The sequence below is a fragment of the Castor canadensis genome, chromosome 17, assembly GCF_047511655.1.
Source record: "Castor canadensis chromosome 17, mCasCan1.hap1v2, whole genome shotgun sequence".
In the NCBI taxonomy this organism is placed as follows: Eukaryota; Metazoa; Chordata; class Mammalia; order Rodentia; family Castoridae; genus Castor; species Castor canadensis.
Genome location: NC_133402.1, coordinates 22924734 through 23197785, shown reverse-complemented (window position 1 = coordinate 23197785; position 273052 = coordinate 22924734). Strand labels below are relative to the sequence as shown.

Genomic DNA, 273052 nt, shown 5'->3' with positions numbered 1-273052 from the left:
TATGTTTTTGAATAATATTAGGCTGACTATATGTTATTGTGAAGGCTGTACTTTACAGAGAGTACCCTTCCTGTACTCCCACTGTTTGCAATCAGCCTTTGCAATCAATCTATTTCACTCCCTTCTCCTCACAAATCTGGTGTGTATTATGACTTGTTTGGCCAGTAGATTATGATATAAGTGACAGTTTGCCAGTTCCAAGACTAGATCTCAAGAGGCTCTTTCCATGAGAACAAGCCTGGGCTAGCTACCAGATGATGTACAGGCACAAAGACCAAAGACAGGTCATCTTAGAGCAGCCAGTGTTCAGCTGACCTGACAGTTGACTGCTGATGGATGAGTGAGTCCAGTCAAGATCAGCTGAGCTCAGAGGAATTGGCCATTTGACTAAAATTTATTAACTAAATCAATGCCTGGTCATTTAAGCTAATTAGTATTGGGTGGTTTGCTGTACAGCACAATTATGGCAGTGGGTATCTCTCATAATTGTTTGGAATTATTTAGAGTTTATATTCTGCAGTAATTCCAGACTTTAATTATGAAGTCGAGGATACCTAATGTTGGACTAGAAAGTACCTATTGAGCAACCATAATACTATGAAGCCTCAAAAAAGCAACCTAAACTTGTACAAGTGCACTCCATGTACACACATCCATTCAAGACTGCCTTTGATGGGGCTTCTGATGGGGAGGACCAAAGACAGATGATTGAGAACACCTGGATACTGTTTTATTTTGTTTATCCCACAGGGCTGTGTGGCTTTGCTTATGCTGAGTTTGATTCAAGAACCAAGAGAAGCTGGTGTTTGGAAGAGATTAGAGGGTGTGTGCATATGTGTGTGTATTCTTTCTTGGTGTGGTCTGCACATAAAACGGTAGTGATGGAGCAAGAACTGGGCTGGTGTTTTTAACTGTGGCAGGACTCTGCTTGTTTGGAGGGTGTTTGTATAAGGTACTCACACAGCAATGACAGACACTAAGAGAAAAATATAAATTGTTCCTAAAACATAGCAATTGATTCTGCTCTGGGTAACCACTTCTGTTAAATTTCTGCATCCTTGGCTGAATTGGGAAATTATCCTGCAAGTGAGAATGTTATTTTCTACTAATCAGTAGAAATTGTGCAATATGTAAGTTTGCTAAAGTCTCACAGCCTTATAATACATAATATCCACATGTCCCAGTGAGAACAGGTTTTGTGATGCTTCGGAGTTGGATACAAATACAGGAATTGTGGCTAGAAGGGTTTTCGCATAGGTGCACAATATATATTTGGTGACTGATTTGCACAGAGAGAAATAAACACAAGATAGATCTAATTGGCGTTAGAGGTATGGGGGAGTGATGCTGTTACACTCAAAAGTTCATTTGAACTCCCTTCTGGTGGCAGCAGATACTGCATATGAATGTAAGGAAGTAGCTTCTATGTGTTGGAAAGAATCAGGGTCAGGATTACTACTAGAGCTGAAGGGGTTGAGATGGACTGGGGAGCCCAGATGTTGTAAAAGGGGCAGCTGCTACTCAACTTAATCATGACCTTCAGGTTTTCACCTTGAAACTGTGAATTCAGATTCTATTATATCTCCTCAATTTAAGTGTTGATATTTAGTTTAAATAATGGTTTCAAAGTCCTGCACAAGACACATCTACAGGCCTTATTTTTACCATCAACCATGAGCTTGTCATTTCCAACACCACAGAGACCATGTGTATTGTGGTCCAGCTACTGGCTCATCTTGCTGCAGTTCTTCCATCTCCCTTCAGGTCTTCTTCAGCTTCTCCGAGTCTTGGGCCAGGTATAGGTATAGCTTCATCACAAGAAAGAGCAGCTAATCCCAGACTGGGGATTAGCATCATCTAAGGTAGAAGTGAAAAGAGACAGGCATGGGTTCCATTTTGTTCTCCTGAATCCCAACGTGTTTGTCCTTTCTCTTCATCATTTCATGTTCTTTTTTTCCTTCCCAAGTGCTGGCCTTACTGACTTCACTGACACAAGGTGCAGAAAAATAGTCCTCCTGACAGTTTAATCAGCTTCTGCAATTGTGCAAGTCTAATCCCTAGAATAAATCCTCCCTAGAATAAATCCTTTATTCTCTTACACCCAGAATGGTTCTGCTTCTCTGATCAAAGCTAATTGCTACAGAATTGGTTGCTACTTCTTATATTGCAGGGGAGGAACCTGGAATCCAGGTAGGTGCACAAGCTCTAGGTACTATAGTTACTGGAAATCTGACCCAGGTCTCCCCTTATTTCTATGTATTTTACTTTTTCCTCTCTGTTTAAAGAAGCTGATTTTCACATTTGTATAATCTTTAAAATATCTATCCCACAAATGTTTCCCCATTATATTCAAGTAACAGCTTCAATCTTGTTAAATCTCCCCTCACCATACTTCTGTAATCCACCCCTTCCTCTTTTGGTTCCCCTGCAAGTTTTGTAAGCCACACCTGTATCATTCACATTTCACACAGAGTGCTGTGAAGGAGGAGGCAGTTCTCAGAAGCCATGTGAGTTGATGAGCCTGTACAGGAAGAAGGCAAAAACATTTTTCTTAAGACCTACAGTGCCAAAGTCTTGTGCTGAGCCTTGATGTGTACGTTGTCAAGGTAGGAATAAGAACAGGAGACACAGGCTGCTTGAGGTGAATCCCTCCCAGATGGTAGTTAGCATAGAAAACTGTTAAGGACTGTATGTGTCTCTTCCCATGATCCTCCCCTCAAAAAAGTTCATGGTGCATTTGTAATTCCCAGTACTTCAGAATGCACCTGTATAGTATGGAGATAGTCTTTATAGAGGTGATCCCTAATGCAATGACTGGTGTCCTCATGAGACAAGGAAATTTGGAGCAATTATGTACAAAGAGAACACAATGTAAAGACATAGGGAGAAGATGGTCATTTATTAGCCAAGGAGAGAGGCACAGAACAGATCTTCCCTCATGGATTTCAGAAGGAACCAACCCTGACCACACCTTGATTTCAGACTACTGGTCTCCAGAACTGCAGGGAAATGTTGGTACTTTGTTATTTCAGTCCTAGCAAATGAATACAAAATCCCAGATGGAAATCCATCTCTGTGTGACTATAAAATCTATACTCTTTTTACTGTCCCAGGAAAAGGGATAGGGGAAAAAAAATCCAAGTCCCACCTGCTGTAGTTATTGAGAAGTAAAATGCAGAGGAAAGAGAAGGTTCTAGAGAATGGTGTAGCTATAGATTTGTGATTGGTTTAAAGAAGAGCGGGTCTTTCTACTCTTTAATAGTACTGCTATTAATTTACAGTCATCTAGTTAGTTCTTACACACTACTAAGTATTTTAGCAATATTATTTCAGCAATTATTTCTACAACCCTGTGAATAATAGTTGGAAAATTATTGTCTTTATTATACTGAGGAGGAAACTGAATTAACAAAGAGAAATAATTCGCCAAAGTTCGTGGCGAGATCCAATTTGGGGCTTAATGTCTATCAATCTCTGATTTCAAAACCTGTATTTTCAACTGTTACTCTACTCTGGCATTCACATTTACCTGTCTTTCCAGTCCATCTACCAGCTTTGGGAAAATTTAATGGTTTTGATGTTATTTGGTTACTTGCCAGAGGGTGTTATAGTACCTCCATGGTATTAAAATTCTGCCATCTTGAAACAAATTGATCCTACGGTTTATTTAGAACTTAGTTTTGAGTGTTAGTTTTCAAGTTATAGAGTTATACAGGGGGCCCACTGGTGGAAGAATAATGTTGATTGAAGTCATCAAGTCACAGAACCAATAATTAATTAGGAAGGGGAAAAGGCATAAGAAAAAAAAGGAAATGTATCCAGCTAACAAAGCCAGTTGATTCAAGTGTGGAATTTAAATTCATAGCTCTTGCTTAGACTAGCCAGTATTCAAATTTTAAAGAATTTGCTTTTGAAGCCTTTACAAAACTCTCCACTGTTAATAATGTATGCCATCTGGGATTTAGCATTTATAAAATGTGTAGTTAAGAGATGCCAAGAGATTCCTCATGCAAACCAGATGGTACAATAACAATCCTCTCTTTATTTTTTTGGCAGAAGAGCAGGGTTTTGACTGGTTTGAAACTTATGTGAATAAATTAAGCCCAATCAATACTTCAGGGACATTACAATTTCAATAGTCACCCACCTAAATATTTTCACTGGTGTTTGCATTTGAGAAGAAAAAACAAAAGTACAGACAGTGGTTCCTTTTGGTTGCTTCATGCCTGTATCTTTTACCAGCATTTCTAAGGAAAACACCACCAATGACCTTCAATATGGGAAAGGAAGTTTCTCCTTATTTTAAGAGTGATATTTGGGTTTTAATCTGAAGCGAAAATGTTGAAATCTCTTTTGAATTGGAAAAATTCACATCAAAGGGGTTGAACAGTTTTATTACTGTGCTAAAGAGAAGAAAAATACATGTGCAAGTGATATTTTCTGAATAACACATTTGACATGTCTTTTCCTAATCAGATAGGTTTCTCAGAAACCCAAATTCAGCACACAGTAGTGTCAACGATGCCTCATTTTCTGTATAACAACAGGACTTTTGTAATCTCCTTTAATTTTGTTTACTTTCTATGATTGTTTTTATTTTCATTAAAATTCATAATATCCTCATTAGATGAAGTAATCTTATTAAAAGCAATATTCTGTTCAGATCTCTTTTTTCTTATTACATAAAAACACATTTCTCCACCGTACAAGAGAATTTCTGTAACTAGTTATGAATAGCTGTAAAGAACAAACACAGTCTCCTTTGAAAACCAGATCTCTTAGCATGCAAGGGCCAATCTCATTATTAAAAATATGTGTTTCTGGGCCACAGGAGCCATTGAATTTCTTTCTCAATTAGCAGTGAATAGTTTTTCAAGACAGTAAGAGAGAAATTTGATTTGCACTTTGCTAGAGTTGTTTTTTTTTCCTTAGGAATAAATTGGGAGTGTCAACTACCACTAATCTTTGTCTCTTTTCTTCCTTTCCCTCAGACAGGAACATAGACTCTTTTATAGACAGAATCCTAAGTAAATTGCATGTCCAAGTGCTACTTCCTCCTGGCCAGGATTGGACTCCAAGGTAGATAGAACACCCGTTTATCAACTCAGTATCAGAGAGCTGCTGTTGTGCAGGAAAGGCTGCCAAATTCTATACACAACAATGATAATTGACAGTGTCTTCATTGATGAGAGAATCTCTTCAGGGCTACCTTTGGGGGCCTGTTAACCCTATTTTCTCTGCTTCTTGGCAAAAGGAAGTGGTATCTTGGTAGAAGAGCCTTTCAAAGTGAAATAGTTAAATGCTGAAGGTGCCAGTAATAGGTTGAGTTTGTAGAGTTTTAGGGAATGAAAGGACAAAATAAGGTTACTCCTCTGAACCTAAGTGACAGGTAGGCAACATTGAAGTCACTGGCAGAATAGTTGAGTCATACTAGCATTGCAGGAGTGGCTCCAACAGGGACATTGATGAGGTCACTGCCACTCAGGTATGATCCTCAAAGTTGTCTGTCATGTGTATGGCAAATATTGTTCTCTGACCTTGTCAGAATCACCAGAATACTGCTGGAACAGACTCAAATGCTTATTTCTACAAGACCAATATAGTCAGAACAGTCAAAATCCACAATTGCTCCACAATGTCTAAGGTTCCTCACAAGGAATCAGTGTCTACCTTATTTGTAAATCTGTGTTGAGTTACGGTCTATATTATATGTAAATTGATGTTCATCCTTTTCTATGTTATTTTTTCTTTTTGGTAGTACTGGGGTTTGAACTCAGGGCCCCATACTTGCCAGGCAAGCACTCTACCACTTGAGCCACTCTGCCAGCCCAATGTTAGTTCTTCTTCCAATTTAATTTTCCCACTAAATTGACTGTTCCCACTAATATTTTTTTTTTGGAGGGGTGGCTTTTGGGGAATAGGAAAATTACTCAGTTATAACTCTCTCTCTCTTCTGATTGCTTTGCTTATAGTTTATAAAACCATACTTCATAGTTTGTAAGGAATGTTATCTCATTTTACTGTAAAGTTAATTGATGATGATAATATGATCATAAACAACATTCCCAGTGAAATGGAGACTCAAACAGATGGAGTGTCCTGCCCCAGATCTTTTTGACTCCAGATCTTCTAGTTCTGAGTTCAACCCTCTTCCTCAACCTTACCTTGAAGGGATGAGGTAGGGAGGATCTTCACATTCAGAAGCATTTGTCTCTGCTTCTCTTTTTCTTCCCCCACCCATCTTTCTCTCAAGGAAGTTTTCCCAAGGAAACTCCAGATGGTACCAGGATCTTTGCTGTTTAAGAAAAAGTTCAGATACTTTACCATTTCACAATGAATAAGTCCAAGCCATAAGAATGGCTGAAACCAAGAAACTATTCTTATTTTTCCTTCTCTTCCTCCACTTCCCTTTCCATTCCTCTCCTGTATAATTGCTCTATCTCCCAACTCCCTTGCTTCATCTCATCCTCATCATTCTTCTCCTCCTCATCTTCTGATAGCAGACTTCTTAGTTGATTGGCATATAGGATTCTACTACAAATAATTCATCTTTGAAAAGCCCTCCCTTATATTTTTTCTATATCATACTACACTAATTAATGCCATTGTGTCTAAATTAAAGAGGCTCGTGCAAAACTTAATTGAGGAATAATCTTATCTTTTTATAAAAGTGTGAGGGGAGAAAACAGTGAGGGTGAATAAATGGCAGAAATGGCTCTGGAAATGTAAAGGAAACAAATGGCAGAAGTGGCTTTGTTTTAGATGAAGGAGATGGGAAAGCATCCGTGAAAGCAAACATCTGAGGAGACAGTGAGGAGTTGGTTTCTCACACAGAAACCAGCAGGCTTTCTCCTAGATAAGGGAGTACAAAGAAGCATCTTTAAAAACAAACATCTAAAGAGATGAAATATAAACCCTTAAGGAAGATAACACAACAAACTTTCCCAAGATAAACAAAAAGGGTGTCTCACCAAAATAATGAACAGTAGTCATAAAATGTATATGGCAAGTCTCAAGGACAAAAATGTATATGGCAAGTCTCAAGGACTAACAAGGTCCTCCTGGAATGCCCAGTCCAATAAGGACGGGTCAACAAAAAAGTAAATTAGACAGCCAATTATAGATGCAGCTTCAAAGTAGAGTAGGGGTTGCCTAAGTCAGGCAAAGCCTTGTATTATCTTCTAGACTTCAGTCATTTTTTGGTTTAGCTCTTTTAAAAAGTCCCACCTGTCAAAGGGCTTTGCTATTCCTTTCAATAAAATTTGTGCTTGCTTTAACTCTTAACTCCTGGTCCAGCATCTTCAACTATGCCAGGACATGAACTCGGGAACACTCCAGAATCAAAAGTATCTACAATTATCTTTGAATATATCACTTTTCCTAGGCTAAAACAACATTTGCTTTTTACAGCTAAACAATGCTGCCCTTCAGCTGCTTCTACAGCTTCTGTTCACATAGAAACCAGAAAAAAAGAATGAACAGTGACCCTTAGAGCTAATTATTATGAAGGACTTGCAGAAGAAAGCTCTGTATTTTTTTAGAGTGGGCAAATAATTTATCTTGGAATAAAGACTTGGACAAAAAGAAATTAAGAGAAGTAAGTATTGACTTCAAAAATAGATCTTCCTCATATCAATTATCCAAACATATATATGGGAAAATATTTATGGTGCATTAAAGAGCAGAAAAGACATAATGCAAAATGATACTTTTTATGAAAATGGTGTAAAATATACAATATGCATATACCTGTATCTCTATCATTGGTCAGTTGTGTGAAGGTGATGGGTTTCAATTTTCTTGCCATGTCTTCAAAGATCTTGTATTAAAGAAGCCTGTTGTTTGGTGTTTGTTGAGACCTACATTGGTTCTATCTGATGGTGAATTTTTACAAATATTTTTCTGTACATTTGAAAAGAACATGCAATTTCTGTTGGGTATAGGGTTCTGTACATGACTTTTAGATCAAGCCTGTTAATTGTGTTCAAATTTTTTATATCTTTACTAATACTTAATCTGATTATAATATTAAAAGGGTATATTAGACTCTCCCATTAGGATTATGTATTTGTTCTTTTTCTTCGTTTGCTGTTTAATTTTTGCTGTCTTTATTTTTTGGGTTATATTATTAAATCTATAAAGGTTTAAGAATATTGTTTTAAAATTAATTTTTCTGTACATCATTATGTATTATCTCTCTTTATCCCTATTAATATTTTGGCTTTAACTATATTTTTTCTGATAAACCATATTTTGTAGCTCTACCAATTTTCTTTTTTTTTTTTCATTATTTAGAGAATACTTTATTAGTTTCTGTAATCAAACCCACGTAGATAAGACCTTACATATTTAATACAGTGCGTTACCCCTGTACAAATGGAAAAAAAAAATTAAGTTTAACATTTCTAGACCAATATGGCTATTAATTTCTGTACAATGCCAACTCAATACAGTAAACCGGGATATTTTTTTCCAAAGTTGACAGCACAGCTAAAGTTTCCAAAAATTCAAATTATATATATATGTATATATATATATATTTATATTTATATAAAAAGACCAATAATAGCAGTATGTTATGCATCAATAGCAGCAACAGCTTTTCCAGGTTCTGCAGTCATCTGAACAAAATTATAGAGACATCTAGCACACTCCATTAAAACAACAAAAAAACCAAACCAAACCAAACCAAAACAACAACAAAAAAAGTGAAAAAGTAAAAAAAACAAAACCCCAGAAAACAGCAATTTTCTGTTACTGTTGTGGTAACTGGCACCATTTTTTTTATTAGCTTCTCAATCATCATTTAGAAAGAAAACATTCTAGAGTAACATCATTAAAAACAGCTCTGATAAAGCACAGTCACTACTATGTATCATAAAGCAGGTGCAAGATACTTTACATTCACAGAGGTTCTACCAATTTTCTGTTAGTATTTGATTTTTTTTTTCAGTCTTCCTGCAGTTTTCTACTTTACATGTGTCTGTTATGAACAAAACATAGCTGAGTCTTCTAAATGATGAATTTGGTCCATTTAATTTTTTGTTTATTACAGATAGATTTGAAAGTATTTTTGTACTGTATCATGCTCTTTATTTGCACTAATTTCTCTATACTTTTCTTTCTTTCATTAATGGAAGTTCATGTTAATGATTTGAGATCAATTTCTTTCCCCAAACTTTGCTTAACTAATCTGCATCCTATAAATTTTGATATGTTAGGTTTTTATTTTCTATCTCAAATATTTGGTAAAGAACTTGTATCCCAAATATATAAAAAATAGATACAATATTTAGTAAGAGGACACGCTAATGAAAAAATGGAGAAAAGATTTGAATAGAAGATGTAAGAATGTCTAATAAGCACATGAAAGGTGCTCATTAGGGAGATGCAAATTCAGGCCACAATAATGCCATTTCATAACCCCTGGGATTGCTATAAACAAAAAGACAGACAAGAACAAGGACTGGCAAGGGTGTCAAGAAATTGGAACCCTCATAGATTGTTGGCAGCAATGTACAATGGTACAACCATTTTGAGAAAAATTTTTTATCATGGAACACAATGTAATTGGCATAGTAATTGTACCCCATGTATATATGAAGTACAGTGTGAAATTTTAATATGTATACACAATGTAATCAAATCAGGTAATTGTCATATCTATCACTTTAGTCATTTATCATTTCTTTGTGTGGCAAACATTCAAACTCTTGTCTACAAAGTACTTTGAAATGCACAATTAGCTGGAGGTATGGCTCAAGTGATAGAGTAATAATGTTGCCATTTTGTGAATGGGGGCAAAAATGGCAGCCCCGCCCCTTAACAGAAATTCCCATCCTCTAAGACAGCCCCATCCCTACCAGAGACTACTGCACATGCACTAACTTCCTTACCCTCCCTCTTCTGTAAAAGCTACGCCTGGCCCAGAGTCTGTGCTGCGCCATCTTTCCACGGCCAGCCTGGTGGTTCAAGCCTGCCATTAAACCTTGCTCTCAGACATGAGACTTTTCTTGTGCGCTTTCTTTGTTAGCGGTGTTTTTCCTAACAGCAAGCACAAGGTCCTGAATTCAAATTCCAGTACTACCTAAAAAAGAAATATACAATTAATTGTTATCACTCCTAGTCCTACTGTACTATAGAACATTAGAAGCTCAATTTGGCAATTTTTGGGGGGGCAACACAGGATTTTGAACCCAGGGCCTTGTGCTTGCTAGGCAGGTGCTCTCCCACTTGAGCTATGCCCCCAGTCCTGTTTTCTTTTAGTTTGTTTTTTTTTTTTTAATAGGGTCTCTAGGTTTTGCCTGGGGATGGCCTCAGTTCATGATTCTCCTACCTATGCCATACCTGGCTTGTACATTTTTGCCTGGGTTGACCTGGAACCACAATCCTCCCAGTCTCCAGTGCCTAAGTAGCTAGAATTGCAGGCATGTGCCAATGTGGCTGTTTCTTAAAACCTAAGTATAAATTACCATAAAACAAGCAATTCCACTTCTTGGTATATACCTAAGAGTCATGAAAATGTCACCAGAAGATGGGTGAGGGGGGCTACCACAGCTTCCCAGTTTCCATGCAAGATCACAGGTCCTTGAGATCCACACACGTGAAAAGCATTTCAAGGTATCTCACAACTAAGAAGTCTCAACAGGTGAAAGTTTTAGCAAGGATTTATTTTAGTACAACAGGATAAAGTAGGAAGAAATTTAAAGGGAAGAAGGAAATGACACCTCCTGCTAGCAGTGCAGGGGTGGGAGACAAGCTCAGAAATGCAGTCCTTTCCTGGGGTCTTTAAGCCCTAAGGTGGGGAAATACACATCCTCAAGTGAAAGTCTAGCAGCCCTAAGCACTAGGCAATGGTTCTGAGTCATCCAGACAGGAGCTGTTTATTATGATAAAATAGGAAGATGTTTCCCAGAACACTGGGATAATAGGTGAGCTTTAGAACTTCCTTTGCTAGACATGATTATTCTCCAATCCTTGCAGCTTCTTAACATCTCAAAGAGGAAAGCAGAAGCAGGTAGCTCCAGTAATTGTAACTTAGCATCTAAAAGGAGATGGGAGGTGGCTAACTGCTCTGGCTCTCAGCCTTTACTTCCTTATTTTAATGTTAGGTTTGACTCCTTAAATATTTATTAAAATAATATAATTTTCCTATCTCCTCATCTATCTATCCTGCTTCAAAAATACATGTCTATATAAAGACTTACATGTGAGAGTTCATAGCAGCATCATTCATAACTACCAAAAAGTAGAAACTATCCAAATGTTCATCAACCATTGATCTATTAGTATACTATTCAGCAATAAAAAAGATAAACTTTAAAATTTATTCTTTGATGAAAAGTCATATACAAAAGACTATATTATATGATTCTGAAGGGTGGACTGTGGGAGGTCTAGGTATTCCCAAAAGGTGTCAATTAGCCAGGGAGACATTTCTCCTTCATAAGAAATATCTTTTCATGCCAGAGAGACATCTCTAACCTCGGGCAATAAAAAAAGCTATAAAACCCAATTTCCAACCTGACTCAGCAGACCACTGGTTTCTGGGTCCCGCTGCATGACCCCATGCAGACTTTCCATTTTCTTCTCTACAAATAAAACTTCTCTGTCCTTTGCTGCTCAAGTCTGCCTTTGATTTCCATCTAAGAGTGGAACAAGGACCCTCACCACCTGAGCTCCCCTGCATATCATCTTGGCGACCACAAAGTGATGCTTCTTCTTCACCTGAGGTCAGTACAGTTTGTGCCAAACTAGAGGGGACTGTCTAGAAGTGGCTGTGATTGTCTAGCACTCCGATGGAGTCCATCCTCCAGAAGAGTACCCCACCCCACCCCAACCCCCCACCATGGTTTAGCTGCTGTGGAACTCTCAGGATGACTTTTTGTTCTCTCTCTCTTGGTAAGGAGGGTTTTTCCCTCAGGAACCTGGGGGGAAAGCTCCAAGCTCTCTACAGTTGTTAAGGCAGGCAACCCGAGAAATCAGGGGCCAGCCGAGGGCTTATACCAGACTGCCAGTTCAACATGAGAGGAGCTAAAACCTCAGTTCACTGAGGCATTTTTTCCCTCTCAACTCTCAGCTCCCTCCCTCCTTAAACTCCCTCACTTTCAGATCTGACCCACTAAGGAGGAGGCCTGAAAATGGCCGGTGAGAAGGAAAGTTTCTCTTCAAACTACAAGGGTGCTCTGGCTAGAGCAACTCTCTGGTAGGACCCAAAGGCTAAAGATGCAACTTCCTGACCCTTCCTGAGGCTCCAAAAGTGGCTAAGTATTGGAAGCACACAGCACACAAACAATCAGATCTCTACACTTTCTTCACATGTTAGGACCCGGAATCCTATTCCCCCGAGAGACAGAGAGCCAGGCGTGAATGCAATCAACAAAGCAGAGTTTATTGGACTGGCTAGCCAGGGTCGAGCTCCCACACGGACACGCAGGACCGGTTAGGAAAGCAAGACCCTGAGCCTCTTAGGGGGAAATCTTATATAGACTGCAGTGGCGTGCATATTTTTGTTATCAACATTAGACAAGCAGGCAGAGCACATCCTGCACGTACTTCACATCTTGCTCGTATCTCACATCTTGCTCGTATCTCACATCTTGCATTCCTCACATTCTATATGCCCTAACTGAGCCCTGCCTCATTGCTTATCTTATCTACATGGGATGTTTGGTACTGGTTTCTCCAACAAGGGGGTTGGGGCCCGCTGAGACCTCATATTCCTTTCATTCCCCCCTTTCTTATGGCCTAAATTGAGGAATCATCCTCGAGAGGATGAAGAGCCTGATATTGTTGGCGGAGGACCAGAAGTTGGATAGTATTAATTCGACTTTTGACAAAAGTCATAAGTCGGTTTAGAATCCAGGGTCCTATGGTAACAAGCAGTAGGATGATTATTATTGGCCCTGCCAGTGCAGATAAAAGGGTAGCCAACCATGGGGACTGGTTAAACCAAGACTCGAACCAGCTTTCCCCTGCCTCTTTTTCTCGTTTTCTTTGTTCCAGGCTCTTTCGGAGTTTAGACATGGAGTCACGAACAACTCCGGTATGGTCAGCGTAAAAACAACATTCTTCCCCTAGAGCAACGCATAGTCCCCCTTTTTGGAGGAACAACAAGTCCAGACCTCGTCGGTTTTGAAGTACTACCTCAGACAGGGAAGTGAGGGATTTTTCTAGGTGGCTAATGGAGGTTTCTATTCTCTCTATATCTTCATCTATGGCTGCGCGCAGCGAAGACATCCCTTTATGTTGAGTAGCCAGGGAGGCTATGCCGGTCCCTGCCCCAGCCACCCCTAGGCTAAGTAGGGTAGCAATGGTTAGTGTAGAAATAGGCTCTCTCTTCTTTCTCTCACCTGTTCCTATATTCCAGTATGAATATAGACTTTCCTCCGAATGATAGAGGATGCGGGGCAGCACAACCACTATAACACAGAATTCTTTAGAGCTGTTAAACACCTTAGTTGATAGGCATGGGGTGAGTCCGGACCGCGAGCATAGCCACCACCCATTGTCCTTTGGAATTACCCATTTAATAGCATTTCCCCAGGTAGAACTGGCGTTAATAACAGTACATAAGTCCCGTCTGTTCTTTGGCACTTTTCCTAAGCAGGTTCCTTGGCCGTTTACCTGCTGTATGGTCAGACCTCTCTTACGGTCTCCCCAGGAACATTGACTAGGGTTTTCCTCAGATGAGGTATCGTGAGTGGTGTTTAGCCCTATTGCCTCATAGAATGGGGGCCTCACATCATAACATAACCAACAGGAGTTAGTCATGTTAGGGTTGGTGTGGTTTAACGTCAGGAAGGCAGCACCCACTAGCTCCCAGAGGGGGTCTTTAGATGCGGTCATGAGACTGGGCCTCACCAGGGGAGGGCTGGTTTCTGATGGTCTTGGAGTTGTAACATTAGCCCGAGCTATGGTTGAGGGAAGGTGGTGAGTTGTGGAAGGTTGGGGAGATGGCTTTACATTGGGCGGCCTAAGTACCTTATTGGGGCCTACTGCTGTGGACGGTGGCCCTATGGGCTCAATTTTTAATCTGACCACTATGGTCGAGCCAGCATGTCCACCATATTTATAAAATACCAGTCCCCATACCTTACCTTGTATCCACCCAGGGGTGTCCTTCTTGCCAGTTTCAGTGAAAGTGACCTTGATTCTATCTAGATCCGTGGGCTGGCATTTATGGGTGGGTATTGGAATTCTGTGCCCCCTTAATATCCCATTTACAAAGGCAAATTTGACTAGGTCTGATTTTGATATCCCCCATTTCCATTCACTATCATTGGATGTGACACATGCCCATGACCTACAGAAGGAGTATTGTATCCCCCCACATTCCTGGTTCTTTTTGTGGCCGGGGCAGGCATAAAACCCATAACGTCGGGCTGACTCCGGGGCAGTAGACTTGTAGGCAGGATTGATGTCTCTGAAGCAGAACTGAAGCTCCGGCCACCAAGTTCCTATGGGGGCAGTGCGAGTAGTCTCGTTGAGGGTGGTATGAGTCTCCCCATCGGTGAGTATCCAGGTTTGCTTATAGGGCTGGTGAGGGTTGGTTTCTGCGAGGCTCCCGCTCTGGGCATTGAGCAAGATCAGAGCGATCAGCCACCCCATCCGTGGCTGCTCCTGAAGGCTCTGCATGTTCCCGGGGCCACAAAAGCTTTAGCTTTAATGGGTTGTCTGGGTGCCGCCGTACAGTCCACTCCTTGACCCCTTCTTGTTTTTGATGATTGGCTCGACGCACGTGGGAGTGGTGGATCCAAGGTCCGATGCCATCAACCTTGAGGGCGGTAGGGGTAGTAAACAGTACAACATAAGGTCCTTTCCATCTAGGCTCTAGGGTTTTGGACTGATGCCTTTTAACCCATACCATGTCACCCGGGACTATGCCATGTTCCGGAGCCGGGTCCCTCTTAACAGCGTGGTATGCTTGAATTAAGGGCCAAATCCGTTGTTGCACTTTAGCTAAAGCCTGCAACATGGTCAGGTAATTTGGGGCCAGATCACCTAGTTCTGGGCTTAAGGTCCTCTGAATGATGGGGGGTGGAGCCCCATACAGGATCTCAAAGGGAGTTAGCCCATGGACATAGGGGGAGTTCCGGACTCGGAAGATGGCCAAGGGAAGGAGCGTCACCCAATCACCGCCAGTCTCCAGAGCCAATTTGGCTAAAGTCTCCTTTAGTGTCCTATTCATCCTTTCTACTTGCCCTGAGCTCTGGGGGTTATATTCACAATGTAGCTTCCAATTGGCCCCCATAGTCTGGGCTAGTCCCTGCAGGACCTTACTAACAAAAGCCGGACCGTTATCTGACCCAATTGCCTCGGGCACCCCATATCTGGGTATGATTTCCTCTAGCAAAGCCTTTGCCACTACCTGACTCGTCTCCTTCTTTGTAGGAAAAGCCTCCACCCAGCCTGAAAAGGTATCTATGAATACCAGCAAATATTTGTACCCAAACTTTCCCGGTTTTACCTCAGTAAAATCCACTTCCCAACTTCTTCCCGGAGCCCTCCCCCGTTCCCGAGTACCTGTATGGTGCCCCTCCCTTCGTCCTGGTTTCATGATTGTGCAGCTGGCACAATCTTCCACAATTTGGCGGACTGCTATGGTCTGGTTCGGAAATCGGAGCTGCGCAGATGTCAACAAGTCTAGTAATTTTCTCCGCCCCAAATGGGTGGACTTATGTAAGTTAGCCAACAGGAATCGTCCGAGTTTTTCAGGCAGAATTAACTTGCCTTCCAAGTCGCTTTTCCATCCGTCTTCCCCTTCTCTAAAGGGGGAGTGGGCTCTCATCCAAGTGAAATCCTCTGTGGAGTATTCTGGTCGGGGGGGTAGCGGAGGGAGCTCTGGGACCGGCACGTCTATCGCCGCAACCGTGGAAGGTTGCCCTGTCTCCATGGGAGGACTCACCATTGCTACTCTCTTTGCTTCTTGATCTGCTCTGTTGTTACCGACAGCTTCCGGCGTCTTGGCAGACTGGTGGCCTGGGACATACATCACTGCCACTGCCTTCGGTTTTTCCACTGCCATTAATAGACGCTGGACTTCGGCTAGGTTCTTTAGATGTTTTCCTTCTGCTGTGCGGAATCCTCTTTCGCGATAGATGGCCCCGTGGACATGGATGGTACCGAAAGCATAGCGGCTATCGGTGTAGATATTGACTCGCTTTCCTTTTGCCCTCTCCAGGGCCTCTGCCAAGGCAATTAATTCCGCTTTTTGGGCTGATGTTCCGGGTGGGAGGGCGCTGCTCCATACCGTACTTCCTTCTTGGTCGACTACAGCTGCCCCTGCCCTTTGGGCTCCATCTTGGAAAAAACTGCTTCCATCCGTGTACCAGTTTAATTTGCAGCCGGACAGGGGGGTATCCTTTAGGTCAGCCCGTACCTGTGTAACTTCGGAGAGGAATTCTTTGCAGTTATGGACAGGTGTCTGCAGTTCCGGGTTAGGCAACAAGGTGGCAGGGTTCAGGATTACGGGATCTGTGAATGTGATCCGAGGGGAATCCAACAAGAGCCCCTGGTAGTGGGTGAGCCTGGCATTCGTCATCCATTTCCCAGGGGGTTGTTTAAGGATTCCCTCCACCGGGTGAGGGGCCGTTACCCAGAGGGCCTGTCCAAAGGTTAGTTTATCGGCTTCTCTCACCAGCACGGCAATGGCCGCTATGATGCGGAGGCAGGGGGGCCATCCTGCCGCTACTGCGTCTAATTTCTTGGAAAAGTATGCCACTGGTCTCTTCCAGGGACCTAGCTGTTGGGTCAAGACTCCTTTGGCTACCCCCTTTTTCTCATCTACAAACAGAGTGAATGGTCTTGTAGGATCTGGCAAGGCTAAGGCAGGGGCCTGCAAAAGAGCGTCTTTTAGCTGATCAAAGGCCTGTTGTTCTCTCTCTCCCCAACTCCAATCTGGAGCTTCTTTGGTGGCCTCATATAGGGGTCTGGCTATTTCCGCAAATCCTGGAATCCAGAGTCTACAGAACCCCGCGGAGCCCAGGAATTCTCTCACCCCCCTAGTGGATGTCGGGGATGGGATAGCCAGAATAGTCTGTTTCATGGCATCAGTCAGCCACCTTGCCCCATCTGCAATCCGATAACCCAAATACGTCACTGACCTTTTACAGATGTGAGTTTTCTTGGCACTTGCCCGATACCCCAGCTCACCTAATTCCGTTAGCAGGTGTTCAGTAGCCTTGATGCACTCCTCTCGGGTTTCTGCCGCTAACAGTAAGTCATCAACATACTGTAATAGAGTGACTCGTGGGTGGCTCCGACGAAAAGGTTCCAGGTCCTGGCTCAGGGCCTCATTAAACAGGGTGGGAGAGTTTTTAAATCCTTGCGGCAGTCTGGTCCAAGTGAGCTGTCCGGATTGGCCCCCATCTTCTTGCCATTCGAAAGCAAATAGCGGCTGACTAATTTCTGACAATGGAATGCTGAAGAAAGCATCTTTCAAATCAAGGGTTGTATACCATACTTGCGAGGGGGGTAGGTGGCTGAGCAAGGTATAGGGATTTGGAACGGTGGGATGAATGTCCTCCGTCCGCTCGTTTACCTTTCGTAGGTCTTGCACAGGCCTATAGTCCCCGCTTCCCGGCTTTCGGACAGGGAGCAGAGGAGTATTCCAGGCAGACTGACAAGGTCGCAGTACTCCTTCCTTTATTAGCCTGTGGATATGAGGGGCTATGCCTCTTCGGGCCTCCTCAGGCATAGGATACTGTTTCACCCGAATGGGGAGAGCAGAAGCCTTCAATTGTATAACTACGGGCGGGAGGTGTTTGGCGAGGCCGGTTCCCGCAGTCTCCGCCCAGGCCGTGGGAAATCTTTTTACCCAATGAGTCATGTCCCCTCCTGGTTCCTGTTGACTCTCAAACAGACGATGCTCGTCAGCCAATGATAGGGACAAGACATGAATCGGGCTCCCTTCTCGATCAGTCACAATTATTCCATCTGGTTCAAAATGGATATGGGCCCCTATTTTGGTGAGTAGGTCCCGTCCGAGCAGGGGAGCGGGGCTCTCAGGGACGACCAAGAAGGAGTGTGTGACCTGGTGTTTTCCTAAGTTCACCTTTCTTTTGGTAGTCCATGTACATAACTGCGTACCGGTGGCCCCCTGAACAACACTTGTTCGTGCCTTGTTCAAAGGTCCATGTGCCTTGTTTAAAACCGAATATTGGGCGCCGGTATCCACCATGAACCCCATCGGCTTCCCCTCCACATGCATTGTTACCCAGGACTCGGGGAGGGGGTCTCAGCCCCGTCTCCTTCAGTCCTCTTCTCCGGCTAGTAGGACTCTGGCCTGCTCTACTGCTCGTTCCCTTTCCCTGTTTTCCCCCAGTCTCCTTCCAAACCCTCTTCTTCCCTTTAACTTAGGACATTCTCTCTTCCAATGCCCCGTTTCCTTACAGTAAAAACAGTGTTCCTTATCCGGGGTCCTGGCGTGGCCCCCTCCTCTGGGTTGGTCCCGGACACCCGCTAGGAAAATACGAGCCATTTCTCTCTGTTGCTTTCGGTTTTCCTTAGCCTGGAACTCCCGGTCCTCCTTTCTCAATTTCTCCTGGGCTTCCCTGTCTTCCTTTCTCTGTCTTTCCTCCCTTTCTTCTGGAGTTTCCCTAGCGGTAAAGACCTTTTCTGCTACCTGTAGCATTTCCCTTATAGTCATCTCCCCTAAGTTTTCCTGTTTATTGAGTTTTCTCCTAATGTCTGGGGCTGCCTGATTAATGAATGAGAGTACCACAGCAGACCGGTGGAGGTCCGCCTCAGGGTCAATTGGGGTGTACTGGCGGTATGCCTCATAGAGGCGCTCTAAGAAACCGGCTGGGCTTTCGTTTTCCCCTTGAATGACTGCTTTTACTTTTGCAAAATTGGTGGGCCTTCTAGCGGCCGCTCGGAGACCGGCCATCAGAGTCTGGCGGTAGATCCGAAGACGCTCCCTACCTTCTGCGGTCCCGAAATCCCAATCAGGGCGGCGTAGGGGAAAAGCCTCGTCTATGGCCGGTTGGAGAGTTGTGGGTCTCCCATTATCCCCCAAGACATTCTTCCTCGCTTCGTTGAGGATGCGCTCTCGTTCCTCCGTCGTAAAAAGAGTATTGAGCAGCTGATGACAGTCATCCCAAGTGGGGCGGTGTGTATGCATGATGGACTCCAGGAGATCTATGAGACACTTGGGGTCTTCAGAAAAGGGCGGGTTCTGCGTCCTCCAGTTATATAGATCACTGGAGGAGAAGGGCCAGTACTGAAACTGTTGCCCTCCTCCCGGTCCCCCTTGGCCCACCATCCGGACTGGAAGTGTAGGGACAGTTTCCTCCCCCTGTGTTGATGAGGGGGGCCCGTCTTCCCCCTCCCTTTCCCGGATCCCTCGGGGGCGAAGTCTTCGACCCATTCCTCCTCCTGCTGCCAGTCCTGTTGAGGAGGATGAGGAAATTTCCTCCTCCGGGGCACTGGCTTGGCCAGGGGGAGTCACGTATGGAGGCGGCCGATCTTCCTCTGCCCCTGCGAGGGATGGGTAAAGGGGGGAACTCTCTGGTAAGACCGGAGATGGTGAAGGAGATGCCCTAATTTGAGGACCGGTCAAGGTGGGAAGAGGAAGTTTTTCCTCCTCCTTTATGACCAAGGCGGGCGTGACTGGGGTTTTAGCCCCGGGGGCCGAACTGGAGGGGTGGGTCAGAAAAACTGTTAACCAAGGGGGAGGGTTCCTCACCAGATCCTCCCAAACCAAAATGTAAGAAACTTGGTCTGGATGGCCTCGATTGTCTGGCTGAAAAATGACTGCTTTAACCTTAGTGATCAGGTCTAGGGAGAGGGAACCTTGAATGGGCCACCCGACTCCAAAGGTGGGCCACTCTGCAGAACAAAAGGTGTCGAACTTACCTTTCTTGATGACCAGACCCGCATTTAAGGCCCTTTCTTTAACTTCTGGAAAGTGAGAAAGGATCAGAGACTTTGGGGTTGTTTGTCCCTGTCCCATTGTGGAAGGAGACTCAAACACCAAGAGAGATAGAACAAAAAGGGTAAAGGCAACAATAATTCCACACACACACAACACTCTCCAGCACTCGCTCGGACCGGTCCTTCTCTCACACTGGTGCGCACCCCATTCAACCTCCTCACCATCCAACTGGGATATCAGGCCGAAAGGCGTCCACTTGACGGGTGGTCGGTCGACTAGCTCAATTAGTTCTTCACCTGGCGCCAGGGTTCCTAAAATGCTCGAGCCCAAATGAGAGGAAAGCCTCTCCCAATAGGACCCTGTGGTCCTCCTTGCGAGATTCCCAGAATGAATCTCCCTGGGGATTGGCTGAATCCCCGCCGCGGCCCAAATGGAACACTCAAGTTCCTCCAAATGAGGGTCTGGGATCCCCTCCCAACGCCTAGGACTTGGGATCGCCCCTGCTTTCTCGCAGGCAGGTTCTGTCTCTCGAGAAAATGAAATCTCGGTGGGACCTCCAAATGTTAGGACCCGGAATCCTATTCCCCCGAGAGACAGAGAGCCAGGCGTGAATGCAATCAACAAAGCAGAGTTTATTGGACTGGCTAGCCAGGGTCGAGCTCCCACACGGACACGCAGGACCGGTTAGGAAAGCAAGACCCTGAGCCTCTTAGGGGGAAATCTTATATAGACTGCAGTGGCGTGCATATTTTTGTTATCAACATTAGACAAGCAGGCAGAGCACATCCTGCACGTACTTCACATCTTGCTCGTATCTCACATCTTGCTCGTATCTCACATCTTGCATTCCTCACATTCTATATGCCCTAACTGAGCCCTGCCTCATTGCTTATCTTATCTACATGGGATGTTTGGTACTGGTTTCTCCAACAAGGGGGTTGGGGCCCGCTGAGACCTCATATTCCTTTCACACAGTTCCCAAGGCCTGAGAGTGGAGGTCACCCTTCATTTCCAGTGCTCTAGTAGTGTCTCTGGTGGGATCATCCCAGGCAGCAACGATGAATAATAATCCCTCATGTGTTGAGCTTGGGAACTCTATTTCCCCCAATCCTTGGCTTCTCCTTCTTCTTTCCCAAGTGGATCAGGATGAGTGGCCTCCCACTTTGTCCTAGACAGCAGTGGGCTTCCTTCTTTAGCTGAGTCTGGGAGAGATCCCTACATCCCCCTGTTCAAAACCTAATCCTTAGACTATGTCCTCAGGAGCTCTATTGTCCCTTTTGCAGCCCCCATTTCAATTGAGTACACCAAAAAGAGTTACTCTCTAACTTGGGCTTAACTGTTTTTGTTAGGCATCTGGTTGATCTGGTTAAGCAGTTTCCTATAGTCTACCCAGGCCTGGCCACAATATCTTCTGGCAGATGGCCAGAAAGAGGGAACATTAGTTATAATACCATTCTTCAATTAGATATATTCTGTAGAAAAGACTGAAGTCACATATGTTCAACTTTTCTTTTTCCTAAGAGACCACCCAGAATGGCTAAACAAATGCAGGCTAGATATCCAGACCATGGTGACCTTTTGCTAAAAGCCCCCAGATTCCCCTGAGGAACCAGAACCTGAAAAACCATCTGATGCCCAAGGGCTCCCAAAAATGTCAAAGGGGGATCCCCCATGACAGAAATCAAATCTCCAGGGGGAACCATAGGAGATATATCCCACCCTGAGGAAATTAGTTGATGCCCCATTAGCTTCCCCTCTACCTTGTTACCCAGTCACCTCACACCCCTAACATTACCCCACAGGATTCTAACTATCCCCCCACCCCCTACCCCCCACCCAGTTAATTCCTGGAGGGGATAGGGATCACTATCCTTTCAGATTAAGTGAGCTTAAAGAAATAAAAAAGGATTTAGGAAGTTACACAAAAAACCTGGATCAGTAGGGCATTCAGAGAAGTCAGCCAAAACTTTAAACTGAGATGGAAGGATGTAATGAGTACTAGATCAGGCAGCTTCAGCTGGAGACAATTATCACTTAGATAAATGTGGCCCTGGGGGGTCTATCTCAAACCAGGCCCTTGGAGGAGGAGGGGGTGGGGGAAGAAAGAGACACTGGATACCTAAAAGGGAATCCTGATTCCCACTTCCCACAGGAGATCAGACAGTGCCTAGATATGATTCTAAGTGGGACCCTGAGAATGACAAGGATGAATTGACCTGTACACTTCATCTACTACATTCTTCAGGGTCTAAGGAGAGCCAAGATAAAACCCCTTAATTACTCCCAAGTCATGGCTGTACAGCAAGGACCCTTAGAAACCTCAGTAGCTTTCCTACAGAGACTTAAGGATACTTTCCAAAAGCATACCAACATTATACTGGAGTCACAGAAGGAGAAAATAATCCTAAAACAAATTTCTAACACAGTCTGCCCTAGATATTTGTAGAAATCTTCAAAAGCTGGTGGCTAAATGGAACAGAAATCTTGTAGCCACATCTGTATACTATATCAGTGACTTTTAAAAAAGAACCTAAGAAAGAAAAAGAAAAAGGATAAATGGCAGGTACCTTTGATCATAGCACTCCAAGAAGTTCCTCTGGAACACAGTCTAGACCTGGGGACATGTCTTCAATGTGGACAGGAAGGCCATTTTAGGAGGGAGTGTCCATGGAGGAAGCCACCTCCAGAACCTGCCCCATCTGCCTGGAAAAATCACTGTAAACCACACTGTTTTCAGTTCCCAAGAGGACCCAGGCAGCCTCCCACCCAATGACAGGTCCCAGGGCCTCCCATCCAGGCTCCTGTGGCCACCATAAAACCAAAGGAGCCCCAGGCAGTACTTATTATTAAAAAGCAAAAGGTCAGCCTCTTTATTGATACTGTAACCAGCATTTCAGCTATTCCTTTCTCTCACAGACTTGGTCCTCAAAGAAAATTACTGTTCAGGGCTTATCAGGCCAGCCCATAGAGCATTATTTCACTCAGCATCTAGTCTGCTCCTGGGGAGATTTCCACTTCTGTCACTCCTTTTTAATTTTCTCAGAAACCCCTACTTCTCTGCTAGGGTGAGATCTTCTGTCTAAATTGGGGGTGCAGCACCTTTTACCCCCAATGGGAGTATTTTTGCTTGTCCCTGATAGAGGAACAAATAGACCCCACAGTGTGGATGGATGGACATACTGCAGAACAAGCATGAACAGTGGTCCCAGTCCTAATTCGTCTCAAGGACCCCTCTCAGTTTCCCCATCAGAAACAATATCCTTTAAGACCAGAAGTCAAAGAGGGACTAATTCCCATAATCAAAGACTTGAAGAGACAGTGACTGTTAATAGAATGCTCCAACCCATATAATACTCCTATTCTCAGAGTCAGAAAGGGACCTAACAAATGGAGGCTAGTCCAAGATCTCCGCTTGATCAATGAAGCAGTACTGCCTCTCCACCCTGTAGTTCCAAATCCCTATATGCTTCTAGCCCAAATACCCCCAGGTACTGCTTACTACTCTCTCCTGGACTTAAAGGATGCTTTGTTTTGCATTTCCTTACACCCTAAAAGTCAACCTACCTTTGCCTTTGAGGACTCCATGTGAAAGACTGGGCAGGTCACCTGGACTGTCCTCCCCCAGGAGTTCAAAGACAGCCCCCATCTCTTTGGATTGTCTCTAACCCAAGACTTGACAGAATGGCAGTGTCCACAAGCTACTCTGCTACAATATGTAGATGACATCCTCCTCTGTGGACCAACTTACCCTGTCATTTCATGAGCCACTGAATCCTTACTAAACTTCCTAGCAAATAGAGGTTATAAAATCTCTTTTAAAAAAAAAAGTCCAATTGTGTCAGTCTAGGGTTATGAGTTTAGGTCTTGTCCTGGAGAAAGAAATGAGGACTCTAGAAGAAGATATGATCTGTTCAGTCCTGATGTTTCCTCTAGCTAAGACACTAAAACAATTGAGGGCCTTTTAGGGGGTGACAGGATGCTGTAGAATTTGGATCCCAGGATATGTAGACTAGCCAGGCCCTTATATCAGATCCTTAAGGAAGCACAAAAGGATCCCCAGCCTTTTATTAAATGGAATAACAAGTCAAAAAGTACATTTCACAGTTTAAAAAGGCCCTTATGACAGCTCCATCCCTGGGTCATCTGGTACAAGACAAATTTCAATTGTATGTCTATGAAAAGGAAGTGCTGGCCCTGGGAGTGGTGACTCAGCTGTGGGGCATCACTCCCCAGTCAGTGGGCTACTTAAGTAAAGAATTAAATCAGGTAGCCAAGGGATGGACAGGATGTCTTCAAGCAGTCACTGCCATTGGCCTTCTAGTGCCTGAAGCTCAAAAACAAGTCCTGAACCAGCCCCCGACAGTTTACACTCCCCATGACCTAGGGGGAATTTTAAACTCAAAAAGAGGACTTTGGCTGTCCAACAGCTGTCTACTTAAATTCCAGGCCCAGCTGCTCGGAGAGATGGAAATACCTTTAAGGACCTGTCAGAGCCTTATCCTTGACAGGTCTACCAGAGACAGAGGGAAATCCTTAACACTCATGTGAGGAGGTCCTTATGGAGAATTATGCTGCCTGACCTAATTTGACTGATCAGCCCTTAAAAAACCCAAATCTAGAATTATATATTGATGACAGCTCCTTTGTTAAAAATGGTGACACAAGGTTTGCAGTTGTGATAGAATTTGGCATCCTCAAATCAGGTCCTCTTCCTCCTAATACAAGTGCTCAACTGGCAGAATTAGTGGCCCTAACAAAAGCCCTAAAACTGTTAAAAGAACAGAGAGTCAACATCTACACAGATTCTAAGTATGCCTTCCTGATCCTACATGCTCATGCAGCCATTTGGAAGGAAAAGGGAATTCTAACTACAATGGGATCTCCCATTAGACATGCTCCCGACATACTAGCCCTCCTAGATGCTGTTGTATTACCTAAAGAGGTCTTGGTGGTTCCTCACAGAATTCACCAAAAAGGGGAACATAAGATAGCAAAGGAAAACCAAGCAGCTGAAGAGGCAGCTATACAGGCAGTCATGCAGTAATATATAGCTGGCCCTCTCCTCTGGAAGGGGACTCTCCTTCCCCAAGAGAGATCACCATATTGATCAGAGGAAAGTAAACAAACCTCAGACCCAGGGTACCAGCTGGATCAGCAGGGCTGGTGGGTGTCCCCTAAAGGGAAGCTATGGCTCCCTAAGACACTTCAATGGAAAATTCTTAAGACCCTCCACCAACTTTATCATTTGGGCTTAAACAACACTTTGATTTTGGTCAGCAAAATGTTTGAGGGAACTAAATTAAGGCATACTTCCCAATAAGATGTATAGGGATGTAAAACGTGCCAAAAAAATAATCCCAATAATAAAAGACTCCAGGTGCCAGGGGCACAGAGGCAGGGATCCTATCCCAGGGAAGACTGGCAATTAGACTTCTTTACCCATATGCCAGGGGACCAAAATCAAAACTACTGTTAGTATTGGTGGACACATTCACTGGATTGGTGGAGGCCTTTCCTTGCAGCACAGAACATGCTAGGGAGGTGGTCCAAATTCTAATCACAAAAATAATCCCTCACTTCGGTCTCCCAAAAAGCCTTCAAAGTGATAATGGGTCTACATTTAAGGCAAAAGTAACTCAGGGACTCTCTAGGTGACTAGACATAAGATACCATCTCCACTGTGCCTGGTGTCCCCAATCATCTAAAAGGACATGGTTCCTACCCCTTCTGGGTCCTATAGTTGCCATTATTCTCTTACTTGTGTTTGGGACTTGCATTTTAAACTTACTTGTCAAGTTTGTTTCCTCTTGCCTAAAATCCCTCAAATTACTGATGCCTCTGATGAAAATGAAAACAACTTACTACTGCGGTCCCCTCAATAACCCCTCATGGTCAGCCCTGATGCTGTAGGGCCCCTTCATTGCTCCTAACAGCAGGAAGCAGTCACTAAATAGACTTCATCATCCCTATTCCTAACAGCAGTTAGGGCAATCATTGGGGGTGGGGAGGAGGGGACTTGAAGGGCAGACTTGGGGGTCCACCTATTCCCAAAAGGTGTCAATTAGCCAGGGAGACACTTCTCCTTCCCAAGAAACATCTTTTCACACCAGAGAGACCCTCTGCCCTTGGGCAATAAAAAAAGCTATAAAACCCAATTTCCAACCTGATTCAGCAGACCACCTGTTTCTGGATCCCACTGCATGACTCCATGCTGCCTTTTCTTTTTCTTCTCTACAAATAGAACTTCTCTGACCTTTGCTGCTCCAGTTTGCCTTTGATTTCCACCTAAGAGTGGAACAAGGGCCCTCACCACCTGAGCTCCACTGCGTATCAATTCCAATTATGTGAAATGCTCATAAAAAGCAAATATATATATATATATATAGAGAGAGAGAGAGAAATCAGATCAGGAGTTTCCTAGAATTGGGAGTAGAATTGGGAATTGATTGCTAATGAACATGAAAGATATTTTTAGTGTGATAAAAATGTTCTAAAGTTGTATTTTGGTAATGGTTGCACAACTTGGTAAATTTTCTAAAAGCCATTGAAGTGTATATTTCAAACTGGTAAATTTCAAGATATACAAATTGATAGGTAGCAGTTAGACATAAATGGTGGCCACAAGAGGAAGAAAGGAAGAAATCATTGTAATATAACTTCCCAACTCCACTAATCTCTATTTGAGATCAGGTAGCCAGAGCCCAGAGATTAACACAGAATGCTTTGAAATTAGCCACTACCATAAAGTTAATCCACTCTTTACCCAATCACATTCTGCACCTCAACTAGGTGTGCCACAAGGTGGTTTTCACAAGTTTAACAAGCTAGCAGGTCTAGCAGACCTAAGAGCTAGATACAGCAAGGGTTAGAAATTTCAAACAGAAATTCTGTATGAATTAGAGCAGGATATAGTTTACATAGGTAATAGTAAATAGTTTACACAATGTCTCTCTTAACAAGACAATGATCCAAACCCAGAAAATTTTGTCAGGGCCAAAAGGACCCAAAGATAAGAGTTTTCAATAAATATTCCAACCTTAAAATCTGAGCTTTTGTTCTCTCTCTAGAGACAACCCACTTGTAGTCTGTTGAAAGTGTATTCCTTTTCTAATAAGCTTTACTGTTACTTTTACTACATCTTTTGTGTTTTGCTTAAATTCTTCTCCTGCCTGTTGAAAGAACTGAGGTAATTACCAATGCCATTTTTCCAGTAACACAAATTATACCTCTATAAAGCTTTAAAAAAACCTCCTCAGTGAACTAAAGTAGATCTGATGTTTTGGGAATTATTTTTTACCTTCTGTGCCTAGATGACCAGGATTACATTCAAGATTTGTAAATGGACACAACAAAATTAAATGTGCCTCACAGCACTGGAGATGACCATAGGAGGCTTCAGTATTCGGTGTCATGGCTATTTCAGAAAGGAAAGGTCCAAGTTCAGTACTGTGAACCTTTCTGGCTATCTTCCAAAGAAAAAGGCTGGAATGAACTTTGCCTTAGGGTGACACTCCTTGTCACTGATTAACCAGCTCTATAAGGAAGGCTGCTCTGCCAACTTTCTGTTCTGCCTAGAAGAGATCTGGCCAAGCTTTGATGAGCAGAAAAAATGTCCACTCGCTACCACCAAGCTGCTAGTGATAGCTACCTAGAACTTCTGAAAGAGGCTACCAAGCGAGACCTGAATCTTTCTGATGATGATGGCATGACTCCCACTCTGCTGGCAGCCTACCATGGAAACTTGGAAGCCCTGGAAATCATCTGCAGCAGAGGGTAAGTTCAACCTGTAGCTTCTGCTGGAGAGTGAGAATGGGGGATTTTATAGCAGCAGCTGCAAGGGGCGGAGAAGTCAATGTAAATATTCTGCCCTTTCTAGATTGTCTAAATAATTGGCTTTTTTGGAAAGAGAGATTTAAGAAGCTTTCTTCCTCACTGAGAACTGGCACTGTGGGAATGGCTCATCTGTTAGCCATAGGCAGAGAAACTGAACTCTAAAGGTTTGTTACCTGGGAGTGAGGGATGGGGCAGATATTTTAATTCTATGCCCTTTAAAAATCTTTTCCATGAAATTTAAATAGTTGAATTTCTAAAAAGAGGTCACCATTGTACTTGGTTTTCAGTAGTCAAATGATGTGTTATTTTATTTTTTCATCCATGCCACTAAAATCTCACAGTCATTTGTGAGCACTCGATCCCAGTGTGAGTCCATGATTCTTCAATGAATTGCTGGCTTTATAAGTCATAAAAAGGACCTTCAGCTTGTCTTCACTTAACTAGTACATCCACATACACACACACATCCACACAGAGAGAGAGAGAGAGAGAAAGAGAGAGAGAGAGACTGTGTGTGAGAGAGAGACAGAGACCGATAGACAAAAAGAGATTATCTCTACCTCTAAATTTTAATATACGTGTTAGCTAGCTCCTTTCTTCTGCTTGTTCTGCCTGTTACCAGAGGAGCTAGGTAGTGTCGGCAGCTATAATCAAGAAGGATAAAGAAAGGGGGGGAAATGAAAGTGTAAATAAGGGAGTCAACTGAATTCAATTTAACAATATTTTTAAATTTTTATTTTATTGTTTTTACATTATTTGGGCCACCCCTCCCCACCTCCACCTCCCCCCAACCCCCTAACCCCCTCCCAACCCCCCCACCTTCTGGACAGAACCTGTTCTCCAACTTTGTTGAAGAGAAAACATAAGAGATAAGAAGTGTTTTTGCTGGTTTGACATAAAGATAGCTATACAGAGAGATTCCTAGTGTTATTACCATGCATATGTGTATCACAACCCATATTGGTTCACCTCTACCAGTCCTCTTCACTATTTCCTAGTTCCTATCCCATAGTGGCCTCTGCCAGTTTAAGATTACTTTATTCACTCCTTTACAGTGAGCATATCAACCACATTCAAGTTTTAGGTTTCCTCCTCTTTTCCTATTCTCCCGTACCCGGTCTCCCCTTTGTGTATGACCCATGTCCAATAATATTTCTGCATTTGTTTTAGGTCTATAGTCCACATATGAGGGAGAACATGTGATTTTTGGCCTTCTGGGCCTGACTAAATTTCACTTAAGGTGGTGTTCTCCAGTTCCAGCCATTTATTTGTGAATGACAAAATTTCATTCTTCTTTGTGACTGAATAAAATTCCATTGTGTATGAATACACCTTTTCATAATCTATTCATTGGTATTGAGGCATTTTGGCTGTTTCCATAGTTTAGCTATTGTGAATAGTGCTGCAGGTGCCTTTGTAATAACCTGAGTCGCATTCCTTTGGGTATATCCCTAGGAATGGTATTGCTGGGTCATATGGCAGGTCTATGTTTAGTTTTTTGAGAAGCCTCCATATTGTTTTCCATAGTGGTTGTACTAACTTACATTCCCAGCAGTGTATGAGGGCTCCTTCCCCACCCCCTTCATCCTCGCCAACATTTGTTGGTGGTGGTGTTCTTGACAGTAGCACCAATTTAATAATATTTATGTCTGGTATATGCCAGCCTGGTTTTTTTTGTGATGGTGTTTTTTGCCTAGCCAATGGGGACACTGATCAATGAGAAAGATACAGTTCCTACCATTGTGATCAGACTTGAGAGGGGAAGACAAGTCATCCATGATATGTGCTGCAAAAGGGGAAGTAAAGGGCATTAAATGGCCCGGGCATCTATCCCAGGAAGGGTGAGCAAAGGCTTTTCCTGAGAGGAATGCTTTAGAGCTGGGATTCTTAAGATGAGAAGGAGTTGCCCAGGCAAAGATGGAAGGAAGATTGCTTCTCCTAAGACAGAGCACTGTGCATTCTAGGAAGTGAAGAAGTTGAGTGTGGCTGGACGTAGCTTGAGTAGGTTCAGGGCAGTATAAGAGTTAAAACCAGATCAGAAAGAGTCTTGAAAACCCCATTAAGGAGTTGAACTTCATCCTAAGGGCCAGGGAAGCCTTGTCTTGTGTTTATGCAAGGGAACCAAGGAGTTGATTCGGGTTTACAAATGTTGCTCTGGTGATTGTTATAGAGGTCAGAGAGAATGTCCAGGAGCTCTTTTAATTTCTAAGATGAATTAGGCTGGGGTGGTGGCAGGGAATGGGTAGCCATGCATGGATTTGAGTAGACTGTAGTTGTGAAATTATAGTGATTGACTGAATGTGGGCAGATAAAGAGGACACTCAATGCCCAGGTTCTGGTGTAAACAACTTGTAGCTGTTGATGCCCTTTACTGAAGTGGGACACATTAGGAAAAACAGAAGAGCCCAGGTTCAAGAGAGTTCTGGGGTTGAGAACCAAATGAGGAAGCGAGTAGAGTTGATATTCTCTATCCCTTTTGTTTGATTTAAGACTTTCTTTTCCCGGACATCCACCGTCCTCAGCTAGCCTTCTCTAGACTATAACACTGGACTATTTCACCTCTTTTCCCATTCAGACTAAGCTTCACATAGTTTCTTAATGTATAAAAGCATATACACCCTTCTTCACAAAGTGCAAAATGCCAGTTACTTCAAAACAGTGAGAGAATTTGTCCTCCTCCAAGAGGGCTTGAGATTCTTGCTCTACTTTAAATGGTGATATTTACATTTTTTAATCTTCTTTATAAGCCTGAAGTGTTTTCTTATAATAATTGTTCTGCTGGTCTTTAATTACAAAAGTAACATAAGCAACCCAGTAAAATCAAACCACACATATGCATACAAAATACAAAGAAACAAAGTCCTATAATGTCATGCTATTAACATTTATATATTTTCTATATAGTATGTATAAATATACATATATATATTATGTTAAAATGCTGCTACAATTTAATTTTCAGGAACTTTTAGTATTCTAGTCAACAAATCAATTTCTTAGGCAGTTTCTCTTGAGCAAACAACTTTTTTCTAGTCTAAACAGTACTGTGATGATTATTCTTCTACATAAATCTTTGCTCATACTTTGTTGAAAATAAATTCCCCAAAGTGCAAATTCTGAATCAATTGGCATATATCTTTGTTCATTTGTGCTACAATAATAGAATACCTCATACTGGGTAATTTATGAGGAAAAGAAACATATTTCTCACAGTTCTAGAAGCTGAGAAGTCCTTGATCAAGGCACCAGCAGGTTTAGTGCCTAAAGAGAACCTAGTCTCTGCTTCCAAAATGGCATCATATTGCTGCATCTTTCAGAGGAGAGGATTGCTGTGTCCTCATATGGGAGAAGGGACAGTGGGGCAAAGAGGCAAATTCCCCCTATCAGGCTTATTCATAAAGGCAGAGCGCTCATGACTCAATCAGCTCCTAAAGGCCATACCTTGTAATACTGTTATGTGGAGATTAAATTTTAACATGAATCTTGAGGATATATCCAGTCAAATCATAACTGCATGCATTCAATTTAAGGACTTTTTGGGGTGTATTGGCAAAATGTCTTTCAGAAAGTGAGTACTCATTTTTGCTAATATAATAGGTCCAAATAGTAAGTCAGCATGACTTTAATGTTATTTGGTTACTGGTGAGGTTGACTATTAGATGTTTTTACATTTAGTGGCCATTGCATCTCCACTTTTGTGAACTACATATTTGTAACCTGTTCCTTTTCTATACGGGGGTCATCAGCATTTCTCACTGAATTATAAAAATGCTTTTTAAAGTTAACAGTATCAACTCTTTGTTGTATATATTATGAATACTTTTATGTTTAATAATTCATATTTAAACTGATAGTTTAAATATAATGCAACTATAGATATATGTATACTTTTAAGTACATATATATTTAAGTATTTATATATACTACTAAGCACATACAAGTCTGTCAATCTTTGCTATATAATTATAATTTTGAGGTCACTCATTCCTAAATATTGACTAATATTTTTTTCAGTACTTTTTCAGTTTCATTTTTTATCTTAAATATTTTATTCATGTATAATTTATGTACTTATTTATTTGGTAGCACTGGGGTTCGAACTCATGGCCTCATGCTTGCTAGGCTATTATTGCTTGAACCACTCCACCAGCCTTTTTTTATGATGGGTTCTTTTTAGATAAGGTTCACTGCTGCTGCCCAGGCTGGCTTTGAACCATGATCCTCCTGATCTCTGCCTCCTGAGTAGCTAGGATTTACAAGTGAGCCACTGGTGCCTGGCTATAATTTATTTTAAGATCTGAGATTATGATTTAACTGTACATTCTCCATGATTTTAATCATTTATCCCAACATAATTTGTTATATAGTCCGTCCTTTTCTCCTCTAATTTGACAGGAGTAACAATTTCTTTCAATGTAATATAAAAATCCACTCCATTTATTTATATTTATTATACACTAGCTATGGGCATAGAAATACGTCTAACCCTGCCTTTTTTAAAAAATTTTTTTGTCAGCCTTAGGGTTTGAACTCAGGGACTCATGCTTGCTAGGCAGGCAGTCTTTCCCCTTGAGGCTTTCCACCAGCCTAGCCCTGCAATTTCTAGTCCTTCTTTCTCAACTCTTCTTTCCTCATTGATCTACTCCATCCCAGATTTTTTTTCTTCACTCTTAAGAACATTTAAGACTGCTGTGTTAAGTTGGTGTGGAATAGGTTGGACACAGTCTGTGGAGGTTTTTAGAGGTCACCTCCCATTTTGACAACAGCAGGTCTTTAGGAGCTAACGTGAGATCGAATTTCAACTAGATTTAAGGGGATTAAAGAGCAAAGGAAATTAAAACATGAATTTAGTTCATCAGTTGTTGAAGTTCATTCTAGCCTGATGATTTATTTCTCATTAGCTAATTGATACAATAGATTCCATGGGAACCATTAATATCCAAACTCTGGCTTCCTGAGAAAGCTCTTTTTCAAGTTTAAAGATGGAAAACAACCACTCTATGTATTATCCTACTGTAGGAAGTTTAATGCCCAATTAAAATTTTTTTCTTTTGTCTCTAAAGGATATATGAAACCTTTTGTTTTTATTTTACTTTCTAAATATAAATGCTCCTCAACTCACAAAGGGGTCACATCCCAATTCACTTTGTGTTCAAAAGTGGAAAATATATTGTGCCTAATGTACAAACATCATTGCTGAGCAACAGAGTACTGTAGAGTATTGGCTGTTTACCCTCGTGTTATGGTGGCTCTCTGCTGCCCCTCAACACTATCCTAGGAAAAGATCAAACTCTAGAACTTGGTGCTGTTTCTTCTGAATACTTAACTTTTGTACCACCATAAAATTAAAAAAATCTTAAATTCAAATATCTAAGTTGAAGACCGTCTATAAAATCTTCCAGACTTTTCACTTTGAGCATATGCACACATATGTACATTTTTCTCCCTTAAAGAGGCAGTCATACAAACTGTACTGAAACCTTCTAATCATTAAACAATATATCATAGGTCATTTGCACTTAAAAGTTGAGAGCTGGTAGATGAGGTGGTTCAAGTCTGTAATCCTAGCCACTCAGGAGGCAGAGATTGGGAGGATCATAATTTGAGGCCAACCCAGGCAAAAAGGTGTGTCAAAGACCCTATCTCAATCAATGGTTGGGTATGTTGGCACATGCCTGTTATCTCCAGCTGTGAGAGGAAGCACAAATAGGAGGATCGTGGTCCAGGCCAGTCTGGGCATGGAGCAAGACCCTATCTCAAAAATAACCAAAGCCAAGAGAGGTAGGGGAGTGGCTCAAGGGGTAGAGTACCTGCCTAGCAAGTAAAGGGCTGAGTTCAACCCCTAATACCACCAAAAAAAAAGAGGTGAGATCCATGCCACTGTTTTTCATGAGTATATGATATTTTGTTTTATGGTTTCATTGTTATTTATTTATTTATTTAGAATTAACAAAAACTGCATATTGCCAGGTGTGGTGGTACACTCCTGTAATCCCAGCACTCCAGAGGCTTAGGAGTTCAATGATGGCCTGGACTATACAGCATACAGTATGATGTTTTGAAATATACATGATGGAATGACTAAATCAAACTAATTATATGCATCACTTTGTATACTTACTTTTTTGTGGTGAGAACACTTAAAATCTATTCTCTTAGCAATTTTCAAGTATATAGTACATTATTATTAACTGCAGACAGTGTGGTACAATGCACAGATCATTTGAACTTGTTCATCCTAACTGAAATTTTGTATACTTTGATCAATATCTTCTCAATCCCCCTCCCCATTCCCAATCACTTTATGAGGCTTCTGTGAGTTCCACTTTTGTAGATTCCACATGTAACTAAGATCAAATAGCATTTGTCTTTCTCTGCCTGGTTGATTTCACTAAATATAATGTTCTTCAGGTTTATCCATGTTGTCACAAATGACAGGATTTTCTTTTTTTTTAAGGCAGACTATTGTGTATTGCATTGTATATATATATACACACACATATATATTTTTTCTTCATTCATCCACTGTATTCATCGTGAATCAGTTGCCTATTCATGACATTTAATTCCTTCTCAATATTTGTTTTTCTATCAAACCCTTTTTGCCTGCTATAGTCTTTAACTGTTATAAAGAAAGTTGAGATAGGCATTCTTGCTCATTCAGCTTTGCCCAAGGGTCTGACATTTCCTTAGGATAAATTCCTAAAAGTAGAATAGTTGATTCAAAGCATTGCTGTGTTTTAAAATCTTTTGACACAAGCTGTGCCAGGAAATTTGAACCACCCGTTTCCTCCAGTGTCATTCCTTCCTCACAGTCCTATTAAAACCAAGTACTAATATTTTCTGAAATCATTACCTAGCTGAAAGGCAAAATGGCAGTGCACTGCTTTAATTTTTTCTTTGGTTATTATGAGTCCAAGTAATTCCTTTTTATGTAGAAAAATATTTTTGAAAGAATTATTGTTTCCTGAAAACTTCACAAAAAATCAAATCAACTTCAAAAGGAGAAATGGGAATGGAAGATGCTTAGAGTAATTTAATTTAAATAAATTGCCTATTTAGTGACAATACCAGCCAACTTTAAAAATGATTGCCTAAATGCACTGATTTAGTAAAAGTTAAGGGTCAAACATGGATTATTTAAACATCTCCTCAGTTTGTTGTTGAGCAAAGAAAACCAGGAAAAAAAAATCAACACTGGAATGAATTTATGCCAAGGAAAACCAGAGTATCAATGTTGAATTCAGATCATCAAAAGATGAAGACCAGTTTGGAAATGCCTGGGCAGGGATCTGCAATAGTTCTACTAAGAAATGTGAATTTAGAAAGATCCCATGAAGCTTGTTAGTATAAATTATTTTTATTTAAGTTTTAAATCAATTTAGAAAGTTGTCTTTAAATAGAATTTTTGCAAGTAGAAATAGCTTAGATACACTAGGAAAACTCGTGAATCTATCTTACTGACAATTTCATTTGTAAATATGGAATTTTGCATGTGAAATTTCTCTAAAGAAGACCCACCTCAAGGCCAGGCATTATAGCTTACATCTGTAATCTCACCTACTCAAGAGGCAGAGATCAGAAGGATCACAGTTGAAGGCTAGCCCATGCAAAAGACCCCATCTCAACCAATGAAAGCTGGACACCTTGATGAATTCCTGCCATCCCACCTATGCAGGAGGTGTAGGTATACGTACAGTAGTCCAAGCAAAAGTGAGACCCTACTTGAAAAACAAAAGTGAAAAGGGCTGGAGTCATGGCTCAAGTGCAATAAGGCCCTGAGTTCAAATCCCAGTACCAAAAAAGAAACCAGTCTTTGCAATCATCTCAGACTTTTCTTGTGTTCTTTCTCCTATCTTTAAAGTGTCATTTAGGATTCATGAATATGGGAAAATTCCACCAGGCTATGACCTTAAAAACATTGATTTAACCCAGACTTCTTAATTCCCATTCACTTCCCCTTATAACTCACTCCTCCCAATAATTTCTTTTTTAGCTGATTCAGTGCAAGGACAATTTCAGGCAAATTTAATCAGTATGTCTTTGTTTTTGTCTATAGTAATGTCTTGGATATTTTACAGTCTCCCTTTTGTGTCTAGGCTACTTAAAGAGTCTTTTGAATGTGGTTAAAATAAATAAAAAGTGAAACCACATGGGTGTTTGGGGGAGTGTGAGGCACCGTGCCCCCCTAAGATGTATAACTGTGCCAGGGTTGAAAGGGGTCTCCTTTCATCCCAAACAATGAAATCAAGCTAACTTCCCAGAGCCTTTTCGAAAGAGGCTGCCCAAAAAAACTGCTGTTTTTCACTTTCCTTAGATTCAGTTTCATTTTCTTTCCTCCCCCTTTCCATTTCTTTCCCTTACCCCTACTTCCATGCACTGGGGCCACACTGATGTACACTCTGGTTTCCCCAAATATGCAGGCAACAACACTCATCCAGGCATCTACTCCAGCTGGGCTTTCTGTGTGGAAGGAGGCTGCCAGTTTATCAGCTGAATTGTATCCATGAATGTGTTTTATTTGAAATTCACTGTATTTTTCTTTTTAAATTTGAACCAACATTTAGAAAAATTCCATGAAGTTTGGGATTTCTGACTTCCTTTTAAAAATGGAAGTTCTGACAACATTGTTTCTGCTTTCATTCAAGGCATCACCAGTCACAGATGAGCTAAAGCTGTTCTTTCTAGAAGGACCATACATTTAACTGTGGTCTTGTTCAAACAACAAACTTGGCCTCATTCAGTTACTTAGATCACCTGCCTAGCTTCTTTGGTTTGGGTTTGAGATTTCTGCTAGGAGATTTAGACCATAAAAGGGTGAGGAAACATAGACTTTACCGTCCTGGGCAAATTATCTAATTAGGGAAGCAGAGCATAGATACTTGACAAGTTAAGACTATCAGTGTTGAAAAACCACAAGAGCCATTGTGCTGCTGGAGATTTACTAGAAGACCATGAGAAAAATAAATAGATGAAATTACGGATTATGATTTTAGAGACCAGGGAAATGATAAGTAATGTCTATTGAATATGTACTGTGTAACAAGCACTTTCCTATAGTTTATGTATATTAACTTATTTAATTCATGTAACAACTCCAAGTAGGTAGTATTGTTATTATCAATATACAGATGAGGAAACTGAGTCCTAGAAAGGTTAAGCTTGAGGACTTGTGGCTGGTTAAGTTTGGAAAAGCTAAAGTATGTTAATGTAAGACTATGTTGGCCTGGGGCCATAACTCAGTGTTAGAACACTTGCCTCCCATGAGCAAGGCTCTGGGTTCCATCCCCAGCACTGCAAAAACAAAACCAAAAAAACCAAAGTGTGGCAAATCAGTAAGCTCTCTAAGACTTATTTTACTTTTGTGATAATGATTCTTGCCTTCCTTCTCTAAGTGGGAGATTGTGGTGGTTGGTGATGGGCAGTGATCACTGAAAGTGCTGAAAAGCATGAAGCAGCAGACTGATTCATCAAATTATAGGACACTTAGGACACTGGCTGGGCTGCAATAATTAATGCAGTTCTTCCCAAGCACATAGTGAGTGCATGAGTCACTTGTTAAACTATGGGTTCTGATTTGATAAGTCTGAGCAGTGGCCCCAAATTCTGCATTTCTGACAAAATCATAGACAGTGTTGCTGCTGCTGTTGACTGGGGACCAGACTCTGAGTAAGAAGGATGTACTCAAAGAGGAAGGGTTACGATGCATTATCAGGTCATTTATAAGTGTAAATCTTTTTGTCGCTGCTTTCTGTTTATTAGCTGTGTTAAGATGACCTTTCGGACTCATTCTCCTGTCCTTCCTGGGCCCTGTATTTGCACCTCAAGTCTCACAGGAGATGAGCTGGTAGCATGGGGGCAGGATCCAGTAGGCATTCACTCACTCCACAAATCTGTGTTGAGAATCTACCATGTCTCTGTTTCTGTGTCAGGCATTAGGTCTGTGGCCTTAGTGCCATCATAGTACCCTTGGATCCACCTTAAACTCTTGTAGGACTATTCACTTGTATGATATTAGAAGTAAGTTGAGGAATAAGTATGAATAGGATTGTAGCAGACATTGTTTACTATGCACTCAACATCTATTCCTCTCCTATCTTGCTGCTAGGGTCCAGTTTTGCATAGTTGTTTGTTTCCCCACATGTGACTCAGACAAGAGTAGCTTTTACCAGCTTGTCAGAGGTTACTGCAAAATTTTCAGAAAGTTTGAGAGTCAGTTAATAAAATAACATATTATAAACTTACCATTTAATAATCTATTTAAAAGGTAATACACAAAGTTCATCAGTTCATAGTTATTTTACTATTATCTATGATCTTAACATTATACATGTCTGAGCCAAGTGCCAGTAGCTCATGCCTGTAACCCTAGTTACTTGGGAGGCTGAGATTGGGAGGATTATAGTTCGAGGCCAGCCTGGGGAAATATTTCACGAGACCCTAGCTTCAAAATAACCATAGCAAAATGGATTGGAGGTGTGGCTAAAGTGATAGAGTGCCTACTTTGTAAGTGTAAAGCCCTGAGTTCAAACCCCAGTCCCACCAAAAAAAAAAAAAAACAACCATTATGCATGTCCATTATATCTGTTCAGTGATGGCACATTGGTAACTTGAAATTTGTCACATTTACATCACAGAAACTGGCACAGGCTATAAATCAGGGCCTTGATTTTTTTCTTGAATGGAGCAGTTATTGAATATTTACTGGTATACCATTGGATGATCTCATTACTAGCTTTAGGGGGGAAATTGTAAGGATCTATATTACACATCCCCTTAGGCATGTGACCAGTTCTGGCCAATGAGATATGAAAGTTGCTATGTGGGGGGAGTTTCTTAAGGAAAGCTTTTCCTGCCTCTAAAAAGGAGTCATGAGATAAAGATGGACTCTTTCTCTTTCTGGCTATCTGGTATCTAGACTTACAGCAGATATCATCTGTCAGTGTCAAGGCAGGATGAATACGCTTGCACTAACATGCATTTTTTTTTCTTTTGGTAGTGGTACTGGGGTTTGAACTCAGGGCCTCACACTTGATAGGCAAGTGAGTTACCACTAGAGTCACTCTGCTAGCCCTACTACATACATTTTGTTTATTATTTTTATTTTTATTTTTCCTTTGGGACCTCATGTTCAGAGGAAAAAGTTTAATATGCAACTTTTATATTTTCTGTTCTAGAGGTGACCCGAATCGATGTGACATCTGGGGAAATACTCCTTTACATTATGCAGCCTCCAATGGCCATGCCCACTGTGTCTCATTCTTGGTCAACTTTGGTGCCAACATCTTTGCCCTAGATAATGACTTGCAGTCTCCACTGGATGCTGCGGCCAGCAGGGAGCAGAATGAATGCATTGCTCTCCTGGATAAGGCTGCCACTGCCCTGAATATCACGAACCCCAGGAAGGTCACCAGGCTGAAGGAACAGGCTCAGAAGAATGCCAGGAGGCAGATCAGAGAGTGTGAAAAGCTCCAGGAGAAGCACCAAAATAAGATGACCCACACATTCAGCAAGGAGGACCCCAGGATGCCTTCCTCCAGGTCATCCTTTTCAAATCTTTCTGCTTCCGGTACATTTGGATCACTGCCTAAGAGCATTAAAGACACCCTCCAGTTAAAATTCAGGAAGAACAAAGACACAGCAGAGCAGGTGGGGAAGGAAGGCAGAAGTGGGCAGAAGAATGTGATGGAAGTGTTTAGAGAGGAGGAGGAAGACTCGGGGGATTTCAAAGAGAAGCTCCAGTTCTCAGCAGAGGATGACAACGATGTGCAACATGAGTCCATTCTCAATCGTCCAGGTCTAGGAAGTATTGTTTTTGGAAGGAACAGAGTATCAAGCCCAGAAGATATCTCTTACATAAAGAGGGAGTTGGGATTTAAAATGTCCAGTGAATTGCTCCAAAGACAAGGAGCAGCAGAGGCTAATGAAGCTGAGATTGATGAAGAAGAAGAGGAAAATGGCCTTCAAAGTGATCTGCCTTGGGATGAGGAAGAAGTGGAGTGGGAAGAAGATGTGGTTGATGCAACTCCCCTGGAAGTGTTCTTGCGGTCCCAGCACCTGGAGGAATTCCTTCCCATTTTCATGAGAGAGCAGATTGATCTAGAAGCTCTGTTGCTTTGCTCTGATGAGGACCTTCAGAACATACAAATGCAGCTGGGGCCCAGGAAGAAAGTTCTTAATGCCATAGACAAAAGGAAGCAGGTGCTGCAGCAGCCTGGGCAGCTGGTCGACACTAACCTCTGATGGAGAGTGTTGGTTCACCAGGGTGAGGCTGCAGCACTGGGGTGAAGCTGTGGCCCACTGGAAGCACTTGGGCAGCACCCTGTCTCTACCCAATGCCAGACCACTGAAAGTAAGCCTAGGGTTTCAAAGATGCCTTCCTAAGAAAGAGGCCCAGACTCTATTCTGGGAAATAATTTATGCCTAGGCAAATAAACCACTCCTGAGCAATTCAAGGGGAACTTGGAGCAAGAAAACAGCATGTCTCTTTAATTATCTTTTTGTTACTTCTGAATAAAGAAATGGTCAAATGGGTGACCGAAAAGTGAAAGAAATTTACTTTTCTAACTCTTGGAGTTTAAATGATAATTTCTTATCACACTAGCCTACTGCTTATTTTCTGATCTGCATAGTCTGAAGATTCTAATTGGTTCTATCCTGAGCTCCATGTCTTTGCCTGTTGGCAGAGACTACATTTCCTCACTGACATTGACCTGAGAATCGATGCCCAACTTAAATGCATTTAACCTTTTAGCCGATGTTTACAAGTACTGGAAATGGGTTTATAGTACTCCTGCCTGAGAACAGGGATAGAGTGGCAGGGAGGGAAACTGAAGAGAGAATGTAGGGTGTCTTTTGTGGACTGAATTGTGTCCCCCCCACACTAAAATTCGTATGTTGGAGCTCTAATGTCAAGGGACTTTAAAGTGATGATTAAGCATAAATAAAATCATAAGGATGGGGTTTTAATTCCCTATGACTAGTGTCCTTATAAGAAGAGGAGGCTATACCCAGGATGTGCTCACACATAGAAGAAAAGGTCACGTGAGAGCCCAGCAAGAAGACAACTATCTTCAGCCAAAGAGAATGGCTTCAGTAAAATCCACATTTACCAGCATCTTGATTTTGGACTGTTAGCTCCAGAGCTGTGAAAAAAAATTTTCTGTTGCTTAAGCCACTCTATTTATAATGTTTTGTTATGGCAGCCTGAGCTGACTAATACAGTATATAAGCAAGGGAGTGGTGAAAGAGAGAAAAAAGAATATGGAAAAATACCTGACCTATTTTGTGATTTTTCTAAGGGTTAAGTGCCTCCTAAAACTTGAAAAGGGGGGAAATCTGGGTTTTTTTAGGGAATCCTGACTGTAAATTTTACATGTTCATGCTTATTATGTGTATATCTTTTTTTGTTGTTTAGAACCATTGCTGCGCGTCTGAACAAATGTATGTTATACTTTGGATCCTAAATGTACCCAAAGGCCCATGTGCTACAGGCTTGGTTACTAGCCCATGGAGGTATTGGGAGGGGGTGGAAACTTTAAAAAGTAGGACTAGTACAAGGAAGTGAGGTCACCAGGGGCAAGCCCTCTGCCCCTAGCTTTCTGGTTGCTATGAGGCAAACATTTCCTCTGTCACATGCTTCTACCATAATGTTTTGCCTTGCCACAGCCCCAAATGCAATGGGGTCAAGTGATCATGTACCAAGACCTCTGAAAACATGAGCCCAAATAAACCTTTCCTCTTTAAGTTGATTTCCTCAGGTATTTTGTTACAGCAATGAACAGCTGACTAACACAAGTGTGGGTTCCACAGTATAAACTAGCAACATTGCTGCTGATAGTTTTTGAAAGGCAATCCCAAATCCAAATGAAACCCCTAATAAGTAGCTATTTCACTGGAATTTTATAACCAGGCTTTTTTTCAAGTAGAATTTACCATTGATTGTGTATACAATATAGAAACAGCTGTTTGTGTTCAACTGCTTTCTAATTCACATCTGTTTGGTTTACTTCAAGAGGCAATGTGGTGGATATAAGCTTCCAGATGATACAGGTGCTCAAATCTGTTGAACAATTGATTGGCTCATTCTTTCCTGATGGATGAATTCAAGAAGCTTGTCAGTTATTAGATAAATGTGTTGCATTAGAGGATAATTATGTTTGCAAATGCTGTTTTGTTCTGTACAAACTGAAATTGTACTTGTCTCAGTAATATACACAAAACAGTTGGTATACAGCAGGCACTCAAAACATTTGTAGTCTGGACTTGCCTCTATTGTACATCATTTCTGTGGATACCAGAACCCCCTCTTCACAATATTCCCCTGAATCTTTCCTTCCCTAACTTACATAATGAGAAGTCATCAGTTGGGTTGGGAAAAATAAGCCTAAATATATGACTCTCACCACTTTTTGGGAGCTAGCTCTAGGTCACCAGACACTTTTATGCTCTTCTTGGGGGCTGTTAGTCTCCTATGATTTACAGAATTAATAAGTGAGGTTCTAATCATTCTTAGTATTGAATATTCAGTCTCTCCATTATGTTATAAAAGGATCTATAGTATGTTATAAAACCTTAAGAATTCCAAATCTTTTTTTATGAACAGCAAAATTTATTTCTCACGGTTTGGGAGTCCAAGAAGAAGGTGCAAGGGCCTTGCTTCCTGGCTTATGGATGGCAGGCACCTTCTTGCTGTGTCCTCTCATGACAGAAGGGGCAAGGCAGCTCTCTGGGGCCACCTTTATAAGGACAATGACCTATTTATGAGGGCTCCTCTCTCATGGATGATCACTTCCCAAAGGCCATACTTCTTAATGCTACCACTCTGGAGGTTAGGACTCAACATGTGAATTTTGGGGGAGGGGCACAATCAAGAATTCCAAATCTTTCAAAGTGAACTCCAACAAAAGGACCCTAAGAGAAGATGCTAGAGTAATAGAAAGGCAGAAACAAAGATAAAGTATGATCCAGGATGAGTTTCAAAAGTTCACTGATGCCAGGTACTATGGCTGATGGTTGTAATCCTAGCTACTTGGGAGGTGGAGACCAGAAGTATCAATGTTCAAGGCCAGCCCCAGGAAAAAAGCAAGACCCCCCATCTCAACACACAAGCTGGTACATGACTGTAATCCCAGCTACAAGGGAAGCTTAGGTAGGAGAATTATGGCCTGAGGCCAGCCACTGGCACAAAGCTTAAGACCCTATTTGAAAAATAACTAAAGCAAAATAGAGCTGGGAACATGGCTCAAATGTAGGGTACCTGCCTAGCAAGCATGAGGCTCTGAGTTCAATCCCCAAAATCAACAATAGAAAAAGTTCACTGATTTCAGACCTCCATCTCTTAGAAGCTTACAATATCTCAATCCAATGATATTTGAGCCCTAACAGCCTCCTACATACTCTGCCTTTTTCCCCTCCTATTTACTCTGACACAAAAGTCAATAAGAAAGGCAAGCAGCTGGGAGAATTTCATTGAAGAGAGGAATTTGAGAAGTTATGTTTGGTGTTTATATTTTGGAGTATCATATAAATACAAGTTGGTTTTATGGTTGTAATTCCTACAACTGAACTACCAGTCCAGACTATTGTTTTGAGCTTCAAATTCATAAGCCCAGGTCTTACTTGGTATTTCCTTTCAAATGTCTCACAGGTACCTCAAAGTCAATGTTAGATATTGAGTTTGAACTCACTAGATATTAGAACTGAACTCACTTTCTCTCAAATCAAGTTCTCAACCAAGATTGTTTTCCACATATTTCCCAGGGAATATCTGCCAATATGTGGAGATATTTTTGTTGTCATGAGTAGGATGGGGTTGCTACTGACCTCAAGTAGGTAGAAACAATGGTATATAGGATTGCCCTCCACAACAAGTTACCCAGATTCAGTAGTAGATAGTGCTGAGGTGGAGATACCCAGCACCAAATCTCCACTTTTTTTGGTGGGACTGGGGTTTGAACTCAGAGCCTCACGCTTGCTAGGAGGTGCTCTACCACTTGAGCCACTCCACCAGCTCCACTTTTGATGAATGGTAAATTGAACCCAATACTTCTTCCTCTACCTTTATCACCCAATTGGTTAGACTGTTGAGTACATCCTAAGCAGTCTCTTAATTCACTCTCTGCAGTGCTGGGGAATAATCTTCCAATGTACAGACCTTCTCTTTCTACCTTCTGTCTCCTCATTGCTTTTCAGGCTCTCACCATTACACAAAGGACTGTCATGAGCCCTATTCTCTTTCAAACCTTTGTTCTCATCTCTAACCATTCCTCCTCTATCCCCAATTTATAACCCAACCACATTCCTTGAGCTTCACTAACTCTCCTATGCCTGTGCCTTTGTACACCATCACCCCTCTGCTTGGAAAACTCTTCTCCATGCAGCCACCCCATTGAGAGACTTACCCTCTTTGTCCTCTCTTAGTCTGGTTGGCTACTCTTCCTAGATGGGTAGGCCATTTTCTATTTGCCCCTCTAGGGTTTCTCTCTGCTATTCTCTATACTATTCTGTGTCACAGGTGGTTGATCTTCCAGGCTTCATCAAAGGGCTCCCTTGCCCTTGGGATTCTGGTTGGGGTTGGTCAATGGTAGTAATATTAGGAGACAAGAGGGTGGAAGAGAATGATTGGGGTGTTTATTCCACATGCTTCTTCCTTGCATGGCAGTAGGTGCCCTCCTTCATCCAGTCCCTATCTAGCAGCCCTTGGCTCTAGCTCCAGGACTTATGTAGCTGTGGCAGCAACTTCCTACTGTTGCTAGTCCTGTGGTGCTTTTCCAAATAGTCCCTTCATTAAATTATCTTCAGTTGTGCCTTCTGAATTTTGTGCTTCTTTCCTGCTGGGCCCCACATACCATATGTTCCTATAACACCAAAGCATTGTACAGTAATTATCTTATCACATGTTTGTTTTCCTTCTGGATTGTGTGTTCTCTGGATGGTGAGGAATATTTATTTTCTCTCATATCTCAGTATCTAGTGTAGAGTTATGATAGGGACTCTTGTGGGAAGAATGAATGGAGAAATATATGAATGAATATTCTCACCATCATGCAGATTTCTCTACATATTCCCATAGGGTTGTGACTATTAAAATTCTCAGAAAGGAACTGGGCATGGTAGTGCATACCTGTAATCCCTGCACTTGGGAGCTGAGGCAGGAGGATCTCGAGTTTGAGGCTAGCCTGGACTACACAGCAAGTTTGAGGCTAGCCTGGACTTGTGAGACCCTGCCTCAAACCAAAAAAAAAAAAAAAAAAAAAAGAAAAAAAGAAAAAAAAATTCTCAGAAAGACTCCACAATCACTTGAGATGTGCAGAATCAGATTTTGTGTATATTTTAGCACAGTGGCCTCTGTCCAGACAACCTGGTGGACAGGAATATGCTTTTGACTAAGCTACTTAGAACATGAAGAGGCCCTGACAGGATGAGTATGGATAGGAAACAAAGTGAAATAGCATGCTTTGCTTTGCTTCTGATTTATCTAATAACAGCCTTGGGATGGAGGTGGGAACTGGTTCAGACTGACTGGTTCTTTGGCAGGACAAGGGCAATACAGCTTAGCTATAGACTCAGAGGACCTGAGGAAAGCTTTTTCCCATCTGCATATTCAGGTGGGGCCTAAATGTAGATTTAGCCTTTTTTACTGTCAGCCCATGTGGTCAGATGCGTTGATTCCATACCTGACTTCAAAGGATAAAAACACAAGCCAACCCTGGTCAAACAGAGTATTCCATCTCTTTAATCTGTGATGTTAGGCTTGGAAATAAGCACATAACCTAGATGGTCCAGTGAGTCTCAGTTTGGGGACTTTTAATTGTGAAAGAAGAGAAAGAGGACAGGGTATAATTCAGGAGCTTCTGGCAACTGTCCTGCCACTACCTAGGGGAGAATCTGCTTAACAATGAAACCAACACTGAAGAAAATAGAAAGTAGGAGAAAACAAGACCGGTTCCTGATGACACTGGGAGCCTCTAGATACAACTGCAACTGGACCCAGTTACCTGTCTACTTCTTAATTATAAGAGTCAATTAATTACATTCCCCCACCATTCATGCAACTTGGGATAGACAAGTGTTGTCTCTAACCTTTGTGATCAAGTAAGTGCTGACCTATTTAGAAATGCCATTGTTCCTTAAAGCTTTAGGATAGATACAAAAAGCTACCTAGTGTATGATCCAATTTATACAAAATTTCCAGAAGAGGCACATACATTGATGTGGAAAGTAGGCTAGTGGTTTCCAGGGGCAGAGAAGAGGGCAAAATGGGTAGTTTCACTAATGGCCACCAAGTTTCTTTTAGGATGATGGAAATGTTCTGGAATATATTAAAAACCATTGAATTGTACACTTTAAAATAGTGAGTTATGCTGGGGATGTAGCAAAGAAAAGAATGAAAAGTATTGAGATATATGGTGAGTTGTATTACAATTAAAAATAGGAAAATTTTTATTATAGTCCTTAGACTTCCTCTGGGGAATGAATGGAAGCACATGATCCCCTTCATTTCTTTGCCACAAGGAACAGAAGTTATCCAAACAAACACTGCAGAACTGGAAAATGCTTTATTTCAGGGAAATATGAAGTTAGTGAAATACAAGGAAAGGGAATGGCAGTATCACCTGCTATAACAGAAGAAATGGTTACCTAGTTTTGTTTTCCAATTACAATCATGAATGGGAAGCTCAGTATTTAAGGTAATACATGATAAGCACAAAACTATAGTTCACTGGGGCACAGAGCTCCCTAGTTTGGTATAGGGATTAGGAGACAAATTATGCATCCCTTGAGCTGTGATATCCATCTCAACACAAAGCTGCTTTGTCTCATTTGCCAGATGACCAGGAATCATATACAAGTTTGGCTGCAACCATGTCTTCCACTGCCATTCCTAGAATGGACATAAATTTGGTTTGCCTTTGGTGGGAACAATTTTTCCAGAAACATAGGCCCTGTGACTGGTGGTTTTTTGATACACTGTGCATGTTTCTGATGCCCGTCAGGATAACAAGGATTGCTATGAAGAGGTGGAATCAGGCCTGGCTGGTCTACAATGAGCAGGTCAAGGCATGAAATATGATACTAAGCAAGAAATGCCCAGGTTTTATATCCCTTAAGATTTAGTTCAAGGGTCAAAAAACTGACCTTTGAAGAATCAAATAGTAGTTTAGGTTTTGTGGGCCATATGGTCTCTGTCACAATTACTCAACTCTGCCCTAACAGTGGAAAAGCAGCCATAGGTGACAGGTAAATGAATAAACCTACCTATGTTTCAATAAAATTTTATTTATTGGCACTAAAGTTTTAATTTCAGGTCATTGTCAAGTGTTGTTAAAGATTATCCTTTTATTCTCCTTCCCCACCCCTCTCCCCCAATCATTTGAAAAGAGGTGGTTGGCTAGGTTTGGCTCCCAAACTATAGTTTGCTGACACTGGTCTACCTCAAATCCTGTATCTTTAGCATCTCTCCTTTGTCTTGTACAAGTTGAGCACCCCTGATTCAGAAATCTGAAACCCAAAATGTTCTCTAAAATCTGACTTTTTTAGAGGATCACAGGGGTACTCAAAAAAGTTTTCAATTTTGGATCATTTTAGATTTTGGATTTTCAGATTAGGTGTGCTCAACCAGTCAAGTCTATGCAAATATTCCAAAAAACAAAACAAAATAAACAACCCTCCAAGTCTAAAACTAGTTCCAACTATTTCAGATAAGAAATATTCAACCTGTAATTTTAGATACATACTTTAACCTTTGTACCCAACATAGATACATTTATGTACTAAGGATGCATCTGTCAGATAAAGGATGTGCCAGTAAGCTAACTGGTACATCCAATTGTGAGAAAACAAAAATTGCTCAAAGGAGCAGTCTCTACAGCATCTTGTCTCCATTGGGAGGCTGGATGGTCTCTGGTCTGCTATGAACTCTGAAGCTTCCAGACACAAGTGAATCAGTGGGATGTCATTGAACCAGGCTCTGGATAAAGTTTATACTGCATTTGTCTGTGTTCTGGTGCATAAGAGATTTAAAAATATTTAACAGTTGGCCAGGATACTAACCAAAGGCACAGATGTTGGGCAGCCAGAGCACTCTTAATACTCTGCCAAACATTAAAACTTTTGCTCCTTGATCATAAAGAAGTATAGAAGGTCATGAGGGACTCAGGATATCAAGTATTTACCAACCAGTTTGGGAGTATTTAGATATTGTAGGCTTTATTAGCTGAATATCAGCTCTGTTCTCATGTACTTCTGTTTCTTTAAATCTGGTAAAGTGGGAGAGCTGAGTCAGAGCTGAGTCAATGGTCAGACTGACCACTGGGAGACCATACTTTGCTGGCTTCCATCACTATTGATCCAGGTAGTTTGGGGCTAGCCATGAAAGCTATCCTCCAAGGAGCAAGTGAGAGGGCAGGAAAGGAGGGAATAAAGAGGTCTCAGGCTGTACTTCCCATCTGAATCTCTTTCAGGGTGGGTCTGTCATTTCCCTTAAGTTCACTTTCTTTTAACAGCTTATCCCCTGTGTCCTACCCCCAACTTTGAAGGATATCTTCTGAATGCATTTAGATCTAAGACTAAGTAACTTACTGAAGACACTTGTGTGCAAGTCATTTTCCATGCACAACTCATTCAATTCTCACAACTCAAAAATAACAGTGGTGAAGACACTGTGACTTAGAGAGGTCAGGTCACTTGTCCAGGCACCAGTGCATGACAGAGAAGGGACTCCAGGATTGCCCAGTTTCAGAGTGCATGGGCTTAACCATTACCTGAAAAGATGTAAATGATTGATCTGAATGATGGACTTCACAATGATTTCACAATGACTTATCTATACAGCTTTGTGACTCATTCATTCCTCTTTCTACCATTTGGTAAACCTGCCTTGTGTGCTGAATGGATTTGTACCCAGGGAGCAATGGTTCTTACCCAAAGACTTGAACACAGTGGTCTTTTCACAGTGTGCTGGTTTTACCCCCTTCACCACTTCTCCCAGCTCAGCAAAGATTTCAGCCTGTAAAACAAACACACACTGACCAGAAGTGAAGCTGAAATTTGCTCAGGTTTGGCTTCTGAAGCCAGCACAGGATAACCCTGAAATGGAAAATAGATAGACTTGATAAAAAGATATCAGAGATATTTGATAATATCAGAGAGGATTCTGCCCATGGCAATTCTTTTTGGGTAGCATCTACCTTTTGGGTACCATGAACACAGAGATCTGAGTTTATGTCTAGGGGGCTGGCCTGCCAAGTCCCTGTGGCAGTGAAGAAAAAGGCATGTTGTTATCTGAACATGCACTTTTGTACTCACCCCCTTCTTGCTTGCTTCCATACTCTGATTAGAAGGAAAAAAGGTAGCCAGAAGGTAGCCAATCATAGTCTTCTTGTGCTGGCCAAATAGGAACAGTTTCCAGGCTGCAATTGGCTGCTATTTCCCAATCCCCCTGCCTTTAAAGGACAACCCAGTGTAAAACTCCCTCAAGCTTCTCCCTCCTAGCAGAGGCAACAGGAAAACAGATGTCATCAGCATAATGGCCATATTATTCTGGAATGGAATTAAAAAGGGTTGCAAGATCCTAAGAGCTTCTTCCCCACTAGCAGAAGAAGTGACCAAAGTCTATAGGAAGCCAAACTGCTGGGGAAGTTAATGGAACCCTGGAGCCCAGGTCAGGCCAGTCAAGCAGCAGCTCTGATGGATGACAGGAGGCTCACCTCTGACAACAGGACATCTCCTGACTCCTTCAAGGCAGCCTCCTTAGAATCCACATACAGCACTGCTTGCTTCATGAGCTCATCATCCAGTTCTCGCCAGTCGGGTCTGCTGGCTCCAATGGCTATGAGATAGCAAAACAAGCCCTCAGCTCAGAATAATTCAGATTCGGAGTACTGCCTCATTCTCTAGGTCAAGCCCCTCCCAGCAGGTAAGACTGAATAGTTATTAAAAATAATACCTGCCATCTTTCCCTTCCCTTTTATATCCCACCTCAAGTTTAAGGTTTTGAGGCCACTTAACATTTATTTACTGGATACCTACTGTCTGTGGGATGTTCTATGTACTATTTATAGTCCTCACATTACACTTCAATGTCTGATTCCCATTTATCAATGCACAAATTGAGGCTGTGAGCAGAGGTCCTGCTAAGGTTATGTGCTCATTGGTGAATCTGGGTCTGAAACAGCACCATGGCTTTCACTTAAGTGCCTCTTCTGCTTGTTGGGAGGGATGATGTCCTTACAGAAATCTTAGACAGAGATATCACTTGGCGCTTACTCATATCCCACCCTCCTTTCTGTGTGTCTTCTTGCTAGACAATCATTCCCACTGCTCACCCCTACATGCTTTTAATTGATGGCAAAAGAATCCAATGTCAAGGTCATAGAGAAGCCTCAAGTGAAACAAAACAAAATAAAACTGGCTCCTTCCTGGCCCTGAAGAACCTTCCTGGGCTCTGCAGAGCCCAGAACCAGAACAATGAATCCAGCACATGATGCCTCCTGCCACAGGGATATAGAATAATAGAGGTCTCAACCAAATGCCAGCAGAGCCAGGCAGGCAATCAAAAGAAGCCAATCTGACAAAGAATTGGTTTGGAAATAGTAGAGACCTGGGTACCCAGAAGAGAGTACATCCTTCTCAAGGGAAGTCATTATTCAGCGATAGCTAATTGCTGTCCTGTGTGAATGCACATCTACGTTCATTAGATGTGCGCCCCCCTTAAAGAGAAGAAGGAAATTTATTTGCATCTGTTATTTCTTGATTTATCTATGGTCCAAAAAAAACACATCTGCTGGCTGTATTCATCCCTGGGCAGCTAGTCTTTGAAAATGCTATAGAATCTTATCCAAATATAAGGCAGCATTTATGCCTCCTTGCATCGCCATCCAGTTTTCTCAATTTGTTTCTTTCACTCTGGTTTCCAAAGTGTAAAAATGTCCATCTGGCAGTACTAGGGTTTGAATTCAGGGCCTCATGCTTGCTAAGAAGCCAATCTTCTTATTGTAAGATAACATCAAGTATTGTTTAAGAGCTTTGGTTCTTAGTATAAACTGCCTCAGTTCAAACCCCAGCTCTGTCACCAAGACAGAGTAGTCTGTTCATCTCTCCATGCCTTAGTTCATCCACTTATAAAGTGGGGGTCATAATAATTATAGTTCCTACTTTATAAGGTTGTTGTAAGTACTAAATGACATAATGCATATAAAGAATTTAGAACAGCACCTGCAATAGTATTTGTTATAGAGCAGCTCTTGCTATAAACTCTAGGATAATTTAAAGATCTTCAGTGGCTCCTAGTATCCTTCTCTCCTCCCTCCATCCTACCAAACATAATAAAAAGCATCTACATGTCACATTAAATGTCTTTAGTACTGTAATTATTTGGAAAAGTTTTATAGTTTTAAGTGTTACAAACAAATGATTCACTTAGACTTTGGGATTTAAATTTCTTCATATTTAAGAATGAAAAAGCTGTTGATTTGTGGTAATATTACATTTTATAAAGCATAAATTAGTGAAATATTTGTCAGTTTCAGGTTTGCAATTTCCCGTTCATATTCTGGTATATCATTTTTCAGACTCACACATTTCTGAGGCCCTTACAAAGCTCAGGCATTCTATATAAATAATGAAGGAAACAGCTCTGCAGATGCAGCCTCAGGGTGCAGTCTAGGGAGGAATCTGGCTACTACCTACCCACAGCTCATGGAGCCTCTCTACTTACCATTGATGTGAGCCCCAGGCTTCACCCATTCACCAAACAAGATAGGCTCTGTCGCCATGGTAACTGTGATGATCACATCAGCACCTGTCACAGCCTCCTGCACCGATGAACAGACCCGTACCTCTCCTTGCACAGTGTTTGCAAACTTCTCTGCATTTTCTTTGGTGCGGTTCCATATTCTCACCTTCATTGGGGTAACAAGAGGGATACTGGTGCCACTTTTCAACAGCTTATGTTACACCAAGCCCCGGGGTGCCAAAGGCAAGTTGAACCATTCTGGGATAGGGACCGTGGTTGTCTAAATCATTACATCAAAGGCACTTGATCAAGGGTACAACATTAATATGAATAGATATCCTGTCAGATAATTGAAAATGAGCTTTCCCTACAAATTTCCTCCTTTAAAGAAGGGTAGAAAATTTCCAGTTTTAGGCTTGGACTCAGTGTTGGTGGTGTAACAGTTACTATAATGCTGAATTGTTTGGAGGAGCAAATTCTGGAGCCAGGCAGGCTTGAAATATCAATCTTTGCTTTGTCACATATTGGTCCTGAAGTGATATTACCTCATTCTGTCTTAGTTTCCATGTCTGAAAGATGGCAATGATAACTGGGCAAAGTCAGTGTGAAGGTCACACTGCATGTTTGAGACCCTGTAAAGGAGTTGTGGTGGGTGTGATTCATAAAAAGGATTATTTATGGAAATGCATGTCATGGAATAACTTGATCTCTGATGGGTATGTAAGGATTAAAGATCAAAACGGTTTTGGATGAATGGTGTGGTTGATGAAAAAGGAGCTACAGTAGGAATTTTAGAAGGTGGTAGAATGGGGTTGGGGCATGGTCAGTGGAGGCACTGGGAGCTGAGGACTTGTTAGCTTGTTAACAGGTTTCAACAGGTCAGGGGTGTCATCCTTCAACTGAAAATAAGCTAAAAAATCTCTCATAAGGAAATATAATATAATAGAAATAAATTTTATGTATGAGAAAGTTCATTAGCCAAGGTGAAAACAGTCCATTATACCCAGTTGTAAGTAAATGGCTAACCATGTCATGCTTCTTGATAGAAAGTTATGCAAATATCATGCAAAAATTAGATTATCTGGAAAAGTGATGATGTTAGAACATTCAATGAAAAGACAGGATATACATCTATGCAAATCTAATATATTTAAACTGTTATAAAATACTGTGGAGAGAGCTGGGTGCCATCCTAGCTACTTGGGAGGTTGAGTTTGAGAGGATACCTGTTTGAGGCCAGCCTGGGGATAGGGGAAGTCTGAGAGACCCCCATGTCAACAGAAAAAAACTGGGCATGGTGGTACATACCTGTCCTCCCATTGATGAGGAAAGTTTAAAATAGGATGACCATGGTCTAAGCAGGACTAGGCAAAAAGCAAGAGAGTGTTTCCAAAATAACCACAGTAAAAAGGGCTAGAGGCATGTCTGAGCTCAAGTAGTAGAGCACCTGCCTAGCAAGCATGAGGCCTGGAGTTCAAACCCCAGTAGAGCCAAAAAAAAAAAAAAAGATGAGAGAAAATTGGACATTATCTGCTTATCTTTGAAAAGAAATAAATGGATATTTTTCATTTATTTTCTTCCTTATGGTCTATATTTCCTAAAACAGAGATATTTTTATCATAAAAATTATACTTTAAATGTTCCATTCTTCTCATATGCATCCATAAAACAGAATAAAAATAGTATAAAAATTCCTAGGAAGCATGAGCCACAGCAAGGAAAAAGTGTGCCGAGATGTAGCCTGCAGTAGGCAGATGATGAGGACTCCTTACCCCGCAGTCTCTGGCTCCACAGCCCTGAAGACTCTTGGATTCTCCTAAGAGAAGCATAGCGAGGGGCTAAAAGGACATTTCACATACAATAGGTGTAACAGACTTTTTAACTAACTGAATAGCTCATGATATCCTCAGGCTGTGTGAACTCAGAAACTGAAAAGGGTGATCAGAACTTCCTTTGATACTTCACCTCCATCACCTACTTCAGGACTTTAAGGGAAGTCACTACAGTAAAGATTGGTCAACAAAACTATTTCAGAAAAACCCATGCTTCAGTGAAGGAATATAAGTAGAAGTCACTGGCTATGTCCTTTTCCTCTTCCCTCCTCCTAATCCCCTCCCCCAAACTTACCTCCTTAAAGGAGAATTGTTCCATGAAGATCTCATAATGGCTGTAGGCCTGGACCCCAGCCCCAAGGATGCACAACACATCACTAGTGGGGGGTTTCAAAAACTATTTGAGAGAAATGAGGGTGGAAAAGGTAAAGTGAGACAACGGCAGTCAGACGAAAGCAAATATGGTTTAAGTATTAGGTGTCTTCTGTCCCTTCTTCAGCTCCCTCAAGAGCCTGGTAAGCAATCAAGGAGAAGTAATTTTGTTGCAACTTCCCCACTAGGGTGGGGAAGGAGGGATGGTGACTTCATTGAGCAACTAATACATGCCAGTGTTTACCCTCATGATCTCAATTAGTCTGGACAAGAACTCTGTGAGCTGGAGTCTCCTATTGTTATTCACATTTTACAGCTGTGGAGATTGAGGAACACCATGCAGCCTCAGAAAAACCCATAGGCACCTTGTTGTATAACTTCAGGACACCCTAGTCACCAATTCATTCTGTGTAAAACGAGGCCAGTAATACTGGCTCTACCTTCCTCACAGAAACTCTCAAGTTCAGACAACAGGTGGGAAATTATTTTGACAAAGACCAAAGTCTCTTATAAATATCACGCAGCATTATAAGACTCATTCTGTTCTTAAATCAGTAGCAAGCATACCTCAAGAAGTCTCTTGACTATTTTGATCTGGGTTGGCTCTGGACATAATTAAGAACCAGTTAATTGAGGTGAGAACTATACCATATTCCTTTCATATATCATTAGCACATAATCCCTCTGAGTCACAGTCCCTCTTCCCAGCAAATGGAGATACTCACATCTTCTTTGCAAGGTTGATAGGAAGACTGGGAATTATGCATTTGAGGTATTTGGAATAGGATCATGCACATTAAACAGCAACTAATAATTTTAATACCTGAAATTAATCCTTACAGCCTTCCTCTCCATCATATATTCAGAAATCCTCAACATACAATCTGAATACCTGGTCTTGGCTATTCTAACCCTCCCCTAGACCACCACATTTCCTTTATGCTCATTTCCATTTTACATGAAAGGCTTCAAACTCCAACAGACACCCCATTTCCTAAGCCTCCTTTTCAACTCTAAACTCTAAAAATACTGTTTTTCTTGTGGGATGTCTCAACATTGCTTAGAAACATCACCACTCCTGTCACTTGCTGCTCCTGCCAGGAGTGCTCCTGCACACTTTTGCAAATTTCCCTTACTCACTACTTGCAGTCTTTATTCAAATGTCATCCTTTCAGTGTGGTCCTCCCTGGATAATTTAAAGTGCCACTCCCTTAGCTGAGTACACTTGTAGTCCCAGGTACTGGGAGGCTGAGGCAGGAGGATCACTTGAGCTCAGGAGTTCAAGACCAGCTTGGGTAACATAGCAAGACCCTGTCTCAAATAAATAAAATAATATAAATATCACCCTATTCTAATACTCTTGAGTCTGCTTTAGTTTCAATTTCTTAACATACTCTGTGGGTTTGTGGTTGGTTTATTTTTTTAGCAAACTCAAAACACACTATAAATCGTTTATTGATTAAAAATATTAATTATTGCATAAATAACAGTATTATTATTCAATAATTAATATTTGTTAATATTTGTTATTTGTTAATTAACAATTATTATGTAATACCTAAAAAGGCATCTTTGTTGTCTATTTTTTTAAATCAAATCTTACTCCATGCTTTACTCTTAATATTTCTTGTTTTCCACCCATGTGTGCCACTTTGTTTTGCTTGCTACTGCATCTCCAGCAGTTAGAACAGTGCCTGACACAGGAAGTAATTCTGTCAATGGTGCTGAATGAATACATCAGCATGGCTTAATTTGTTCTGTTCACCCTCTGCTTCTTGTGCAGTATTGGCTCTTGCCTATGGGACAACTTATACTGTCTTTCTAGGACTAATGTGGTACAAGGCCAAGAATGCAGTCTTGGGAGTTGCTTTGTCATTTCTTAACTGTGTGATGTTGGGTAACTCACATAACCTCTCTAAACCACAATCCTTCTTCCTGGCAAATAGATACAACCAGATCTTTGCAAGGTTGATGGGAAGATTGGGACTTATGTATGTGAGGTACTAGGAATCAGGTCACACACAAAAAATGGTAACTAATAATTGTGAAAATCCCTGTGCTCCACCTGTATCTCACATTTGGCATTTGGGATTCCAGCTATGTCCAAAGCAATACCAAAATGTTTCTCATTCTCCCTTACTCTCTCAAGAGAGAGATTGGTGTCTTTCCATCTCATACCCAGCTCCAACCACCAGCTTGCCTTCAGCACAGCCAGTCACTAATCTTACCTTGGTGGCAATGGCAGACACTGCAGCTGTTCTTTTTGCAGTTATGACATTTCCATCCATGACCTTGAAAGAAGGAGAGACAGTGAGCAAGGTGTACCACATCTACTATTTAAACTCAGAGGAGCAGTTCTAAATGAGTAGCCCTAGGAAGTTTTAGAGTATCCAACAGACAGTGGGGTCTTGGTGTCAAACTTGGATCCAATTCCTCCACTTATAAGCTATACAACTTTGAATGTTTTCATCTCTAAGTATTGGTTTCCTCACCTGTAAAAGCAAAGACAGTGCCAGTGGTTTAGATGGTTACTGGGAGGATTAAGTGCACTGGCATAAATGAAAACATCTGGCACACAGCAAGATGTGCCAGCTCAGAGGACACTAAAGAACTATGAATGTCAGCACCACAGTCACGGAGGGATTTGTCAGAATTCAATGTGATCAATTTCTTCTGCCTGGCAGATCAGTGCTTAAGAAACGGCAGTTTTAAAAGGTAACAGAACTGGGCATGGTAGCTCATGCCTATAATCCCAGCTACTGGGGAGGCACAGATCAGGAAGATCATGGTTCAAGGCCAGCCTGGGCCAGATGTGGGATGTGGGGCACAAGTCTGTAATCCTAGCTACCCAGGAGGCATAGATAGGAGGACTGTGGTCTGAGACTAGCCCTGGGCAAAAACTTGAGTCCCTATCCCAAAAATAACTAAAGAAAAACGGGGCTAGGGATGTGGCTCAATTGATAGAGCACCTGCCTAGCAGACATGAGACCCTGAGTTCAAACCCCAGTACTTCCAGAAAAAGCAATAGGGCAGTAGAGCACAGTCTTAAGATAGGAGAGGTCACAGACTTAGAGTGAAGAGGTCTGAAGTCCAGTTATGCTACTTATTAGTTACATAGACCTGAGTAAGTTGGACAGAGTTGCTCTATGATTCAGCTTCCTCCTCTGTAAAGTGGGGAAATAATATGACCCACTGCATGGGTGGTTTTAAGTATTTTGAGGGTTAACACATATGAAGTGTTATAAACCTTGACTGACATAAAAAGTGCTCAATAAATGTGAGCTACTGATACTTTTTTGATACTATGATTAGACATGTAAACAGTTAACTGTGTATTCCTCAGGAAAGATTCTCACATGTTCTGTTCCATGTTGATAGGCATTCAGCAAATAAATGCTTTCTCAAATGTTTTCTTCAACTACAGGGTAGTCCAAGCTATGTATTCACAGTATCTCATGTGTGACAAGAACATAGATAAGAATAAAGAGATTATTCTTTCCACATGGTCACACCTGAAGCCACAGTGGGTTTGATGCTAGGTTTTGCATCCTCAGTCAGTCCTCGAAATAGACACACTGTCACAGATAACAACCTTCACTGTCACTAGGCTCCAGTCACATGTAGAGGTCACTTGTCATAATCAAAACTCCTCCCATTTATGGAGCACTAACTTCTGAGTCTAGCTCTGCCTTCAAGGACTTGGTCTACCCCACTATAGGGAGGGGCTCACCGCCAGCAGGGAGCCACTGTTGGGCTCGAAGAGAAGCACGGTAGCCTGGTGTGAGGGTACGCTAGAGGTGATGCTGTGGCCTTCGTAGAAGGTGACCAATTTGGTGGTCAGAGCATCCTCTGCTGCACTGTACACGGGCATCACCCCCAGGAAGCTACAAGGAAAAAGAAAGCTGTCTCAACCTTCTACGAAGTTTTCAGACGCCTTCCTTTATGCTTCCTCCATCACTGTCCCCCACCCCACACTTTCCTGGTACCCCATTGCTCTTTCTTTCCCTTAGGCAGGACGCATGCCATGTTCAAGGGCCTGGCTTTGGACCCGAAAACCATCCTAGCTCTGCCACATATTAGCTGTGTAAGCTTGAGTAAATTACTTAACCTCTCTGAATCTCAGTTTCCTACCAGTAAATGGTGACATCAATAGTACCTTACCAAGGAGAGTGTGTTGAATTAAACTAGGTCCCACTTGGCATGGTCGGTAGCACATATTAAGTGACAGCTGTTATTAGCAAATTAAACAAGCTCTCTTTTCCCTTTTCCCACGCTCTCTCCTCGTCCTTTTTTCCAGTTTCCCCTAGCCCTGCCCCCAGCCTTTCTCTCTTACCCTCTGTGCTTGGCCACCGGCACCACGGTGCGCACGGGCTGCATGACCCCTCCGTCGGGGCCGCTGGAGAAATTGGCCAGAGCCACCTCCAAGGGCGGGATGAGGAGGCTGGAGCTGCGCAGGTGGCTCTGCACCTCTGCGGCGCTCAGGAACGCGGGCGCCCGGCTCATCTCGCCCGCCTGCCTTCTAACCTCAGCCCCACACCGCAACCTGCGTTCGCTGCGCTGCTCCCGAAATGAGCTCGCCACCCGCTGCTGTGCCTCGGGCTGGTCACCGCCTCGCCCCGCCCCCAAGCTTGTCTCCGCCCCTCCACCCACCCCCAACCCATAGGGTGGGCGAGGCGCAGGATGTTCAGAGAGCTAGTCCGTAAGATAGGAACCGAGACCGCACACCCAGCGTTAAAACTCTTGAGTCTGCTTTCTTAGTTCCTGTAATTAATTGTAGTCACAGTCCCTGGCAAGTCGTGCGAGTAGAGGTACCCCAACCTTCGCTCATCCCCACCAACTCCTCTGTTGGCTGTTGTCTTGGGAAAGAAGACAAAGGACGTGGGGCACACGATGGCAAGGCTTCTTTAGCTTCTAAGTTATTACCGACTTCTAGCAGTTCTTAGATGAAAGGAGACGAAGGGTTATGAAAGAGTTTCCTTTCAATTCTGTCTCCATCTGTAGTCTCTAATTTCAATCTCCCACTTCCACTCCCACCCCCAGATCCATGGCTGTTCATTAAATGCAAAATCGTCTCTCGGGTTAACTAACCAGAATCACATTCAACTTTAAAAGGGGGGAAATTCTCAGAGCAAGGTGTAATGACCTCGGTCACTCAAAGAGGCAAAATGCAGGGTCTCCTCCTCCTCCTTCCTCTTTCTTCCTTAATAAGGAATTCTCCGTGTACTTGAGAGAAGACAACTGCGTGTACACTGAAGGGAAACTAATCACAGTGATAATCCCTAATCATTAAAACAGTGATTGGGAAAGCGCTTTGAGTAATTGAAAGAAAAGAGATTATTATGGCCTGGAGTGGTTAGGAATGGGTATCATGAAAGAGCAGAAGAAACCAAGGCTTGAAATATAATTATAACAATAATTACAATGATAACAGTAGTGTATTGATCTTTACTTTGTACCAGTACTGCACAATGCCCTTTACTGTATTATCTCACTTAATTTCACGACAAGCTCTGAGTATGTAGGTGTTGTATTAGCTTTACTGTCCATTTCAGGCTCTGGGAAGGGAAAAGAGTTGTTCAAGGGTATCCAGCCAGTCAACAGGAAGTAGGGATTTTCTTTTGAGTCAGACAACACAATTATACTCCTAAGCATGAGGCTACAGTGGCAGAGAGGGAGGAAGAGGACATTTCAGGTCAGGTGAAGTCCAGAGGTGGAAGGAATATTGTTCAGTCCTTGGGAACAGTGAGTAGACAGGGGCCTGATGTCTAGGAGCATCAGAAGAAAATCTGGAACTGCTTTTTGGGGTCAAGCGACTAAAGAGTTATATTCTCAAAGAGATTAAAAATTCAGAAAGATTGGTCCTATACCTCTGTATAGGATGACAGGATAAACAAGCATGGAGCCTTGGAAGGTGTGAGTACAATTTGGTTGACACATTTCTTAGGAAATTGTCATTTCCTAAGAAAAGACAATGGATGAGTAACATCAAATTATGTATCAATGAAACAAGAAATCACATGTAATACATTTAACACAATGTTTGGGACAGAGTAGCCACATAATAAAGAAACCTCTTATATAGGAGAGAGAGAGAAACCTCTGTATTTTTAGATGGTAATTTGATGGTTGGTTTTATTGTAAGACCTGGTGACAGCTGTTGGAAAGAAGTCCTAATAAAATAGGAGACCAGACTTCTTTCTCCTCAGATTGGTGGTAGCAGCATTGGTTCTAGGGAGAGTGGGTGGTGATCAGCACCAATGCTGGTGGCCAATTGGAGAGCAACAATCTAGAATCTCGAATAAGAGCTGTTGTTACAGCATGAACTGATAGGGCACCCACAGATTGTAGTACAAATACCTGGTGCCCCAAATGCTCCAGAGGAGAGAAGGAGGTTATTGAAGTTCAGGCATCCTAAAACAAGGTTGGGGCTATGGGTTAGCATATTTTTGTGGAGTGTGCTTCCTTTCACTACTAGTTTTACAAAGAGCAGAAATGGTTGGTTATATACGTTTAAGAAATGATTGTTTCCCTCATTGATGTATACACTATACGAGTAATTACCCCAACTGTGCCTATTGAGTTTTTAAAATTGGAGTTGTAATGCTTTTTAGCTAAAATTCTCACCAATTAATTTTCAGGTAAAGAATTAGGAGGTTTGTTCTTAGTGATTCCAAATAAGGGCTCTGGTGTCAGTATGGTTTGAATCCAGGTTCTCTTACATGTTCATGCTAGATGACCTTGGGCAACAGAGTTTACCACTGTGATCTTGTTTTCTCAACTGTAAAATCAGATGATATTGATAACATTAGACCCAACCTCCCAGAGTTGTGGTGAGGCATAAATGAGATCAAATTTTGTCGTTTAAGCAAGTAGGTTTAAATAGATATTATTAATTAGTATCCGGATATGTATTATTAGGTATTATTGAGGTTTTAATTTTTTATTATTAGAATAGTGAAGCTACTAACTAACGTAGTGATGACTTAACAGAAAGAATGTTAATAAACTCACTAGTAAAGTAGGGGCCAGTATCCTGGAAACTGCACAGTTCTCCTTTCTCCGCTGTCTGCTACGGATTTGTAGGACTCTGTGTCTGAGCTCCTGGAAATTCCTGGCCAACCCTCCACAGACCCTGGGGATGACGGGGGTCGTCACGTGCACCTCTTGTAGACTTCTGGGGCCACTACACGAAGTGACAGCAGGCAGAGCTGTCCTGGGGGTGAGACAAGACACTCAATTCTCAAGTTAAATATTAAAACATTTTAATGCAATATTTAGAAATAGAAATTAATGCAAACGAAATCTACGATGAACAAAATATCAAATTTTAAATAAAAACAGCATTACTGTTTCCCTTTTGCTTTAGGCTCCAAGATAGCTCCTTATTTCAATTTTTTTATTTAAAAACTTTAAAAATACTTATTTTGACTAGTGAATTGCAGTCAAAGTGAGTATATCATTCCTCCGTCATTCTAAAAGAAGCTCGCTGCAGGAAGCACCTGGAGGAGCCAGCGCTGAAGTATTTGGAAAACCTGCGCTGGGACTCCAGGGCGCAGGCGCAGGGGAGGGAGGGAGGCGGTGCCCGTCGGCTCCTCACCGGGTTCCTCTCCACGCACCGCCGGCTCCTCCTCCACGCTGCTCCTTCTGTCCGCGGTTTTGCAAGCGGGGCGCTTGGGGCGGGCGTTGGAGGAGCTGCAGCGCTGGTCCTCGCGCGCCTCTCAGCGGCGGCGGAGGCGGTGGCATTGCCAGGCCTGAGCGGTGAGTGAGGCCCCGGCCCTTCCTCCTCCTGCCGCTGTCCCCTGCTCTGTCGCTGCTCTCAGTCGTCCCGGTAGCCACACGTGCTCCCTCCACACAAAAAACCAAAAGGGATTTAGGTTTGAATTTTGACTTTAGTTTTTGTGCTGTTTTTGGTTTGTCACCCTAAATGAGAGACTGTAAGGCACCCTGAGTTTATTTGGGAGAAGCAGCGGACCCCTTGGGGTGTGCGTGCTGTGGAGAACATAGGTAAGTCCAAGGACACCGAGGCAAGGGGAAGCTGTTAATACAGAAGTGAGAAGCACATTAAGGTGGTTTTGCTGTTGTTGGTAGGCCTGAGGTTTGACTTCAGGGCCTCGCGCTTGCTAGGCCACTTGGGCCAATTTTTTTTTCAGTACTGGATTTGAACTCAGGGCAACATGCTTGGTAGTAAGGTGCTCTACCACTCGAGCCAGTCCAATAGCCCACTGAGCCATGGCTTTGCTTTAGCTGTTTTTCAGATAGGGCCTTGCGTTTTTGCCCAGGCCAGGGTGATGCCTCCTGCGTAGCCAGGACCACAGGTGCTGACCACCACACCGTGATACCTTTTTGCCCTGGCTGGTCTTGAACCCGATTTATCTGTCTTGAAACAGCAGGTTCTTACAGGGTTATGTCACAGATTCCTTATAGGAGACGGTGTGTTGCAAAGGGCTTCAGTATACAGCAAAAGGCAGTTTAGGAAGTTCTCTGCAAGAGTTTTGTTACAGGCATAAATAACCCCAGGACTCAGGTGGCAGATTACAAGTTCCAGGCCAGCCTGGACTCCACTCAAAAACCCTGTTTCAAAAAACAAACAGCAAACAACAACCCTCTCCCCCCAAAAAAAATCCAAAAAACCAAGTCTGAGATTATAGCTCAGTAGTGCAGCCCTTATGTTGCATGCACAGGCTGGGTTCCTCTCCACACCCTCCAGGGAAGCTAGGTGATAGGTTTTCATCACAGGCACGTGTGGGTGAGGGAAAAAGGGTCTTCCTTTCTTAACCTCCTGTTTTGTTTCATATGACCCATGACTCCAGATAGTGGCTTAAGTGATTAAATGGAAGGGTTTCTAGCCAACTTTGGTTCTATTCTGACCTGAGACAAATGACATGACTTCTGTATTTCATCTATAATGTAGAAATAACATTTTGTCTATCTTAGAACCTTTTTCTTTTTAAAAGTTGCAGTCATATTTAAATTAGCATAATTTTTATATCATTTTACCCTTTTGAAGTATGTAATTCAGTGACTTTTACTACATTCACAGTGTTCTACAATTACTACCACTATCTAACTCCAGGACATTTTTATCACTCCCAGAACAAGCCCTGTACTCATTAAGCAGTCCCACTCCCTTGCCCACTCCTTGCTACCCCTGACAACTGCTGTTCTGCTTTTTGTGTCTGTGGACTTGTGGATCCTGGACATTTCACATAAATAGAATTATATAATATGTGTCTCTTTGTATCTGACTTTTTTACTTAGCATAATGTTTTCAAGGTTTCCAAATGTTGTATCAGTATCTCATTCTATACTTATATGACCAAGTAATACTCCATTGCATGGATGTACCACATTTTCTATACTCATTCATCAGTTGGGGTTGTTTCTACCTTTTGGCTGTTATGAATGATGAGGCTATGAACGTTTCTAAACATACTTTTGCATGAAAAATGTTTTCTATTTTGTATATGTACCTAGGAGTAGAATTAGAGGGTCATGTGGGAATTCTGCATTTAAAGCTTTGAAGAACTGTTTCCCAATATGGACTGCCATTTTACATTCCTGCCATCAGTGTCTGAGAGTTCCAGTTTTCCATATTCTTCCCTACACTTGTAATTTTCTGTTCTGTTTGTATTATTTCCATATAGTAGAATGTGGTGTGGGATCCCATTGTTTTTAATTTTTTATTTGTCCAATAACTAATGATGAACATCTTTTCATGTACTTATTGGCCATTTGTAGAATTCTTTGCAGAAATGTCCTATTTGAATCCTTTTGCCTGTTATGTTTTGGCGGTTCTGAGATTTGAACTCAGGGCCTTGTGCTTGTTAGGTAGGCACTATACCACTTGAGCAATGTCCCTACCCCTAATTGGGTTATCTTTTTGTTGTTGGGTTGTAAGGATATGAAACCCTTATCAACTACATGATTTGTCAATACTTTATTACACTTTTTGTGTTATCTTTCCTTTTATCGATAGTGTCCTAGTTACTTAAGTTTTTTTTTTTTTAATTTTGGCGAAGTCAGTTTTATCTGTAAATTCTTTTGGTATTATATCTAATAATGAGTTGTCAAGTTCTGATGTTCTTTTCTGAGAGGCTTTTTTTTGGTTGTACTAGTTTTTTATTATAAATTTTATATTAGGATATACTCATTATATGGGGTGGGAGATTCATATTGACAATTCCAAATAGGCTTATACTGTACATTAGTTAGATCACTCCCTGTCGTCTCTCCCCCTTAGCCCTCTCCCCACCCACTTAAAGCAATTGCAAGAGGTTTCTTTGTTCTATTTGATATACGTATATGAAGTCTATCAACCCTCACCTTAATCTCCTTCATTCATCCTTCCCCTCCCTCTAGTACCCCCACCCCATGCCTGTTCTACAGTCCTGTCTTTAGTTATTAATATTTAACTCCATGTTCAGAGGAGATTCTCAATGTATCCCTGCTGTGAGTATACTTTACTTTGATCTATTCAACCCCTTCCATTACTCTCTTACCGCTTTACCTCTCATCCCCCGTTTTTCAACAGCTTTCAGTACACATCCTTATATCCTCTACCTTCACATCTTATGTAATGCAATATTACTGATGCTGTATCATTCTTTTACTTTCCCTGAGTTCCATAGAATACTACCCCTGTCACAAATATGCTCTACATCTGAGTTTGTATATGCTCATGCTTATTTTTGTGTATAGGTTTATCTTTTGGATCTATCTTCCATGTATGAGAGAAAACATGTGGCCTTTGTGTTTCTGAGCCTGGCTTATTTCACTTAACATAATGTCTTCCAATTGCATCCATTTACTTTCCACATGTCATTATTCCTATAGCTGAGTGAAACTCTGTGGTGTTTATATACCATGTTTTCTTGACCCATTCATCAGTTGTAGGCCATCAGGGTTGTTTCCATAGCTTGGCTTTGGTGAATAGTGCTGTAATGAACATGGGTGTACGGGTATCTCTGTTGTATTCTGACTTAATGTTCCTTTGGGTAGATGCCCAGGAATGGTATCACTGGATCATATGGCAGTTCTATCTTTAGCTTTTTGAGGAATCTCCATACCACTTTCCATAATGGCTATATTAATTTTCATTTCCACCAGCAGTGTATAAGGGTTCCTGTTTCATCACATCCCCACCAGCATTTGTTGTTATTGCCCTTGAATATGGCGGTTCTGACTGGGGTGAGATGAAATCTAAGTGTAGTTTTGATTTGCATCTCCTTTAGTCAGGGAAGTTGAACACTTCCTCCTGTATTTACTGGCCATTTGTACCTTTTTTTTCTTGAGAATTCCCTGTTTAATTCATGTGCCCATTTCTTCACTGGGATGTTGATTCTTTGGAGGTTGAGCTTTTTGAGTTCTGGTAGATTCTGGACATTAGTCCCTTATCATATGAATAGCTGGTAAAGATTTTCTCCCATTCTGTGTGCTATCTCTTGAGTCTAGTGACATTTTCTTTTGCTGTGCAGAACTCTTTAGTTTGATGCAGTCCCATTTGTTCATTCTTTCTCTTAGGTGCTGAGCCTTTTGAGTTCTACTTAGGAAGTCATTCCTTACACCTATATGTTCCAGTGTATTTCCTACTACTTCCTGGAGTTGCTTCAAAGTTTCAGTCTTTATATTAAGGTCTTTGATCCACTTTGAGTTGATTTTGGTACAGGGTGAAAGACAGGGATCTAGTTTCAGTCTTCTACATGTGGTACTCAGTTTTCCCAGCAACATTTGTTGAAGAGGCTCTTTTTTCTTCATCATGTGTTTTGGGCTCCTTTGTTGAAAATCAGTTAGCTGTAGCTGCATGAGTTTAGGTCTGGGTTTTCTATTCTAATTCATTCTGTTGTAATCCTTTGTGTGTGTTTGTGTGTGTCTGTGTGTGTGTTACTGGGGTTTTGAACCTAGGGCCCCATGCTTGCTAGACAGGTGCTTAACCACTTAAGTTATGTCCCCAGCTTATTCCCCCAGCTTATTCTAAGAGCTTGTCATTTCTGCCCTTATGTTTGTGTCGATGATCCATTTAGCTTAAGTTCTGTGTATGGTGTGAGGTGAGAACCCAACTTCATTATTTTGCATGTGGCTACTTAGTTTGTTTGAACACCATTTGTTTCCTCATTGAATGAACATGGCACCCTTGTTTAATGTCAGTTTACCATAGATGCATAGATTTTTTTTCCAGATTGTCAGTTCTGTTCCATTGATTTATGTGTTCTTTTGTCAATATCATACTATTTTTGATTACTGTTATTTTATAGAAAGTGTTGAAGTCAGGAAGCATGAGACCTTCAACTTCATTCTTTTTCAAAATCAGTTATTCACTGTTCTTATAATTCCATATGAAGTTTAGGACCCACTTGCCCATCTCTGCAAAGAAGGCAGTTGAGGAATCTTGACTCTGAAGATCAGTTTTAGGAATATTGCTGTTTTAGCCAACTAGGTTTTTCAGTCATTGAACAGAGGATGCTTTTTCATTTTATTTATGTCTTCTTTACTTTCTTTTAACTGCTTTGTAATTTTCTGTGTACAAGTCTTATACTTCCTTAGTTAAATTGATTTTACTTTTTCAATTCTTTTGTAAGTGAAATTGTTTTAATTTACTTTTAAGATTGCTCCTTGCTAATGTATAGAAATGGAAGTTTTCTTATATATTGTCTTCGTACAACTTTGCTGAATTTATTATCTCTAGTAGTTTCTGTTTTAAGTTCATTAGGATTTTCTATATATAATCTTGTGTCATATGTAGATAGAGATCGTTTTGATTCCTTACACTTTGGATAACTTTTTTTCCTCATACTTCCTTCCTCCTTTCTTCCCTTCCTACCTTCCTTTTTTCTCTCTCCTCCTTCCTTCCCTTCCTTTTTAAATTTTTTGCTTAGTTGCACTGACTAGGACTTCTACTACAATATTGAATATATATGGTGAGCCCAGGCATTCTTACCTTGTTTCTGATCTGAGGAGGATTTTCTTTCAGTCTTTAACCATTGACAATGACGTTATCTGTGAGATTTTTATAAATATCTTTTGTCTTATTAAGGAAGTACACTTCCTACACTTCCTTTCCTAGTTTGTTGAGTTTTATTTTTTTTTTAATCATGAAATGGTGTTGGATTGTGTCAAATGCTTTTCTGCATCAATTGAGAGGATCATGTGGGCTTCCCTCTTAATTTGTTGTATTATATGGATTGATTTTCATATATCGAATCACCCTTGCATTTCTGGGATAATTCCCACTAGGTTTTGTGGTGTAATCCTTTTACTATTTTGGTGAGGGTTTTTGCATTTACATTCTCAAAGGATTTTGGTTTCTTGTGATGTCTTTCTCTAGGTTTTGTGTGAAGATAATAGAATGAGTTACAAAGTGTTCCCTTTTATTTTTTAGCAGTTTGAGAAGATATGATATAATTCATATACGTGTTTTTGTCCCTGGCTCCTGACAGAGAACTCACAAAACTCTTTGAGTTTCTGAGTGGTAGGGGTTAGTATTTTTTGTTATTCATAGCTAGCTGCTTCTGCCTTTCTGGAGTTTATGCAAGTGAGGTGACTCTTGGCAGCAGACCCCAACATAGCTTCAGGATAGGGGTTGATTGCTAGAGGAATTCACCATATGTTCAGAGGTTTACAACTTTCTACCCCCACTCCATCCCTGATTTCTAGGGAGGGAGGATACTGGACATTGAGTTTAATCACCTAGGGATTGCTAGGGATTCTGTTACAGCAACAGAAAGCAGACTAACACAGTTGTGTTGTTCATATCTATTTCTTTGTTGATCTTGTTAGTGTTCTGTTCATTATTGAAAGTGGGGTATTAATGTTTCAAACTCTTACTTTTGCACTATTTCTTTCTTAATTCTATCAGTTTTTGCTTCATAAATTTTTGGGAATCTGTTAGGAGCATATGCATTTGTAATTATTGTACCTTCTTCATGGATTGGCCCTTTTATCAGTATGTAACAATTATCTAACGATTTTTATCTTAAAGTCAATTTTACATGATATTGGTATAGCCACTCTTTTGGTTACCATTTGCATTGGATATCTTTTTTTTCCTTAATGTTTTTTATTAGTATATTATAGTTGTACTGGGAGTTTCATTGTGACATTTCCATATATGCCTACAACATAGCCTAGTTTAGCTCATTCCCTCCATTATTTTCCCTCTTCCCCTCCCCCTTCTTAAAATGACTTGACAGTTTCCAGTGTACCGTATTCATATATGTGTACAAAATATATCAGCCATATTCACCCTTCTCTACTCTCTTCACTTACCCTTCCTGTCCCACTAGTACATTCCCCTTAATATGACCTGTTTTTCATTCCTGCCCTTCATTGTTTAAGTGTCTGTTCATTGTTCAGTGGGGTTTTGCCTTGTTATTTTACCTGTAAATATATTGCACTGTATTATTCTTCCTAACCTTTTTCCCCACCCTGTATTTTCAGCAGTTTTCAACACAATTCATTGTGTCTTGTTCCTACAGATGCGATGTATTTCAGTATTATTCACTATCATTCTCTTCTTTCCTTTCTCCCCTAGTCTCCTCTAATAGTCCAACTATTGGGAATGTGTGTTTGTGTGTATACTTACACACACATGCAGAAGTACTGACTTACTTTATTTCACATGATATTTTCTCCACTTCCATCCATTTACTTGCGAATGATAAAATTTCATTCTTTTTTATGGTTGACTAATACTCCATTGTATATTCATATACTACATTTTCTTAATCCATTTATCAGTTGTGGGGCATCTGGGCTTGTCTACTATGAATAAATGTTACAATAAATGTGGGTGTGCAAGTGTCTTTATTGTGTCCTGACTTAACATTCCTTGGGATATGTACTTAGGATCATATGGTTGCTCTATTTTTAGTTTTTTTTTTTGAGCGACTTGCATACCAGTTTACATTCCTATGAGCAGTGTGTGAGTGTTCCTTTTTCCAGCATTTGTTCCTTTCCAACATTTGCTACTGTTTGTGTTCTTGGTCCATTCTGACAGGAGTGAAATGCATCTTAATGTGGTTTTGATTTGGATTTCCTTTATGGCCAGGGATGCTCTTCATGTGTTTTTTGGCCATTTGGAATTCTTTCTTTGAAAAATTTCTGTTCAGTTCATTTGCCCATTTCTTCTTTGGTTATTTGGTCACTGATTCTTTGGAAGTTTAGTTTTTTAAGATCCCTATAAATTTTCATTATTAATTCCATGTCAGATGTATACCTGGCAAAGATTTTCTCCCGTTCTTTGGGCTGCCTCTTCAGTCTGGTGACCCTTTCCTTTGTTGTGCAGAAGCCTTTTAGTTTCAGATTGTCCCATTTGTCAGTCTGTTCTCTTAATTGCTGAACTATTAAAGTTCTATTTAGGAGGTTATTTCCTATGACTACATGTTCCAGTGTACTCCCTATTCTTTCCTGTACTAGTTTCAAAGTTTCAGGCCTTATTTGAAAGTATTTGATCCACTTTTAATTGATATTTGTACAGGGTGAAGGACAGGAATCTAGGATCTTTTCTGTCCTTTAACTTTAAATTTATTTCTACCTTTAAGATCGACATTGAGTCTCTTGTAGATAGCAGATAAATTGATCATAGTTTATTTTTTAAATCCATTCTGCCAATCTCTGCACTTTAATTAGAATTACTGATAAGGAAAGACTTACTTCCACCATTTGCTATTAGTTTTCTTTATAGCTTATATTATTTTTGTTATTAAATCTTTCCATTATAGTTTCTATTTTGGAATGTATATATATTCTAGTTTACCATTTTGTTCCTTGTACAGTATATTTTTAGTAATTTTGTTCATGGTTTCCCTGTGAATTACAAATAGCATCTTAATTTGTAATAATCAAGTTTGAATTGATATCAACTTAATTTCTATAGTATATAAAAATTAGCTCCTTTTACTTCTGTGTTTAGCTCAGTATTATTATTTCACAAAATACTTCTTTATACATTGTTTGCCAAATCAGCATGGATTTATAGTTTTTATGCAATTAAAAATAATGTAGGAAAAATGAATTACAGACAATTAACACTGACTTTTTATATGTGTAACTTTTACCGGTGTTCTTTATACCTTCAAGGGTATTTGGTTTATTGTCTGGTGTCTTTTCTTTGCAATTTATCCATTGTAATTTGAAGTATGTATGTTTTTGGTGTATTTCTCAACAATCAGATGGCTGTATAACTATGTGAACAAATTTCTGGATCTTCTTTTGTATTCCATTGGTCATCATGTCTGTTTTTGTTCCAGTGCCATGCTGTTTTTGTTACTATGGCTCTGTAGTATAATTTGAAGTCTGGTATTGTGATACCTCCAGCATTGCTCTTTTTGCTCTAAATTGATTTGGCCATTCAGGGTCTTTTGTGCTTCCACATGAATAATAGGACTTATTTTTCTATTTCTGTGAAGAACAACATTGGGATTTTGATGGGAATTACATAGAATCTGTAAAGTCCTTTTGGTAGTACAGCTGTTTTCACAGTTAATTCTGCCCACCATGAACATGTAAGGTCTTTCCGTTTTCTGGTATCTTCTTCAATTTCTTTCTTCAAGGTTTTATAGTTTTCATTGTAGAGGTCTTTCACCTTTTTTTATTATTCATTTATTCACATGTGCATACATTGTTTGGGTCATTTATCCCCCCTGCCCCCTGCCCCTACCCTTTCTGCCACACCCCCACTCGCTTCCAGGCAGAACCTGTTCTGCCCTTATCTCTAATTTTGTTGAAGAGAAGACATAAGCAATAATAAGAAAGACAAGGTGTTTTTGCTAGTTGAGTTAAGGATAACTATGCAGAGAGATTCCTAGCATTGCTTCCACCCAAGTTGATTCATCTCTAACTGATCTTTATACTGGCTCCTGATCCCCTTCTTGTGTTGACCTCTGTCGCTTTAAGGTTTCTGTATTAGTTCCTCTGGAGTGGGGACATCAAATGCTTTTATGTTTTGGGTTTTCAACATATCCCCATACCTCCCGTATGTGCTCTCCTCTTGTCATGTGACCCAAGTCCAACAACATTGCTGTATATGCCCTCGATCTAAAGTCTGCATATGAGGGAGACCATAAGATTTATGGTCTTCTGAGCCTGGCTAACCTCACTCAGAATGATGTTCTCCAGTTCCATCCATTTACTTGCGAATGATAAGATTTCATTTTTGTTCATGGCTGAGTAAAATTCCATTGTGTGTAAATACCACATTTTCTTGATCCATTCATCAGTAGTGGGGCATCTTGGTTGTTTCCATAACTTGGCTGTTGTGAATAGCACTGCAATAAACATGGGTGTGCAGGTGCCTCTGGAATAACCTGTGTCGCATTCCTTTGGGAATATCCCCAGGAGTGGATTGCTGGACCATATGGCAGATTTATGTTTAGATTTTTATGAAGCCTCCAAATTTTTTTCCAGAGTGGTTGTAGTAGCTTGCATTCCCTCCAGCAGTGTATGAGGATTCCTTTTTCCCCACATCCTCGCCAATACCTGTTGTTGGTAGTGTTTTTGATGATGGCTATTCTAACAGGGGTGAGGTGAAATCTTAATGTGGTTTTGATTTGCATTTCATTTATGGCTAGAGATGGTGAGCATTATTTTCATGTGTTTTTTGGCCATTTGAATTTCTTCTTTTGAGAAAGTTCTGTTTAGTTCAGTTGCCCATTTCTTTATTGGTTCATTGATTTTGGGAGAGTTTAGTTTCTTATGTTCCCTATATATACTGGTTATCAGTCCTTTGTCTGATGCATAGCTGGCAAATATTTTCTTCTACTCTGCGGGTGGTCTCTTCAGTTTAGAGACCATTTCTTTTGTTGTGCAAAAGCTTTTTAATTTTATGAAGTCCCATTTGTCCTTTCTTTCTCTTAGTTGTTGGATTGCTGGGGTTCTATTGAGGAAGTCCTTGTCTATACCTATTAGTTCCAGAGTGTTTCCTGCTCCTTCCTGTAGTAACTTCAGAGTTTTGCGTCTGATATTAAGGTCCTTGATCCCTTTTGAGTTGATACTAATACAGGATGATAAACATGGATCTAGTTTTAGTTTCTTGCAGATGGATAGTTACTTTTCCCAACAACATTTGTTGAAGAAGCTGTCTTTTCTCCATTGTATATTTTTGGCACTTTTGTCAAAATAAGGTGGGTATAGTTGTGTGGATTCATATCTGTGTCCTCTATTCTGTTCTACTGGTTTTTGTGCCACTACCTTGCTGTTTTTATTGCTTTATATACTTTGAAGTCGGTTATTGTGATACCTCCAGCATTCGTTTTTTGCTGACTATTGCCTTGGCTATTCTCGGTCTCTTGTGTTTCCAAATGAACTTTAGGGTAGATTTTCCAATCTCTGTGATGAAAGTTATTGGGATTTTGATGGGAATTGCATTAAACATGTAGATTGCTTTTGGTAGTATAGCGATTTTTACTATGTTGATTCTACCAATTCATGAGCATGGGAGATCTTTCTATCTTCTGTAGTCTTCCTCGATCTCTTTCTTCAGGAGTTTGTAGTTCTCCTTGTGGAGGTCATTCACATCATTTGTGAAGTTTACTCCTAGGTATCTGACTTTTTTTTGAGGCTATTGTAAATGGAATTGTTTCAATATATTCTTTCACAGTTTGTTCGTTATTGGTGTATAGAAAAGCTAATGATTTTTTGACTTGATTTTGTGTTCTGCCACCTTGCTATAGCTGTTTATGGTGTCTAGGAATTTTTGGGTAGAGTTTTTTGGTCTTTAAGGCATAGGATCATACCATCTGCAAATAGGGATATTTTGACAGTTTCTTTACCTATTTGTATTCCCTTTATTTCTTTTTGCCTAATTGCTCTGGCTAGGAATTCCAGGACTATGTTGGATAGGAGTGGGGATAGTGGGCACCCTTATCTCATTCCTGATTTTAGGTGAAATGGTTTCAGTTTTTCACCGTTAAGTATGATGTTAGCTGTAGGTTTGTCATATATAGCCTTTACAATGTTGAGGTACTTTCCTTCTATTCCTAGTTTTTTTAGAGCTTTTATCATGAAGTGGTGTTGGATCCTGTCGAAGGCTTTTTCTGCATCTATTGAGATGATCAAGTGGTTTTTGTCTTTGCTTCTGTTAATGTGGTTTATTACGTTTATTGATTTTCATATGTTGAGCCACCCCTGCATTCCTGGGATGAAGCCTACTTGGTCGTGGTGAATGCTCTTTCTGATGTGCTGTTGAATTCAGTTTGCCATTATTTTATTGAGGATTTTTTCATGGATGTTCATTAAGGAGACTGGCCTATAGTTCTCCTTTTTGGAGGTGTCTTTGCCTGGTTTTGGGATGAGTGTAATACTGGCTTCACAAAACGAGTTCTACAGTTTTCCTTCCCTTTCTATTTTGTGGAACAGTTTAAGGAGGGTTGGTATCAGTTCTTCTTTAAAGGTCTGATAGAATTCAGCAGAGAATCCATCAGGTCCTGGACTTTTCTTTTTTGGAAGACTCTTTATTGCTGCTTCATTTTCATTTTGTGTTATAGCTGCTTCATTTTCATTTTGTGTTATAGCTCTATTCAGGTGATTAATGTCCTCTTGGTTCAATTTTGGATGATCATAAGTATCTAGAAATCTGTCCATTTCTTCAAGATTTTCAAATTTATTATAATATAGGTTCTCAAAGTAGTCTCTGATGATTTCCTTAATTTCCATGGTGTGTGTTGTTACCTCCCCTTTTGCATTTCTGATTTTACTGATTTGGTTTTTTTCACTCCTCATTTTAGTCAGGTTTTCTAGGGGTCTGTCAATCTTATTTATTTTTTCAAAGAACCAGCTTTTGGTTTCATTGATTCTTTGTATGTTTTTTTTGTTTCTATTTCATTGATTTCAGCCCTTAATTTTATGATTTCTCTCCTGCTTGATTTGGATTTTGCTTGTTCTTGTTTTTCTAGTATTTTGAGATGTAGCATTAGATAATTGCTTTGAGAACTTTCTGACCTTTTAATATACGCACTTATGGCTATAAACTTTCCTCTTAGGACTGCCTTTGCTGTGTCCTATAGGTTCTGGTAGATTGTATTTTCATTTTCATTACATTTGATGAATGTAAGTTTGAAGTCTACTTTGTCTGAAATAAGTATTCCTACCCCTGCCTGTTTTCGGGGGTCAGTGGCTTGGTAGATCTTCCAGCCTTTCATCCCAAGCCAGTGCTTGTTTCTGTCGATGAGATGGGTCTCCTGTAGGCTGCACATTGTTGAATCTTTCTTTTTAATCCAGCTTGCCAAATGGTCCCTTTTGATGGGAGAATTAAGTTCATTGACATTCAGTGTTAGTATTGATAGGTATGTGGTGATCCTGTCATTTAGTTGTCTTTGTTGTTTAAGGGTTTGATTGTGTGCAGCTGAATCAATATTACTGTTTACTTTCTTGCCCTTTCTTCTTGTGTGGTTTGGTACTGTCTGCCCTTTCATGGTTTTGTTTGCTTTCACTTTCTATGTGAGAATTTCTTGAAGAATCTTTTGTAGTGGTGGCTTGGTTTTACTTTCTGCTTATCATAGAAGACTTCTATTGCTCCATCTATTTTGAATGATAGTTTTGCTGGATAGAGTATCCTAGGGTTAAAGTTATTTTCATTCAGTGCCTGGAAGACCCTCACTCCATGCTCTTCTGGCTTTTAAGGTTTCCGTTGTGAAATCTGCTGTTATTTTCATGGGTTTACATTTGAATGTTAGTTGTTTTTTCTTTCTTACAGCCTTCAGTATTCTTTCTCTATCTCTGTGCTTGTTGTTTTAATGATAACATGTTGTGGGGTCGTTCTATTTTGGTCATGTCTGTTTGGTGTCCTGGAGTCTTTGTATACCTAAATGGGCATAGTTTTCTCTTGATTTGGGAAATATTCTGTTATTATTTTGTTGAATATATTATGAATTCCTTTTGCTTGCTTGCACCTCTTTTCCTTCTTCAATGCCTGTGATTCTCAGATTTGTTTTTTTGATGGAGTCAGTGAGTTCTTGCATATTACTTTCACAGGTCTTGAGTTTTCTGACTAAGAAATTGTTCTTCAGTTTTTCCTTTAATTACCATTTCATCTTTGAGACTGAGATTCTGTCTTCTGCTTGTTCTAGTCTGCTGGGTGGCCTTCCATTTTGTTTTGTATTTCTGTTTCATTCTTTTTTCTGAGGTTTTTCATATCATGGTTCACTTCCTTTAAATATTGCCAATTTTCGGTCTTAATTCATTTATCTCTCTATTTATGGTGTTCTCTGTTTCACTTTGGTGTTTATTTAGGGCTCCTATGAGTTTGTTTGTGTGTGTGTGTGTGTGTGTGTTTTCTCATATTCTTTATTTTTGTTGTTTTGGAATTTCTTGAGTGCCTCTTGTACATTTTGGTTGACCATGTCTAGTAACATCTCTATGAAATTCACATTGATTACTTATAGGATTTCTTCTTTCAGAGTGTTCTTGTGGGCTCTTTTGGGTTCCTTGGTATAGTTTATCTTTGTTTTGTTGGAGTCTGGATCTGGGCATCCGTTTTCTTCATTCCCTCTGAATCTTGTACTAATTTACTATTGAGGAGAGAATGGATTCCTTCCCTTTTTCATCTTCCCATCATTCCAGTTGGTACTGTTTCTGTCCCTGGTCTATGTGTAATTTAGTATTAGGTAACTTACAATAGTAAAACTAACAAAACCAAGAAAGAAGGAGAAAAAAGAAAAAGAAAGAAAAAAATGGAGAACCAAAGAAATCAACAGGGAGAGATGGTGGACAAACAGTGAACAAGATAAATACTCTAAAGAAAAATAAAAGAAAAAAGAAAAAAAAGTCCTCAGTTCAGGAAAAGTAGAATTTAATTCTTAGTAGTTCTGGTGTTACTCCTTTAGCATCCAGTCCTGTTTGTCTGCGTCTCCTAGGCAGGTTTGGAGCCAGCATCTGGTGGTGTTGGAGCCCTTCTGTGGTGGGGGGCAGACACCCGGCGGGCTGGCATGTGGTGGCCCAGTGGGCCTGTGTAGAAGAGGCCTGGCAGGGCGGCAGCCTGGTGGGCCAGTGGTGGCGGCCGGCAGGCCTGCAGGGTGGAGTCCTGGCTGGCAGCGGCAGTTTGGGGCGGCCGCCCACCTGTTCTTTTAGTGTATCTTGGTGAGGAGAAACCTTCCACAGGCTGTGAGTTTCAGGGTGCCGACGTTTCAGCTCTCCCTGGTGCTTTACCTCAGTCAAGCGTGTCTCCTGCATGTCAGCAAGGTCCCTGATTCACGGAGCTCACACATTCTGCCGCTGTGTCCCAGTCACCATTTTTGGTATTCACCTCTTTTGTTGGGTTTATTCCTAGGTATTTAAAATGTTTTTTGAGGTTATTATAAAAGGAATTGTTTTCCTGATTTCTTTCTCAGCCTGTTCATAGTTTGTATATAGAAAAGGTACTGATTTTTGTATGTCTGTTTTGTATCCTGGTCTTTGCCAAAAGTGTTTATGACTTTGTGTGTGTGTGTGTATAGTTTTTAGGGTCTTTTAAGTATAGGATTATATCATCTGCAAATAGGGATAATTTGACTTCTTCCTTCCCTATTTCAACCCCTTTTAGTTTGTTCTCTTTATTGCTTTAAGAATTCAAGCATGATATTGAATAAGAGTAGAGAACATGAACAAACATCTCACTCCTGATTGTAGAGGAAATGGTTTAATTTCTTCCTATTTATTATGATGTTGGTTATAGGTTTAGCATGTATAGTCTTTATTATGTTGAGGTATGTTTTTTCTATTCCTAGTTTCTTCAGGCCTTTCATTATGAAGGGATGTGGAATTTTTGTCAAAAGCTTGTTCTGTATCTGTTGAGATGAACATGTGATTTTTGTCTTTTGTTTATGTGCTGTGTTACATATATTAATTTGCATATGTTAAATCATCTTTACATCCTTGGAGTGCAACTTTTTCATGGTGTGAACTTTTTAATGTGTTGCTGAATTCAGTTTGCAAATTTTTTTTAGAGTTTTTGCATGTATGTTCATCAAGGAAATTAGTCTATAATCTTCTTTTTGTTTTTGTTGTGTCCTTATTGGATTTTGTTATCATGGTAATATTGGCTTTGTAGAATGAGTTTCCCTTTCTGTTTTATCAAATAGTTTGAGGAGATTGGTATTAGTTCTTCCTTAAATGTGTGGTTGAATTTAGCAGTGAATCCATCTAGTCCTAGGCTTTTCTTTGTTGGGAGACTCTTTGTTATTGTTTTAATGTCATTGCTTATTACAGATCTGTCTTGGTTGTATATTTCCTCCTGACTCAATTTTGGTAGGCCATAGCTATTTAGGAATTTATCTTCTTGATTTTCTAATTTATTAGAATATAAAATTTCAAATTGTTCCATAATGATCCTGTAAGTTTCATTGGTATTTGTCGCTATAACCTCCTTTTTCACCTCTAATTTTACTAATTTAGGTTTTTCTCCCTCTTTCTTTTTGACTAATTTGACTAGGGGCTTCTCATTTTGCTTATCTTTTCAAAGAGCAAACATTTTATTTCTTTGATCCTTTTTTATTGTTGTTTTAGTCTTCATTCTGTTAATTTTTGCTCTAATCTTTATTCTTTCTTTCTTTTTACGGCTTTGTGTTTGACTTGTTCTTGTGTTTCTAAGAGCTTGAGATACACTGTTAGGTTTTTTGAGATCTCTGATTTTTTTAATGGAGGCACTCGTAGCTATAAACTTTCCCCTTAGCATTGCCTTTGTGATGCCCCATATGTTCTGCTGTGTTCTCATTTTCATTTCTAGGATTTTTCATTTCCCCGCTTGTTTCTTTAGTGACTCACTGATCTTCCAAGCTGAATTGTGCAGTCTCCATGTGGTTCAATTTTTCTATAATTTTCTTATTATTGATTTGTAGTTTTATTCTATTGTGGTGTGATAAAATACAGAAAATTATCTCAGTTTTCTTATACTTGTTAAGACTTGCTTTATGTCCTAAGATATCATCTATTTTAGAGAGAGTTCTGTAGGCTTCCAAGAATATGTGTATTCTGTGGCTGTTTAGTGGGATATTCTACAGATGTCTGTTAAGCCCATTTAATTGATAGTGTTGTTTAATTCTGAATTTTCCCTGTTGATTTTATTTTTGTCTGAATGACCTATCATTGGTCAGTGTGGGATATCAAAGTCATCCACTAGTATTGTGTTGGAATCTATTTTCGTTTTTATGTATAGCGATGTTTGGTGCATTTATGTCCCTTTATCACTATGAAGTGAACTTCTTTGTCCCTTGTCAATGATTTTGGCTTGAAGTCTGCTTTGTCACATATGAATGTAGTTATTCCTGCTTGCTTTTGGGCTCTATCTACTTGGAAAATCATGTTCCATACTGTCACATTAAGGTATGTCTGTCTTTGCGAGAGAGGTACATTTCTTGCAGGTAATAAATGATTGGATGGTGTTTTTAATGCAATCTCCCAGTGTCTTTTGGTTAGAGAATTCAGACCATTAACATTCAGATGTATTATTGAAAGGTATGTAGTAATTCCTGTCTTTTTATTTATTTGTTTATTTATTTTGGCAGTACAGGAATTTGAACACAGTTCTTTGTGCTTACCAGGCATGTGCTCTACCACTTGAGCCATGATCCCTTTTTGTTTTGGTTATTTTTTAGATAGGATCTTGCTTTTTGCCCAGGCTGGCCTGGATGTCATTCTCCTATTTGTGATTCATGCAATAGCTGGGGTGACAAGAGTGTGCTACCAGTCCCAGTTTTTTCTTGAGATGGGATTTTGCAAACTTTTTACCTTGGCTGGCCTGGAACTGTGATCCTTTCAATTTCAGCTTCCTGTGTAGCTGGGATGACAGGTGTATACCACCATACCTGGCTGTTAGCTGTGATGAATCTCATGAACTTTTTGCCTGGGTTGGCCTAGAACCTGGCCCTCCCTATCTTTGCCTCCTAAGAGGCTAGAATTACAGTTGTCACCTTGGTTATTTTTGAGATAGGGTCTCACTGTATGCCCAGGCCAGCCTGGACCACGATCCTCCTATTTATGCTTCTCCACTTAGCTGGGATGGCAGGCATTAACTCGGTTAATATGAGTCTCCTGAGCTTTTTCCCTAGGCTGATCTTGAACTGTGATTCTTCCAACCTCTGCTTATCAAATAGCTAAGATTATAGGTGTGAACTACCATGCCTAGCTTTTAAAAAAATTTCTTTTGTAGTGCTTGATTCTTCTTTACTCCTCATTTGCTTATCTACTCCTCTAGTGAGATTTATTCTTTCATGTAAAATTTTGGTTGGATTTATCTTTCACTTCTGTTTGGAGGATTTCTTTAAGTAACTTCTGCTATGCTGGTTTATAGACTGGCATATTGCTTTATTTTTTTGCATATGGAATGTTTTTATTTCTCCTTCAATTATGAAAGGTAGCTTTCCTGGGTACAGTAATCTAGGTTAGCAGTCATTTTCTTTCAGGGCTTGAAATACATTATTCCACGTCCTCCTTGCCTTTAAAGTTTTTGTTGAGAAATCGGCTCTTATTCTGATAAGTTTGTTTTTTAAGGTGACTTGGTGCTTTTCTCTTGCTGCTTTCAATATTCTTTCCTTGTTCTGTGTGCCCAGTGTTTTAACTATAATATGTTGTGGTGAGGTTCTTTTCTGGTCTTGTCTATTTGGAGTCCTGAATGCCTCCTGCACTTGGATGGCTATCTCTTTCTCAAGATTTGGGAAGTTTTCTGCTACTATTTTAGTTTTGATGCCTTTAGTTTGCACCTCTTCTTCTATGCTAAGATTCGTAGGTTTGGTCTTTCAGTGGTGTCTCAGAGGTCTTTCATGTTCTGTTTGTACTTTTTTAGTTTTTTGTCCTCTATAGTCATCTGCCTTATCTTCAAGTACTGTTCTGTTATTGTTTTCAATTTGTTCTGGAGAGGCATTCAATTGAGGTTTTTAAATTAGCATACATTAATAGCATATATGGATTTCATTGTGATGATTCTGTAAATATTTACAGTGGCTTTGAACAGGTTCACTTCTATTATATTCCCTTAATCCTCTCCCTCTTCCTCCTTTTCAAACAGTATTTGGTGGATTTCATTATGCTATCTATATGTATGTGTGTGTGTGTGTGTGTGTGTGTATTTAGCCATTTGTACTTCTACTGTGTACTGTCTGTTCATTTATTAATTGTATTAATCATTCTTTAAGCATTTAATTTTTTGATTTGTCTATTCTAGGTATTAATCCTTTTTCCAATGAATAACTGTGAAGATTTTCTCCCATTCTGTTGGTTGTGTCTTTTGTTTTTTTAAATTATGTCTTGATTCTGATAATTGTTTGCCTTGATATGCAGAAGTCTTTTATTTATTTATTTTTTGGCAGTACTATGGTTTAACTCAGGGCCTCATGCTTGCTAAGTAGGCTCTCTACCACTTGAACCACTCCACCAGCCCTATTTTGTGTTGGGTATTTTCAAGATGAAGTCTCGCAAACTATTTGCCTGGACTGGCTTTGAACTGCGATCCTCCTGATCTCTGCTTCCTGAGTTTCTAGGATTACAGGAGTGAGCCACCAGCACCTGGCTAGAAGCTTATAAATGTAGTATAATTCCTGTACAACTAGAATTCTATTTGGAAAATAATTGTTTATGCTTGTATCTTCAAGTGTCACTGTGTTTTCCTATAGTTGAAAAGTGTTAGGCCTTACTATTAAGAACTTGATTTATTTTGAATTGATTTTTATATAGGATGATAGATAGGGATCTAGCTTTAGTCTTCGACATGTAGATTACTAGTTTCCTGAGCACCATTTGTTGAAGAGGCTACCTTTTCTCCAATGTATGTTTTTTGTCTTCGTTGTCAAAAATCAGATGGATATAGCTGTGTGGGTTTATTTCTGTTTCTTGTATTTTGTTCCATCATTCTTTGTGTCTGTTTTTGTGCCAGTACCATGTTGTTTTTGATACTATGATTCTGTAGTATTATTTGAAGCCCAGTATTGTGACATCGCTAACATTGCTCTCTTTCCTTAGGATTGCTTTGCCTATTCAGGGTCTTTCATGCTTCCATATGGATTTTAGGATTTATTTTTCTATTTTTGTGAGATTTTGATAGGAATTACATTGGATCTGTAGATTGGTTTTGGTAGTATAGCTATTTTCACAATATTAATTCTGTCACTCCATGAAAATGTGAGATCTTTCCATCTTCTGGCATCTTCCTCAATTTCTTTCTTCAAGATTTTATAGTTTTCATTATAGAGATCTTTAGACTCTTTTGTTATATTCCTAGGTATTTTACTGTTTTGAGGCTATTGTGAATGAAGTCTCCTGATGTCTTTCTTAGCCTGTTTTTTGTTGGTATATAGAAAATCAACTGAGTTTTATATGTTAATTTTATATCATGATACAGTATCAAATGTATTTATCAGATTTATGAGTTTTTGCTGGTCTTTAGAGTCTTTCAAGTATAGAATCATATCATCTACAAAGAAGAATAATTGACTTCTCCACCTTTCCTATCTCATTCCCTTTTGTTCTTCTATTGCCTTATTGCTTTGGCTAGGAATTCCAGTACTATAATGAATACGAATGGGGAGAGTGGACACCTTGTCTCATTTCTGAATGCAGAGGAAATTATTTGTTTTTCCCTTGTAGTAAGAGTTTGGCTATATGTTTGTCATATATACCCTTTTTATGTTTAGTTACATTCCTTCTATTCCTAGTTTCTGCAGAGCTTCTATCAAAAAGGAAGTTGAAGATTGTCAAAGGCTTTTTCTGCATCTTATTGAGGTGCTTATTTGGTTTTTGTCCTTGATTCTGTTTATGTGCTATATTACATTTATATGCAAATCAATATTTGCACGTGTTGTACCATCCTTGCATCCCTGGAATGAAACCAACTTGATCATGGTTATGACCTTCTTACTGTGTTGCTGAATTTGGTTTGCTTGTATTTTATTAAGAATTTTTGCATCTATTTTTATCAAGGAAATTTGTCTATAATTTTCATTTTTGTTGTGTTCATATTGGGTTTTGTTTATCAGAGTAATACTAGCTTCATAGAATGACTTTGATAGTATTCCTTCCCGTCCTGTTTTATCAAGTAGTTAGAGGACTGGCATTAGCTCTGATTTAAAAGGTCTGGTAGAATTTGGTGGTGAATTTATCTGATCCTGGACTCTTCTTTTTTGGGAAATTCTTTCCTAGTCTTTCAATCTCATTGTTTGTGATAGATTTGTTTAAGTGACTTATATTGTCTTGGTTAAATTTTGGTTGGCCAAGTGCATCTAGAAATTTATCCATTAATTTTAGATTTTCTAGTTTATTAAACTGTAAATTTAAAGTATTTGCCAGTGCTCCTGTAGATTTCATTGATATTTGTTGTGATACCCCTTTTTTCATCTCTAATTTTATTAATTTGAATCTTCTCTCTCCTCCTTTTGGTTTGTTTGGTTAAGGGGTTTATCAATCTTGTTTACCTTTTTTGAAAAAAAAAGCCATTTTGTTTTGTTGAGTCTTTGAATTTCTTACCTTCATTAATTTCTTCTAAGATCTTGTTTCTTCCTTTCTGCCTACTGTTTGTGTTTTGACTTGCTTTTGTTTTACAAGATGCTTGAGGTACATCATTAGATTATTTGTTTGAGATCCCACTTTTTTTTTTTTCGTTTGGGATTCATAACTATTTAGTTTCCTCATAGCACTGCCTTTGCTGCATCCCAAAGGTTCTGTTACGTTTTTTTTTCTCACTTAAACTGAGTTTCAAATTTAACTTACTGAGTTTAAGAGTCAGAATTTTTTCAATTAGATTTTTTTCAGAATTTCTATATCTTTATTGAATTCATCTTTTATGTCCTGCATTGTTGTCTGTAATTCATTCCACTCTTTTGTTTTCTTGGAATTAATCTAGGCATTTATTCATGTCCTCTTTAATTTAATTACTCATTCTTATAATCATTTAAAAAAATTCTTGTTGGGAATTTTATCCACTTCACTATCATTAGCATTTGTACTATGGAGTTGTTGAGTTTAGGAGGGATCATAGTATTGCCTTTAAAAAAAATTGCTTGTGTTTCTATGTTGGGACTGTGCATGTAAGGCTAAATTGTTGGTTGAAAGTTTTAATCATCTTTTAGTCTTTCACTTGAAATATTCTCAGTGTTCAGGCATAACAGTGTGGTTTCCAGGTTGAGGTGATTTTTCTTACCAGTAGCCAAGCATCCTCCTGCATGCTCAGGAAACCAGGCCTGATTCCATCCTTGCTCAGATCAAAGTAAACTAGCTGGATTCTCGATTCTCTTGTAGAAGGATTGGTTATCCAGTTCTGGATTGCTTTCATATTGTATACTAGGAGCTGCTGCTGGCTGTAGGGAACTGTACAACCTGTGGACCAGGCAGCTTTCCATTTGCTTCTCAAGAGCCCCCACCCCCACCCCAGTTTGTGACCCCTGGGACAGCAAGCATCCAAATCTCAGGGTGAATCCTAAATGTGTCAGAGATTGGGGGTAGAAAAAAGCACTGAATTCTGCACTGGACTGGGGAGAACTGTGGGACCAAGTTGTTTTGCCTGCTGGTATCAATGCTTACAGACCTCATCCAGCAGTTCATCTCCCTGTGGGGAGGAAGAGGCTGTGGAAGTCTCAAGATTCAGCAGGACTGGACTTGGGGCTCTCAGTCCTGACTGGCAGCAGACACACTCCAGGATGCAGTTCTCAGAGGTAGATCTCAGTGCTTTGTGGCCCCACTCCCTAGTTCAACTCCTTGTGGAGGGAAGGAGTCTGTGGAAGTCACATGATTCAGATGGTCTGGGCTTGGGATCCTTAGCTCAGACTGGCAGCTAAATACATGCTGGGATACAGTTCCTGGTAGTGGGCCTCACTGCTTCCATACCCACCCAGTATTTCACATCTTTGTGGAGGGCATGAGGCTGTGGAAATCACATGATTTGGAGGGTCTGGACCTTTGGACCCTCAGACCTGCCTGGCAGCCAACACATGCCAGTGTGCATTTCCCCATGGCAGGCTTCAGTACTTTCAGATCCTGCCCAGTAGTTTACCTCCCTGTGTGGGAAAGGAGGTTGTGGATATCTCATGATTCAGAGGGTATAGGCTTAGGACCCTCTGACCCAGCTAGCAGCCAACACATACAAGCCATGGAGGCAGGCCCTGAAACTCCAATACAGTGTCAGCCATAAGCTCAGTGCTTTCTTTCTGCAGTATCCTTCAGGAGATGTGACTTGCTCCTCACCAGGGCTCACTGAACCTCCAACCACAGCACCTTTTGCTGCCAGAGCTCCCTGCTATTGAACTTCTCTGTGGGACTACATCAGACCCTTTCCCGCTCCATGACCACCTTTTATGGACATCTCTCACCCACATACTATGGCAGGATATTCCAAGACTCCTTGAGCCATGATTGTTCCTTGTTTTCAAGCCCCCAGAGTATCTCAGAGTATCTCTTTCTCAAACAGTAGACCTCTCAACATGTAGTACTCAGAGATAAGGAGAAACACTAAATGTCTTTGTTCACCTAGGCTAGCCTTCTAAGGAGCAGTCACTGTCTCACCAAATCCCCACACTGGGATTAAGGCTTGTGGGTGATGTGGGTTTGTCTTGGAGCTTAAATGGCCAGTCTGTTGACAGGGCCATCTGGCTTACTTTATTGTGTCTTCAACTTTACTCCTGTCCAAACATTTGTTTCCTTAAGGTAATCTTTTGTTTTCCCAAGAATTTTAATTTGTCTTTAATTTTTTTCAGTTTGGTTATGATATGTTTCGACATTCATTTTTTGCATTTATCTTTGTTTAGGATTTATTCATCTTCTTGATTTGTGTCTTTTGCTGCATTTGAGAAGTTTTCAGTCTTCATTTTTTTTAGTGTCCCACTTTTTCCCACTTTTTTGGGATTCTTATGACTTTAACGTTAGAATTTTTTTTTTCAATACTGGGATTTGATCTTAGGGTCTTACGCTTGCTACGCAAAAGCTCTGCTGCTTGAGCCATACTCCCACCCCTTTTTTTGCTTTAGTTGTTTTTGGATAGGCTCACATGTTTTTTCTTGGCTCAGCCTGGACCATAATCCTCCTACCTATACCTTCCAAGCAGCTGGTACCATGGATACACATCATCACACCTGGCTTTTTGGTTGAGTGAGATCTCTAACTTTTTGCCTGAATATTAGAATTTTTGTTGTTAACTCATATACTCTTGAAGCTTTGTTCATTTTTTCTTCTACTTTCTCCTGTTTTGTTTATATTGGATAATTTGTATTGTTTTGTGTTCCAGATTTTAGACATTCTCAGGACTTGTTCCTCTCATCTGACTTCTGTTATTGAGTCTGTCCAGTGAATTAAATAATTCCTTTTTAGTTTTAAAATTTCCATTTGACTTTTCTTTATGTTTTCTCTTTCTTCAGCAACACTTTCTGTTTTAAATCTTGTTGTAGTATTACTTGTGATTGTTCTCTTTAGCATTTTAAATAGCAGATGTTTTGAAGCATTTTCCAGATAATTCCAACATCTGTGCCATGACATCACTGACATCTATTGATTGTCTTTTCCTATATCTGCTGAGATTTTTGTGGTTTCTTACATGCTGCATATTTTGGGTTATAATAAAATATATGAGACCCAGTTAGATATGAAATTGGGATAAAGAATGAAGAATTGAGTATGTCCCAAACAAAAAAATACTTATTATTTACCTGAAATTCAAATTTAACTGGATATCTTATATTTTACCTGGCAAACTATTTTGTTAGGTTTAGACCAATTTCCAGCCCACTTTTGTGGACAGTGGTTCCAATATCAGTTTAGTCTTTGGAGATCTTGCTGTTTTAGACCTGCTGTTCTAGGATTTGAGCAGGCCTGTTTGCTTACCAATCAGCATTTGCTGTGCTAATTAGAGTGAGACCCATTTATGCTCAGGTCAGAACTCTTCCCATTCCTGTCTTCCCAGCACTTTTAGGTGGTCTGAAGTGCTTCTCTTTTTAGTTTTCTGGACAGAAAGTATTCGTTCCTTGATTGTCTTGTTCTATGAGTTCGGAGGTGTTTAATTTCTAGTGTTCTATTAGATCAAGGGCAAACACAACAATGGGATTGGACTTTGAGCACACGATAAAAGCGTGAGCACACAATAAAAGCAAGAGCACACAAGGGAGGGGTGAGGATAGGTAAGACACCTAAAAAACTAGATAGCATTTGTTGCCCTTAATGCAGAGAAACTAAAGTAGATATCTTAAAAGCAACTGAGGCCAATAGGAAAAGGGGACCAGGAACTAGAGAAAAGGTTAGATCAAAAAGAATTAACCTAGAAGGTAACACACATGCACAGGAAATTAATGTGAGTCAACTCCCTGTATAACTATCCTTATCTCAACCAGCAAAAACCCTTGTTCCTTCCTATTATGGCTTATACTCTCTCTACAACAAAATTAGAAATAAGGGCAAAATAGTTTCTTCTGGGTATTGAGGTGGGGGGGAGAGGGAGGGGGCAGAGTGGGTGGTAAGGGAGGGGGTTGGGGCAGGGGGGAGAAATGACCCAAGCCTTGTATGCACATATGAATAATAAAAAAAAATTCTAGTGTTCTGTTTGCTGCATTCTCTGGTTACTCTTCCTGATTCATCCACTTAAAGGATTCCAGACTTTCTAAAAATTCCTTCTGTCCCTTTGATGTATTTTGAAGTTCAGTTCTGATTGTGACAGTCCTATGAGGCTGTGAAAAGTGGTGCATAGTAAGGAAATTCTGAAACATGCTACAACACAGATGGACCTTGAAGACATTATACCAAGTGACAAAATGACAAACTCAGTCACAAAATGACAAATGCTGTATGATTCCTCTTACATGGTACATTACCTAGAGGAGGAAGGAAAATGATCAGTTATTGCTTAATGGGTACAGAGTCTTTGTTTGGGAAGACAAAAAAGTCATAAATGATGATGTGGTTGTACAGTGTGAATGCAGTTGATGTCACTGAATTGTACACTGAAAAATGGTCATAATGGTGAATTTTATGTATATTTTGCCACAGTTACAAAAAGTGTTACATAGCTTTCAGCCATCCCCTCCATAGTAGCACATGACCCCAAGGAAGTTCTATAAGGTAAGAGCTATAACTTGCTAATTTACAAATGGTAAGCAATTGTAGATTATTTTGCTTCAGATTGTACAGCTTATTAAAGAGTTAGAATATTAAATCAGGCAGCTTAAGTTCATACCCTGGGTTAATTACTATCTATAACCATTAGGAAAATATCATGACTGTTTTTAATTGACTCAGTGTTTAGCACAGAACATCTAGTTCAGTAGGCAGTAAATAAATTGTAGGTAGTTAGCAGTATAATCTGTGACATTTTCTCTCATTCCATCCAAATAATAGTGTCCTATATTATATTTCACATTTTTCTTTGGAAGAAAAGAGCTGAAAATAACTACTATTTACATCTCATTTACTTAATGCTTTTATATACATCGAAGACCATTGGGTATAACTTTAATCAATTAATGTGAAATATGAAAAGCAAATACCTATTTTTCAAGTATTTTTCTAGTTATCTTTTTTTATATATATATAAATTAATTTTTATTCAAGAAAACCAGATCCTGTGCTGACTTTTCTCTTCTGTTCATGAGAAGGTAAAAGAAATATTATTTATTTATTTATTTATTTACATTCATATGTGCATACAATGTTTGGGTCATATCTCCCTCCTCCCCCAGCTCCCTCCCTTACCCGCCTCCCCCTTCCTCTCCCCCCAACCCCCTCTATACCCAGCAGAAACTATTTTGCCCTTATCTCTAATTTTGTTGTGGAGAGAGTATGAGCAATAATAAGAAGGACCAAGGGTTTTTGCTGGTTGAGATATGGATAGCTATACAGGGAGTTGACTCACATTAATTTCCTGTGCATGTGTGTTACCTACCAGGCTAATTCTTCCTGATATAACCTTTTCTCTAGTTCCTGGTCCCCTTCTCCTATTGGCCTCAGTTGCTTTAAAGTATCTGCTCTAGTTTCTCTGCGTTGAGAGCAATAAATGCTATCTAGTTTTTGAGGTGTCTTACCTATCCTCATACCTCCCTTGTGTGCTCTCACTTTTATCAAGTGATCAAAGTCCAATCCCCTTGTTGTGTTTGCCCTTGATCTAATGTCCACATATGAGGGAGAACATATGATTTTTGGTCTTTTGGACCAGGCTAACCTCATGCAGAATGATGGTTTACAATTCCATCCATTTACCAGCGAATGATAGCATTTCGTTCTTCTTCATGGCTGCATAAAGTTCCTTTGTGTATAAATACCACATTTTCTTGATCCATTTGTCACTAGTGGGGAATCTTGGCTGTTTCCATAACTTGGCTATTGTGAATAATGCTGCAATAAACATGGGTGTGCAGGTGCCTCTGGAGTAACCTGTGTCACAGTCTTTTTGGTATATCCCCAAGAGTGGTATTGCTGGATCAAATGGTAGATCAATGTTTAGTGTTTTAAGTAGCCTCCAAATTTTTTTCCAGAGTGGTTGTAGTAGTTTACATTCCTACCAGCAGTGTAAGAGGGTTCCTTTTTCCCCATGCATCCTCACCAACACCTGTTGTGAGTGATGTTGCTAATGATGACTATTCTAACAGGGGTCAGGTAGAATCATTTATTTTATTGCTAGAGATGGTGAGCATTTTTTCATGTGTTTTTTGGCCTTTTGAATTTCTTCTTTTGAGAAAGTTCTGTTTAGTTCACTTGCCCATTTCTTTATTGGTTCATTAGTTTTGGGAGAATTTAGTTTTTTAAGTTCGCTATATATTCTGGTTATCAGTCCTTTGTCTGATGTGTTGCTGGCAAGTATTTTCTCCCACTCTGTGAGTGTTCTCTTCAGTTTAGAGACCATTTCTTTTGTTGAGCAGAAGCTTTATAATTTTATGAAGTCCCATTTATCTATGCTATCTCTTAGTTGCTGTGCTGCTGGGGTTCCATTGAGAAAGTTCTTACCTATACCTACTAATTCCAGAGTATTTCTTACTCTTTCCTATATCAACTTTAGAGTTTGGGGTCTGATATTAAGATCTTTGATCCATTTTGAGTTAATATTGGTATAGGGTGATATACATGGATCTAGTTTCAGTTTTTTGCAGACTGCTAACCAGTTTTCCCAGCAGTTTTTGTTGAAGAGGCTGTCTCTCTCCATCATATATTTTTAGCGCCTTTGTCAAAGATGAGTTGGTTATAGTTGTGTGGCTTCATATCTGGGTCCTCTGTTCTGTTCCACTGGTCTTCTTTTTAATTTCCTCTTTTATTTCATCAATGACCCATTGTTCATTAAGTAATGAGGTATTCAGTTTCCAGCTGTTTGCATGTTTTTTGTCTTTACTTTTGTTGTTGAGTTCTAGTTTTATTGCATGGTGATCAGATAGTATGCATGGTATAATTTCTATTTTCTTATATTTGCTGAGGCTTGCTTTGTGCCCTAGGATATGATCTATTTTGGAGAAGGTTCCATGGGCTGCTGAGAAGAATGTATATTGTGTAGAAGTTGGATGAAATGTTCTGTAGGCATCAAGTAGGTCCATTTGATCTATGGTATATTTTAGATCTAGGTTTTCTTTATTGATTTTTTGTTTGGATGACCTATCTATTGATGATAATGGGGTGTTAAAGTCTCCCACAACCACTGTGTTGGCGTTAATATATGCTTTTAGGTCTTTCTGGGTATGTTTGCTGAAATTGGGTGCATTGACATTGGGTACATATAGGTTGATAATTGTTATTTCCTTTTGGTCTATTTCCCCTTTTACTAGTATGGAATGTCCTTCTTTGTCTCATTTGATCAATGTAGGTTTGAAGTCTACTTTGTCAGAGATAAGTATTGCTACTCCTGCCTGTTTTCAGTTGCCATTGTCTTGGTATATCTTCTTCCAGCCTTTCATCCTAAGCCTATGCTTATTTCTGTCGGTGAGATGGGCTCCTGTAAGCAACAAATTGTTGGATCTTCCTTTTTAATCCATTTCGTCAAATGGTGCCTTTTGATTGGGTAATTAAGTCTGTTAACATTAAGTGTTAGTACTGAGAGGTATTGGTGATTCCTGTCATTTAGTTGTCTTAGTTGTTTGAAGGTTTGATTGTGTGTACCTAAGTTGAGGTTACTCTCTACTCTCTTGCTTTTTCCTTTCCTTTGGTTTGGTGCTGCCTTTCCTTTCATGGTTATGTTGGGTTTCACTTTCTGTGTGCAGAATCCCTTGAAGAATCTTTTGTAGTGGTGGCTTTGTGGTGACATATTGTTTTAGTTTCTGCTTATCATGAAAGACTTTTATTGCTCCGTCTATTTTGAATGATAGTTTTGCTTGGTAGAGTATCCTAGGGTTGAAGTTATTTTCATTCAGTGCCTGGAAGATCTCTCCCCACGGTGTTTGCTTTTAATGTTTCTGTTGAGAAGTCTGCTGTGATTTTGATGTGTTTACCTTTTTATGTTACTTGTTTTTTGTCTCTTATAGCCTTCAATATTCTTTCCCTAGTTTCTGAACTTGTTGTTTTCATGATGATATGTCATGGGGTAGTTCTATTTTGATGTGTTCTGTTTGGTGTTCTGGAGGCCTCTTGCATGTGTATGGGAATATCTTTCTCTAGATTTGGGAAATTTTATGTAATTATTTTGTTGAATATGTTATGCATTCCTTTTGCTTGGACCTCTTCTCCTTCTTTTATGCCCATGATTCTAAAATTTGGTTTTTTGATGGAGTCGGTGAGTTTCTGCATTTTCTTTTCACAGGTCTTGAGTTTAGTTAATAGTTCTTCAGTTTTTTCCTTTAATTACCATTTTCTTCGAGTTCTGAGATTTTGTATTCTGTTTGTTCTATTCTGGTGGATTGGCCTTCCATTTTGTTTTGCACTTCTGTTTCATTCTTTTTTCTGAGGTTTTCCATATCCTGAGTCATTTCCCCTTTAATTTTGTCTGTTTTTGTCCTGAGTTCATTTATCTCTTAATCATGTTCTCTGTTTCACTTTGCTGGGTTTTTTTTTTGTTTTAGTATTCATGTGTGCATGCAATGCTTGGGTCATTTCTCCCCCCTGCCCCCACCCCCTCCATTACCATCCACTCCACCACCTCCTGCTCTCCCCACCCCCTCAATGCCCTGCAGAAACTATTTTGCCCTTATCTCTAATTTTGTTGAAGAGCGAGTATAAGCAATAATAGGAAGGAACAAGGGTTTTTGCTAGTTGTGATAAGATAGCCATACAGGGAGTTGACTCTCATTAACTTCCTGTGGGTTTGTGTTACCTTGTAGTTTAATTCTTTTTGATCTAACCTTTTCTCTAGTTCCTGGTCCCTTTTCTGTTGGCCTCAGTGGCTTTTTTTTTTCATTTTTCTTTTATTATTCATATGTGCATACAAGGCTTGGTTCATTTCTCCCCCCTGCCCCCACCCCCTCCCTTACCACCCACTCCACCCCCTCCCGCTCCCCCCCCTCAATACCCAGCAGAAACTATTTTGCCCTTATCCCTAATTTTGTTTAGAGAGAGTATAAGCAATAATAGGAAGGAACAAGGGGTTTTGCTGGTTGAGATAAGGATAGTTATACAGGGCATTGACTCACATTGATTTCCTGTGCGTGGGTGTTACCTTCTAGGTTAATTCTTTTTGATCTAACCTTTTCTCTAGTTCCTGGTCCCCTTTTCCTATTGGCCTCAGTTGCTTTAAGGTATCTGCTTTAGTTTCTCTGCATTAAGGGCAACAAATGCTAGCTAGTTTTTTAGGTGTCTTACCTATCCTCACCCCTCCCTTGTGTGCTCTCGCTTTTATCATGTGCTCATAGTCCAATCCCCTTGTTGTGTTTGCCCTTGATCTAATGTCCACATATGAGGGAGAACATACGATTTTTGGTCTTTTTGCCAGGCTAACCTCACTGAGAATTCTGTTCTCCAATTCCATCCATTTACCAGCGAATGATAACATTTTGTTCTTCTTCATGGCTGCATAAAATTCCATTGTGTATAGACACCACATTTTCTTAATCCATTCGTCAGTGCTGGGGCATCTTGGCTGTTTCCATAACTTGGCTATTGTGAATAGTGCCGCAATAAACATGGATGTGCAGGTGCCTCTGGAGTAACAGTCTTTTGGGTATATCCCCAAGAGTGGTATTGCTGGATCAAATGGTAGATCGATGTCCAGCTTTTTAAGTAGCCTCCAAATTTTTTTCCAGAGCGGTTGTACGAATCTACATTCCCACCAACAGTGTAAGAGGGTTCCTTTTTCACCGCATCCTCGCCAACACCTGTTGTTGGTGGTGTTGCTGATGATGGCTATTCTAACAGGGGTGAGGTGGAATCTTAGTGTGGTTTTAATTTGCATTTCCTTTATTGCTAGAGATGGTGAGCATTTTTTCATGTGTTTTCTGGCCATTTGAATTTCTTCTTTTGAGAAAGTTCTGTTTAGTTCACTTGCCCATTTCTTTATTGGTTCATTAGTTTTGGGAGAATTTAGTTTTTTAAGTTCCCTGTATATTCTGGTTATCAGTCCTTTGTCTGATGTATAATTGGCAAATATTTTCTCCCACTCTGTGGGTGTTCTCTTCAGTTTAGAGACCATTTCTTTTGATGAACAGAAGCTTTTTAGTTTTATGAGGTCCCATTTATCTATGCTATCTCTTAGTTGCTGTGCTGCTGGGGTTTCATTGAGAAAGTTCTTACCTATACATACTAACTCCAGAGTATTTCCTACTCTTTCTTGTATCAACTTAAGAGTTTGGGGTCTGATATTAAGATCCTTGATCCATTTTGAGTTAATCTTGGTATAGGGTGATATACATGGATCTAGTTTCAGTTTTTTGCAGACTGCTAACCAGTTTTCCCAGCAGTTTTTGTTGAAGAGGCTGCTATTTCTCCATCGTATATTTTTAGCTCCTTTGTCAAAGATAAGTTGCTCATAGTTGTGTGGCTTCATATCTGAATCCTCTATTCTGTTCCACTGGTCTTCATGTCTGTTTTTGTGCCAGTACCATGCTGTTTTTATTGTTATTGCTTTGTAATATAGTTTGAAGTCAGGTATTGTGATACCTCGTGCATTGTTCTTTTGACTGAGTATTGCCTTGGCTATTCGTGGCCTCTTGTGTTTCCATATAAATTTCACAGTAGATTTTTCAATCTCTTTAATGAATGTCATTGGAATTTTGATGGGAATTGCATTAAACATGTAGATTACTTTGGGGAGTATCGACATTTTTACTATGTTGATTCTACCAATCCATGAGCATGGGAGATCTCTCCACTTTCTATAGTCTTCCTCAATCTCTTTCTTCAGAAGTGTATAGTTTTTCTTGTAGAGGTCTTTCACATCTTTTGTTAGGTTTACACCTAGGTATTTGATTTTTTTTGAGGCTATTGTAAATGGAATTGTTTTCATACATTCTTTTTCTGTTTGCTCATTGTTAGTGTATAGAAATGCTAATGATTTTTCTATGTTGATTTTATATCCTGCTACCTTGCTATAGCTATTGATGATGTCTAGAAGCTTCTGAGTAGAGTTTTTTGGGTCTTTAAGGTATAGGATCAGGTTGTCTGCAAATAGGGATATTTTGACAGTTTCTTTACCTATTTGTAGTCCTTTTATTCCTTCTTCTTGCCTAATTGCTCTGGCTAGGAATTCCAGTACTATGTTGAATAGGAGTGGAGATAGTGGGCATCCTTGTCTGGTTTCTGATTTTAGAGGGAATGGTTTTAATTTCTCTCCGTTAAGTATAATGCTGGCTGTAGGTTTGTCATATATAGCTTTTATAATGTTGAGGAACTTTCCTTCTATTCCTAGTTTTCTTAGAGCTTTTATCATGAAATGATGTTGGATCTTATCAAAGGCTTTTTCTGCATCTGTTGAGATGATCAAGTGGTTTTTGTCTTTGCTTCTGTTAATGTGGTTTATTACGTTTATTGATTTTCATATGTTGAACCACCCCTGCATCCCTGGGATGAAGCCTACCTGGTCGTGGTGAATAATCTTTTTGATGTGTTGCTGAATTCGATTTGCCATTATTTTGTTGAGGATTTTTGCATCAATGTTCATTAAGGAGATTGGCCTATAGTTCTCCTTTTTGGAGGTGTCTTTGCCTGGTTTTGGGATAAGTGTAATACTGGCTTCATAAAATGTGTTTGGCAGTTTTCCTTCCCTTTCTATTTCATGGAACAGTTTAAGGAGGGTTGGTATCAGTTCTTCTTTAAAGGTCTGATAGAATTCAGCAGAGAATCCTTCAGGTCCTGGACTTTTCTTTTTTGGGAGACTCTTGATTGCTGCTTCAATTTCATTTTGTGTTATAGGTCTATTCAGGTGATTAATTTCCTCTTGGTTCAGTTTTGGATGATCATATGTATCTAGAAATCTGTCCATTTCTTTTAGATTTTCAAATTTATTTGAATATAGGTTCTCAAAGTAGTCTCTGATGATTTCCTGGACTTCCATGGTGTTTGTTGTTATCTCCCCTTTTGCATTCCTAATTCTACTACTTTGGGTTTTTTCTCTCCTCATTTTAGTCAGGTTTGCCAGGGGTCTATCGATCTTGTTTATTTTTTCACCGAACCAACTTTTTGTTTCATTAATTCTTTGTATGGTTTTTTTGGTTTCTATTTCGTTGATTTCAGCTCTTATTTTTATTATTTCTCTCCTTCTATTTGTTTTGGGATTTGCTTGTTCTTGTTTTTCTAGGAGTTTGAGATGTATCATTAGGTCATTGATTTGGGATCTTTCAATCTTTTTAACATATGCACTCATGGCTATAAACTTTCCTCTCAAGACTGGCTTAGCTGTGTCCCATAGGTTCCGGTAGGTTGTGTTTTCATTTTCATTGACTTCTAGGAACTTTTTAATTTCCTCTTTTATTGCATCGATGATCCACTCTTCATTAAGTAATGAGTTATTTAGTTTCCAGCTGTTTGTGTATTTTTTGTCTTTACTTTTGTTGTTGAGTTCTACTTTTACTGCATTGTGGTCAGATAGTATGCATGGTATTATTTCTATTTTCTTATATTTGCTGAGGCTTGCTTTGTGCCCTAGGATATGATCTATTTTGGAGAAGGTTCCATGGGCTGCTGAGAAGAATGTATATTGTGTAGAGGTTGGATGAAATGTTCTGTAGACATCTACTAGGTCCACTTGATCTATTGCATATTTTAGATCTTGGATTTCTTTATTGAGTTTTTGTTTGGATGACCTATCTATTGAGGATAATGGAGTGTTAAAATCTCCCACAACCACTGTGTTGGCGTTTATATATGCTTTTAGGTCTTTCAGGGTATGTTTGATGAAATTGGGTGCATTGACATTGGGTGCGTACAGATTGATGATTATTATTTCCTTTTGGTCTATTTCCCCTTTTATTAGTATGGAATGTCCTTCTTTATCTCGTTTGATCAATGTAGGTTTGAAGTCTACTTTGTCAGAGATAAGTATTGCTACTCCTGCTTGTTTTTGGGGGCCATTGGCTTGGTAAATCTTCTTCCAGCCTTTCATCCTAAGCATATGCTTATTTCTGTCGGTGAGATGAGTCTCCTGTAAGCAACAAATTGTTGGATCTTCTTTTTTAATCCATTTTGTCAAACAGTGTCTTTTGATGGGTGAATTAAGTCCATTAACATTAAGTGTTAGTACTGATAGGTATGTGGTGATTCCTGCCATTTAGTTATCTTAGTTGTTTGAAGGTTTGATTGTGTGTACCTAACTTGATGTTACTCTCTACTGTCTTGCTTTTTCTTATCCTGTGGTTTGGTGCTGCCTGCCTTTTCATGGGTAAGTTGGGTGTCACTTTCTGTGTGCAGGATCCCTTGCAGAATCTTTTGTAATGGTGGCTTTGTGGTCACATATTGTTTTAGTTTCTGCTTATCATGGAAGACTTTTATTGCTCCATCTATTTTGAATGATATCTTTACTGGGTAGAGTATCCTGGGGTTGAAGTTATTTTCACTCAGTGCCCGGAAGATCTCACCCCACGCTCTTCTTGCTTTTAATGTTTCTGTTGAGAAGTCTGCTGTGATTTTGATGGGTTTACCTTTGTATGTTACTTGTTTTTTCTCTCTTACAGCCTTCAATATTCTTTCCTTAGTTTCTGTACTTGTTGTTTTAATGATGATATGTTGTGGAGTAGTTCTATTTTGATCTGGTCTGTTTGGTGTCCTGGCGGCCTCTTGCATTTGTATGGGAATATCTTTCTCTAGATTTGGGAAATTTTCCGTTATTATTTTGTTGAATATATTACGCATTCCCTTCGCTTGCACCTCTTCTCCTTCTTCGATGCCCATGATTCTCAAGTTTGGTCTTTTGATGGAGTCAGTGAGTTCTGGCATTTTCTTTTCACAGGTCTTGAGTTGTTTAGTTAATAGTTCTTCAGTTTTTCCTTTAATTACCATTTCATCTTCAAGTTCTGAGATTCTGTCTTCTGTTTGTTCTATTCTGCTGGATTGGCCTTCCGTTTTGTTTTGCAGTTCTGTTTCGTTCTTTTTTCTGAGGTTTTCCATATCCTGGCTGTTTTCTTCTTTATTGTTGTCTATTTTTGTCCTGAGTTCATTTATCCATTTATTCATTGCGTTCTCTCTTTCACTTTGGTGTTTATACAGTGCTTCTATGGTTTCCTTTATTTCTTCTTTTGCTTTTTGAAATTCTCTATTTTTATTGTCTTGGAATTTCTTGAGTGTCTCCTGTACATTTTGGTTGACCCTATCCAGTATCATCTCTATAAAATTCTCATTGAGTACTTGTAGTATGTCTTCTTTTAAATTATTCTTGTGGGCTTCATTGGGTCCTTTGACATAGTTTATCTTCATTTTGTTGGAGTCTGGATCTGAGTTTCTGTTCTCTTCATTCCCCTCTGGTTCCTGTACTAATTTTTTTGCTGTGGGGAAACTGGTTTCCTTGTTTTTTCTGTCTTCCTGTCATTGTCCTTGGTGTTGTTACTGTCCCTGTACTGTGTGTAATTAAGTATTTTCTAGCTTGTAATAATAACAATGGTAATATTGAGAATGGAAGAGTGAGCTGAGATGGAAAGCAAGAAGTTAAAGAAAAGGGGAAAACAAATATACAGACAAGAGGGAGAAAGCAGAACAAGGTATCAGACAAGAGAGTTTCAAAGGTATAAACAGGGAGTGTTAGTGTACTAATCGACAGTAAGCTGAACAGACAATAGAGAGACAGAGAGAGGATTGAAAATCAAAGATAAAAAAATAAAAAATAAGTATATGAAAGTAATATCTATTTATAAAAATGAATTAAAATAAAATGGAAAATAGAAAATTAAAAAAAAAAAAAACCAAAAAACTTCCAAGTTTATATGCAATGCAATTTCAGTCTTAATAATTTGGATGTCCGTCTCAATCTCCAGTCCTGGAGTTGGTGCCTCAGATGTTGTTCTGTAGTTGTCTCATCAAAGGGGATGCATAAAGTAGAACAAAACTACACTCACACACACACAGAAGAAAAAAAAAAAAAAAGCCCCACCAAGTGTCCCCAGTTCAAATGCAATACAGTTTCAGTAAGTTTTTCGGCTTGCAGGTATAATTCGGTTGTTCTCTCATCAAAGGTAGGGAGAAAAAGAAAAAAAAGCGTCTGGAGACAGTTCTGAGAGTGGTATCTGCAACTGTGGCTTGCCTGCCTGCTGCTCTCAGCCTGTAGCTGGCGGCGTTATTTATGCAGATCTCTGGGGTGAGCTAGCACTCACCTGGTCCCACAGGCTTTGTTTGCTCAGAGTTCTCCAGTGCGGGGGGCCTCTGCTACAGGCTTTCCCCTTTCCAAGCACTGGGAAAGGTGCCACTGCCCCGCGTTGTCAGGCCTGCGTGTTTATTTACAGTTCACGTGGGAAGTGGGTCTTCCCTCCTCTCACAAGCGTCCCCACTCCTGGTTGCTGGGCGCGCCCCGCTCCCGCCAGAGCCTCTCTGACCCGCCCGGCTCGTTTATTTACAGTCCCGGGAAGGATTCCCTTCACCCAATCTTCAGCACTCAGGGCGCCCCACCCTCTTTCCAGCGTGTCTTAACTGTTCTTATTGCTTAGTACTCAGTTTCTCTTTTTTTCCCGGGTGGAGGTCAGTCTGTCCAGGGGGCTATGCTGCTCTAGCCCAGGCTTGTCTGTGGGGTACCGCGGTACTGCGAAGCTCACCTGGTCCGCGTCTTCCCAAGCCGTATGGGCGCCGGCCACTGGCGGCCCCGGGGCCCTCCTCGGTTCTCCATTTAACGTGAAGTGGAGATTCTCTGCGCCGGCTGGAGATGTGGAGGGGTCAAAGTTATGCCTTTTCTCGGTAATTATGCCTGCAAAGTGTGTCTCCAGCCTCTCTCCAAGATTTCACTATAGGAGCGTCGCTTTCTGCTTCCTACCTCTAGCCGCCATCTTGGAATCAGTCTCCTCAGTGGCTTTTAAGGTATTTGCTTTAGTTTCTCTGCCTTGAGGGCAACAACCTCAACGCAGAGAAACTATCCTCATACCTCCCTTGTGTGCTCTTGCTTTTATCATGCGCTCAAAGTCCAATCCCCTTGTAGTGTTTGCCCTTGATCTGATGTCTACATATGAGGGAGAACATACGATTTTTGGTCTTTTGGGCCAGGCTAACCTCACGCAGAATGATGTTCTCCAATTCCATCCATTTACCAGCGAATGATGGTATTTCATTCTTCTTCATGGCTGCATAAAATTCCATTGTGTATAAATACCACATTTTCTTGATCCATTCATCAGTAGTGGGGCATCTTGGCTGTTTCCGTAACTTGGCTATTGTGAATAGTGCTGCAATAAACATAGGTGTGCAGGTGCCTCTGGAGTAACTTGTGTCACAGTCTTTTGGGTATATACCCAAGAGTGGTATTGCTGGATCAAATGGTAAATCAATGTTTAGCTTTTTAAGTAGCCTCCAAATTTTTTTTCCAGAGTGGTTGTACTAGTTTACAATCCCACCGACAGTGTAAGATTGTTCCTTTTTCCCCGTATCCTCACCAACCACCTGTTGTTTGGTGGTGTTGCTAATGATGGCTATTCTAACAGGGGCGTGGTGGAATCTTAGTGTGGTTTTAATTTGCATTTAATTTACTGCTAGAGATGGTGAGCATTTTTTTGTGTTTTTTGGCCATTTGAATTTCTTCTTTTGAGAAAGTTCTGTTTAGTTCACTTGCCCATTTCTTTATTGGTTCATTAGTTTTGGGAGATTTTAGTTTTTTTAATTCCCTATATATTTTGGTTATCAGTCCTTTGTCTGATGTGTAGCTGGCAAATATTTTCTCCCACTCTGTGGGTGTTCTCTTCAGTTTAGAGACCATTTCTTTTGATGAAGAGAAGCTTTTTAGTTTTATGAAGTCCCATGTATTCACTTTGGTGTTTATGCAGTGCTTCAGTGGTTTCCTTTATTTCTTCTTTTGCTTTTTCAAATTCTCTATTTTTGTTGTCTTGGAATTTCTTGAGTGTCTCCTGTACATTTTGGTTGACCCTATCCAGTATCATCTCTATAAAATTCTCATTGAGTACTTGTAGTATGTCTTCTTTTAAATTATTCTTGTAGGCTTCATTGGGTCCTTTGGCATAGTTTATCTTCATTTTGTTGGAGTCTGGCTCTGAGTTTCTGTTCTCTTCATTCCCCTCTGGTTCCTGTACTAATTTTTTGCTGTGGGGAAACTGGTTTCCTTGTTTTTTCTGTCTTCCTGTCATTGTCCTTGGTGTTGTTACTGTCCCTGTACTGTGTGTAATTAAGTATTTTCTAGCTTGTAATAATAACAATGGTAATATTGAGAATGGAAGAGTGAGCTGAGATGGAAAGCAAGAAGTTAAAGAAAAGGGGAAAACAAATATACAGACAAGAGGGAGAAAGCAGAACAAGGTATCAGACAAGAGAGTTTCAAAGGTATAAACAGGGAGTGTTAGTGTACTAATCGACAGTAAGCTGAACAGACAATAGAGAGACAGAGAGAGGATTGAAAATCAAAGATAAAAAAATAAAAAATAAGTATATGAAAGTAATATCTATTTATAAAAATGAATTAAAATAAAATGGAAAATAGAAAATTAAAAAAAAAAAAAAACCAAAAAACTTCCAAGTTTATATGCAATGCAATTTCAGTCTTAATAATTTGGATGTCCGTCTCAATCTCCAGTCCTGGAGTTGGTGCCTCAGATGTTGTTCCGTAGTTGTCTCATCAAAGGGAAAAATAAAATAGAACAAAACTGCACAAAGCAAAAAAAAAAAAAAAAAAAAAAAACAACAAAGTGTCCCAAGTTGAGATGCAATACAGTTTCAGTAAGTTTTTCAGCATGCAGGTGTAGTTCGGTTGTTTTGTCTTCAAAGGTAGGGAGAAAGAAAAGAAAGAGTCTGGAGACAGTTCTGTGAATGGCTATCTGTGGCTGTGCCTTGCCTGCCCGCTTCTGTTAGCCTGCTGTTGCTGGAGGTTTTATTTATGCAGATGTCTGGGGTGGGCTTAGCACTCACCTGGGTTTGTTTACTCAGAGTTCTCCTGTGTGGGAGCAGCTGCTACAAGGGAGGTGACACTGCACCCACTTTCTAAGGCCACGTGTTTACTTACAGTTCATATGGGAAGTGGGCCTTCTCCCCTCTCCTGTGGAGTTTTCCTCCCACTGCCACTTTTACAAGCTTTCCTGCTCCTGATTGCTGGGCATGTGCTGCTGCTCCTGCTGGCTGGCATGTTTGTTTACAGCTGACATGGGAAGTAGGTCTCCCCTCTGTCCTGTGGAGTTTTCCTCCCTCTGCCACTCTCACAAGCTTTTCCGCTCCTGGTTGCTGGGCACGCGCCACTGCTCCCGCCCTCTCTGGCCCGGCCCGGCTTGTTTATTTACAGTTCCGGGAGGGATTCACTTCCCTCCTCTTTGGCTCAGGGCGCCCCACCCTCTTTGCAACGTGTCTTTATTGTTCTTATTGCTTATTACTCAAGTTTCTCTTTTTCTCCTGGCTGGGGGGGTTCGTCTTTTCAGGGAGCTTTGCTGATCAGGCCCAGGGTTGTCTGTGGGAGTACCACATACCGCTTAGCTCACCTTGTCTGAATCTTCCCAAGCTGTCTGGGCACTGGCATCTGGTGGCCCAGGGGCCCTCCTGGTTTCTCCATTCAACGTGAAGTGGAGATGCTCTGCGCAGGCTGGAGGTGTGGAGGGGTCAAAGTTTTGCCTCTTCTCGGTGGCCTTGCCTGCAAGGTGTGTCTTCAGTGTCTCTCCAAGATTTTCTCTAGGAGGCACGCTTTCTGCTTCCTCCCTCCAGCCGCCATCTTGGAATTCCCCTGTAGTTATCTTTTAGGACTGATGAAATAAGAGTGTAGAAGAATGAAGTAATAATTCTTTTACTTGATGAAATTTAATATTTTGGCAGGTAACCTTAATTGTTACTCCTTAAGTGTTGAACTTCCATTTTTTGTGGTACAATGGATTCATTGCAACTGAAGCAATTTGCAGTCCTCCTCTGGAAAAATTTCCTTTTAAAGGTAAGTGGAGTTTTCTGTGGGAAATGGATGTAAAGATTGATGAAGCAATGGGAAATTTCCTGGCAGTTCCTTCGTTTTAGTTTCCCCCCCCCTCTTTTTTGTTCCAAGGCTGCCAGTAGCACTTCTAAAGTTGAAAAATACAGATAGGGTGAATCAATAGGATGAATAATGAAATGTGAAAAAAGGTGAGGAAGACAATTCAGGGAATCATTGTTATCGTAGAATGAAAAAGAAAAAAGTATGTTTGTATTGTGTACAGAAGTATAAATACACACATAAACACATATACTCTTAGGTTAATTAACACAGTGCTTTTGTCTCTCTTGCAGAGGCAGCAAATAGCCAGTTTAGCTTCAGAAATATTCATAATATTTCTGTTCTTTGCATGGATTGTGACTCTATGGAAAATTTCAAAAAAGGAGTTTCGTAAGACTTCTATTTACAATCCTCTTCCCCTGACATTACCTGATTTCCTCATTAATACTACACTAACATGAGTTGGTTTATGTGCCTTCTGAAAGTGATGTGGCAAGAAATATTACTGAGATGGTGAAAAAGGATTTAAAGTTCAATTTTAAAGTTTAGAAATTGTAATGCCAAAAGATTTTCTGTAGACTATATTACTAATTTGTTTGAGAAGGGGCATGATTCAGTGACCTTTATAATATATACACTGATCTCCTAAATATAACATTATGAATTTTGTTAAATAGTATCAAACGTATTTTGTTAAGTCATATTTAAAATTAGATGACTGAGTTAATTTCTAGTTTTGTAATTCTAAATATTGTTTTTCTGTGTTTATGCTGCTTAAACTAGGGTAAGTACCTTGTGCCAAGGGTACAAAGTCTTAGGAATAAGTCAGGTTCTTTTTCCTGGGTGCCTTATTTGAGGTCACCAACTTTGAACATTTTATAAAAGTATTACCTGAGTATGATACATGAGTACATTTGAAAAGATTAAAATAACGTTGAGCCATAAAAAAAGAGATGCTTACCTCTTGTCCCTCATCTTTCTACAATATCCAGTTTCTGTTTTCTCTCTCATAGTTAAAACATTGTCAGAAATTTGATGTACATCCCTCCAGTCTTGTTGCATGCTTTTTACAAGTGTGTGGATTTATTCTGTTATATATTTTTAAAATTATGATATGTACAGAGTAGTGACAAAAGCATAATAGAATAGGAGGTCCTTTGCTTGTATCCACATGTAGCAATAATTTGTAGGCACCCATGGACAAAAATGCCTTGTAGGAGCTTTAGGATCCAGATAGAAGTTTGTGAAATCCTAAGGGAGCCCATGATTTGGGAGAGCTATTTGGAGAAAACAGTGCCTAGTTCTAAGACTCTGCATCTCTGCCTCTAGAACTGGAAATGACCCCATCTCTCTGTGGACTTGGCTAGAGCCTCATTTGTCCTTGGTCTTGATACCAGAACCATCCACCCAGGGTCTTTGGATGAGTGGTACCCACTTGTGCCTCCAGTGATGGACCTGCTGGTCTCAGCTCTGGCTGTGGACCAGAAGTGGCTCAGCAACTCAGCTCCAGTCCTTCTCAGCAGAGCTCAGAGATAAGTTTGCTGGCAGCATAGGGGTCCAGCATAGGAACTCAGGAACAGCCTGAGTCCCCATGGCAGGCTTGCCAATTTTGGTCCTTTCTGTGAACTCTGAAAACAGCCCTGAGACTTGGCCCCAACCCTCCCAGCAGTTATGAGAGATCAGTCCTGGCAGTGTTGCTGGAACCAATGTACGGCTCTTAGACCTGGGTCTCTAAGGTAGGCTTGACTGTGGACCCTAGAGCATCCTTGATACTTTGTATTAGCCCATCACAGCTACAGACTGAGAACAGTTGTGCCCACTTACAGACTCAGAGAAAAACACAGTTGTCTGAGTCCTCAGAGCAGAGCTGCCAATCTTGATTCTACAGCAAACCCTGACATGGCTGTAGGAATCTAATGTACTTCATCTCAGCAGTAGGCTGAGATCAGCCCTGCTGGTGGAGAGAGAAGCATAGAAGGAGCCAGGCCTGCCTGTGTTCTCTGGGCAGACCTGACCTCAGTACTTGCTGTGGAACCTGAAGCAGCCCTGCAACTTGCTTTCAGCCCCTCTTAGCCACAGAGAAGTGAAGTATTATCTAAGAATCTACCCAGCATGTGCCTTCTCACACAGATACTTATCTTTATGTGTACCTCATAATAGTCCCATAGTCTGTACCCTGGAGCAGACCCTAATCCAAGTACCAGACCTACAGACCAAGGGAGATAATCAGGGAGACCAAGGGAGAGCATACAGGATCCATGCCTGCTAATGCTCCTGGTAGCAGGCCTGCCAACTGTGGACCCCATTAAAGACCCAGATGTAGTCCAATGCCTGGCTCCAAACCCATCATGGACCTGGAGGTAATCCCATCAGCCTGGGTACCTAACAAGAGAAGGGCATAACCTGATGAAATCAGTCTATAAAGACTAGAAGAGATACTGGCTTCTTAAAAATACAGACATTAATTAGGGCTATGTGGAGAAGAGGAAGATGGAGAAGACAAGGAAAATGAGGAGGGATAAAATTTCCAATGCACGCTTTTGGGGGACACATACAAACCATAACAGATGCTAATTAGTAATGTGAAAGCATGTATGTTATGTGAAAATCAAACGGTGTAATTTACCACATTAATGAAATGAAGGAAAACAATGCACATGAACAACTTAATGAAGGAAAAGCTTATGACAAACTTCCACGATAAAAAGACTCACAAAACTAGGAATACATCTGAAATTCTGTGTCCTGAAAAAGCTCATGTGTAAAAAACCCACTTAATGGTGAAAAACTGGCTTGGCCTAAGATCAAGATAAGAAAGTTATCTTTATTTTTATAGGAGGCTCTATCAAGGTAAATTAGGGAAGAAAAAGAAAAGGCATCCAGATTAGAAGGCAAAAAAGTAAAACTGGATTTGCAGGTGACATGATCTTATTTATAGATAATTCTAAGGAATCTATTAAAAAGTTATTACAAGTAATAAGTTCAGCAAGGATGGAAGACAGTACAAAAGCGATGTATAACAACTAGTTTCAATATACTTGGAATGAATAATCCAGAAATGATATTAAAACATTTCCAGACAATGCTATCAGATAGTAGAAAGAATAGGAAGCTTCTGACTTTCCCTCCCACATACGTATGTAATAAACAAATGCATATAGATTAATTCCCTGAGAGAAAACCAGGAAGTGCTTGAGAGATTCCTACACTCTGGGCCTCTGATAAAATAACCTACATGGAAACAGATAGAAAAAGCTGGACCACAAATCCAATCCTGGGCACAGCACCTGACCGTTAAGAGGAAACCCTCAACTCCCAGCTTCTCCCCAGAGTGAAGGGTTTAGACTACACCCTTTCCAATTTCTATAGTTTCCACCCAAAGTGTTGGCTAGTAAGTCACTTTTCTCTGGGAGGTGATGGAGGTCAGCATTTTATGTGCCCCAGGAGCAGAGAGAATACACAGATAGTTTGAAATGGGTGCTTGGACAATTCTTATGGCTATAATCCTTGGCTCAGCATAGAGCAAACAGGCAAAAATGCCCAACTTTATTTCTCCCTGGAAGGAGTTGGACTGTACACTTTTCCTGGGGCTGCCCATAGGTTGTGTTTGTAATTTGCCTGCATTTGGAAGCTGGTGGGCAGGTCATTAGTAATCTAAAAACAGCCATGAGTGCTCTTCCTGTGTCTTCTCCTTTTAATCATTATAGTAATGAAACCAAACCTCTAACTTCTTCATGAAGAAATTTGTTCAGGCATTGAGCACCATAACTTTCATAGCTCTCACCAGGGAGGGACTGCTTCCCAAATGTCTGAAAGCTGACAGAGCAGTTTTGAGTCCCTCAGGACCATGGAAAATAAAAGAGGTTGTTTTAAAGAAGCATATGAGTACTTACCATATTTCTTATGGTTTGGTGCAGAGCAAACAGGCAGAAATGTCTAGCTCCCAGTTTCTTCCTGGAAGAGGTTTGACTATATACCTAGCATCCAACATTTCCCAGTTGCTGCCTATGGATTGGGCTTCTAATTATTTTGTCTCTGGGAGCTGATGGGGCAGGCAATTACCAGTCCTCTGCAGTCTGAAGGGAAATGCATGTGGACATTCCCAGAGACTCCTGGCTTGTTCCAGAGATTGAATCAAAATTTCAGCTAATCTGCCTATCTCTGAAAGCTGATCGAACCAGATATTGGTTAGGTCCCTAAGGGTGACAAAGAGCAAACCATTGGTTAAAAGATGTGTGGTGTGAACAAGAGTATAGGCATTTATCACAGATCTCCATTAGCAAAGTGGGAGTGGGAGATAAACTTCAGTGGAACTGGACCACACAACTGGCATCCCAAATTTTCCAACTGCTTTTTGAGTGATTGGCTCTGTCTTGCCTGTCTTATGTCAGTAATGGGACTTGGCACACTACTGTTCTGGGTGCCACTAAGAACAAAGGTGGCAACAGTATTACAAGTATAAAGGTTTAGGAGGCACCCAGACTCTCTGTCCAGGATCACTAATGAAGTTCAGTTCAAGGCTCAGAAGAAAGAGCATAAAACTTATTCAAAGAAATAATGACTGAAGACTTCCCAAATCTAGGGAGGAAATAGATGTTCAGATCTATGGAACCCATAGAGCACCAAAATAATGTGCCCAAAGAGGCTTGCATTGAGCTACATGATAATTAAATTGTAAAAAGTAAAACAATTTTAAAAACAGCAAGAGAAAATCAACTTGTTACATGTAAGGAAACCCCCATAAGACTACAGATCAGAGGTAATGGGGTGATAAAAAAAAATCCCAAAACCCAAAAAACAACAGCACACCCCTCCCCTGCTAACAAATAATACTATACCCAGGAAACTTATTCTTAAAAAAAGAAGGGAGGGCAAGACTTTTCCAGAAAAACAAAAGCCGAGGGAGTTTATTACCACAAGATCTGCCTAGAAGAAATACTAGCTTGTCTAGCAAGCATGAGGCCCTGAGTTCAATCCCCAGTTCCAGAAAACAAACAAAAAACCCCAAGAAAATAAACAAAAAAATCTAAAGGGAGTTCAAATTGAAACAAAAAGATGTTAAATAGATGTGCATTAGTATAAAAAAGTATGAAACCCATTCATTGGAAAAGTTAAATATATAGACAGAAAGTATTGTATTACTATAATGGTGTTGGGTAACTCACTTAATTCTACTATAAAGGTATGAAAAACAACTGTAATTATGTTAATGGTTACATAATATGGATAGATTTAAATTATGACATTAGTAACATAATATATGAGGAAATGAGGTTAAAATGATGAGTTCTTGTATTCAAGGGAAGTCACCAGGTTAAAATAGACTATATCACTGTTAAGATATTTTATGTAAGAAAATATCTATAGAATTTACACAAAAGAAAAAGAGAAAGTAATCAAAACCTTTCATATAAAAAAAATCCTCCAGAATTCAAAACAGAATAAAACCCAACCCAATAAACAAAAAGGAAGATAGTAAGAGAAAGAGATGGAAGATTTACAAGACAAATAGAAAATAGTTGGTAGATTCCAACTATTTCCAAGCAGAAAGCATGCCTCCTAAAGTAAAATCTTGGAGAGGCGCTGGATATACATCTTACAGGAAAAACCACCAAGAAGATGCAAAACTTTGACTCTTCCACACCTCCAGCCTGTGCATACCATTTCCACTTCACGTTAAATGGAGAAACCAGGAGGGCTTCCACGCCACCGCCAGATGGCAGCACCCAGATGGCTTGGGAAGACATGGACCACACAAGGTGAGCTAAGCGGAATGCAGTACTCCCACAGACAATCCTGGGCCAGATCAGCATAGCCCCCTGGACAGACAGACCCCCACCCAGGGAAAAAAGAGAAATTGAATAATAAGCAATAACAACATAAAAGACATGTAGCAAAGAGGGTGGGGTGCCCTGAGTGCCAAAGAATGGGAGAGGGGAATCCCTCACTGAACTGTAAATAAGCAAGCTGGGCTGGAGAAGACAGGAGCGACAGCACACACCCAGCAACCAGGAGCAGGAAAGCTTGTAGAAGTGGTGGTGAGAGGAAAACTCCACAGGAGAGGGGGGAAGACCCACTTCCCACGTGAACTGTAAACAAACAAGCCAGCCGGAGAAGGCAGGAGGGGTGGCATACAACCAGCAACCAGGAGTGGGAAAGTTTGTAAAAGTGGCAGTGGAAGGAAAACTCTACAGGAGAGGGGAGAGGGCCCACTTCCCACAAGAACTGTGAATAAACATGGAGGCCTGAGAAAGCTGGTGCAGTGTCACCTCCCCCAGTGTGCTTGGAGAGGGGAAAGCTTGTAGCAGTGGCTCATGACCAGGAGAACTCTGAGTAAACAAAGCCTGAGGGGCTAGGTGAGAGTTAAGCTCACTCCTGAGATCTGCATTAATAAAGCCTTCAGCAACAGCAGGCTGACAGCAGTGGACAGGCGAACCACAGCCTCAGATAGCCATTCACAGAACTGTCTACAGACTCTTTTTCTGTCCCTACGTTTGATGAGACAACAACCGAACTACACCTGCATGCCGAAAAACTTACTGAACTGTATTGCACTTGAACTTGGGATACTTTGTGGGGTTTTTTTTTGGTTTTGTGCTGTTTTGTTTTGTTTTTTTCCCCTTTGATGAGACAATGACAGAACTACTTCTGAGACACCATCTCCAGGATTGGAGGCTGAGGGACGAACACCAAAATTATTAAGACTGAAACTTTATTGCATTTGAACTTGGAGATTTTAATATTTATTTTATTTTATTTATTTATTTTTCATTTTAATTTTTTTTAGTTTTTATTTTCAATCCTCTCTCTGTCTCTCTAATGCCTGTTTAGCTTACTGTTGACTAGTACACTATCTCTCTCTGTTTATAACTTTGAAACTTTTTTGTTTGTTTCTTTGTTTTGTTTTTTCCTACTTGTTTGTTTTTCTCTTTTTCTTTAAGTTCTTTGCTTTCCATCTCCTCTCACCCTTCTATTCTAAATATCACCAGTGTTATTATTACAAGCTAGAAAATACTTAATTGCACACAGTACAGGGACAATAACAACACCAAGGGCAATGACGGAAAGACAGAAAAAACAGGGAAACCAGTTTCCCCACAGCAAAAAATTAGTATAGGAACCAGAGGGGGATGAAGAAAACAGATACTCAGATCCAGGTTCCAGCAAAATGAAGATAAACTATGCCAAAGAACCCAATGAAGCCCACAAGAATAATCTAAAAGAAGAAATACTACAGGTACTCAATGAGAATTTTATAGAGATGATACTGGATATGGTCAACCAAAATGTACAGGAGACACTCAAGAAATTCCAAGACAACAAAAATAGAGAATTTGAAAAAACAAAAGAAGAAATAAAGGAAACCACTGAAGCACTGCATAAACACCAAAGTGAAACAGAGAACATGATTAATAAAGAGATAAATGAACTCAGGGCAAAATGAGACAATATTAAAGAGGAAACAACTCAGAATATGGAAAGCCTCAGAAAAAAGAATGAAACAGAATTGCAAAACAAAATGGAAGGTCAATCCAGCAGAAAAGAACAAACAGAAGGCAGAATCTCAGAACTCGAAGATGAAATGGTAATTAAAGGAAAAACCGAAGAACTATTAGTTCAACAACTCAAGACATGTGAAAAGAAAATGCAAGAACTCACTGACTCCATCAAAAGACTAAACCTGGGAATCATGGGCATTGAAGAAGGAGAAGAGGTGCAAGCAAAGGGAATGCATAATGTATTCAACAAAATAATAACAGAAAATTTCTCAAATCTACAGAAATCTATTCCCATACAGATGCAAGAGGCCTCCAGAACACCAATCAGAACAGATCAAAATAGAACTACCCCATGACATACCATGATTTAAACAACAAGTACAAAAACTAGGGAAAGAATATTGAAGGCTGTAAGAGAGAAAAAACAAATAACATACAAAGGTAAACCCATCAAAATCACAGCAGACTTCTCAACAGAAATATTAAAAGCAAGAAGAGCATGGGGTGAGATCATCCAGTAACTGAATAATAATAACTTCAACCCCAGGATACTCTACCCAGCAAAACTATCATTCAAAATAGATGGAGCAATAAAAGTCTTCCATGATAAGCAGAAACTAAAACAATATGTGACCACAAAGCCACCACTACAAAAGATTCTTCAAGGGATTCTGCACACAGAAAGTGAAACCCAACATAACCATGAAAGGGCAGGCAGCACCAAACTACAGGAAGAGAAAAAGCAAGAAAGTAGAGAGTCATCTCAACTTAGGTACACACAATCAAACCTTCAAACAACTAAGACAACTAAATGACAGGAATCACCAATACCTCTCAGTACTAACACTTAATGTTTTTTTTTCCTTTTTTTAATTGTTTTATTATTCATATGTGCATACAAGGCTTGGGTCATTTCTCCCCCCTGTCCCCACCCCCTCCCTTACCATCCATTCTGCCCTCTCCCTCTCCCCCAACCCCCTCAATACCCAGCATAAACTATTTTGTCCTTATCTCTAATTTTGTTGAAGAGAGAGTATAGGCAATAATAAGAAGGAACAAGTGTTCCTGGTTGAGATAAGGATAGCTATACAGGGAGTTGACTCACAATAATTTCCTGTATGTGTGTGTTGCCTTCTAGGTTAATTCTTTTTGATCTAACCTTTTCTCTAGATCCTGGTCCCCTTTTCCTGTTGGCCTCAGTTGCTTTTAAGGTATCTGCTTTAGTTTCTGTGCGTTAAGGGCAACAAATGCTAGCTAATTTTTTAGGTGTCTTACCTATCCTCACACCTCCCTTGTGTGCTCTCGCTTTTGTCATGTGCTCAAAGTCCAATCACCTTGTTGTATTTGCCCTTGATCTAATGTCCACATATGAGGGAGAACATACGATTTTTGGTCTTTTGGGCCAGGCTAACCTCACTCAGAATGATGTTCTCCAATTCCATCCATTTACCAGCGAATGGTAACATTTTGTTCTTCTTCATGGCTGCATAAAATTCCATTGTGTATAGATAGCACATTTTCTTAATCCATTCGTAAGTGGCGGGGTATCTTGGCTGTTTCCATAACTTGGCTATTGTGAATAGTGCCGCAATAAACATGAGTGTGCAGGTGCCTCTGGAGTAACCTGTGTCACAGTCTTTTGGGTATATCCCCAAGAGTGGTATTGCTGGATCAAATGGTAGATCAACATTTAGTTTAGCCTCCAAATTTTTTTCCAGAGTGGTTGTACTAGTTTACATTCCCACCAACAGTGTATGAGGGTTCCTTTTTCCCCGCATCCTTGCCAACACCTGTTGTTCGTGGTGTTGCTAATGATGGCTATTCTAACAGGGGTGAGGTGGAATCTTAGTGTGGTTTTAATTTGCATTTCCTTTATTGCTAGAGATGGTGAGCATTTTTTCATGTGTTTCTTTATTGGTTCATTAATTTTGGGAGAATTTAGTTTTTTAAGTTACCTATATATTCTGGTTATCAGTCCTTTGTCTGATGTGTAGCTGGCAAATATTTTCTCCCACTCTGTGGGTGTTCTCTTCAGTTTAGAGACAACTTCTTTTGATGAACAGAAGCTTTTTAGTTTTATGAAGTCCCATTTATCTATGCTATCTCTTAGTTGCTGTGCTGCTGGGGTTTCGTTGAGAAAGTTCTTGCCTATACCTACTAACTCCAGAGTATTTCCTACTCTTTCCTGTTTCAACTTTAGAGTTTGTGTTCTGATATTAAGATCCTTGATCCATTTTGAGTTAATATTGGTATAGGGTGATATACATGGATCTAGTTTCAGTTTTTTGCAGACTGCTAACCAGTTTTCCCAGCAGTTTTTGTTGAAGAGGCTGCTATTTCTCCATTGTATATTTTTAGCTCCTTTGTCAAAGACAAGTTGGTTATAGTTGTGTGGCTTCATATCTGGGTTCTGTGTTCTGTTCCACTGGTCTTCATGTCTGTTTTTGTGCCAGTACCATGCTGTTTTTAACATTATTGCTTTGTAATATAGTTTGAAGTCGGGTATCGTGATACCTCCAGCACTGTTCTTTTGTCTGAGAATTGCCTTGGCTATTCGTGGCCTCTTGTGTTTCCATATAAATTTCATGGTAGATTTTTCTTTAAAGAATGTCATTGGAATTTTGATGGGAATTGCATTAAACATGTAGATTACTTTTGGGAGTATAAACATTCTTACTATGTTGATTCTACCAATCCATGAGCATGGGAGATCTCTCCACTTTCTATAGTCTTCCTCAGTCTCTTTCTTCAGAAGTTTATAGTTTTCCTTGTAGAGGTCATTCACATTTTTTGTTAGGTTTACACCTAGGTATTTGATTTTTTTTAGGCTATTTTAAATGGAATTGTTTTCATACATTCTTTTTCATTTTGCTCCTTCAGTACTATCACTTAATGTTAACAGACTTAATTCCCCCATCAAAGGCACCGTTTGACAAAATGGATTAAAAAGGAAGATCCAACAATTTGTTGCTTACAGGAGACCCATCTCACCGACAGAAATAAGCATAGGCTTAGGATGAAAGGCCGGAAGAAGATTTACCAAGACAATGGCAACTGAAAACAGGCAGGAGTAGCAATACTTGTCTCTGACAAAGTAGACTTCAAACCTACATTGATCAAACGAGACAAAGAAGGACATTTCATACTAGTAAAAGGGGAAATAGACCAAAAGGAAATAACAATTATCAACCTATATGCACCCAATGTCAACGCACCCAATTTCATCAAACATACCCAGAAAGACCTAAAAGCATATATTAACGCCAACACAGTGGTTGTGGGAGACTTTAACACCCTATTATCATCAATAGATAGGTCATCCAAACATAAAATCAGTAAAGAAATCCAAGATCTAAAATATACAGTGGATCTAATGGACCTACTTGATGTCTACAGAACATTTCATCCAACCTTTAAAATGTTGAGGTACATTTCTGTTCCTAGTTTTCTTAGAGCTTTGGTCATGAAGTGATGTTGAATCTTATCAGAGGCTTTTTCTGCATCTATTGAGATGATAAAGTGGTTTTGTCTTTGCTTCTATTAATGTGCTATATTACATTTATCGATTTGTGTATGTTGAACCATCTCTGCATCCCTGGGGTAAAGCTGAGTTGGTCATGATGAATGATCTTACTGATATGTTGTTTAATTTAGCTTGCCATTATTTTACTGAGGAATTTTGCATCGATGTTCATTAAGGAGATTGGGCTATAGTTCTCCTTTTTGGGTGTGTCCTTGTCTGGTTTTGGGGTGACTGGTTTTTTGACTTCACAGAATGAGTAAGGCAGTGTTCCTTCCCTTTCTGTTTCATGGAAAAATTTAAAAAGTGTTGATATTAGTTCTTCTTTAAAGGTCTGGTAGAATTCAGCAGAGAATCTGTCAGGTCCTGGACTTTTCTTTTTTGGGAGACTCTTCATGATGCATCAATTTCATTATGTGTTATAGATCTGTTTAGGTGGTTAATATCTTCTTGGTTCAGTTTTGGGTGGTCATACATATCTAGAAATTTGTTCAAGATTTTCCAATTTATTGGAATATAGGTGCTCAAAGTAGCTGTGATGATTCTCTGGGTTTCCTTGGTGTTTGTTGTTATCTCCCCTTTCACATTTTTCATTTTACTGATTTGGGTCTTTTCCCCTCCTCATTTTAGTCAGATTTGCCAGGGGTTTGTCAAGCTTGATTGTTTTTTCAAAGAACAAGCTTTTTGTTTCATTGAATCTTTGTATGGTTTTATGGTCTCTATTTCAGTAATTTCAGCCCTTCTTTTTATTGCATTTTGTTTTGCATTTTGCTTGTTCTTGTTTTTCTAAGAATTTGAAATATAGCCTTAGGACATTTATTTGAGATCTTTCTGTCCTTTTAATATATCCACTTATGGCTGTAAACTTTCCTCTTAGGACTGCCTTTACTGTGTCCCATAGGTTCTTGTAGGTGGTATTTTCATTTTCATTAACTTCCAGTATCCTTTTGATTTCCTCTCTTATTTCTTCTATGAGCCACTGATCTTTGAGTAATGTACTATTCAGCCTCCAGTTATTTGCATATTTTCTGCTGTTGTTTTTGTCATTGAGTTCTGGTTTTAATGCATTGTGATCAGGTAGAATGCAGGGAGTTATTTCTGTCTTCTTATATTTGCTGAGACTTGCTTTGTTCATTCACATGGGCTACTGAGAAGAATGTATATTGTATATTGTCAGATGAAATATTCTGTAAACTTCAGTTAGGTCCATCTGTTGTGTCATTTAGTTCTAGGATTTCTTTGTTGAATTTTTGTTTGGATGACCTATCTATTGGTTATAGAGGGTATTAAAGTCTCCCACTATGACTATATTGGAGTCTATATGTGTTTTTAAGTCCTTTAGTGTATGTTTGATGAAATTTGGTGCACTGACATTGGGTGAATATAGCTTGATAATTGTTACTTCCTTTTGATGTATTGCACCTTTCATTAGTATGAAGTGTTTCTCTTTGTCTCCTTTGACCAATGTAAGTTTGAAGTCTCTGATACAAGTATTGATAACCCTGCCTGTTTTGGGGGGCCATTAGCTTGGTAAATTTCTTCCAGCCTTTTACCCTAAGCCAGTGTTTATTTCTATTAATAAGATGAGTCTCCTGTAAACAACAAATTGTTAGCTCTTCCTTTTTAATCCAGTTTGCCAACTGGTATCTTTCGATGGGGGAGTTGAATCCATTGACATTCAGTGTTAATATTGAAAGGTATGTGGTGATTCCTGCCAATAGTTGTTTTTGTTGTTTAAAGATTTGATAGTGTAGATTAAGAAAATTTGGTATCTATACACAATGGAATTTTATGCAGCCATGAAGAAGAATGAAATGTTATCATTCGTTGGTAAATGGATGAAATTGGAGAACATCATTCTGAGTGAGGTTAGCCTGGCTCAAAAGACCAAACATCGTATGTTCTCCCTCATATGTGGACATTAGATCAAGGGCAAACACAACAAGGGGATTAGACTTTGAGCACATGATAAAAGCAAGAGCACACAAGGGAGGAGTGAGGATAGGTAAGACACCTAAAAAATTAGCTAGCATTTGTTGCCCTCAACGCAGAGAAACTAAAGCAGATACCTTAAAAGCAACTGAGGCCAATAGGAAAAGGGGACCAGGAAATAGAGAAAAGGTTATATCAAAAAGAATTAACCTAGAAGGTAACACACGTGCACAGGAAATTAATGTGAGTCAACTCTCTGTATAGCTATCCTTATCTCAACCAGCAAAAGCCCTTGTTCCTTCCTATTATTGCTTATACTCTCTCTTCAACAAAATTAGAGATAAGGACAAAATAGTTTCTGCTGGGCATTGAGGGGGTCGGGGGCAGAGTGGGTGGTAAGGGAGGGGGTGGGGGCAGGTGGGAGAAATGACCCAAGCCTTGTATGCACATATGAAAAATAAAACAATAAAAAAAGATTTGATAGTGTGCATCCAAATCACTGCTACTCTCTGATTACTTGTCTTTTCTTCTCCTGTGGTTTGATACTTCCTTTTCTCTTATGGTTTTGTTTGCTTTCATCTTCTGTGTGCAGAATTCCTTGTAAAATCTTCTGTAGCAGTGGCTTGTTGGTCATGTATTGTTTTAGTTTGTGTTTATCATGGAAGATTTTTATTGCTCCATCAATTTTGAGTGATAGTTTTCTGGTTAGGGTATCCTAGGGTTGAAATTATTTTCATTCAGTGCCTGAAATACCTTACTCCATACCCTTCTTGCTTTTATGGTTCTGTTGAGAAATATATGTTATTTTGATGGGTTTACCTTTATAAGTTATTTGTTTTATCTCCCTTACAATATTCTTTCTTTGTTCTCTGTGCTTATTATTTTAATGATAATGTGCTGTATAGAGGTTTTATTTTGGGCAAGTCTGTTTGGTGTCCTGGAGGTTTCCTGTACCTGAATGGGCAAAAGTTTCTCAAGATTTGAGAAGTTTTCTGTTATATTTATTGAATATATGTATCCCTTTGGCTTGCACCTCTTCTCTTCTTCAATGCCCATGATTCTCCAGTTTGGTCTTTTGATGGAGTCACTGAGTTCTTGCATAGTCCTTTCACAGCTCTTGAGTTGTTTGAGTAAGATTTATTCTGTTTTTTCTTTCATTTCTATTTTATCTTCAAGCTCTGAGATTCTGTCTACCACTTGTTCTTATCTGCTGGAGTGGCCTTCCACTGTGTTTTTTCTTTGATTAGAAGGATTTCTGTTTGATTCTTTTCTCTGAGGATTTCCATATCTTTGTTCAATTCCTGTTTTATATTTTGTGTTGTCTTCTTTAATTCATATATCTCTTTTCTTTTATAGTGTCCTTTGTTTCACTTTGGTGTTTGTTGAAGTCCTCTCTGAAATCCTTTGTTTCCTTCTGTGTCTTCTCATGTTCTTTATTTTTGGGTCTTGAAATTTCTTGAGTGCATCTTGTACATTCGGGTTAACTGTATCTAGTATCTTCTCCATGAGTTTCTCTGTAATTTCTTATAAGATTTCCTCTTTGAGGGATTTTTTTTAGGCATCACTGGGCTCCTTAGTGACATTTATCATTGTTTTGTTGGGGTCAGGCACTGTGTTTCCATTTTCTTCATTTCCCACTGAATCCTCTGTTTATTTTGTTGATGAGTGTGGTTTTCATCCCTTCTTTTCCCATCACCACTTGGTGCTGTGCAACTATATTCTTGATAGGGTGGTTGGCAGTTTTAATTGCCTGTTTTCCTTCCCTTGATTTAATTTTTTTGTTGTTGTGACTGACTTGGTTATTAGCTAGGTTGATGTGCTCTTTCTGTCCCTGACCTAGAGGTTTAATTTACCAATAGTAAATTCATAGGTTTAATGCTAGACCAGTTGTTTCCATATTATATAGAAAACCCCTTGGTGATAATATCTATAAACCGTGGGAGTTTGGGGGTGGTAGTGGTTATTAGGCTAGTTATAGGAACTTGGGTAATTGGTAAAGGTGGCACTAAAAGGATGGGGAGAGTGGAAAGGGGTGGAGGGGGAAGAGATATGGGGGCTGCTGGGTTTTGTGACCCTTGTGTGTTTGGATGTATTTCTGTTGTTGTAGTGGAGGGTGCTTGTATCAGGGATTGCAGGGGGTTGAGGTTGTGTACAGTTGGTACAGTAGGCCAGTCAGCAGGTGGTAAGTGTGTAGGAGGGAAGGGTAGTATAGTGACAGATTGGGGGAAGATAGGAGGGGAAGGGTAAGATGGGGAGAGAGTGGATAAAAAGGGGCAGAAAAAGTAGTTGGGAGGGAGAACAATGGATTGTAGTACAGGAAGAGGAGAGAAAGTGAAGGGGATAAGAAAAAGTGATGGTAAAGTTAATAATATAGAAGAAAAAAAACCCACCAAGTACAGCAACAACTAAAAGTTGAGTCTGTTTGGTAAAAGTTCTGGAATTATTCCTTTGGCATCCAATCCTGGTATTGATGTGTAAGTGGGAGCTCTGACATGTTCTCACCAGGTAACTGACTTGTGACTAGTATTTGGTTCCTTCTATCCACAGGGCAAGTTGCAATTGGGAGCTGAGGTAAGTCACTGCCAGTTCATGCAGGGTGGTCAGAACTGTTGTTGTTTTCACCAGGTGGGAAAAAAAGAAAAAGAAATGGCCAGGGGGCTTTTTTCCCAGGGTGGGACATGCCTTGCTGGCTGTGCCACGTGGTCTTGTTCCAGCTGTTGGGTGCAATTAAAAGCTGTTTTAAGGGTCAGTCCTTGAATTTTATTGTGCACCTAATGAGTTGGCGGGTTATTATTTTGTCTGAAAGCAATCAGAATTACCCAAGTATAGCCCTGATGTCTCAAGGTGGTTTCTGGAGTTATGGAGATTAGGATCTCTGAATCCCTACCTTAACCGCCATCTTGGATCCATAGTACTGCTTTAAAATGCAGTTAAATGTATAATGAAAGTAAAGAGCATGAAATTGTGGAACTCACAGGATATAAATATTAGGTGGACACAAAGGAGGGAAAAGACAGGAATACTGTGTTGGCAATGCCCTGAAGAGCTGGCCCAGTGCAATGTAGATTGGTCTGCAGAGGGCATCTCAGGCACCTTTGTAAAAGGTTTGCTGCACCCATCTAAGCCCATTCTTTAGGCAGATTCCTGCTGGGCTCCATACTTCTGATTGACGAATGATTTGGGGAAGATAAAAATCCAGGATTCCATGGGTTTACTTATTTCACTAAGGCTAATCACCACAGGAGGGGCAAGGAGCCACAGGCTCTGACCACCAGAACTATGAGGCCAATTCTTGGCACTGAGGTCCCCAAGGCACAGCACAGAATCAACCTGCAATTGCCACCCCAGGGCTCACTCAACTCCCACTCAAACAAGGCATCAGTTCTGGTGGCTGAACCAAGTAGACTGGCTGATTATCATAACCCACATCTGGACAGACAGAAAAAGCGCAAGTGGTAGCCTTAGGAGGCAGAAGTGTATGGATTTCAAAGCCTGGCTCATCTCTAGTCACCCAGCCCACAGAAATGTAATCTGTTTGCCTTCTGAACACACCTGAAGCACAGACTGCTTATTTGCCATTTTTTAAATATTTGCCTAGGTTTTTTTTTTTTTTTAGTTCTGAAGATTGAACTCAGGGCCTCCTCATGCTAGGCAAATGCTTTATCTCAGTCATTTTTCTTTTAGCTTGTTTTTCAAGTACAGTTTTGTGATTTTTTGATCCAGCTGGCCTTGGACTTCCTTCCTCCTACCTGTGCCTCCCAAGTAGCCATGCCTCCAGCCCTTTTCCTTCTATTCTTGCTTTCATTCCTCTCACAAAGGTTTTGAGTGCAAAAGTTACATCCTATACACCTTTCAGTCCCCAATATAGTACACTGTGTACAGGAAATGCTCGATTTATTTTCTGAAAATTGGCACTTGATAGTCATATATATGTATTTCATATGCAAGTCTGGACCATGACCTTAATATATGACAAGTTTCATCATTAATGAGCGGAGCTTCCATCTTATTGGACCCAGTGTTTGACATTATATTTCAGGACAAAAAGAGCAGTTTGAGACAACCTTTCTAAGAGAATTTCATGTATTTCTTGAATATACTTCAGAAATGCCCATGGTCCACTGAAGGGCTGCTGCCTCATCTGTTTCAGTGTTGCAGAGCCCAGCTAAAAGATGGAGCTCATTAAATCTTATGCAGATGCAGTTTCTGTGCCTTGATCTCTTCCCATTTGCTATGTCTCTCCCTGCACTGAAACCTTCCTCCCTGCAAGGACGCTGTTCCTGTGCAGCCTTTGCTCACATTGAATTTCTACAAGGTCTCTTGGTTCTACACTTGTGTCCTCTGTTTGCATGGCATGTCTATTCAAATCACTTGCCATTTTAAAATTGGATTGTTTTTCACTGTTGAATTATTTTTTTATTACCCAATCTCCTTTATTAAAATATAAGCATCATTAAAACTGAGAATGAAGGTGTCACTTATGAGGAAATTTACCTTACTCTACAGTAATCACTTTCATTTTAAAATAATCCCCTGTGGTTGAGATAAGGATAGCTATACAGGGCATTGACTCACATTGATTTCCTGTGCGTGGGTGTTACCTTCTAGGTTAATTCTTTTTGATCTAACCTTTTCTCTAGTTCCTGGTCCCCTTTTCCTATTGGCCTCAGTATTGCTTATACTCTCTCTACAACAAAATTAGAGATAAGGGCAAAATAGTTTCTGCTGGGTATTGAGGGGGGGGAGCGGGAGGGGGTGGAGTGGGTGGTAAGGGAGGGGGTGGGGGCAGGGGGGAGAAATGAACCAAGCCTTGTATGCACATATGAATAATAAAAGAAAAATGAAAAGAAAAAACAAAAACAAAAACAAAAAAATAAAATAATCCCCTGTGACATTTTTTAACCAGTCATTTATAGTACAATGGAATTTCATTGTGAAAATTTCATAGATGCATGCATTCTATTCTGAACAAGTTCACCCCTCCATTCTATACCCTTAGCTCCCTCCTCCCCCTTTCAAACAGTAGTTGATGGGTTTTTTTTTATGCTATCTTCATATGTAATGTACTTACTCTTCATCCCCACCCTTGATCCTTTCCTTTCCCCCCTCCCACTGATTCTACTCTCATAGTCTCCCTTTTACATTGGGTCCCGTTTTTATTTCTGGTATTATCATTTTAGGCTTAGATTCACATATGAGCAAAAACATGCAATATTGAGCTTTTTGAGCTTTGCTTATTTCATTCAAAATGATATCTAGTTCTATCCATTCTCCTGCAAATGGGATAATTTTTCATCCTTCTTTATTTGTATAAGTATACCATATTTCCTTTATCCATTCATTGGTTGTTGTGCACCTAGGCTGATTCCACAGTTTGGCTACTGTACACAGTATAAAATAAACATGAGTATGCAGGTTTCTCTTTTGTGTATTGATTTACAAGAGTGGAATAGCAGGGTCATAAGGTAGGCCTAATTTTAGCTTTTTCATGAACCTCCATACTGATTTCTGTAGAGGTTTTTCTTATTTATATTCTTAGCAACAGTGTAAAAAGTTTCATTTTTTTGTTCATTCTCACCAGCACTTGTTGTCTGTTTTCTTGATGGTTGCCATTCTGACTAGGACAAGGTGGAATCTTAATGTAATTTTGATTTGCACGGTTAAGGGTATTGAACATTCATGAGTTTAATAGATATCTATGCTTTTTCTTCTGAGAACTGTTTATTTCATATGCCTATTTATTAATTGGGTTATTCTTTTGGTGTTTCCTTTTGAGCTCTTCGTACATTCTAGATTTTAATCCTTCATCTGATGAATAGTTGCCAATATTTTCTCCCATTCTTTAGGCTGTCTTTTGATTCTGATTGTTGTATTCTTTAATGTGCAGATGCTTTTTAGTTTCATACAATACCATTTGATAATTCTTGCTCTTACTTCCTTGGGGATTAGAGTCCTGTTTTAGAAATGATTTCCTATGCCTATGTCTTCAAAAGTTTTCCCTGTGTTTCCCAGTGCTATTTCTAAATTTTCAGGTCTTACATTGTGTTCTTTCATCCATTTTGAATTTTCTACAGGGTGAGAGATCTAGAGGGGTCTACCTTCAGGGTTTTTTTTTTTTTTTTTTTTGCCTATAACCAGTTTTCCCAATATCATTTGTTGAAGAGGATATCTTTTCTTCAATATATGTTCTTGGCTCCTTTGCTTGAAATCAGACGACTTAAGCTATGTGGGTTTATTTTGATCTTCTAGTCCATCCTATTGATCTTCATGATCAATACCAGTACTGTGCTAGTACTGTGGTACTGTGCTGTTTTTGTTACAATGACTCTGAAGTATAGTTTGAAGTCTGGTCTTGTTATACTTACAGCAGTACCCTTTGTGCGCATGATTGGTTTTGGTTATTCAGGATCTTTGTGCTTCCATATGAATTTTAGGATTGATTTTTCTATTTTTGTGAAAAATGACATTTAGATCTTAATGGGGATTGCATTGAATCTGTAGATTGGTTTTGGTAGTATAGCCATTTTTACAACATTAATTCTGCTTATTCATGAGCGTGGGATATCTTTCCATCTTCTGGTGTTTTCTTCAATGTCTTTCATCAAACTGTAGAGATCTCCAGGGTTTAGAGGGCTCCACTCAGGCTCCTTAGCCCAAAACATTCTTGCATTCCTGGAATAAACCAGGTTGATCATGGTGTATGTTCTTTTAAATGTGTTGTGGTATTTTATTTGAGAATTTTGTAGCTATATGTTCATCAATGAAATTGGTATATAATTTTCTTGTGTCCTTATCCAGTTCTGATATCAGGGTAATACTGGCTTCATAGAGCAAGGTTGGTAGCATTGCTTCATAAAATAATTTGGATAGCATTGACATTAAGTCTTCTTTAAAGGTCTGGTAGCATTTAGCCATGAATCTGTTCGGAGAGTCTTTATTACTACTTCAGTCTCATTGGTCATTATAGATTGCTTTAAGTGCTTGCTATTCTCTTGGGTCAGTTTAGGCAGCTCATATGAGTCTAGAAATTTATCCATTTTCTATTTATAGATTATAATTTTTAAGTATTTTCTTATAATCCTTTGGATTTCATTGGTGTTAGTTGTGAAAGCCCCTTTTTCATCTCTTAATTTTGTTGATTTGGGTTTTCTTCTTCTCTTTTTTGGTTAGTTTGGCTAATGCTTAATAAATCTTATTTATCTTTTCAAAGAACCAACTTTTAGTTTTGTTAATTCTTTATATTGTATTTTTGCTCTCCATTTCATTGATTACTGCCCTAATCTTTATGATGTCTTTCTACGTACTTCTTTTGAGATTGGCTTGTTCCTGTTTTTCTAAGATACTAAGGTTCATCCTTAGGTTATTTATTTGTGTTCTAGCTGTCTTTTTATATGGGCACTCAAAGCTGCAAGCTTTCTTCTCAGCACTGCCTTTGCTGTATCTCAAGTGTCCTGGTAGGTTGCATTTTCATTTTCATTAGATTGTAGTATCTTTTTGATACTACATTGACCCACTGGTTATTCAGCAGTGTATTGTTCACTTTTCATGTGTTTGAATATTTTCAGCTTCAGATCTTATATTATATTCTTTGATTCATTTAAAATTGGTTTTTGAACAGGTAGAGAGATACGAATTTACTTTCAGTCTTTTCTACATGTAGATAATCCAGTTTTCCCAGCTCTATTGGTTGAAGAGGATGTCTTTTCTTTGATATGTTTTTGGCACCTTTGCCAATAATCAAATGGCTGTAGCTGTATGGGCTTATTTCTGGATCCTCTCTTCTATTCCACTGGTGGGTGTCTTTTTTTTCAACACTGAGGTTTGAACTCAGGGCCTTTCATTTGCTAGACAGTTACTCTATTACTTTATCCCTGCTTCCAGTCCTTTTGCTTTAGTTTATTTTTCAGATAGGGTCTCACACTTTTTGCCCAGAACCAGCCTAGACTGATCCTCCTATCTCTGTCTCCCATCTACCTGGGATTACAGGCATGAGGCATCATGCCCGCCTTAAAAAAAAATACGGTCTTACTAACTTTTGTCTGGACTGACCTTAAACCATGATCTTCCTATCACTACATCCTGCCTAGCTGGGTTTATAGACATGTACCACCATGATCATCTCTTAATTTGATTCTAGGATTTAAAATTTTTCCTCCCTGATTTCTTCGGTGACATGCTGAACATTGATAAGTGTACTATTCAACTTCCAACTGTAATTTCTCCTGCTATTAATTTCTAATTTTATTCCATTATCTGTTAAGATACAGAAAATTATTTCAATATTTTTTATTTGCTTTATGGCCTAAAATGTGATCTATTTTGGGTTACTCAGAAGAATGTGTATTCTGCTACTATTAGAGGGAGTACTCTGGATATCTGTTGAGTCCATTTTATCTATGGTACAGTTTAACTCTGATGTTTCTTTGTTCATTTTTTTTCATCTGGATGATGGTATGGTGATTGATGAAAGTGGGGGTTTGAAATCACCCACTCTTATTGTATCTGGATCTATCTATCCTTTTATGCCCATTAGTTTGTGGGTTTTTTTTTTTGAGATTGGGTACACTGATATTCAAGGCATATATATTTACATCCATTATTATCTTCCCTATGGGTTATTCCCTTTATTAATGTGGAATTACCTCCTTTATGTCTTCTGACTAACTTTATCTTGAAGTCTACTTTGTCAGATCTGAGTATAGCTATTTGTGTTTGCTTTTGATTTCTACTTTTTTGGTATATCATCTTACATCTTGTCACTTTCAGTCTTTAAGTGTGTCTTTCTTGTGAGGTATGTTTCTTATAGACCACAAATAGTCGAATTTTGTTCTTTAATCCAATCAGACAATATATCTCTTTTGATTGGAGAGTTAAGACCTCTTATGTTTAGGATTATTATTGGGGGATATTTTCTGATTCCTTAATATTTTTTCTGGTTGACTTGAATACTGTTTGTTCTTTTCTTTCACCCTGATTTGTCTTAGGAGTTTTCTGGTGTGCTGAGTTAAACATGTTTGATTCTTTCCTAACTCCCATTTTTTATCTATTCTTTTCATAAAACTTATTCTGTTTTGAACCTTCATTTTTCTGACTATCTTTCTTTCTCCTTTTTTTTTAGGATTTCTTTACTATCTTCTGCAATGCTAGCTTAGTGGTCATGAATTGCTTTAGTTATGCTTATCTTGGAAGGTCTTTATTTCTACATCAATATTAAAGGATAAATTTTCTGGGTATATTAATCTTGGTTGGTAGTTATTTTATTTCAGAGATTAAAATATATTATTCCATACTTTATTAGCTTTTAGCGATTCTGCTGAGAAGTCTGATATAATTCTGATGGGGTTGCCTTTGTGAATTGATGCTTTTCTCTTGCAACTTTCAATATATTTTATTTGTTCTGTAGTCTTGGCATTTTAACTCTGCTGCTGCATGGAGAGGTTCTTTTTAGTCATGTCCTTTTGCATTTCTGAGTGCCTCCTGTGCAGATGTCCATCTCTTTCCAAAGATTTGGGAAGGTTTCTGCCCTAATCTCATTAATAGGCTTCCTTTGCCTTAACTTGAGACCTATCTCCTTTTTTTTACCCCATGGGTTCGTAGGATTGGTTTCTTGATCATGTCCCAGAGCTCTTGAAAGTTGTAGTCATGCTTATTTTTTATCAAATTTTATTTTTGAATTATCATACATTAAAAGTATGAAATTTCTTTGTTACTTTCTTTATTACTGTCTGGGTATCATATTCCTCCATCTTATCTTCATTCCCTGGCACTCTTTCTTCTGCTTGGTCTAGCATATTAATTTGTCATCAAAAAGTTTTCATTTTTTAAAGTCAACTTTTGAATTCTTTATTTAGCATTTTAGCCATTTCAGTATATTTGGATTTGGTTAGTATGTATTATGAGCTTTGGAAGGAGTCATATTGCCTTGCTTTTTCATATTTTTGTGTTTCTACATTGCAATTTGTGCACCTATTAGGTTGGATGTCTCTTTTGTTATCATTGAGAGAAGAGAAAGCAGACAACAATAACAAAGTCAACAATTCAAAAACAAACCAGATACCTAAATGTAATAGACAACAATTGTAACTACCAACTACTCCCCCAATAGGTTTGGAAAGGAAGACAACTGGGATATTGAATTTAAATAATTATAAAGATACAAGTATTAATAATTAAGTAAGAGAAAGAAAGTGGGATTTGGAAAGGAAAAAGAGAAGAAAGATAGGAAAGAGGGCAAATATATATGGGATGAAAGTATTAGAAATAATGGTTATTGAGAACACACTACAATATGTACCAAGGAAGACAAATCAGTCTGTAAAAAAAGATAACAAAAAGAAAAACATTAGTGCACAGTTCTTCTGTGTGGAGGAAGAGGTTGGATTCCTCTACTCTAACCCAGCAGTTTTAACTCTAAACAGGGTACACCAAAGAGGGGTTATTTGATTTGGGGATATAGCTCAATGGTGGAACGGCAACCCTCCAGCGTGTACAACCTTAGCTAATACCTTGCATTGCAAGAAGACAGAAAATGCTGTTTGCATGTTGGCTACAGTTTGGGGGTTTTAGAGAGCTGGTATCATTCCCTATCCTCCCAGCTCACTCCAGACTTATTCCCTATTCCTGTTGACTCCTGACTCACTTTGTGGGAACTCCCAGCTTGCTCAAGGTTGCAATGACTTCCAATTTGTTCCTGGCTCAACTTGCCACAGTTCCCACTTCACTGAGGCTGATGCAGTCTCTGGGCTCACTACCCACTGGACTTGGGGATTCCCAGTACATTTAGGCTCACAAGGATGCTTTACTCACTCTCCACTTGATTTGTGTGAGTTCTCAACCAGAACTCACAGTGTCTGGCAATCACTCCCAGCAAGACAGCTCTGGCTTATGACTTGCACACTCCAACCAAGCGGTTCTGTGTCCCTGAATGTGAGTTCCATTTCAAACTGAGACTTGTAAATGTAAAATTCCTCACCAAGGGATTTTGTCTTTAAGTTCTCTCTCTTGGATGTACTGGGGTTTGCACTTGTTAGGTGAGTTTTCTACACTTGAGCCTATTTTTGCTTTGGCTATTTTTCTGACTGGGTCTTGTGCTTCAGCCAGCCTGGACTGCAGTCTTCTACCTATGCCTCCCAAGTAACTGGGATTATAGGCATATACCCAGCTTGTTTGTTGAGATGGCTTCTCACTAACTTTTTGCGCAGGCTGGCCTCAAACCATTATCCTCCTGATCTCTGCCTCCTAAGTAGCTAGTGAATGAATTGGAAGCACTGGGACCTCTTTTTCTAGCATTTTATTACGCTGCAGGATGCAGATCTCCCATCTTACATTTCTCCATTTTTTAAGAGAGTGCTAGCTGTTTGTACCCAGTGTATGTGCCTGTGGGGTCTACTGAGGAAGCTTTCTTTTTTATTCCTAAATATTTATTTATTTTATTTTTTTTTCTTTTATTTTATCATTTTTAAATGTACTTACATGTATATGCATTGTTTGGGCCACCTCCCCCCAAAATGGGCAGAACCTGTTCTGCCTTCTTCAGTTTTGTTGAAGAGAAAGCATAGGAGATAATAAGAAATACATAGCATTTTTGCTAGTTTGAGATAAAGATAGCTATACCAAGAAGTTCCTAGCTCTGCTTCCATATACTTTTGTATTGAAAAGCACATTGTTCATCTCTGCCAGATCTCTTTACTACTTCCTGGCCACCTTTCCCATACTGGCCTCTGCCAGGTTAAGATTACTTTATTCACTGCTCTATAGTGAGCACATCAACCACATTCAAGTTTAAGGTTTCCTTCCTTTTTTTCCTGCAGCCCAATTAACACTTTCCATCTTCCATACCATTTTACTGATCACTCTTTGTTAGAGTCCCTAAATTTCTCTCTTTCCCCTGCTCTCTGTCTGCTGTTTACTGTTGCCTTCTCTTGCTTTTCCATGCCACCAGCTTCTCCCTACAGCCATGTATCTGAGGTTTTGTTTCAGATTTGTGGAGATATGGGAAGTGCTGGATGTCTGTAATCTACCATCTTGTCTCTCTCCAGTATGAACATTTTATTTTTTATTGTTGTGCTTGAGGTACACTGTGGCATTTACAAAAGTTCTTACAATATATCAAATTTATCATACTTGAATTCACCCCCTCCATCATTCGTCTTTATCTCCCTTCCCCAGTCTGAATATTTTAACATTTTTTTCAGTCTGTGAACATGGGAGGAAGGTCTGTCCACCTTTTAGTGTCCTCTTTAGTTTCTTTCTTAAGTGGTTTGTAATTTTATTATAGAGATAATTCACTTCTTTAGTTAAAATTATTCCTAGGTAATTTTGTAGCTATTGTAAATGGGGCTATTATATTGAATTTTCTTTCATCTTGTTTGTTTTTAATGTATTAAAAACACTGATTTTTGTATATTGATTTTATGTACTGACTTTATTGAATTTATCAGTTCCAACCATTTTGTCATGGAGCTTTCACTTTTTTCTAGACATAGTCTCTACACTGGGATCATTTTACTTCTTTCTTTCCTATTTGGATGCTCTTTATATCTCTCGCTTGCCTATTGATATAGCTAAAACTCCCAGTACTATATTAAATAAGATTGGTGAAATGGTGTTCCTTGTTTTGTTCCAAATGTTAGAGGAAAAATTTTCAGCTTTTGTCCATTCAGTATTTTAGTGATAAAGAAGACAATGACTATTAGTACTTTTGGTTTTTATTAAGGCATCCAAAATTTTACCTCCCAATGCTTTTATACCATCAGTAAATATGTCAGCATGTTAAAAAGGAAAAATATTTTTAATTTTTAAAAAATTGTATTACTACTATGATCTGATATGATACAGGGAGTTATTTCAATTTTCTTAAATTTATTAACACTCACTTTGTGTCTTAAAATGTGATCTATTTTGGAGAAAGTTCCATGAGTTGCTGAGAAGAACATGTATTGCATGGTGGTTGTTTGAAATACTCTGTAAATGTGTACTTGGTTGGATGAAATACTCTATAAATGTCTATTAGGTCCTTTTGGTCTAAAATGTATACTAATTCCAATATTTATTTATTGATTTTTTTTGTCTGACCTAACTATTGGTGACAGTGGGGTATTGAGATCTCCCCCATCACTCTGTTGGGGTAAGTCCAGTAGTTTTTGGTTTTTTTAGTGCAGTTGGGTACACAGATGTTTGGCACAAATATGTTAAGAATTATTATTTTCTCTTGATGAATTGTTCCTTTTATCAATACAAAGTGACCTTCATTTTCTCCTCTGAATGATTTTAGTCTTAAGTCTACTTTGTCAGATAAATATAAGTATAGTTACTCCTTCCTGCTTTGGGGGTCCATTTGCTTAGCAAATCATTTTCCACCCTTTTGTTCTAAGCCAATGTTTGTTTTACTCAGCAAGGTGTGTTTCTTGTAAGCAACAAATAGTTGGGTCTTGCTTTCTAATCCAACTTGCTATCCTGTGTCATTTTATTGAAGCATTGAGGCCAATAACATTCAGTGTTAGTATTAGAGGTGCATGATATTTCCTGTTGTCTTCCCACCCTGGGATGTTTACTTTTCCCCTATTCCTTATTAGTCTGCAAGGTTAGAGGGGTTTATTCTTCTTGCATTTTCTTGGATGACTCTTAACTTCTTCTGTGTGTAGGATTCCTTTAAGTATTTTTTGCAGTGCTGGTTTGCTGGTCACGAATTCCTTTTAATTTTTGTTCATTGTGGAAGGTTTTAATTTCTCCTATGGTTGAGAAGAATAGTTTTGCTGGATAGACTAATATAGGTTGATAGTTGCCTTCTTTTAAGACCTGAAATAAATCTTTCTCTGACCTGTGTTTTGAGTTTTTGTTGAGAAATCTATTGTTACTCTCATGGGTTTGCCTTTATATGTGACTTGCTTTTCTCTTTTGCAGCTTTCAGTATTCTTTCTTTGTTCTATATGCTGAGTGTTTTGATTATGATATGTCTGGGGTTGCTCCTTTTCTGGCCCTGATGGTCTGATGTTCTGTAAGCCTCCTGAATTTGATGTCCCTCCCTTTCTCAAGATTTGGAAGTTTTCTGCTATTATGTTATTGAATTAATTATCTATGCCTTTTGTTTGTATCTCTTCACCTTCTTCCATCTGTGATTCTTAGATTTGGTCTTTTCATGGTTCCCAGACATCTTGCATGTTCCATTAATATTTTCTTAGCATTCTTCATGGTATTTGACTGCTTAATCTAATTCCTCTCATTTGTTTTCTGTTCCTGATACTCTATTTTCACCTTTCATCTAGTTTGTTTTTAGTGTGTAAAAAAACACTGACATTTGTATGTTGATTTTATATCCTGGACTTTATTGAATTTATCAGTTTGGGCTCTACCTTCTCTGCATGGTTCTTGTGGTAAAGCTTTCAGCCTTCCCTCTTCCCTGGAGGAGCTGGCATTAGGCTTCAGGGCCAGGGGGAGTACAAACCTGCAAACCTTTTTTTCACATACTCTGTTGCTTCTCTCATTTTGGGTTTGAACAGAGCTCTGCCACTCACTGGCTGTGGGACCTGATATGTGTACTCCAGTTCCCTGAGTTTCTGCCTTTGTTTAGGATTGTGAGGGCTCCTGGACTCAGAGGCTATCAGCATTCCACCATATTGCCAACTCCTCGACATTTTAAATAGATGTCTGTTCTGTGGTTATTTTGTGGAGTTTTTTCATTTTCTTTTCTTTCTTTCTTTCTTTTTTCTCTTTTTTTGTATATTTGCAGTACTGGAGTTTGAATGCAGGGCCCTATGCTTGCTGGGCAGGTACTCTACTGCTTCAGCCAAACCTCTGGCCCTCTGTGGTTATTTTGTAGGAATTCATGTCATACACAGTTTGTTTCCAAATTGAGTTTAAAGTTATCTACTGTAACTTTAAAATATCTGAAAACCAAAGTGAAATGTGCCAGAGTGTTCAAGTCTTAAGAGCACTTCATTTTTAAGTGACATCATGATACTTATGTTTTTGTTCTTTTAGAAATCCCACTGGTTTGGGGAACCAACTATACATAATGAAGAAGATAGCCAACTTACCAGTTGGTCACAAAATGATTACATTGAACCTGAACCTGTTGGTTTGGTGGCTGGTGTTAGGATTCAACATTTATGCAAGGTATTTTTTTTATAGGTTTCTGTATAGGACTAAAAGTTAATCTTCTGTGTAGTAAATGTTTGTCATGGCAGTAACTCCATAAGTTAATGTTAATTAATGATTTTAGTCATGTTAACTTTCACAAGATAAAAGTGGAATGTATGCAAGGAAAACAGTAATGCACATATTTTCTCTCTCCTTTCTTCAGAATAGAATACAACTTTGTATAAATGGTCATGTTGTATTCCATGAGATTACATTATAAGAAGTAGAATTTAGTTGGAGCTGTTATGATTAGATATGTAAATATTAGTTTCTGTTCACAATTGTGATTTTATTTGCTCCACAAGTTGTATATTAGGCTGTTTGAATGCATTCTCTTCTGTCAAAGTATTTGATATTCTCAGATATTTCATTGTGCCTGAATCACCTGCAGGAGTGTATTATTCAGGAAACCTTGATATCTGCTGTTCTCTTGCCCCTCAAAGAAGCACTTAAACTTATCTTGAACCTCACAATTTGTTGCAGTTTCACAATTTCTGCTTATTATCTCTGTGTGTTAAGGAGTGGCAGGTGGATTGTTTATACTCTTGTGGCTTTGTCTCCAACATATTGCAGATCACATCAACTCCAGTGTAAAATAGGCTTTTTGCTGGTTTTCTGTGGAAATCCATTCACATAAATATTTTTAACATTTTAAACTTTTAACATAGATAGAAGCTTGAATGGGATATAGCAAGGAAGATATGAGCTATGGTCCTTTCCCTAGCTTTACTCACTCTTTTTTATGATATCTCTTTGCCAAATTTCTCATTCATATCTTGAATTGTCTTACTAATTTCATTGAATCATCTGTATTCTCTTGTATCTCATTAAGTTTCCTTAAAATCATTCTTTTGAATTCTCTGCTAGGCAGTTCATCAGTTTTCTTTTCTTTGGGATTTATCAATAAAGAGCTGCTGTATTCCTTTGGAAGTATCATGTTACCTTATTTTTTCATGTTTTTTTTTTTTTCATTTTTCTTTTATTATTCATATGTGCATACAAGGCTTGGTTCATTTCTCCCCCTTGCCCCCACCCGCTCCCTTACCACCCACTCCACCCCCTCCCGCTCCCCCCCTCAATACCCCACAGAAACTATTTTGCCCTTATCTCTAATTTTGTTGTAGAGAGAGTATAAGCAATAATAGGAAGGAACAAGGGGTTTTGCTGGTTGAGATAAGGATAGCTATACAGGGCATTGACTCACATTGATTTCCTGTGCGTGGGTGTTACCTTCTAGGTTAATTCTTTTTGATCTAACCTTTTCTCTAGTTCCTGGTCCCCTTTTCCTATTGGCCTCAGTTGCTTTAAGGTATCTGCTTTAGTTTCTCTGCATTAAGGGCAACAAATGCTAGCTAGTTTTTTAGGTGTCTTACCTATCCTCACCCCTCCCTTGTGTGCTAAAGCTTTTATCATGTGCTCATAGTCCAATCCCCTTGTTGTGTTTGCCCTTGATCTAATGTCCACATATGAGGGAGAACATACGATTTTTGGTCTTTTTGCCAGGCTAACCTCACTGAGAATTCTGTTCTCCAATTCCATCCATTTACCAGCGAATGATAACATTTCGTTCTTCTTCATGGCTGCATAAAATTCCATTGTGTATAGATACCACATTTTCTTAATCCATTCGTCAGTGCTGGGGCATCTTGGCTGTTTCCATAACTTGGGTATTGTGCATAGTGCCGCAATAAACATGGATGTGCAGGTGCCTCTGGAGTAACAGTCTTTTGGGTATATCCCCAAGAGTGGTATTGCTGGATCAAATGGTAGATCGATGTCCAGCTTTTTAAGTAGCCTCCAAATTTTTTTCCAGAGTGGTTGTACTAGTCTACATTCTCACCAACAGTGTAAGAGGGTTCCTTTTTCCCCGCATCCTCGCCAACACCTGTTGTTGGTGGTGTTGCTGATGATGGCTATTCTAACAGGGGTGAGGTGGAATCTTAGTGTGGTTTTAATTTGCATTTCCTATATTGCTAGAGATGGTGAGCATTTTTTCATGTGTTTTCTGGCCATTTGAATTTCTTCTTTTGAGAAAGTTCTGTTTAGTTCACATGCCCATTTCTTTATTGGTTCATTAGTTTTGGGAGAATTTAGTTTTTTAAGTTCCCTGTATATTCTGGTTATCAGTCCTTTGTCTGATGTATAATTGGCAAATATTTTCTCCCACTCTGTGGGTGTTCTCTTCAGTTTAGAGACCATTTCTTTTGATGAACAGAAGCTTTTTAGTTTTATGAGGTCCCATTTATCTATGCTATCTCTTAGTTGCTGTGCTGCTGGGGTTTCATTGAGAAAGTTCTTACCTATACCTACTAACTCCAGAGTATTTCCTACTCTTTCTTGTATCAACTTAAGAGTTTGGGGTCTGATATTAAGATCCTTGATCCATTTTGAGTTAATCTTGGTATAGGGTGATATACATGGATCTAGTTTCAGTTTTTTGCAGACTGCTAACCAGTTTTCCCAGCAGTTTTTGTTGAAGAGGCTGCTATTTCTCCATCGTATATTTTTAGCTCCTTTGTCAAAGACAAGTTGGTTATAGTTGTGTGGCTTCATATCTGGGTTCTGTGTTCTGTTCCACTGGTCTTCATGTCTGTTTTTGTGCCAGTACCATGCTGTTTTTAACATTATTGCTTTGTAATATAGTTTGAAGTCAGGTATCGTGATACCTCCTGCATTGTTCTTTTGACTGAGTATTGCCTTGGCTATTCGTGGCCTCTTGTGTTTCCATATAAATTTAACAGTAGATTTTTCAATCTCTTTAATGAATGTCATTGGAATTTTGATGGGAATTGCATTAAACATGTAGATTACTTTGGGGAGTATCAACATTTTTACTATGTTGATTCTACCAATCCATGAGCATGGGAGATCTCTCCACTTTCTATAGTCTTCCTCAATCTCTTTCTTCAGAAGTGTATAGTTTTCCTTGTAGAGGTCTTTCACATCTTTTGTTAGGTTTACACCTAGGTATTTGATTTTTTTTGAGGCTATTGTAAATGGAATTGTTTTCATACATTCTTTTTCCATTTGCTCATTGTTAGTGTATAGAAATGCTAATGATTTTTCTATGTTGATTTTATATCCTGCTACCTTGCTATAGCTATTGATGATGTCTAGAAGCTTCTGAGTAGAGTTTTTTGGGTCTTTAAGGTATAGGATCATGTCGTCTGCAAATAGGGATATTTTGACAGTTTCTTTACCTATTTGTATTCCTTTTATTCCTTCTTCTTGCCTAATTGCTCTGGCTAGGAATTCCAGTACTATGTTGAATAGGAGTGGAGATAGTGGGCATCCTTGTCTGGTTCCTGATTTTAGAGGGAATGGTTTTAACTTTTCTCCGTTAAGTATAATGCTGGCTGTAGGTTTGTCATATATAGCTTTTATAATGTTGAGGAACTTTCCTTCTATTCCTAGTTTTCTTAGAGCTTTTATCATGAAATGATGTTGGATCTTATCAAAGGCTTTTTCTGCATCTATTGAGATGATCAAGTGGTTTTTGTCTTTGCTTCTGTTAATGTGGTTTATTACGTTTATTGATTTTCGTATGTTGAACCACCCCTGCATCCCTAGGATGAAGCCTACCTGGTCGTGGTGAATAATCTTTTTGATGTGTTGCTGAATTCGATTTCCATTATTTTGTTGAGGATTTTTGCATCAATGTTCATTAAGGAGATTGGCCTATAGTTCTCCTTTTTGGAGGTGTCTTTGCCTGGTTTAGGGATAAGTGTAATACTGGCTTCATAAAATGTGTTTGGCAGTTTTCCTTCCCTTTCTATTTCATGGAACAGTTTAAGGAGGGTTGGTATCAGTTCTTCTTTAAAGATCTGATAGAATTCAGCAGAGAATCCATCAGGTCCTTGACTTTTCTTTTTCGGGAGACTCTTGATTGCTGCTTCAATTTCATTTTGTGTTATAGGTCTATTCAGGTGATTAATTTCCTCTTGGTTCAGTTTTGGATGATCATATGTATCTAGAAATCTGTCCATTTCTTTTTGATTTTCAAATTTATTTGAATATAGGTTCTCAAAGTAGTCTCTGATGATTTCCTGGACCTCCATGGTGTTTGTTGTTATCTCCCCTTTTGCATTCCTGATTCTACTAATTTGGGTTTTTTCTCTCCTCATTTTAGTCAGGTTTGCCAGGGGTCTATCGATCTTGTTTATTTTTTCAAAGAACCAACTTTTTGTTTCATTAATTTTTGTATGGTTTTTTTGGTTTCTATTTCGTTGATTTCAGCTCTTATTTTTATTATTTCTCTCCTTCTATTTGTTTTGGGATTTGCTTGTTCTTGTTTTTCTAGGAGTTTGAGATGTATCATTAGGTCATTGATTTGGGATCTTTCAATCTTTTTAATATATGCACTCATGGCTATAAACTTTCCTCTCAAGACTGCCTTAGCTGTGTCCCATAAGTTCCGGTAGGTTGTGTTTTCATTTTCATTGACTTCTAGGAACTTTTTAATTTCCTCTTTTATTGCATCGATGATCCATTCTTCATTAAGTAATGAGTTATTTAGTTTCCAGCTGTTTGCATGTTTTTTGTCTTTACTTTTGTTGTTGAGTTCTACTTTTACTGCATTGTGGTCAGATAGTATGCACGGTATTATTTCTATTTTCTTATATTTGCTGAGGCTTGCTTTGTGCCCTAGGATATGATCTATTTTGGAGAAGGTTCCATGGGCTGCTGAGAAGAATGTATATTGTGTAGAGGTTGGATGAATTGTTCTATAGACATCTACTAGGTCCACTTGATCTATTGCATATTTTAGATCTTGGATTTCTTTATTGAGTTTTTGTTTGGATGACCTATCTATTGACGATAATGGAGTGTTAAAGTCTCCCACAACCACTGTGTTGGCGTTTATATATGCTTTTAGGTCTTTCAGGGTATGTTTGATGAAATTGGGTGCATTGACATTGGGTGCGTACAGATTGATGATTATTATTTCCTTTTGGTCTATTTCCCCTTTTATTAGTATGGAATGTCCTTCTTTATCTCGTTTGATCAATGTAGGTTTGAAGTCTACTTTGTCAGAGATAAGTATTGCTACTCCTGCTTGTTTTTGGGGGCCATTGGCTTGGTAAATCTTCTTCCAGCCTTTCATCCTAAGCATATGCTTATTTCTGTCGGTGAGATGAGTCTCCTGTAAGCAACAAATTGTTGGATCTTCTTTTTTAATCCATTTTGTCAAACAGTGTCTTTTGATGGGTGAATTAAGTCCATTAACATTAAGTGTTAGTACTGATAGGTATGTGGTGATTCCTGCCATTTAGTTATCTTAGTTGTTTGAAGGTTTGATTGTGTGTACCTAACTTGATGTTACTCTCTACTGTCTTGCTTTTTCTTATCCTGTGGTTTGGTGCTGCCTGCCTTTTCATGGTTAAGTTGGGTGTCACTTTCTGTGTGCAGGATCCCTTGCAGAATCTTTTGTAATGGTGGCTTTGTGGTCACATATTGTTTTAGTTTCTGCTTATCATGGAAGACTTTTATTGCTCCATCTATTTTGAATGATAGCTTTGCTGGGTAGAGTATCCTGGGGTTGAAGTTATTTTCATTCAGTGCCCGGAAGATCTCACCCCACGCTCTTCTTGCTTTTAATGTTTCTGTTGAGAAGTCTGCTGTGATTTTGATGGGTTTACCTTTGTATGTTACTTGTTTTTTCTCTCTTGCAGCCTTCAATATTCTTTCCTTAGTTTCTGAACTTGTTGTTTTAATGATGATATGTCGTGGAGTAGTTCTATTTTGATCTGGTCTGTTTGGTGTCCTGGAGGCCTCTTGCATTTGTATGGGAATATCTTTCTCTAGATTTGGGAAATTTTCCGTTATTATTTTGTTGAATATATTACGCATTCCCTTCGCTTGCACCTCTTCTCCTTCTTCGATGCCCATGATTCTCAAGTTTGGTCTTTTTATGGAGTCAGTGAGTTCTTGCATTTTCTTTTCACAGGTCTTGAGTTGTTTAATTAATAGTTCTTCAGTTTTTCCTTTAATTACCATTTCATCTTCAAGTTCTGAGATTCTGTCTTCTGTTTGTTCTATTCTGCTGGATTGGCCTTCCGTTTTGTTTTGCAGTTCTGTTTCGTTCTTTTTTCTGAGGTTTTCCATATCCTGGCTGTTTTCTTCTTTATTGTTGTCTATTTTTGTCCTGAGTTCATTTATCCATTTATTCATTGTGTTGTCTGTTTCACTTTGTTGTTTATGCAGTGCTTCTATGGTTTCCTTTATTTCTTCTTTTGCTTTTTCAAATTCTCTATTTTTATTGTCTTGGAATTTCTTGAGTGTCTCCTGTACATTTTGGTTGACCCTATCCAGTATCATCTCTATAAAATTCTCATTGAGTACTTGTAGTATGTCTTCTTTTAAATTATTCTTGTAGGCTTCATTGGGTCCTTTGGCATAGTTTATCTTCATTTTGTTGGAGTCTGGCTCTGAGTTTCTGTTCTCTTCATTCCCCTCTGGTTCCTGTACTAATTTTTTGCTGTGGGGAAACTGGTTTCCTTGTTTTTTCTGTCTTCCTGTCATTGTCCTTGGTGTTGTTACTGTCCCTGTACTGTGTGTAATTAAGTATTTTCTAGCTTGTAATAATAACAATGGTAATATTGAGAATGGAAGAGTGAGCTGAGATGGAAAGCAAGAAGTTAAAGAAAAGGGGAAAACAAATATACAGACAAGAGGGAGAAAGCAGAACAAGGTATCAGACAAGAGAGTTTCAAAGGTATAAACAGGGAGTGTTAGTGTACTAATCGACAGTAAGCTGAACAGACAATAGAGAGACAGAGAGAGGATTGAAAATCAAAGATAAAAAAATAAAAAATAAGTATATGAAAGTAATATCTATTTATAAAAATGAATTAAAATAAAATGGAAAATAGAAAATTAAAAAAAAAAAACCAAAATACTTCCAAGTTTATATGCAATGCAATTTCAGTCTTAATAATTTGGATGTCCGTCTCAATCTCCAGTCCTGGAGTTGGTGCCTCAGATGTTGTTCTGTAGTTGTCTCATCAAAGGGGATGCATAAAGTAGAACAAAACTACACTCACACACACACAGAAGAAAAAAAAAAAAAGCCCCACCAAGTGTCCCCAGTTCAAATGCAATACAGTTTCAGTAAGTTTTTTGGCTTGCAGGTGTAATTCGGTTGTTCTCTCATCAAAGGTAGGGAGAAAAAGAAAAAAAAGCATCTGGAGACAGTTCTGAGAGTGGTATCTGCAACTGTGGCTTGCCTGCCTGCTGCTCTCAGCCTGTAGCTGGAGGCGTTATTTATGCAGATCTCTGGGGTGAGCTAGCACTCACCTGGTCCCACAGGCTTTGTTTGCTCAGAGTTCTCCTGTGCGGCGGCCTCTGCCACAGGCTTTCCCCTTTCCAAGCACTGGGAAAGGTGACACTGCCCCGCGTTGTCAGGCCTGCGTGTTTATTTACAGTTCACGTGGGAAGTGGGTCTTCCCTCCTCTCACAAGCGTCCCGCTCCTGGTTGCTGGGCGCGCCCCGCTCCCGCCAGAGCCTCTCCGGCCCGCCCGGCTCGTTTATTTACAGTCCCGGGAAGGGTTCCCTTCCCCCAATCTTCAGCGCTCAGGGCGCCCCACCCTCTTTCCAGTGTGTCTTAACTGTTCTTATTGCTTAGTACTCAGTTTCTCTTTTTTTCCCGGGTGGAGGTCAGTCTGTCCAGGGGGCTATGCTGCTCTGGCCCAGGCTTGTGTGTGGGGCTACCGCAGTACCGCGAAGCTCACCTGGTCTGCGTCTTCCCAAGCCGTGTGGGCACCGGCCACTGGCGGCCCCGGGGGCCTCCTCGGTTCTCCGTTTAACGTGAAGTGGAGATTCTCTGCGTCGGCTGGAGATGTGGAGGGGTCAAAGTTATGCCTTTTCTTGGTGATTATGCCTGCAAAGTGTGTCTCCAGCGTCTCTCCAAGATTTCACCATAGGAGGCTCGCTTTCTGCTTCCTACCTCTAGCTGCCATCTTGGGTGTCAATTAAAAAAAATTTTCAGTGAACACCCTTACACCCACAACTTAGATTCTACCATTTTAACTTTTACTATACTTGTCATATATCAAACCAATCAAATTTTTATTTCAAAGTTAAGTTTAAGGAGGATGAATATAGTGTAAAAAATGTATGTAAATGCAAAAATTACACCTGTTGAAATTGTTCCAGGAATTGGGGGATGGGAGATAAAGGTGAGTGGTGGAGGGGGTGAATTCAAGTATGATATATTTGATACCTTTGTAAATGCCACAGTGTACCCCCACCCAGCACAACAATAAAGGAAAATAAAAAAAAGTTAAGTTTAGACATCAATATGGTTTCTCCTGTGTAATTTAGTATGCATATTACTAATTGTAATTTTTGTTTATATGTAAAAATATATATAATTAAATGTTTAAACTTTAAATGTTTATTTACTGAATTTTGATATATGTATGCATTGGTGCAATCAAATTACCTGTTAAGATAGGGAACTTCAGCCAGGCCATTGGCTCATTGCAGAATGTGGAAATCACAGGAGGATTTGACTTGAGTCCAGCCTGGGCAAACAGTGAGACCCTCATCTCAACCAATAAAAATCCAGTGTTGTGGTATGTGCCTGTCATCCCAGCTATGCAGGAAACATAGTGGGGAGGATCATGTCCCAGGCCAGTCTTGGCATAAAAGCGTGACTCTACTTGAAAAATAACTTAAGCAAAAAGGGGTGAGTAGAGCACCCGCCTAGCAAGTGCAACACCCCGAGTTCAAACCCCAGTATTTCCAAAAAAAAGAAAGGAGGGAAGGGACAGAGGAAGGAAAGAAAGAAAACAGGGAACTTCACTATAAACCCAGAAAAGTCCCTCATTACTCAAGTTGATCCACTTGTAATTATTGCAACCAATACATTTCAGATGACACATGAATTTCCTTATTCATTCTGTCAGTATATATTATTATGTCAGGCATTAGAATAGAAACTAAATACACTGGTGAGTCAAAAGTCCTTATCTTCAAGGATATTACAATTGGGTGGGTATACTGATGAGCGGATAAGAACTTTACAACCTGACTTGAAAAGAAGAAAATGGAGCTTGAATATAGGGTACCACTCTGGCAAATTTGTATCAGTCCCATTTAGGGATGTGGGCAAAGGAGAGTCTAATTATAAGCTAGTAAAAGATATAGTGAACCATGAAGGGAATGGGAGATACATCATCCAAGGATATTCAGAGCCAGGAAGCATGATGATAGGGAATATTATATGGCCAGTGGACAGAAAAAGAATAAGGAACAACAAAAACAATATTGGAGTGTCAAGTAAAATCCTGGAGCAAGGCTGAATTTCCCATTGTATGCCAACTAGATTAGTCTTATTTTTGAAGCAAGAATATGCAAAATGACAATTCTTTGAGAATTTCCTCTGAGTCATATGTGACCTTTTGTTTTTGGCTTTGAATTACTGTTAGGGTCCTTTTGTTTCACCTTAAAGAAATCATTTTACCATTTCTTGTAGAGCAGGTCTACTTATATTAAGTTCAGTTTTTGCTTATATGGGAATGTGTTTGGTGGATAGTTTTCCTGGATATAGAATTAATGACTGACATATTTTTTCTTGCACTTTAAATGTTCATGAATTTTTATGAGAAATCAGCTACCACTTATCAAGGATCTCTTTGTACATGATGAACCACTTACTCTTGCTACTTTCAGCATTCTCTTCTGCTTTCGCTTTTGCAATTTGATTATGTGTCTCGTTATGGAACGCTTAGTGTTTATTCTGCTTGGAGTTTTTGAACTTAGGTCATCATGTATTTTATCAAATTTGTGAAATTTCTAGCTTTTATATTTTCAAATATTTCCTCTGCTCTATTCCTTCTCTCCTTTTCTTTTGAGACTCCCATTTTGTGCATGGTAATACACTTGTTTGATTGTTTCCCACAGATCCTTCAGGTTCTGTTCATTTTTCTCTGTTCTTGTCTCTTTCTGCTCCTCAAACTGGATACTTAACCTGCCTTTTACTGCTTGCTTCTTTTGCTCTCTTAAACCTGTTTCTGGAGTTCTGTAGTGAATATTTCATTTTAATCATTAGACTTTGTTACTTCAGATTTTCTGTTTGGTTCTTCTTGTATAATTTCTACTTATTTACTAATATTTTCTACTTGGTGAGGCAGCATTCTCTTTATTTCATTTAGTTTTTTGTTCATGGTTTCTAGAAATCCTTTGCACCTATTTAAAACAATTGATTTAAATTATCTATCTAGCAAGTCCAATTTTTGGACTTTTCAGAGACAGTTCCTATCATTTTCTTTCTTTTTTGTTCTTTCAATGGACCATACTAAGTTGATTTTTTAAATGTCTTGGAACCTATCCTTGAAAATGTATACTTCAAATGTTACAGTGTAGCAACTATGAAAATCAGATCTCTCTTTTCCCTGGTGATGATTGATATTTTTGTTGCTGTTTATTTATTGACTTTTCTGAACTCTTTAATGTCTATATTCTTTGGCATGTGTGGTTAATACACTCTGTGTTCCATTATCTTATTAGCAAGCTAGTGCTCTGACAAAAATTTCTTGAAACAGCTGAAGAAAGAAAGTTATTCATACAGTCTTTGCAGTCTTCCTTTGGGGGCACACCTTCATTGCCTTCCATTGCCATTAACATTCTACCTTAGCCTTCTTTTCCTGCTTGAATGCCTGCCAGAGATGAGAGTTAGGATCATTATACCAGATTTGTTTTTTCTAATCACATGTCCACCCCATCCAGTTTCCTAAAAGCAATATAATTTCATGCTTCTTTATGGCTGAATAATACCACATTTTCTTAACCCACTGATCAGTTGATAGACACCTAAACTGACCTGCTCTGTTTTGCTGTTGTGAGTACTGCTGCAATAAACACGTGTATGTTTATTATGTCCTGCCTTACATTACTTCAAATACATACCCATGAGTGGTATTACTGGATCATATTATGGTTCTATTTTTAGTTTTTTGAGGAACCTCCATACTGCTTTCCATACTGGCTGCATTAAAATGTAAAATAAAAATACATTCCCACCAACAGTGTATAAAGAGCTCCTTTTACCCTGGTTCCTCACCAGCATTTGCTGTTTGTGTTCCTTATGATAGCCATTCTGACTGGAGTGAGATGAATATCATTTTGATTTGCATTTCCTTTATGGTCAGGGATGTTGAGCATTTCTTCACGTATTTATGGCCATTTGTACTTCTTTGGAGAATTGTCTGTTCTGTTTATTTTCTCATTTATTGATTGGATTGTTTGTTCTTTTGTTGTTTAATCTTTGGAGCTTTTTATACATATTGGATATTAATCCTTTATCTGATGAAGAATTGGCAAAGATCTTCTCCCATTCTGTGGTTGTCTTTTTTTAACATGTAAAAATACCAGCACAGTTTATATGGGGAATGAAGAATCAATAATAGCTATAGGCACATAAACTCCATTGGAACATGTATCTTCTAGAAAGGACTTTAGATTTTCAATATGAAGTTGTAATTTGTACCCATCTTATGATGATGTGGGTTGTCTTTTTTTTTTTTTTTTTTTTTTTGCAGTACTGGTGCTTGAACTCAGTCAGGGCCTTCACCTTGAGACACTCCACCAGCCCTTTTTTTGTCAAGGTTTTTTTGATATAGGGTCTCATGGACTATTTGCCTGGGCTGGCTTTGAACCATGAACCTCCTGATCTCTGCCTTCTGAGTAGCTAAGATTACAGGCGTGAGCCACCAGCACCCAGCTACTTGTCTTTTGAGTTTGGTAATTGCTTCCTTTGTTGTGCAGAAATTTTTTAATTTGATACAATCCCATTTGTCAATTCTTGCTCTTAATTTTTAAGTAATTGGAGTTTAATTCAGAAAGGTGTTACCTATGCCTGTGTCTTCAAGGATCTTCTGAATGTATTCCTCTAATAGTTTCAAAGTATCTAGGCTTACATTTTGTTCTTTGACACATATTGAAATATTTTTTGTTTAGGGTGAGGGATAGGGGTCTAGCTTCAGTTTTCTATGTGGCCACACAGCACTTTCTCAGGCCAACAACTTCTAGGCCAGCCTGGACTACATAGGAAGACCCTGTCTCAAAACACAGCCTCTTCAACAAATGTTGCTGGGAAAAGTGGTTACCCATCTGCAAGAAACTGAAACTAGATCCATGTCTATTACCCTGCACTAGTATCAACTCAAAATGGATCAAGGACCTAAATATCAGACCTGAAACTCTGAAGTTACTACAGGAAGGAGCAGAAAACACTCTGGAACAAATAGGTGTAGGCAAAGACTTCCTCAATAGAACCCCAGCAGCCCAGCAACTAAGAGAAAGGATGAATAAATGGGACTTCATAAAATTAAAAAGCTTATGCACAACAAAAGAAATGGACTCTAAACTGAAAAGACCACCCACAGACTGGGAGAAAATATTTACCAGTTATACATAGACAAGGGACTGATAACCAGAATATACAGGGAACTTAAGAAACTAAACTCTCCTAAAATCAATGAATCAATTAAGAAATGGGCAACTGAACTAAACAGAACTTTTTCAAAAGAAGAAATTCATATGGCCAAAAACATATGAAAAAAATGCTCACCATCTCTGGCTGTAAAGGAAATGCAAATCAAAACCACACTAAGATTCCACCTCACCCCTCTTAGAATAACCATCAATTAAAACAACAACAAGTGGTGGCAAGTATGTGGGACAAAAGGAACCCTCATCAACTGCTGGTAGGAATGCAAGCTGGTGCAACCACTTTGTAAAAAAATTTGGAGACTTCTTAAAAATCTAAACATAGACCTGCCATATGATCCAACAATCCCACTCCTGGGGATATAACCAAAGTAGTGCAGCACAGGTTACTCCAGAGGCACCTGCACACCCATGTTTATTGCAGCACTATTCACAATAACTAAGTTATGGAAACAACCAAGATGCCCTACTACTGATGAATGGATCAAGAAAATTTGGTACTTGTACACATTGGAAGTTTACTCAGCCATGAAGAAAAATGAAAGCTTATCATTTGCAGGTAAATGGATGGAGCTGGAGAACATCATTCCGAGCGAGGTCAGCCAGGCTCAGAAGACCAAAAGTCATATGTTCGCCCTCATATGCAGACTTTAGATCTAGGGCAAATGCAGCAATGTTGTTGGACTTGGATCACAAGAAAAGGAGAGAGCACATATGGGAGATATAGGAATAGGTAGAAAATCCAAAACATGAAAGCGTTTGACATCCCCACTCCAGAGGAACTAATACAGAAACCTTAAAATGACAGGTTATCACTAGCAGGGGATCAGGAACCAATGTAAAGATCAGTTAGAGTTGCATCAACATGGGTTGTAACAAATGGGTACATGAGAGCAATAGTAGGAATCTTTCTGTATAACTATGCTTAACTCAACTAGCAAAACCGCTTTGTCTTTCTTATTATGCTTATGTCTTTTCTTCAACAAAATCCGTCACAAGGGCAGAAGGGGACCTGCCTACAACTGAGGAGGGGAGGGAGGGAAAGTGGGGGAGAGGGGCAGGGTGGAGAAATGACCCAAACAGTGTATGCACATGTGAATAAATGAACAACAGAAAAAAGACCCCGTCTCAAAAGAGCAAACAACTTCAGGCCAACAACTTCTCACAATTAAGGTTTCCTTGGTTTTTCTAAGTTTTTTACTAGATTCCAGAATTCTGTGAAAGTTGATTTTTTAAAAATTTTTATCAACTTAATATGTGTTTTCTGAAGTGTTAGGGTCCTGGGTTTCCGAACTCCAACATTTCCAGTAATATTACAGTGGTTTTATATACCCCCACTTATTTGTAGAAAGCCAGATGGTAAGGGCATGTTTGTTAAATTCAAGTTTTATAAAACAAGTAACTTCACTTTCAGTTATGAACCCTTAATTTATAATAACATCTATGATGATGCTACATACTTAGCTTCAACAAAATAAACTTTTAAACCATTTTAGATTCCATTAATTAGATATTATGGATGTATTCAAATTAATTGATTTTCTCCTTTTGCTCTTTTGAGACAGGGTCTTACTGTGTAGTCCAGGCTGGCCTGGAATGTGCTGTGTACCCCAAGCTGGCCTCAAACCCACAATCCTTCTGCCTCATCCTCCAGAGTGCTAGGATTATAGGCATGCACTGCCATACCTAGCAGAATTAATTTTTTTTGCTTGAATCATCTGATGACACTGATAAGAAAAGGTATTATTAATTATTTAAGAAATCTCTTCTCCTCATGGAACCTGAATACTTATACCTACCCCTTTATAATAAAAGTTGGAATAAAAGTTATTAAAATTTATATTAATGCTTCATGAAGTAACATGAAAACATATCTTTTGAGGCTGTAACTGTTAAATCATTGCTTCTGTGTTAGTGTTATTGGAATAAATACTGTTTTTAAGAGCACATTAATTTTTTTCCTGGCTTTCATCTGATCAGTGGTATCATTGGTATTCCAATGTGTATAATGTATATTGGCAAACTTTTATGCAAATTATACTTTTATCTCAACATTCTTGAGAAATGAACATTAATAATTTTCCTTTTACTGCTCTTTTCTTAGTTTATTTATTCATTTATTCATATGTGCATACATTGTTTGGATCATTTGTACCCCCATACCCTCTTACCTCCACCCTACCCTTGCTTCCAGGCAGAACCTGTTCTGCCCTCTTCTCCAATTTTGTTGAAGAAAAGACAGAAGCAATAATAAGAAAGACATAGCATTTTTGCTAGTTGAGATAAGGATAGCTATACAGAGAGATTCCTACCATTGCTTCCATGCACATGGGTATTACAATATGAATTGATTCATCTCTACCAGAACTCTTCACTACTTCCCCGTCACCTTCCCATAGTGACCTGTCATTTTAAGGTTTCTTTATTAGCTCCTCTACAGTGGGTACCTCAAACACTTTCAAGTTTTGGTTTTCCTGCCTTTCCTTATTCTTCCTGTATGTGCTCGCCCCTTAGCATGGAACCCATGTCCAATAATATTACTCCATTTGTTTTAGGTCTAAAGTGTGCATATGAGGGAGAATATAGGATTTTTGGCCTTCTTACCCTGGCCAGCTTTGCTTAAGATGATGTTCTCCAGTTCCATCCATTTATTTGCAAATGACAAGATTTCATTCTTCTTCATGGCTGAGTAAAATTCCATTGTGTATAAATACCACATTTTCTTAATCTATTCATCTGTAGCGGGGCATCTTATCTGTTTCCATAACTGAGTAAAATTCCATTGTGTATAAATACCGCATTTTCTTAATCTATTCATCTGTAGCGGGGCATCTTAGCTGTTTCCATAACTTGGGTATTGTGAATAGTGCTGCAGTAAACATGGGTGTGCAGGTACCTATGGAATAACCTGAGTCACTTTCCTTTGGGTATATCCCTGGGAATGGGATTGCTAGATCATATGGCAGATCTGTGTTTAGTTTTTTAAGAAGCCTCCATATTGTTCTCCAGAATGGTTGTACTAGCTTACATTCCACCAGCAATGTATGAGGGTTCCTTTTTCTACACATCCTTGCCAACATTTGTCATTGGTGGTGTTTTTGTTGATGGCAATTCTAACAGGGGTGAGGTGGAATCTTAGCGTGGTTTTGATATGTGTTTCCTTTATGGTCAGAGATGGTGAACATGTTTTTATGCCATTTGGATTTCTTCCTTTGAAAAAGTTCTGTTTAGTTCAGTTGCCCATTTCTTTATTGGTTCATTGATATGGGGGGAGTTTAGTTTTTTGAGCTCCATGTATATTCTGATCATCAATCCTTTGTCTTATGTATAGCTAGCAAATACTTTCTCCCACTCTGTGGGTGGTCTCTTCAGTTTAGAGACCATTTCTTTTGTTGTGCAGAAGCTTTTTAATTTCATGTATTTCCATTTGTCTATCCTTTCTCTTAGCTGCTGAGCTGCTGGAGTTACATTGAGGAAGTCCTTGCTTATACCTGTTGCTTCCAGACTATTCCCTGCTCTTTTCTGTACTAACTTCAGAGTTTCAGGTCTGATATTAAGGTCCTTGATCCATTTTGAGGTGATACTATTACAGTGTGATAAACGTAGATCTACTTTCAGTTTTCTACAGGCAGATAACCACTTTTCTCAGCAACATTTGTTGAAGAGGCTGTCTATTTTCCATCATATGTTTTTGGAGCCTTTGTCAAAAAATAAGGTGGGCATAGTTGTGTGGATTGACATCTGGGTCCTCTATTCTGTTCCACTGGTGTTCATCTCTGTTTTTGTGCCAGTATTCTGCTGTTTTTATTGCTATTGCTTTATAACATAGTTAGAAGTCAGGTATTGTGATACCTCCAGCATTGCTCTTCTTGCTGAGTATTGTCTTGGCTATCCATGATCTCTTGTGTTTCCAATGAACTTTAGGGTAGATTTTTTTTTTTTTTTTTTTTATTCATATGTGCATACAAGGCTTGGTTCATTTCTCCCCCCTGCCCCCACCCCCTCCCTTACCACCCACTCCACCCCCTCCCGCTCCCCCCCTCAATACCCAGCAGAAACTATTTTGCCCTTATCTCTAATTTTGTTGTAGAGAGAGTATAAGCAATAATAGGAAGGAACAAGGGGTTTTGCTGGTTGAGATAAGGATAGCTATACAGGGCATTGACTCACATTGATTTCCTGTGCGTGGCTGTTACCTTCTAGGTTAATTCTTTTTGATCTAACCTTTTCTCTAGTTCCTGGTCCCCTTTTCCTATTGGCCTCAGTTGCTTTAAGGTATCTGCTTTAGTTTCTCTGCATTAAGGGCAACAAATGCTAGCTAGTTTTTTAGGTGTCTTACCTATCCTCACCCCTCCCTTGTGTGCTCTCGCTTTTATCATGTGCTCATAGTCCAATCCCCTTGTTGTGTTTGCCCTTGATCTAATGTCCACATATGAGGGAGAACATACGATTTTTGGTCTTTTGGGCCAGGCTAACCTCACTCAGAAGGATGTTCTCCAATTCCATCCATTTACCAGCGAATGATAACATTTCATTCTTCTTCATGGCTGCATAAAATTCCATTGTGTATAGATACCACATTTTCTTAATCCATTCGTCAGTGCTGGGGCATCTTGGCTGTTTCCATAACTTGGCTATTGTGAATAGTGCCGCAATAAACATGGATGTGCAGATGCCTCTGGAGTAACAGTCTTTTGGGTATATCCCCATGAGTGGTATTGCTGGATCAAATGGTAGATCGATGTCCAGCTTTTTAAGTAGCCTCCAAATTTTTTTCCAGAGTGGTTGTACTAGTCTACATTCCCACCAACAGTGTAAGAGGGTTCCTTTTTCCCCGCATCCTCGCCAACACCTGTTGTTGGTGGTGTTGCTGATGATGGCTATTCTAACAGGGGTGAGGTGGAATCTTAGTGTGGTTTTAATTTGCATTTCCTTTATTGCTAGAGATGGTGAGCATTTTTTCATGTGTTTTCTGGCCATTTGAATTTCTTCTTTTGAGAAAGTTCTGTTTAGTTCACTTGCCCATTTCTTTATTGGTTCATTAGTTTTGGGAGAATTTAGTTTTTTAAGTTCCCTGTATATTCTGGTTATCAGTCCTTTGTCTGATGTATAGTTGGCAAATATTTTCTCCCACTCTGTGGGTGTTCTCTTCAGTTTAGAGACCATTTCTTTTGATGAACAGAAGCTTTTTAGTTTTATGAGGTCCCATTTATCTATGCTATCTCTTAGTTGCTGTGCTGCTGGGGTTTCATTGAGAAAGTTCTTACCTATACCTACTAACTCCAGAGTATTTCCTACTCTTTCTTGTATCAACTTAAGAGTTTGGGGTCTGATATTAAGATCCTTGATCCATTTTGAGTTAATCTTGGTATAGGGTGATATACATGGATCTAGTTTCAGTTTTTTGCAGACTGCTAACCAGTTTTCCCAGCAGTTTTTGTTGAAGAGGCTGCTATTTCTCCATCGTATATTTTTAGCTCCTTTGTCAAAGATAAGTTGCTCATAGTTGTGTGGCTTCATATCTGGATCCTCTATTCTGTTCCACTGGTCTTCATGTCTGTTTTTGTGCCAGTACCATGCTGTTTTTATTATTATTGCTTTGTAATATAGTTTGAAGTCAGGTATTGTGATACCTCCTGCATTGTTCTTTTGACTGAGTATTGCCTTGGCTATTCGTGGCCTCTTGTGTTTCCATATAAATTTAACAGTAGATTTTTCAATCTCTTTGATGAATGTCATTGGAATTTTGATGGGAATTGCATTAAACATGTAGATTACTTTTGGGAGTATAGACATTTTTACTATGTTGATTCTACCAATCCATGAGCATGGGAGATCTCTCCACTTTCTATAGTCTTCCTCAATCTCTTTCTTCAGAAGTGTATAGTTTTCCTTGTAGAGGTCTTTCACATCTTTTGTTAGGTTTACACCTAGGTATTTGATTTTTTTTTGAGGCTATTGTAAATGGAATTGTTTTCATACATTCTTTTTCCATTTGCTCATTGTTAGTGTATAGAAATGCTAATGATTTTTCTATGTTGATTTTATATCCTGCTACCTTGCTATAGCTATTGATGATGTCTAGAAGCTTCTGAGTAGAGTTTTTTGGGTCTTTAAGGTATAGGATCATGTCGTCTGCAAATAGGGATATTTTGACAGTTTCTTTACCTATTTGTATTCCTTTTATTCCTTCTTCTTGCCTAATTGCTCTGGCTAGGAATTCCAGTACTATGTTGAATAGGAGTGGAGATAGTGGGCATCCTTGTCTGGTTCCTGATTTTAGAGGGAATGGTTTTAACTTTTCTCCGTTAAGTATAATGCTGGCTGTAGGTTTGTCATATATAGCTTTTATAATGTTGAGGAACTTTCCTTCTATTCCTAGTTTTCTTAGAGCTTTTATCATGAAATGATGTTGGATCTTATCAAAGGCTTTTTCTGCATCTATTGAGATGATCAAGTGGTTTTTGTCTTTGCTTCTGTTAATGTGGTTTATTACGTTTATTGATTTTCGTATGTTGAACCATCCCTGCATCCCTGGGATGAAGCCTACCTGGTCGTGGTGAATAATCTTTTTGATGTGTTGCTGAATTCGATTTGCCATTATTTAGTTGAGGATTTTTGCATCAATGTTCATTAAGGAGATTGGCCTATAGTTCTCCTTTTTGGAGGTGTCTTTGCCTGGTTTTGGGATAAGTGTAATTGTGGCTTCATAAAATGTGTTTGGCAGTTTTCCTTCCCTTTCTATTTCATGGAACAGTTTAAGGAGGGTTGGTATCAGTTCTTCTTTAAAGGTCTGATAGAATTCAGCAGAGAATCCATCAGGTCCTGGACTTTTCTTTTTCGGGAGACTCTTGATTGCTGCTTCAATTTCATTTTGTGTTATAGGTCTATTCAGGTGATTAATTTCCTCTTGGTTCAGTTTTGGATGATCATATGTATCTAGAAATCTGTCCATTTCTTTTAGATTTTCAAATTTATTTGAATATAGGTTCTCAAAGTAGTCTCTGATGATTTCCTGGACTTCCATGGTGTTTGTTGTTATCTCTCCTTTTGCATTCCTGATTCTACTAATTTGGGTTTTTTCTCTCCTCATTTTAGTCAGGTTTGCCAGGGGTCTATCGATCTTGTTTATTTTTTCAAAGAACCAACTTTTTGTTTCATTAATTCTTTGTATGGTTTTTTTGGTTTCTATTTCGTTGATTTCAGCTCTTATTTTTATTATTTCTCTCCTTCTATTTGTTTTGGGATTTGCTTGTTCTTGTTTTTCTAGGAGTTTGAGATGTATCATTAGGTCATTGATTTGGGATCTTTCAATCTTTTTAATATATGCACTCATGGCTATAAACTTTCCTCTCAAGACTGCCTTAGCTGTGTCCCATAGGTTCTGGTAGGTTGTGTTTTCATTTTCATTGACTTCTAGGAACTTTTTAATTTCCTCTTTTATTGCATCGATGATCCATTCTTCATTAAGTAATGAGTTATTTAGTTTCCAGCTGTTTGCATGTTTTTTGTCTTTACTTTTGTTGTTGAGTTCTACTTTTACTGCATTGTGGTCAGATAGTATGCATGGTATTATTTCTATTTTCTTATATTTGCTGAGGCTTGCTTTGTGCCCTAGGATATGATCTATTTTGGAGAAGGTTCCATGGGCTGCTGAGAAGAATGTATATTGTGTAGAGGTTGGATGAAATGTTCTGTAGACATCTACTAGGTCCACTTGATCCATTGCATATTTGGGTAGATTTTTCAATCTGTGTGATGAATGTCATTGGGATTTTGATGGGAATTGTGTTGAACATGTAGATTGCTTTTGGTAGTATGGTCATTTTTACTATGTTGATTCTACCAATCCATGAGTATGGGAGATCTTTTCACCTTCTGTAGTCTTCCTCAATCTCTTTCTTCAGAAGTTTGTAGTTCTCCTTGTAGAGGTCATTCACATCTGATATCTGATGTTAACTTTACTCCTAGGTATTTGATTTTTTTGAGGCTGTTGTAAATGGAATTGTTTTCATATTTTTTTCTTAATTTGTTCATTTTTGGTGTATAGAAAAGCTAATGATTTTTGTAAGGTGATTTTGTATTCTGCCTCATTGCTGAAGCCACTTATGGTGTCCTGGAGTTTTGGGGTAGAGTTTTTTTGGGTCTTTGTGGTATAGAAGCATGTCTTCTGTGAATAGGGATATTTTGACAGTTTCTTTATCTATTTGTATTCCTTTTATTTCTTCTTCTTGCCTTATTTCTCTGGCTTGGAATTCCAGGACTATGTTTAATAGGAGTGGGTAGAGTGGGAATCCTTGTCTCATTCCTGATTTTAGAGGAAATGGTTTCAGTTTTTCTCTATTAAGTATTATGTTGGCTATAGGTTTGTCATATATACCCTTTATAATGTTGAGGTACATTGCTTCTTTTTCTAGTTTTCTTAGAACTTTTATCATGAAGTGGTGTTGGATCTTATCAAAGGCTTTTTCTGCATCTATTGAGTTGATCAAGTGGTTTTTGTCTTTGCTTCTGTTAATGTGGTTTATTACATTTATAGACATGCGTATGTTGAACCACCCCTGCATCTCTGGGATGAAGCCTACTTGGTCGTGGTGAATGATCTTTCTGATATGTTGTTGGATTCACTTTGCCATTATTTTATTGAAGATTTTTGCATCTATGTTCATTAAGAAGGTTGGCCTATAATTGTCCTTTTTTGAGGTGTCTTTGTCTGGTTTTGGGATGAGGGTAATACTGGCTTCATAGAACGAGTTAGGCAATATTCCTTCCCTTTCTATTTTGTGAAAAGTTTAAGGAGAGTTGGTATTACTTCCTCTTCAAAGGTCTGATAGAATTCAGCAGAAAATCCATCAGGTCCTGGATTTTTTCTTTTTTGGGAGATTCTTTATTGCTGCTTCAATTTGATTTCATGTTTTAGGTCTGTTTAGATGGTTAATATCCTCTTGGTTCAATTTTGGATGGTCATAAGTATCTAGAAATTTGTTCATCATTTCTTCAATATTTTCAAATTTTTTGGAATACAGATTTTCAAAGTAGTCTCTGATGATTTCTTGGATTTCCATGGTGTTCATTTTTATTTCCCCTTTTGTGTTCTGACTTTACTGATTTGGATTTTTTTCCTCATTAGTCAGATTTGCCAGGGGTCTATCAATCTTATATTTTCAAAGAAAGAGCTTTTTGTTTCATTGATTCTTTGTGTGGCTTTTTGGTCTCTATTTCATTAATTTCAGCCCTTACTTTTACCATTTATCTCCGTTTTCTTGTTTTTGGTTTTTCTTTTTCTTGTTTTCCTAAGAGTTTGAGATGTAGCATTAAGTCGTTTATTTGAGATCTTTCTGTACTTTTAATACATGCACTCATGGCTATAAACTTTCCTCTTAGGACTGCCTTTGCTGTGTCCCATAGGTTCTGGTAGGTTGTGTTTTCATTTTCATTAACTTCCAGGAATCTTTTAATTTCCTCTATTATTTCATCAATGACACATTGACCATTGAGCAATGTGTTGTTCAGCTTCCATTTGTTTGCATATTTCTTGCTGTTGTTTTTGTTGTTGAGTTCTAGTTTTAATGCATTGTGATCAGATAGAATGCAGGGGATTATTTTTATATTCTTATATTTGCTGAGGCTTGATTTGCGCCTTAAGATATGATCAGTTTTGGAGAAATTTCCATCAGCTGCTGAGAAAAATGTAAATTGAGCAGATGTTGGATGAAATATTCTGTAGATGTCAGCTAGGTCCATTTGAGCTATGGTGTGATTTAGTTCTAGAATATCCTTATTGATTTTTTTGTTTGGATGACCTATATATTGGTGATAAGGGGGTATTAAAGTCTCCCACTACCATGGTGTTGGAATCTATATGTGCTTTAAGTCCTTTAAAGTATGTTGGATGAAATTGGGTACACTGACATTGGATGCATATAGGTTGATAATTGTTATTTCCTTTTGGTATATTTCCCCTTTTATTAGTATGCAGTGTTCCTTTTTATCTCATTTGATCAATGTAAGTTTCAAGTCTACTTTGTCTGAGATAAGTATTGCTACTCCTGCCTGTTTTCCGGGACATTGGTTTGGTACATCTTCCATCCTTTCACCCTAAGCTGTCAGAGCCAGCAGTGGAACTGTGCCTGTGTAATTTGGTATCTGGCCTTGTGAGAAAGCTCCAGGGACTGAGACAAAGGCCTCAGGACCAGACCGTGCCTGTGTGATTTGGTATCAGGTCTTGTGAGCAAGCTCCAAGGAACTGAGACAAAGGTCTCAGGACCAGACCTTGCTTGTGTGATTTGGTATCTGGCCTTGTGAGAAAGCTCCAAGGAACTGGGACAAAGGTCACAGGACCAGACCTTGCCTGTGTGATTTGGTGTCTGGCCTTATGAGAAAGCTCCAAGGAACTGAAGCAAAGGCCTCAGGACTAGATGTCCAGAAAAATAACAGTGCTCAAGGTTCCCAGATGGCTTCATGTCCTTCATATGTAAATAAGAAAGTTATGCTGACCATGTGCTTCTCATGCCTTTCTGTTACCATTTTAAAAGAGACATAACAAAGAGTTTATTTTAACTGTGCTTCCTTGTAGTAATGTAACCTTTACATGTATTACTTGGCATGCTTTTTCTGACCAAATGCTGTCTGTGAAAGAGGAGTTGATAAAAAGCAGAAGTGATCTTCAATAAAGTGGCTATTGAGCGCAACTCGATAGTTCCCCCCATCTTTTTTGGCTCCGGTCACCCAGGTCCAGCTGACAAACGGCAATAGAGATGAACCAATTGGGGCCACCACCCCCCTCTGCCTTCAACAGAGCATGTTCCACCCTCTTCTCCAACTTTGTAGAAGAAAGAACATGAAAGCTAATTAGAAAAACATGGCATTTTTGCTAGTTGAGATAAGGATACCTATAAAGGGAGTTTTTTTTTGTGCTGTTTCCATGCACATGTATATTGCAGCCCAAGTTGGTTCATCTCTACCAGATCTCTTCACTACTTTCTCGTCCTCTTCCCATAGTGGCCTCTACCAGTTTAAGGTTACTATATTTGTTCCTAGACAGTGGACACATCAACCATGTTCAAGGTTTTTGTTTTCTTCCCATTCTGTATCCCTCCCATGCATGGGCTCCCCTTTGTGTGTGACCCGTGTCCAATAATATTACAGCATTTGTCTTAGGTCTATAATCCACACATGAGGGAGAACATGGTTTTTGGCATTCTGAGCCTGACTGACTTTGCTTAAGATGATGTTCTCCTTCTACCCATTTACTTGTAAATGACAAAATTTAATTCTTCTTAGTGGTTCTATAAAATTCCATTGTATAAGTATGACATTTTCTTAATACATTTGTTGATAGTGGGGCATCTTGGCTATTTCTGTAGCTTGGCTATTGTGAATACTGCTACAAAAACATGGGTATGCAGGTGCCCTTGTAGTAACCTGAGTCACATTCCTTCAGGTATTTCCTTACGAGTGGTATTGCTGGTTCATATGGCAGATCTATGTTTAGTTTTTTAAGAAGCCTCTGTATTGTTTTCCACAGTGTTTATACTAGCTTACATTCCCACCAGCAGTGTATGAGGGTTCATTTTTCCCCACATCTGTGCCAACATTTGTTATAGGTGATGTTCTTGATGGTAGCAATTCTAACAGGAGTGAGTTGGAATCCTAGTGTGGTTATGATTTGCATTTCCTTTATGGCCAGAGATGGTGAGCATTTTTTCATGTGTTTTTTAGCCACTTGGACTTCCTCCTTTGAAAAAAAGTTCTGTTTAGTTCAGTTGCCCATTTCTTTATTGAGTCATTGATTTGGGGGGGAGTTTGGTTTCTTGAGCTCCCTGAATATTTTGGTTATCAGTCCTTTGATGTATAGCTAGCAAAGATTCTCTCCTATTCTGTAGATGGCCTATTCAGTTTACAGAACATTCTTTTTTTTGTGCAGAAGCTTTTTAATTTCATGTAGTCACATTTGTCAATCCTTTTGCTTACTTGCTGAGCTGCTTGAGTTCTACTGATGAAGTCATTACCTATGCCTATTGCTTCCAGACATATGCAAATCATTAAATGTAATACAACATGTTAACAGAAGCAAAGACCAAAAAAAACACCACTTGATCATCTCAATATATGCAGCAAAAGCCTTCAATAAGATTCAACACCATTTCATGTTAAAAGCTCTGAGGAAACTTGAGTAGAAGGAATGTACTTCAACATTATAAAAGCTATATATGACAGATCTAGAGCCAACATCACACATAATGAGGAAAAATTGAAATGATTTTCCCTAAAGTCAGGAATGAGACAAGGGTACCCACTTTCCCTACTCCTATTCAACATAGTCCTGGAATTCCTAGCCAGAGCAATAAGGCAAGAAGAAGAAATAAAAGGAATACAAATAGGTAAAGAAGTAGTCAAACTGTCCCTACTTGCAGATGACAGGATCCTATACCTTAAAAACCAGAAAAAAAAAACTCCATCCCAAAACTTCTAAACATCATAAACAGCTTCAGCAAAGAAGCAGGATACAAAATCAACTTACAAAAATCAGTTGCCTTTCTATACACCAACAATGAGCACATTGAGAAGGAAAACAATTCCATTTATAATAGCCTCAAAAAAATCAAATACCTAGGAGCAAACTTAACAAAAGACCTCTACAAGGAGAACTACAAACTACTGAAGAAAGAGATTGAGGAAGACTACAGAAGATGGAAAGATCTCCCATGCTCATGGATTGACAGAATCAACATAGTAAAAACAGCTATACTGCCAAAAGCAATCTACATGTTCAACACAATTCCCATCAAAATCCCAATGATTTTCATCACAGAGATTGAAAAATCTACCCTAAAGCTCATTTGGGAAGACAAAAACCATGAATAGCCTAAGGCAATACTGAGCAGAAGGAGCAATGCTGGAGGTATCACAATACCTGACTTCAAATTATACTACAGAACCATAGCAATAAAAACAGCATGGTCCTGGCACAAAAACAGAGATGAAGACCAGTGGAACAGAATATGGGGCCTGGATATGAATCCACACAACTACCCTCACCTAATCTTCAACAAAACTGCCAAAAATATATGATGGAGAAAAGACAGCCCCTCAACAACTGTTGCTGGGAAAACTGGATGTCTGTCTACAGAAAACTGAAACTAGATTCATGCCTGTCACCCTGTACTAGTATCAACTCAAAGTGAATTAGGGACCTTAATATCAGACCTAAAACCTTGAAGCTGGTACAGGAAAGAGGAAGGAATACACTGGAAGCAAGGGTATAGGCAAAATTATTTAAATGCCATGGCTCATTCACTCTACAAAATACATTCTTAAGGGGAAATTTTATTCAATATTTTCCACTATATTTAGAGTGATTAAATGTTCCTGCTTATTCCTTTTGTACCAGACTACCTACTATCCATTTGAACATTTCTCCAAGATTTTTTTCCTTTTTTGTTAGTGCTGGGGACCTAGTGCTTGCTAGGAAGGCATTCAAGCACTTCAGCTACATCACAAGCCCTTTTGCATTAGTTATTCAGGATAGGGTCTCACATTTTTGCCCTCGGCCAGCCTTAGACCGCAAGCTGAGATCACAGACATGAACCACCATACCTGGCTTATTTGTTGAGATGGGGGTCTCACTAACTTTTTCCCAGGCTGGCCTCAAACTTTTATTCTCCTGATCTCTGCCTCCTGAGTACCTGGAATTGTTTTTCCATTTTTAATGAAGCATCACTATTAATGGTAGTACTAAAGTAAGTCAGAGGTGTGGTGAGGGGTGTTATATCTCTACTTTGTGTTTATAGCTTTTTGCATAGTGTTGTCTAGTTGGATGTGTAGAGCAAGTACAATAGAAAGAGGTAGTATCACACTTTAATGCATAATTTCTGAGAAGGGAATAGTAACAATGTTTTATTTAATGGTTTCCTAATATAATAACACTTTCAAGAAAAGTATGCAAGCACTCTCTGATACAACAGAGTGGGTGCTAAGGCAGCTGAGGCTATGACTAATTCATTCCCTTCAGTATAGATGGTTGTGAGAGAAGCAATCAGTAATGCTGCCCTTCATGGACATTTGGAATATAAGCCAGTTGTCTTGTGAGATACATAAAGTCATGAAGAACCCAGAGTGTTAGATCAGTGGGAAATGTAGGAAAAGTCTACTTAAATTTCTACAGGAAGTAGGTTGAAAATATCCTAACTTAGAGCAAATGAAGCATAATCTAAACATCTTGCTTTGGCAGTTTACAAGTTATCACACTATGTTGTTATACGTTTAATTTATATTTTTAAACTTAAATTTACTTTAATAAATAAACCATAAAATTGTGCATTAGTTAATGGGATACCATGTGATCTTCTAAGACATGTATACATTGTGTAATGTTGAAATCAGGTTAAATGTATCTATATCCTCAAATACTTTTTTATTGTTGAAAACATTCAAAATACTTCTAGTTTTTTGAAATATACAGAACATTATTATTAGTATTTAATCTTCTGTGCAATAGGATCTCAGAACTTTTCACCGCCAGCTAATTTTAGCTTAGTAACCACTGATCCATTTTTACCTTGTATACTCCCCCTCCACTCTCCCCAATTGTGATTGGGTAATCACAGTTCCTCTCACAACTTCTATATCAATTTTTCGGATTCCACATGTGACAGAGATCATACAGTACTTATCTTCTGTGCCTGACTTATTTCACTTAATTATGTACAGTTCCATTTGTGCTGTCATAAATGACACAATTGCATTACTTTTGTGGCTGAACAGTATTCTGTTGTGTATATGGACCATTTTTTAAATCAGCTCATGATCTGATGAACTCTTAGATAGTTTCCATTATTTGGCTATTGCAGATAATGCTGCAACAAACATTTTTTTTTTTGGCAGCACTGGGGTTTGAACTCAGGGACTTGCACTTGCTAGGCAGGCATTCTCCCACTTGAGCCACTCCGCCAGCCCTGCAACAAACATTTAAGTGCAGGTATCTCTTTGATAAACTGATTTCACTTCATTTGGATATGTTCCCCGTAGGGTTGATGGAAGCTCTATACTGTTTCCCTTTTCTCTACATCTAATTCAGCACTTATCATCTTTAGGGCTTTTGGTGATAGTCATTTTTATTGGAAAAAAGTGATATCTCATTGTGGGTTTTGATTTGGTATTTCCCTGATGATTTGTGAGGCTCAGCATTTTTAAATATATATGTTAGCCATATATATGCCTTCTGAGAAATGTCGATTTAGATCTATTGCCCATTTTTTAAATTGTGCTATTTGTTGAGGGTTTTTTTTTTTTTTTGCCATTGTGTATTTTCTTATATATTCTGGATGGTAACTCCTTGTCTGATGTAGTTTGCAAATATTTTCTCCCATTCTATAGGTTTTCTCTCCACTTTGATGATTATTTCCTTTCCTCTGAAAAAGGTTTTTTTTTTTAGTTTTTGTTGAGATTTGGTCTTTATATCCTAATTTGTTCAGAGTTTTTAATCATAAAGGAATACTGAATTTCATCATATGCCTTTTCTGCATCTATTGAGATGATCATATGGATTTTGTCCTTCATCCTGTTGATCTATCACACTTATTGATTTGGATACATTGAACCATTCTTTTATCTCTGGGAAGAATCTCTTTTCATCATACTTGCCAATATTTCTCTTTTTGTGTTGCAGTACTAAGGTTTTAACTCAAAGCTTTGCGCTTGCTAGGCAGGTACTCAAGAGTCACACACCAGTCCTTTGTGTGTGTGTGCTTTAGCTTGTTTTTCAGATAGGGCTTTACATTTTTGCCTGGCTGGCCTGGATGCTTAAGCCTCCTTCTTAATGCCTCCCGTGCAGCTGGGATGACAAGCATGTACCACCATATCCCCACCTTGTTTGTTGAGATGAAGTCTCACTTTCTGCTGGGCTGGACTCGAACCAGCCAAACTCCCATTCTCTGCTTCCTGAGTAGCAGAAATTACAGTTGTAAGTCACTGGACCATGAGCAATCTTTTCAATGTGTTATTGGAATCAGTTTGCTAGTATCTTGTTGAGGATTTTTGTATCTATGTTCATCATGGTTACTGACCTGTAACTTTCCTTTTTGTTGTGTCCTGGTGCAGTTTTGGTATCAAGATTATGCTGACTTTGGGGAATGTGTTTAGAAAAATTCCTTCTTCAATTTTTTGGAATAATTTAAGAACAATTTATATTAGCTCTTTAAGTGGTACAACTCAGCATTGACTATCTATTCCTAGGCTTTTCTTTAATGTAGACTTTTTATTACTAATTCAATCTAATTACTTGTTATTGATCTGTTTAGGTTTTCTATTTCTTTATGATTCAGTTTTGGTAAGTTGTACATGTCCATGTATTTGTTCATTTCCTCTAGGTTATTAAATTTGTTGGCATATAGTTATTTGTAATCAATATCACCATTTCATGTGTCAAGATCATTACCCCTGGCCCTGATTTCCATGATTTAATAGAAGGATTCACAGAATTCAGCATTTAATCATGCCCAGGGCTAAGATTTATTATAGTTTGAGGGTACAAAATAAAATCAGCAAAGGGGAAATTACTTGGGGCAAACTCTGGAGGAAACCAAGTACATGAGTTTTCTTCCAGTGGAACCACATGAGAACACTAAAAATTTAAGAATATTAGTAATGAGTTGTAATAACACATTTGAATGTGTGTTATAAGGTTGTCTCCCAGGGGAGTTCATTCAAGGCCCAGCTTCCAAGATTTCTGTTGGGGGTTTGTCATACAGGGCGACACCCACTGTCTAGCTTGTACCCAAATTAAGAGACTCCCAGAGGAAAGCATTGTTTCTACACACTGTGAGCCATTCTTTTCATGTAATGATGGGCACCCTCCCCAGATCCACACTCCCAGGTGCTAGCCAATAGTCAACCTTACAGAAAGACTTTTCTAAGGAGAACCATTTCAGGATAATTATGTCAACTGTTTCCTATATATTCAAAATACTTTTTTTGATTTAGTAGTAAGTCTTTCTGGAAATAAGCACATAAAAAGGTATAAGACCAATAGAAGAGAGGATCCAAGATGGCAACTAGGGTACAGAAGCAGAAAGCCTAACCTCCATGACTCCAAAACCTCCCTGAGAAGTTGGAGCCACACCTGGGTAACTCTGCCTCTAGTCAAAATAATACCCACCATCACACTAGGTGCAGGAAAAAACTCAAAGACTGACCCACAAATCAGCCTTTAATTGCACCTAATAGCTGGGACCTGCTGCATGGCAAACAAAGCGGGTCCAGCCCTGGGGAAACCGTCCTTCCCCATTTTTTTTCTTTTTTCTTTCCTTCTCCTCCTCCATCAAGCAGAAATAAAGCAACAACTATAATCAAACCTTCAATGCCCTGAACCCCTAGATCAGGGAAAGCTTCAACCACAAGTTCACTGAGAAAATTTGGGGGCTGCCACCACCGCCACAGGTGCTGCTGCTGACTTCAAACCTGCCTGTGAGACATTTGACAGACCAAACAGGTGAGTGCCACACATGTGGAATTCCCCCAGCCACCCCTGGGATAAACAAGCACAGCTCATGGGCAGACTGACCCCCCTGAAAGAAGCTGAATAGGAAACACTAACACAACACCAGAGGGGGTGGGAATGCTGAAAGTGCACCAGAGAAAGGGGGAGGAGCAAGAAGCTAATCTTAACATGAACTATCAATAAGCAAAAACTGGAAAGGCAGGAAGGTGGAGAGTAGGTGGGCGATAAGCCACTCGCCAAACCAGGGCAGGTAACAATCACAGAGCTCATGTCCTGAGCTAATGAGCAGCACCAACAGCCAAACTGCCCACAAAACTGAAAAACAGCAAACCATCATAACACACTGACAGCAGAGGGGGCTGATGGAACACTGAACCTGCCCAAGAGAAAGGGGGTGGGGCAAAGAAATAAACCACCAGCGTGAAAATCCTAGTAAACAAGCACAGTGAAAAGCTACCTCCACAGCCAGGCAACTAATGCACTACAGAGCTGATCTCCTGAACCAAAGGGCAGCATTCAAACTTGAACTGCCCCACCTTGCTGGGGAAGGAACTGACCAAGCAGCTGCACCTGAATGGGAACACAGCTATCAGCTGCGGATATCAATAGCTCTGACCACCCAGCATGATCTGGCAAAGATACTTAAACTCACAATTTGAATTTAACTAGTAGACAGAAGAACAAAACTCTACTCACAAGCCAATCACCTGGTAACACCAGTCAGATCTGCTTATACGCCAATACTAGGACTGCATGCCGGAGGAGTAACTCCAGAACTCAAACTAAGACTGAAATTCTATTGTTCCTGAACCTGATGTTTTTATGTTTTTCTGTTCTATTGTTTTTTTTATTGTCTGTTCATTTCTTCCCATTGACTTTTTTGTTTTAGTGTTTGTTTTGTTATTGTGGATTTTCTATTTTTATTTCTATTCCTATTATCTTTTTAAAGGATTTTTTAAATTCATTTATTCATATGTGAATACATTATTTGGGCCATTTCTCTTCCGTGCACACTGCTACCTCTCTCTCCCACCACCCCCCCTTCCTGCCAGGCAGAATCAGTTCTGCCCTTATCTCTAATTTTGTTGAAGAGAAAGTAGAAGAAATAATAAGAAAGACAAAGCATTTTTGCTAGTTGAGATAAGGATACCTATACAGAGAGATCCCTAGCATTGCTTCCATGTGCAAATGTGTTATATCCCAAGTTGATTCATCATTAACTGACCTTTAGTTCCTGATCCCCTTCTCATATGACCTCAGTTGCTGTAAGGTTTCTGTATTAGTTCCTCTGCAGTGGGGACATCAAACGCTTTCAGGTTTTGGGTTTCTTACCTATCTCCATATCTCCTGTATGTGCTCTCCCCTTATCCTGTGACCCAAGTACAACCACATTGCTGTATTTGCCCTAGATCTAAAGTCTGCATATGAGGGCAAAGATACGACTTTTGGTCTTCTGAGCCTGGCTAACCTCGCTCAGAATTATGTTTTCCAGATCCATCCACTTATTTGAGAATGATAAGATTTCATTCTTCTTCATGGCTAAGTAAAATTCCATTGTGTATAAATACCACATTTTCTGAATCCATTTGTCAGTAGTGGGGCATCTTGGCTGTTTCCATAACTTAGCTATTGTGAATAGTGCTGCAATAAACATGGGTGTGAAAGTGCCTCTGGAGTAACTGGTGTCAAATTCCTTTAAGTATATCCACAGGAGTAGGATTGCTGTATCATATGGCAGATCTATATTTAGATTTTTATGAAGCTACCAAATTTTTTTCCACAGTGGTTGCACTAGTTTGCATTGCCACCAGCAGCATGCAAGGATTCCTTTTGCCCCACATCCTCATCAACACCTGTTGTTGGTGGTGTTTTTAATGATGGCTACTCTAACGGGTGAGGTGGACTCTCACCCATTTTGATTTTGATTTGCATTTCCTTTATGGCTAAAGGTGGTGAGCATTTTTTCATGTGGTTTTTGGCCATTTGAATTTCTTCTTTTGAGAAAGTTCTGTTTAGTTCAGTTGCCCATTTCTTTATTGGTTCATTGATTTTGGGAGAGTTTAGTTTCTTAAGTTCCCTGTATATTCTAGTTATTAGTCCTTTGTCTGATGTATAGTTGGCAAATATTTTCTCCCAGTCTGTGGGTGGTCTGTTCAGTTTAGACACCATTTCTTTTGTTGTGCAGAATCTCTAGTTTTTACAAAGTCCCATTTGTCTATCCTTTCTCTTAGTTGCTGAGCTGCTGGGGATCTATTGAGGAAGTCCTTGCCTGTACCTGTTGCTTACAGAGTGTTTCCTGCTCTTTCCTGTATCAGCTTTAGAGTTTCAGGTCTGATATTGAGGTCCTTGATCCATTTTGAGTTGATGCTACTACAGGCTGATAAACATGGATCTAGTTTCATTTTTTACAACTGGATAACCATTTTTACCAACAACATTTGTTGAAGAGGCTATATTTTCACCATCATATATTTTTAGCACTTTGTCAAAAAATAAGGTGAGCATAGTTGTGTGGATTCATGTCTGGGTCCTCTATTCTGTTCCACTGGTCTTCATGTCTGTTTTTGTGCCAGTACCATGCTGTTTTTATTGCTATTGCTTTGTAGTATAGTTTGAGGTCGGGTATTGGGATACCTCCAGCGTTGCTCCTTTTCCTGAGTATTGCTTTGATTATTCATGGAATCTTGTGTTTCCAAATGAAGTTTAGGGTTGATTTTTCAATCTCTGTGATGAATGTCATTGAGATTTTGATGGGAATTGCATTGAACATGTAGATTGCTTTTGGTAGTGTAGCCATTTTTACTATGTTGATTCTACCAATCCATGAGCACAGAGGATCTCTCCATCTTCTATAGTCTTCCTCAATATCTTTCTTCTGGGTTTGTAGTTCTCCTTGTAGAGGTCATTCACATCCTTTGTTAAGTTTATGCCTAGGTGTGTGAGTTTTTTGAAGCTATTGCAAATGGAATTGTTTCCATATAGTCATTCTCAGTTTGTCCATTACTTGTGTATAGAAAAGCTAATGATTTTTTGTAAGTTGATTTTGTATCCTGCCATCTTGCTGTAGCTGTTTATGGTGTCTAGGTGTTTTTGGGTAGAGATTTTTTGGGTCTTTAAGGTATGGGATCATACCATCTGCAAATAGGGATATTTTGACAGTTTCTTTACCTATTTGTACTCCTTTTATTTCTTCTTCTTGCCTAATTGCTCTGGCTAGGAATTCCAGGACTATGTTCAATAGAAGGGGAGACAGTGGGCATCCTTGTCTCATTCCTGATTCTAGGGGAAATGGTTTCAGTTTTTCACCATTAAGTATGATGTTTGCTGTAGGTTTGTCATAGATACCCTTTATAATGTTGAGGTACTTTCTGTCTATTCCTAGTTTTCTTAGAGCTTTTATCAGGAAGTGGTGTTAGATTTTGTCGAAGGCTTTTTCTGCATCTAATGAGATGATCAAGTGGTTTTTGTCTTTGCTTCTATTAATGTGCTGTATTTGTAGATTTGTGTATGTTGAAACACACTTGCATTCCTGGGATGAAGCCGACTTGGTCATGTGAATGATCTTTCTGATGTGCTGTTGAATTCGGTTTGCCATTATTTTATTGAGGATTTTTGCATCGATGTTCATTAAGGATATTGGCCTATAGGTCTCCTCTTTGGAGGTGTCTTTGTCTGGTTTTGGGATCAGTATAAAACTGGCTTCATAAAATAAGTTAGACAGTTTTCCTTCTCTTTCGATTTTGTGGAACAGTTTAAAGAGGGTTGGTATCAGTTCTTCTTTAAAGGTCTGATAAAATTCCATCAGGTCCTGGGCTTTTCTTTTTTGGGAGACTCTTTATAGCTGCTTCAATTTCATTTTGTGTTATACAACTATTTAGGTGATTAATGTCTTCTTGGTTCAATTTTGGATGGTCATAAGTATCTAGAAACTTGTCCACTTCTTCAAGATTTTCAAATTTATTAGAATATAGTTTCTCAAAGTAATCTCTTATGATATCCTGGATTTCTGAGGTGTTTGTTGTTATCTTCCCATTTGCATTTCTGATTTCACGGCTGTGGGTGTCTTCTCTCCTCATTTTAGTCATGGTTGTCAGGGGTCTGTCAATCTTGTTTACTTTTTCAAAGACTGAACTTTTGTTTCATTGATTTTTTGTATTTTTTATTACTATTTCATTACTTTCAGCTCTTATTTTTATTATTTTTCTCTTTCTGTGTATTTGGGATTTGTTTGTTCTTATTTTTCTAAGTGTTTAAGATGTAGAATTAGGTAATTATTTGAGATCTTTCTGTCCTTTTAATATTGCCCTCATGGCTGTAAACTTTCCTCTCACGACTGCCTGTGCTGTATCCCATAGGTTCCAGTAGGTTGTGGTTTCAATTTCATTACTTTTGAGGAACCTTTTAATTTCCTCTTTAATTTCATAAATGACCCATTGATCATTGAGCAATGTGTTGTCCAGCTTCCAACTGTTTACATGTTTTTTACTATTGTCTTTATGTTGAGTTCTAATTTTAATGGATTGTGATCAAATAGAATGCATGGAATTATTTCTGTTTTCTTATATTTGCTGAGGCTTGCCTTGTGCCCTAAGTACAGTTTTGGAGAAGGTTCCATATGTTGCTGAAAAGAATGTATATTGTGCAGAAACTGGATGAAATATTCTGTAGACATCAGCTAGGTCCATTTGATCTATGGTATGATTTAGATCGAGGAATTCTTTACTGATATTTTGTTTAAGTGACCTATCTATTGGTGACAGGAGTTATAAAGTCCTCTACTACCACTGTGTGAGATTTTATATATGTTTTTTGTCCTTCAGAGTTTGTTTGATGAAATTGGGTACATTGATGTTTGGTGCATATAGTTTGAAATTGTTATTTTGTTTTGGTGTATTTCCCCTTTTATTAGTATGGAATGTCCTTTATCTCGTTTGATCAATGTAGGTTTGAAGTCTACTTTGTCCAAGATAAGTTTTGCTACTCCTGCCTGTTTTCAGGGGCCATTGGCTTGGTAAATCTTCTTCCAGTCTTTCACCCTCAGCCAGTGCTTGTTTCTGTCAATGACATGGGTCCCTTGTAAGCAACAGATTGTTGAATCTTCCTTTTTGATCCAGTTTGCCAAACAGTGTCTTTTGATGGGGGAATTAAGTACGTTAACATTCAGTGTTAGTATTGATAGGCATGTGGTGATTCCTGGCATTTAGTTGTCTTTGTTGTTTAAGGTTTGTGTGCAGCTAAATCAATGTTGCTGTCTACTTTTTTGCCTTTTCTTCTCCTGTGGTTTGGTACTGCCTGTCCTTTCATGGTTTTGTTTGCTTTCATTTTCTGTGTGCAGGATTCTTTAAAGAATCCTTTGTAGTGGAGGCTTGGTGGTCATATATTGTTTTAGCTTCTGCTTATCATGGAAGACTTTTTGTGCTCCATCTATTTTGAATGATAGTTTTGCTGGGTAGAGAATCCTAGTGTTGAAATTCTTTTCATTCAGTGCCCGGAAAACCTTACTCCAAGCTCTTCTTGCTTTTAAGGTTTCCATTGAGAAATCTGCTAATTTTGATGGGTTTTGCTTTTTGTATTATTGGTTTTTTCTCTCAGCCTTCAATATTCTTTCTCTATTCTCTGTGCTTGTTGTTTTAATGATAATATGTTGTGGGGTAGTTCTATTTGGTCAAGTCCTTTAGGTGTTCTGGAGGAATCCTGTACCTGAATGGGCATAGTTTTCTCTAGATTTGGGAAATTTTCTGTAATTATTTTGTTAAATATATTGCAAATATCTTTTGCTTACACCTCTTCTTCTTCAATACCCATGATTCTCAGGTTTGGTCTTTTGATGGAGTCAGTGAGTTCTTGCATATTCCTTTCACAGGTTTTGAGTTGTTTGAGTAATAGTTCTTCAGTTTTTCCTTTAATTTCCATTTCGTCTTCAAGTTCTGAGATTCTGTCTTCTGCTTGTTCTAGTCTGCTGGAGTGGCCTTCCCTTGTGTTTTGTATTTCTGTTTCATTTATTTTCTGAGGTTTTCCAGATCACAGGTCAATTCCTCTTTAAATTGTCAATTTTCATCCTTAATTCACTTATCTCTCTATTTATAGTGTTCTCTGTCTCACTTTGGTATTTACTTAGGGCTTCTATGACTTCACTTAAATGTTTTCGTGTCCTCTCATATTCTTTATTTTTGTTGTCTTGGAGTTTCTTGAGTGCCTCCTGTACGTTTTGGTTGACCATGTCTAGTAACATCTCCATGAAATTCTCAGTGATTTCTTGCAGGATTTTTTCTCATGGTGTTCTTGTTGGCTTCGTTGGGTTCCTTGGCATAGTCTATCTTTGTTTTTTGGGGTCTGAAACTGTTCTTTAACTGTTTTAAAGCCTATAATTTTTCATTATTGTTTCTGTATTGCCATGTTTTCTAAAGCAGCAACTCTGGCTTTATGTTTGAAAGTATCTACATTATGACAGGCCTTTAAATAATCCATAATATCACAAACTCCTTAATTGGTTGAATGAGACTTTGGCAATCCTCATTAACATTATCAAAAGCCAATTGAAGCAGTAAGATTTTTTTGCATTTGATCTCCTCTCACCTGTTTTTCTGTGGACTCCTCCAAACTTCCTATAAAATCAGAATAAGGTTCTGTTGGTCCCTGTTGTATTTTTGTAGAGCTGTCTTGATATTCTGTCCCTGTATTAATTTTGTCTCATGCAGCCAAAGCTACATCAGGCACATAAGGGAAGGCAGCAGGGGGTATATTTTTAACCTGATGAGTTTGTCACAACTAAGTACCTGTACCAGTCAACATCTCATATGAAACAGCCCCAACATTGCCTGGCTGCTCTAAAGCTCTTACTCTTTCATGGGCTTCACCAGATAACCACAATTTCCATTGCAAAAACTCTGCTGACGATAATGTCATTTTTGCCACAATATGAAAATCATAGGGAATCCACCCAGCGTCATTGCTCCATCCAGCCAAATATTCTTTTAAAAAAAGAAGCAGAACCATAAGTTGCACGAGCCTTTTTAAAGTCTTTTATAAGATTCATATCCAATCCATTTTAAGTATTATTGCCAGTCATATTAAACATAACAAGAAACAGCAGTCGCAACGCATGTGGCCATGCAGGGATGGGAATGAGAGCTGCTAACGGAGGGTCATTCTTTCTTCCCAAGCCCTTGTCAGGGTGAATATGTAAGTAATGCATTTCCTCTTCAGTGTTTACCCTATTGGGGTGCTCTTCCCACTCCTCATCCTCTGGTAGAGGAGGATAAAGATCAGTTTCTCTCAGAGGAGCCGTTGCAATTGCTGCAAGTGGCGGCTGTTTAGTTTTGGTTTCCTCTGGCACGGTAAAGCCATAACTAAAGCACCGTTTACTTTCCTAAGTGATTTTTTCCATATCTCCTTCATCTAACTCATACTCATAAAGGGATGCAACAGTATCTTTTTCTAAATTTTCTTCCCTTCTCTCTCCCCCAAGTATAGAATTGCAGATTTAACCAGAGCCCATGTTATCCAAAAATGAACAGGTATCTTTTCTCCGTCTGTATGTCTTTTCAACATTTTTATATGCTTGCTCCCAAACTTCTTCATCTAAAGTACCTTCATCATGACACCAAGGATTATACTCACAATTTACTGCTAAACAGTCCTTTAAATGTTGTTTGGAAACTTGAGCTCCTCCTCACAATAAGAAATGATGCACGAGTGAAAGAAAAGGCTGGACTCTGCCCTGATTTTGCCCCATCTTGTCTCACTTACCTCCTTTTGTCCACATCACTTTCAAAATTATCCTTCAGGTCCCTGTTCAGGATGCCAGCTGTTACCATTTATCAGCTGGACCTGGGTGACTGGAGCCGAAAAAGATGGGAGAGACTATTGAGTTGTGCTCAATAGCCACTTTATTGAAGATCACTTCTGCTTTTTATCAACTCCTCTTTTACAGAGAGCATTTGGTCAGAAAAAGCATGCCAAGTAATACGTGTCAAGGTTACATTACTACAAAGAAGCACAGTTAAAATTAACTCTTTGTTATGTCTCTCTTAATACGGTAACAGAAAGGCAGGAGAAGCACATGGTCAGCATAACTTTCTTATTTACATGTGAAGGACATGAAGCCATCTGGGGAACCTGGAGCACTGTTATTTTTCTGGACATCTGGTCCTGAGGCCTTTGCCTCAGTTCCTTGGAGCTTTCTCATAAGGCCAGACACCAAATCACACAGGCAAGGTCTGGTCCTGTGACCTTTGTCTCAATTCCTTGGAGCTTTCTCACAGGGCCAGATACCAAATCACACAGGCAAGGTCTGGTCCTGAGACCTTTGTCTCAGTTCCTTGGAGCTTGCTCACAAGGCCAAATGCCAAATCACACAGGCAAGGTCTGGTCCTGAGACCTTTGTCTCAGTTCCTTGAAGTTTTCTCACAAGGCCAAATGCCAAATCATACAGGCACAGTGCCACTGCTGGCTCTGACAATCTCTACCAAATTATGCCAATTCTTTTGCATAATCTATAAATATATTGTAAAGGTGAGGTACTAACAAACAGTGTATTCTCAGGTTCCCTCACTGAAGCTAAGCTGCTTTCTTGTCTTTGCTTAATTGTAGGTTTGCATTTTCCTACCAGTGGAAAGGTCTATATTAGTGGATATGATATCTCAACGGACATGGTTCAAGTCAGGAAAAGCTTGGGTTTGTGTCCCCAGGAAGATCTACTGTTTCCGGACCTGACAGTAGCAGAACATCTTTATTTCTATTCTGTGGTAAGCTAGGAACATATGTGGTTTTTTTCCCTACTCTTTGGGACACTGCAGGCAGTGTGACTGAGAACCAACATCCTCACCTTTTAGTTGAAAGTTCATTTTTGAGGTATTTTTCTTTTATCATAAAGATAAGCAAAGAGAAGAAACATCTAGTTAGTTTGTGTAAGAAAATTTCTTCTTTAAGAATGTTTTCAGGATACAATTGGAAGCACCACATAAACCCTGGCTTCTCTTTCTAGATAAAAGGAGTACCTCCTGAGAAGCATTCCAAAGAAATGGACAACATGCTAAGTACTTTTGGACTGCTACAAAAGCATGATGTCTTTTCACAGGATTTGAGTGGAGGGATGAAACGGAAGCTCTCTATCATTATAGCATTTATAGGGGACTCCAAGGTAAATGACAGTTAAAATGGGTCCTTGCTCCTGCTAATCTATGAAACTGACGCAAGCTCAAGAACTAGTATGAGTCTACCCCTCCAAAATGATAATGAGAGTAGATTCTCATTCTTGGTCTAGCTGATATAATGCAGTCATGGGTGTAATATTGCTATTAATTTTGCAGTGTTCTTAACTCTAGGTTAATCTAGATTTTGTAATTTAGCTTAAATATGTCCCCATGAATACTAGGTTGTCCCACAAGCATGAATTAAATGTACTCTAAGTTCTTCTTGTGTCCAGGTGGTGATACTTGATGAGCCAACATCTGGAATGGACCCAGTCTCAAGAAGAGCCACTTGGGATCTCCTTCTGCAGCATAAAGAGAACCGCACCATCCTACTGACCACCCACCACATGGATGAAGCTGATGTGCTGGGTGACTGCATTGCCATCATGGTCAAGGGGACCCTGCAGTGTTGTGGATCTTCGATTTTCCTAAAAAAATTATATGGTCTGTCACCTTTTGATCATTTTTGGATGCTGGTGCCTTAGTAATATTCTTCTAACAGCATTTTTATTTCTTGTTTTAAATCTCTATACAGACCTCTAATAGCTTCCTATATTTTATTGAATTAGGTTTTTCTGCTTCTTTGTAATTTACATATAACCTGTCTATTCACTTATTTCCATTATGACTCAACAAGTACATTCTAACTTGGAAAGTACTTTTATTGGTCCCAGAAACATCATGTTTATTTCTTACATAAAGTTTAAAAATGAACGGGTAACTTGTCACAGGAACAAAGTCATCCCTCTAAAAGATTTGGTAGATAAATTGATGGCTTTTTTAGGGGAGAAAGTCAGTGACCAGATTTCTGACCTTTTTCTCTTCTCTTTTGCCAAATCACTATCACATTCCTAGTGTAAATGATTTCTAGCTTATTTTTGCAAAACAGTCCTGAAATGTGACAGATGGTCAGTCATAATGTATTGATCAGGAAGTGAATGAGTTGTGGAATAAAAGAGTTTTTACTTCAATGGAATAAAACAGTTTTTACTTCAATGAGTATAGTCTGTTTGGTCAATAAGACTAATATATCAAAATTAAATAATATAAAACAATCTCTAATTGTTTTCTGAAGTTGCATATCTCAGACTAGTAAGTGCTTCAAAATAGGATACAAATCAATGAACATAGTTAAAGGTGTCTTCATTCCATTAATCATTAATTTGCATTCATTCATCTCATATCATATATCTTCTGTGGGTAAATTATTAGGTTTCATACTTTATACAGATTATCTAACTTCATCTTCAGAACTCCTTTTAATTTTTGACAGTACTGGGGTTTGACCTCAGGACCTTGTGCTTTCTAGGAAGATCCTCTACTACTTGAAAAATGCCCTAATCCTTTTTTGCTTTTAGTTATTTTTTCAGACAGTCTGGTGTTTTATGCCTGGGCCAGCCTCAGACCACGATCCTCCTATCTATACATTATAAGTGGGATTATAGGTGTGCATCACCATGTCCAATAGAACTCCCTTCATTTATGGAGAAGAAAGCTAGGATTCATATTTCAGTAGAAGTAAAGCCAGGTAGTAAGTGGCAGAGATTTGGACCTGGGTTCCTCTAACTGCAAAATCCATGCTGTCCATTTTTTCTTTGCCATTTAATGAAAAACTAAATTAATGGCAAGGGTGAAAAATGAAAGGGCATTGAAAACAGCAAGAATGCTTTTAATGTGGTGTGAATCAAGTAATTCAGAAGCTCCATTATAAAATGCAACAATTAATCCAGCTGAATGCCAAAACAAGAATAAGGACAAGGGTTGGGTATAATATAGCTCTATGCATCTATAGAATCTAGACCATGGAGAATAATTTTAGTTTCCAAGGAGTGTAAAATATTCATAACTGCTTCATTCGGTCTTATATATGGATCTTTCAGGTGTGGGATACCACATAGTGATGGTCAAGAATCCTAAGTGTGATGTTCAAAAAATCTTCCAGCTGATTAGGCATTATGTCCCAACTGCCAGCTTGGAGACCAGTGTTGCAGCTGAATTATCATTTATCCTACCCAAAGAGTACACACAGAGGTATGTATCCAGAGAATAGTATATGAATGATCTTTGGTCACCATAAATCACTATTACTTTTCTAGTTTTCCTTAGGTGTGGCAAACAGATTCTTTCTTGTTGCTCTGTGACAAGTACTACCAAGAACATCTGTTTCCTTCAGATTTCACTAATTGTACAGGATGCCACAGAAATTAAATCTCATTTAGGCTTGCCTTAATATCCACATTCCTGTTTCTTGCAAACTGGTGTTAGTTAGTGATAAGATAGATAAAATATTGGTATAAATTTTCTTCTTGGTGAGGAGAGCCAAGTGAATTTATTTTGGCTTTTTAATGTTTTCCTTCAATTTTAGTTTTCATTGACAAATAATTCCATATTGTTTTAAACATTTCAAATTTACTTTTAGATGGAAAAGAGTAAGGGAAAGTAATAGAGGGGATTGAACTCATCAAAGTATATTCACTGCAGCTGGGATACATGGAGAAACCCCTGTGAATACTGGCTTTGGAATGAAAAACAAAAGATAGGACTGTAAAATAGGTACAGTGGGAGGTTACTTGGGGGATGGGATGAAGATGAGGGAATATGCTTGATGGGCTTTGTATACCCATTTGAGATAGAATGTTGAAACCTCTTGCAATTGCCTTAAGTGGGGTGGGGAGGTATCACTGGTGGGGAGATGGTGGAGGCAGTCTAACCAATGTACAATGTAAGGCTATTAGGAATAATAACAGTTAATTCCCCCATATAGTGAATTTATGCTAATAAAAATGAAAAAAGATATAAATCAAATAAATATTACATAAAAATGAATAGAAATAGTAATAAAAATACTTTGAAAAGAAATTTTGAAGCATAATTACATTGATTATAGTCAGTATTCTGTGCAATACATCACTGAAGCTTATTCCTTCTGACTAACTAGAACCATGTACCCTTTGATCAACACTCTCCCTTTCCTATCCATGTTCTCTGAAAGCTTTTGGTAGCCACCATTATATTTTCTACTTCTATGAGTTCAGATTTTTAGATGCCACATATAAATGAAGTCCTGTGGTATTTTTCTTTCTGTGCCTGTCTTATTTTGTGAACATAATGTCTTCCAGGTTTGTGTTATAGAAACACAGATAAACACACACTCCTTATTTTTAAAGGTTAATTAGTATTCCACTATGTATATACACCACATTTTCTTTGTCCATTCATCTAGTGACAGACACCTGGGTTTTTCCTGTATCTTAGCTATGGTGAATAATGATGCAATGTACATGGGAGAGGAACTATTTGTTTAGGATACTGATTTCAGTTCCTTTGAATTTATAACCAGAAGTTGGATGGCTGAATTACATAGTCATTTATTTTTAGTTTTCTGGAAACTTCCATACCATTTTCCACAATGGCTTTAGTATTATAAAACATCACAAATAGTATGCAGGAGTTCCCTTTACTCCACACCCTCTCTAAAACTCTTACCTTCTGACTCTCTAAAGATAACCATTATAACAGGTTCGAGGTGATGTCTCATTGTGGTTTAAATTTTTATTTACTTTTAAGAAGCATTTTATTAGTATATATTAGTTGTACCAGGAGGTTTCATTGTGACACATTTCCACATGTACTTAAAATGCACCTTGATTATATTTACCCCCTCCATCATTCTCCCTCTTCCCCCCCCTTCTTAAAATAATTTCAGGGGTTGGCAAAGTGACTCAAGTGATAGAGCACCTGCCTATTAAATGTGAGGCCCTGAGTTCAAACCTAGTACCACAAAGAAAAGAACAGCACCCTCCAAAAAATCCCCAAAACTTAAAATAATTTCAACCATTTCCACTGTTCTATTTTCATACAAGTATATACATACACCAACCATATTCACCCTCTTTTACCCCCTCCGTTTACCCTCCCCTTCACACTGATACCCATCCCTCCAAAACAAGACCTGTTTTACAGATCCTTATTTTTTAAAGTATATATTAATTGTTCAAAGAGATTTTGTCATGGTATTTTGCACATGCATATATTGCATTTTAATCAGATTAACCCTCTCTTTCTCTATCCCCCTTACACCCATGTAAGAGCTTTCAGTGTGTTTCATTATGCCATTTTTATACACAGATGCATTGTATTTCAATATTATTCATTCTCTTTTCCTCACCTGCCACTCCTTAGTATACTCAGGCCCCACTGTACATACTTATGATCATATGTGATCATGTATGGGTTTATGAATCCATTTATCTTTTATGTCTACTTTTCACATATGAAGGGAAATATATGCCCTTTGTTCTCAGCCTGGCTTTCTTCACTCAAGTTCTATCCATTCACCCATGAACAACATAATTTCATTCTTCTTTATGGTTCAGTAATACTCCATTGTGTAAATATACATTTTCTTAATCCATTCACTAATTGTCGGGCATCTAGACTGGTTTTATCCCATTCTGTATGCTGTCTCTTTGGTCTACTGACTGTTTCTTTTGCTTTAATGAAACTTTTCAATTTTATGCAATCCCATTTGTCAATCCTTCCTCTTAATTGCTGAGCTATTGGAATTCAAATCAGGAGTTATTGCCTGCCTCTGTATTTTCCAGTGTTTCCTCTGTTCTTTCCTCTAGTAGTTTCACAGTTTCAGTTCTTACGTTAAGATCTTTGATCCACTTTGAATATAGTACAAAGTGAGAGACAGTAATCTAGTTTCAGTCTTCTGCATGTACATATCCACTTTTCCCAGCACCATTTGTTGAAGAGGTTGTCTTTCTCAACATATGTTTTGGACTTCTTTGTTAAAAATCAAATGGCTGTACCTACAAGGTTTTGTGTCTGGCTCTTTTATTGTGCTCCATTGGTCTTTGTATCTGTTTTGTGCCAGTACCATGCTGTTTTTTGTTACTATTGCTCTGTAGTATAGTTTGAAGTCAGGTATTGTGATACCTCCAGTGTTGCTTTTTTTTGCTCAGGATTTATTTGGCTGTTACAGGTCTTTTGCACTTTCAGATGAAGTTTGTGATTGATTTTTCTATCTCTCTGAAGAATGTCATTGGAATTTTGATGGTGATTGCATTGAACATACAGACTGCTTTTGGTATTACAGCCATTTTCACACTATTGATTTACCAATCCATGAGGTTCTTCCATCTTCTGATATTCTTCAGTTGCTTTCTTCAGTAACTTATAGTTTTTGTTGTTTAAGTTTTTTACTTTATTAAATTTTCCCTTGAACTTTATTTTCTTTGATGTTCTCATGAATGAGATTGTTTCCCTGATTTCTTTCTCAAACTGTTCATTGTTGATGTATAGATGAGCTGCTGATTTTTGTACATTGATTTTGCATCCTGACACTTTTATGAATGTATTTTTAGATCTAAGGGTATTTGATGGGGTTTTAAGGTATTTTAGGTGTAAGATCAAATCATCCACAAATAAGAATAATTTGACTTCCTCCTTCCCTATAAGAATCCCTTTTATTTTTTCCTCCTGTCGTATTGCTCTGGCTAGGAAATCCAGGACTATATTGAGTAAGAGTGGGGAGAGTGAACATCCTTGTCTTGTTCATTACTTTAGATGAAATGGTTTCAGTTTTCCACCATTTAGCATGATGTTGGCTATAGGTTTGTCTCATGTGGCCTTTATAATTTTGAGGTATGTTCCTTCTATTCACAGTTTCTTCAGAACTTTTATCATGAAGGGATGTTGAATTTTGTCAAGGGCTCATATCTGCTTCTATTGAGATATTCATGTGGTTTTTGTCCTTGTATGAAGGATGAAACCTTTATTGATTTGCATAGGTTGAACCATCCTTGCATCCCTGGAATGAGACCTACTTATCATGGTGTATGATCTTTTTAATGTGTTGTTGGATTTGGCTTGCAGCTATTTTATTGAGGATTTTTACATCTATGTCATCAGGAAAATTGGGCCATAACTTTCTTTTTTTTTAACCTTGGTTTGGTATTAGGGTAATACTGACTTCATAGAATGATTTTGTTACTATTCCTTCCCTTTATGTTTTTGGAATAGTTTGAGGAGCATTGATGTTAGTTCTTCTTTAAAGGTCTGGTAGGATTTAGCAGTTAATCCATCTGGTCTGGACTTCTTTGTTGGGAGGTTCTTTATAACTGTTTCAATCTCATTACTCCCTACTAACCTGTTTAATTCATTTATATCCTCTTGGTTCAATTTTGTTGAGTCATAGGTATCAAGAAATTTATCAGTTTTTTTTCTTGATTTCCAGTTTGCTGATGTATAACTTATCAAAACATTCCCATGTGATCTTCTGAATTTTATTCGTTCTGTTGTAATTTCCCCTTTTTCATTTCTGTTTTTCTTTTAAATTGGTGGTTCTTCTGGTTAGTTTGGATGAATGTTATTGAACTTGTTTATCTTTTCAAAGACCTAGCTTTTGTTTCATTAATTTGTTGTTGTATTCTTTTGGTCTCCATTTCTTATAATTTCTGTCTACTACTTTGGGATTTGTCTTGTTCTTGTTTTTTGAAAAGTTTGCATTGTATCATCAGATTTTTTATTTGAGATGTCTTTAATTTTCTTCTTTTTATCTTTCAACAAATGGTTTATTGATGTAATAAATAACAAAATGCTAGTATCTTTATTATAGACTTTATGGTCACCTCATAGACTGCATCTTTGGAATTGAGGGGAGAAGATTTTTGCTTTCCCATAATAATAAAGCTGTCATACTCAATCTAGGTTCATCTAGTGTTACTGAGTCTAGGTACATGTAGTTCATCATCAACCCACACCCTTTACTGCCATCTGCTTGGGTTACTCACAGAAGAAAACACTGCAAACATCAGTGTCTAGTAGCATGTTTAAAATTCATTTGTTTTAAGTGAAAAATTTAACTATTCCATTAGTCCAGTAATTCCATATGGTCTTATACTACTTACATACATTAGCATTTCCATTTGAGGATTCTCAAAGACTTGGGGGATTCAAAGAAGAACCCCTATGAGACCATATGTTTAAAGTAAGACTCTGTGCATGGCTCAGTTCCTGGTACATGAAGAGATCCGATGCAACCCCTTAGCTCTCAGTTCATAGAAAGAGAAACTTGAGAGGGATAGTGTAGTAAATAAATTATTCAATTGCCTAGGAAGAAAGAAAAGAGATGTAAGAAAAGACAGTCAGTAAAGCCAGGATGGCTGAAAGGAGGGATGCAGAACATGGATGTTGAGAGGGCATTATTCCTACCAAAAAAATGAATTGTGGGTACGGTCACTCAAGAGAGAAGCAACCACTTAATGCATTTTGCTTTGATTCAGTAGCTACCACAGGGGCACACAGCTGAGAACTGGGACAAATCTGGGGCTAGAGCCCTTGGCATTCATTCTCAGCCTTGCTGGTGATGTAGTTCAACAGCTTTTGGAGGATGGGAGAATCAGAGGTCACCACCATTACATGCAAAAAGACTACAGCAACATCATGGTTGTCAAATACTAGCTAGAGCACAGGTCAGACACTGTTTGAAATCCAGCCTGTAGTTGCTTTCTTGTAAAGGGCTTGACATATGTTCAAAGACATCTTCTTTTCAAAGGCAGAGGAGGGCCTCTTCATGAACTCTTTCTGATTGCTTGCTAGTTTTCCTATCACTGTCACCACTGCTAGAAAAAATGCTGCAAGCTATCTCAGCTGGCACCACCACCACCACCACCACCACCACTATCACTACTACTGCTACTACTACTATACACACACACACACACACACACACACACACACACACACACACACACACACACACACACACGACTGAAAGAAAGACCACATCTTCCTGGTTCCTCCACTGGGCAGGCTCAATATTCTTCTTTGGACTAAATTGGTGTTATCTTGCTTGAGAAAAGTGTGTAAACATAAGGCTAGATTTTGTTAGTCTTTATCCTAGAAAAGATACACTCCTTGCCTCTTGTAAAGTTTGATGACTGGCTTTGCTGCATCTTTGTACTGCCTTAGCCTAGCAGCAACTGCTTTCAGCTTATCAGTCTCCTGTTAGACTAATAGCTCACCAGCGATGTCATTACTCTCCTGTACGTGAGGTTGGTTGAAGTTCAGGTGAAAGACTCTTCCACTAAGAATTTAGCATCGGCTGAGTCAATCTTTGTTTTAAATGGAATGTTCAAACTATTCACAAGATCCACATCACAGATTTTGTCACAGGCTACAACCTGTACAGATGTCTTTGGAAAACCATCTAGTAGCCAGTGTTGAATGCTCCTGTTCTCCAGTTCTGACATTATGAGGCATGTGATCACATGGAGAGCTCTCTAATTTTCTGACATGGGTACTCATGGCTATTAGCTTTCCTCTTACCACTGCCTTTCTGTGTCCCACAGGTTATTGTGTGTTAGTTTTCATTTTCATTTGAATCTAGGAATTTCTTAATTTCTTTTCTGTTTTCTTCAATGACCAATTCATGGTTCAGAAGTGTGTTGCTCAACCTCCATAAGTTTACATGATTTTTATAGTTTTCCTTGCCATTGATTTCTAATTTTATTCAATTATGTTCTGTTAGGACATAGGTGATTATTTCAATTTTTTGTATTTGTTGCCATGCCCCCAGCCCAAGTACTTCCTCATAATCTTGATTATTAGTGGTGATAAGAATTGTCATCTATCAGATGACATTTGTAAATCTTCTTTCAAAGAAACTTTCCTCAATTGTGTGTTTTGGCATCATTGTCAAAACTTGATTGACTTTAAACGTGTGCATTTATTTCTGGCCCTTTTATTCTGTTCTGCTTATTAATGTGCTGGTTTTTATTGAAGTACCATGCTGTTTTGGTTACCATCATTATAATATTTTTTGAAGTTCAGTAATGTGATGCTTCCAACTGAGTTCTTTTGCTCAAGGATCCTTAAGCTATTGGGGATGTTTGTGGTTTCATAAGAAGTTTTGGATTCTTTTTCTTTTTCTGTGAAAAAAATTATATGGGGATTTGGTAGGGATTTCATTGAATCTGCAGGTCGATTTGGGTACTGTGGACATCTCAACAATATTAATTCTTTTAATCCATGAGCATAGGATATTATTCCATTATTTTGTGTCATTAATAATTTCTTTCATCAGTGTTTTATGATTTTCAATATATACAGATCATACCTTTGGTTAAATTTACTTTTAAATAGTTTTTTTGTGATACTTTGAATGTAATTGATTTCAGTTTCTTCTTTTCAGATATTTCATTGTTAATGTAAAGAAATGTTACTGATTTTTGCAAATTCATTTTATACCCTGAAGTTTTGCTGAATTAATTTATTCTATGCTTTTTTGGTGTAGTCTTCTGAAGTTACTATACATAGGATCATGTCATCGCTAATTAGTGATAATTATACTTCTTCCTTTACTATAAGAATGCCTTTTACTTCTTTTGCTTATACAATTGTTGTGGCTAATGATGATAGTGAACATCCTTATAATGTTCCTATTCTAGAGGAAAAGATTTCAACATTTTATAGTTAAGTGCTGTTAGTTGGAGTATGAACTAGGAAGTTACTGCCTATGCCTATATGTTCCACAGTATTCCCTCCACTTGAGAATTTTTACATTTAAGTTTATAAAACAGATTAGCCTATAATTTCTTCCCTGCCCCCCCTTTATTGCATCCTTGTCTAGTTTGGGGATGAGTGTAATACTGGCTTCATAGAACGATTTTGTCCATGTTCCTTCCCTTTCTAGTTCATAGAAAAGTTTGAGGAGTGTTGGTATTACTTTTTCTATAAAGGTCTGGTAGAATTCAGCAGTGAATAGGTCAGGTCCTGACTCTTCGTTTTTGGGAAACACTTTATTGGTGCTCCAAATTCAATACTTTTTATAGATCTGTTTATGTGACTTACATCCTCTTGGTTCAGTTTTGGTGCATCTTATGTGTCTAGAAATTTATCCATTTCTCCTGCATTTGCTTTTTTTCCTTTTATTTATATGTGCATACAATGTTTGGGTCATTTCTCCCCCCTTCCCCCTGTCCCCTCCCTCTCTCCCCTACCCCCTTGCTACCCAGCAGAAACTATTTTACCCTTATATCTAATTTTGTTAAAGAGAGAGTATAAGCAATAATAGGAAGGACCAAGGGTTTTTGCCAGTTGAGATAAGGATAGCTATACAGGGAGTTGACTCGCATTGATTTCCTGTGCATGTGTGTTACCTTCTAAATTAATTCTTCTCGAACTAACCTTTTCTCTAGTTCCTGGTCCCCTTCTCCTATTGGCCTCCGTCACTTTAAAGTATCTGCATTAGTTTCTCTGCATTGAGGGCAACAAATTCAGCCTACGTTTTCTAATTTACTTGAATATAGGTTTTCAAAGTATTCCCTAATGATCTTCTGGATTTTCTTTTTTTTGGTGCTTGTTGTGATATCCCCTTTTTCATTTCTAATTTTATTACCTCTTTGTTTGAGTCAGATTTGCTAAAGGTTTATCAGTCTTATTTATCTTTTCAAAAGATCCAGCTTTTCGTTTTGTTGATTCTTTGTATGGTACCTTTGGTCTTGATTTCATTGATTTTGACCCCTGATTTTTATTATTCCTCTCCTGGTGGCTTGGGGTTTAGCTTTTTCTTGTCTTTCTAGGAGTTAGAGATGCAAAATCAGGTTGTGTATTTAAGATCTTTATGTGTTTTTTATATAAACACATAACTTTACCCTTAGCACCACCTTTGTTATAACCCTCAGTTCTGATAGTTTGTGCTTTGATTTCCATTTGATTCCAGGAACTTTTTGATTTCTTCTCTTGTTTCTTCAATGACCCACTGGTCATGAATATGGACCAATATATTGTTCATTCTCCAAGTATTTGAGAATTTTCTGCTGTATCTTTTGTTGTTGTGTTCTGGTTTTATTCCACTGTGCTCAGACAGTATGCAGCGGGTTATTCCAGTTTTCTTATATTTGTTAAGACTTGCTTTGTGACATAAAATATGTTCTATTTTGCAGAAAGTTCCATGGGCTGCTGAGAAAAATGTATATTGAGCTGTTGCAGGATAAAATACTCTGTAGATATCTGACAGGTCCTTTTGGTGTAGGTGTTATTCAATTCCAAAATTTCTCATTTGCTTCTTATCTAGATGACCTATTGTTGGGGATAGTGCAGTGTTGAAGTCTCACACTATCTCTCTGTTGAGGTCTATCTGTATTTTTAAGTCCAGCAGTATATGTATAATGAAGTTGAGTCACCAACATTGGGTGCATATAAGTTAGCAGTTATTTCCTCTTGATGTATTGTTGTTTTTTATTATCATGAAATTATATTCTTTGTCTCTTCTGACTAATTTAGGCTTGCAGTCTACTTTCTGTGATATAAGTATAGCTACTTCTGCCTGTTTTCAGGGGCCATTTGCTTGACAAATCTTTTTCTACCCTTTACCCAAAGTCAGTGTTTGTTTTGTCTGTGAGATTTCTTATAAACAACAGATCATCAGGTCTTCCATTTAATCCATCTTGCCAATCAATATCTTTTGATGGGGGATTGAGACCATTGCTATTCAGAGTTAATGTTGAGAGGTATGTGGTGATTCTTGACAATTTTTGTTTTGGGTGTGTAATGGTTTATGTGTGTGCAGTTGATTCCATGCTATTCTGTTACTGCTTGTCTGACCTTTTCTTGAGATTTAATAATTCTCATCCTTTCATGGCTATGTTTGTTTTCATCTTCTCTGTGTAGGATTCCTTTGAGTATCTTCTGGTATGCTGGTTTAGTGGTCATGATTATTTTAGTTTCAGTTTATCATGTAAGATTTTTATTTCTCCTTCAATTATGAATGATACCTTTGCTGGGTAGGATATTCTATGTTTGAAATTGCTTTCTTTTAGGGCTCAAAATACCTCACTCCATGCCATCTTGCTTTTAAGGTTTCTGTTAAGAAATATGTCATTTTGCTGGGTTTACCTTTTATTTGTCTCTCTTACAGCCCTTGATATCCTTTACTTATTCTCACTGCTAATTGTATTAATTACAATATGCCATGAAGGGGTTCTATTTTGGTCCTGTCTGTTTGGTGTCCTAGAGGCCTCCTGTACCCAGATGGGCATCTCTTTCTCAAATTTGGGGATTTTTCTGCTATTATTTTGCTGATTACGTTTCCTATACCTTTGGCTTATACCTCTTTTCTTTCAGTGCCCATTATTCATAGGTTTTGTCTTTCAATGGAGTTCCAGGGTTCTTGCAGATTCCTTTCATAACCTTTTAACCTTTTCTCTATGTATTAGTCTATTTTTTCCTTAATATCTGTTTTGTCTCCAAATCCTGAAATTCTGTCTTCCACTTGTTCCAGTCTGCTAGAGTGGCTTTCAACCGTATTTTTATTAGACTTAAGGAAATTTTTATTTCCAGGGTTTCCATTTGATTCTTTTTTTTTTGGACTTTCCATAACTTTGTAAAGCTCCTCTTTCCTATCTTGTGTTTCCTTCTTGATTTCACTTTTCTCTTTTTAATATTTTCCTTCTGATATTCATTTATATCCTGTTTGAATTTATTTAGTTGTTTCTATGTCTCCTTTAGTTTTTTAATCTATATTCTCTTAGGATTCATTGAGTTGTTTTTGTATGATCTCCTTAAACATTGTTATCAATATTTACCTCAGAAATTGAGGTTTCACTAAAGCAGATACTTTAAAGCAACTGAGGCCAATAGGAGAAGGGGACCAGGAACTAGAGAAAAGGTTAGTTCAAGAAGAATTAACTTAGAAGGTAACACACATGCACAGGAAAGCAATGTGAGTCAACCTCCCTGGATAGCTATCCTTATCTCAACTAGCAAAAACCCTTGTTTTGTTCCTATTACTGCTTATATTCTCTCTTCAACAAAATTAGAGATAAGGGCAAAATAGTTTCTTCCAGGTAGCAAGGGGGTAGGGGGAAAGTGGGAGGGGGTGGGGGGTAAGGAAGGGGGTTGATGGGGTGGGGGAAGGGGGGAGAACTGACTCAAACATTGTATGCACATATGAATAAAATAAAAATTAAAAAAAAGAGAAATTGAGGTTTCATCCCCTTCATTGTCGACCAAATCTTCCATTGTGAGATTGTTAACTTTTTGAGGAGTTATATTCCCATGCCATCTTCTATTCTGTATTATTCTATTTTGAGATTTGCTCCTGTGTGTTTATTAGTTGGTTGCAGGTTTTAGTAACCTGTTATCTTACCCTTGACTTAATTTCTGTGTTCTTGCTAATTTTGTTGTTAGCTAGGTTGTTGTGTCATTTCTGTTTGTTGACCTGGAGGTATAACAGCAATAACAAATTCACAAATTCAATGCTAATCCAATTATTTATGTGATATATAAACCCCTTGGCAGTATTATCTATAAACAGAAAGGTATTGGAGGAATAGAAGTTGTTTGCATAGGGATTAAAACTTTGTACTAGAAATAATGGGGTTGGAAGAGGAGCTGAGGAAGAAGGGCGTGGGGATTCAGGGAGAAGAGGTGTGAGATGTGCAGGCTACAGGGTAATAATACCCTAATGTGTGTAAAGATGTACTTCAGTTACTTGTGGAAGAGAGTGCTATTGTCAGGGATTGGAAGAATGGGAGTAGTGTATATAGGTGGAATAATAAACTGGTGTGTGATTTCTGCAGAAGTGATAGGGATGGTGGGGGGGAAAGGAGGAGAAGGAGAGGAAGATAAATAGTGAATGAAGAAAAAAGACAAAAGGGGGAGAGAAAAGAAAAATGGAACAAAAGGAGGTTAGGCAAATTAAAATTTCAACGAAATGGAGAAAAAAGATAAATATAAAAAAAGATTTAAAGTCCAAATTTCTTCCTTGTGGAAAGGAATGAGTTCCTCTGTGTTCAGAGTACACTGGGTACTTCCCTCTCATTTCTGATCCTTAGGTTTTAGACTGCCAGTTTCATTCCAGGTGCTGTCCCTTTAGGCAGGGGCTTTCTCTGGGTCTCTCCTTAGGATAGATATGCTGGGCTGGGTGGCATTCTCTACCAGGCAGGTTTGGAGGGTTTTCTATTCAGGATGTTTAGGCACAAGCTTCTCTTGGTGGAGGAGGGGAAAGCCAGGTTCAGCTGGCTAGGGTAGGCAGGTTCTCTGAAATAGTCCTGCATGGAGCTCATGTTAGAGCAATGACTAGTCCCTTGTGCCTCCTGGGAAAACCTGGGAGCTGTAGCTTAGGTTGTTCCATCAAAAGCTCTTCTCTAGGAAGGCAGTTAGTTTCAGCTTTCTGCTAGCTTCTCTGAGACGGTTGAATGAGTTTACTTTCTACAGGCTGTATTTGGGTTAGCTAGCCTGCACCTGAGCTTTGTATAGAGAGGCATGGGCTGGGCCACCCCTCCCCAACCAGGAAGAAAAGGAGATTTCTTTCTGTTTATTTGGACAAAAACTTTTTCCTGGAGGCACGCAATCAGGGCCCACAAGCTGAGCTGAACTGTGTGGTTTTTTCCAGGATTGATGTTATGATAAGCTCACCTGAATGGGTTGTAGGCACCTCTCAGTATCAGAGGTTTATGGGCTAGGGTTGCAGGTGGCAGTCAGCAGTTCTGTTTTCATGATTCTTGTTCATTTTCTCCAGAGTCCAGGGCTACCCAGGCACTTTCAGGGCTCAACCTGCAGTCCATATGTTGCTTTTTTGCACTTTGGAGAGAGGAAAGAAAAAAAAAAGTTAAGCTGATCCCCAGCAATGCTGCAGTGTAACCACACCCATGTGTCTGAGGCTGTTTTGCACTTTAAAAATCCTTTTTAAAGGTTCGTTGTTGTAGATTTGTTCTGCCTATATATTGGTGGCCTCTAGCCAGATCCCCTACCCTTGCTACCATGAACCTAAGGTGTTTGTGTGTGTATGTATGTGTGTGTGTGTGTGAGAGAGAGAGACAGAGCTCAGTGTTCTGGGTTCTATCAGCAGTCTGCCATCTTGGCTATCTTCATGATCTTTATAATTATTGTTTTAATGTGCTGTTGAATTTGATTTGAGGGTTTTTTATTTATAGTTATTAGGATATTGGTCTGTATTTTTCTTTCTGTAGTATCTTTGTTTTAGAATTTTACACATATTAGGTCATATTATTTGCAAAAAGAAGTAATTTAAATTATTCCTTTCCAATTTGATGCCTTCATTCTTTTTCTTACCTAATTGCTCTCTATAGTTCTTTGTTAAGTAGTAACAAAAATAACATTCTTGCCTGATTCCTGATCACGTAGGAGAAGCTTTCCGTCTTTCACCATTGAGTATTATGTTTTCTCCTGCTTTTTTCATATATCACTTTTATTTTGGTGAGATAGTTTCCTGCTATTCCCATTTTGTGGGGGAGTGGGATATCATAAAAAGAAAGTTGTATTTTGTCAACTGCTTTTTCTGCATCAGTTGAGGTAACTGTATTTTTTTCATTATGTGGTGTGTTACACTAATAGATTTTTGTATAATGAATCATTCATGTATTCTAGGAATAACCCAACTTGGTTATGGTTGGATTAATATGCTTTTATATGCTGCAGCAATATTTTGCTTATATTTTGTTGAGCGTTTTGCATCAGTGTTCACAAGAGATGTTGATCTTAGTTTTCTTTTCTTGTAGTATCTTTGTGTGACTTTAGTATTAGGGTAATGCTGTCCTCAATTTTGTGAAAAATTTGAGAAAAGCAGTATGATTTATTCTTTAAATGTCTTTAAATAGAATGCACAAGTGACTCCATCGCTCCAGGACTTTTCTTTCTTGGGGAGGTTTTTTTTTTTCTTGGTGGTATTGGTGGAGCTTGAACCTCAGGGCTTTGCACTTGCTAGTCAGGGATGCTCTACCACTTGGGCCATACCTCCAGCCCTTTTTGCTCTGGTTATTTTGTAGATAGGATCTTGCTTTTTGCCCAGGCCAACCTGGACTGCAGTCCTCCTATTTTAAGCTTCTGTCTGTTGGTAGAATGACAAGCACACACCACATGCACCAAGCTATTGTTTGAGATAGGGGTCTCATGGACTTTTTCCCAATCTCAGTTTCCTCTGTATTTAGGATTACAGATGTGACCCACTAGCACCTGGCTTTGGGAGATTTTTGAAGACTGATTCATTCTCCTTACTAGATATAGACCCAATCAGGTATTCCATTTCTTCCTGATTTAGTGTTAGTAGGTTTCCAGGAATTGGTTTCATCTAGGCTATGCAATTCATCAGCATACAATTTTTCATAGTACTTATAACCCTTTTGATTGTGCAGAATTTTTAGTGATACTCCCAGTTTCAATTCTTATTTTAGTAATTTGAATCTTCTTTTTTCTTAGTCCATCTAGCTAAATATTTGTCAATTTTGTTGAAATTTTTTGAAGAACTAACTTTTGGTGTCATTGATTTGTATATCATTTTAATTATCCTCTATTTTATCTATCTCTGTTATAATCCTTAAACACTTTCTTCTGCTATATTTAGGTTTACTTTGTTCTTTTTCTAGATCCTTGAGATATAAAATTAGGCTGCTAATTTGATATTTCTTTTTTATGTCAATAATAAATTTATAATTTTTCTTCTCAGCAGTACTTTCCATCTGTCCTGTAAGATTTTGTGTATTGTGTCTTCATTTTCATTCATCTGTATTTCCTAACTTCCCTTGTGATTTATTCTTTGACTCATTGGTTATTTAAGAGTGCATTCACAGATTTGTGAATTTTCCAGTTTTACTTCTGTTACTGATTTTTTTATCCTCATCTCATTGTGAACAGAGAAGATATTTTGTATGATAGTAATATATTAAGTCTGTTGAGAATGAATTTGAGTCCTACAATATGATCTATTCTGGAAATGTGCATTTGAGAAGAATGTTGTGCTATATTGATGGCCACAATGTTATGTATGTGTCTGGCACATCTAGTTGGTTATTGTGTTAACTCCTCTGTTTCCTTAATTGTTTGTCCTTTGTGTTCAATCCATTATTGAGTGAGGTTTTAAAGTTTCCAACTATGATCCTAGAACTGTTTCTCTCTTCACTTCTTTCCATATTTGCTTCATATATTTGGGTTTTTTTTTAAATTCAGGGCTTCATGCTTGCAAAGCAGGTGGTCTACCACTTGAGCAGCACTTCTAGCCCATTTTGCTCTAGTTATTTTGGAGGTGGGATCTTGTGAACTATTTGTCCAGACTGGCTTTGAACTGAGATCCTCCCAATCTCAGCCTCCCAAGTAGCTAGTGTTATAGACATGAGCTACCAGAGCCAGGCCTGCTTTCATATGTTTTGGTGGTCATTATTAGGTGCTTACAGAGTTGTTTATCATTATTATGTCATCTTGCTGCATTGAGCCTTTTATTAGTACATAATGTCCTTTTTTGACTTGGAGTTTATGTCCTGATATTCTATCATTTCTTTCTCTCTTTTGATTATTATTTTCACTGACTATTTTTGTGCTCCATTCACTTTCTACCTACTTGAGTCTTTAGAGCTAAAGTGAGTCTCTTAAAAAATAAATAAATAGAGTCTCTTGTTGAAAGCATGAAGTTAGAATGGTTATTATCTATTCCGATTTTGATTACAAAGTTTAATCCCTTTGCTTTTAAAGTAATTATTGATAAGGAAGAAATTACATCTGTCATTATGATATTTGTTTTCTACATACCTATGGATTTTTTGTTCCTCATTTCCTCCATTAGTATCTGTTATGTAGATCTTTTGTAGTGAAATACCTACATTCCTTTTTCATTTCTGTTTGTGTGTATATGCATATATGTAGTACTGGGATTTTTAACTCAGGGCTTCATGCTTGCTAAGTAAGTACTCTATGACTTGAGCCATGCACCCACCCACTTTTTGTTTTGGATATTATTTTGGATAAGGCCTAGGACCAACTTTGGATTTAAGTCCTCTTACCTGAAGCCTTATTCATAGTTGGGATTACAGATGTGAATCACCACACCCAGTTTATTTGTTGAGATGAGGTCTTGCTTATTTTTTGCCTGGGCTGGACTTAAACCCTGATACTCCCAATCTCTGCTTCTCAAGTAGCTAGGATTAAAGGTGTCAGTCACTGCACATCACCCTTTTGTGCATAGTAAATAGCTATTTTCTCTGTGTTTACCATCAGTATTACACTTAAAATAATAAAATAACACTCTAATTTGATTTTATACAAGTTTATTCAGTAATATACAGAACTTTGCTCTTTGTTGCTTCTTTCCTGCCTTTTATCTATTGTTGATGTCATAAAATTTTGTCTTTGTGTTTTTACCGTTTGATTATTACATGTCTTGGTGTGTGTCTGAATTTATTTTCAGGGGAGCTCATTTGCCTTTCTTGGATGTTTATGGTTCATCAAATTGGGGGTATACTTGTGGTAGTTTGTCCAGGAGAAGGTGTTCTGTGTCTGGTTTCACATTTTCCAATTACGTCCTGACTTTTCACAAAGAGAATTTATCCCTGACTCATTGCTCAATCAATGTTTTCATGGTGAGAAGAAGGGTCTAGTGCTTCCTAACTGGCCATTTGCTAATGTCACTTTCCTGTTATATTTTTGACTAAATAAAAAATACTCCGTATTTATAAAGGCAGTACGTGGTAAAACAAGCACTGACATCCATTTTCTGTAAAATATACGCATTTAGCCAAATATATTTTCCATATACAAAAATTTGTGTGCAAGAACATTCATGGGATCATTATTTATTAAGATATAAATGTAGCATAATTGTGAAATTATCTATGAAGTTTATCTTATTTATATTTTATCTATAGTTTCTAAGTGTTTTTTTTAATTAAACACTATTTTCATATTAGATTTTTTTAAATAAGCAACTAAATTGTTTTTTAAAATATACATACAAATTGCCAATACATGGAAAATTATTGAAAGTCACTAGTATTAAAAGAAGTGCAAAATTAAGGTAGATATTTTTCAAAAACACTTATTACATTTAGAAAAAATGATATTCTTATTATATTAAGAAATAATGATTGAATAATAATGACGACCTGTGGTGATTTTGTGAAATTGCCCTTTTTAAGTATTGTAGCACACAACTCTTGAAAACATTCGCTTAGTTTAACTAATAATAATAGTAATCAGATCAGTGTTTCAGGAACTAAATTATATTCTGAGGTAAAATCTAGGACAATTCATAAGAATGTTAAAATTAGTGTAAGTTATAAAAACAAATTGTAAATCTAAATTCTCAACAGTGAGGAAATATTAATGAAATTACAGAACATTCATATAGCATTAAATATGCAAAAGTCAATTTATAATTTTATCAGGAAGCAGTGTGCTATAGCAGGTTATAAGTGGTTTTCCTTCCTTTAGTCCACATTTATGATTTACCAGAGGCATGGAAACTATAATAAGCATTGCAGTGAAGAATGAGCTACATTTTTCCTGTTGCTCACAGGAAATTAACTGACAACAAAAAGCATAAATATTATAAAAATCTTCATGGAGATGGTACTAGACATGGTTAACCAAAATGTACAAGAGACACTCAAGAAATTTCAAGACACCAAAAATAAAGAATACGAGAAGACACAGGAACAAATAAATGAAATCATAGGAGCCCTAAATAAACACCAAAGTGAAACAGAGAACACTATAAATAGGGAGCTAAGTGAATTAAAGATGAAACTAGACAATATTAAAGAGGAAGTGACCCATGACATGGAAAACCTCAGAAAAAAGAATGGAACATAAAATCTAATATTGCTGCTAGTTCTTTCTCTTCTTCTAGTTTTAAGGACCTGTTCACTGATATAGAAAAAAGGAAGGGACAGCTGGGCATTGCTGGCTTTGGCGTCTCTATGACTACAATGGAAGAAGTTTTTTTTCAAGTAAGTAATGATATATAAGGAAAGGCAGAGAAAAACGTCCTCTCCTAAAACTGTACTTTATGTTGAAAGGAATTCTCACTCTGTATCAAGCTGGTGTAGATGAATGAGTAGTATTAGATTGTTAGGAATGCTGAACTGTGAATCTTGGACATGTATGTCCTTTGCTCCCCTGGTGACCTGCTATGCATTGTGGGACTAGAGTGAGAACAGAGGTTCAAAGAGCTCAGGAAGGAGGAAATACTGCAAATATGGGGGCCAGTAAACTACATAAAACAGCTAACCTCAGGTACAGAATACCCAGGGTAAGGGAGTATTGGACAGAAAAAGTTATATGTGAAACTTGTGGGCATGGACATAGGTAACTCTGCCTTTAAGGGTAGAGGGGTTAGGATAGGCCTCAAGGATAGAAAAATTATGTGGTCATAAAAAAGTCCTGGATTTAAATTGGAGGTTTTACTAGTGATACCATTAAAATCTTGATTGAGTCATAGCACTGTAACCTACTTAGGTTGCATATAGTCTCTATTCTGGTATTAACTTACACTGTATGAAAATTAGGAGAAGCTAGCCTTCCTGAAGTCAGGGTATTATGTGTACTGATAATGGAAAGCAATTTGTTCAGCTATTCAATACCTCACAAAGTATTTTCTGAGGTCTAGACTTCATTCTCTCAGGCTGAGAAACAAACTTACTAGTTTCAGTTACTTCTTAGATTAATGATTCTCAGGATAACAAAGTAAGCTAAGAATACCACTTGATTAGTTTGAAACAAGAATAGCCAGAAGAAGATATTTTTGCCAGCTTCTTGTCTTTACTCCAATTCATTAAAAGTGTTATTTTTTTAAGATCAAAAGGAAGATGTGTGTACTGCCATATGCCTATATTCTCAGCTACTTGGGAGGAAAAAGTAAAAGAATGGTGAGTTTGAGTCCATCCTGAGAAAAAGTTAGCAAACCCTATCTCAAAAACAAAATAAAAAGAAAAAAGGTTGGGGTGTAGCTCAAGTGGTAGACTACTTGCCTAGCAATTGCAAAGCTCTAGGTTCAATTTCCACACCTCCCCCGCTGTCGAAAACAAGAAAGGACAATTTTATTTTCCTCAGAGAAAATAAAGTGAACATGTTGTGACCTTCATGTACTGCCTCCATGTAGTAAACTATATTTTTACTGTACCATAATTAAATATTTAATGGATTAGTGGAAACAACACAGATACCAGTGACAAATAAACTGAAGTTTTTGTCATGGCTATATCACATGCTATTTACTAGACTTTATACAGTTTATTCAATATCTTTAAAAGGAATTACTGTCTTGTAGATGCCAATTTTATAACAGATAAAGTCCAATGTCACAGTGAGTACCTCCCAAAGGCACCATGATGAACCAAAGAAAATGATAGAACTGGTTAAAACTTAACATTTGATGGGTTCCTATTATATATTGGATACCACTGTAAGTGCTTTCCAACCAGGCATGGTGCACATGCCTACAATCCCAGCTTTGTGGGAGGTGGAGATGGGAAGATCACTGTCTGAAGTTGAGCCTAGGCAAAAAAATGGAAGACCCTACCTGAAAAATAACTAAAGCAAAAAGGACTGTGGGTGTGGTAGATCACTTGTGTGGCAAGCACAGAGCCCTAAATTTAAACCCCTGTTGTCCCCAAATGCTTTCCATGTATTGGCACTGAATAATTATAATTCAAATAGGTTCTGTTATAATCTCCAGCTTACAGATGAAGAAATGCACAGAGATCTTACACAATTCCTATAGAAATAGGTTCTATAATTCCTACTTCTCCACAAAGCTAATAAACCAAGTCAATAGAATTTCTAACCAAGTCAAAATTTTTCTTATGGCTTTGAGTTCTCTGTAAAGAATATTTTCCCTATAAAAATATTACTTTTTATAGAAAAATTCTCAGCACACTTTCATTTAAATGTTCTTTCTTATTACAGAAGTTTAAAACTCTTACATAAGTTAATGATATCACTATTCTATAATTGTTTATGTGGAGGAAAATATTTCTAATCCTGAAATTAGACAATACTTATTTATATTTTTAGCATTCTTTTTACTTTACTCAGTTAAAATGAACTTTATTACATGAGATCAGGGATTATATCTAACATCCCTCACCCTGTTTTTAGTCCGTTATTTGACTGCCATTTATTTGAAATGCTTACTTTATGATTGTTAGATAAATGATCTGTTTCCAGCATTCCTGATCTAACCTTCAGATGTAGGATTTTTACTCATATTATAAGTTTATATATCCTAAAATACATTAATATTTGTTAGTCCAGGTTTTCCTCTTTATATTTGTTTTCTAAAAAATAGAAGTAGTTCTCTCTTGGTACATGCAAATATGTATATATTTTGGGCACTACTTTTTCTTGGCAAATTATTTGTCTTGACTCCAGAATTTTCCACGGAGTTTTTCATCATATCATCTGAAAAATTTTGTATTCTATTACCTATTAACTTTTTTTGTTTATTTCTCCTTTTTAACAAATTGTTCTGTATAATAACATTAAAAGTGAAATTTTATATATTAAAATGAACATTTGCACCAGAAAGCAAGACTTATGTTTCTAAATAAATAAATCAATAATTTATGGAACTCCCAAGAAAAAATTAAGTTCATAATAGTTTGAAAGTCTTTACTCAATTATCACAGAAACTGCAGATAAGGTAGGCAACATTGTAACAAGTATGTAAATGACTTGGATAATAAAATCTATCAAGTTAATTTTTTCTCTCTTGTGCTCTTACACACAAACTCCCCACTATATTCATACACATGTTTGTTGTTAATAAATAGAACAGTTTGAAGAGTGATGTCAGCATGATGGAAGACTAGCTCCCAACACTTATCAAACTTCACAAAAACAGCAAATGTAATAAACACCTGTAAACTGAAGTAACTAGCTTTGAGAACTTGTTAACTGAGTACAAAAGAACCTTTAGTAACCTAGAGATGCACAAAAACTGGTGGCTGTACATAAAAGCATAGGAAGTATATTACCTACATCACCTCATTCTCTAGTCTGGCATAGCTCAGCACAAGGGGAAATCTCAGTGTGCCATCTGACCATGGGGCAAAGAACAGGAAGAGCCACAAGTCATTCCCACTGTCACATAAAGCACAGTTTTTGCCTCCAATAATCTGGAGATGCTAACAGATGTTTGGAGTTCCTACCATTGTGCTCCCATCAAAAGAAGGAGTTGTCACTGCAGCCATGGACAAAGAGATGCCATTATGCCTCCCTGGAGAAGGAGCCAGAGCTGTAACACCAAAGGGCAAGATCCACCACTTTCCTGTCCTGTAACCTTATGTATACCCTCAGACTTGACACTAACACCACCACTGCAGGAAACATGCTTGCAGACTTTATTATGTATAAGTGCTCACATACTGGACCCCAGCACCAATGGGTCTTTTCAGCCATGTCTTCTCCTTATGTATGTGTGTAGGGTTGGGAGGGTGGGGAGAGAATAAGAGACCCTTAGCCTTCCCCCAAAGTACATGTCACTACCACAAACACCTAGAGTCTTAACATCCACAGTTTTTAATGAGGCTAATGTCAGCTGATGGAGCTAGAAAGACAACATTGTGCTGTTGCACCCACCCAAGAGCCACAGTCACTTATATCCTACCCAACTAGTACCCTTGTAGATTAAGTTCTTACCCTATTAAAACCAGTCCATAAATTTTGGAAAAGGTTAATGTTCTCTCATATGTACAGCCATATGAACAGGCATAAATACAAAGCTGCAGGACATATTTAAAAATCAAGGAAACATGACATCACCAAGGAACATAATTTTCTAATAACCAACTCCAAAAACAAATGGAGATCTAAGATCTGCATAACAAGGGGTTCAAAATAATTGTTTAAAGATGTTCATCAAGCTACAGAAGAACACAGAAAAAAGTAAGTCAGGAAAACAATAGAAGTTCAGCAGTAAGATAATTCATAAAAAAATCAAACAGAAATTATGGAGTTTATCCTTATCTCAACCAGCAAAAACCCTTGTTCCTTCCTATTATTGCTTATACTCTCTCTACAACAAAATTAGAAATAAGGGCAAAATAGTTTCTGCTGGGTATTGAGGGGGTGGGGGGAGTGGGAGGGGGCAGAGTGGGTGGTAAGGGAGGGGGTGGGGGCAGGGGGGAGAAATGACCCAAGCCGTGTATGCACATATGAATAATAAAACAGTAAAAAATAAAGTAAAATAAAAATAAATCATAAAAAAAAGAAAATAACATGAAAAATCCAAAAGGGCTTCAATAGTAGATTTTATATAGCAGAAGAGAGAATTGCTGAATTTTAATATAGGTCATTTGAAATTATCCAGTCAGAGGAGAAATGAGAAAAAAAAGAATGAAAGGAAGTTAAGAACTCTATTGGATTTATGAGACTGAAAAAGAACCAGTATATGAAATCTGAGAAAGAAAGTAATGGAGAGCTTTTTTAAAGGAACAATACAATATTCAGTTATGAAACTCAAAGCTTCCCTACAAGACCAACTCAAAGACTACACCAGAATATACTATAATCAAATGGTAACAATTCAAGGAAAAAGAATATTTTAAATACCACAAGTAAAAAGTTGTTCATCACATATAGGGGAACTTCCATAATACTATGTGAGTGGATTTCTCAGCAGGAAACTTGTGGACTGCAAGAGAATTGTTATGATGTATTCAAAGTATTGAAAGAAAAAAATGCTATCCAATAATATGTACAAAGCAAAATTGCTCTTTAAAAATGAAGAAGAGATACAAAAAAAAAAACTGATGGAATTTGTTATACCATTGGACCTGTCCCACAGGAAATGCCTAAGAAATTCTTCAAATTGAAGCATAAAACACACTAAAAACACCAAGGTAAAAGATATTAAAACATAGATTTCACTCATAGAGGTAAGTAGATAGATATATGTGAATTACTGTGACAATGAAATGCTTGTGTGTATCTTTAACCCTAATACAAAATAGGATACAAATTTGCTAATGGGTACACATATAAAACAAAGCTAACTCTAATTACAGCTACACAAAATGTTTGAAGGGTGGAATAAATGTAGAGCTTTTGTGCACAAGTTTTCATAAGTGTATTATAGCTGGTTATAACCATAATTATTTTATACAAGCTTTAATCTAATCAGGGAAAAATTATAATAGATAAGAAAAGATGAAGGTGAAATAAATCAGTACAAAATCAAATATAAAAGGAGACTACAAGAATGGAAGAGGGAAAAAAGCAACTTCAAAATAGATTTAAAAATGAACATAGATATTTGCTGACTAGAGATTCCAGAATGGCAACTAGAGGGAGGAAGCAGAAGGCATGCTTCCTAAAGTAAAATCTTGGAGAGATGCTGGAGAACACCTTGCAGGAAAAACCACCAAGAAGAGGTAAAACTCCAACACCACAACACCCTCAGCCTGCGCATAGCATCTCCACTCCATGTTAAACAGAGAAACCAGGAGGGCTCTCGTGCCACCAGATGCCAGTGCCTAACTTGGGAGAAGCAGACCACCAGGTGAGCTAAGAGGCACACAGTACTCCCACAGACAAACCTGTGCCAGATCAGCATAGCCCCATGGACAGACAAACTCCCACCCAGGGAAAAAAAACAAACTGAATAATAAACAAGCAGCTGAAAAAAAAAGACACGTACCAAAGAGAGTAGGGCACCCTGAGTGCTGAAGAGGGGGGAGAGGCAATCCCTCACAGAACTGTAAATAAGCTGGCTGGAGAAGGCAGGAGCGGCAGTACCCGCCCAGCAATCAGGAGCAGGAAATCTTGTAAAAGTGGCAGTGGGAGGAAAACACCACAGGAGAGGAGGGAAGTGTCACTTCCCATGTGAACTGTAAATACGTCAGCCTGAGAATGCGGGTGTAGGACCAACTCCCCTGGTGTACTTGAAAAGGGGAAAGCTTGTAGTAGTGGCATCCTGGCCCATGAGAACTCTAAGTAAACAAAGCCTGGGAGGCTAGGTGAGTGTTAAGCTCACTCCTGAGACCTACAGTCAATAAAGCCTGCAGCAACAGCTGGCTGACAACAGTGGACAGGTGAGCCTCAGATAGACATTCACAAAGCTGTTTCCAGACTCTTTTTTTTTTCTCTTCTTTTGATTAGACAACAACCTAAATACACCTGCATGCTGAAAAACTTACTGAAACTGTAATGCATCTGAACTTGGGACACTTTGTTGTGGTTTTTTTTTTTTTTTTTGCTTTTTTGGTTTTTTTCCTTTTGATGAAACAATGGCAGAACTACTTCTGAGACACCATCTCCAGGACTGGAGGCTGAGGGACTAACACCAAAAGTATTAAGACTGAAACTTTATTGCATTTGAACTTGGAGATTTTTTTTAATTTTAATATTATTTTTATTCATTTTTAATTCTAATTTTATTTTTTTAAATCCTCTCCCTGTCTTCATAGGCCTGTTTAGCTTACTGTTGATTAGTACGCTGTCTCTCCCTGTTTATATATTGACACAATTTTTTGTTTCTTTTGTTTTTTACTTTGTTGTTCCCTTTTTCTTTACCTTCTTTGCTTTCCCTCTCCTCTCACCCTTCCATTCTAAAAATCACCATTATTATTACAAGCTAGAAAATGCTTACTAGCACACAGTACAGGGACAGTAAGAATACCAAGGGTAATGATGGGAAGACAGACAAAACAGGGAAACCAGTTTCCCCACAGCAAAAATTAGTACAGGAACTAGAGGGAAATGAAGAAAACAGATACTCAGATCCAGACTCCAACAAAATGAAGATAAACTATGCCAAAGAACCCAATGAAGCCCACAAGAATAATTTAAAAGAAGACATACTACAAGTACTCAATGAGAATTTTATAGAGATGATACTGGATAGGGTCAACCAAAATGTACAGGAGACACTCAAGAAATTCCAAGACAACAAAAATAGAGAATTTGAAAAAGCAAAAGCAGAAATAAAGCAAACCATAGAAGCACTGGATAAACACCAAAGTGAAAGACAGAACACCATGAATAAACGGATAAATGAACTCAGGACAAAAATAGACAACATTAAAGAGGAAAACAGCCAGGATATGGAAAACCTCAGAAAAAAGAACGAAACAGAACTGCAAAACAAAACGGAAGGCCAATCCAGCAGAATAGAAAAAACAGAAGACAGAATCTCAGAACTTGAAGATGAAATGGTAGTTAAAGGAAAAACTGAAGAACTATTAAATAAACAACTCAAGACCTGTGAAAAGAAAATGCAAGAACTCACTGACTCCATCAAAAGACCAAACTTGAGAATCATGGGCATCGAAGAAGGAGAAGAGGTGCAAGCGAAGGAAATGCATAATATATTCAACAAAATAATAATGGAAAATTTCCCAAATCTAGAGAAAGATATTCCCATACAGATGCAAGAGGCCTCCAGGACACCAAACAGACCAGATCAAAATAGAACTACCCCACGACATATCAACATTAAAACAACAAGTTCAAAAACTAAGGAAAGAATATTGAAGGCTGTAAGAGAGAAAAAACAAGTAACATACAAAGGTAAACCCATCAAAATCACAGCAGACTTCTCAACAGAAACATTAAAAGCAAGAAGAGCATGGGGTGAGATCTTCCGGGCCCTGAATGAAAATAACTTCAACCCCAGGATACTCTACCCAGCAAAACTATCAATCAAAGTAGATGGAGCAATGAAAGTCTTCCGTGATAAGCAGAAACTAAAACAATATGTGACCACAAAGCCACCACTACAAAAGATTCTTCATGGGATTCTGCACACAGAAAGTGAAACCCAACTGAACCATGAAAAGACAGGCAGCACCAAACCACAGGAAAAGAAAAAGCAAGACAGTAGAGAGTAACCTCAACTTAGGTACACACAATCAAACCTTCAAACAACTAAGACAACTAAATGACAGGAATCACCACATACCTATCAGTACTAACGCTTAATGTTAATGGACTTAATTCACCCATCAAAAGACACCGCTTGACGAAATGGATTAAAAAGGAAGATCCAACAATTTGTTGCTTACAGGAGACCCATCTCACTGACAGAAATAAGCATAGGCTTAGGATGAAAGGCTGGAAGAAGATTTACCAAGACAATGGCCCCTGAAAACAGGCAGGAGTAGCAATACTTATCTCTGACAAAGTGGACTTCAAACCTACATTGAACAAATGAGATAAAGAAGGACATTCCATACTAGTAAAAGGGGAAATAGACCAAAAGGAAATAATAATCATCAATCTGTATTCACCCAATGTCAATACACCCAATTTCATCAAACATACCCTGAAAGACCTAAAAGCATATATAAACGCCAACACAGTGGTTGTGGGAGACTTTAACACCCCATTATCATCAATGGATAGGTCATCCAAACAAAAAATCAATAAAGAAATCCAAAATCTAAAATATGCAATAGATCAAATGGACCTAGTAGATGTCTACAGAACATTTCATCCAAGATCTACACAATATACATTCTTCTCAGCAGCCCATGGAACCTTCTCCAAAATAGATCATATCCTAGGGCACAAAGCAAGTCTCAGCAAATATAGGAAAATAGAAATTATACCGTGCATACTATCTGATCACAATGCAGTAAATGTAGAACTCAACAACAAAAGTAAAGACAAAAAACATACAAACAGCTGGAAATTAAATAACTCATTACTTAATGAAGAATGGATCATCGATGAAATAAAAGAGGAAAATAAAAAGTTCCTGGAAGTTAATGAAAATGAAAATACAACCTACTGGAACCTATGGGACACAGCTAAGGCAGTCCTGAGAGGAAAGTTTATAGCCATGAGTGCATATATTAAAAAAACTGAAAGATCCCAAATCAATGACCTAATGATACATCTCAAACTCCTAGAAAAACAAGAACAAGCAAATTCCAAAACAAATAGGAGAGAAATAATAAAAATAAGAGCTGAAATCAATGAAATAGAAACCAAAAAAACCATACAAAGAATTAATGAAACAAAAAGTTGGTTCTTTGAAAAAATAAACAAGATCGATAGACCCCTGGCAAACCTGACTAAAATGAGGAGAGAAAAAACCCAAATTAGTAGAATCAGGAATGCAAAAGGGGAGATAACAACAAACACCATGGAAGTCCAGGAAATCATCAGAGACTACTTTGAGAACCTATATTCAAAGAAATTTGAAAATCTTAAAGAAATGGACAGAAGAAATGGACAGTTTCTAGATACATACGATCATCCAAATCTGAACAAAGAGGAAATTAATCACATGAACAGACCTATAACACAAAATGAAATTGAAGCAGCAATCAAGAGTCTCCCCAAAAAGAAAAGTCCAGGACTTGATGGATTCTCTGCTGAATTCTATCAGACCTTTAAAGAAGAACTGATACCAACCCTCCTTAAACTGTTCCATGAAATAGAAAGGGAAGGAAAACTGCCAAACACATTTTATGAAGCCAGTATTACACTTATCCCAAAACCAGGCAAAGACACCTCCAGAAAGGAGAACTATAGGCCAATCTCCTTAATGAACATTGACATAAAAATCCTCAACAAAATAATGGTAAACCGAATTAAACAACACATCAAAAAGATTATTCACCACGACCAAGTAGGCTTCATCCCAGGGATGCAGGGGTGGTTCAACATATGAAAATCAATAAATGTAATAAACCACATTAACAGAAGCAAAGACAAAATCCACTTCATTATCTCAATAGATGCAGAAAAAGCCTTTGATAACATCCAACACCATTTCATGATAAAAGCTCTAAGAAAACTAGGAATAGAAGGAAAGTACCTCAACATTATAAAAGCTATATATGACAAACCTACAGCCAGCATTATACTTAATGGAGAAAAACTGAAACCATTCCTTCTAAAAACAGGAACCAGACAAGGATGCCCACTATCTCCACTCCTATTCAACATAGTACTGGAATTCCTAGCCAGAGCAATAAGGCAAGAAGAAGGAATAAAAGGAATACAAATAGGTAAAGAAACTGTCAAAATATCCCTATTTGCAGATGACATGATCCTATACTTTAAAGACCCAAAAAACTCTACTCAGAAGCTTCTAGACATCATCAATAGCTATAGCAAGGTAGCAGGATATAAAATCAACATAGAAAAATCATTAGCATTTCTATACACTAACAATGAGCAAACTGAAAAAGAGTATATGAAAACAATTCCATTTACAATAGCCTCAAAAAAACCCAAATACCTAGGTGTAAACTTAACAAAAGATGTGAAAGACCTCTACAAGGAAAACTGTACACTTCTGAAGAAAGAGATTGAGGAAGACTATAGAAAGTGGAGTGATTTCCCATGCTCATGGATTGGTAGAATCAACATAGTAAAAATGTTGATACTCCCCAAAGTAATCTACATGTTTAATGCAATTCCCATCAAAATTCCAATGACATTCATTAAAGAGATTGAAAAATGTATTGTTAAATTTATATGGAAACACAAGCGGCCACGAATAACCAAGGCAATATTCAGTCAAAAGAACAATGCAGGAGGTATCACAGTACCTGACTTCAAACTATATTACAAAGCAATAACAATAAAAACAGCATGGTACTGGCACAAAAACAGACATGAAGACCAGTGGAACAGAATAGAGGACCCAGATATGAAGCCACACAACTATAAGCAACTTATCTTTGACAAAGGAGCTAAAAATATACGATGGAGAAATAGTAGCCTCTTGCACAAAAACTGATGGGAAAACTGGTTAGCAGTCTGCAAAAAACTGAAACTAGATCGATGTTTATTATCCTATACCAAGATTAACTCAAAATGGATCAAGGATCTTAATATCAGACCCCAAACTCTAAAGTTGATACAGGAAAGAGTAGGAAATACTCTGGAGTTAATATGTATAGGTAAGAACTTTCTCAACGAAACCCCAGCAACACAGAAACTAAGAGATAGCATAGATAAATGGGACCTCATAAAGCTAAAAAGCTTCTGTTCATCAAAAGAAGTGGTCTCTAAACTGAAGAGAACACCCACAGAGTGGGAGAAAATATTTGCCAACTATACATCAGACAAAGGACTGATAACCAGAATATATAGGGAGCTTAAAAAACTAAATTCTCCCAAAACTAATGAACCAATAAAAAAATGGGCATGTGAACTAAACAGAACTTTCTCAAAAGAATAAATTCAAATGGCCAGAAAACACATGAAAAAATGCTCACCATCTCTAGCAATAAAGGAAATGCAAATTAAAACCACGCTAAGATTCCACCTCACGCCTGTTAGAATAGCCATCATCAGCAACACCACCAACAACAGGTGTTGGCGAGAATGCGGGGAAAAAGGAACCCTCTTACACTGTTGGTGGGAATGTAAACTAGTACAACCACTCTGGAAAAAAATTTGGAGGCTACTTAAAAAGCTAGACATTGATCTACCATTTGATCCAGCAATACCACTCTTGGGGATATACCGAAAAGACTGTGACACAGGTTACTCCAGAGGCACCTGCACACCCATGTTTATTGTGGCACTATTCACAATAGCTAAGTTATGGAAACAGCCAAGATGCCCCAGCACTGATGAATGGATTAAGAAAATGTGGTATCTATACACAATGGAATTTTATGCAGCCATGAAGAAGAACGAAATGTTATCATTCGCTGGTAAATGGATGGAATTGGAGAACAGCATTCTCAGTGAGTTTAGCCTGGCCCAAAAGACCAAAAATCGTATGTTCTCCCTCATATGTGGACATTAGATCAAGGGCAAACACAAGAATGGGATTGGACTATGAGCCATGATAAAAGCAATAGCACACAAGGGAGGGGTGAGGATAGGTAAGACACCTAAACAAGTAGCATTTGTTGCCCTTAACGCAGAGAAACTAAAGCAAATACCTTAAAAGCAACTGAGGCCAATAGGAAAGGGGACCTGGAACTAGAGAAAAAGTTAGATCAAAAAGAATCAACCTAGAAGGTAACACACATGGCCAGGAAGTCAATGCAAGTCAATGCCCTGTATAGCTATCCTTATCTCAACTAGCAAAAACCCTTGTTCCTTCCTATTATTGCTTATACTTTCTCTACAACAAAATTAGAAATAATTTTCAATGCCATCAAATTGCTTTTTATTTTTTATTTTTTTAAGTAAATTTTTCTTGTATTTCTTATATTTTCTTCATATTTCTATACAATATGATTTAACTGCTATCTCTTTTTTTTTAATTTTTCTTTTATTATTTGTATGTGCATACAAGGATTGGTTCATTTCTCCCACTGCCCCCACCCCCTCCCTTACCACCCACTCTGCCCCCTCCCTCTCCCCCCCCAATACCCAGCAGAAACTATTTTGCCCTTATTTCTAATTTTGGCCTCTTGTGTTTCCATATAAATTTAACAGTACATTTTTCAATCTCTTTAATGAATGTCATTGGAATTTTGATGGGAATTGCATTAAACATGTAGATTACTTTCGGGAGTATCGACATTTTTGCTATGTTGATTCTACCAATCCATGAGCATGGGAGATCTCTGAACTGTCTATAGTCTTCCTCAATCTCTTTCTTCAGAAGTGTATAGTTTTCCTTGTAGAGATCTTTCACATCTTTTGTTAGGTTTACACCTAGGTATTTGATTTTTTTTGAGGCTATTGTGAATGGAATTGTTTTCATATATTCTTTTTCAGTTTGTTCATTATTAGTGTATAGAAATGCTAATGATTTTTCTATGTTGATTTTATATCCTGCTACCTTGCTATAGCTATTGATGATGTCTAGAAGCTTCTGAGTAGAGTTTTTTGGGTCTTTAAGGTATAGGATCATGTTGTCTGCAAATAGGGATACTTTGACAGTTTCTTTACCTATTTGTAGTCCTTTTATTCCTTCTTCTTGCCTAATTGCTCTGGCTAGGAATTCCAGTACTATGTTGAATAGGAGTGGAGATAGTGGGCATCCTTGTCTGGTTCCTGATTTTAGAGGGAATGGTTTTAACTTTTCTCCGTTAAGTATAATGCTGGCTGTAGGTTTGTCATATATAGCTTTTATAATTTTGAGGAACTTTCCTTCTATTCCTAGTTTTCTTAGAGCTTTTATCATGAAATGATGTTGGATCTTATCAAAGGCTTTTTCTGCATCTATTGAGATGATCAAATGGTTTTTGTCTTTGCTTCTGTTAATGTGGTTTATTATGTTTATTGATTTTCGTATGTTGAACCACCCCTGCATCCCCGGGATGAAGCCTACTTGGTCGTGGTGAATAATCTTTTTGATGTGTTGCTGAATTCGATTTGCCATTATTTTGTTGAGGATTTTTGCATCAATATTCATTAAGGAGATTGGCCTATAGTTCTCATTTCTGGAGGTGTCTTTGCTTGGTTTTGGGATAAGTATAATACTGGCTTCATAAAATGTGTTTGGCAGTTTTCCTTCCCTTTCTATTTCATGGAACAGTTTAAGGAGGGTTGGTATCAGTTCTTCTTTAAAGGTCTGATAGAATTCAGCAGAGAATCCATCAAGTCCTGGACTTTTCTTTTTGGGGAGACTCTTGATTGCTGCTTCAATTTCATTTTGTGTTATAGGTCTATTCAGGTGATTAATTTCCTCTTGGTTCAGTTTTGGATGATCATATGTATCTAGAAATCTGTCCATTTCTTTTTGATTTTCAAATTTCTTTGAATATAGGTTCTCAAAGTAGTCTCTGATGATTTCCTGGACTTCCATGGTGTTTGTTGTTATCTCCCCTTTTGCATTCCTGATTCTACTAATTTGGGTTTTTTCTCTCCTCATTTTAGTCAGGTTTGCCAGGGGTCTATCGATCTTGTTTATTTTTTCAAAGAACCAACTTTTTGTTTCATTAATTCTTTGTATGGTTTTTTTGGTTTCTATTTCGTTGATTTCAGCTCTTATTTTTATTATTTCTCTCCTTCTATTTGTTTTGGGATTTGCTTGTTCTTGTTTTTCTAGGAGTTTGAGATGTATCATTAGGTCATTGATTTGGGATCTTTCAGTCTTTTTAATATATGCACTCATGGCTATAAACTTTCCTCTCAAGACTGCCTTAGGTGTGTCCCATAGGTTCCAGTAGGTTGTGTTTTCATTTTCATTGACTTCCAGGAACTTTTTAATTTCCTCTTTTATTGCATCGATGATCCACTCTTCATTAAGTAATGAGTTATTTAGTTTCCAGCTGTTTGCATGTTTTTTGTCTTTACTTTTGTTGTTGAGTTCTACTTTTACTGCATTGTGGTCAGATAGTATGCACGGTATTATTTCTATTTTCTTATATTTGCTGAGGCTTGCTTTGTGCCCTAGGATATGATCTATTTTGGAGAAGATTCCATGGGCTGCTGAGAAGAATGTTCAACTTGCTTTTTAAACTAATCTATATATTTAGATTACGTGGACTAGAAACTTGAGAAAAAAATCTGTTATACTAATATAATCTAATACATCTTGAGATAAAATACAGAAAAATATAGAAATTATAATACTGAAATGTTATAAAATAAAACCTGCAATTATCACTATTATTTCCTAAAATACAATACATTTTATAACTACTATTTCCTCAAAACAATAATGATACTATGTTAGACCTTTAACTTGGTTAAGTTCAGTTTATTTTACTCATCAGGGCTGGTAGTGTTGCTCAATGGTCAAGGCATGGCTAGCATAGCTGAGGCCCTACGTTCTCTCCACAGCACCACAAAAACACATTTTGCCTATCTTTTCTTTTAACTATTATCAAGGATTTAATTTAGTATAACAGTTTAGAATATGAAAAAATGAGAAGAAAAGAAGAAACATTTCCTGCTCCCCACACAGGAAATTGGATGAAGACCGCTTTACCCATCATTAATGTTAACATTGCATAAGCATTATTGTTTTTAAAAATTGCCTGATGTATCATTTATTGGAGTTTGTCCTTTGCTAAGTCATTTAATGTATCTGTGCTTCAATTTCACTCTCTGTGATGCTGTTTCAATGAATTAAAAATACTAAAATGCAAACCGTATTAGAACCACTCTTCTGCTTACTTTTTCATATTTTTTTATTTATTGAATGTTTGTGTGTGTTTATTGTCAGTAATATGGCAAGCTTCAGAGAGAATAATAAGGTACTCCGGGCATCTTCCTCAATGCTCCAAACCATAAGTGAAGACATGACCCAGGATATGATTTCACCCATTAATTTGGAGAGATCAGATGATACCTTGAATGGACACTCTAATATTTCATTTAATACTGGGGTGAGTGTATTCACTAAGATGCTAGTATATATTTTGGTGGGATAAAAACAATACCCTTTCTCTTTTTTAAATGTCTTTCCTTTTTTATTATTATGATATTATTGTACTGAAGTTACATTGTGACATTTACAAAAGTTCTCACAATATATCATAGTTAAATTCACTACTTCTATCATTCTCTTTTATCTCTTCTTCCCCCATTCCTGGAGAGTTTCAACAGGTCTAATTTTTTTCAAGTTTTCATACATGAGTACGTAATATTTTCACCATATTTACCTTCCTCCACACTTTCCTACCTCCTCCCCCACTGGTACCAACTCCCAAACAGGACCTGTTTTAACTTCCTGTTCTCCATTTTGGAAAAAGATATTTTTATTTACGATATCTATACAGAGAGTTTTATTGTGACATTTCCCTCTATTTCTCTCCTGTCTGACTTAGCCCCTTCTTTTTTTTTATTTATTTTTTTTCTTTTATTATTAATATGTGCATACAATACTTGGGTCATTTCTCCCCCCACCCCCACCCCCTCCCTTACCACCAAACAAAGCCTGAATAATAAACAAGGAACTGAAAAGGACATTCAGTATAGGGGGTGGGGTGCTCTAGTGCACCATAGAAGGGAGAAGGAGCAAGGAGCTGCTCTCCAGGCAAACTTATATTAAACAAAGCCTGCAAAAATGGCCAGCAGGCAAGCCCCTACATGAGAGAAGGTAGGAGGGGTAACAGCTGCTCTCCATGTGAACTTTTAGTAAACAAACCTGTAATTACTCAAACAAAACCTGTGAATGGAATATGCAAGAACTCACTGACTCCATCAAAACACCAAACCTGAGAATCATGGATATTGAAGGAGTAGAAGATGTACAAGCAAAAGAAATTCATAATATATTCAACAAAAGAATAACAGAAATTTTCCCAAATCTAGAGAAAACTATGCCCATTCAGGTACATGAAGCCTACAGAACACCAAACAGACTTGACCAAAATAGAACTACCCCATGACATATTATTAAAACAACAAGCACAGAGACTAGAGAAAGAATATTGAGCAATGTAAGAGAGAAAAAACAAAATACAAAGGTAAGCCCATCAAAATCACAGCAGATTTCTCAATGGAAACCTTAAAAGCAAGAAGACTATGGAGTGAGGTCTTCCAGGCACTGAATGAAAATAACTTCAACCTTAGGATACTCTACCCAGCAAAACTCTCATTCAGAATAGATGGAACAATAAAAGTCTTCAATGATAAGCAGAAGCTAAAACAATATATGACCACCAAGCCACCACTACAAAAGATTCTTCAAAGAATCCTGCACACAGAAAATGAAAAGAATACAAAACCACGAAAAGACAGGCAGTACCAAACCACAGGAGAAGAAAAGGCAAGAAAGTAGAGAGTAACGTTGATTTGGCTGTACAAAATCAAACCCTTAAACAACAAAGACGACTAAATGACAGAACTCACCATATACCTGTCAATACTAACACTAACTGTTAATGGACTTAACTCCCCCATCAAAAGCCACCGTTTGGCAAACTGGATTAAAAAGAAAGATCCAACAATCTCTTGCTTATAGGGGACCCATCTCATCAACAGAAACAAGCACTGGCTTAGGGTGAAAGGCTGGAAGAAGATTTACCAAGCTAATGGCCCCCAAAACAGGCAGGAGTAGCAATACTTACCTTGGACAAAGTAGACTTCAAACCTACATTTATTGAACAAGATAAAGAAGGACATTCCATACTAATAAAAGGGGAAATACACCAAAAGGAAATAACAATTATCAACCTATATGCATCCAACATCAATACACCCAATTTCATCAAACATACTCTGAAGGACTTACAAACATATGTAAACTCCAACACAGTGGTAGTGGGAGACTTTAATATCCCCCATCACCAACAGATAAGTCATCCAAACAAAAAATCAGTAAAGAAATCCTAGATCTAAATCACACCATAGATCGAATGGACCTAGCCGATGTCTACAGAATATTTCATCCAACATCTGCACAATATACATTCTTCTGAGCAGCCCATGGAACTTTCTCCAAAATTGATCATATCTTAGGACACAGAGCAAGCCTCAGCAAATATAAGAAAATAGAAATAATACCATGCATTCTATCTGATCACAATGCATTAAAACTAGAAATTAACAACAAAAACAGTAGTAAAAAACATGCAAACAATTGGAAGCTGAACAACACATTGCTCAATGATCAATGGCTCAATGACAAAATAAAACAGGAAATTAAAAGGCTCCTGCAAGTTAATGAAAATGAAAACATGACCTACCAGAACCTATGGAACACAGCAAAGGCAGTCCTGAGAGGAAAGTTTTTAGCCAGGAGTGCATATATTTAAAAGATTGAAAGATCTCAAATCAATGACCTAATGATACATCTGAAACTCCTAGAAAAACAAGAACAAGCAAAACCCAAAACAAACAGATGGAGAGAAATAATAAAAATAAGAGCTGAAATCAATGAAAAACAAACAAAAAAAATACAAAGAATCAATTAAAAAGTTGTTTCTTTTAGAAAATCAACAAGAATGACAGACCCCTGGCAAACCTGACTAAAATGAGAGAAAAAAAACCCAAATCAGTAAAATCAGAAATGTAAAACGGGGGACAATAAACACCATGGAAATCCAGGAAACCATCAGTGACTACTCTGAGAACCTATATTCTAATAAATTTGAAAATCTTGAGAAATGCACAGATTTCTAGATACTTATGACCATCCAAAATTGAACCAACAGGGTATTAATCACCTAAATAGATCTGTAACACAAAATGAAATTGAAGCAGCAATAAAGAGTCTCCCAAGAAAGAAAAGTCCAGGACCTGATGGATTCTCTGCTGAATTCTATCAGATCTTTAAAAAGAACTAATACAAACCCTCCTTAAACTGTTCCATGAAATAGAAAAGGGAGGAACCCTGCCTAACTCATTTTATGAAGCCAGTATTACACTCATCCCAAAACCAGACAGACACCTCCAAAAAAGAGTACTATAGGCCAATCTCTTTAATGAACATCGATGCAAAATCCTCAATAAAGTAATGGCAAACCGAATTCAACAGAACATCAGAAAGATCATTCACCATGACCAAATCAGCTTAATCCCAGGAATGCAGTGATGGTTCAACATATGTAAATCTAAAAATATAATATAGCACATTAATAGAAGCAAAGACAAAAACCACTTGATCATCTCAAAGATGCAGAAAAAGCCTTCGACAAGATCCAACACCACTTCATGATAAAAGCTCTAAGAAAACTAGGAATAGAAGGAAAGTACCTCAACATTATAAAAGCTATATATGACAAACTTACAGCCAACATCATACTTAATGGTGAAAAACTGAAACCATTTCCCCTAAAAACAGGAATGAGACAAGGATGCCCAGTATCCCCATTCCTATTCAACATAGCACTGGAATTTTAGAGCATTAGGCAAGAAGAAGAAATAAAAGGAATACAAATAGGTAAAGAAAATGTTTGCAGATGATATGATTCTATGCCTTAAAGACCCAAAAAACTCTACCCAAAAACTCCTAGATACCATCAACAGCTACAGCAAGGTTGCAGGATATAAAATCAACTTACAAAAATAATTAGCTTTTCTATACACCAATAATGAACAAACTGAGAAAGAATATATGGAAACAATTCCATTTACAATAGCCTCAAAAAATTGAATACCTAGAAGTAAACTTATAAAGGATGTGAATGACTGCTATAAGGAGAACTACAAACCCCTGAGGAAAGAGATTGAGGAAGACTACAGAAGGTGAAAAGATCTCCCATGCTCATGGATTGGTAGAATCAACAGAGTAAAAATGACTATACTACCAAAAGCAATCTACATGTTTAATGCAATTCCCATCAAAATACCAATGACATTCATCAAAGAGATTGAAACATCTACCCTAAAATTCATTTGGAAACACAAGAGACTGCAACTAGCCAAGGCAATAACTCAGCAAAAAGAGCAATGCTGGAGGTATAACAATACCTGACTTCAAACTATATTACAAAGCAATAGCAATAAAAAGAGCATGGTACTGGCACAAAAACAGACAAAAGACCAGTGGAACAGAATAGAGGGCCCGATATATATCCACACAACCATGCCCACCTTATTTTTGACAAAGACGCTAAAAATATATGATGGAGAAAAGACAGCCTCTTCAACAAATGTTGCTGGGCAAAGTGGTTAACTGTCTGCAGAAAAGTGAATCTAGAGCCACGTTTATCTCCCTGTACTAGTATCAACTGAAAATGGATCAAGGACCTTAATATCAGACCCAAAATTCTAAAGTTGGTACAGGAAAGAGCAGGAAACACTCTGGAAGTAATAGGTATAGGCAAGGATTTCCTCAATAAAACCCCAGCAGCTCAGCAACTAAGAGAAATTATACACAAATGGGTCGTCATAAAACTAAAAAGGTTCTGCACAACAAAAGAAATGATCTCTAAACTGAAGAGACCACCCACAGAGTGGGAGAAGACTATTTGCCAGCTATATATTAGACAAAGGACTGATAACCAGAATAGGTAGGGAACTCAAAAAACTAAACTCTCCCAACATTAATGAACCAATAAAGAAATGGGCAACTGAACTAAACAGAACTTTCTCAAAAGAAGAAATTCAAATGGCCCAAAAACATATGAAAAAATGCTCACCATCTCTAGCCATAAGGGAAATGCAAATCAAAACCACACTAAGATTCCACCTCACCATGTTAGAATAGCCATCATTAAAAACACCACTAACAACAGGTGTTGGTGAGAATGTGGGGGAAAAGGAACCCTAATACACTGCTGGTGGCAATGCAAACTAGTGCAACCATTCTGGAAAAAATTTGGAGACTTCTTAAAAATCTAAGCATAGATCTGTCATATGATACAGCAATCCTACTCCTGGGGATATACCAAAATAAATGTGATACAGGTTACTACAGAGTCATTTGCACACCCATTTTTATTGCAGCACTACTCACAATAGCCAAGTTATGGAAACAGCCAAGATGCCCCAGTACTGATAAATGAATTAAGAAAATGTGATTTTTATACAGAATGGAATTTTACTCAGCTTGAAGAAGAATGAAATCTTATCATTCACAAGTAAATGGATGGAACTGGAGAACATCATTCTGAGCAATGTTAGCCAGGCTCAGAAGACCAAAAATCATATGTCCTCCCTCATATGCAGACTTTAGATCTAGGGCAAATACGGCAATGTGGTTCGACGTGGGTCACATAATAAGGAGGAAGCACACACGGGAAGTTTGGGGATACATAAGAAACTCAAAACATGATAGTTTGATGTCTTCACTGCAGAGGAACTAATACAGAAACTTTAAAGCAATAGAGGTGAGTAGCAGAAGGGGATCAGGAACCATAGAAAAGGCAAGGATGAGATGAATCAACTTGGGATGTAACACATTTGTACATGGAAGCAATGCTAGGAATCTCTCTGTATAGCTATCGTTATCTCAACTAGCAAAAAACGCTTTGTCTTTCTTACTGTTTATACTGTCTCCTCAACAAAATTAGAGATAAGGGCAGAACAGTTTCTGCCTGGAAGTGAGGGCTTGGGGGGGAGAGTGAGGAAGCAGGGGGTACTGGGGAGAAATGGCCCAAACAATGTATGCACATATAAATACACGAATAAAAGAAAATAACTCAAAGTGAATTAAAAGAAACAGATGAATAAAATTAGCGAGACCATGCAGGGTAGAAAGAGGAAATCAATAAAGATACAGAAATCCTGAAAAGCAATCAATGTGAAATAAGTAGCTTGATAGTCCAAATAAAAACCTCAATCAAAAGCTTTGCTAACAGTAGAAAAAGTTGAAAATAGTGCTGGTGGAGTGGTTCAAGTGGTAGAGCATTGGCCTAGCAAGGTGTATGTGCTGGGTTCAAACCCCAATACTACAGAAGTTCTTCGTGCTTGCTTCAGCAGTACATATACCAAAATTAGAACAATGCAGAGACACTATTATCATGGCCCCTATGTAAAGATGACATGCAAATTTGTGAAGTGTTCTATAAAAAAAAGTTGAAACTAGTGCATCAGGAACAAAAGACAAAGTAGAGGAATTAGATCAAGCAATCAATTACCATGAAAAATGCCAAGAGTATATGAAAGGGACATTCAAGGCTTCAGGGAAACAATCATAAAGCCAAATCTATGAATCATGGGGCTAGAAAAAGGAGAAGAGATACAAACTAAAGGCATAGCTAACTTATTCAATAACTTTCCCAGTCTTGAGAAAGGGAGGTGCTTCCATGTTCAGGAGGCTTACAGAATACCAAACAATCAGGACCAGAAAAGAAATACCACCAGACTTATCATAATCAAAACACTTAATATACAGAACAAAAAAAGAATACTGAAGGTTGCAAAAGAGAAAAGACATGTCACATACAAAGAAACTCATAAGAATAACAGCAGATTTATCAATACAATCTCTAAATGCAAGAAGGTAATGGAAAGAGATATATCAGGCCCGGAAAGTAAACAACCGTCAACCTAGACTAGTCTACCTGGGAAAACTATCCTTCCATAGTTGCTTGTTCCTTTCTAACAGGTGAGGTGGAATCTTAATGTGGTTTTGATTTGCAATTCCTTTATGTCCAGGGATGTTGAGGATTTCTTCATGTGTTTTTGAGTAATTGGACTTACTCCTTTGATAAAAACCTCTGTTCAGATCATTTGTCCATATTTTCATTGGGTTATTGATTTGGGGGATTTTAGGTTTTTTGAGCTTCCTATAAAAGTTATTAAGCCTTTGTCAGTTATATAGCTGTCAAAAATTTTCTCTCATTTTATGAGCTGCCACTTTAATCTGGTATCCATTTCTTTTGGTGTGCAGAAGCTTTTTAGTTTTATGGAGTCAAATCTGTCAATCCTGTGTCTTAGTTGCTGAGCTATTCAAAGTTATTGCCTGTGCCTGTAACATTCAGTGTATTCCCAACTCTTTTCTGCACTAGTTTCAAATTTTCAGTTCTTATATTAAGGTTCTTAATATACTTTGAGTTGATACTTGTATAGGGTGAAAGGCATGGATCTAGTTTCAGTTTTCTGCATGTAGATACCTAATTTTAAAAGCAACAGTTGGTGATTTCTCCGTTGTTTGTTTTGAGCACCTTTGTCAAAAATCAGATGGCATTGGTGTGAGGATTCCTATCTGGGTCTTCATGTCTGTTTTTGTGTCTGTACCATGCTGTTTTTATTGCTATGGCTCTGTAGTATAGTTTAAAGTCCAGTATTGTGATAATCCCAGTGTTGCTCTTTTTGCTCAGTATTGCCTTGGCTATTGGTAATCTTTTGTGCTTCCAAATGAACTTGAAATTTGATTTTTCAATCCCTGTGATGAGTGTCATTGGAATGTTGATGAGAATTGCACTGAACATGTAGATTGCTTTGCTTAATATGGCCATTTTCACAATATTGATTCTGTCAGTCCATAAGCATGGGAGATCTTTCCTTCTTCTGTAGCCTTCTTCAGTTTCTTTCTTCAGTGGTTTATAGTTTTCATTGTAGAGGTCTTTCTCTTCCTTTTTTACATTTATTAACAAAAGCATTTGATTTTTTGAGGCTATTGTTTTCCTATATTCTTTCTCATCTATTCATTGTCAGTGTATAGAAAGGCTACTGAGTTTTGTAAGTTGATTTTGTATACTACTACTTGACTTAAGGTGTTTATGATGTCTATGATTTTTTGGTGGAATTTTGTAGGTTTTTTAGGTATCAGATCATGTCATCTGCAAATAGAGATAGTTTGACTTCTTACTTTCATGTCTTATTTCTCTGGCCACGAATTCCAAGACCATGTTGAATAAGATTGGAGAGAGTGGACACTTTGTCTTGTTCCTAACTTTTGAGGAAATGGTTTCACTTTTTCCTCATTTAGAAATATGTTTGCTGTAGGCTTGTTGTGTATAGCATTTATTATGTTGAGGTACATTCCTTCTACTCCTAGTTTCATCAGAGCTATTATCCCAAAAGGATGTTAAAAATTTGTCAAAGGCGTTTTCTGCATCTATTGAGACAAATGATGTGGTTTTTGTCTTTGCTTCTGTTAATATGCTGCATTACATTTAATGATTTACATATGTTAGACTATCCCTGCATCCCTGAGGTAAAACCAACTTGGTCATGGTGTATGATTATTTTCATATGTTTAATTTGGTTTGCCAGTATATTATTGAGAAATTCTGCATCTAATTTCATTAAAGAAATTGGCCTATATTTCTCTTGCTTTTGGTTATGTCCTTGTCCGATTTGGGGATGAGTGTAATACTGACTTCAGAGAATGATTGTGTCAGTGTTCTTTCCCTTTCTATTTCATGGAAAAGACTGAGGAATATTGGTATTAGTTCTTCTTTAATGTTCTGGTAGAATTCAGCAGTGAATCTATCAGGTCCTGGACTTTTCTTTTCTGCGAGACTTTTTATAGCTGGTTCAATTTCATTGCTTATTATACAGCTATTTAGGTGATTTATATCTTCGTGGTTCAATTTTTGTTTGTCTTATGTGTTTTTTCCATTTCTTCTATATTTTCCAATTTATTTGAATGTAGGTTTTCAATGTAATCACTCATGAGTCCCTGGATTTCCTTGATATTTGTTTTGATCTCCCCTTTTCTCCTTCTAATTTTATTAATTTTTTTTCTGTTCTCTCCTCATTTTAGTCAGATTTTCTAGGAGTTTATCAGTCTTACTTATCTTTTCAAAGAACCAGCTTTTTGTTGGGCTATATTTATCTCTATTTTGTTAGTTTTGGCCCTTAATTTTATTATTTACCTCCTACCAGTTTTGGGTTTAGCCAGTTGTTGTTTTTCAAGGAGTATGAGATGCAGCACTAGGTCATTTATTTGATATATTTCTGCATATTTTAATATATGTGCATTCATGGCTAAAACTTCACCTTTGCACCGCCTTTGCTTGTCTCACAGGTTTGGTAGGTTTTGCTTTCATTTTCATTAAATTTCAGGAACTTTTTAATTTCCTCCCTTATTTCTTTGATGACCCACTTATCACGGAGCAATGTGTTGTTGAATCTCTAGGTTTTTAAAGTATTTTTTTTGCTGTTTCTTTTGTTTTTAAGTTCTAGTTTTATTCCATTGTGGTCAGCCAGTATGCAGGGGATTATTTCAGTTTTCTTATGTCTGTTAAGACTTGCTTTGTGACATAAAATATGATCTCTTTTGGAGGCGATTCCATGGGCTGCTGAGAAGAATGCATATTATGTTGCTGCATGATGAAATCCTCTGTAGGTGTCTTTCAGGTCCATTTGATCTATGGTGTTACTCAATTCTAAATTTCCTTGCTGAATTTTTTTTAGATGACCTCTCTATTGGTGATAGAGGAGTATCAAAGGCTCCTACTATCACTGTTTTTGGGTGTATCCAGTAGTATATGTTTAATGAAGTTGAATATACCATCATTGGGTACATATAAATTAATAATTGTTATTTCCTCTTGATGTATTGCTCTTTTTAATAGTATAAAGTGACCTCTTTTGTCTCTTCTAATTTAGGCTTAAAGTCTACTTTCTCTGATAAAAGTATAGCTACACCTGTCTGTTTTTAGGGGCTATTAGTTTGGTAAAACTTTTACTACCCTTTCACCCTGAGTCAGTATTTGTTTCTGTCTGTGAGGTCAGTTTCTTGTAAACAACAAATTGTCCTGTCTTCCTTTTTAATCCAGTTTACCAGGCAATGACTTTTGATCAGGGAGTTGAAGACATTAACATTCAGTGTTAATATTGAAAAGGTATGTGGTGATGCCTGCCATTTAGTTGTTTTTGCTGTGTGAGGGTTTGTGTATAAGCAGTTCATTCTATGATACTCTCTAATTACTTGTCTGCTCTTCTCTTGAGATTTAATAATTCCCATCCTTTTATGGCTATGCTGTTGTCATCTTCTGTGTGTTCATTCCTTTGAGAATCTTCTGGAATGCTGGTTTAGTGGTCATGTATTATTTTAGTTTCTGTTTATCATGGAAGGTTTTTATTCCTCCTTCAATTTTGAATGATAGCTTTGCTGGATAGAGTTTCCTTGGTTTGAAATTGTTGTCTGTCAGTGCTCAAAATACCTCACTCCATGCCTTCTTCCTTTTAAACTTCCTGTTGAAAAATATGCTGTTATTTTGGATGGATTTACCTTTATGTGTTATTTGATTTTTCTCTCTTACAGCCTTCAATATTCTTTTCTTGTTCTCTATGCTTGTGCAGGGGCATGGGCTTCCAGGTGGTGAACAGAGCATCTCTGTAGGTATGGTCTGTTTTAAGTATAATAAGCCATGGAAGTATTCTATTTTGGACATTTCTGTTCAGTGTCCTACATACTTCCTGTACCTGGATGGGCAGCTCTTTCTCAAGAATTGGGAAGTTTTCTACTATTAATTTGTTGAATGTATTTTCTGTGCCTTTGGCTTGCAATAGGTGCATCTCATTTTAATATTTAATTACGAAGAGTCTGGATTTCTTGGTAACAGGAAGGAAACAATGAAGGAAAACATTTGTAAAGCATTCCAATTAATTTTCTAACTCAAGTGAGAAATACTGTAGGTAAAATCAAATTTTACTTCACCATTGTTATTCGTCTGGGTGGCTTATCTCAGTTTTCAAAATTGTTAGTTCATTCAGAGTTAGCACAAATATTATCATCACTATCACACATAAAAACCATTCCAATTTATGCATTCACAAGTAATTGTATTTCTTCATTAATGTGGGGAATCCTATTGAATTGTCATTTCCTTTGTTGTTCTCCTAATTTTTCTTCCTTTATGTTTTTTTGACCAGGGATTTTGAAGTGGGGAATATATTTGTCTAATAACTTCTATGCATGTCTTCACTGTGGAGCTTAAAGCCAGTTGTGAAGCAAAGTGGGTATGAAACAATCAGATGTAGAATTTTTCAGATAGACAGAACTAGAATCCCTCTCAACCATTTTCTGGAGTTTGTCCTTAGCAAAATCATTTAACATATCTGTGCTTTAGTTAGTTAAAAGTACTAAAATGTAAACTGTGCAATATCTGACATGAATTCAGGTACCTGAGAAATGTCATTTCCCCCTCCCTGTCATTCTTTCATATTTCTTCCTCTTAAGAATATACAGATGAATGAAGATTTAGCAGATGTCCAGAAAAGCTGATTCTCAACACATCTTTTTGTTGTTGTTGTTTGCAATACTGGGGTTTGAATTCAGAGCCTACACATTGAACTACTCCATCAGCCCTTTTTTGTGTTGTATATTTTCAAGATAGCGTCTCTTGAACTATTTGTCTAGGCTGGCTTCAAACAGTGATCCTCCTGATATCTGCCTCCTGAGTAGCTAGGATTACAGTGTTGTGGGATTCTCCAACAGAGACACGGGACACTGAGGCAGTTCACAGGGAGGCAATGTTTTATTGTGCTGGCACAGACTCAGCTGACTCGAGTCCAGAGGCTAAGCCCTGAGAACAAAGGCATCTCACCTTATATACCTTTGCAAGCAGGTTACAGAAGCAAAAAGCAAGGTTTAACCCATATATGGTTTCATGCAATTCTATAGGCTACTTCCCCCAGTGCTATGTGATCTTCATGTTTAGATTCTTTAAGTTTTATCTCTCTGCTATGCCATCCCTTCCCCCCTGCTACATTATCAGAACACAGGCTTGCATGCTTCTTTTCTGGTCTTCCTCCCTGCTATTACAGGTGTGAGCCATTGGCACTGGGCATTAATTAACACATTTTTTATTCTAGGAATATATCTAATAATCTTTTAAGAGACAGGAATCAGGGCTTTTTTTCCTGCCATAAACATAATGTGAGAAAGACTCTTTAAACTTGACCTTATTTCTAGATAGGGATAACTTCAATACAGATTTTTTTCATAGCTTATTGGTTGACTAATTAGAAATATTTTCTCACTACAAATTATGGGGTGTCCAAGTGTTTGGGACAATAGGATGAACATATTTTTAAACTACTGGTTACATATTCATGTAATATGCTCAATATGTTTTTCTCAAAACTTCAAAATAAGTCTATATATTTTTAAAGAAAGGGGTCCTCAGTTGAAGTTGTAATACATATATGCATGGAAACAACACAAGGAAACCCCCTGTGTAGCTATCTTTATCTCAAACTAGCAAAAACATCATGTTTCTCTTTTTTATCTTTTATGTTTTTTCTTCTATAAAACTGGAGAACAGAAGGGCAGAACAGGTTCTTCTGAGGGGAGAGGTGTGGTTAGGACTGGTGGGAGGGTGAAGATGTTGGAGAAAGGGGAAGGAGGATGAATACAAATGTACACATGTATGTAAATGCAAAAATGATACCTGTTGAAACTTCCAGGAATCGAGGGGGGGGGATATAGGAGAGCAGTGGAGGGGGTGAATTTAACAATGATATATTAGATACATTGTAAGAACCTTTATAAATGCTACAGCGCACCACCTCGAAGCACAGAAATAAAGGAAAAAAATAAAACTACAAAAAAAAAGGGGTTCAATTGTTAATCTGAAAAAGTAGGTAATCAACTACAGATTTCTCAAAACGTCTGGAAAAAAGAAAATTATATATTTATGTACATTTTTCAAATTAACAATTGAACTTGTGTTAAATCTGGTGGTTGAAGAGATACATATTGAGCATATTACAGTTTAAAATAAATTCATCTGTTCCTGACCTTCCACAATCCAATAAATTACATAGATTTAAGCATAGCAACAAGAACTTGTTCACGTGCACATTTTAGGTGAATTTTTCCTTTATGAAATGACTATGTTATTGAAATATAGTGGTTTAAGACTAAGACAATGATATGGTCCTCTGTGCAGAGATGGTATGAATATGTTAGCTTAAAAATCATTCTTTTGAGGCTTTCATAGTAATTCGATAAAAAGCCAAGCTTTTAGTCCTTTTGATGAACACAGTATACAAGTAATGAGTTTTCTTGTTACCTAGTCTACTAACTATGCCTACCTTTGATACATCTATTATCATAAGACTCAAGACATTTATGTTAATGAGTTTCATTAAGGTCTTTGGTTAAACCAGTACTGTTGTCTTTCTTCTCCTCTTCAAGTGGACTCTTTACATCCAGCAGTTCAAAGCCATGTTCATAAAGAGTGCAGTATTTACTCAGCGCAACTGGAAAATTCTGTTGCTACAGCTTGTGGCACTTCTGGGTGTCATGTATCTTCTGATGAAAGGTGTGAAGGTTCCAGTATATGATGAGCCTGCCAGAGAGATGGATTTGGGACAATATGATGAAACTACTGTGCCTTTCTCAATTTCTGGAAATTCTGACTTGACTCTGAATTTTACCAAAACTCTTGAGATCATGCTAAAGCCTAAGAAACAAAAACTTCAGGAAGTACAAGGTAAGGCTATTTTGGAGAAGAAAAAAACTATAGTAGATAAAGACCTGCTTATGTCGCTTTCAAAGAAAGATCTTAACTAAAATATTTAACTACTTCTTTTTTTTTAACAACCTTGGATTGTCTCAAAAAGGCAGCCAAATCAGAGGCAAGAATCATTCTTCAAGACTAAAATAGTTAACTATTTATAGAGGCACTTTGAGTGTGGGTCACTTACAGGAAACTTGCATTTAGTAGCAATTTGCTGCACGTTTTAGGGAATGAGTAAAAGTACCAAAATATTTTATTTTTGAAAATTTAACATACAGAATTTCCACATAAACCTGGGTGTATAGTATGCTATAAATCCTAAATCCTGAAAGATTGCTATTAGTCTCCTTGGTTTTCATTTCTGAAAAATGTTGGTCTGAAGGCTTTATGTGTAAGTTACTCAGGAATTATTCACTTTGAAGATAGTGATAATAATGTATTACATTATTTAATGTATGCTTTTGGCAAGACATTTCTAAATATCTAGATTATCTAAATTTCTGTAATAACCACATTTGCTGAAGTTGGGGCCATAGAGATTAAAAGGTATTAAGTAAGTTGCCTCAAATCATGTGTTCCATATTTAATAGAAACTGTGTTTTCAGGCTGCCAGGCTGGAGCCTGCAATCTGAACTACTTAATACACTTGCTCCATAAGAAGCAACTCTGTCCTCTTTCAAGATGTATCCTTTCCTTCAAGTGCCTTATTTGTATTTTCTTTAACTCTTGCCTGATTAACAGTATTATATTAGGTAAATCACATAATTTGCACAGTTTGGCAGGTTGTTTTCTCCTATGGTTTCATGTGAGAAATGAAATTGCACTTAGAAATGCCGAGTGTTACTTACACCACTCTCCTGACTTTACAACATATGCCTCATAGGCTCATGGCATTAAAACTGTTAGTAAATTATACATTTTCTTTCCTTTCTCATTATATGAGCACTAAATGAATGGCTATTAATCAAAATCACATAGCTACCTAGAAGAGACAGAAAATATGTTTCTCTGATTCATAATGTAATTTCTTTTCCACTACATTATAATACTCATATAAAAATAAAAAGACTATGCTTCAAACATACATAAATAGTAAAATTATACAATTAAATTCCCTATATTCATTCTTTGAGCACCTTGGAATTGTCTTAGTTAACCCTCAGTCCAAATCTTTCTTTTTATCTTTTTATCTTTGATTCAGTCTAAACCCTATACTGAATGATCTTCTAGTTAATTTACCTCCGTTCACTATATTTAATCTGCTAATTAGCCATTAATTGAGTTTTCAAGTTCAGTTAGTGAATTTTTCCATTTCTGGATTTTCCATTTGATTCTTTTTTTAAATAAATTCAGGTTTATGGCTCTTTTTAATATACCTTTGGCTAATATGCTAATTATAGTTTCTCTATTATATGATACCTAGATGACCTGCTGATCTGATTTTATTTTTCTTATTTATTAGTATGTCTTGCAATTTTAAATTGAGTGCTGTATTAAAATATTAAGAGGCTCTATATAATGTAGTCATCCTCCTAAGATGATTTATTTGTTTGACCATCTGCTTAAGTTAGGGACAGATAACAGATCACTTTAATTGAAAGTGTTAATTGAACAGATATGATGCTGACTTAGGCTTTGTAAGACCTGATCCCTTTTTTTCACTTTCCCTTAGGATATAACCCTAGAAATATTTCCTAGACCTCCTTACTCTAAGTGATCTCTGACCTCAAATTTTTAACTCCCCCAGCAGAGACTTCTTTTGCTTAACTTCTCAACCTCTCACAAATCATTTTTTGGTCTCCTTTTTAGCTTTCACCAGCACCTCTTAGGAATTAGGAAGTGATTTTAGTAGAAAAACAGTATAGGCTAAGGTCCTCAGTTTCCTTTCAAACCATAAAGTGTAAGAATCAGAAAAAAATTTAAGAGCCATAGCAATTTTAGACTTGATGAGTTATGTATAGTTTTTTATTGTTCCCCGCCTTGTCCCCCTCATCTTCCTTGTTCTTTGCTTTTATACCAATTAAAATATACAAATAATTATCATCAGCCATCCATAAATAACAGATCTCATATCATATAACAAAGTATAGGAACTTCTCATTCTGGATCTTGGATTTTTGCCTTGTGGTTTCTTGGGCAGACTTGAAATTCCTAATTTTGTATCTTGTCAGCTTCCTGAAACTTCTGAAAACTCTAAAACTGTAGCTATAGTTTTCTGCTCAACTTTCAGCTATGCTTCTATCTTGACTTGCTCTAAACATATTTCAACTATATGAAAGAGAAAAATAGTCCAGATTATTAGGCTTACCTCTGTGTGTTTCTTTTCTTTCAGATTTTTGCATTTTTAAATATAGTTGGTAATTTTCTGATTCCTTCAAATAGATTTACTTTGTGGTTTTTATTTAACCTTTGTAGTTTTTTCTTAGCAAAGTTTGGTTTTCTATAAACTAGTCTGTCAAAGTTGGAAGTAGGAGTCCTTACAAATTAATTTTAATACTGACAATTTTGAGAAGAAGAAAAATTTGAGGGAGTTATTACCTGGTGGATGATATCTTCTCAGTGACACTAAGCTAAAAGTTGTGAAGTTTGTGTGGATTCATGATGGAATAGAGTTCTTTAGGTGAATAGTCAAGATGTGAGGCATTCAAAATGGAAATACATCAGGCAAGTATAATTATTGGATTCTTCATTACTAAAACACATAGTAAGTCATCTGTATTGCATGCTGATCTCATGACTATTTTTGTTTCCTCATTCCAGGTGACCTGCAGGAATACCTGGTGAAAAATAAAGAATGCATTTACTCTTGCATTATTGCATTTTCCATTGAGGTTACTAAATACAAAACAATATTTACATTTTGGTTCAACAATCAGGCATACCATTCACCTTCATTATCCTTAGCAGTATTAGACAACATTATTTTTATGATACTTTCTGGCCCTGATGCTTCCATTACAGTCTCCAACAAGCCTCAGCCTCAATTTATTGCTAAAAATAAATCAGATAAAGGGTATGCATGTTTTCTTACTTTAAATATCTCTCTTCTTCCCTATCTAATAATGTACTTAATAAAAAATTGTTGTTAGCGATTAGTATTTTCCGCTTTCTTGTGGTTTACCAGTGTGTCCCCTTTATTCATTCTTTTGTAGACAAACATCAGCAATCCAGACAATATTTAATTTGATTTTTGGTATGAGTATTTTTGTCAGTGGCTTTTGCCTCTTAACAGTGACTGAAAGAGTCTCTAAAGCAAAGCACATCCAGTTTGTGAGTGGGGTCTATACTCTTAATTTCTGGCTCTCTGCTCTGTTGTGGGATTTCATCATCTACTTCATTGCATGCCTCCTTCTACTGGTGAGTGTTAGACAATGTGTTTTGAGGGCCCATTGTCCCATCCACTATAGAAAAATTTTACTTGGCTAATATTAACCTAAATCTAAAGCTCTTGAGAAAGGAAAAATTACTTTGGCTAATTATGCCAAAGAATATATCATGTGATATGTTGCACAGTAAAAACTTTTCCCCTACATTTCTTTTAGATAAAATGTTCTTGTCTGCTGAAATAGAAAAGTATCTCTTGAGCTAGACTCTGACATTGTTGTCCACCAATAATTTACAAGCTCCAAAGTTGCTTTGAATATGGAAATACCTGTCACAATAGATGACCAGTCCGATGCTAAACAAAGACAAATATATTACAGATACTTTTCTCCTGCTCCTACAGATTTTTCTGTCTGATGTGACTCAGTGTTGTACAAGAGATATTTGTGCTTACCTTTTGCAATTTCCCTTTAAAGATTGAAACTTTTGTGCCATGGATCATTCGTGTGTGTGTGTGTGTGTGTGTGTGTTGATATTTGTGTTTATAAACTAATTTGGGAGAAAATACACATTTTGACAATGGTGAGTCTTTCTATTCAGAGGTGAGCATTTTATAAAGAGTTACATCTATAAACATAACCTTTTCAAAAAAAATGCTAAGTTCACTTCAACATCCAAGAAGATGGTTGTATTCATGCCATTTCTCTATGTTGATCTCTTTCTCCTTTTTCTTCCATCATTGAGAACATTTACCTGATTGATAAGTCAGGTAAATCATTTCTCATTTAATCCTAATGTCCACTTCTCAAAGCTTCTGCCCACATAAGTATTCAACAGCTAAAAACAGACAACCCAGGAAATTTTGGAGAAGCTACAGTTAACAACCAATGAGATAATTTCTGGAAATTTATTGTCTTTAACAATGCTATGCTTTCTTCCTTTACTTAGATCCCCTCTAGCTTTGGGTTTTTCTCTGTATTTCTTAATTAAGTGGCTAATGTGGGGAGGAACAGGGTAATACAACAGAGTTACGTTTATCAGGATCTAAACATGGAGAGCAGGAAGGGTAGGTCCTTTAGTATCATGGCTTACAACTGCCAGAAGGCGAATGTTTTTTTAAAAAAAGTTGGGGAGGATCCCTGTGAAGCATTATGATTTCTGGAAATACTGACAGTAGGTTTATTTGAGATTGGGAAAAGAACAAGGAGTATACTGTGATCTTGTTCAAGGAGGACAAAATTTTAAAAATTTCAAGTAGGAAAAAACAACAAGTAGAAAAGCAAGTAGAATGGTTATGTTCACTGGTAAGGAAGAAGTAGAAGTGCCCAACTCTTCCACAAAATGGTTTGATTAATAAATAGCTCTGTGTTCTATTAAAAGACTTGCCATTGCTATGTTTTCAGATGAGACTGTTTATGTATTGCATACTTTTCTTTATATTGACTGTACTTCTGTACTTTATATCTCAGGTGGTGTTCCTTATCACTGGAATGGATATGTTGATCAAGGATTACCACTTTCTGGACACAATGTTTATCCTTGTGCTGTTCGGCTTTTCTGTTATTCCCTCCATATACCTGTTTAGTTTCCTGTTTTCTAGTAGCACCAGTGCCTACATCAAGCTCTTCATGTTGAACCAATGTCTAGGGTTTATAGGTGTAATTGTGGATATTGTAGTAAACAGTGTAGGAGGTAAGGGCTTCATACAATTTCCCCTTTGTAGGAATTTCCTGTAAATAAAGAAAAATAAGTTTGACATAAGTTTGACATAAGTTTGACATTACAAAATTCTTTTGTTCTTGGTTTCTGGAAAAAATTATGTTAATTATAAGTTAAACTTTTATCAAATGCCATTGATATTAGAACATATTGAGTGTAATGCAAAACAAATTATACCACTGATGTTATCACTAAACCAATCTCCTTTTCCCCCCAGGCCTTGTTTGCCCAGGTATATGGAATATTTATCTTTTCATTTTCCTTCTTTGATTATGAGATTCAAGGAGAAATTGACTGTCTTGGTGATAATCACAAATATGGGTGTTAGAATATAGACTTCTGCCACTCCTGTATCAAATCACCCTATGAATATTAATTGGATGTGTGTTAAATAATTTGGCCATGCTAGATCTTGCAGAGACTATGAGAAATAGTCTTTGGGCCCATTTCCTGACATTAGGTCTTGGCCTACCACCAAAGAATTGTCTGTCTGAGCTAGCTGAAAACTATTTTAACATAATATTTTGTGATTAACCTATGTTAATAGTATTAGGGAGTTTCATTGTGATAATTCTGCAGATGCAAACAGTGTACTTCGAATAAGTTTATTCCTTCTGTTATACTCTCATAATTTCTTACTGTCCTCCCCCTCTTTCAAAGCATTTTTGATGAGTTTCATTATGCTATCTCCATATATATATTTATATATATGCATATATATATATATATTTATATATTTATAAAATGTATTTTGATCCTATTCACCCCCCACTACCTTCTTCTTTCCTCCAGTCTCCTGTTAACCCCTCCTGACAGTCCCCCTTTTAGGCTTATGTCCCATTGCTACTATCATTATTATTAGTAGTAGCAGTAGTATAGGTCTAGATATCACATATGAGCAAAAACATATGCTATTTGATATTTTGAGCATTGCTCCTAGAATACTGTAGATGATAAAACAATTATCAAATGTCTGAAGGAAAATATTGCAGTTGAGATATAAAACAGACTACCTGAGGCCAAGGACAAAAAAACAGGGATAAGTTCTTTAGGAAAATAGGACAATCTTTTGATTCTATTTGAAACTATTTAGAAAGCCATACACAAGCACAGAGCTTTCCTTTGTGCTGATAAGTACGTTCAGAGTGAGTCCTGGTATGTGTTAGAGGGAAACTTCAGAATGGAGAATATCTGCTGAGACTGGTAGTGTTGTTGTCATTGTTAGGTCAGGACATTCAAGGAAACTCTGACAAATACCAGCTGAATACACTCTAAAGAATAGAGCCTTCTGGGACTACTCCTGACAAGGAATAAAGTCTCCACAAAAGTGGTTAGGGAAAAATCATTAGGCACACAGATTACTGTAGACTTTGACAATCAAAAATGAAATTTTAAAAAATCCCAATAAATCCCGGGAAAAAGGTACAAATCTGAATTTCAGAGTTAAAATATCAACATATTAAAATTTCCAATTTTCAGGAAAAAATAGTAAGTTCCACAAAGAAACAAATTTTTGTACATTTAAAGGAACAAAATAAATTAACAGATGGTACCTCTGGAGAAGTCCAAGATTTTAAAGCATCTGTTTTAAATATACTCAAAGAGCCAAAGAAAACATATACATAATCTAAAGATAACTATGAAACTCATGTCTCATCAAACAGAATAATAAGAAAAAGATATAAATTATTAAAAGGAACCAAACAGAAATGCTGAAGCACAAAGGCACAATAATGCAATGAAAAAGTGACTGTAGGGTTTCAACAGTAGATTTCAGCAGGCAGAAGACAGAATCAGTGGGCCTGGAAATAGGACAATTAGAAATAGAGCATCTGAAAAGCAGACCAAAAAATTACATAAAAATGAACAGAGCCTAGGAGGTATGTGGAACATCATCAAGAATACCAATACATACATTATGAGAGTTCCAGAAGGAAGAAAGGAAAGAAAACAGAAGGAATATTTCAAGAAATAAGAGGTAAAACCTTCCCAAGTTTGATGAAAGACATTGCTCTGCAAGAAACTCAGTGAATAAACTGAGTTTATTCCAAGTAGGACAAACTCAGAGATCCTTATCAGGACATATTATAGTACAACTTTCAAAATACAAAAAGAGTATCTTGCAAGCAGAAAGAATCAACTCAAGTACAAAGAATATTTTTTTAAAAATCTTTCTTACCAGAAGCTGTGCAGCCTAGAAGATAGTGGGATGACATAGTCAGAGTGCTGAAAGTGAAAACACCTGTCAACCAAGAATGCTATACCTAGCAAAACTGTTCTTCAAAATTTTTAGAGAAGGGGGACATCAGCAAGATGGCACAGTGAGAGGTCTACTTCCTTCTCTTCCATTTTCAAATGGATCAATATCTTCTGAGAGAACCCAGAAAATAGATGAAATACTCCTAACTACTTGGCAATTAAAAAAATATCCGCATTAAAACTAGGAAAAGTGGAGACACACTCATACACAGACTCGAGGTAGGCTCTGAGCTTTACAACAGGGAAGAAGTGTAAAGGCTTCAACTTTATGGTTCTAATTTGAGAGATCAACCCTTAAATCACTTTACTCTCCAAATGAAAGAGATTTGACATTCATGAGTCTCCTTAGTTAAGCATAAAGAGATGATCTAGGTACACAAGCACTGTCAGAAGCCATACAAATGTCGAGAGAAGTAACTAAAATGTTTAGTCCTCAGTTTGTCCCTGGGAGAGGTTTGTCTGCTTGCTTTTCCAGTTTCTGCCTGAGAGTCAGGCTTCCAACTAGCCTGCATCTTGGAGCTGATGTGACAGATAGACAACCAACCAGGAAGAATAATTCATGATCTCACTTATATATGGAATCTTTTCAAAAGTCAAATACATGGAGAGTAGAAGGGTGTTTACCAGGGGTGGAGATGGAAAGAAATGGGGACAAGTAGGTCAAAACATGCAAAGTTGTAATTATGTAATGATGAATAAATCTAAATCTCTTATGTACACACTGTTTACTATAAGAAATAATAACTACTTTGCTGAGACAGTAGATTTTAGGTCCTTTTTACAGGAAAATGGTAACTATGAATGGGGTTGAATATGTTAAGTTGCTTGTATTAATTTCACTATGTATGTACACATACCAAAACAAAATATAATATCCCAAATATATACAGTAACAACTAATTTTAAAGGCTTTGACATATTTTTAAAAAGCTAAGTAGATTCATTACCACTCAACCTTCCCTGCATAAAATGTGAAAGGAAGTCCCTCTGGATAGAAATGAAATGCTAGGTAGTATGTTTTTTCTCTCTCTCTTTTATCATTTTTACATTTACTTACATTGGTATGCATTGTTTGAGCCACCTCCCCAATCCTCCCCTCACCTCCCCCATCCTCCCACCCTGCTTATGTGCACAACCTGTTCCACACCTCTTATCCTCTGATTTTGTTGAAGAGAAAACATAGGAGATAGTATTTTTTCTAGTTTGAGATAAAAATAGCTGTACAGAGAGATTCCTACCATTGCTTCCATGCACTTCTGTATTGCAACTTACATTGGTTCATCTCTACCAGACCTCTTCACTATTCCTAGTCCCCTTCCCATAGTGACTTCAGCCAGTTTAAGATTGCTTTATTCACTCCTCTGCAGTGAGCACATCAACCACATTCAAGTTTTAGGTTTCCTTACCTTTCCCTATTCCTCCCATGCGTGTTCTCCCCTTAGTGTGTGACCCATGTCCAATGATATTACTGCATTTGTATTAAGTCTATAATCTGCATATGAGGGAGAACATGTAAATTTTGGCCTTCTGAACCTGGCTAACTTCATTTAAGATGATGTTCTCCAGTTCCATCCATTTACTTGCAAATGACAAAGTTTCATTCTTCTTTGTGGCTGAATAAAATTCCATTGTGTATTGTACATTTTCTTAATCCATTCATCAGTAGTGGGGCATCTTGGCTCTTTCCGTAGCTTGACCATTGTGAATAGTACCTCAATAAACATGGGTATGCAGGTGCCTTTGTAATAACCTGAGACGCATTCTTTCAGGTATATCCCTAGAAGTGGTATTGCTGGATCATATGGCAGATCTTTGTTTAGTTTTCTTTTAAAAAAAAAACCTTCCATATTGTTTTCCAAAGTGGTTGTACTAGCTTACATTCTTACCAGCAGTGTATGAGGGTTCCTTTTTCCACACATCCTTGCCAACATTTATTGGTGGTAGTGTTCTTTATGCTAGTATTCTAAAAGGAGTGAGGTGGATTGTGTAGTTTTGATTTTCAATCCTCTATAGCCAAGGATGGTGAGCATTTTTTCATGTTTTTTGGCCATTTGGACTTCTTCCTTTAAAAAAAGTTCTGCTTCATGAGGTTAGCCACACCCAGAAGACCAAAAATCATATGTTCTCCCTCATATGCGGACTTTAGATCAAGGGCAAACACAACAAGGGGATTGGATTTTGATCATATGATGAGGTGAGAGCACACAAGGGAGGTATGAAGATAGGTAAGAACCCCCCCCCCAAAAAAAAAGAAGATAGCATTTGATATCCTCAATGCAAAGAAACTAATGCAGAAACTTTAAAGTGACAGAGATCAATAGGAGAAGGGGATCAGGAACTAGAGAAAAGGTTACTTTGAGAAGAATTAATTTAGGATGTAACACATATGAACAGGAAAGCAATGCAAGTAAACTCCCCATATAGCTATCCTTATCTCAACTAGCAAAAACCCTTGGTCCTTCCTATTATTGCTTATACTCTCTCTTCAACAAAATTAGAGATAAGGGCAAAATAGTTTCTGCCTGGTAGCAAGGGGGTAGGGAGGGATAGGGAGGGGGCAAGGGAAAGGGCTGGGGGAAGGGAGGAGAAATGACCCAGACATTGTATGTACATATGAACAAAAGAAATAAAAAATAAATAAATAAAAAATATAAAAAGTTCTTCATTCAATAGCCCCCTTCTTTATTGGTTCATTAATTTGGGGGGAGTATAGTTTTTTGAGCTCCCTATATATTCTGGTTATCAGTCATGTGTCTGATGTATAGCTAGCAAATATTTTCTCTCACCCTGTGGGTGGTCTCTTCAATTTAGAGACCATTTCTTTTGTTGGGCAGAAGCTTTTTAATTTCATGAAGTCCCATTTGTCCATACATTCTCTTAGTTTTTGGGCCATTGGAAATCTGCTGAGGAAGTCTTGCCTATACTTATTGTTTCCGGGGTATTCCCTGCTCTTTCATGTACTAACTGCAAGGTTTCAGGTCTGATATCAAGGTCCTTAATCCACTTTGAGTTCATACTAGTACAGGGTGACAGACATGGATCTAGTTTCAGTTTTCTGCAGGCAGATAGCCACTTTTCCCAGCAACATTTGTTGAAGAGGCTGTCTTTCTCCATCATATATTTTTGGTGCCTTTGTCAAAAATAAGGTGGGCATAGCTGTGTGGATTTATTTCCAGGTCCTCTATTCTGTTCCACTGGTCTTAATATCTGTTTTTGTGCCACTACTGTTCTGTATTTATTGCTACGGCTCTGTAATATAGTTTGAAGTCAGGTATTGTGATACCTTAGCATTGCTCCTTTTGCTCAGTATTGCCTTGGCTATTCATGGTCTTTTGTGTTTCCAAATGAACTTTAGGGTAGATTTTTCAATCTCTGAGAATGTCATTGGGATTTTTTATGGGAAATGTGTTGAACATGTAGATTGCTTTTGGTACTATATCCATTTTTTACTATGTTGATTCTGCCAATCCGTGAGCATGGGAGATCTTTCCATCTTTTGTAGTCTTCCTCAGTCTGTTTCTTCAGTGGTTTGTAGTTCTCCTTGTATGGGTCATTAACATCCTTTGTTAAGTTTGCTCCTAGGTATTTTATTTTTTTGAGGCTATTGTAAATGGAATTGTTTTCCCATATTCTTTCTCAATTTGTTCATTTTTTGTGTATAGAAAGGCTATTGGTTTTTGTAAAGTTGATTTTGTATCCTGCTACATTGCTGAAACTGTTTATGTTGTCTAGGAGGTTTTGTATGGAGATTTTTGGGTCTTTGAGGTATAGGATCATGTCATCTGCAAACAGAGATACACTGAATATTTCTTTACCTATTTGTGTTCATTTTATTTCTTCTTATTGCCTTGTTGCTCTGGCCAGGAATTCCGGGACTATGTTGAATAGGAGTGGGGAAAGTGGGTATCCTTTTCTCATTCCCAACTTTAGGGGAAATAGTTTCAGTTTTTTCCCCATTAAGTATGATGTTGTCTATAGGTTTGTCATATATGCCCTTTAAAATGTTAAGGTACATTTCTTCTATTCCTAGTTTTCTTGGAGCTTTTGTCATGAAGTGGTGTTGAATCTTATCAAAGGCTTTTTCTGCATCTATTGAGATGGTCAAGTGGTTTTTGTCTTTGCTTCTATTAATGTGCTGTATTACATTTACAGATTTGCCTATGTTGATCTATTCCTGCATCCCTGGGATGAAGCCGACTTGGTCATGGTGAATGATCTTTCTGTTATGTTTTTGGATTCTGTTTGCCATTATTTTATTGAGGTTTTTGTATCAATGTTCATTAAGGAGATTAGCCTGTTTTCTGGATGTGTCCTTGTTCAGTTTTGGGATGAGTGTAATAATGCTTTACAGAATGAGTTAGACAGTGTGCCTTTCTTTTCTATATTGTGGAAAAGTTTGAGGAGTGTCAATATTAGTTCTTCTTTAAAGGTATGGTAGAATTCAGCAGAGAATCTGTCATGTCCTGGACTTTTCTTTTGTGGGAGACTCTTTATTGCTTCTTAAATTTCATTACATGTTATAGATCTGTTTGGGTGGTTAATATCCTCTTGGTTCACTTTTGGATGGTCATAAGTATCTAGAAATTTGTAAATTTCTTCAAGATTTTCCAATTTATTGGAATGTAGGTTCTCAAAGTAGTTTCTGAAGATTCCCTGGATTTCCTTAGTGTTTGTTGTTATCTCTCCTTTTTCATTTCTGATTTTACTAATTTGAGTCTTTTTCCTCCTTATTTTAGTCAGAGTTTCTAGGGGCTTATCAATCCTACTTTTTTTTTTTAAAGAACCAGCTCTTTGTTTTGTTGATTCTTTGAATTTTTTTGGGGGGGGGAGTCTCTTTCATTAATTTTGGCTCTTGTTTTTATTATTTCTCTCCTTTTGCTTGTTTTGGGTTTTGCTTTTCTTGTTTTTCTGGGAGTTTGAGATGTTGCATTAGGTCTTTTATTTGAGATCTTTCTGACCTTTTAATATATGTACTCATGGCTATAAACTTTCCTCTTAAGACTGCCTTTGCTATGTCCAGTAGGTTCTGGTAGGTTGTGTTTTCATTTTCATTAGCTTCCAGGAATCTTTGATTTCCTCTCTTATTTCTTCTATGACACACTGATTGTTGGTCAATGTGTTATTTAGCCTCCAATTATTTGCATATTTTCTGCTATTGCTTATGTTGTTAAGTTCTAGCTGTAATGCAATTTGATCAGATAGAATGCAGGGGGTTATTTCTATTTTCTTATATTTGCTGAAGTTTGCTTTGTGCCCTAAGATATGATCAATTTTGGAGAAGTTCCATGGATGCTGAGAAGAATATATATTGTGTAGATGTTGGATGAAATATTCTGTAGACATCAGTTAGGCCCTTTTGATTTATGGTGTCTTCTATTTCTAGCATTTCTTTGTTGAGTTTTTGTTTGGATGACCTATCTATTTTAGAGGGGTATTAAAGTCTCCCACTACCTCTGTGATGGAGTCTATATGTGATTTTTAAATCCTTTAAAGTATGTTTGGTAAAATTGGGTGCACTGACATTGGGTGTGTAGAGGTTAATAATTGTTAGTCCATTTTTATGTACTTCCCTTTTTATTAGTATGAAGTGTCTTTCTTTATCTTGTTTGACCAATGTAGGTTTGAAGTCTACTTTGTCTGATATAGGTATTGCTACTTCTGCCTGTTTCAGGGGGTGACTGGCTTGGTAAATCTTCTTCTAGCCTTTTACCCTAAGCCAGTGTTTATTTCTGTCATGAAGATTGGTCTTTCTTTTTAATCCAGTTTGCCAAATGGTGTCTTTTGATGGGGGAGTTGAGTCCATTGGCATTCAGTGTTAATATTAACAGGTATGTGGTGATTCCTTTCATTTAATTGTCTTTGTTGTTTAAGGGTTTGATTGTATGCAGCTGAGTCAATGCTACTCTCTGATTCCTTGTCTTCTTCTGTGGTATGATACTACCCATCCTCTCATGGTTTTGTTTGTTTTCATTTTCTGTGTGCAGAATTCCTTGGAGAATCTTTTGTAATAGTGGCTTGGTATTCATGTATTGTTTTTGTCTCTGCTTATCATGGAAGACTTTTATTGCTCCATCTATTTTGAATGATAATTTTGCTGAGTATCCTAGGGCTGAAATTATTTCTATTCAGTGCCTGAAATAACCTCACTCCATGCCCTTCTTGCTTTGAAGGTTTCCCTTGTGAAATCTGTTATTTTAATGGGTTTACCTTTATATATTATTTGTATTCTCTCTCTTACAGCCTTCAATATTCTTTCTCTGTTCTCTGTGCTTTTTGTTTTAATGATAATATGCCACAGGGAGGTTCTATTTTGGTCAAATCTCTTTGTTGTCCTGGCGGCTTACTGTACCTGAATGGACAAAACTTTCTCAAGATTTGGGAAGGTTTCTATTATTATTTTATTGAATATATTACATATACCTTTGGATTGCACCTCTTCTCCTTCTTCAATGCCCAAGATTCTCACGTTTCTTCTTTTAATGGAGTCACTGAGTTCTTGTACATTCCTTTCACAGCTCTTGAGTTGTTTAAGATTTCTTCTATATTTTCTTTAAGTTCTATTTTATCTTTGAACTCTGAGATTCTGTCTTCCCTTGTTCTAGTCTGCTGGTGTGGCAGCAGACTAGGATTCTTTTTTTTGAGGTTTTCCATATCTTTTTTCAACTCCTCTTTTATAGTTTGTGTTGTCATCTTTAATTCATATATCTCCCTTTTTATAGTGTCCTTTGTTTCACTTTTATGTATGTTGAAGTCCTCTCTGAGTTCCTTTGTTTGCTTCTGCATCTTCTCATGTTCTTTATTTTTGCTGTCTTGAAATTTCTTGAGTGTATCTTGTACATTTTGGTTAACCATGTCTTATATCTTCTCCATGAATTTCTTGGGGATATCTTCCAAAATTTCTGCTTTAAGGGTTTTTTAAGGGTGTCACTGACTCCTTAGTGACATTTACCATTTTGTTGAGGTCAGGAATGGGTGTCCATTTTCTTCATTTCCCACTGAATCCTGTATTGAATTTTTTTTTTTTGAGGAGAGTAGTTTCCATCCCTCCTTCTTGTTCCTGTTGCTCCAGTTTGTGCTGTGCAACCATGCTTTTGAAGGCTAATTGGTGGTTTTGATTGCCTGATTTCTTTCCCTGATTTAATTTTTATGTTGTGACTGACTTGGTTGTTATCTAGGTTGATGTGCTCTTTCTGTCCCTGGCCTGGAAGTGTAATTTAGCAATAACAAATTCACAAGTTCAATGCCAGACCAGTTGTTTACATATTATATAGAAAACCCCTTGATAATAATATCTATAAACAGTGGGAGTTGGGTTGGTAATGGTTATTAGGCTAGTTATAGACTTTGGGGAATTGGTGAAGTTAGCACTAGAAGGAGGGGTGGGAAAAGTGTGGGTGGGTAGGGAAGAGGTTTGGGGGCTGCTGATTTTTGTGGCCCTTGTGTGTGTTTGGGTGTATTGCTGTTGTAGTGGAGGGTGCTTGTGTCAGGGATTGTGGGGGGCTGGGGTTGTGTACAGTTGGTACAGTAGACTAGTCAGCAGGTGGTGAGTGTGTAGGAGGGAGGGGTAGTGGGGTGACATGGGGAAGTATAGGAGGGGGAGGTAAAGATGGGGGAAGGAGTAGATGAGAAGGGGCAGAAAGAGTATTTGATAGGGAGAACAATGGATTGTAGCACAGGAGAAGGGGAAAGTAAAGAGGGTAAGAGTAGGGATAAGAATAATTATGGTGAAGTTAATAATTCAGGAATAATAAAAATTTTTTAAAAATTTTAAAAGAAACAAAAAACACCAGTTTCGGGAACCACAGAAAGTTCAGTCTTTTGGTAAAAGTTCTGGAGTTATTCCTCAGGTGTCCAATCCTGATATTTGCCTACAAGCAGAAGCTCTGATGTGATCTCACCAATGACTGGCTTTTGTGTAGTATTTTGTTCCTTTTGTCCACAAGATTAGTTGGAGTTGTGAGGTGAGGTAAAATTGCCAGCTCGTGCAGGGTTGTCAGAGCTGTTGTCACCAGGCAGCAGCTGTGTTTCCCCGCAACTGCAGCTCTGTTTGATCAGTTCCTCCCCCAGTGAGGTGGAACAATTCAGTTTTGCATGCTGCCCTCTGTCCTGGAGATTGGCTCTGGGATCCACCACCTAGCCTGTTTCAGGAGGTTGTCATGTCACCCCAACCCCACTCTCAGCCTTTGTGCTTTTCCCAATTTATGCTGGATGCTAGCAGCTCCTTTGGGATGTTGGCTTTCACCCCACTCTCACTCTCAGCCTTTATGTCTATCCTGATCTCTGCTGGGTACTGGAGGCTCCTCTGGGAGGTTGGCCTGTTACCCCACCCCTGCTCTCAGCCTTTGCTGCTTTACTTGTGTTAGTTCTCAGAGTTCAGCACTGAGAATTCAGCTCCTTGTCCTACTGTCATTCTCCAGGACAGGTTCAGCATTCCAGCCCCACCTCCACTGTCAGTGTTTTATTACAGTTCACTGTTTATGTTTTTCAGTTTTACTGAAGGGGGTGTGCATTCAACCTGCCCAGTGGCTGCACTTTATTATTTCCCCAGGGGGTGGGTAGGGGCGTCATTCATTGTGCATGATGTTCACCTGTTCGTTCTGCAGTTTCACACAAGCAGCTTTGGAGCTCGCTATTGGAGAGAAATGACTCTGCTTTTTTTTCAGTGAGGGGTGGAGTAGGGAGGCTTTCCACAGGCTATGGCTCCAGGATGTCACAGAGTTTGATTCTCATTGATATTCTGTCTTCTGTTTTTTCGGGAAAAGAAAAGACAAAAAAGAAAAGAAAAGGCCATTTGGCCAGGAGGCTTTTTCACCCATGGCCAGACATGCCTTGATGGCTGTGCTGCATGGGATTTTTGTGGCTGTTAAGTGCAGTTAATGGCTGAGTTAAGGGCCAGTCTTTGAATTTTATCTGCACCTAATGTGATGGTGGTTATTATTTTGGCTAGCAGCAATCAGAATTACCCAAGTCTAGCTCCAACATCTCAAGGAAGTTTCTGGGGCCATGGAGCTTAGGATTTCTGATTCCCTACTCTAGCTGCCATTTTGGAGCTCCTCCCACTCGGTAGTACCTTAAAACCTTATGAAGAAATAAAGATCTGTAGTAAAAAATAACCACATGAGTATAAAATCTCATGTTACTATATTTTTGGTTGGTGTTCCTAATTGTAAACCTGAAGGGACTAATAAAAGAGGAGAAAAATAAACTTAAAAATAGAAGAAGGAAGGTGTTATTCTTGATCTTGAGAGGTTATTCCGGATTGACTGAAAAAAGCTGTTGGAAGAAAATGGGTAAAACTCCATGACCTTGTATTTGGTGATAGATTCTTAAAGCGCAAGCAATAAAAATACAACAAAAGGCCATCACCAAAATTTAAAAACCTTTGTGCATCAAAAGACACAATCAAAAAAGCAATACTGGGTACCTGGTGGTTCATACCTGTAATACTAGCTAGTAAGGAGGCAGAGATCAGGAGGATTGTGGTTTGAAGCCAGGCAAATAGTTTGTGAGACCCTATCTTAAAAAAAAAATCACAAAAAAGGGCTGGTGGAGTGGCTCAAGTTGTAAGCCCTGAGCTCAAGCCCCAGTACTGCAAAAAAAAAAAAAAAGGAAGAAGAAAAGAAAAAGAAAGAAAAAGACAACCTATAGAATAGGAGAAAATATTTGCAATTCTCACATCTGATCATGATCAGGTATCTAGAAAAATTAAATGAGCACTTATATCTTCACAACAAAAAGACACACCCTAAATAAAAATGTGCAAGAGACTTTGAATAGACATTTTTCCAAGGAGGATATACAAATGGCCAAGTAGCACATGAAAAGATGGTCAGCATCATTAGATATTAAGAAATAAGTAAAAACAACAGTGAACTATTTCACTTCATATCATTGTGATAGTTATTGAAAAAACAAAGTAACAAGCATCACAAGGATGTAGAAAAATTAGACCACTGTACATTATTGGGAGGGATGTAAAAATGGTGCAGCTGCTGTGGAAGGTTATTTGACACTTTTTCAATAGGTTTACCATAGACCTACCAGTGACCCAGTAATTCCACACACAGGTATATATGCCAAATATTTAAAGAAAGGACTCAAAAAGATATTTGTACACCAGTATTCATGGCAGAATTTTTTTTACAATAGCTAAAAGGTAGAAACAACCTAAGTGCCCATCAACAGATAAGTGAATAAACAAAATACGGTATTTACATTAAATAGACATTATCTAGCCATAAAAGTAATACATTTTTATATGCCAGTCATGTCATGTGTAGACATTCAAAACATGCTAAGTGATATAAACCAGACACAGACAAATACTATATGATTCCATTTATGTGAGGTACCTAGAATAGGCAAATTCACATAAACAGATACAGAATAGAGATTACCAGAGTCTAGGGGAAAGAAAGTAGAGGTTGTTTCTATTTAATTGGTACAGTTTTTGTAGGAGAGGATGAAAATACAGTGATGATCATTGCACAACTTTGTGAATATACTTACTGCTGCTGAACGCTACTCTTTACCAGTGGTAATAATGATAAATATTATATATCTATTATAATAAGATGCTTGAACAACTATATGACAATGTAATATATTACATTAACAGTGTTCCCCTAATTTTCAAGCTTATAATTTTTATAATGCACAAGTGTCAAGTTTTAAGATACAGTTTTTGCATTAGTGAGAGATAATCATGTAATTCTCTTTAATTTGGAGACATTCACAAATTATTTTTCAATATTAAACAAACTCTTTATTTCTATAACCAAACTTGTTTGTATTATCCATTATTATACATTTCTAATTCAAAATTATTAACATTTTATAAGGAAGTTTTACATTAGCTTTAATGAGAAAGATTGGCCTGTAATTTCCCTTTCTTCTAATGTTCTTAGATTTTAGTATCACTATTATTTTTACATCATTCATAAGGTTAGGAAATGGTTCTTTCAATTCACTAGAAGTTTTTTGATATAAGATTGGTGATCCCTTATGATTTCTATTTGTTTGGAAATGAGTCCAGGTTGCTGTCTGTCGTTTCCATCTTTAAAATGGTGTTGGATGGAGGTTATAGTTTCTGTAACAGGCCAGAAAATAATAAAGGTATAAGCAATGGAAAGGAAAAACCTTATTATTTACAGATGACTTTATTTTATACATAGAATATCTGAAATAAATAGCCACAGTGGAGGATAGATATTTTAAAATATTATCCATGCCTTCACAACATGTTTTTGTCAGTTATCATTCTCTACCCTCTACTCCCAACCATATACTATCTTCAGCACCTTACCAGCTATGGAATCATTTTACTCTTTACCTGGGAATATGTTCCTCTTTTCCTTAGAGGTAGGAAGATATTTACATGTTCTACAGAGAGGCTAAATGACTAAGCCACAACATTATCTCATGCAGTATCTCTTGTCATTTTTGACTTCTACTCATGGTCAATCAATGTCCCAGACTATTTCTGGCTATCAAATTATATGTATCTATGCCATTTTTGACTCTTTGATATGACTTATATTTTTACCACTTAGAGAATTTACATGTTAGGTAGAAATTTCTCTCACTCACTGTCATCTATCATCCTCACTGAGTGATCACTTTTTTGTCATTGAGTATTACAAATATGCTTTTTCCTCCTCTCATAATCACTTTATCTTTATTCACAATAAATTGAACTCAAGTCTTGAAGCCCTACAATGACAATTCAAAACCTTAACCATTAACTGTGCTTCATATTTCCTCATATGTATTCATCAACTATCATATAATCCAATTTAATATTTAAAGATATATACAAGGTAGGAATGCAAATTAGTATAGGCACTATGGAAGGTTCCTCAAAAAACGAAAACTAGGACTATTATATGATATCCTTCTTGGACATATAACCTGAAGTGATGTTAAGTCAGCATATAATAAGGATACAATCACACCCATGTTTATAGCTACATTATTCGCAATTGCCATGCTATGGAATCAGCCTAAGTGCCTATCAACTGATGAACAGATAAAGAAATGTGATATATATGTGATAAAGAAATGTGGGATATATAGACACTGGTGTATTCTCAGCCATAAAGAGATTATGTCATTTGCAGGAAAATAGATGGAACTGGAGATCAATATGTTAAGCAAAATAAGCCAGACTCAGACAAATACCACATTTTCTCTCAAGTGCAAGATCTAGATCTTAAACAAAGGACATGAACACAAAAGGGGAACTATTTGGGAAAGAACCAATAGGACATGGATGGGGAAAACATGAGGGAGAATATAATAGAAGTACATTGCATGAATGAATGAAAAGATCATAACAAAACCCATTTAGAAAATCTGCAGAACAGTTAAAAATGGAGGCTTAAGAAGGAAGTAATAGAGGAGGTAAATATGATCAAAGTGTGTATGGAGATAATGCAATGAAACACTTCAATTTGTACAATTAATATACATTAATAAAAATAGAGGAACCTCAGTTAGCTTTAAAGTTCTTTCATTGAAGACACATCTCCTTTCAAAGGATAAAACATTCCTTATCAATTTCCTAGTTCTAGGCTAAATTTCTCACCACAACTTTGTTTCTTTATTAATCACATAAGATAAAAGAAGTAATCAGTATTGATTTCCTGTTCACATCAGGTGAAAGAAAGATTACATGGACATTGGCTTTCCCACAAAGATTTTCCAAAGCTGTACGTATCAATACAAGCTGTTTTATGACATCAAGGGTGGAATTTGGAGTTTTGTGAAAATAATATGATTTGTAATTTTCTCAGTTTCATTTGCAACTTGAGAAGATATTTTCCTTCGAAAGTTCATTTTATATAAATATGCTAATGTTATCTTTTATATCATAGGCATTAGTCACTCTATTAAACTATTCATACTTAATTCATTGCTGCTGTTACCTACTTATAACCTTGGAATGAGCATCGGCAAATATTATGATCTCCAAGAAAGGAAACAGTTTTGTTCTTCCTTGAAAAATGTTTCTGCTTCTTCAAATTGTATAAAAGAATGTGAGTATCTGGGGCTTTCCAAGGCTCATCAGAATTACTAGTTAATTGCTCATTACATGTGAATTAACATTGTGACTCATTTTAATAACTCATCAAGTTATGTGTTACTCTTCTCATTTTGAGGGAACACAAATGTAAATAATTTGCCCTACATCCTAAATGTGTAAATAATAGAGGTAAGATTTAAATTTTTATGTACATAATGCATTTCTTGATAGGAAAGGATCTCCTTGGTGAGGATCTAATTATAATGTGCATTGTATTTACATTTCTGTCATAGCCCTCACCCTACACACCAGTTTTTGAGGGGAAGATTCCAAATTAATGTTAAATTACTGACTTTCTAACATGGGGTCTGGTACCTGATAGATCCACAAATGTTTGTTGAATGAGCAATTAAAGATTATAAATAGTTATTTTAGTAGTGAGAGTGCTTAAATGGAAAAGAGAACCAGAAATGAAGAGACAGGATAACAATTCAGTGAAAAGGAAGGGACAAACTTTTATCTCAGCTTCAGAAATGTCTAATGAGGACCCTGTGTTGCTTATTACATATTCTGCAGTATTTTCATATTAGTAGGGAAAACAGAATATGGAAAGGAGAAGGGCACCTATTAAAACTATGCTCTACCTATTATAGTAGCTGATGAGTTCATGAGGGGACACAGAATTCAAGCAATTGTACACAAAATTCAGTTATATCAATAAATTTAAGTGTGTGGGTCCAAGGGGAAAGATCAAGAGGAGAGAGTCCACATAAAGTTTAGTGAAAGGCTAAGTCTGGGTAAGATTATAATCATATATGTTGTTTTCCATGCCTAACCAAGAATTATAGCCAGAACAATTTACAGAACATGTGAGTGCAAAACACATTAGGTATGTAGCAGAGAAACCAGTGGTTCATATATATAAGATGGAATTAAGCAATCCAATATCAAAATTGAGAGTAATGAAAAGAAAAACACACAAATCCACAATTAAATTAATGATTTCAACACTATTTTGCAAAGAACTAATAGAAGAGTAAGTCTGAAATTCAGAAAAGATACTAAAAAGTTTATTAATTCTAGCAGCCAGCTGGACCAAATTAATATTTTCAGCAAAAGAATCCAACATCAGCAGAATACATGTTTTTTACATTTGTACATAGAATACTCATATAGACCACAAAAGAGTTGTCATCAATGAATTTTAAATCTCGTGTGTGTGTGTGTGTGTGTGTGTAAAATTATTTGGAGATGTTCTGGGTATGTTATAAATTAAGTTAATAGCATATCCAGAACATTTCCAAATTAGAAATTGTGCAAAATGCTTAAATACAAAATAAAACATACTGGTGAAAAATAAATTAGGAGGGAATTAGAAAAGTATTTTAAACTGAATGAAAGTAAAGATATATCAAAGTTCATATTACGAAATGAAAGAACTTCTTATAATTTTTGATGAGCTTCCATTTTTCCATAATGACTCTACTAATTTATATTCCCACAAAACAGTGTGTAGATTCTCTTTCCTCTACATGCTCCTGAGCCCTTGTCTTCTTTTTTGTATCAGACTTTTAATTTATGATTCATCTTTCATAATATTTACATCAAAACTTTCAGGTTCAATTTTACATCAAGATTTGTTTTTTATTATTATTATTTTATTATTCATATGTGCATACAAGACTTGGGTCATTTCTCCCCCCTGCCCCCACCCCCTCCCTTACCACCCACTCCGCCCCCTCCCTCTCCCCCCCACCCCTCAATACCCAGCAGAAACTATTTTGCCCTTATTTCTAATTTTGTTGTAGAGAGAGTATAAGCAATAATAGGAAGGAACAAGGGTTTTTGCTGGTTGAGATACGGATAGCTATACAGGGAGTTGACTCACATTAATTTCCTGTACATGTGTGTTACCTTCTAGGTTAATTCTTTTTGATCTCACCTTTTCTCTAGTTCCTGGTCCCCTTCTCCTATCCAGCTCAGTTGCTTTTAAGGTATCTGCTTTAGTTTCTCTGCATTAAGGGCCACAAACGCTAGCTAATTTTTCAGGTGTCTTACCTATCCTCACACCTCCCTTGTGTGCTCTCGCTTTTATCATGTGCTCAAAGTCCAATCCCATTGCTGTGTTTGCCCTTGATCTAATGTCCACATATGAGGGAGAACATACGATTTTTGGTCTTTTGGGCCAGGCTAACCTCACTCAGAATGATGTTTTCCAATTCCATCCATTTACCAGCAAATGATAACATTTTGTTCTTCTTCATGGCTGCATAAAATTCCATTGTGTATAGATACCACATTTTCTTAATCCATTCATCAGTGGTGGGGCATCTTGGCTGTTTCCATAACTTGGCTATTGTGAATAGTGCCGCAATAAACATGGGTGTGCAGGTGCCTCTGGAGTAACCTGTGTCACAGTCTTTTGGGTATATCCCCAAGAGTGGTATTGCTGGATCAAATGGTAGATCGATGTCTAGCTTTTTAAGTAGCCTCCAAATTTTTTTCCAGAGTGGTTGTACTAGTCTACATTCCCACCAACAGTGTAAGAGGGTTCCTTTTTCCCCACATCCTCGCCAACACCTGTTGTTGGTGGTGTTGCTGATGATGGCTATTCTAACAGGGGTGAGGTGGAATCTTAGCATGGTTTTAATTTGCATTTCCTTTATTGCTAGAGATGGTGAGCATTTTTTCATGTGTTTTTTGGCCATTTGAATTTCTTCTTTTGAGAAAGTTCTGTTTAGTTCACTTGTCCATTTCTTTATTGGTTCTTTAGTTTTGGGAGAATTTAGTTTTTTAAGTTCCTATATATTCTGGTTATCAGTCCTTTGTCTGATGTGTAGCTGGCAAATATTTTCTCTCACTCTGTGGGTGTTCTCTTCAGTTTAGAGATCATTTCTTTTGATGAGCAGAAGCTTTTTAGTTTTATGAAGTCCCATTTATTATGCTGTCTCTTAGTTGCTGAGCTGCTGGGGTTCCATTGAGAAAGTTCCTACCTATATCTACTAATTCCAGAGTATTTCCTACTCTTTCCTGTATCAACTTTAGAGTTTGTGGTCTGATATTAAGATCCTTGATCCATTTTGAGTTAATATTGGTATAGGGTTATATACATGGATCTAGTTTCAGATTTTTGCAGACTGCTAACCAGTTTTCCCAGCAGTTTTTCTGGTTTTTTTGTTTGTTTGTTTGTTTGTTTGTTTGTTTTGGACAGTACTGGGGTTTGAACTCAGGGCCTTGTTCTTGCTAGGCATGCATTCTACCACTTGAGCCACAACCCTAGCCCTTCCCCAGCAGTTTTTATTGAAGAGGCTGCTTTTTCTCCATCGTATATTTTTAGCATCAGGCCTTGATCTTGCTAGGCAAGTGCTGTGTCACTTTCTGGAGCCTCACTTCCAGCACATGTTTACTTTTTTAAAATGATTTTTAGATTGGGTATCATTATTTTTGTCTGGGCTGACCTGGACTATGATCCTCCTAAGTATGCCTCCTGTATAGCTGGGATTGCAGGTGCATGCCTCTACACCCAGCTTGTTGGTTGAGGTTAGAGCTCACCAACCTTTGACCTGAGCTGGCCTTGAATCACAATCCTGAGGATTACAGGCATGTGCCACTGCCTCCGAAGTAATATTTATTTAAATATGCTTTCAGGCTCAATTTATCCTTCTTCGCCTTCTTTGATTCTTATTGTGGCTTGTTTCAATCTCTTTATGATGTTCCATATTCTTGTAGACTTTCTTCATTCTTTTTATTCCTCTTACTCTTTGCTCCTCTCATAGGGTATTCCAAGTTCACTGATTCTTTATTAACTTGATTGAGCTGTCTGTTGAAACTTTTTAAAATGTTTTAAAATTCTGCTGTTGTATTCTTAATTTCAAGGATTTCTCTTTGGTATTATAAAAATTGTTTCTGTTTCCTTTTGGACTTCTCATTATTGTTTTCCAAGTTTCATTTATTATTTTATCTGTGTAATTTTAAAGTTCCCTGAACTTTTTACGGGGGAGTATTCTAAATTCTTTTTCTGATAGTTCATAGATATCTCTTTTTTTAGGGTCCGTTTCTTTGGAGAATGATTATGGAGATATAATTTCCGAGTCTTTGTAATTCTTATGTCCTTAAATTGTTGTTTGCACATTTGTTGAAGCTATCATGTTTTCTGGCTTTTTGCAGGTACTTTGTTTTTAAGTGATAAACTTTCACTGTTTATAACAACTCATGGTTTTGGTTAGGGCAGCTGGTAATGTCTTTTAGCTGTCAGTGCTTACTTTTAGATTCTCTCAGTCTTTTTGTGCTGCCTTTGCCCTAAATTCAGGTGTGGCAACTAACTTAGTTCTGCTGTATATCAAGATGACTAGTTGTAGTATGAGGTTATGCTGAGATGATGAATAGAAATTACCACTGTTCTGACTGGACCAAAGGGCATCTTTTCTGGTAATGCACTGATCTTGTTCCTCCTGGAGTGGGATCTAAATGTGGTGCTTTAGACTGCAAAAATACTATTTAAATTTCTAGGTGTGTGACACATGTTTACTGTTGCTATTTTCAAATTGATCTTGTCCCACTCTGGACAAGGTTGTACATATTCTTTGCAGTCTCAGGGAAGATGAATAAACATCTGTATTTGGCACACTAGCTTTAGTAATTTACTGTGAGAGGTTTTATCCTTCCCTGAGGGGCTCTCAGTTATGGAGTGATAATAGACCAGAAGGTTTCCTGTCTATGAAGTCAAGCCAAGTAGCACTTCGCACCTCATTTGGGAGCAACCAGATTGACTGTACTGGTGAGCAGGTATACTCTACTTGCATTAAGATGGCACACTGATCTCTTTTAGCTCTGCCTACTTACTTCTATTCTGTTAGACTCCATTTAGCCTAGTTCATTCAGTTTTTCTGCTGGGATCCCCATGAGTTGAGAACTGAAGTGGATTACTTTTTTTTATTTTTTATTCATTTATTCATATGTGCATACATTTTTTGGGCCATTTCTCCCCTCAGCCTCCACCCCCTCCCTGTACCCCCACACTCCTCTTGCTTCCAGGCAGAACCTGTTCTGCCCGTTTTTCCAATTTTGTTGAAGAGAAAACATAAGCAATAATAAGAGAGACGAAGCGTTTTTGTTAGTTGAGATAAGGATAGCTACACAGAGAGATTCCCAGCATTGCTTCCATGCACAAGTGTATTACAACCTAGTTTGATTCATCTCTGCCTGACCTTTTCACTAGTACCTGATCCCTTCCCATATTGACCTCTGTCGCTTTAAGGTTTCTGTATTAACTCCTCTGCAGTGGGGACATCAACTACTTCCATGTTTTGGGTTTCCTACCTATCCCCATTCCTCCCATATGTGCTCTCCCCTTAGCGTGTGAACCAAGTCCAACAACATTGCTCTATTTGCCCTAGATCTAAAGTCTGCATATGAGGGCGAACATATGATTCTTTGTCTTCTGGGCCTGGCTAACCTTGCTCAGGATGATGTTCGCCAGTTCCATCCATTTACTTGAGAATAATAAGATTTCATTCTTCTTCATGGCTAAGTAAAACTCCATTGTGTGTAAGTACCACATTTTCTTGATCCATTCACCAGTAGTGTGGCATCATGCCTGTTTCCATAAATTGGCTATTGTGAATAGCGCTGCAAAAAACATGGGTATGCAGGTGCCTCTGGAGTAACCTGTGTTGCATACTCCTGTATATCCCCAGGAGTGGGATTGCTGGATCATATGGCAGATCTATGTTTTGATTTTTAAAAAGGTCTCCATATTTTTTTCTAGAGTGGTTGCACTACCTTGCATCCCACCAGCAGTGTGCAATGGTTCCTTTTTCCCCACATCCTCGCCAACACCTGTTATTGGTGGTGTTTTTGATGATGGCTATTCTAACAGGTAAGGTGGAATCTTAGTATGGTTTTAATTTTCATTTCCTTTATGGCTAGAGATGGTGAGCATTTTTTCATGTGTTTTTTAGCCATTTGAATTTCTTCTTAGAGAAAGCTCTGTTTAGTTCAGCTGCCCATTTCTTTATTGGTTCATTGATTTGGGGAGAGTTTAGTTTTTTAATTCCCTGTATATTTTGGTTATCTGTCCTTTGTCTGATGTATACTGGCAAATATTTTCTCCCACTCTGTAGGTGGTCCTTCAGTTTAGAGAACATTTCTTTTGTTGTGCAGAAGCTTTTTAATTTTATGAAGTCCCATTTGTCTATCTTTTCTCTTAGTTGCTGGGCTGCTGGTGTTCAATTGAGGAAGTCTTTGCCTATATGTATTTCTTCCAGAGTATTCCCTGCTCTTTCCTACTAACTTCAGAGTTTCAGTCTGATATTAAGGTTCTTGATCCATTTTGAGTTGATAGTAGAATAGGGTGATAATCATGGATCTAGTTTCAGTTTTTTGCAGACAGATAACCACTTTTCCCAGCAACATTTGTTGAAGAGGCCATCTTTTCTCCATCGTATATTTTTGGTGCCTTTGTGAAAAATAAGGTGGGCAGAGTTCTGTGGATTCATATCTGCATCCTCTATTCACTGGTCTTCATGTCTGTTTTTGTGCCAGTACCATGCTGTGTTTATTGTTATTGCTTTGTAATATAGTTTGAAATCGGGTATCGTGATACCTCCAGCATTGTTCTTTTGACTGAGTATTGCCTTGGCTATTTGTGGCCTCTTGTGTTTCCATATAAATTTAACGGTAGATTTTTCAATCTCTTTAATGAATGTCATTGGAATTTTTATGGGAATTGCATTAAACATGTAGATTGCTTTTGGTAGAATAGCCATTTTTACTATGTTGTTACTACCAATCCATGAGCACCGGAGATCTTTCCACCTGCTGTAGTGTTCCTCGATCTCTTTCTTCAGGAGTTTGTAGTTCTCCATGTAGAGGTAATTCACATCCTTTGTTAAGTTTACTCCTAGGTATTTGGGATTTTGTGGGGACTATTATAAATGGAATTATTTCCACATATTCTCTCTCAGTTTGTTCGTTGTTGGTGTATAGAAAAACTAACGATTTTTGTAAGTTGATTTTCTGTCCTGCCACCTTGCTGTAGCTGTTTATGGTGTCTAGGAGTTTTTGGGTAGAGTATTTTGGGTCTTTAAGGTATAGGATCATATCGTCTGCAAATGCAGATATTTTGTCAGTTTCTTTACCTATTTGTATTCCTTTTATTTCTTCTTCTTGCCTAATTGCTCTGGCTAGGAATTCCAGTACTGTTTTGAATAGGAGTAGGGATAGTGGGCACCTTTGTCTCATTCCTGATTTTAGGGGTAATAGTCTCAGTTTTCCACCATTCAGTATCATGTTTGCTGTAGATTTGTCATATATAGCCATTATGATGTTGAGGTACTTTCCTTCTATTCCTAGTTTTGATAGAGCTTTTATCATGAAGTGGTGTTGGATCTTGTTGAAGGCTTTTTCTGCATCTATTGAGATGATCAAGTGGTTTTTGTCTTTGCTTCTATTAAAGTGCTGTATTACATTTATAGATTTGCATATGCTGACCCACCCCTGCATCCCTGGATGTAGCCAACTTGGTTGTGGTAAATTATCTTTCTGATGTGTTGTTGAATTCAGTTTGCCATTATTTTATTGAGGATTTTTGCATCAAGGTTCATTAAGGAGATTGGCTTATAGTTCCCCTTTGGAGGCGTCTTTGTCTGGTTTTGGGATGAGTGTAATACTGGCTTCATAAAATGAATTAGACAGGGTTCCTTCCCTTTCTGTTTCATGGAACAGTTTAAGGAGAGTTGGTATTAGATCTTCTTTAAAGGTCTGGTAGAATTCAACTGAGAATTCATCAGGTCCCAGACTTTTCTTTTTTGGGAGACTCTTTACTGCTGCTTCAATTTCATTTTTTGTTAAAAACCTATTCAGATGATTAATATCCTCTTGGTTCAATTTAGGATGGTCATAAGTATCTAGAAATCTGTCCATTTCTTCAAGATTTTCAAATTTTTTTGAATATACGTTCTCAAAGTAGTCTCTGATGATATTCTGGATTTCCGTGGTGTTTCTTATCTCCCCTTTTGCATTTCTGATTTTACTGATTTGGTTTTTTCTCTCCTCATTTTAGTCAGGTTTGCCAAGGGTCTGTCAAATCTTATTTATTTTTCAAAGAACCAGAGTTTGTTTCATTGATTGCTTGTATGTTTTTTTTTTTGTTTGTTTGTTTCTATTTCATTAATTTTGGCCCTTATTTTTATTATTTCTCTCCTTAAGCTTGATTTGGGTTTTGCTTGTTCTTGTTTTTCTAGAATTTTGAGATGTAGCATTAGGTCATTGATTTGACATCTTTCTGTCCTTTTAATATATGCACTCATGGCTATAAACTTTCCTCTTAGGACTTCCTTTGCTGTGTCGCATAGGTTCCGGTATGTCGTGTTTTCATTTTCATTAAATTCCAGGAACCTTTTAATTTCCTCTTTTATTTCATCAATTATCCATTGATCATTGATCAATGTGTTGTTCAGCTTCCAATTGTTTGCATGCTTTTTATTGTTGCTTTTGTGTTGAGTCCTAGTTTTGATGCATTGTGATCAGATAGAATGCATGGGATTATTTCTATATTCTTATATTTGCTGAGGCTTGCTTTGTGCCCTAGGATATGATCTATTTTGGAGAAGATTCCATGGGATGCTGAGAAGAATGTATATTGTGCAGAAGTTGGATGAAATATTCTGTAGACATCAGCTAGGTCCATTTGATCTATGGTGTGATTTAGTTCTAGAATTTATTTATTGATTTTTTGATTGGATGACCTATCTATTGGTAATGGGGGTATTAAGGTCTCACACTACCACTGTGTTGGAGTCTGTATATGTTTTTAGGTCCTTCAGAAATTAGATGCATTGACTTAGGGTGCATATCAGTTGATAATTGTTATTTCCTTTTGGTGTATTTCCTCTTTTATTGGTATGGAGTGCCCTTCTTTATCTCATTTGATCAATGTAAGTTTGAAGTCTACTTTGTCTGAGATAGGTATTGCTACTCCTGCCTGTTTTTGGGGGCTATTGGCTTGGTAAATCTTCTTCCAGCATTTCACCCTAAGCCAGTGCTTGTTTCTGTCAATGACATGGGTCTCCTTAAGCAACAGATTGTTAGATCTTCCTTTTTAATCCAGTTTGCCAAATGTTGTCTTTTGATGAGAGAGTTAAGTCCATTAACATTCATTGTTAGTATTGATAGGTATGTGGTGATTCCTGTCATTTAGTCTTTGTTGTTTAAGGGTTTGATTGTGTGCAGCTAAATCAATGTTACTCTCTTCTTTCTTGTCTTTTCCTCTTCTGTGGTTTGGTACCTATTGTCCTTTTATGGTTTTGTTTGCTTTCATTTTCTGTGTACAGAATTCCTTGAAGAATCTTTTTTAGTGGTGGCTTGGTGGTCATATATTGTTTTAGCTTCTGCTTATCATGGAATACTTTTATTGCTTCATCTATTTTGAATGATAGTTTTGTTGGGTAGCGTATCCTAGGGTTGAAGTTATTTTCATTCAGTGCCTGGAATATCTCACTCCATGCTCTTCTTGCTTTTAAGGTTTCCGTTGAGAAATCTGCTGTGATTTTGGTGGGTTTACCTTTGTATGGTATTTGTTTTTTCTCTCTTACAGCCTTCAATATTCTTTCTCTAGTCTCTGTGCTTGTTGTTTTAATGATAATATGTCATGAGGTAGTTCTATTTTGGTCGTCTGTTTGGTGTCCTGGAGGCTTCCTGTACCAGAATGGGCATGGTTTTCTCTAGATTTGGGAAATTTTCTGTTATTATTTTGTTGAATACATTATGAATTCCTGTTGCTTGCACCTCTTCTCCTCTTCAATTCCCATGAATCTCAGGTTTGGTCTTTTGATGGAGTCGGTGAGTTCTTGCATATTCCTTTCACTGGTCATGAGTTGTTTGACTAATACCTCTTCAGTTTTTCCTTTAAATTCCATTTCATCTTCAAGTTCTAAGGTTCTGTCTTCTGCTTGTTCTAAATTGTGTTTTGTATTTCTGTTTCATTCTTTTTTCTGAGATTTTCCATATCATGGGTCACTTCCTCTTTAATTTTTTCAATTTTTGCCCTTAATTCATTTATGGTTTTTCTGTTTCACTTTGTTGTTTATTTAGGGCTCGTATGAGTGCATTTATTTGTTTTTGTGTCCTCTCATATTCTTTATTTTTATTGTCTTGGAATTTCTTGAGTGACTCTTGTACATTTTGGTTGACCATGTCTAATAACAGCTCCATGAAATTCTCAGCGATTACTTGCAGGATTTCTTCTTTCAGATTGTTCTTGTGGGCCTCCTTGGGTTCCTTAGCATAGTTTATCTTTGTATTGTTGGAGTCCAGAAACTGGTATCATTTTCTTCATTTTCCTCTGAATCCTGTACTAATTTATTTTTGTGGGGAGAATGGTTTCTATCCCTTTTTTGTCTTCCCATCACTTCACTTGGTTCTGTTTTGCCCCTGGTCTGTGTGTAATTTAGTATTAGCTAATTTACAATAGTAAAACTAACAAAACAAAGAAAGTAAGAGAAAAAAAAGAAAACCAAAGAAATCAATAGGGAGAGGTGATAGACAAACAGGGAACAAAACAAACAAACACATTAAAAAATTCCAGATTCAGGAACAATAGAATTTCAGTCTTAGTAGTTCTGGTGTTACATCTTCAGCATCCAGTCCTGGTGTTTGGTATTTAAGCAGAAGCTTTGTCTTAGTCTCTCCAGGTAGTTGGGGTGACTCGCCAGTTTTTGTTTGTTTGTTTGTTTTGTTTTTTGCATCTTTCAGCAGCAGCTGTTTAATCAGCTCCTCCTTCAGCAAGGGGCAGCTTGTCCTCAGGTTCCAGAGATCAACTCTGTGGTTTAACAGCCATCCTGCTTTTGTCTTGGCCCCTTCCTCTGAGCAAGGTCAGAGATCTGTTGTTCGGCTCCCTGTTGTCAGCATGTTATGCTGGTTTGATGATTGTTTTTCAGTTTTGCAACATCATTTGACTTTGGATGTTGCTTACTGGCTCAGGAGATGAGCTTTGTGGACCGCTATCTGCCCTATTTCAGGCAGTGGCTTGTCACCTGCCCTCTGTAAGCCCATCTGCCTTTCCAGTCTTTGTTTACTGTAAGCTCTCAAGGACATCTCCTCCCTGCCCCTCCCCCTTCTCTGGTGCACTTACAGTACCCCGCCCCCTCTGCTACATGTTCCTTTTCAGTTTCTTGTTTATTATTCAGTTTTTTTGTGTGGGGTGGGGGGTCAATCTGTCCCAGGGACTAGGCTGGTTTATCCCAGGAGTGGCTGTGGGAATACCACATGCCACTTATTTGCTCACCTGTTGGTCTGCTGGATGTCTCCCAAGCAGGTTTGGAGCTGGCATCTGGTGGTGCATGAGCCCTCCTCTTTTCTCAGTGTAACGTGGCATAGAGAAGCCTTGTACTGGCTGGGTGTTCAGTGTGTGGAAGCCTTGATTCCTCTTGCTGCTTTTTTTCTGCCAAGTGTGGCTCCAGCATCTTAGCAAAATTTTTGATTTATGGAGCTCACAGTGTCTGCTTCTGCATTCTAGTAGCCATCTTGGATCCCCTCTCAATACCTGAAGTGGATTTCCCAGAAATCTTCTCAGAATGCTAAGGAAGCTGTGTGTCTTCTTCCTATATTCTCTTTTCTGTCTGTGGAGGGTGTCAACCTTGGGAATTTCTCTCTGTCTGATGGTGGGCTGCCTTGTTGGAAAGAGAGGGGATGGTCTAAGGAAGATTATTTATCTTACCATATCAATGTAAAATTTTATTCATTACAATTAAACACAAGTGACTTGCTCTTATTTGTATATTTTGAGAGTTTTACCAAGGTATATTCTGTTGATGATATAACTGTGAGGGAGAATGAAATCTGGTAATTTCCTACTCAGAAATATTGTTGATATCTCACTCTATTAATATTTTAAAAGTAAGTCTGTGTCTTTGTTGTTGTCAGTAATTGAACTTCCTGTATACAGTATGAACAAAAATGCAATTGGAACGCATGTAATTGCAATGGCTGCCACAGGATTTATTTTCCTCCTCTTGATTTTCCTTCTGGAAACTACCATATGGAGACTGAGAGCCTTTGTGGTTTGCTACATTTCCTTTGGTATCTACAGGACACTTAATAAGGTAAATAGTTGAGCGTGGACCTCAGAGATAACTCTAAAACAAAAAACATATCTCTACATATGCTAACTCCATTACTGCATGTATTAGCTTTTTCATCACCATGACCAAAACTTAGAAGAAGAAAGATTTATTTTCCTCGTGGAAAATAGGACTTGTGCAGAACATGATGGCCGTAGTAACATGTGGCAAAGGAGGTATTCTCCTCATGGTGGACAGGAAGCAGAGAGCAAGAGAAGAATGGACTAGGGACAAGATACTCCCAAGGACCTTTCCCAGTGGCCTACTTCCTGGAGAGAGGTCCCACCTCCTAAAGTTTGCACAAGATCCCAAAATAGCATTGTAGGATGGGAACCAAGGGCTCAACACATGAGCAGGTAGGGAGAATTTCATAATCAAACCATAACACTGGAGATAACAAACCAATCCATATTGACTGGGATCTACATGAATCAGACGTCTTCACCAAAATTTGCACTTTGTAGTTTCTGTATGTTTTGACTTCTGCCACTCCAAACATTATATTTTTAATCTTTTGACTATAATTTTCTCCCCAAACTCCCCATTCATCTTTATTTATCCCTGGATATTTCTAAAAACTCCCAAGTGATACTTATTATGCTAGCATATAGAAGACACACTTAATAACGAAGCTGTGCAGTGTCTGTTTACATATGTGAAAAAATCAGAATCACCAATAAGGCATTTAAACTACAAATTGCTAGACTCTATCCTCTAGCTTTTTGATATCATTGATACAGGGTAGACCTTGAAAATTTGCATTTGTAATAAGTTTTCAGGTAATTATGGTGCTGTTCCACATTTTGAGAACCATCACCTGAAGTAGTTTCAGAGGAAAGAGTATTTTGAGGCAAAGAGACTTCTCTGATACAAAAAAATGCATGAAAACACATGACTCTTATCACATATGAATGCAGTCTATCCCTTGCTGATTCATTGTGACTTTCTTTAGGTTGTCCACAAAAGGTCTCCGTAGGTACTAAAGACAATATATGTGGGGAAGAAAGGAATAGTGGAATTTGGTGAGGCAGGGAAAATACAGGATGCGCCTCTCAAGGTGGGGTGGATACTAAATAACTAAATCAACACTGGAGCCAGCACCTGGCAGTCAAGCCTATGAGCTTAGACATTAATCTACAAGATAAAGTAGGGATTTCTCCCATGGATAAGCAGAGCAGGGACTAGGGAATCTAGTCAAGTCAACAAGCAAACAGCTGGTTACTACCAGCAATTTATTCATAGAAAGCAAAGCCTGATGCCCAATTTGATGTTGTTACACATTTCAAAGATATCCCTCACATGCCTATTATGTGCCTGGTATCACATTAGATGGTGGACAAGTCTCCAGAAAGGTACAGGAGGAGTAAACATATACCAGGACATGGAGGAGGGAGGAAAGGAGATGTCTACTGACATGCAGGAGAAAGGGCCTCAGGACAGGAATCAAATCAGAGATAAGCAATTACAAGTCAGGAAAACAAAGATTTCTTATAAAAGAAAATGTAAAGTGCTAAAGTTGTAATTAGGAGTCACCAAGCCAAGTTCTAGAGACTGCATTAAAAAATATTTTATTAGTGTAAATAGTTATACAGGGGTATACATTGTGATATTTACATATGTACTTACAATATATCTTAGATTTACACTCCCCCCCGCCCCATCATTCTCCTTCTTTCCTCCTCTCTGCCTTCTTAGAAAAATTTAAACAAGTTTGATTTTTCTATTTTCATATGTGGATACAAAATATATCCACCATATCCACCCTCTATCCCTTTTTCTTGTGCCTACCCACCTCGCACTGTTACACATCCCCAGAAAAGGACTATTTTCCCTCATGCCATTCATTTTTTAAGTGTATATTGATAGTCCAAGGGGGTTTCACTTTAGTACCTTAAGCCTGTATATATCATGGTTTAATCAAATTAACCTTCCCCTCATTACTTACTCATTATCTGTCACCATGCTCCCTTAGTATTGAGTAACTTACAGTGTGTTATATTATATTCATATATAAATAGGTTGTTTCAATATTTTTCATTCTCTAACATTTTCTTTACCTCTCCCACCTCCCATAAGTCCCCTCAGACTCACTAATATAATTTTGTTCTCTCACACAAAATACATACATAGGTATCTATATATACATTAATGTATAGGTCTAGCATCCACATATGAAGGAAAACATGAGACCTTTGACTTTTTTAAGCCTTGCTTACTTTGCTTAACATGAAGTTTTCCAGTTCCATCCATTTACCTGCAAGTAACATAATTTTTTTCTTGTTTATGTCTGAATAAAACCCCTTTGTGTGTAATCCACAGTTCTTAATCCACAATACCTGACTTCAAACTATACTACATAACAATATCAATAAATATAGCATGGTACTTGCATAAAAACAGACAAGAAGACCAATAAAATAGAATAGAAGACACTAACACAAACCCATGCAACAATAGCCATCTGATTTTTGACAAAAGTACCCAAAATATGCTTTGGAGAAAAAGCCTCTTCAACTAAAAAAAAAAGAAAAAGAAAAAGACACTGTAATATGGAAAGACCTCCCATGTTCACATATTGACAGAATTATGAGAATGGCTATTCTATCAAAAGCAATCTGCAGATTCAATGTAACCCATATCAAAATCCCAATATTCTTCACAAAAATAAAAATTATCTTAAAATTCATATGAAAGTACAAAAGACCCAGAATAACAAAAGCAATCATGAGCAAAAAGAATAATGCTGGAGGTATCACAATATCTGATTTCAAATTATGCTATAGAGCCATAGTAATAAAACAGCATGGTACTGGCATAGAAACAGACATGTACACTAATGGAATGATAAAGAGAACTCAAAAATAAACGTAGCTACAGTCATCTGATTCTCAACAAAGCTGCCAAAAAAAGTACATTGGAAAAAAGCCTCCTCAACAAATGGTGCTGAGAAAATTGGATATCTGCATGTAAAAGGTTGAAACTAGGCCCCTTTCTCTCATTCTATGCAAAAATAAATTCAAAATAGGTCAAAGGCCTTAAAATAAGACTTGGAACTTGAAACTGCTAGAAGAAACATAGGAAAAACATTTGAAGATTCTAGTATAGGCAACAATGTTCCAACAGGACTCCAATAGCTCAGGAACAAGATTTGATTGTATTACATTAAATTGAACATCAAATTAAACAATTATCATAGCCTACAGAGTGGGAGAAAAATCTTTGCTCACTATTCATCTGACAAGGGATTAGTATCAATATATAAAGAGCTCCAAAAATTAGGCACAAAAGAATAAATAATCCAATTAAATGGACAAATGAATTGAAATGGTTATCAAAAGAATTACGAATGGCCAATAAACACACCAAGAGGTGTTCAAGAAGCTTAGCCATAAGGGAAATGCTAATCAAAAACATTGAATGGGTGGTAGAGGGCCTGCCTAGCAAGTGTGAGGCCCTGAGTTCAAACCCCAGTATCACCAAAAAATTGAATTCAGGGCTGCAAGTATAGCTGAAATACCTGCCTAGAAGGTGGTAGAAACAACAGCCTTGCAAGCACGAGGACCTAGGTTCAAACTCCAGAATCAAAAAGCCCTCAAAACAACACTGAGATTACAAATCACCCATTATAATGACTATCATTAAGAACATAACAAATGCTGGCAAGGAAGCAGGTGAAAAGGAACACATACACTGCTGGGGGGAAAGTACTGCAGCCACTATGAAAATAAGTATGGAGTGTCCTTAAAAAACTAAAAATAGAACTATAATATGATCCTGCTATACTAGTCTTGGGCATATATCCAAAAACAAATGTCATCATACAATACAGATACCTGCATACCTATGTTTATAGCAGCACTATTCACAATAGCTGAATTATAGAATCAGCATCAGTGTCCATCAACAGATAAATGGATAAATAAGATGTGGAATATATAGACAATGGAGTACTATTTCATAAAGAATGAAATAATGTCATTTGCATGAAAATGAATGGAACTGGAGATGATCATATTAGGCAAAATAAAGACAGAAAGACAAATTTGTATTTTTCTCTTAAATACTGATCTGTCTAAAAATTTAAAAAGGACATGACCATAAATAGGGGATATTGGGAAGGAATCAGAAGAAGGTGAGAGGGTAGAATATGATCTAAGTATATCATATGTACAAATGAAAAGCTCATAATGAAACCTATTTTTAAATCTGTAAGAAAGTTTAAAGGGGAAAGAGGAAGAATAATAGAGGAGGTGAAAATGAAAAGTACCTTATATGAATGTATGGAAATATTGTAATGAAACCCCTCACTTTTTATGTCTGCTAATAGAAAAAACTTAAAGAAATGCTAGCCATAAAAATGAAACATAAAATTATGCCATTAAGATAGGATAGAAACAAAAATAGCTAAGAATAAATCTAACAAAAAATATACATGGAATGACTGGAACTGGAGAACATCATCTTAAGTAATGTTGGCCAGGTTCAGAAAGCCAAAGGCCACATGTTCTCTCTCATATGTGGGATATTATAGGCTCAACACAAATACAAGCAATGTGAAAAACAGGTCACGCAAAGGGGAACTCACTAACAGGGGAGGAGGTTGTAAAAAAAAGGAAGTAAAGAAGCTGAATACACTTTCAATACAAGGATGAATATATAATTTTTAGACTTGTCAAATTCACCATAAGAAGAGGAACTAAGGTAGAAAGAAGAGAAATAGAGGGGAGAACCAGTTCAAGTTATAATACATGGAAATGTCAAAGTGAAACACCCTGTATAGTTACCTTAAACAAAAATATCTTTTTTTTCAAAAGTCGGGAACAGGAAAATAAAACAGATCCTGTCTGGGTATTAATGACAGTGAGAGGGAGGAGGATATAATAAAAAGGTGCAGGATGGTGCATATTGTGGAAATATTATATACTCATGTATGAAGATGGAAAAATGAGACCTGTTGAAACTATTCCAGGAATGGCAAGAGGGAGAATAAAAGAGAATGGTGGAGGGGGTGAATTCAAATGTGATATATTGTAAGAACTTTTGTAAATGTCACAATGTACCTCCAGTACAAAAATAATATGATAATAAAAAAATAAATATATGGAAGACTTTACACTGAAAATTATGAAACATTTTTGGAAAATTAATGTAGATTCATGTAAGTATTGCAATATATCACGTTCATACTTTGGAAGCTTCAATAATGAGAACATGACCATGCCTCTCAAATTTGATTTGAACATGCTGTTATTCCAGTCCAAATCCTAGTAAGTGTACTTGTGTGTGCACGTGGAAGGATATCAATCAACTAATTCTAAAGTTTACATGTCTGGCAAATGCAAAGTGTCAGGAATATATAAGAAAATCTCAAGAAAGGAAAAAAACAGAAAAATCATATTTAAAAAAACTAATGATGGACAGAACAATGCATCAGAAAACAACAATATATATGTTAGAATCATACTTTTCTTTAAGTGTGATTATCTTTATTAGCTAGGAATTTGTTAGACATGCAAATTCTTCCCAGAACTAGTGAATTAGAAGATTTTATGGTAGAAACCAGAATTCTGTGTTTTAACAAGCCATCTAAGTAATTATGGTACATGATAAGTCTAAGAACAATTGGAGTAGAATGTCTAGAAATATGAACACAAATCTGACTTGTAGAAAAGCTGACACAATGCAGTGGGGAAAAATGTTTTCAATAATGGTGCTTCCTCGGTTGCAGTTCCACATGGGAAATAATAAACTCTTATTTCATAAGATGAATTGTATTTTTATAACTGTTACAGTCTTCTAACTGTAAAAAGAAAAAAACAGTAAGATGTTAGAACAAAAATCATGAGAGTGGAGGCCTTATTATCAAATGACATCATTAAGTGAGTAGAAAGATAGTCACAGAGTAGAAAAGTAGTTTTAAATTATAAAACAGTAAGAAGAAGGCAGAAACCCAATTAAAAAATTGGTAACACTTGGACACTGACTTCATACACAAATAAAACTCCAGATATCCAATAAATATATGTGGAGGCACACTATGTTATTAGTCATCAGGTAAATGTACTTTAAAGCTTACTGGAGGGCAATAAACATAAACATCAAAATGCTAAATCAGGAATGTAAATACTCCTTTGTAGAACTTTCTGGCATTATTTCTAAAACATTTCTTCACATTCATATTAAAATGTGCATACATCATGACCCAGCAGTACCCCTTTTAGGTAGATACCCAGCATCAATGCACTCTTGTTTACTAAAAATATATCATGCTAAACATTCTAAAAGAATGTCCACACAGCATTATTCATAATAGAAAAGGAAGCAAAACACACATCTATCTGTAGTACAATGGATTAAAATATCTATTTTAATAGAATACATACACAATAGGATACAAAAATGAGAAAAAGCAGCCTATGATCCATAGGCAATATCACAGATTATCTCATACACATGATATTATATAAAAGCAATGGCACAAAAGATTATATACAATAGAATTACATTTGTATAAAGTTTGAAAATAGTTAAAACTAATATACAATAACATGCATGGTGTTACAGGTTAGAATTGTAGTTGCTTTATGGGTAATGTTCTTTTTCCTCTATCTGGAATTGTTTCATAAGTATTGTATACACCTTGTGAAAATTCATTAAGATGTAAGTTTATGATTTATGCACTTATTTAGATATATATTATGCTTCAATAGCTTGCACTAAAATGACATTAAAGGTAGTCAACATATTTTGCACTAAATTTGAGTAAGAGCTGTAATTAAGATAATTAAATCAATGTTAATTTCTAATTTTGTCCAATGTATCAGTCTTGTAAGCTGTTAACACTAGAGAAGGGTAAAAAATATATTGGAACAGTGCTAGGTTTATAACTTTTCTTTAATTTTTTTTCAAAATAAAAAGTTTAAACAAAACAAGTTAGAAATAAAAAAGTACAATGGCCCAAGTCTTAGAGTTGTCTTTCATTATTTTACCACTACATAGAATGTCTTCCCCATTTTAAATCTCCTGATGAACGGTTTTTAAATTCACCTCAGAAATTTCCTTTATGAATCTGGCCCTGGTTTCCCCTGTTTGCCTGAGAAAAGAAAGATTTAATCTTTTCCCTACTGTCTGCTCACTTGGTAATGTCCTAGAAAATGCCTTAGTATTAATAAATAATATTTGGCCATAATTAATGGTATCTGTGATGACTGCAGTTTTTATGATGGCTGTTTCAGAACATGCTACTTACTCATGGTGAGCCTAGTTTCTAAATTTTGGAAGTAGGAAATGAATTTGTACATGACATCTGTGGTGATACATATCCTCCAGTTTAGTCTTTCTGAATCCATCCAGTCTTGAACAGATGCCTAAAGGGTATCCACCACTGATTCTTGTCTTGAAATATAGGATAGAGTGTCGCAAGAATTATCTGGGAAATCTGAAGACAAAGATGTAGAACATGAAAGAGAGAGAATTCTGGAGCAGTCTCAGGAGTCATTGAATGCTACAGTGCTTATTAAAGAACTCAAAGGTAACATCATTCAATGGTCAACATATGCTGGTTTCATCCCTACCTAAAAGCATGCCACTGGTGGCAAGGGCTCACTCATAGATTTTGATGTGTGGTCCAAAGGGATTTGAGTTATTGGTTGTATTTGACTTGTAAGTGTAGATAGATAGGTAGGTAGGTAGGTAGGTAGGTAGATGGATAGATAGAGATAGATATATTGATATATATTGTGTTTTCTTTGTCTTTTAAGATATTTTATAAATTTCCATCCATTCTGGCTGTGAGAAATATCTCCCTTGCTATCCAAAAGGAGGAGTGCTTCGGATTGCTTGGATTAAATGGAGCTGGAAAAACAACTACCTTTCAAATTTTGACTGGAGAAGAGATTGCTACTTCTGGAGATGTGTTCATTGAAGGCTTTAGCATCACCACAAATATCCTAAAAGTAAGATACTATACTATCTGAATGTAAAAAAGCATGATGACCTGGGGTGCAGGTAAGACTCAAGTGGTGGGAGATCACAGACAGGAAACATTATAGGCATTGATTATTCTGGTGAATGTAAAGAGCTAGAAAAGAAGAATGAGGTTCTGAAAGAGAAGGCAGATGCTCTGGCCAAGGAGATCCAGTATCTGAAAGATTTGATAGAAGAGGTCCACAAAGCAAGGGGGAAAAAGAGGGTCCCCTAATAGGATAGTCAGTGCTGTGTGCTTGTACATAGGAGTTTTTGCACTGAAGTTGTATTGTAATAAATTATTTTGTAGTGGAAAAAAAAACAAAATTAGAAATAAGGGCAAAATAGTTTCTTCTGGGTATTGAGGGGGTGGAGGGGAGAGGGAGGAGGTGTAGTGGGTGGTAAGGGAGGGGGTGGGGGCAGGGGGAGAAATGAACCAAGCCTTGTATGCACATATGAATAATAAAAGAAAAAGAAAAAAAAATTGTTTTCTTTCAATGCTCAAAATACCTCACTCCATGCACTTCTTGCTTTTAAAATTTTTGGTTGAGAAATCTATTATTTTAATGGATTTACTCTTATTTGTTCTTTGATTTTTCTCTCTTACAGCCCTCAATATTCTTTCCTTTTTCTTTGTGCTAACTGTTTTAACATCAAATGCTGTGGAGAGGTTCTGTTTGGGTCATGTCTTTTTAATGTCCTAAAGACCTCCTATACCTGGATGGGCATTTCTTTCTCAAGATTTGGGAATTTTTCTGCTATTATGCTACTGATTTGTTTCCTATACCTTTGGCTTGTACCACTTCTCCTTTGATGCCCCACTTCCTGGGTTTGGTCTTTTAATGGAATTGCAGAGTTTTTGTAAATTCTTTTTACAACTCTTCAGTCTTTAAGTATTTTTCTGTTTTGTTTTTAATATCTATTTTGTCTTCAAGCCATGAAATTCTGTCTTCTACAGAGCTGAAGTGACTTTCAACTCTTTTTTATTTGACTTAAGGAACTTTTTTTATTTCCAGGGGTTCTGTTTGATTCTTTTTTTTTTTAGACTTTCCATATCTTTGCTAAGCTCCTCTTTCACATCTTGTATTGCCTTCATTATTTCATTTATCTCTTCATTTATAATTTCATTCTGAAGTTTGTTGAAGTCCTCTTTGAGTTCATTTAGCTATTTCTGTGTCTTCTCATTATTTTTGTTCATATTCTCTTGGTATTCATTGAGTTGCTAGGCCCTCTTTAATCTCCTTTAACATTCTTGTTATTCTTCTGATTCAGCAACTGAGGATCCCTCCCCTTCATTGTCCACCAAATCCAGTATTGTGTGGTTGCTAACTATTGACGAGTTATATTCCTCTGCCTTCTTTTATTTTCCATGTTTCTATTTTGAGATTTGCTCATGAGTTGTTGATTTAGTTGGTTGGGGGTTTTTAACCACCTGTTGCCTTTCCCTTGATCTAATTTCTGTGCTCTAGCTAGCTTGATTGTTACCTAGTTTGTTGCATCTACTCTGTTCACCGACTTGGAGGTATAATTAGCAATAACAAATTCATGCTTTCAAATCTGAACCAGTTATTTACATAGTATATAAAACCCTTGGCTATTGCCAAGGGTATTTTCTATTAAACATCAGGTATTTGGGGAAATAAAAATTGTTTGCATAGATACTAAACTGTAGGTAATAAAAATGATGGAGATAGAAGAGGAAATGGGGAAGGGGATGGGCAAAGGGGGAGAACTGCAATGAAGTATGGGGGCTTTGGTGTAATGAGGCCCTAAAGTGTGTCTTTGTGGAGCAGGATGCTACTGTCAGGGATTACAGAGGGATAGGAAGGATGGTAATTATTTGTAAAGTTCATAGAATAGACTACTCAATGAGTGGTTAATGTGGAGGAGATAGGGACAAAGGAGGGAAAGGGAAGGGAAGGAGAGAAGATAAGGAATGGGAAAGAAGAAAAATGAAGAAGAAATGAAAAAAGCAGGGAGACAGAAAAGAAAATGAAGTAAAAGAGGACTAAGCAGATTTAAATCAACAGAGTGGGAAAAGAAGGTAAGTAAAATTTCTGTTTTAAATATATGTTTATTTTCCAGATTTCTTTCTTGTTGTGGAGACGGGTGAGTTTCCTCTGAGTTCAATGAATGCACTTGGTGTTTCCCTCTAATTTCTAACCTGGGTGCTGTTCCTTCTGATAGTGGCTTTTTCTTGGTCCCTGCCTCTCCTTGGGATTGACATGCTTGAATGGGTGTCAGTTGATGGTGCCCCTCCCTACTGGACAGGTGTGGGGGGGCTCTACTCAGGATATTTAAGCCCAGGCTCCTCTTGGGGGTAGAGGCAGTCAGGGTCAGCTCGTTTGAGTAAATGGGTTCTCTTAAGTAGTCCTGTGAGGAGCTTATGTGTAAGCAGTGACCATCCCCTCCCACCTACCAGGCAAGCCTGGGAGCTAGAGTTGAGCCTTTGGTCAAAAGCTCTTCTCTGGGGAGGCAGTTAGTTTCTGTTCCCTACAGCTTCTTCAACATGGTCAAATGTGTTATTTTCCCCAGGTTGCACAGGCTGAGCCACCCCTCATCTACCAGGCAGAGAAAGATAATTTCATTCCACTTATTAGTCCAACAGCTTTGTCCAGGAGGGGTGCAATCAGTGCCAACAAGCTGCACTGGACTATGCAGTTTCCTACAGGATTGAAGATGCGGCAAACTCACCTAAATGGGTAGTAGTTTCTCTCAGTGGTATCAGGGTTTGGTGGCCCAGATGGCAGGCATTAGCCAGAGGTCCCACATCTACAAATCTTGGTGGGTCCAGGACAACCTTGACACTTCCAGAACTCGTTCTGCAGCTTTCTGCATTGATTTTTTTCCTCTTCAGAGAGATAGAGGGAAAAAGACAAATAACAACAACAACAACAAAAGAAACCACTTCCCGGCTCACGTGGTAGCCAGCAACCACATTTCCCAGGCTTCTGGAGCTGTTTGGTGCTATAAAAGCTAATTTAAAGATTATTGTATATTTGGTCTGATTATATGTTGGAAATATCTTACTTGGTGAAGTTGCCAGGTTCCCCTACCCTTGCCACCATGAACCTCAAGTTTTCTTTCAAGTTTGTGAGAGCTCAGAGTTCCAGGATCTATCAGCTATCTGCCATCTTGGTCCCTCCCTATGTTTAACTTTTCAATGAACTCTCAAAGTGACTGCACCATGTTACATTTCTTCCATTAATATCCAAGAATTATGATTTCTCCAATCATTGTTAAAATCATTATTTTCTTCTTTGATCTTGATTTGTATTATTTTGCTTTTCTTTTTCTAAGTTCTTAAGATAGGGTATTAGTTTATTGATTTAAGGTCTTTCTTTTCCAACACATTCCTCAAATTTTCATAGTTGTATTTTCACTTTGTTGAATTCAGAATATTGCCTAATTTCTGCTAAGGCTTTCTCTTTGACTGCTGAATTATTTAGACATATATTGTTTAGTTACCAAGTTAATTTATCTTCATTCTTTAAAACTATTTGTCAGAGTCTAGAATCTAGTTTGGCTATTATATCTTCCAAAATACTTAAGATATATTACTTTTTGTTTCTGGCTTCCAGGGGATTCTCACAAGGTTGTCTTTCTCTCAGTCTTTTTAAAGTGATAGGTCTTTTTATAGGGGTTGGGAGGCTATGGATATTTTCACTTTTTTGGGTTGCAGCAGTCACAGTATTTGGGAGGTAAACCATATGCTTATTTTCTTAAGATTTAAGATTCTTTAATCCTACATCAGTTTTGATATTTTCCTTCTTTATTGTTTTAAATATTTCTTCTGCTTCATCCTCTCTTCTTTCCATCTATTCCCAAATTAGCTACCTATTCGGATCTCTTTATCATATTCTCCATGTCATTTAAGTTAGCATTCATATTTTCCACCTTTTGTCAGTTTATTCTCCTTCCAAATAATTTCTTCTGATTTTTCATCCAATTCATAACTTCTTCAGATATATCAAATCTTTTGTTAAATTTTGTTATAGTTATCTTATTTATATTTTTAATTTGTATTGTATTTGCTTTTTTTATAAATCAGCTAAGTATGTATGTTTCCTGTTGCTTAGAGATAATTGTCAAGCTTTCCACTTACACTTTCAGCAATTCTTGTGAAAAGTTTTATGAATGTTTATTGTGCTATTCTTTTAAGTTTTCTATATGTTTGGAATTTTTCAAAATAAAAACAATGGAGTATATTCAAATTAGTCTCTTATTTGGTAAAAAGTAGTAGGCATAGTGGTTTTCTCATGTGGGTATGCTAATTTAGATATCTGAGATTATCATAGATTTGTTCCTCTTGGCTGCCATTTTTATTATATATAATTTCGAATTACTTATTAATTGGTGCAGTCAATTATTTTTGAATCCATGTTATATTGTCCTTAAAACATCATATCTAGGAGTCATTTGAGACTTGAACAAAGAAGGACTTCTGGTTTTCTTGTGCTAGGATATTTTGCCATTACTTTTTAGTTAAATTGCATTTTTGTGGTCAGATATTTTGTATGAATGTTACCTACTCTCTGTAATATGCTAAGATTTCCTTTATGACTAGTATGTGACTGAAAGAATTGCTAGGAACACAACTCTGCTCATTTGCACTGTAGATAATGTTCAAAAAAACATACTGCATGTTAGAGAAAGATGAAAGACCCAACAGATAGCCCATCCATCATCACTAACAAAAGTAGGATGTGACCAAACCTAATAGAGGTATTGCTATCTATCTTCACCCTCTACAACAGCCTTTGGTTTTGATAACCTTGGTATGCATTGGGACTGAACTCAAACAAACCTTAATATCATACGTTGTGTTATGAATTTCAGATGTCTTTTGGGTCATCAGACTTCTTTTAGGCTTATAATGAGTATAGGTTGAGGCAATGGTAGACTAACTTCTTTCTCTCTCATTCCCCTTTTCAGGTAAATATATTTCTGTAAATAGGTGTGCTGCTTTAATGTTAAATTATTTTTATTTCATATGTTAATTATGATCATATGATAGCATGATAACTCTGTCTTATAAAAATTTATCTTAGACACATACTTTTATGCACACTTGGAGTTATACATGACAGTGTAGATGCAGTGAATAAATATAGAATATATTCTATATATAGTGTAGAAAAGACATTCTTTGCAAGGACTGTGAGGCATCAAATTCTCTTAGCAGTATGGGCTAGAGAACATTAAGACTTGTTATATTATCCATATTTATGGTATGCTCAGTGGAATGATTGACTTATGTCTATTTCTATTCTTGTATTTTAGGTAAGGTCAAAAATTGGCTATTGTCCACAGTTTGATGCCTTGCTGGATTATATGACTGCTCGGGAAATATTGACCATGTATGCCAACATGTGGGGGATCCCCACAAGCAACATTAATGATTATGTGAACAGCTTATTGAAATCACTGAATCTGGATTCCCAGGATGACAAGTTTATTTACACTTTGAGGTGAGATACTGTGGTGCTGTCATAGCGATTGCCCTAATGGGAAAATCCTCAGTGGTCTTCCTGGATGAGCCATCGACTGGCATGGACCCTGTAGCCCGGCGCCTGCATTTCTGCTTTATCAATGCATGATCCACTGACATAATCTAATGCTTCTCCAGGGTGAGATGCCAGCAATAAAGCAGACCAAGGGAATATTTCATCTTCTATTTTCAGAAATGAAACTCACAGACCTTGTTCTATTTGAATTGTACACGATGAATTACAAAAGAGAATCTCTTTCCCTGTTGCTATGGTTCTCTGTCTCCCAAAAAAGACCAAGTGAGAGGCTGTTTGTATTTCCTAGTCATCATGTGGTTTATATATCTGAGAATCCCAAGGAACTCTAAGACTAAAATTATAAATTTCACTAAATTTAAAATCAATTAGATAGACATGATATCCTTTCTACATTTACAATGAAAGTGAATTGATTCATATATCTAGATTTGGGTTTCTGCCTCAGTAGAATCATACATAATCAGTATTTTTTTGTCTCTACTGTTGCCTGTGACTCTGCAATTTAGAAACCTTAGCAAATTGTTTCTTTTAAATAGCACTTGTGTATTAAATAAATGTGTTATATCTTAAATTACTGTAACGTATAGCTATATGTGCTTCTACTTTTTCTCTCCTTCTTTGGCCACGAAGTGGAGGAAGCAAACGCAGGCTGAGTACTGCGATTGCCCTAATGGGAAAATCCTCAGTGGTCTTCCTGGATGAGCCATCGACTGACATGGACCCTGTAGCCAACGCCTGCTCTGGGACACAGTGACAAAGACACGTGAAAGTGGAAAAGCCATCATCATAACCTCTCACAGGTGAATTGTAATAACTGTAAGAGGGAATTATTTGAGGCCAAGAATATAGGGTAGTAAATTTTCCTGAGTTTGTGAGCTCCTTATGAATGGAATCGAATGAATGGGATGCCCAACAGCCCTCACTAAGTTAAATAATAAAGAGTGAGGAGAGGGCTAGAAGTTTTGGAGCTGTTCCTTTTGAGGAGCATGTCTTCTACTTTTTGAATTTGAAAAATCTCCATTTCCTATAATCCTGGTGATAGGCAAATGAAACTTCCCTTTTCAAAGACAATTATGAAATATTAGGTGTCTGAGTTACAAAAGAATATCCTCTAATGGAGACATTTTTAACCTTATATTATTCTGGTATCTTGTTTTTCTAGTATGGAGGAATGTGAGGCTCTTTGTACCAGGCTAGCTATCATGGTGCAGGGAAAGTTCATGTGCCTGGGCAGCCCTCAACATCTTAAGAACAAGTTTGGTGATATTTACACCCTGAATGTCAAGTTCAAGACTAAAAATACAGATAGCAATATAATAGCAGATTTTAAAAGATTTATTGCTAATGTTTTCCCAGGTAAGTTAGGTTGGGCTCACTTTGTTAAAGATGTGTTAAATCATATTTGTTGTTCTCACTATTCATATGTTATGTGTCTCCAACAACTATCTCCTGTAAGTTGTTGATATTTTTAAACTCCAATAATGAGTTTCTTATGGGATTTGTGTTCCTAAATATCTTTTGTATCTGGTTATGCTACCTTTTCAGAAAATAACCTAAGTACTCATCAATCTCTTGTACCAGCTAGACAGGCAGTTACACATTTCAGCTGTCCACATGACTTATTACCTCAAGTCATAAAATTTAAGGTCATAAGGTTTGAGCATAATTTCAATTCTCTGAACATATAATCTGCATCAGTCTGCCAGGACTACCAGAACAAAATACCATAGATTGGATGGCTTAAACAAGTCATTTCTTCACAGTTCTAGAGGTTAAAAGTCCAAGATCAAGGTACCAGCTGGTATGGTTTCTTCTGAAGCCCCCCTTCCTTGGCTCACTGTGTACTCAAAGGCCTTTTTCTCTATGTGTACACATCCCTGATGCCTCTTCCTTTTCTTAAAAGGACATCAATCATAGTGGATTAGGGGCTTTACCCTTAAGACCTCATTTAAACTTAATTGCCTCATTAAGACCCTATCTCCAAACAAAATCACATTAGGAGTTAGGAATTCAACATAGGCACTTTGAAACGGACAAAGTTCAGTCCACAGCATAATCCATGAAAAATTTTAAGGTTTTTTGCTTTGTAGTTAAAAAAAAATGTAACTCTGGCCTTTCACTGTCTCAGCCATGATACAGTTTTGAAATCCAAGCAAGATCTTGTAAGTGTTTCTCTCAGGAGTCTTCTACTTCTGAATGAGAAATTCAGCAAATATTTTTCTGCTTAAATAGTATAGTGCAAAACAGCATTATACAGGTGGCACTAGAGTTTGAACTCAGGGCCTCATGCTTGCTAGGCAAGTGCTGTACCACTTGAGCTACAACACTAGTCTCAGAAAAAAGTTTTTTCTGTCCCTTACCACTCTTTTCTAAACTTAAAGCACAGGCATAGCAATAATTTTAGTAATTATGGATTTCATCTTAGTTTCTACCTTACTAGGCTGTGAAAATATAACAGAAGTTCCTGTTATGTGTTAGACTAAGAAGCTTGAGTTTTATCTTCCAAGCAATGGAAAATTGATTGATTATACAGTAGAAGCGGAGATTAGAAAGTAGATAAAAATAGTAGAGCAGATGTGGAAAACAGATAGGGGGAAATAATCACCTCAGAGATGGTCGTAGTGATCATGATATTTCTAAGAAAACTGCAGATACACGTCCATCAAAAAGTTAAACGTGTGCTTATGCATTCACTTAGCAAACATTTTTGAGTATTCATTGTATCAGAGTTCTATTTGATGTGCTGCCTAAATCACCACAAAGAGAAGCTTTGACAAGAACACCTGATTTACAGTGAGCTGCCATAACAACTTACTCTACTTGAAGGAGGGACGTAAACGCTGATGTATGTCCTTCAAGGATGTGGACATGGCACTTAAGTGGGAATGTGGGTTTGAGAATCTCAAGTATAAAGTGATTGTTGCCCCATCCTTCCTTATATTATTCTTGAGCAAATAGCTGTTCAAGTATTAAAACAAAAAAGGGGAACTTTATGGAATCTATGCATAAATATTAACTTTAAAAATAAGAAATAACCATTACTAGCCAAAGGGAAGTTGGAATATACACTTCTGAAAAGGGCTTATCACAGGGATCAGAATATATTTAGGGTAAATGATTCTAAATAATCTCAACAAAATTTAAATGAGCAGATATTCATTTGTAAAAATCACAAAAGGATGATTTCATTTTAGCAGTTTAGAAGATTAAATCTCTAAAAAGTCCTCCTAGTAAAATAAAATTTGGTAAAATTAAAACAAAAAGTCTTAATGAGATATTTGGCTCAAGTCAAAAGTAAGAAAATTCTTTAATAACCAAAAAAAAGGCTAATTAAAGGAAGAAAAGATAAGAGAAAGGAAATGGAGCTGAAACATGAGAGTGAGCAGTAAGAAAATACAAATCCTCAAAGCAAGTGCTGATGTCAGCACTGGGATCAGAGGTGAGGCTCTAGACCCTCTCCAGGGCTGAGAAATTCATGCACTTGCATATAAAGGCAGGACTCTCAGGTGGCCAAAAACGGTGGTCAGCAGCCTCCTTTGACTCCAAGCAGAAGCAAGCACAGATCCTCTCTGGAGGAAAGCACCCCTCTTTCGGGCTTGGAGTGTAGAGAGAACCTCAGAACACAGGTGTCAAAAAGTATTCTGAGAAGGTTTACACTGAGAAGCCATATTACTTAAAACATCCCAGTAGACACTGAGGATGGAGTGCTACGGCCATGAAGCTAAGAAAGTTTTTTTTTTCTTGCTCTACCTCTAACACAGGAAACTCCTTTCAAAACTGTAAAAAATATTGACCTAACTTAAAAGCAAACAACTGAAATAATTATGGTTGAGCATCACAGAAATCTATTGTGAGTGAAAGAGCAAAACCTGACCATAAATACACCTTAGATGTATAATGCCACAAAACAGATAAAAAGAAGTACCTTTCAATAGGAGCTTAACAAATTACAAATGGGATAGGCACTATGAAAGAAAATCCTACATTGTGAATAGAAGAACTAAGAAATTAAATGAATAGATAGAGAGGTATATATAAAGACAACTAATAGCATGGAGAGTGTTCTGTTAAATAAACAGTTTAGAAAAATACACCTATCATGAGCAAAGAGACAACATAAAAAATACAAAGGAAGTGGAGTTTGGAAAGGAGAACAGTAGAAAAATAGCAAACAGAAATATAAATACATAAAAAAGCAAGGTAATGATAGCTCAATACAACTAGAAAAGTAGATGAGTCAGTGGAAGAGAAGAAATGCTAAAAACTAAAATTTCCTGAAATAAAAGAAAACAAACCTAATATTGAAAGAAAAGCAGATACCTGAAAAAATTGACTACTGGCCACTGGCACCAAGAAATATTACTGTACTTAAATAATAAAGTGGATCAGGAACACCTGAATATGTATACCAAAGAAAACCCCAAGTCATAAGTGAAGGAAAGTCAGATTGAGTAAAGATTTTGGGGTTTTTTGTTTCTTTTCTCCTTTTATCACTTTTACACTTACTTACATTGTGTACCCACACACACACACTTACAGGCAGAACCTGTTCTGCCCTCTTCTCTGATTTTGTTGGAGAGAAAATATAAAAGATAAGAAGGACATATTGTTTTTGCTACTTTGGGATAATTTCATGAAGTCCCATTTGTTCATACATTCTCTTAGTTGCTGGGCTGCTGGAATTCTGCTGAGGAAGTCTTGCCTATACTTATTGTTTCCAGGGTATTCCCTGCCCTTTTGTGTACTAACTGCAAGGTCGCAGGTCTGATATTAGGGTCCTTAATCCACTTTGAGTTCATACTAGTACAAGGTGACAGACATGGATCTAGTTTCAGTTTTCTGCAGGCAGATAACCACTTTTCCCAGCACCATTTGTTGAAGAGGCTGTCTTTTCACCATCATGTTTTTGGCACCTTTGTCAAAAATAAGGTGGGCATAGCTGTGTGGATTCATATCCACATCCTCTATTCTGTTCCACTGGTCTTCGTCTGTTTTTGTGCCAGTACCATGCTGTTTTTATTGCTATGGCTCTGTAATATGTTTCGAAGTCAGGAATTGTGATACCTCCAGCATTGCTCTTTTTGCTCAGTATTGCCTTGGCTATTCATGGTCTTTTGTGTTTCCAATGAACTTTAGGGTAGATTTTAAAATCTCTGTGATGAATGTCATTGGAATTTTGATGGGTATTGCATTGAACATGTAGATTGCTTTTGGTAGTATGTCATTTTTACTATGTTGATTCTACCAATCTATGAGCATGGGAGATCTTTTCCATGAGCACGGGAGATCTTTAGACCTTCTGTAGTCTTCCTCAATCTCTTTCTTCAGTGGTTTGTAATTCTCCTAGTATAGGTCATTTACATCCTTCGTTAAGTTTTTGAGTGAAGATTTTTAACAAGAAGTTTTGTGCTAAGAGAATATGTAATATATTTAGGATACTTAGTAAAAGAAAAGCATAAGTATGTGTTTTTTAATCTCCAGCCAAAATAACTTTAAAGATTCAAAGTCACAAAGAGTCATGAACACAGAATAATTCAGGAAATATTGTTACCAAGAGTCCTTTTTAAAGAATATACAAAAAAATGAACTAAAAAATTTAGGAGAAGCTTCTGCACAAGAGCATTAAGCTGGACATAATGGCATATACCTGTAATCCCAGCACTCAGGAGGCTGAGGCAGGATGATCAGGAGTTTAAGGGCAGCCTAGACAAGGTCCTGTGCCAAAACCCTACCAAGAAATAAAACAACAAAACACTAATGGTGAGCCTTACGTACATGCATGCATATGTATGTATGTATGTATGTATATATATATAACACTAAGGATAAATGAAGGGTATCTGCGTGATAAATATAACATAATTGATACATGTTTTAGAAATATATATATGACAAATTATTTTAAATAGAGGAGAAGAAGGCAAAGAATATATGGAATGTTAAATACTTATGCATTTTAGGTATTAGCTGAGAAGAAAAGAATTTTACTTTTTAAAAAATTGTTCTGAGAGGTCTTGCTATGTCTAGAACTCACAATATAGCACAGGCTAGTCTCTAATTCTTAATCTCCTACCTCAGCTTCCGAAGTGCTGAGTTATAGGTATGTACCACCATGTCCAGCTGAATATTACTTTAAATTAGATCTTGGCAGAGGGAACTAAGAATTTGCTAGTATGGTCAACGTTGTTCATAATAAGGAAAAAGACAATATGCTAAAATGCAGGGGAACTAATGGTATTCATATAAAAATGTTAGTAGGAAGTAAGCCATTTGAACAAAGATACATAATCCACCTTCCTATATCACAAATATAACAATAGAATTGGCCCTGGAATGGAAATAGGTGTGTGTTTATTCTTATACATGTATGTAGATATATGCATGTCCATATATATGAAATTATGCAACAATTGTGCTATCAATAAAAATTAAAAGGCTTAACTCTGACTATATGAAAAAAATCAGATTAGTTAAAAGCCAACTCTATTCTATAACCAGAAATAAAACAAACCCACTAAAGCAAACTGACTTGAGATTAAATAATAATAGAATGGTCTTCATCTTCTCCTGTAACTTAATATTTGGGGTTGGGGATGTAGTTCAGCGGTAGAGTGCTTGCCTATCAAGCGTGAAGACCTGGACTTAATCCCAGCACTATTTAAAAAAACAGGAATATATACTGGATGACTCCATTCATATAAAGTTCAAACTTACAAATTTTAGGAGTCCATATCTATATAAAGAGACCATGAAGGCACTGGGTACTTTTTTTTTCTTTTATTATTCATATGTGCATACAAGGCTTGGGTCATTTCTCCCCCCTGCCCCCACCCCCTCCCTTACCTCCCACTCCGCCCCCTCCCTCTCCCCCCCCCAAGACCCAGCAGAAACTATTTTGCCCTTATTTCTAATTTTGTTGTAGAGAGAGTATAAGCAATAATAGGAAGGAACAAGGGTTTTTGCTGGTTGAGATAAGGATAGCTATACAGGGCATTGACTCACATTGATTTCCTGTGCATGTGTGTTACCTTCTAGGTTAATTCTTTTTGATCTAACCTTTTCTCTAGTTCCTGGTCCCCTTTTCCTATTGGCCTCAGTTGCTTTTAAGGTATTTGTTTTCGTTTCTCTGAATTAAGGGCAACAAATGCTAGCTAGTTTTTTAGGTGTCTTACCTATCCTCACCCCTCCCTTGTGTGCTCTCGCTTTTATCATGTGCTCAAAGTCCAATCCCATTGTGTGTTTGCCCTTGATCTAATGTCCACATATGAGGGAACATGCGATTTTTGGTCTTTTGGGCCAGGCTAACCTCACTCAGAATGATGTTCTCCAATTCCATCCATTTACCAGCAAATGATAACATTTCGTTCTTCTTCATGGCTGCATAAAATTCCATCGTGTAGAGATACCACATTTTCTTAATCCATTCGTCAGTGGTGGGGCATCTTGGCTGTTTCCATAACTTGGCTATTGTGAATAGTGCCGCAATAAACATGGGTGTGCAGGTGCCTCTGGAGTAACCTGTGTTACAGTCTTTTGGGTACATCCCCAAGAGTGGTATTGCTGGATCAAATGGTAGATCGATGTCTAGCTTTTTAAGTACACTCCAAATTTTTTTCCAGAGTGGTTGTACTAGTCTACATTCCCACCAACAGTGTAAGAGGGTTCCTTTTTCCCCGCATCCTCGCCAACACCTGTTGGTGGTGGTGTTGCTGATGATGGCTATTCTAACAGGGGTGAGGTGGAATCTTAGTGTGGTTTTAATTTGCATTTCCTTTATTGCTAGAGATGGTGAGCATTTTTTCATGTGTTTTTTGGCCATTTGAATTTCTTCTTTTGAGAAAGTTCTGTTTAGTTCACTTGTCCATTTCTTTATTGGTTCACTAGTTTTGGGAGTATTTAGTTTTTTAAGTTCCTTATATATTCTGGTTATCAGTCCTTTGTCTGATGTATAGCTGGCAAATATTTTCTCCCACTCTGTGGGTGTTCTCTTCAGTTTAGAGACCATTTCTTTTGATGAACAGAAGCTTTTTAGTTTTATGAGGTCTGCACTGGGTACTTTTTATGGAGGTCAGAAGCTGAGAGGTGGCACAAAGTCTGAGTTACCATTAGTTGACTTGGATGGGATGGGTTCATAGGCACTTGTTTTAAATAATTCACTAAGTTCTATGTTTGAAATGTCTTTTAATAAAAATAATCTGTGTAATCATGGATATAATGCATGCTTAAAGCATGTAAGAAAGCCACATAGCATTAGAATTATGTATTTTTAAATTTAATTTTAATTTAAAATATTTTTAATCTCAATTAATTTAAACTAAAAATAAATAATGCAAAGTATAAATAAACAATGTGGTGGTACATACCTGTAATTCCACCTATTCAGGAGGCATAAGTAGGGGGATCACAGTCCAAGGCTGGCCTAGGCAAAAATGGGTGATCCTATCTGCAGAAAGATAACTAAAGCAAAAAGGGCTGAAGGTGTGGGTCAACTGATTAGAACACTTCCTTTAAAAAGCCCTGAGTTAAAAAAAAAAAAAAGATAAAAGTGCAAACAAATCTGTAAATTCTAAATTAGGAATGAATACTACCCTTTTCCTTCTGATTCCACCAGTGAATTATTACTCACTTGTAAAAGAAACAAGAACACAGGGTCTGACTCTGGTGATTTATATGAATGGCTCCTCTTTCATGTGGCAGGGAGATTGTGTAATCACAAGAATATTGAGGCAGCTTCTCTTCCTGCTCTCAGCCAAACACACTATACAGAAAGAGAGAGAGAGAGAACCAGGAGGAAAATTCTCCCAGTTCATATTCTCACCACATGTTTAGCAACAAAATCTTACCGTCACATTAGACTCTTAAGTGGTTCAGTAGTTTACATTGGGAGGGTGAGCTATCAAATTTTTGTGCCTTCAATAACTGCCATAAACTCCACATAATTAGACTATTTTGTCAGGAGTAAATCTGAAAACATTAACCATGTCATGTTTACCAAGAGAGTGGATTATTGAGGTATATCCTCCCCTTTTGTATAAACCCCACCTATCTACCTCTCCACTGTATATAACATTAAGGAGATGTATCAGCATTTTGGCAGTTTAAAACAAAATCTGTAAGAGTATTCACCTGTCACGTTTTCCTTTCTTAGGTAGTGACTTGAAGCAGGAGAATCAAGGGATCCTTAACTACTACATTCCCAGCAAGGACAATAGCTGGGGAAAGGTGATGATAGAAACTATGTCCTTCTACCATTTCATGTTGAGAGATCACTAATGATTAGAAGTATTTGGGATTCAGGCATGTGAAATGAGAGCCTGGAATTGTGGTCATGGTTAGGCTGCTTTTCAAATGCTCTTAGAATTTAATTGCCTTGGTATCTACTCCTAAATTCCATTATTAGCCCATGTCCACCAAGAAAATGGGGACAGAGAACTGCCTCCTCTCAGTTTCCTATTCTACTTTTTCATCTCACCCTTCTGTACATTTTGCCCTGACACATAAACTTGACAGGAGTTGGGGAAAGGAAGGAGAGGCTCATCTTGGTTGGGGACTACAGAGGAGATTGAAATAACTGCATGTTTTCATTGTTGTTGAAGGTGTTTGGCATTTTGGAGGGAGCTAAACAGAAATTTGGTTTAGAAGACTATTCCCTCAGTCAGATTACTCTGGAACAAGTCTTCCTCACCTTTGCTAATAACCCAGGTAACACAGCAGGTGGTAATGAAAAGGAGGAGCCATGAGATTGAATTGCAACCAGTGATTCATGACTTATTCAACAATATTTGGATACATAGAGGGACATTATTGTATGTGTGTATCTTGGTGTCCATATATTTATGTAATAAAGATTTCCTCTAAAGGGGCCTGATGTGGTAGTTCATAATTGTAATCCCAGCTACTTGGGAGGCAGAAAGAGGGAAGACTGTGGTTTGAGCTCAGCCCCAGGGAAAAAGTTAGTGAGATCTCATCTTAACAAATAAGTTGGGCTTGGTGGTACATGTTTTTAATCCCAGCTACATGGAAACCATAGATATGAGGATCAACATGTGAGGCTGGCCCTATTTAAAACTTGAGATGCTATCTAAAAAGTAACTAAAGCAAAAAGTGGCTAAGGTTGTGCTCAAGTGGTAGAGCGCTTGCCTAGCAAGCACAAGACTCTGAGTTCAAACCCCAGTACTGAAAAAAAAAAATTACCCAAAGGAGAAAGTTTGTCCCCTTTCTTGAAGACATTGGTGAAATAGCCTGTTTTCCCTCCTAGAAATATGAAAGGGCAGCATTGATCAGGGTGGAGACAAGGACCTACTCCTGAGTGTTCTGAATATTTGAACAGAAACATCCAGAAATCAGGGTGCTGTCAGACAGAATAGCCTGAAGACCAATAGCATTATGTTTTAGTAGCTGGTTATAGATAAGAGAATCATAAGGCCTGGGTCAATCAGCTTTCCCACGTAGG

At 38.0% G+C, this 273052-nt stretch overlaps 3 protein-coding genes, 1 non-coding gene and 1 pseudogene across 5 annotated transcripts; 3 read left to right on the top strand and 2 right to left on the bottom strand.

Annotated features, from left to right (window-relative positions):
* The first annotated feature begins 27239 nt into the window (after positions 1 to 27239).
* Positions 27240 to 41687, top strand: Anks4b (ankyrin repeat and sterile alpha motif domain containing 4B). Its single transcript, XM_020156106.2, has 2 exons — positions 27240 to 27649; positions 38887 to 41687. The coding sequence occupies exons 1-2, from the start codon at positions 27486 to 27488 to the stop codon at positions 39950 to 39952; spliced, it is 1230 nt and encodes a 409-aa protein (XP_020011695.1). The 5' UTR covers positions 27240 to 27485; the 3' UTR covers positions 39953 to 41687.
* A 4563-nt stretch (positions 41688 to 46250) lies between these two features.
* Positions 46251 to 58255, bottom strand: Crym (crystallin mu). 2 transcript variants are annotated; one of them, XM_020156104.2, is made up of 8 exons: positions 57984 to 58249; positions 57381 to 57534; positions 55879 to 55941; positions 53574 to 53675; positions 51429 to 51612; positions 49420 to 49541; positions 48635 to 48719; positions 46251 to 46595 (listed from the first exon to the last, which is right to left on the bottom strand). In XM_020156104.2, exons 1-8 carry the CDS (start codon positions 58151 to 58153, stop codon positions 46531 to 46533), a joined length of 945 nt encoding a protein of 314 aa, XP_020011693.2. In that variant the 5' UTR covers positions 58154 to 58249; the 3' UTR covers positions 46251 to 46530. The 2 variants fall into 2 exon arrangements, with proteins under 2 accessions (XP_020011693.2, XP_073915898.1); XM_074059797.1 differs by lacking the exons at positions 46251 to 46595; positions 48635 to 48719 and adding an exon at positions 48751 to 49096 and having other exon boundaries at positions 57984 to 58255.
* Positions 58256 to 100898: 42643 nt separating this feature from the next.
* On the top strand, positions 100899 to 272339 carry LOC109675725 (phospholipid-transporting ATPase ABCA3-like). Its single transcript, XM_074059288.1, is given in 28 exon segments — positions 100899 to 100958; positions 101288 to 101448; positions 101450 to 101537; positions 128925 to 129080; positions 133103 to 133142; positions 157484 to 157504; positions 160633 to 160647; positions 167596 to 167783; positions 168023 to 168178; positions 168464 to 168674; positions 170111 to 170261; positions 187879 to 187978; positions 190667 to 190671; positions 203071 to 203233; positions 216337 to 216634; positions 219422 to 219674; positions 219814 to 220018; positions 221455 to 221677; positions 236839 to 237000; positions 248910 to 249095; positions 256521 to 256634; positions 256862 to 257061; positions 262355 to 262542; positions 263230 to 263327; positions 263330 to 263399; positions 263762 to 263955; positions 271748 to 271821; positions 272196 to 272339. Coding segments are annotated over 28 exon segments (3924 nt in total).
* Positions 176054 to 186050, bottom strand: LOC141418616 (adenylate kinase 4, mitochondrial pseudogene; annotated as a pseudogene).
* Positions 209201 to 209309, top strand: LOC141418679 (U6 spliceosomal RNA). Its single transcript, XR_012443339.1, has one exon. It is a non-coding gene; the product is annotated as a U6 spliceosomal RNA (small nuclear RNA).
* Positions 272340 to 273052: the final 713 nt, after the last annotated feature.

Excerpts from the sequence above, each read along its gene's own strand:
- Anks4b (XM_020156106.2), top strand. The coding sequence starts at position 27,486 with ATGTCCACTCGCTACCACCAAGCTGCTAGTGATAGCTACCTAGAACTT. Across the intron at positions 27,650-38,886 it reads GAAATCATCTGCAGCAGAGG|AGGTGACCCGAATCGATGTG; the intron begins GTAAGTTCAACC and ends TTTCTGTTCTAG.
- Crym (XM_074059797.1), bottom strand. The coding sequence starts at position 58,153 with ATGAGCCGGGCGCCCGCGTTCCTGAGCGCCGCAGAGGTGCAGAGCCAC. Across the intron at positions 49,542-51,428 it reads GCCTGGGGCTCACATCAATG|CCATTGGAGCCAGCAGACCC; the intron begins GTAAGTAGAGAG and ends GCTATCTCATAG. Across the intron at positions 49,097-49,419 it reads GAGATGTCCTGTTGTCAGAG|CACAAGAAGACTATGATTGG; the intron begins GTGAGCCTCCTG and ends CTATTTGGCCAG.